The sequence below is a fragment of the Natator depressus genome, chromosome 20 (assembly GCF_965152275.1).
Source record: "Natator depressus isolate rNatDep1 chromosome 20, rNatDep2.hap1, whole genome shotgun sequence".
Taxonomy (NCBI): Eukaryota; Metazoa; Chordata; order Testudines; family Cheloniidae; genus Natator; species Natator depressus.
In genome coordinates, this window is record NC_134253.1 from 22,295,637 (window position 1) to 22,569,330 (window position 273,694).

The 273,694-nt window shown below is 58.9% G+C and overlaps 9 protein-coding genes across 14 annotated transcripts in view; 5 read left to right on the forward strand and 4 right to left on the reverse strand.

Annotated features, from left to right (window-relative positions):
• Nucleotides 1-3,836, forward strand: part of LOC141975333 (adhesion G protein-coupled receptor L1-like) — a 29,886-nt gene extending 26,050 nt beyond the window's left edge. The window contains exon 6 of the mRNA XM_074935620.1: nucleotides 1-3,836. This exon is cut by the window's left edge and continues 1,520 nt beyond it. The gene's annotated coding sequence lies outside the window, so the exon portion shown is untranslated.
• Nucleotides 3,837-21,489: 17,653 nt separating this feature from the next.
• ADGRE5 (adhesion G protein-coupled receptor E5) lies at nucleotides 21,490-63,528 on the forward strand. 3 transcript variants are annotated; one of them, XM_074934741.1, is made up of 23 exons: nucleotides 21,490-21,591; nucleotides 38,827-38,883; nucleotides 39,613-39,768; nucleotides 40,466-40,621; nucleotides 43,753-43,908; nucleotides 44,861-45,016; nucleotides 45,768-45,923; nucleotides 46,981-47,136; nucleotides 49,815-49,949; nucleotides 53,574-53,705; nucleotides 56,517-56,566; nucleotides 56,985-57,095; nucleotides 57,474-57,648; nucleotides 57,949-58,065; nucleotides 58,314-58,537; nucleotides 58,764-58,925; nucleotides 59,777-59,968; nucleotides 60,438-60,658; nucleotides 61,046-61,112; nucleotides 61,394-61,485; nucleotides 61,842-62,010; nucleotides 62,718-62,807; nucleotides 63,252-63,528. In XM_074934741.1, the coding sequence occupies exons 1-23, from the start codon at nucleotides 21,561-21,563 to the stop codon at nucleotides 63,285-63,287; spliced, it is 2,997 nt and encodes a 998-aa protein (XP_074790842.1). In that variant the 5' UTR covers nucleotides 21,490-21,560; the 3' UTR covers nucleotides 63,288-63,528. The 3 variants fall into 3 exon arrangements, with proteins under 3 accessions (XP_074790842.1, XP_074790843.1, XP_074790844.1); XM_074934742.1 differs by having other exon boundaries at nucleotides 63,255-63,528; XM_074934743.1 differs by having other exon boundaries at nucleotides 39,631-39,768.
• A 1,291-nt stretch (nucleotides 63,529-64,819) lies between these two features.
• Nucleotides 64,820-74,343, reverse strand: DDX39A (DExD-box helicase 39A). Of its 2 annotated transcripts, XM_074935787.1 has the most exons (11): nucleotides 74,213-74,343; nucleotides 72,586-72,794; nucleotides 71,949-72,076; nucleotides 70,234-70,326; nucleotides 69,547-69,730; nucleotides 68,738-68,856; nucleotides 67,622-67,753; nucleotides 66,976-67,085; nucleotides 66,677-66,821; nucleotides 65,379-65,526; nucleotides 64,820-64,978 (listed from the first exon to the last, which is right to left on the reverse strand). In XM_074935787.1, exons 2-11 carry the CDS (start codon nucleotides 72,791-72,793, stop codon nucleotides 64,962-64,964), a joined length of 1,284 nt encoding a protein of 427 aa, XP_074791888.1. In that variant the 5' UTR covers nucleotide 72,794; nucleotides 74,213-74,343; the 3' UTR covers nucleotides 64,820-64,961. The 2 variants fall into 2 exon arrangements, with proteins under 2 accessions (XP_074791888.1, XP_074791889.1); XM_074935788.1 differs by lacking the exon at nucleotides 74,213-74,343 and having other exon boundaries at nucleotides 72,484-72,624.
• A 10,006-nt stretch (nucleotides 74,344-84,349) lies between these two features.
• Nucleotides 84,350-130,478, forward strand: PKN1 (protein kinase N1). Of its 2 annotated transcripts, none has more exons than XM_074935195.1 (22): nucleotides 84,350-84,487; nucleotides 110,717-111,014; nucleotides 116,994-117,139; nucleotides 117,684-117,813; nucleotides 118,932-119,077; nucleotides 119,489-119,702; nucleotides 119,983-120,183; nucleotides 121,080-121,189; nucleotides 121,948-122,091; nucleotides 122,677-122,752; nucleotides 123,291-123,450; nucleotides 123,959-124,061; nucleotides 124,646-124,719; nucleotides 125,467-125,533; nucleotides 125,861-125,952; nucleotides 126,115-126,291; nucleotides 126,791-126,853; nucleotides 127,134-127,210; nucleotides 128,017-128,159; nucleotides 128,650-128,757; nucleotides 129,153-129,233; nucleotides 129,789-130,478. In XM_074935195.1, exons 1-22 carry the CDS (start codon nucleotides 84,467-84,469, stop codon nucleotides 129,990-129,992), a joined length of 2,835 nt encoding a protein of 944 aa, XP_074791296.1. In that variant the 5' UTR covers nucleotides 84,350-84,466; the 3' UTR covers nucleotides 129,993-130,478. The 2 variants fall into 2 exon arrangements, with proteins under 2 accessions (XP_074791296.1, XP_074791295.1); XM_074935194.1 differs by lacking the exon at nucleotides 84,350-84,487 and adding an exon at nucleotides 108,411-108,520.
• A 7,656-nt stretch (nucleotides 130,479-138,134) lies between these two features.
• C20H19orf67 (chromosome 20 C19orf67 homolog) lies at nucleotides 138,135-142,548 on the forward strand. Its single transcript, XM_074935636.1, has 6 exons — nucleotides 138,135-138,418; nucleotides 139,518-139,662; nucleotides 140,689-140,789; nucleotides 141,129-141,323; nucleotides 141,700-141,822; nucleotides 142,359-142,548. The coding sequence occupies exons 1-6, from the start codon at nucleotides 138,135-138,137 to the stop codon at nucleotides 142,546-142,548; spliced, it is 1,038 nt and encodes a 345-aa protein (XP_074791737.1).
• A 9,183-nt stretch (nucleotides 142,549-151,731) lies between these two features.
• On the forward strand, nucleotides 151,732-171,880 carry LOC141975159 (transitional endoplasmic reticulum ATPase-like). 2 transcript variants are annotated; one of them, XM_074935355.1, is made up of 18 exons: nucleotides 151,732-151,843; nucleotides 152,917-153,028; nucleotides 154,897-155,069; nucleotides 158,251-158,393; nucleotides 158,641-158,771; nucleotides 159,186-159,317; nucleotides 159,921-160,023; nucleotides 160,586-160,719; nucleotides 163,152-163,287; nucleotides 163,631-163,743; nucleotides 164,615-164,779; nucleotides 164,872-164,994; nucleotides 166,912-167,124; nucleotides 167,676-167,854; nucleotides 168,571-168,700; nucleotides 170,286-170,444; nucleotides 170,737-170,888; nucleotides 171,569-171,880. In XM_074935355.1, exons 1-18 carry the CDS (start codon nucleotides 151,824-151,826, stop codon nucleotides 171,687-171,689), a joined length of 2,439 nt encoding a protein of 812 aa, XP_074791456.1. In that variant the 5' UTR covers nucleotides 151,732-151,823; the 3' UTR covers nucleotides 171,690-171,880. The 2 variants fall into 2 exon arrangements, with proteins under 2 accessions (XP_074791456.1, XP_074791457.1); XM_074935356.1 differs by lacking the exon at nucleotides 151,732-151,843 and adding an exon at nucleotides 152,348-152,366 and having other exon boundaries at nucleotides 171,569-171,879.
• A 1,496-nt stretch (nucleotides 171,881-173,376) lies between these two features.
• On the reverse strand, nucleotides 173,377-183,618 carry PTGER1 (prostaglandin E receptor 1). The gene is made up of 3 exons (XM_074935358.1): nucleotides 183,464-183,618; nucleotides 175,751-176,636; nucleotides 173,377-174,618 (listed from the first exon to the last, which is right to left on the reverse strand). The coding sequence occupies exons 1-3, from the start codon at nucleotides 183,613-183,615 to the stop codon at nucleotides 174,367-174,369; spliced, it is 1,290 nt and encodes a 429-aa protein (XP_074791459.1). The 5' UTR covers nucleotides 183,616-183,618; the 3' UTR covers nucleotides 173,377-174,366.
• Nucleotides 183,619-226,750: 43,132 nt separating this feature from the next.
• Nucleotides 226,751-251,124, reverse strand: GIPC1 (GIPC PDZ domain containing family member 1). The gene is made up of 7 exons (XM_074935659.1): nucleotides 251,004-251,124; nucleotides 246,137-246,469; nucleotides 245,587-245,772; nucleotides 240,133-240,313; nucleotides 231,139-231,251; nucleotides 230,636-230,717; nucleotides 226,751-229,901 (listed from the first exon to the last, which is right to left on the reverse strand). Exons 2-7 carry the CDS (start codon nucleotides 246,416-246,418, stop codon nucleotides 229,750-229,752), a joined length of 996 nt encoding a protein of 331 aa, XP_074791760.1. The 5' UTR covers nucleotides 246,419-246,469; nucleotides 251,004-251,124; the 3' UTR covers nucleotides 226,751-229,749.
• A 4,630-nt stretch (nucleotides 251,125-255,754) lies between these two features.
• DNAJB1 (DnaJ heat shock protein family (Hsp40) member B1) lies at nucleotides 255,755-260,525 on the reverse strand. Its single transcript, XM_074935795.1, has 3 exons — nucleotides 260,248-260,525; nucleotides 257,880-258,451; nucleotides 255,755-257,347 (listed from the first exon to the last, which is right to left on the reverse strand). The coding sequence occupies exons 1-3, from the start codon at nucleotides 260,456-260,458 to the stop codon at nucleotides 257,117-257,119; spliced, it is 1,014 nt and encodes a 337-aa protein (XP_074791896.1). The 5' UTR covers nucleotides 260,459-260,525; the 3' UTR covers nucleotides 255,755-257,116.
• Nucleotides 260,526-273,694: the final 13,169 nt, after the last annotated feature.

Sequence of the window (273,694 nt, forward strand, 5' to 3'; positions counted from 1 at the left end):
TCAAGAGAGAGAGGTGGGGGTGGGGGTTGTTTTGGGGTCCTGATAGAAATTATGTTGAATCCGGTGCTGACCTTCCAGTATTTGTCAGCTGGGGGAAACTGAGGCATGGTGGGGCAGGGACTCTTAAAGTCACTCATTGACAGGATTTTGAATTCAGTTCTTTTCTATGCCAAACCATCAGCAAAGTCTGCCGGAGGGGTGCATTTTTTTTCTTTCAAAAGCATCCTGGGCACCAGGAAGGGCTGATGCACAAGGTTATTTCCAGTGGAGGAGGAGATGGCACTGAGGTGGCCATCTTTGAGTTGGAGTTTTGTTTTCCTTTGCTGTGTGGCGCACCCCTCGCCCCCGCCATCCCTTTACAAATCAAACACACATCACCACCCTGCTCTGGGAGCTGGCAGAGGAAACCATGAGCCGAGGGGTTCTTCCTGGGCCGTCGGTGTAATTGGTCAATCCGCATTCCCCACTCTCGCCCACTGCTGCCCCGCTTCTGTCAAGATGTGCCCGCCATTTTCCTATGGCTCAACAGGAAGCTCGGAACTCCTGCAGCTCTCGCCCCTTCTACGTTTTCCACCTCTGCTTTTATTTCCTCCTTTGAAGACATGCAGGAGTCAGGTGCCTCGTGGCAGCTGCTGTCTGAACCCGGTTGGGTCAAGATGAGGGTGGGGAGAATTTTGGGGGGGGGCAATTTGACAATTGAACCATTTCCTTCCCCCCAAATCAGTCGGATCATCTTTGAGCAAAAGAACAACAGAAACCCAAACGGCACTTTTTTCTTTCTTTCTTTCAAAGGACAAAACAACAAAAAATTCTCCCTTTTCAAGCACAACTCTGAATTCTCTCACCCTCTTCCCAAGAGAGACCATGGGAGCCAATATCACATGAAGACGTCATTTCGCCGGGGGGGGGCTTAGGGTGGGGTGGAGGGTTAATTCAGGGGAGGCGGGCAGGGATACAGATTGAAATGCTGTAAATATGAAATTTCAAACAAACAACAAAAAGGGGAAGTGAGGAATCCCTTGAAAAATGAAACAGGGATTTCAAAAAAAAAAAAATACAACCAAGCAACCACAGTCCCCGGGACCAGTTTGTGTCCTGGAATTAAAATATATATCTATAGATCTATAGGTATATAGATATATACTGAGCTCTGCTCCAGCCCCATTGACTGTTGGGGGGGGGGCAGGCGACAGGAACAAGGAGACCCCCCCTCCCCTTTTGACGAAGACAGGGGAAGCGATCGCAAAAACGAAGAGCAGATTTTTACAATCAAAACAAAAAGAAAAAAAGAACTGTTTTTGGCACAATTTTTATGTAATATATACATATAATGCGTCATTTCTGTGACTTCCTCAACATTCCCTTTCCCTGCTGGATAAGGTACCTTTTTCATACATCTCGACATGAATCGGTCATTTTCTCACTCACTGCCACTGTGGAATTGTGGGTAAAAAAAAAAATTACTGTAAGACCCAAAGATGCTGTAACTGTAGGTTAGGAAAATTGTTTGGGGTTTATTTTGCTTTTTTCTGGCCGGGGCTGTTGGGTGTAAGGAGTTTTTAAGTCTATGGTTATTTACTTGCATCCCTCTAGGCTGGAAGGCATTTGACGGGGTCGAGTTGAAGGGGCAGGTGGGCCATGTGGTTCAGATTCATGGAGTGTGGGAAGGTTTCACTTTCTGGTTCCTTTTCTCCCAGCCTGTGGAACTACTGGAGAGTGTGTGAGAGATCATCGCGGGGTGGGGGGTTAGGAGGGTCCTGGGCTTCATCAGCTTGGATTTAGTGACTTAGACGTTGGCCAGAAGGGTGGAGACGTAAGGGGCAGGATCCCTAGCTGGTATGAATGGATGCTGCTCCACTGATGTCCATGTAGCTATGCTTATGGTTCCCCCGCTGGGGATGTGTCCCAAGGAGCTTGGGGCAATGAGGAAACTCAAGCTCCCACTCCCAGTGGCCAGCAAACGCCTTGGGTGAACAGCAGGGTACAGGGGACAAGTGGGTGATATTTACAGTGTTGCCTTTGCCAGTGGTCTCTGGCCAGACACAAGGCCAGCAAAGGGCTGGACAGGCCTTGAAAGGCTCTTTCCAGCTCGAGGCCTTGGTGAGGGTAGATGGACCACCCACTAGTGTCATTCCCCTGCCCCCATGCAGAGCGACTGGCCCTCAACCACCAGGGCCATCGCTGAGATCTGAGTCCCTGTGAAACTCCGGGGTTTCAGCGCAGCCACCGTCCCACCTCACTGGAGCAAAACCCACAGGCAGGATGGCTGGCAGCTCCCCACCCAAGCCAAGTGGCCTATAGGACAGCTGAGGGATGCAGGGAAACTGGCCTGCAAAGCCTCCTGGGATACTGAGGGCTGCTTCAGTGGCTCGGTTGGGGCTGTATGCCAGGCCACGAACCCCCCCACCCCAAGTTCTCCCCTGAACACCACTGCTTGCACCAGAGTCGATGCAGGGTCCAAGCCTGTTACTCTAGGATATTTGAGTGTTTTATTCAACAACCGATGACTTACCCAGCTCATTCCCCCCCAGCCTCCTCCTTTTGTCCAATGCCCAGCCAGGGCCCTGGGCTCAACAGAGCCTGAGCCGAGAGGGTGGAATGGGGGTGTCTGCAACACAATCCCTTCTGCATCTCTGGGATAACACAGCACAGTTTGTCCTGCCCACCCTGGCCTTGGGACGGGGCCAGCTGCAGCTCCCATTGCACTGAGGGGAGCCATTCCCAGCCACCCCCCAATGGGAACTGCCCCATCAATCCCCTGATGGGACCTGGTCTGGGGTCTGGTCTCCAACCCTTGCCTGTACGGTCAGGGCAGCGACGCCCTTGTAGGACGTTCCTGCCTCCCGGGCTTCTCCAGGAGCGTGCATTTCACACACACACACACACACACACACCCATCACAAGTGCAATGAGTTCATTGGCTGAGCCGGGCTCAGCCCTGATGGACGGTGGGTTTTTCAAGCTGCTGGGGGATGTTTAAGCAGCAGGTTTGTTTTCTTGCTGGGTGTGGCATTTGGAGGCTATTTGAAAGCTGAGGGTGGGGGCGATTGGAGCCGCGTTACTTTTGCGCCTATGAAATCTTCGCAGGGCAACTGGGGGTTGGGATGGCTTCCTTGCGACACCGCCCAGGGAGCAGCCGTCCAACCAGGGCCGGATTTGGTTGCGTGGGCTGTTGCTCTCCTGTGGCTTAGAGCCCAGATCCGTTTGGAGGGAGAGGTCAATTCTGCACCTCCTCTTCTGGGGGTTTGGAAATTCCTTTGCTCACAACCCGGCAAACCAACCAGCCTTATTCCCTCCCGTCTTGCACGTGGCTGGTGCCGCCTGGACGTTTCTTCATCCGAGGTGCATCCCTTCAGCAGACCTAGCCTCACCCTCACCCCAAAACCAAAGACATACCCAGCGGAGCGAGGGGCTGGCTGCCTCCAGCTAGCCCTGGCGGTAGCCAACAGTGCTTGGGGAGGGCAGGCCTCCCGGGTTGGCAGGTTATAGCTAGGGTGGGTAGAGCGTGGCATGGCCCAACCTGGAGACCCTCAGCAGCCCAGCTGGGCTGGGCCCATTGGCCTGAGCCCCATTAGCTGCAGCTGGATTAGCGCGTAATCCCATTTCTTCATTGCCTTTACCCCCAGTGCCCACTGCTACCGTGTGGGAGTGGCATGTGCCCACTGGCACTCGTAGCCACGCCTTGCGCCACGCGGGGCAGCAGCCCTCCTTCCAGCCCCAGCAGAGTGAGAGGAAAGCCGTTGGTGGTTTTCCTCCGTGAGGCAGGAGCCCAGATAGTGCAGTGATGGACTCCTAACGTACTCTGGCCAAAGAGACCCCAGGGCCAAAGTCACTGGGTGGGGAGTGTTCCCAGGGCTGGGGTCTTGCAGGGGGATGCAGTTGTGTCTCTGTGCAGGGGGGTTCCTGGGGCTGGGGTATCGCAGGGGGGTGCAGTTGTGTCTGGGTGTGGGGGGTTCCCGGTGGATGGGACATAGCAAGGGGATGCAGTTGTCTCTTGGTGCACGGGGAGGGGGGGAGTTCCCAGGGGCTAGGGTATCTCAGGGGAAAGCAGTTGTGTCTCGTCGGCGGGGCGGTTCCTGGGGTATCACGGGGGGGTGCAGTCGTGTCTCGGGGGGCAGTTCCTGGAGTATCACGGGGGGGTGCAGTCGTGTCTCGGGGGGCGGTTCCTGGGGTACAAGAGGGGGGTGCAGTCGTGTCTCGGGGGGGCGGTTCCTGGGGTATCGTAGGGGGGATGCAGTCATGTCTGGGGGGGGGAGGTTCCTGGGGTACAAGAGGGGGGTGCAATCGTGTTTTCTACCTGGGTGGCTCTAACGTGGTTTCCTATCCCGGCCCTTGAGCTGATCTGGCACCAGTGCCACACCCCCCCCCTTTTCTTTACGTTTTGCTGACGCCTCGGGGGGACCCTTGTCACTTGGCAGCTCTTGGGGGTTGGCCCCAGCTCCCCATCTCTGGGAGGGGGCCTTAGGGACCCTCCTTTCAATGCCATTCCCTGGCTCAGTGCGTTTGACCGCGTCGCCCCCTGCTGGCTGGCAGCAGCTCTAACAGCCTCTTGCTGACCCTCAGTAGCATGTACCTGCTCCTGGAGTTTGGGGGGGTGGGCTCTGGGGTGAAGCTCTCTGGGTCTAATCCCAGTGGTGACGCAGCGTGATCTGGGATCGGACTCATCAGCCCCCCCCCACTGACTGACGAGGCAGCTCTGATCTGAAGGATGGAAAGGGGGTGCCTGTCACTGGGGTTTCAGGGGGGCCCTGCCTGTGCTCCGATGTATTGAATGTTGCTCGCTCTCTTTGTATATGGCTCTTTTCATTTATCTGTGTGGGGGATTAGCCCTTCTGAGAGTGGGATCAGGGGTGGGGATACAATGTATCGGGGGGGTTGATTTGTGGGGGTGACCTCCCTTTAAGCCCCTCCTCCCATCTCCCCCATTGGCCCCCACGCCCGCCAGCCTCTTATTTCATGGGTGGAAGCTGCTGGTAGACACTCACTGTCGGGGCAATCTCTCGCCACAGTTCGGGGGGCTCCCATGGCCTTTTGCTCCCCCTCCCTTGCTGGTAAACTGGCCCCCAGACATGGGGAGCCCTGCTCTCCCGGCTCAGCCTTCCCCCCACCCCGCCATCTCTTTGGGACTAGAGTAACACTCAGGACCTGGGCAAACTCCCAGCTCCAGCGTCTTTAAAGTTGGGGAAGGGGCCCTTCCCTCGTCCCCCAACCCATCCTGGCTACCCCCCTCTGACGCATGCCCCAAACCCCTTCCCAGCCCCCAGCTTCAACTGAAGCCAGAGAGCCACAGAATCCTGAGGCCATTCGCACCACTGAATGAGCCCTTCCACACCCCCGGCCCTCCATGATCCCCACCCCGGTCAGTCCACGTCAAGCTCTCCAATCAGCTTCCAACTCCAGCTTCACCCACCAAGGAGAAGCCTGTGCCTCCCCCGTCCCATGAGAGATCTCCCTTGTGATTGGCTAGCTGCTAGCTAATGGCTAGGAAGATGTGCTTATTTGGTGACTCCATTTCCCTTGGGGTCATGGGCCAAGTTGGGATGGAGCAGCTGCAGCCCCACAAAAGCCACAGCCCCATGAGCCATAAGGGGGATTAGAACCCATGACCTGCCGAGCCCAAAGCTAGCTGTGCAAATTCTGCACCCAGCCAGTAGGGGGCGGTGATGCAGGCACCACCGCATTGCAGCAGGGATGGGGGAGATGCTGCTGCCCCTCTGCTGCCCATTGCCCATGGACAAGGTGTCTCTGAGCCCTTCCCTCGCCAGAAGATGGCAAAAGGGTGGGGGGACCCCTTAGTCACACCACATGGCCAGCCACCCATGGGGACCCACCTGGGGCCCTTCAGGCACCCAACCCTCCCCCCCTCCTTGAGCTGAGGGTGCAGCTCTCCCAGCTGGGAGCTAGTAGAAGGTTGTTGTCCTCATTAGCCAGTGCTTCCTGTACCAGGCCCGGTGGGTTGAGCTCCCCCGTTTCCCATCGCACCCCTCGTTGGCCCAATGCCGCCACGTGTTACCAGGGCTGCCCAGTGGGTGCCTGAAGAATAGCACTACCCTCTTGCCCACTGGGTCTTGGGACTGGCCTTCCATGGCGGCCACAGCCGGGGAGGAACCTGTCCAGATTTTTTGGTCCTCTCAGCACCACCTGGTGGTGACTAAAGAAACTCAAATACCAAATACCAAGAGCATCAGTTCTGCGGCAACCCAACTGAGATCGGGGCCCCTGTTGTGCCGGGCGCTGCATAGACCTACAAGACCCCCCCACACACACACACACACCTCAAAGACCTGACTCTCTAGATAGCCAAGAGTTGGGGAAGGGAAACTGAGGCACAGAGCAGGGTGGCGACTTGCCCAAGGTCACCCAGTAGGGCAAAGCTGGAAACAGAACCCGGCCTAGTGCCTCATCAGCCCCGGTTCCCATCGCCAACCCGCCTGGAGCCGCAGTGCATCCTGGCTGGCTGAAAAAGCCAGAAGAGTCCCTGTGCCTTTAGACGTGACCTCGCCCCCCGCCCCCCGCATCACCCCAAACCATGGGCCAGTGAGAGCCTCAGGGCCGCACACTAGGGGCAACGATTTCCTGTGGGGAACGCAGTTTCCTTCGTGCGCTGGGGCCTGTACTAACCTCGCTGAGCGTCGGTGGTTCCGATCCGTCCCCTCCCCTGTCTGCGCTTTCTCGTTCCTTCTTTTCTCTGTTTCTCTCCTGCTCTCTCTGTCTCTCACTTGGAATTCCGTTGCTCCTCCCTTCTTCTATTCAATATGCCAAACCAATTTTGGGTCGAGTGCATTAAACAGAACAAAAGACAAAAAGAATTATAACAATAACGATGATGCAGATCATTTAAAAAAAAAAAAAGAACAAAAAAAAATACAAAAAACATGGCAACTATCGTTGAGTTACAAACGAGAAATTCAAACAATAAAGGAAACAAGAGTTCTTGGAACCAAGGGGCCGAGAGCTGGGTGGTTTTGTTCCGGCGGGCGCGGCGGCCGGGGCGGGTGGAATGGCGCTGCGGGCAGCACAATGAATTCCTGGGGGCAGGGATGGTGCCAGGGGAAGGTGCCAGGCAGTGGGGGGTGATGCCAGGGGCTGGGGAGGGGATGCTTGAGCGGGTGGGATGATGCCAGGGGGCACGGGGGTGCGTGGTCGGCTGTTAAGGGCTATTCCTCCCCCACCCCATTCTCTGTTCATTAGCCCCTTCTGTGTCAGCCCAGCCGCTAGGGAGCCCCCTAGTGGTGGCCCCAGGAAGCTGCTGAACCAGAGAACAGCTGGGCTGGGTCAGGGTCCATCAGCCCCGAGACAGAATCCGCCTTTACGGTCACCACCGGGGAGGCCTGCGTATTTCCACCACCAGGGGGTGCTGTGCACACCCACCCCTCAATCTCACGCAGGCAGACAGACAGACAGCTGCGGGGGCGGGGGGGTGGCTCTGGCCACAGGGAGGCCCCATCGCTGGGGATGTGAAGGAACGTGGCCCCAAGGGGGCATGGCCTCAGCCTGGTTCTTGTTTCCAGAGGCCCATTGGGAGCTGGGAGCCTGACACCACCCCCACGTTCTGGGAGCCCCATCTCTGTGGCCCTGGCAGCTCCGGTGCCCCCACTACGCAGACCATGGGGGCTGTTGAAAGGCAGTTGCCACCTCCACACATGCTGGAGCTGAGACCCCCCCAAACTCCTTTCATACCAGGCCCAGGCCCCATTCCCTGCCCTGGGGCTGTATCAGAGCCAGCGCCCCCAAGAGTGGCAGGGCCCGGTGTCCTATTCCCGCCCCTGAGCCAGGCTCAATTTGATAATAGTGATTTGATTGGGGCCGGGGGCGGGGGGAGGCTGGGAGTCAGGACACCTGGGTTCTATCCCCAGCTCCAGGGAGGGGGAGATGAGACTGTGCCAGCCCCCTGCAGACAGCAGCTACCTTGCACCAGAATCAGGCCTGGTTTGGAACTGGGAGACTCCCAGGGAATTGGAGGAATTGGAGGATGGGGGGTGTAGAGACTGCTCGGTGGGAGGGCTGTGTGTGAAAGGCCTTGGGGGTCGCCATCCTGCCTTTCCTCAGCCAGCCGGGAGATGGCAGCAAACCCTGGCGAGCAGGGCCAGCCCTGCCAGGGTGAGCCAGGAAGGGAGGGAGGGATCAGATACAACCCCAGCCCTGGGCACGGCCAGGCTAGCAGCCCCCCATGCTGCTCCCATCTCCCCCGCCCCTGAGGCACCCGCGGGAGCAGCTGGCAGGAGCCGGGGTCCGGGGTGGGGAACTGGCCTGGCAGGATGAATGGGGAGAGGGTGGCAGGTCCGTATGTGCCGCATGGTTCTGTCCTTCGGGGGGGGGGTCTATCCCCACTCTAACCCCTAGACCTCCCGCCCCCCAGCCTCCCCTCCATCCAGTGTGTCCTTGCCCCCCACCCCAACCAGCGGGTAGCGGGACCTGAGCAACCTCCCCAGAGCAGAGCAGAGCATGGCCCAGCATGGGGCTGTGGGGCTCAGCCCCCTGCTCGGCTTGGCTGCTGCATGGCTGCCTTTGGGACAGAGATTATCACCATGCTAACTTGGCACCAAACTGCGGGGGTGACTCCTTCAAACTGTTATCTTCCCTGGTTCAATGGGGAGCTCTTTGGGCAAGGACTGACTCTCGCTGTGGGTCTGCACGGCACAACGGGGGCCCTGATCTCAGTCGCGGTCTGCGTAGCACCCAGCACAATGGGGCCCTGATCTCAATTCTCATCTTCCCCCTGTCTGGAGAGACACAGCAGGGCTCTGGCTGTGTGTGATCCATTATGTTGCCCGCTAGTGACCAGGACCACTGTGCAGTTAAGAGACCTAATGCTGCAAGCTGCTGAGGGAGCTCTTCCGTAGCTCAGCTGGGTTGGGACCTGTCTCAGTCCCCCCCGTGTGGTCTCCAGCTGGAGCTGTTATTTGTTTTCTTCATTTCCACACTGCTCTGTGTTGTTGCTGCATGGCTGTTCAGCAGCCCCTGCACCCCGCCCCAGAGGTGGCTGCATCTCAGTGCTGGGCGAGGGATCCCTGTATAAACAGCCCCCACGCCCCACCCCAGAGGCGGCTGCATCTCAGTGAGCTGAGAACTCATCCCTCTGTAAACAGCCAGAAGTGATCCCTAGGTGCCGCGGCGAAGAGCTGACCCCAGGACAGCCCAGGCTGGGAGCAGCAGCTGTGGCCCATTGCCAGGCCAGTGCTTCCGGTCCATGGGCCAGGCCCACGTTCGGGGTAACTCCGTGTCACACCCCTGCAGCTCACAGCTCTCTGTCCGGAACCCCGCCTGGGCCCTGCCGCATGGACCCTGATGGAGAGACAGCTGATTTCCACCAGCTGGGGACCTGGCCCCATTAACACCAGTTTCCCCCAGCTGGGGCCCTGACTCGCTGTCTGCCCACATCCTCACAGCCCGAGCGCTGAACTTCGCTCCAAGATTGGCCACAATAAAACCAGCTGGCTCCTTGGATGGAAAAATGATTCCTGCCCTCAACCCCTTCCCCCCACACCACGCCAGCCCGTGGTCCCCCATGTCTACATTGAATTGCACAATATTTACTGGGGGGCGGGGGAGCAGGGCCAGCTAGCCAGAGCATCCCTGACAGCTGTATGCCTGCTGCACTCCACCCCCTAAGCTAAAGGAGTCGCTCCCTCAGCCAGCAGCTTGAGTTGGCTGTTATCCGCCCTAGGGTGCAGGCACTATGCACCCCCGTGTTACCTCAGCACTGTGACCCCCGTTGGTCTCCAGCTATTTTGTCGCTGCTGCCCGGGGGCCTCATTGTCAGCCACAAAAGAAGCAGCGTTGCACGGTCAGACCCCTCTGTACCAAAAGCCCTGACCCGCTGAGCTACAGGGAACTCGCTGTGGGCCATATAGGGCATGTGGCACATAGGTGCCATTCTGACTCTGTCCAGAAGGGGGCAGACTCGAGCTGTCTCTCACACCCGCAGGGTGTCACAGCCGCTCCCTGAGAGCCAGACCAGAAAATTCCCCACTGAGCTAAACAGCCCCGACACCTTCCAGCGCCCCCCCTAAATTAAGAACCGCACTCACATATGCCAGCCAGCCCGGAAGACAGGGTAGGAGTCAGGACTCCTGGGTCCTTTCTGCTGCTTTCTGATCTCCCCACCCCCCACCAGCGTCTTTCTCACGTTGCCGCCCAGGCAGGCGAAATCGCCAACTCAGCAAAAGAAAAAAATAAACTCGGAGCGGAAGAAGCTCTTGTGGGTGAAGCTGGCGTGACGCAGACGGGTTGGGAGCTGGGGAGGGCTGGGGAGGGGGCCAAGGAAAGGTGGAAGTGCCAGGCTGCCCGCTGGAGACGTTTGTCTCTCCTTCCACCTTCACTGCAAAAGGGTTCTGGGGCCAGAGCTCCGGCTGGGGGCAATGGGCCAGATCCCCGCCTGGTGTCAATGGAATCAATGGGCCAGGCCAGATCCCCGGCTGGGGGCAATGGGCGTCGCTGCGCTGCAGGGTGGGCTGGGGGGCACTTCAAGGGACGCTGCAGGTGTTGCTGGAAAGGCTGTTGGGGAGGAGATTGCGGGGGGACTCGTCTTGCCGAGTCCATGTTAAACCAGATGCCCCAGCGGTGCTGGGGGCGCTGTGCTGCGGGGAGCGGGGCAGGGACTCAGAAGGGGGTGTCCCAGCATGGCACTAGGGGGCACTGTGCTGCGGGGAGCAGGGCAGGGACTCAGAAGGGGGTGTCCCAGCATGGCACTAGGGGGCACTGTGCTGCGGGGAGCAGGGCAGGGACTCAGAAGGGGGTGTCCCAACATGGCACTAGGGGGCGCTGTGCTGCGGGAAGCAGGGCAGGGACTCAGAAGGGGGTGTCCCAGCATGGCACTAGGGGGCGCTGTGCTGCGGGGAGCAGGGCAGGGTGAAGGTCTCCTCATTAACCCTTCATCTCCTGGACAAATCACATGTGCTATGTCAATCCTGTTGTTTCTCTTGAGGGCTATTTTCAGGGGCACCTGCCTGGCTTTGCACTGCCAGCCAGTTCCATTAAACCTGGACTGCAAGTCGACAAGGGATTCTGCTTCACTCCCTGACCTAGTATGTTGTACCGTGTAGCTGTTAAACAGCCCCTGCACCCCAGCCCAGAGGCAGCTGCATCTCTGCACTGAGCAAAGGAGCCCTGTAAAAACAGCCCTTGCACCCCACCCCAGAGGCAGCTGCTTCTCAGCTCTGGGTGAGGGAGCCCCACACCCCAGCCCAGAGCTGGTTGCATCTGAGCTCCAGGTGAGGGATTCCTGAATAAACAGCCCCTGCATCCACCCCAGAGACAGCTGCATCTCAGCACCGGGTGGGCGATCCCTGTGTTTATAGGATTTAATGTACTTTGTGATTCTTTCTGACCACCCCGTTTCTGGCAGTGACTTGCACAGGCTGCAGGTCAGCAAGTTCACCACCCAGCCCCCAGCACATCTGTCCCCAGAACGCCCCCCACCCCCAGCCTCCCACCGCTGCCCCAGCCAGCAGCCGCAGCTTGGCTCCCAATGCTGAGCGGTGTCAGAGCTCCCTGGTTCGCCCTGGCTCTGGCGCAGGAGGTGGAGGGTGCAGGGCGAGCAGGTGGTAGCTAGGTACGAGAGCTGGGATATCCTGTACTGACCAGGTAGGGGAAAGCAGCAGGATGTGGCTTCTCGGGTCTGTGCGCTGCCTCGGGGAGCGCATAAGAACTGCCAGTTCAGCAAACAGTCACTGGAGCCCCGCAGCTCAGTGTCGGGCTCGGGGCCCCAGATCCCCCCCACACTGGAGCCAAATTCAGGTCTCTGCCCCCCAAGCTGAATTCAGGACTCTGGCCCCAGATCCCTCCTTCCCTCCCCCCCGAGCTGAATTCAGGACTCTGGCCCCAGATCCCTCCTTCCCTCCCCCCGAGCTGAATTCAGGACTCTGGCCCCAGATCACACCAACACACACCACCAGAGCTGAATTTAGGCCTCCAGGCTCCAGATCCCCCCCGAGCTGAATTCAGGGGGCCCCAGATCCCTCCCTCCCTCCCCCCACAGCTAAATTCAGGCTCCGGGCCCCAGATCCCTCCCTCCCTCCCCCCCGCACTGAATTCAGGCTCCGGGCCCCAGATCCCTCCCTCCCTTCCCCCCCCAGAGCTGACTTTAGGGTTCTGGGTCCAAGCCACCATGCGCCCAGGTCCTGCCACACAGGTCGCTCCCGGCACCACGGGCTGCCTGCCCCCTGCTGCTCCAGTCTTTGCCACTGCCAAGCAGGTGAAGCAGAGCAGGGAGGTGTGAAGGTCTCCCCGGCGGCTGGGGGTGCAGGAGAGTCCTGCAGCGAGGCGGGGGGTGGGGGAGGGTGTACGTGGGCAGCGAGCGAGCAGGGCTCTCCACATCTGAACCACTTGGGCCACAGTTCCCCCTCGGTGTGACCACACCAGATGTCCATGCGCACGGCAGCAGTACCGGGAGGAAAGAGACAAGAGCAGCAGGGCCTCCGGGCTTCTGTGCAGCAGGGGAACCAGCTGGCACCTGGCACCAGCCTCCCGGGCAATCTGCCCGAGGAAGCCAGCAAAGCCCAGGTCAGAGCCTGGATGGGAGACCTCGGCGTACAGCAGGGATCAGGGTAGGGGTCTCCAGGGAGCTCGCTCCCCTCACAGTCAGTGCTGGCCCAATGCCCCAGTGCAGCGCTAGGGGTGTGGGTGACTCCATAGAGGGCACTGGGCTTGGCACTGCGCTGTGGGATTCGCCATCTCCCCAGGGAACTGCCGTCTTCTTGTTCTAGTGCTATGAGACAGAGGCAACAGAAGGTCCTGATCCCCCTTCTCTAGACCAGTCAGGAGTTCATAGACTTTTATCATGCCCCCTCTTATCCGTCTCCTTTCTAAGGTAAACTGGTATAAAGAGCTGCGGTGCCCCCACTCCGGAAACAGCAGCTTCTCTGTGCCAGGCAAGGGCCCCCTGCATAAACAGCTGCTACGCCCCACCCCAGAGGTAGCTGCACCTCAGCACCGGTTGATGCAATGCCAGGGCGACTTGTAAACTATCCCAGTGGTCCCCAAACTTTTTACCTTGTCGCCCCCCTTATCCTTGTCCACCCCCGCCGAGCCAGGAGTGGGGCCGCAGCTCCAGGAGGGGAGACACAGAGAGAGGTAAGGGGGCCAAGGCTGGGGCCACAGCTGGGGCAGGGGCGGGAGCGGATCCCGGGCAGATCCCCGGGCGCAGGGCCAGCAGCCAGGATCTCGGGCGTGGGGCTGGCAGCCGATCCCTGGGCGCGGGAACAGGAGCAGATCCCGGGTGCGGGGCCTGGAGCAGATCCCCAGGCATGGGGCCAGCAGCCGGTCCTGGGCACAGAGCTGAGAGCAGAGTTCCAGGCACGCACACACACTTGCGGTGGGACAGGGGGAGTTCACACCCTGTAACTGCCCCCACACACGCCTGGGGGGGCAGGGGGAGTTCACACCCTGTAACTGCCCCCACACACGCCTGGGGGGGCAGGGGGAGTTCACACCCTGTAACTGCCCCCATGCCTGGGGGGGCAGGGGGAGTTCACACCCTGTAACTGCCCCCACACACGCCTGGGGGGGCAGGGGGAGTTCACACCCTGTAACTGCCCCCACACACGCCTGGGGGGGCAGGGGGAGTTCACACCCTGTAACTGCCCCCATGCCTGGGGGGGCAGGGGGAGTTCACACCCTGTAACTGCCCCCACACACGCCTGGGGGGGGCAGGGGGAGTTCATACCCTGCAACTGGCCCTACACACACTTGAGGGGGGACAGGGGGAGTTCAGAATAACAAAAGACAACCCCCCTGACCACAAGCTCATCTTTTTTTTTACTAAAATCTCCTAATCTGGGGGGTTCATCTCGATCTCCTGGCGCTGTTAATGATCAGCTCCCACCGAGAGCAGAGAGAGCCTGACCCACCCGGCCTCTAGGGGGAGCTGTTCGCTCAGTGACATTTAATATCTGATTATTACGAAGCCCTGGTGATTATTTCCCATTCACCCTGCTCTTGCAGGCCCCGCGGAGGCCCCGACATGAGGTTCAGGCTGACGGCCTCACGCTCTCTCTCACTTGCTCCCTCTGTCTCGTTCTCGCGCTCCGGGTGCAACTTCCTCAGCCGGTGCCGGCCTTATAAACGCTGCTATTTCCAGCCTGCCCCGCTCGTGCCCCGCCTCCCCGCACTGCGGCCCTCATTGGCACAGTGAGAAAGAGGAACTGGCCCCGGCCACTGTGGTGTACGTGGGTCTGAGGGAACAGGTTGTACTTCTAGGTTAAGTGCAACTGTATAAACACACGAGGCCACAAATGCAATTGTGCAACTGCAACCGTGCAAGCGCGCTGGAGCCACAGCTGTGCAAACACAATCAGCTGCACGTGCAGCCGGGCAGCTGTCAAGGTCTCGTGCAGCCACCACGTAACTACAGCCTTGCAGGCACAGTCGGCTGCAAGGGCGGCTCGAACCAGGGCAGTCCGCCGCACCGCAGCTCCCACTGGGTAATGCCGGCCGTGCACGCACACAGCGCAGCGAGCACAGCGGTGCAGCTGCACAAACGCTACACGACAGGTGCAACAGGGCCCCCACGACTGTACGCTGCACGGGCCGCGGTACCGTGGTGCCGCGAAACCGGCGGAACTGTGCACCTGCGACTGTGCAGAGCGACGCCGGAAGTACAATTGCACAACGGTGCAAGCGCATCGTACGAGGGGTGCGACCAGGCCCAGCACCTTTAGGCTGGAAGTGCAATGGTGCAAGAAGCTGGCAAGCTCACCAGTACACCCACAGCCATGCAAGCGCACCACAATGAAAGTGCGACGGTGCAGACACACGATGCTACCAGTGCAGCCCCACGAGGCTCCACGGGCACCGTGCAACTCTAGATGTGCAAGCCCAATACACACCACGACGGCGTAAGCCCACTGCTCTGCAGTAGCCTTGCTCGGGTCCAGTCCCTGTGCCCTGGCCGTGACCCTCTCGGCGGAGCTACTAACAACAAGCAGGCTGGGGCCTGAGTTTGTCCCAGTGCATTCTGGGAAACTCTGGGCTGGGATTGGGAATTACTTGCTAGCTCAGGTCCAGTCCCCCTGCTCCAATGCAGATTTAAGTATTTCGACAAAGCGGAGCGGCTTCAGGAGGAGAGGGTAAGAACACCCCAGCTCTGCATATCCCATAAGGTGCGTGTTTGGGATCCCTGTGTTGCATCCGGCAGAGCGGAGATTAGAACCTGGGCCTCCCACAGCCTGGAAGAGGCTCTGCCACTGGGATAAGCAGGGCACCCCCCATGATCCTTTGTGCAGGACTCAGTTTGGGCTGGAAACTGACTGGGAGGCAGATGGCAAATGAGCAGAGCCCAGTGGTTCTTATTTTGGAAGATCGCCTGGTTTGCAAGCTGCGCTGGTGATTCTCTGAGGGTCTGAGGCGTGACGACCACATGCAGCACCGAGGAGACACAAACCTCCACCTTCCTTTCATCTACAGCCCATGGGCGGCTGCAGTCCCCAGCGATGCTCTGGAACGACTCCCTACGAAGCCAGTCAGGACTCTGGGGGAGCCTCCTCTCTCTGAGCAGACTGTCTCCAGGGCACGAAGCTCACACAGCTTCGACCTTCCTGAGTCTGACCTCGGAGCATTCAGCATCCTCTGCCCCTCCGTGCGCTTCCCACAGCGAGTCCACTCAGGCGGGGCTCCTGGGGAAGCCAGAGGGTCCTGCCCCCCAGCTCCGCAGTCAGACGTGACTCTCAGCCAGCCAGTAAAACAGAGGTTTATTAAGACGACAGGAACATGGTCTAAAACAGAGCTTGTAGGTGCAGAGAACAGGACCCCTCAGTCAGGTCTGTCTTGGGGGGCAGGGAGCCCAGAGGCCCATCTGGGCCTCCCTCTGTTTCCCCAGCCAACTCCAAACTGAAACTCTCCAGCCCCTCCTCTGGCCTTTGTCTCTTTCCTGGGCCAGGTGGCCACCTGATCTCTTTGTTCTCCAACACCTTCAGTGGGCACCTTTGCAGAGGAGGGGCCCAGGCCATCAGTTGCCAGGAGACAGGGTGTCGGCCATTCTCTGTGCAGACAGCATCACACTGGCCCTCTAGGGCTCTGCAACAATCACACACCCTTATCCCACCACCTAGATACTTAAGAAATGCCTAGGGGAAACTGAGGCATCCACACAGTATTCAGAGAAAACATTAAGAACATGCCCACTTCGTCACAGGGTTTGTACCACAGTTCGTATGCTTGTAAAGCCAGATGGGACAAGTGTGACCATCCCATCTGACCGCCTGCATAACACAGGCCCTAGGACTTCCCCTGCTTAATTCCTGTGGGAACTGGAGCAGATCTGCTAGAAAAACATCCAGCCTTGATTTAAAAATAGCCAGCGATGGAGAATCCACCATGGCCCTTGGTAAATTGTTCCAATGCTTTGTTCCCCACACTGTTAAAAATCTGTGTCTTATTTCCAGTCTGAATGTGTCTAGTTTCAACTTCCAGCTTTGCTCGATTGACGAGCACATGATCAATATTTTGTTCCCCATGACGGTACTTATAGACTGTGATCAAGTTGTGCCTTAACCTTCTCTTTGTGGGGCTCTGGGTTCTTTGCCCAGCTCTGGGAAAGGAGCGGGGTCTAGTGGTTAGAGCAGGAGGGCTCTGGGAATCAGGACACCTGGGTTCCATTCCCAGTGATGGGAGGGCAGCGGGGTCTAGTGGTTAGAGCAGGAGGGCGCTGGGAATCAGGACTCCTGGGTTCCATTCCCAGCTCTGGGAGGGGAGTGGGGTCTAGTGGTTAAGGCATGAGGGGGCTGTGAGGCAGAACTACTAGACCCCACTCCTGTCCTAGAGCTGGTCCATGGCTGGCGTTTCTACATGTACAGTATTCAAGATAAATAATCCATGCAGTTACCTGGATCTGAAATGGCCCTATTTGAGTATGTCAGGGATGCACTCTGGTCCCCTGTATGTTGAAACCGTCACAGCTGCCTTTAGTGATAAGGACTCAAAAAACAGAGAAATCATAAATAAACCCTTCCCCATGTAGTGCAGATCTTCCCCCGGATAAAGCAAATATTAAATATACGGCACTGGCTATTTTTGGCCTCTCGGCCTGGGCTGTCCCGTGCTGTGTTGGTTGTTCAAACACGATGGAAGTGCGGGGTGGGGGCTAGGCGACCAGTTTATTTAAGAAAACAAACTCTTCCTTTCCAGCCGCACAAAGGAGCAGACAGGGCTGGAGCCATCCCTGCATCTCGCTGGGGAATAAGGGGACAGGACAATGAGCGGATCAAAGGGATGATTTGGAGTGGGGTCTAGAGGTTAGAGCAGAGGGGCTAGGAGTCAGGACTCCTGGGTTCGATTATGACCCCATTCTCCTTCCAGAGCTGGAAATAGAACCCAGGAGTCCTGACCCCCAGCACACCATCCCACCACCCTTCTAACCCAGCAGACCCCCGATGTCATTTGCACCAGTAACGTAGAAGATCCTGGACAAAATTTGACCCAGTCCGGGCGTGTAAGTAGATCCAATTTGTGGCTCTGATTTCCTAAGACTGGATCCCCCCACCCCGTTTGTGGGATGCCCGGTTTCCCCCGCCCCCCAGCTCCGGGGCAGGAGCTGCCCATGCGGCACAGACACGGGCGGAGCACGGGTGCCAGAGGAAGGAGCCGGCCCACGCTCCAGCACAATAGGCCGTCGCCCAGAGCCAGCGCCAGGGCGTCCGAGTCCCTGCACTGCGGCCGGCCCAGGGCAACCACTTCCCCCAGAACAACAGCAGGAGCCCGCGAGCGAGGAGGGGCCCCGGTTTGTCGGCACTTTCACTTCTCCTGCTCCTGAGCTTTCCTGCCCATTGTTCAGCTTGGGAGTCGTTGCAGACGCTTCCTTACGGCACTGCAGCTGATATCCCACGAGAGCCGGGGCACATGTGCAGCTGCATCCCCAGCCTGGCGCCAGGGGGCGCTGTGCTGCTGGGGGTGCTGCCCCCAATGCCCTGGTCGTGCCCCGTCCCCCTACACGCCCCAGCCTGGCTCCAGGGGGCGCTGTGCTGCTGGGGGTCTTGCCCCCAATGCCCTGTGTGTGCCCCGTCCCCCTACACGCCCCAGCCTGGCTCCAGGGGGCGCTGTGCTGCTGGGGGTCCTGCCCCCAATGCCCTGCGTGTGCCCCGTCCCCCTACACGCCCCAGCCTGGCGCCAGGGGGCGCTGTGCTGCTGGAGGTCCTGCCCCCAATGCCCTGCGTGTGCCCCATCCCCCTACACGCCCCAGCCTGGCTCCAGTGGGCGCTGTGCTGCTGGGGGTCCTGCCCCCAATGCCCTGCGTGTGCCCCGTCCCCCTACACGCCCCAGCCTGGCGCCAGGGGGCGCTGTGCTGCTGGGGGTCCTGCCCCCAATGCCCTGGTCGTGCCCCGTCCCCCTACACACCCCAGCCTGGCGCCAGGGGGCGCTGTGCTGCTGGGGGTGCTGACCCCACTGCCCTGATCACATCCCCTCTCCTCTGTAGTCACTGGGGGCCCATCTCAGGATCGGGCCCAGGGGCCGAGCTGCAGCATTTGGAGCTCGTCTCTCGTTACTTGGCCTCTCTCGCTCCAGCGAAGCATGAACCCCTGGGGCCGGGGCTGGTTTGTGGTTTGATTGCCTGGTTCCGGAGCAGCAGGGTCAGCCGCCAATTCCCACCCCCACCCCCCGGAATCCAGGCCAGCCATGGAAACTGATCCCCTTGGCATGAAACTGTCCATGGAAAAACCCCGGGGCCAACTGGGGCAGGAGAGGGTTTGAGGAACCACAGAATGACAATCGCAATCAGGAAACCTGCCCCCGGCTGGACACGGGGACCAGGGCTCCCAGCCTCTAACCTCACCCCGGGGAGAGCCCTGCTGCTGGGGCATGACCCCCAATACCATGGGGAGAGGGTTGTGGGGGCACAGGAGATGGGGTGTATTTGAGCTGTTGGTGGGGGGGTCAGAGTACACTTGTGGGGGTACAAGGGGTTGGGGGGTGTATTGATGGGGGCCCAAAGGGGGGTTGGGTTGTGCCAGAGCTGCCCAGCACTACAGAGTATTTGAGGGCGGGGGACTGTGACCTGCAGCCCCCCGCTATTCCAGCCCTGTCCCCACACTTTGCTGATGCCCCTCAGTCCTGACTCACAGGCCCCTGTCATCCCAGCCCGGAGCCCCACAGCTGGACGTTCTCCCCACCCCCATCCCCGGAGCTGATCTCACCCACCAGTTCCTGTTTCTGCTGGGGCAATGTTTCCATGAGGTCTCTGGTGCCTGCCCAAGGGGTGGCCAGGATATCCCCGCAGTGACACAATCACCAGGGCTCCAGCCACGGGGCCTCAGCAGCCTGACCTGAACTGCCCCCCACATGCCAAAGGGTATGACCCTGCCAAGCAGGAGGCAGCCTGTGGGGTGAGAGCAGGCTGGGGGTCAGGACTCCTGAGTTCTAGTCTCACCTTGAGGAGGGAAGTGGGCTCTAGTGGTTAGAGCAGGGGGGTGTTGGCATCAGGACTCGTGGGTTCTATTCCCTTCTTTACCATCTCTCTCTCCTCATGAAGAGCATCACACTGGATGGCCGCATTGCCCCGTATCAATATCACAGCCCTTTCCGAACCCTGTGAAGCTCTTGTCTTTCCCCACTGTCCCTGTGGCAGGGAGTCCCCCCAGGTTAACAACACAAGGCTGAAGGGATTTACAGGTAACGGTGGGGATGAGTGCAGGTCATGAGCTCCCAGCCAAGCACAGATCTGCCCCAGGGCCTTTCTGCACTGGGGGGGCTGTTCCCGGGACTTGGATGGGGCTTCGGATCTGGCCCCAGCTGGGCTGGAATGTTGGCAGCTCTTCAGCTGTTGCGCCCCAAGGGGAAAAGCAGCCCCCGGCTGCCCCGACCCTGCTAATCTGGACTCCGCACCATGCTGGGGCTGCGTTCCAGGAGGCACGAGGGGTGACAACAGCGGTGTATGGGGGGCAGCACAGACAGGGGCAGTGGTGGCATGGGGTGGAGATAAGCTTGGGGCTGGGGGCCGGGCTGGTATGGGCCCTGCTGAGTGTCACGGAGTCCGGGTGCTGCTCTGGAACTGCTCCCTATGAAGCCGGTCAGGACTCTGGGGAAGTCTCCTTTCTGGGAGCAGCCTGTCTGCAGGACACACAGCTCACACAGCTTCCACCTTCCTGGGTCTGACCTCGGAGCATTCAGCATCCTCTGCCCCTCCGTGCGCTTCCCACAGCGAGTCCGCCCAGGTGGGGTCCTGGGGAAGCCAGAGGGTCCTGCCCCCAACTCCGCAGTCAGACGTGACTCTCAGCCAGCCAGTAAAACAGAGGTTTATTAGATGCCAGGAACATGGTCTAAACAGAGCTTGTAGGTGCAGAGAACCGGAACCCTCAGCTGCGTCATTTTGGGGGGCAGTGAGCCAGACAACCACGTCTGCACTTCACTCCATGTCCCCAGCCAGCCCCAAACTGACTAACTCTCTCCAGCCCCCCCTCCCACCGCCTTCTGGGCTTTGTCCCTTTCCCGGGCCAGGAGGTCACCTAATCTTTTTGTCTTCAACCCTTTAGCTCTCACCTTGCAGGCCGGAAGGGCCCAGGCCACCAGTTGCCAGGAAACAGGGTGTCGGCCATTCTCTGTGTCCACACCCCTGCACACACCTGCTCTCTAGGGCTCTGCAACGATCATACACCCTTATCCCACCACCTAGGTACTTAAGAACTGCATAGGGGAAACTGAGGCACCCCCACACTATTCAGAGGAAACATAAGAACAGTCCCGCTTCGTCACACTAGGTCATTCTTGGGGCCATCTCAGGGGGATGTGTCTGGGGTAGGGGTGTCTCTGGTCGAAAGAAGGGTCCCCTGGGCCTGGGGAGTTTAGAGCAGTGTCTGTGGTGTGTCAGATTGGATCAGAGCCCAGCTCATTGGTCTGCAACACAGATATCCCCATATACACCGGACCCCTTCCTCCCAGCCAGCCTCCCTCAATGTCCTACACACCCCTCCATCCACTCACCCACCCCACCCTGCCTTCCCCACCTCCCTCCAGCCACACCCCCTTCACCCTCCGTCAATCTATCCAGTCCCAACCCCACACGCACCCATCCAGCCTCTGCCGCCATCCCGTCTTCAGGCGTTCCCCAGGCACCTCTCCCTCTGGTCTCCCCCATTGCTAACCCCAGGAAGGGGGGGCTCCTCTGCCCCCCAGTCTGCACCTCGGGCAGACACCCGCTGTAGCAGCCCCCGGGGCACCCCGATTGGCCTATGTGGCTGCCTGGTCGGGGGCAGCTGTGTAAAGGGGAACCGAATCCATGCCCCGCCCCCTCGAGCCCCCCTGGGATGGGGGCTCAGCCCAGACCGGGGTCTGTCATTTAGTGGGAGCCCCTGGTTAAAATATTGCCCGCACCTGCCTGTCAGCTGGCCCCCTTTTCCGACACCCCCCCCCCGCCTCCCCACACACAGCCCTCCCCCGATCCCGCTCTCCTCCCACCCAGGCTCCCCCCCACCCCGCCGGATCGACAAACCCCAGCAGAGAATAACTCCCCCCCGCCCCAGCCTTCCTGGGCGGGGCCCCCCTCCCCCATATAGCGGGCCCTGCGCTTGGGGGCGCTGCCCTCTGGCTGCAGCTCGGTGCGCGCCGCTCGCTGGACTCCCTCGCCCCACAGCATGGCCCCGGCTCGCCGCCTGCTGACCCTCGGTGAGCCCCCGATCCCGGCCCCGGCTCCACCAGGTGCTCGGGCCGTCTGCTGCTTCCCGGGCGCGTTTCTGAGCTCCCCGGGTGTAAATCCCCAGGGAGTGACTCCGGTGTCGCTCCGCCGTGGCTGCCAGCGGGCTGCGGCCCCCGGTAGAGCTGGGATCTCCGCGGGCTGGGCTCCGAGTCCAGGGGCCAGAGCAGAGCTGGTGCCCGTGGGGGATGGGCCCGATTCTGACGCCACTTACTGTGGTGTAAATCCACGGGGCGGATCCCCAGTTGGTGTATTTTGCTGCGTGGTCTCCCGGGGAGTGACGCTAATTTACAGCCGCTGCCTTCACAGTGTTGTGAGTGTGAGCGAGTGAGGGCAGGATCTGGCCCAGCCAGTGCCGGCTGGGGCTGATTCTCCCTCCCCCTGCTGGAAAGCTGGAGCAGCTGGGCCCGATTCTGCTCCCACAAGTTTTCCCCTTGTGTGACGCCAGTGGAGTGACTCCTGGATCCCGTGCTGGTGTAAATGGGAGCAGGAGACTTGTCTCTGGCGGGAGGCGGGGCAGGGATCTGCTGGGCTGCCCAGGGCAGTAGAGGATTGTGCTGTATGTCCGGCTGGGCTGGGCTCGTCTCTGACACCCTAGGAGCAGCGTGCTACTGGGGGGCGGTGTCACAGGCTCTCCCATTCTGGCTTGTGTTCCAGAGAGAGATGATCCTTCTTTGACAGAGAGGTCAGCTGGTTTATCCAGGCTCCTGGCAAGATGGTGCTGGGAAGTGAACCCAGGAGTCCTGGCTTCTAACCGCCCTGCTCTAACCCACCAGCCCCACTCCCTCTCACTGCTGGGAATAGAACCCAGGTGTCCTGACAACCAGCGCCCCCCCCCCCCAGCTCTAACTACTAGACCCTGTTCCCTCAGGCTACAGAAGCAGGGTTTGTAAACTGATTTCTGGGATGTGTCAGCTGGCTTTACACCAGGAGTGGAGAGGCACAGGGACCAGGTTTGAAAGCCCTTTGAGGACCCCTTTCGGGTCCCTTTTGGGGTGATCAGGCTTTGCACTTCCCCCAGGGCTGGAATCGTTGGGTATGAGGTATCAGAGCGGGGTAGGGTGCTGGTGTTGTCTGGGGGCTGCCCCTCCGAACCCTTGGACGAGTCCCGAGTAGTTGATGACCCTGCAGAAGGCTGGATGCAGTTGCCTGCATGTGTCCTGGCTCTGCCCCTCTCTGAGCCTGATCCTGCCCCCACTGGAGACAAAGCCTGTAGTGTCAGCGTATCCCAGGTGAAGGTGCCCCAGATGCCTCCCCCCCTTCCCAGCTCTTCTGGTTACGGGTCGTCCTGGGTCCAGTCAGCTCCCTCTCCAAGCTTCATCCAGACTTGATCTGATCGTTGGGGGCAGGGGAAGTTCCAGGGTCACCTTCCCCACCCCGCACTGGCCACTGATGCATCCGCAGTCGCATCCCCTTTGGGCTGCGGGTGGTGCTGGAGCGTGGGATCCACCTCGGAGCTGGGAGCTGCAGCATCAGGAGCTGGGTGCCTGGTGTCCCGGGGTTCAGAGGAGGCTGGATGGGGAGGGGGTGGGTTGGAATACGGGTCAGGGTCCTTTGCTTTGGGGTCTTTGAAGTCTTCAGCTTCCATATGAGGAGAGATTAATAAGACTGGGACTTTTCAGTTTGGAAAAGAGATGGCTAAGGGAAGATATGATTGAGGTCTATAAAATCATGACTGGTGTAGAGAAAGTAGATAAGGCAGTGTTGTTTACTGCTTCTCATGACTCAAGAACCAGGGGTCACCCAATGAAATTAATAGGCAGCAGGTTGAAAACAAACAAAAGGAAGTATTTCTTCACACAACACACAGTTAACCTGTGGAACTCCATGCCAGAGGATGTTGTGAAGGCCAAGACCATAACAGGGTTAAAAAAAGAACTAGATAAATTCATGGAGGACAGGTCCAGCAATGGCTATTAGCCAGGATGGGCAGGGATGGTGTCCCTCATGGTTGTTTGCCAGAAACTGGTAATGAGTGACAGGGGATGGAGCACGTGATGATGCCCTGTTCTGTTCATTCCCTCTGGGGCACCTGGCACTGGCCACTGTCGGCAGACAGGACACTGGGCTAGATGGTCCTTTGCTCTGACCCAGTTGGGCCGCTCTTATGCCTTTCACTTATCGGAGCATTTGCCTGGCTTTAGACGCCGTCAGGGCAAAAAGCAAGCCTAGGATTCCTGGCTTCTATCCCCGCAGTGGGAGGGGAGCGGGGTCTAATGGCTAGAGCAGGGGATGCTGGGGGCCCGGATTCCTGGGTTCTATCCCCGCAGCTTTGGGGAGGGGTGTTGGTCAAGAGTTCTTGTCTAAGTGGCTGGCCGTACAAAGGGCGAGATCCTGTTGGGTGTTCAGTGCCCGCCCTCCGTGCATCCTATGTCCTGGGGAGGGGGGAGTGCCCCGCCTGTGACGAGAGCAGAGAAGCATCATTTTCAGAAATATTTCTCTCCATGTTGTGCCAAGTGATTAATAAAATGAAGCATTCCTTGCCCTACTTGGCCCTGCCAGTCCAGCTGCCCTCTGGGGAAGGAGGAAGGGAGAGGAAGACATCAGTGCTGCCCTGGCTCTGTGCCCACCCACCTTTCCAGAGCTTTGGGGGGATCCGGTTTTCAATCCAGATTTAGGCTCCTGAAACGAGAAGCCTGACTTACAAAGGGGCTGCGATCTGTAGGCAGGCAGCGCCGTCTAGTCGAAAGAGTGTCGGCGTGGGAGTCAGAACACCTGGGTTCTTTCCACTGATTTGGCAAGTCGCTTCCCTGCTCTGTCAGTTTCCCCACTTGCCTTTTGTCAGTTGAGACTGGGAGCCCTTTGGGGCAGGGGCTGTCTCTCGCTGTGGGTCTGTGCAGCCCTTGGCACAATAGGGCCTCCGTTTTTTTCAGGGCTGGTAGTCGCTGCCGTAATTCACTTAATAACGAGCATTCCCAGATCCTGCAGAATCTGGGCATAACCAGCCAGCTAGGCCAGCTATTTTAGGAGCCTTGATGTGGATTTAGGTGCCAGATTTTAGGTGCCCAGGTTTGGCACGTGGGTCCCCAGCTGGGGGCTGGATCCTGTGCTGCATGTTCCAACTAAGCTCCCGTTGGTGGCAGGCACTGTCCTGCTGGTGTGATGGGCTCAGGGTTGGATCCAGGAGTAGTTTGAGCTCCTGTATCCACAGTTATCTTTGATGCCTCCTTAGATCTGTGTGGCACAGCCTTGCTAGCAGCTGCTGTGTGGCACAGGTGCCTGAGTGGTTCAGGGGCTGCGCTGGCACGGGGAAAATCCAGGTTCAATTCTCAGCTCTGGCACTGAATCGCTCTATGACTCAGTTTCCACAGCAGTAAAATGGGGTGAATGGTTCTTCAGTTGCCTTGTCTGTTTGAGTCATATTGGCTCTCTTCCTGGTTCTGGAAAGGGAGTGGGGTCTAGTGGTTAGAGAAGGGAGCTGGGAGCCAGGACTCCTGGGTTCTATTCTGTGATGCAGCAGGGAGGGGGGAGTGTTGACCTGGGAATGTGGCAGGGGAGTTTCACTGGGGATGGGAGACCTGAGAGCCTGTAACCTGAGCCAGGTCGGGGAGGGGTAGGTAATACCTCTGCCCGGGAAACTGGACAAAGGTTGCAGGAGAAAGCCAGCTGCGGGCGGGTTTGGTTTCAGTTTGGTGCTGGGTGGTGGAACGCAGAGAACCCCAGGGCTGGGGTCTAAGCTCCCTGCCCCCCAGAAGGACTTGACTGAGGGGTCCTGGTTGTACCCACAAGTTCTGTTTTGGACTGTGTTCCTATTGTCCTATTGTCCAATAAACCTTCTGTTTTACTGGCTGGCTGAGAGTCCCAGTGAATCCCAGGAAGAGGGGTGCAGGCCCCGGACTTCCCCACACTCCGTGACATATTCCCAGCTGCCATTTGCTCTGAGACAGTGGGTGAGTTGTCGTTCAGTGCCTCAGTTTCCCCACCTGTAAAATGGGGCTGGTGGCAGCACCTGTCTCAGCAGGTGGAGTCATGCGGGCTGTGAATGCCCATGTAGTGCTTTAGGGCTGGCCTGTCTCCTCTTTGGTAGGGGCCATCTTTCTGGTACAATGGGGACCCAGTCCCAGGCTAAGCGCTACCATAATACACTTACTACTAAGCTCCAGCCTTGCTGGCACGTGGGTGCCCTTGAAAATTGAGACAAGCCCTCAAAAATCATGAGTGACTTGAAAAAGATAGTGAGATTGCAACTTTGGGTTCCTTGCGGTCTTGTAGCCCTCTGGGGGGTGTCCCATTTCTGAGCTCCACTCTGTCATCAGAAGGGTTAGAAACTTGCTTTTAAAGAGAGCCCAGATCCTCACAATCCCAGGAGTCCAGGAGTTGGGGCTTTCAGGAAAGCAACAACTGTCACAAGGCCGGTGGTAAAATTGCAAGTGTCGGCAGCGCCGTGATGCCCTTTCTCTCCTGTATCAGGACTCGGAGCTTTGGGAGAAGTGGCTGGCTGGGGGTCAGGGTGGGGATTGGTTGCATCTCCAGGGATTGGGGGGAGCCTGTGGGTTGGGGGAGGGGTGCCTCATATCTTGGGGGTGGGGGAGTTGGCGGATGAGTTAACCTGGCCGGGGGGGAGGCGGGCACTGTTTTGCTGGGTGAGGTGTTGCACGGCTGATTTCGAAATCAAGAGCATAACGGAAAGGCGGGTGATGAGTTGTGGGGAAATGGTGACAGGTCTGGGAAAATGACGGGTCTTGTAACCGCTCCTCCTCCCCCCAAAAACCCCCTCGTCTTGTGCCAGGGCTTACACCTGGGCGGAGTGAGCGTGAGCCAGCGTGGGCAGGGGCAGGGGGGTGTTTTAAATTCTCCCAGGTCAGCTTGGCAGCAGGGCAGGCACCTCCCTGGCTTGGGGCTGGTGGAACTGATGACACAAGGGGCAGATCAGTGATGGATCGGGCCCAGCTGGGGGAACCAGGCCCCGGGTGTGAGATGCAGGGGCTGGACAGAAATGCAGATACAGTATCAGGGGCACTTCTCCGGATCTCCGCACGGTTACTCAGTAGCAGCGAGATGCTGAGGTGATAGCGATTCCTGGAAACTACCCAGGGCAGAGGAAAGTACAGGGGGGCCAGAAGCCTGGCTGGTGTGAACCGGCCTCCTTCCACTGAGCTCAATAGGGTTAGGCCGGTTTACAGCAGCTAGGGACTCCTGGGTTCTATCCCCAGCTCTGGGAGGGCAATGTGGTGTAGTGGTTACAGCAGGGGGGCTGGGAACCAGGACTCCTGGGTTCTAGCCCCAGCTCTGGGAGGGCAGTGTGGTGTAGTGGTTAGCGCGGGACTCCCAGGGCCGGGCCGGGGTTTGAAGCAGCAGCTGTTCTGGGCTCCTGAGGGGTGCAGAGACGGGGGGGAAAGAGCAGCGCGTTTCCTGCCTCTTTAGAGGAGCGGGGACTTTCCAGGGGAAGCCGTGGGGGCGGGGAGGGAGGGGGCGCTGCATCAGCTGCTTCCGCCCCCACCTAGGCCGGGTGCATGGAGGGGGCACTCAGCAGCTGCTCGGCTGGGAACGCCGGGCCGGGGGAGACACTGCTTGGTGTCTGGTTGGGAATGTGGGACCCGTGGGGAAGCTGTTGCCTCCCAGGGGCCAGCAATCCCAGGAGGGAGGGGCAGGGGATTGCCTGTGGGGACGGGGTGTTCCCTGGGTAGGATGACATGAGGCTTTCACTCTGCGTCACCCGCCCAGCTCAGGGGTTCCCACCCTGACCCTCCGGAGAGTGGTGGGGCTGCTCCAGAGCTCCCGCGTCCCGGGCAAACAGCACCTCGCTGCACAGGTGGGCAGGTGGTTGGAGGAGTGGGGGCTGGGAGCTGACGCCTGGGTTCTATCCCCAGCTTGGGGAGGGGGCTGGGGGTGAAAGTGCTACCCAATCAGTCTGGGGTAAATGGCTGCTCTGTGGGAGGAGGTTACACCAGGGTCAGGATCTGGCTGAGTGAGTAGATGAAAGCCGTTTCTCCCTTACACAGATGTTACTCCAGTGAGGCCAGATCCCAACTGGTGTAAACTGGCCGTCGCTCCTTGGGAGGCAACAGGGCCGGATCCCGTAGCTCCCATCGACTTCAATGCACTTACCCCGATTCCAGCAGCTGAGGATCTACCCCAGAGCCCGATCTGTCCCGTGTGCTCTAACCCTGCTCTCAGAGGCTGGGGCTCTGCCCTCCTGGCCGTCCCAGGGCTGAGGTCACTGGGGCACAAGGCTCCAGTCTCAATAACCGCTGGGCACAAGGCACTGACCCTGCTGTGAACGTTTCTCCTGGTGACTCACGGGGCCCGGTCAGGAAGCAAATCGCGCAGGCCAGCACTCCCAGAATGCTGCCGTTCTGACTCCAATCTGCCCCCAGTGTCTCCGCTTGGCCCCATTCCACAATGGAGCCCTCGCTCCCTGCCCTTGTCTCCTCTGCCTCCAGCCGGGGCTATTTTCTGCCTCCAGCTGCCTTCTTTATTTCAGGGGCCTGAGTATTAATAGGAGACAGGGGTGGATTTGGTAAGCCGGCATCTAGCTCTGCCCACGTGTCCAGCGCCTGGCATTCTGCTCGGTGGGAAGGAAAGCGTGGGAGGGGGAAGGTCTCCATTGTTATCGGTGGGAGCCCAGCTCTCTCAAAAATCCGGCCCGATCCTCTTCTTATTGCCCCCCTACATAAATCCAGAGTCACTCCAGTTATGCCAGTGGTTTCACACTGTTCTACTAACCAGTGTCTGGTTTGGATATCACACTCTTATTACTTAGATTACAGAAACTCAGAGACCTCACCCAAGATTGGAGGCCCCTGTTGTCATCAGTGCTGCACAGACCCTGCCCAAGATATAGGGGTCCCTATTGTGGTGGGCGCTGCACAGACACCTAAGAGAGAGAGCCCCTGACTTGAAGAGCTCGCAATCTACACTGATAACGTGTTGGAGGAGAAACTGAGGCACAGAGGGGGAAAGTGACTTGCCCAAGGTCACCCAACAAGCCAGTGGCAGAGGTGGGACTAGACCCTAGGTGTCCTGACTCCTAGTTTTGTGGCCGAGCTGCAAGGCCGTGCTGCCTCCAGCCATTATGCCCTGATGTTACTAGTTACTCTAGATTCCCTCTGGTGTAGCCGAGATCAGAGTCTGGCCCCCTAAATTGGAATGGCTCCTCCCTATGTTCCCAGGGTTAAAAATGAGACAATGGGGTCAGGCCCCCAGCAGATGTAAAGTGACCCCACCGCTCTAATGGAGCGATGCTGATTGATGCCAGCTGGGAGCCTGGCCTACTGACCCCAGCTGCGCTACGGCTGACGGACCCCGGGTGGGCTCTGGACTGGTGCTGCACGCATGCAGATCTTAACCTTTCCAGGGGACACCTGCAGTCTAGTTGAATTCAAAGGCTGCCTTTCAGCTCCCCCCCCCCCGCCCTCCCCCAGCCAAATGCAGTGGTTTTACAACCGCAATGTGTCACCCCGTTAGTGTGTTTTTTCCTCTCCGCTGTTGCTGAGTGACAGATCCACACAAACACCGAGGAGACTGACAGGGTTTTTGACAAGACCTCAGAATAAGGAACAGGCTGGGGCCGGAGGGCGGGGAGAGGGCCGTGGAAGGGACAGGATGCAAAGTTCTGGCAAAGGTACCAAGAGGCAGATTTGTAAAAGGTTTCGGGGCCAAATTCCCCAGCAGCCCAGACACCTCCTCCCCACCATCTTTGGATCTCATTGGACAATCCAGCTCTAAGGGCTTGTCTTCCCTAGTGAGTTAAGAGGAGACACAGCTCCCTCTAACTCAACCCCTGTCCACACCCTAACACCTAGTGGTTAGAGCAGAGGGGGCTGGGAGTCAGGACTCCTAGGTTCTGTCCCCAGCTCTGGAGGGGAGTGGGGGCTAGCAGGTTAGCACAGGGTGGGGCCGGGAGTCTGGACTCCTGGGTTGTAACCCCAGCTCTGACACACCCACTGAGTGACCTGCCTGCTCATGTGGGCCTCAGTTTCCCCACGTGTGAAATGGGGATCATGATTTTGTTGCTCCTTGAGTGGAGTGCCCTTGAAAAGGGTCTAAGAGAGCATCGAATGCTCCTGACAAGGCTCCCTGGAGAATGGCTGGAGACATGGAAATGTCTGGCAGGGGCACCCAGGACGTGGTGGTGGGGAAATCCCCAGCTTTGCCCACTGGGAAACCGGGCCGCCTGCTTGGCTCCCCTGTCTGTCTCGCAGCTCTGGTCCATCCGTCTGTCTGTCTAACCTCTGCTGTGTAACGGCTAGACCAGCATTTCTCAAATGCGGCTGGATTTTTTTATGGCCACAGCAACCTCCAAAGCAGAGACGGGGGGGGCAAAGCAGCGGCCCCTCCCTGCAGTGCCCAGCTAAACAGCTGTTCCCGGGGGCAGCGCCCCTAGAGACACGTGGGGCCGGCGTGCGTGGCGCCGGAGGCGGCCCTCCTCAGTGGGGGCAGCGGCTGCCTCCGGTCGCCGGGACGCTCCCCTGGGCAGCTCCCCCCACCCAGCCGGGACTCTGCAGGTGAGTTCCCGACCCACCTTCCCCGGGGCGGGGACAAAGACGGGCTTGTCAGAAGGGCCATCAGCAGGAGTTGGTGGCCACACTCTGAGGTGAGAACCCCTGGGATAGAGGCCCCGCCCAGTATAGGGCCCCCCAACTCCGTTCGGCTGGGCCCTGCACAGACCAGGCCTGAAATCGGGGTCCCCTGTTGCGCCGGGCACTGTGCAGACATGCAGTGGGCTCTGAGTCACTTTAGAAATAGGCTTGTGCTAAAGAGCGCGCAGTCTAATTGGACATGGGGCAGAAAGGGAAACTGAGGCACAGAGCAGGGCCGTGACTTACCCAAGGTCACCCAGCAGGCCAGTGACAAGAGTCGGGGAATGGAACCCTGGCGTCCTGACTTCCCCTTCTGGACCCTAGCCAACTCTGCCATGTTAGCGCCATTCTTCCCAGTTCCCTGTTGGGCTGAGGGTCCCCTCCCCTCCAGGCCCCCCCCCCCCCAGTGTATAGCTGTATAAGAATTTCCTGACCTAGCCCGGCTCGTAAAGTGATTGCTAACAAAGACAATGGTGATGGCTCCAGAGAGCCCAGGCCCCCTCCTCCCTCAGCTCTGTGTGACACGGGGCCAAAGTGCAGGGTGAAGAGAGTAATTAATGATGGTTAGAGGCCTGCAGCCGGCTCTGGAAAGGCCCTGGCTGTCCGGGGGGGTGGGCTGTGAGTGAGGGGGAATCTGGCTGTACCACGGGCAAAGCGGCACCATGTCGTGGCTGGACCCACATCCAGTCACTGGCTGAAGCCCTGGGCAAAGTCTGAACCAGTCTGATCCCTTGCCTGGCCTCTGGGTGTCCTCGCACACTCGAGCACTGGCACCCGGGTCCCTCCCGCCAATCCCCAGCCCATGGGTGTCCTTGCACACCTGGGCACTAGTGCCAGGGTCCCTCGCACCAATTTCTGGCCCTTGTCCTCGCACATCTGGGCACTAGCACCAGGGTCCCTCACAACAGCTGCCACAGCGCCAGGCTCCCTAGTGGGACAGGCTCTGTGCTCAGCACTTGTATCTGGGATGACCTCAGCTAGCCTTGCTAGCAACCTGCCCCACTGCAGCCCCTAACGGCTCAAGGCTTTCGACACCGCTTGAGTCATGCCCTTCAGAGAAGTGGGGGGAAGTAGCCAGGAGATAAGTGGCCTCGTGAAAAGGGAACGGATAAAATCCCTAGTTACCACCCGGATGTTTTCACAACAGAGTCGGCCTGGGCACTTCCCCCAGATCCCACCGTCTCACTCCGTGGGAGTCCGTGGGGCCAGCCCCCCAGCTGGGGTGACAGCCTTGCTTCATTGACATAGCAAACTACTACCCCCCCTCCTTTCTCCCCCTGCCCCCACCCCGCCACTCTGCTTCAGGCCTGGGTGTTGGGTCTCTAGGTGCAGTCCATCTTTGGCCTTTCTACTGAGACTGGGTCAGGTCACTTCCTCTCTTGCATTAGGTGTATTATCGTAGTGGCTATAGATCCCCGACTGAGATGGGGCGGCCCATGCGCCGGGTGCTGCACAACCCTGTCTGTGCTCAGGGCCCTGCTGTGCCAGGTGCGACACAGACAGCCCTTGCCCCGAAGAGCAAGACAAAGGAAGGCCCTTGCGACAGATTTTTTTGTTGTTAAATCAATGGGAGTTAGACACCTCACTACCTTTACAAATCAGAGCCTTGTCCGTTTTACAAATGGGGAAACTGAGGCACAGCGGGTGGCAGTCACCTGGCCAGGGATTCTGCGGAAGAACCAGAGAGCTGAGTGCTGATCTCCAGAGTCCCAACCCGGCGCCTTAATCCCCAAACCACCCTGCTGCTCTGTGTCTTTCCCCTTTTGCAAAACAGATAGCAGAGTTTGTGCCCAGGCTCTCAACCTTTCCAGACCCCTGTGCCCCTTCCAGCAGTCTGATTTGTCTTGCGTACCCCAAGTTTCACGTCACTTAAAAACTGATTGCTTGCAAAATCAGACAGAAAAGCGTCACAGCCACGCTACTCCTGCCAAATGGCTGACTTCATTTTCACCATATCATAAAATTAAATCAATTGGAATATAAATATGGTACTTACAGGTCAGTGGATGGTGTATAGAGCAGTATAAACAAGTCATTGTCTGTATGAAATATTAGTTTGTCCTGACTTCACTAATGCTTTTTCTGTCGCCCGTTGTAAAACTAGGCAAATATCTAGATCCGTTCATGTACCTTGGGAAGACCTGTGCGTACCCCTGGGGGCACGGGTACCCCTGGTTGAGAGCCACTGCTCTGTAAGACGCGGGAGATGATGGTCCCGCCCTGCTTGGCACTGGGGAGGCCTCAGCTGGAGTCCTGTGTCCAGTTCTGGGCCCCGCGCGTCCGGGAAGATGTGGACACGCTGGAGAGAGGCCAGAGGAGAGCCACAAACATGATCCAAGGTTTAGAAAACCAGACGTGTGCGGAAAGGTTAAAACACGGGGCATGTTTAGTCTTGAGAAACGACGACTGAGGGGGGAGCTGAGAACAGCCCTCAAATACGTTGAGGGCCGTTACAAAGAGGACGGAGACGTTCACGGAAGGGCCTTCCTGCCTGTACGATTGCCGTGGTGGTGTAGCCCTGTCGGCCCCAGGATTTCAGAGATGGGGCAGGGGGTGATTTCTTTTATTGGACAAACTTCTGTTGGTGGAAGAGAGGTGGCTGTGGAGACCCCAGCCCTGGGGCCGGGGGGGTTTAAGAACAGGTTGGACAAACCCCTACAAGGATGGGCTAGGATGAACTGGTCCTGCCTCAGCACAGGGGGCCAGCCCAGCCCTGCCTGTCTGATTGCACGAGAGCGGGGATGCTGCTAGGGGCCTGCGGGCCCCTGGGGCCGGGGCTGCTCGGCCGGGGGTCGGAAAGCCATGGGTCCCGTTGCAGACGGCCCCCAGCTGGTCCCAGCAAGCAGCTCCTGGGTTGGAATTTCAGCAACAGCCGGTCCCGGCTCCTGCCTGCATACCAGGGATTGGGTTTCATGCAACCGCAGAAAGCCTAGAGAGAGATTGATCAGCCGTGGCCGCCGGCCACCAGCCGCCAGCGCTGGGGGGGACTTGGCTGGCGTTTCCGGCCCCATCTGGGAAGCGGCACCCACTGCCAGGAGCCTGTGTGCGTCAGGGGAAGGGGGACACCCTGGGGGCAGCAGATTCCAGAGCAAACCACAGCTGAGCCTGCCTGAGAAACGAAGCCCAGACTGTGCCGAGCAGCTAAATCAAACCAGCTGTGCAGGCTGCCTCTGGGGGGCTGCAGGCCAGGAAATGGGGGGGGGGGCTTAGCCCCCATCCCACCCCCGCAAGGCTCTGTCATCTTAACCCCTTGTGGCCCCAGGAGGCACCATTCTCCTGAGGCCAGAACCTCTGGTTGTTTCTTAGAGTCCAGCTCCTGCACAGAGCAGAGCAGCCCAGCAGGGTGGGCTAAGGGGGGAGTGCCTCCGGCATGCAGAGGAGTAGGTTGTTATCCTGCAGTGGGGTGGCTACTGGGAGTGATGTGATGGGCACTCAGTGAACAGATTCGGGGGGAGGTCAGTCACCCCGGGGCAAGCCTGGTGCATTGTGACAAGGGTCTACGTGCCCCCTGCATGGCCCTGCTCCTGCACCCTGACCCCAAGGTGCTCTCCGTGCCCCTAACAGCCACATTGACCTTCCCAGGTCTGCACAGGTGCAGCCGACTGAGCTGGGGCTAACGAGTCAGTCTGAGGATGCTGGATCCGGATGAGAGTTCGGCTTGTCCGCCGGTAGCCGGGCTGGCTCTGCCGGCTTGGGGTGCGTTCATGCCAGCGCTGAGAGCGTTGTGTGCCCGTTACTCCAGTCGGTGAATCTGCCTGACACACGTGTGTGTGCGTGTGGGGGCAGGCGGAGTCATTTTTCCATAGTCCATTCCCAGAGCAGCCCCCGACCCCCATCAGCCCAGCCCCTCCCCCCTTGGGATGCGCTCCTGTCCCAGAGTTGGTGCCCAGATTGACGCCAGCCCGGATCCCTCCCTCCCGCCAGCAGCCCGGGCTCTGCGGTGGCTCTGATCCAGCGCCCCAGGGCGATCACATGTCTGTTCGGCATGGAGGAGGGCAGAGATGGGGACTGTCTGCACTTTGTCTGGGGCCGCGGCTGTGGGAGTCGGGCAGCCCTTTCCATTGCGTCAGGGGGAGAATCACCAGTTTGTCCCGGGATCATTTCTCAGCGCCAGCCTCTGTTCCTCCAGCGCCCCGGAGGTGGGGGGCGGCTCTGATTCCACCCCCCAGACTGACCTCGGGGGTGGGGCATCCTCGGGGCTGGGATGGTTCCAATGGAGCTGCGTTGGGGGGGTCCCCGAGTGCTGACAGTCCGTGCAGGTTGGGGGGAGGGCACAGGGCCTGATCCATCCCACACTTGCACCGTTTCCCAGCAGGGTTACTCCAGATTTACACCCCCACATGGGAAAGGAGAACGAAGAGCTTCTGTACAGGTGGTGGTAACTGGGCCTGGTTTACAATGGGGTGACTCCTGGGGGCAGTGAGAGGAGACTCTGCCCCCCACCCTGCACCCACCACCACCCCCCCAGGCTGATGGTGCCAAGCGCCATGGGTCCCTTGGGGGTGAAAGGTCTAGTCTGGGTGCTGCTCCCCCCCCCCGTCCCCTCCAGGCACCTCAGGCTGTGGGTCAGATCCCTCCGTGGGGTGACGCAGCCGGATCTGGGCGCGTCTCCTGGCCTCTGGGTCTCTGCCCCTCACCCCGCTCCTCTCTCGTTCACCTTCCTGCCCCACTCTGCTCAGTGAGGGCCCAATCCTGCCCCTCAGCCCTCTCCCAAACTTTCCACGCTCAGATTCCCCCGCCCCTCCCCCAACAGCCAGGGGTGTCTTTGCTGTGGCTGCCAAGGGGCAGGATCGGGACTGTTTGTTGGGGGGCAGAGCGAGGAGCCCTGGCCATCTACACACTATCTCTTTAAGACCTTCTGACACCCCGCCCCCCCTTAATGTTCCTTTTCATCCCTTCTGCCCCCTGGGAAAATGTTCTTGGCCATTGGGAGGCAGCTGCTGGCCAAGGCATGGAGGGGCCAGATGGGACAAAGGGACAGTTATTCTGTGCGCCCGCCTCCGGCTAAGACATGAGCCTGAGACATTCCCGGGGGTGGGCAACATGGCTCATCGCCCCCCTTCCCCCCAGTGGGGCCATAAAACGTCAGGGGAGCCGGGGTGCGTCTGTGGTGGTGGCAGACCTGGAAGGGGGGGCGCTGGATCGTACCCTGGGAGCACAGGAGATGGGATGAGTCCCCATCGTGTTTGGCGGGGGGTGCTAGATCCTGGATAGATGTGTTGGATCCAGAGAGCTGATGGCGGGGGGGGGGGGGGTGTTTCAGACCCAGGAGGGGGCAGTTCGGACCTAGAGAGCAGGGGAGACAGGTTGGACCCAGGGGGTAGGTGAGAGTCTGTAGGTCTGGGGGGCCATGTGGGACCCAGAGAGGAGGGAGGTCAGTTTGGGGGTTCAGGTGGGAATCCGGAGTCAAGGGGGGCAGGTTGGATTCAGGGGTTGAGGGGGGCCAGGTGGGAGTCCAGGGGCCGGGGGAGTTCGGGTCACTTGAGTGCCTGTGTCAGCTCTTGGCCGAGGTTGTTCCATGATTCACGGCTTCCCAGCACGGTGGGAGAGGACAGCACTCACTGGGAGTGGTCACCGCCCGGCCGTTGCCACCTGAAGGGACAGCCTGGGGGTACCCTGGTGATACCCTGGCTCCTGCCAGCTACAGGGGACTCCAGGGGCAGCAGCAGCAAGCCCTGGTTAAAGTGCTGGAGTATTATTATTGCAGTCCTGGGCTGACCCAGCAGGGGGCGCTGTGGGGAGTGGGGTGGGAGCTCCGGCTGTGGTGGGAGCTCCCAGCCTCTCCAGATCCAGCCTCGCCCAGCAGGGGGCGCTGTGGGGAGCGGGACGGGAGCGCTGGCTGTGGGATACTCGGGGAGGGAGGACTGATTCCCTGCTAAGAGGATTGAACTGGGGCTGGTGGGGGGCTGCATAGGGGATTCTGGCCACGTCCCTAGGGGAGTAGAGGGGACAGGGCCCCACAATCACTCCTCTCTGGGCAGTCACGGCAGCTCTTCGCCGGCAGGAGGGTTTGAAGTATTCTCCCTCCGTTCCGGCCTGGCTGGTGTTTGAGCAGCAGAGAGGGTCTTGGGGGCTCCTTGTTCCTGCATCTGATGCTACAGCAGGCTGCCAGTACGTGTGAACGTACGTGTCTGTACCTCTGTGCCCGTGCATGAGTGTGTGGCACACGTGTGTGCCCGTGCGTGGGTGTGAGCGCATCAGTATGTACATCTGTACTTGTCCACAAAGGTGAGCACACGTCTCCACGTTTGCGTGCATGCCGGAGTGTGTGCATGGGAACACGAGCGTGTGCGGTGTGTGTGCCTGGCGTGTGGGTGATTCTCCTGCTAAGGCGCTGTGGAGACTTGGGGGACAATTGAGGGACCAGACCCAGCCCAGGCATGGACGCTGGGGCTGTGGCCTTGGCATGGGGCTGTGGGGCCCCCTAGTGGCTGAGGCTGTGCAGTGCCACTCTGTGGACACAAAGGTTCGATGGGGGTGGGGGAAGGTGTTGGGGGGCTGGCCTGGCCTTGGGGATCAGGTCCTTTGTGCTCCAGTCTAGCCCACGATGGTGGAGACTAAAAATTGCTGACAGGCGTTGTATGAAATGAGTTTGGCCCTGCTTCCAAGCTGGGCATCAGGACTCCTGGGTTCCGGCCCAGCTCTGGGATGAGGGGAGTGGGGTTTAGAGGTTAGAGTGGGGACTGGGAGCCAGGACTCCTGGGTTCTGTCTCCAGCTCGGAGGGGAGGAGAGTAGGGTCTAGTGGTTAGAATGGGTGCTGGGAGCCAGGACTCCTGGTTCTCTTGGAGAACTTGGAGGGGAGGGGAGTAGGGTCTAGTGATTAGAGCAGGGGTAGGCATCAGGACTCCTGGGTTCTATTCCTAGATCTGCCCCCGCACCAATGGACCATCTAAAAAGAAAGGCCTCCAAGGGGCCAAAGCCCTTCACCCTGGGTGGGGTGGGGTGTGTCCCAGTGGGGCTGGGGCTGCCTGGGAACAGGCCCTGCTGCTGCCCCTGTTATAAAGAGCCCGAATAGCCAACACATCCCCTCTCAGGGCAGGACTAAGGCTCGTGTTTTAACGGGGAGGGGAGGTCACCCTCGGGAACGACTGCCCTGGGGCGCGGCAGCTTCTCCATCACGTGGAGTGGAACAGATGGGCTCTGCTCGCTCAAGCTCTGAGCTAGCTCGATCCCCAGCTACGGGCTGGATGCAGGAATCCCTGGGTCGTTCTCGGGCCCGTACAGTGCGAGAGGCCGGATCAGTCTGCTCCCTTCCTGGCCTTAGAATCTCTGAATTAATGGCTCGGCCTTCGCTCCCGGGGGAACTGTGATGCTGTCAGCTCCCCAGCTCCCTCGTCCTCCATGGAGTCTCCCCGGGGGAGATCGACCGGAGCTGAATTTCAAAGCCGCGCCCCCTTTCTAGCTCCCTTCTTAGGAAAGCACAATGGGGTTCCACCGCGCGCTGGGCTTCCCCTTTTCACATCACCTTGGGCACTCGGCCCACGGGTCCTTTATCATCTGGTTCTTCGCACCCACGTGTGGTTAATGACTCAGGGCAACAGGCTATAAATAAACACTGGCAGGAGGGGGTGGATCTGGGGCGATACCTGAGTGAAAAGCCGATCAAAAGCAGCCTGTGTTGTCTTTTCGCCCCATCCTCCCTCAGTACTTCCCCTTTCCAAGTGGGTTGTCCATTGCATGGACGCACTGGGTGACCTTGGGTAAGTTATTACCCCTCGCTGTGCCTCAGTTTCCCCATCTGTAAAGTGGAGAGAATGCTCCTTCCTTTGCCTATTGCCATGAGCCATTTGGGTCACAGACTGGCTCACTGTGTGTCTGTGCAGCACCGAGTGTGATGCGGCCCTGATCTCGGTCGGCTCTGTGCAGGACCTGGCACAATGGGCAGGGCCGTATTGCCAATTAGGCACAGCAGGCACAGGCCTAGGGGTGCCGGCATTCTATGGGGTGCCTAAAAATTCCAATTTTGCCACTCTCAGGTCCCAGCAGGGGGCAGGGCTGGCTGAGGGGGAGACAGCCCCACGCAGCCCTGCTGCTGGAGCGATCCTCGCTCCGCCCGGCAGACAGCGTCACCTCCCGGGGGCGCAGTGAGTGTGGGTAGGGGGGCAGGGCTTGGGAGAGTGGGTCTCTGGGGGAGTTCATGGGGCAGCTCTGGGCAGAGGGGGTGGGGGGCGCTGGGCAGTGGGCAAGGGGGTCCTGGGAGGCAGGGCACCTAAAAGTTAAAAGTGGTGGGGTTTCCCCGCCGCCCGTGGCAGTTAAGAGCTTCCCGGCAGCAGGGGTACCCTGCCGCTCCTGGCCGCCTCCAGGCAGCGGGGCCCCCGGAGCTCCAAGCCGGGGGGGCGGGGAACACCGCTGTGACCCTACACCTAGGGGCACCCTAAGTGTAAATCCGGCCCCGACAATGGGGGCTCCTGGTCTTTGTTAATAATACACACAATAAAAGACCCAGTTGCCCTGGCCCAAAGTCCAGTTCCCAACTGGAACCAGTTAAAAATATTAACAGGGATCCCAGCTGGGGCTGATTTCCCAGAGCACCAGGTGTCTGCATTTTTAACTCCACCATCGTCAGGGCACTGACTGGCACTTGGCCCAGGTCTGGCAGGACTGGGGCGGCTGGGGGGGCAGGTGCAGCTGAGTGGTGGTTATCATCTGTCCGTGGTGCCTTACCCTGTCTCTTTGCCTTCCAGGGCTCTGCATCGCCCTGTGCCTGTGGGGCATCGTGGCCCAGAATAATGGCGTACAAGGTAAGGCCGACTCCCCCTGGCTAACCTTCCCAAGCGCTCCTGGCTGCCCGGGGTCTCTGGCCTCCACCCCTCCGGTCCCTTCCCTTGTGGAAGGAGAGCAGAGTCAGGGGTCTGGTGAGCCAGGAGCAGCCCCTTGGCATGGGCGTCTTCGGGTGGGATTATAGAGCACGATGGGTACGTGCAGGGGAGAGGAGAAGGCGCCCTGTGTAGCCCTCACCTTCCCAGCCCCGTGGCCAGCAGAGAATAGACACTGGGGCCCCGGGCTCTACACTGGGGGCTGGAGCGAGGGGCAGATCCCCACTGTAGCCAAGGCCGATTCGGTTCGGAGGAATATTTGGTTTTACTCGGGAAAAAATTGCATGGGGGGGGGAGGAGATGAAATAATTTTCAAAACGAAAAATTCCCGTTTTCCGGTTCGAAGCGAGGTTTGGGTTTGAAATTGACGCTAATCAGAGTAACGACGACAGCAACAAAAAGGAGACAAATTGGTTGAGATTGAAAACGTTTCACTTGAACCGACGCCCGGCTCCGGCGGCTCTGCCTGTCTGTGCCGGGGGCACCCCCGGGGAGCCAAGGCCTCCTGAGTAGCCGAGGGCAGGCGGTGGATGGCGTCGGAGCTGTTTGCCAGGCGCCCAGGGATGAAAATCAGTGAATGGGGCGTGTGAAAGGAGTCGATCCCACTGTGGTGGGGGGCAGGGGGGCCGCTCTGCACTGGCTGACCCTGCCCAGCTGTTCCCGCCCCTGCAGGGACCACTGAGGACTGCAACAACCATATGCTCTGCCCACCAAACGCCAAGTGTGTGAACAACACCCACTGCACCTGCCTGGATGGGTACCGGCCAGAAAAGAATCGCTTCTTCACCGAGATAACGGAGATCTGTGACGGTAACGGGGCTCCCAGGTTGTCCTGCGGGGCTGAGGCAGAGCAGGGCATTAAGAGCAACTAACTCCACGGCCTGTGCGGGGTGCTCAGCCAGGGAAAGAGTGGGGGCGGCAGCACGGGTGAGGGCCGCCCTCCTGGGGATCGAACCGGAGGCCTCCAGAGTCAGCAGCAATCTTGGGTTCTGTGAATTGGGCACAGGGAGGGGGGCCCATCACACTGACCCGTCTGAATCCCAGCCTCGGCCCTAATCAGCCCCTGGGTGTCCAGGGGCACAAGGGCCCCACGGATCCCTGTCCAGAGGAGCAGGACGAGGCAGCCCTGGCTATACTCCCCCCCTGCCCTTGCCCCCCGCCACGCAGGGATCCAAGGAGGGAGGGGGCAGAGGAGAGGCAGCTTGTCATCCCCCCCACAACACACAGGGAGCCTGGAGCCCCAGGGGGACGTCTCCCCACCCTCCCCTCACATGGGGGATCTGGGTGTTTGTGGGGCCGAACGCCCCCGTACCTGGGACAGGAGGCTTGGGGGGGTTATTTCCGACATTCCAGCTGCAGAAATGGGTAACTGAGAATCAGGGCCTTAATCACTAACTGCTCAGGGCCCTGGAAGCCTGGGTCCCGTCACCCTGCTCAATGCTGGAGGGGGGATACGGGGAACGTCTCCCTGCCAGGACTGCACAGAGCGTCCCCTCTTGCATTACAGATATTAACGAGTGTCTGGAGCCGAGCCCGCCAGACTGTGGGTCCAACACAAACTGCTACAACACGGCTGGGTCTTACTTCTGCACCTGCCTCGACGGCTACGAGCCCAGCTCTGGGAAAGCCAACTTCACAGACGCGAGTGAGAACACCTGCCAGGGTGAGCTCTCCCCTGGCCCCCACCTGCTGAGACCCCCCCTCGCACACACAAATGCTCGTTCCAGGCCTGGCGCTGCACCGGGGCTGCTGCTGGCTGTGGCAGTGGCCCGAGGGTGTCAGCGAGGCTGTGAAGAGACGTGGCCCTCACCTGCTCCCGCAGCGCATGGGGCCGGGCTCAGCCCTGTGCCCAGCACTTGGACAGGGAATAAACCCTCGGGGTTAGAAACAGACCCACGGAGCAAACTCCTCATGCTGCAGAGATGCGCTGGGGAGAGGGGAGGGGACCCCTGGCCCCGGCACGCAGCATCTGAGCGGCTAGTGTCCCCCCAAGCCTCAGAAGTGGCCCCGGGAACAGCTCTGGGAATTGGGCTAAAGCGTTCTTGAATTCGCCCCCAGTCCCCTATTGCTTGAGCTTCCGCTGGGGGCAGGCAGCCATGCTCTCCTCTGGCCTCTAGGGGCAGCAGCTGCTAGTTTGAGGGACCCCAAGTTCCCTGTGTGGGCAGCGCTGTGAGGGGACATGCGCTGTGACTGGCATTGCCAGCCCAGCCCCGGGCTTTCCTGAGGCACCCCGAGTTCCAGCAGTCTGGTGCGGGGACAGGGGGTTGGCAGTCGTCGGCTCCGTGTGCTGTCCCGGCTCTGGGCGGGTCCCCGGCCCGGCAGACCTCCACCGAAGTGCCCAGACGGCCCACAGAGTCGGGTCAGTGGCGAAGGCGCTCGGCCGGGTTTATCGCCAAAGAAGGCTGGTGCTAGCACCCCTAGATGCCCCAGGGACACTGCCACATGTCTGCCTCTGACAATGGACCCCAACAGTTAGACTGAGACAAACCATCTGGGATAAACAAGTGACATACCAGCTTGCGTGTTTCACAACATGCTTGCTACCCGCCCTTGTGCCTTTCTCCTGCTGCTTCAGACAAAACATCCCTTATTCACCACCTGGCTTTGTACTTTACTCCTGATGCTTCAGACAAAGCACTCCCCATCCGTCAAGCCATCTTATCATGCGCTAGGCAGGGGAATCTTGTGCTGGAAAGTGGTTACGTAGTCACTGTGTTTTGGCAATGCCAGCAATACCGGTGCCAAGTTCGTGCCCCGGATGGTGAACTTGCAGGCAGGCCTCTGCTTTGTGACAGGGTGTGACTCTTGGTGCTTTTGGGGAGCACACTGAGATTGCTCAATCAGGGCAAACTGCAGAGGGGGGCCGACAATCCCCCAAACTGCTGATTATTTCGAATACTTCGATTCACCGAGCCAGCAACAAAACAGGTGCTCCGATACTGGGCTGCTTGCCCCGAAGCCAGAAACACAGCTCCCAGCTACTTTTCTAGTGTGGCTTTAAAGGCAGAATTTGGGTCATTTAGCCTGCAAGTTGCTTAACCCTTTCTGGCTCAGTGTCCCACAGGGCCGGACTTTTGCTCCGAGCATCACTTTTGCTGACTTTGGTTCAGGCCTTGTACCAGGCCCCTGCTCCAGGCTTTCTCTACTCCAGCTCCCTGTCGCTCCCCCCAGGGCAGCGCTGTGAGGGGCCATGTGCTGAGACTGGCATTGCCAGCCCAGCCCCAGGCTTCCCTGAGACACCCTGGCTTCCAGCGGCATGGCTCGGAGACACACGGGCTGGCCAACTCCGCACTCAGGGACTCACGGGCTGGGAGTTTCCCCAGGGCACAGACCGAGAGGTCTTTCTGGGCTCGCAGTCCAGTGGATTCGGAGATCCCTTTGCACTGGTGAAGCTGGCGCATGCACCAATGCAAGTCCAGTGGCAGGGGATACCCACATGCTGGTGTCTCCACCGGGGGACGCTGGAACTTCCAGCTGCTAAATCGCTTTGTGCTGGTCCCTGTCTGTGCTCCCTGAGCCCCCGAGTCAGCAAAGCACATGCTTAGCTCCATCCCTGCACAGCTACGCACTTAATTCGGCTCCAGTGGGTCTTAAGTGCACAGCTGAGCTCGTGACGACAATCCCAGGTATTAGAAGAAAATCAGATTAGCTTAGAAAATCACGAGCTTTAGAAAGACCAGTGAGCAAGGGGGCAGCCTGTGGATTAAACTGAATTGAAAAAGGGGGAAATTCAAAGCAGATACAAGGAAATACTCCTGCTCCACCCGGGGCAGCATTAGCCTCTGGAACTCACTGCTACCGGGGCATGGAGGCTGTGAATGTCGGGTTTTAAAGAGGGACTGGCTGTTTCTATGGGGAATGACAATGCCTGGAGCTGTGCTAGTTAATGGACAATAATTCTGGGAGGGAGGGAAAAGCTCCCACTTCAGGGCTTAAGACAACCTCTGACTATTTGAGACCTGGAGGAGACCTTCACGGGGGCAGATTATCCCCCAGCTGCTGCTGCTGGACTCTTACACCTTCCTTTATAGCACCTGTCGCAGACGGGATACCAGGGTAGATGGGCCTTGCGGTTGACTGAGGCTGGCAATGCCTGTCTGTTCCTCTGTGGTTGGAACCTGAGGGGGATTTCTGCCAAGTCCCAGTGTTCCCACCCCTTGGGCAACTCAGCTTCAAACATGGACTCCTAAATCTCCCCAAATCTTGGCCCCCCTGGGGCTTGGCCCATAGAGGCAACAGTGGCTGTTCTGGGGTCTGAAGGTCCCCTTCCCTCTGTTATGTTCACGGCATACACACACAGTTTGAAACAAAGCATCACATCCTCTCCCTGCCAGCCTGCAGCATACCACAGGGTTATTCTTAGAATCCAGAACCCTAGCACACGAGGACCCCAAACAGAGGGAGACAAAGCAGGCTGCTCCTGAAGGCAAACAGGCACAACTAACCCCACTATGCTCTAGGCTGGCTCTTTGGCAGACACGCTGCTGGAAACCCCAGATCACCTGCTTGTCACCCGAGCCCCCGAGCATGCAAGACGCTCCGGGAAAGCCCCTTGCAGATGTAAAGTGAGGGCTTGTGATGCTAACACAGTTTTCAACACACCATATTCTCCAGTGGCCGTTCCGCTGCCGGAGCTGCCTAGCGTGGCCGGAGCGTAGCTGAGAATCAGGCCTGTGATTGTTAAGCTCCCAGGGGCCCGGTCACCTGGGTCCCATCACCCAGCTGCGTACAGATGGATGATACAGGAGCGTCTCCCTGCCAGGACTGTTCAGAGCGTCCCCTCTTGTGCTGCAGATATTGACGAGTGTCGGGGCCCGAGCCCAGCAGACTGTGGACCCCACGCAAACTGCACCAACGAGCCCGGGAATTACTCCTGCACCTGCATCGATGGCTACGAGCCCAGCTCTGGGAAAGCCAAGTTCACACACGCGAGGGAGAACACCTGCCAAGGTGAGCTCTCCCCTGGCCCCCACCTGCTGAGACCCCCCCTCGCACACACAAATGCTCGTTCCAGGCCTGGCGCCGCACCGGGGCTGATGCCGGCTTTGGCAGTGGCCCAAGGCCGTCCGCGAGGCTGTGATGAGACGTGACCCTCGCCTGCTCCTGCAGAGCATGGGGCCAGGCTCACCCCTGTGCCCGGTGCTTGGATGGGGAATAAACAGAGCCACAGAGCAAACTCCTTGTGCTGCGGTGATGTGCTGGGGAGAGGGGAGGGGACCCTCGCTGGCCCCAGCACGCAGCATCTGGCCTGCTAGTGTCCCCCTGAGCTGGGAAGGGGCCTCGTGTAGTGCGCTCTGCCTCCTATGGGCCCTGGTGGGGAGAGAATAGCCACAGCCCAGTGTGCCCCAGCCACGCCCCCGATCCTTCCCCATGGGTCCTGGGGGGCAGGGAATAGCCACAGCCCAGTGTGCCCCAGCCACGACCCCGATCCTCCCCCATGGGTTCTGGGGGGCAGGGAATCGCCACAGCCCAGTGTGCCCCAGCCATGCCCCCGATCCTCCCCCATGGGTCCTGGGGGGCAGGGAATAGCCACAGCCCAGTGTGCCCCAGCCACGGCCCCGATCCTCCCCCATGGGTCCTGGGGGGCAGGCAATAGCTGTAGTGCCGGGCACCCCGGCCTCGGCCCCTACATCAGGGGCTAGGAGCAAGGTGGGTGCAGGACCCCGACAGCAGCTCCACACCAGCTGGGGTGGCCCCTTTTGCAGGGTGGGGGCTTCTCAAGTGGCCGTTCCGCTGCCAGAGCAGCCCAGTGCCGCCGGGGCGTAGCTGAGAATCAGGCCTGTGATTGTTAAGCTCCCAGGGGCCCGGTCCCCTGGGTCCCGTCACCCAGCTCCGTACAGGTGGATGATACAGGAGCGTCTCCCTGCCAGGACCGTACAGAGCATCCCCTCTTGTGCTGCAGATATTGATGAGTGTCGGGGCCCGAGCCCGGCAGACTGCGGACCCCACGCAAACTGCACCAACGAGCCTGGGAATTACTCCTGCAGCTGCACCGATGGCTACGAGACCAGCTCTGGGAAAGCCAAGTTCACACACGCGAGGGAGAACACCTGCCAAGGTGAGCTCTCCCCTGGCCCCCACCTGCTGAGACCCCCCCTCGCACACACAAATGCTCGTTCCAGGCCTGGCGCCGCACCGGGGCTGATGCCGGCTTTGGCAGTGGCCCGAGGCCGTCCAGGAGGCTGTGATGACACGTGACCCTCGCCTGTTCCTGCAGAGCATGGGGCCGGGCTCACCCCTGTGCCTGGTGCTTGGATGGGGAATAAACAGAGGCACAGAGCAAACTCCTTGTGCTGCGGTGATGTGCTGGGGAGAGGGGAAGGGACCCTCGCTGGCCCCAGCACGCAGCATCTGGGCTGCTAGTGTCCCCCTGAGCTGGAAAGGGGCCTCGTGTAGTGCCCTCTGCCTCCTATGGGCCCTGGTGGGGAGAGAATAGCCACAGCCCAGTGTGCCCCAGCCACGGCCCCGATCCTCCCCCATGGGTCCTGGGGGCCAGGCAATAGCTGCAGTGCCGGGCACCCCAGCCTCGGCCCCTACATCAGGGGCTAGGAGCAAGGTGGGTGCAGGACCCCGACAGCAGCTCCACACCAGCTGGGGTGGCCCCTTTTGCAGGGTGGGGGCTTCTCGAGTGGCCGTTCCGCTGCCAGAGCAGCCCAGTGCCGCCGGGGCGTAGCTGGGAATCAGGCCTGTGATTGTTAAGCTCCCAGGGGCCCGGTCCCCTGGGTCCCGTCACCCAGCTCCGTACAGGTGGATGATACAGGAGCGTCTCCCTGCCAGGACTGTTCAGAGCATCCCCTCTTGTGCTGCAGATATTGACGAGTGTCGGGGCCCGAGCCCGGCAGACTGCGGACCCCACGCAAACTGCACCAACGAGCCTGGGAATTACTCCTGCAGCTGCACCGATGGCTACGAGACCAGCTCTGGGAAAGCCAAGTTCACACACGCGAGGGAGAACACCTGCCAGGGTGAGCTCTCCCCTGGCCCCCACCTGCTGAGACCCCCCCTCCCCTCGCACACACAAATGCTCGTTCCAGGCCTGGCGCCACACCGGGGCTGATGCCGGCTTTGGCAGTGGCCCGAGGCCGTCTGCGAGGCTGTGATGAGACGTGACCCTCGCCTGCTCCTGCAGAGCATGGGGCCGGGCTCACCCCTGTGCCCGGTGCTTGGATGGGGAATAAACAGAGCCACAGAGCAAACTCCTTGTGCTGCGGTGATGTGCTGGGGAGAGGGGAGGGGACCCTCGCTGGCCCCAGCACGCAGCATCTGGCCTGCTAGTGTCCCCCTGAGCTGGGAAGGGGCCTCGTGTATGGGCCATGGAAATAGCACAGTGCGCTCTGCCTCCTATGGGCCCTGGTGAGGAGAGAATGGCCACAGCCCAGTGTGCCCCAGCCACGCCCCCGATCCTCCCCCATGGGTCCTGGGGGGCAGGGAACAGCCACAGCCCAGTGTGCCCCAGCCACGACCCCGATCCTCACCCATGGGTCCTGGGGGGCAGGGAATAGCCACAGCCCAGTGTGCCCCAGCCAAGCCCCCAATCCTCCCCCATGGGTCCTGGGGGGCAGGGAATCGCCACAGCACAATGTGCCCCAGCCACGCCCGTGATCCTCCCCCATGGGTCCTGGGGGACAGGGAATAGCCACAGCCCAGTGTGCCCCAGCCATGCCCCCGATCCTGCCCCATGGGTCCTGGGGGGCAGGGAATAGCTGCAGTGCTGGGCACCCCGGCCTTGGCCCCTACATCAGGGGCTAGGAGCAAGGTGGGTGCAGGACCCCGACAGCAGCTCCACACCAGCTGGGGTGGCCCCTTTTGCAGGGTGGGGACTTCTCGAGTGGCCGTTCCGCTGCCAGAGCAGCCCAGTGCCGCCGGGGCGTAGCTGGGAATCAGGCCTGTGATTGTTAAGCTCGCAGGGGCACGGTCCCCTGGGTCCCGTCACCCAGCTCAGTGCGGAGGGTTGGGCGGGGGGGTGATACGGGGAACGTCTCCCTGCCAGGACCGTACAGAGCGTCCCCTCTTGTGCTGCAGATATTGACGAGTGTCGGGGCCCGAGCCCGGCAGACTGCGGACCCCACGCAAACTGCACCAACGTGCCTGGGAGTTACTCCTGCACCTGCCTCGATGGCTACGAGCCCAGCTCTGGGAAAGCCAAGTTCACGCACGCGAGTGGGGACACCTGCCAGGGTGAGCTCTCCCCTGGCCGCCACCGCACCCTGCTCAGTCCCCTGCACCACCCCCCCACACACCCCCGCGCTCGTTCCAGGCCTGGTGCTGCACCAGAGGCTGCTGCTGGCTGCTGCAAAGGCACCCGATCCACTCACCGGGGCTGTGATCAGCCGTGACCCTCCACTCCTGGGGCCAGGATCACCCCTGCCTCGGTGTTTGGATTGGGAATAAACCCCTAGGTTTGCGGGGAGGTGCCGGGGAGACCAGTGGGGACCCTCGCTGTCCCGAGCACAGAGAATCCAGGCTGCTGGAGCCCCCTGAGCCTGGGAAGGGGCCTCGTGTATGGTGCACACACAGCCCAGTGTGCTCTGCCCCTATGGGCCCTGGGGAGCAGGGAATAGCCCCAGCGCAGGGCACCCCACCCACGCCCCCAATCTGCCCCCTCCCTCACGGCTGGGAGCAGAGCCTTTTCCAGCTCCACACTGACAGGGAGCCCCCTGGATGGGAGGGTGTTTCCTAGGGGGCCATTATGCCCCCTTAGGCAGCCAGGGCGTCCTGACCGGAGAAGGGGCCGGGGGGTTCCAAGCCCTCGTTTGCGACATTCAGCCGGTAGTTAGAGCTTGTACCAAGTCCCAGCCGGCCGTTCCCATGGGAACTGCCCTTTACATCCCCGTTTGGGGGGGGGCAGAGCCCTGGGCCCGTAGAACTGGGAGAACTCAGGAGCCCATTCGTTCAAACGCTTCCCCTGCCAGAGACCTCACCCAGCCGTTCCTGCGCCCAGCCCCAGCCCGCAGGGGATAACCCCAGCCAGTGTCCTGGGGCAGGTCGAGGCACAAGAAGAAGTCAGCGCTGCAGTTATCTCAGCCAGCGTCCCGGGGATTGTCCGGGGATAGCTGGTATCGGGAGCCGTGGGGAGAATCCCTAGGGCTTGCCCTCGGGGGGAATCGATCGCGATCGCTGTTCTCTTTGGAAGTGCACTGATTATTCCAGACCAGAGCGTCCGGATGGGGAGCTATTCCACAGGAGCTGTTACCGTCAATTTCCCCGTGTACTGAAGCCCCTGGAGACACCCGATCTCAGCTCACTGCAACTCGGAGCGAGTTTGGAAGCCTCGGGACACCCCTGTGCCTGAGGGAGGGGAGAGCTCTGGCCATCCCACCAAGAACCCAGCGCATGGCGCCCCATCTTCAGCAGACAGAGCGTTGGAGCAGGGGGAAAGCGCGTTGGAGCAGCGGCTGTGGCTGGATGTGTGTACAGCACCTGGCACCACAGTGCCCCGGCTGCGGCGCTACCCGCTATAAACATCCCGATCGAACCAGGACGGGCGGGATAAGGATGCTGGAAGCTCCGTTCCCATCCCGCGTGGGCTCTTGGAAGCCTTCGGGGGCGGAACCCGATCGTACGTTGTTCCCGGAGTAAAGCAGGGCTCTGGAAACGCGGCGCCGCCTTGGTGCGTTCAGGAGAACCCGCGAGCGGTTCCAGGGTCGAGGGGCAGAGGAGGCAGAACTGGGCAGGATGCAGCCGGTTGGTTCTTCCAGGGTTCAGTCTGCCCCGGGAGCAGCTCAGCCTCTGAAGAGGTGAAACGGAGGCGCCGGCCAGGCTGAGACATAAGTAACGCTGGCACTTGCACAGTACAGACGGGATCAGAGCTGAGGCCCGTCTAGCCTGGTATCCCGGCTCCAAGGGGCCAAAGCCAGATGCTGCCGAGGACGGTGGAAGAGCCCTGCAGTGGCAGCCGGGGGATAATCTGCCCTCACTTCCTGGTCTCTAATACTCAGGTGGGCTGAAGCCCACAGCAGGAGGTTCTCTCTCTTCCCAAACATTTGTGCCCTCTAACTATGATCACGCTGGCTGTTCTCATCATCCGTATGAATGTCCAGTCGCTCCTTGAATCGTTCTAAAGTCTTGGCCTCAGTGACTCCTGTGGTGAGGAGTTCCACAGGCTAATTGCACATGGTGCGAAACAGCCTTTCCTTGGCTCAGTTTCGAATTTACCCTCTTCTAACTTCCCTGACTGGCCCCTGCTCTCGTGTTATGAGATGGGGAGAATAGAAGCTCCCCATCTCCCTTCTCTATCCCCGTCAGTCACGTATAGACTCTTAACACGTCCCCTCTTACGTTCACTCTAAACTGACAGTCCGTCTTTTCAATCTCTTTCTGTAGAGGGCTTTTCCAGGCCCCTGATCATTCTCATTGCCTGTCCCTGAATCCCCTCTGGTTCTGCACTGTCCTTTGTGCAAGGGGGTGCCCAGGGCAGCTCATGGGTTGCAGAGGGGGTCACCCCATTGACTGATATCAAGGCATTAGACTAGCCCTCATGTTGTTCTCTATCCCCTTCCTCCAAAGCAGCTCCCCATTTGTCCCTTCCAGGGGCGGACAGCTCATTCAGGCATTGCCATCTGCACTGATATTGCGGCACGGGGCATCGCCAGATCCGCTTGATAGCTTTAGCAAGCAGCAGGCACGTGTCCCGGTGGGGCTGCTTTTCCCTTCCCAGCTGGAGCGGCTCATTCCAGACAATAGCCAACTTGCTCCCGTTCGCTGACCCAGTAACTGAACTCCTGGCTCTAACCAGCCCTGTCTCCCCAGAGCACGGTGCATTTCGGACAGCTGGATGATCCCCCAGCAGCGTCACCCCAGTGCCCAAGGTACAGCTCCTAGATCAGCCTGACCTAGCGCTTTCTCTCTCCTTGCAGACATTGACGAGTGCCAGCGAAACGCCACAGTCTGTGAGCCCCATGGGAACTGCATCAACATGCCAGGGAGTTACAGGTGTAAATGCAGTTGGGGATTTGGGAAGAGTCAAAGGGATATCTCTAAGATCTGCACAGGTACAACGCGAGCTGGGAACAGTCATGGCAAAGGCATGATGTTTCTGGCTTCTCTGCAGTGTTGCTAAAGTGTGATGTTGCCTTAAAGCCCCACCTCCTGGAGTCACGTGATTCCACTTTTGGCTAAAATCAAATGGATTGGTTTAAAAATCATGAGATTTTTTTTTAAAAAAAAATCTCGTGACTTTTCTGCAGCCTGGCTCAGGGTTTGGGGCTTTTCTTGATTGCTTGGCATTGGCGATGCTGTTAATGCACGGCCACTGAGCTTACCCAGGACCTCTGAAACTAACCCGCATGCATGGAGGTTGAAACTAACCAGGTTGCCCTGAGGTCTCACTCTTTCTCTGCGCCACACCCGGGCAAAGTGTCTTTTCTGACTCCCAGCCTGTCTTACGAATTGGAAACTGAGCCCAGGGACTGAAGGTCGCCATGTCTCTTGCCATGCTGCTTAATTCCGCCGAGGCTCGAGCGTAAGGCACTGGGGACGCCATTAGAAGCTGCAACATCCCCCCAGACCTGCAGCTGCAATCAGAGCCCAAGATGCTCTTTCATAGCAGAGCTTTGAGGAGGGGAAGGTCAGGTCTTTGCAAAGCAAACTGGGCTGAGACGGAGCCGAGGACTCTGTTGGACAACCTTTAATAGAGCTTGGGCTCAGAAAGCCCATTAATTTCTGGAACCCCATTAACCTAACCCTCGGCAGCTGCTAAGGCTGGGGAAGGAGCTGGCATCACCAAGGAACCAGCCTGGGTCATTAGCAGGAATCAAACCCAGGACTTGTCTGCTGAAAGCACACCGCGCAGCTGCTGGAGCTAAGGGAGTAACTCCGGACAAACTTGCTCTCTCCTTGTTCCATTGCTCAGCGGCCTTCGCTAGAGGCTGGCACATACAAGCCCCCTCACAGGCATGGCATAGGCCCGTTGCCTTCCAAGAAGTTTAACAATGGAGCAAAAGTTGAGTTTCCTGCCAAAGGAACAAGGGATTTTTTCCAGCCTTGATGCACTCCCAGCCGTGAGCCAGGAAACACAAAGCTCCTCTCAGTGAGGGGTGGGAGGGCAGAGGGTAAAATCTGCATGGCGAGGCAGGGGAGACATATTCTTGGCCTTCTATGGAGGAAATAAGCTGAAAGAGACAGACCTAGTGGGTAGGGTATGAGACTGGGACTCAGGACACTTGGGTTCTAGTCCCAGCTCTGTTACTGCTAGGTGTCCTTGGGCAATTCTGTGCCTCAGTTTTCTCTCCCACTTCTTGTCTATTTAGACTAGAAGCTCTTTATGGCAGTGTGTGTGAAGCACTCTGGGTGCTGCCTTTATGCAAATAACGACCAAAGGGAAGAGGTGTGGTGGGAAATAGCAAAACGCTGTCACGGGAAAGAGAGAGAAGGGGAGTCTGAGAAGGAGCTGCTGGAGCACGGCCCAACGGAAGGATCCATGAGTGATCTTGACTCTCGCCGCTGATTGACTTGTTTGCTGGTGTCCAGGCGAAAGGGATTTTAGCCACAAGGATTTCTGTGAGAAGCAAAAGCGTTATGGATAAATATCAGGGAGAGCTTAGCTTTCTTCTGTGGCCCTGCCCCTACTTCCTCAGGAATGGCCGCCACCCATCTGTTCCTAAGCATGGTGACTGATAGGCCACTGCTGATCTGAACGCCAGGGGAGTCAGCAGAACAGCTCTGCCTGCTGATCCAAGCCTGCTCGTTCATCAGCCGACCCTTCAACTGTTTGGGTGGATAAATGTCTGTGATTTTATTAGCAAACGGTTTCCCCCGAAAACTTGTCACTGATGTTGTACAATTGGTTGTCTGAGCCCCATGGTCTTTCTCTGCTTCCTCATTGGATGGCTGAAATGTTGGGTTAATAAGCAGGAGAAAGTCTAATTCCAGCACTTGTTCCTGACTGGGATTTCCGGGCAAATCGGTCATGGCCATTTCCGCAGTGGCTCGACCGCTTCCCCCAGCCCGCTGGAATGACTGACGATGGGCCCGTCCCCCATGTGTCGCCACAAACTCACTGCTTCTGTCTGTGAAATGGCCACAAAGCGGGGGCCAGAGCCCAGTGGTGTCAATTGGTGCAGCACCACTGACTTCAAGGGGTTTTTGTCCCAGTTCTGCTTCTCCACCTCTCATTGCCCCAGACAGGACTGCAGGCTCCTCAGGGGCTGGCTGGCCGGAATGAGTGAGTCTCTGCACATACAAGCCGGGTCCCCAGGTAGAAAACCCCGCTCCCTGCATGGGGCGAGTGACCCTGCTGCACCAAGGAGCCCTGACATCCCCCGTGTATCCCCCTTTGCCCGGCAGCTGGCGCTACCCGCGTTGGCAGCCTGGCGGGTGCACGGCCCTCCAGCATTTGGCTAGATCACGGCAGGGCTCTCTGCGCCCAGGCAGGGCGGGGCCCGTCTGTCGGATCAGACTCTCCACAGTGGTGAAAGGCCCCAGGAGCCAGCGCGGGCTGTAAAGTCCGCTCTCTTTGGGGCCGGATTGGTGAACCACTGGGTGGCGACTCTGGCTGGGGCTATGCTGGGGGTCAGGCTGGGCAGGTCTCCTCCAGCTTCAGTTTCCACAGGCCGGATTGGCAGCGAGTGTCGAGCTGGCGTCATCCGTCCGAGGGCTCGGTGGATTTGCCCCGCGGGGCCCTGGGCCTGGGGGTCACAGCAGGGTCCGGGAATGGACGTTGTCAGGCCGCTGCTCACTGCACAATGTTAGGAATAGGGGGATCCCCTGGATCCAGCTGGCTTCCAAACAACCCCTTTACCAGCCGTGCAGGGCCTGGCCAAATGTCGGGGGTCTGCGGGCTTCTGCCATAGACCCCCGTGAGCACCACCAGAGAGCAAAGAAACTAGATAAAAGGGACACCACCCAATTCCCCTGCACGCCCCTGAGCGCAGCCCACCCACCCTTCTCCCTAGTGCTCCATGGGAGGGGCGGTGCTGGGTGTATCCCAAACCAGGAGGGGAGCCATTGGGCTGGGGTCTGTAATGCTGAGCGTGGCGCCCCCTTATGGCGACTAGCTCCAGTTCAGCACCCCCTTTCTTCTCTTGGAGTCGCGGCTGCCCCGTGTCTCGGCCGTCCGGCCAGGTCATGCTGTGATCCCCGTGCTGGGGGAGCCTTTCAAAGTCAGACCCCTCTCTCCTATGCCTGCCAGCGAAACCCTTTCACCGGGGCTCCTAGCCCTCCTCGGGGCTTCCTAGCCCCCCTTGCCTCAGGCCCCCACCACTGGGCCCAGCGCTCGGGCTGTATAGAAGCCCCCCCTCCCAGGCGAGCTTCCTTCTAGCTAGTGCCCTGCACGCAGCCTAAGTCGCTTCCCCTTTGCAGCTTAACTGGCTGATCGGCCCCCGGCCTTAACCGCGCTCTCTCAGGGCTGGTGCAGGGAGGAGATCGCAGGGTCCTGGTCTGGCAAAGGTTGGGCCCCCAGGTCTGGGGGTGAGGGAGGGGTTGCGCTGCAGGGATTGGGGCCCTGCAAATAGCAGGGAAGAAAGGAGAATAGAAGGGGGGGGTTAGATGGAGCGGACAGACTGACCGACAGACCACGCCCCCTGCAATCGGTGGGGGGGTGCCTCCACGGTCATTTGCCCCCAGCGCGCCCCCAGCCGTGCTGTGTGTGACACCACCCCCCCACTTTCCCCTCTCAGACATCGACGAGTGCCGCAAGACCCCAGATATCTGCGGCCCCAACGCCACGTGTATCAACACCAACGGGAGTTACTGGTGTGAGTGCCGGGCCGGCTACGTCCCCTCCAACAGGAACACGACCCTGTGCCAAGGTGGGTCCTGCTGCTTGGGGCATGGAGGGGGCACCTCGGGGATCTGGGCAGGGCCTGGGGTTACACAGGCTGAGGTCTTGCCCGAGGGGGCAGCGAGCTGGGAACTGGTCTGGGATGGTGCACCAGCCCCCCTGCTCTCCATGGACGGGGTCCCTCTGGGTCTCAGCCCTAGGAAGGGAGGGCTCAGCCTCCAGGGCATCACCTCCCCCCAGCCCAGCCTGTCCGTCCACTGGGGTCTTTCCGGTTGTCTCAGAGCCACAGCCACCAGCGTGCCCATGTCTGGCTCTGGGCGCGGAGCAGGGGCCAGGCCGGGGAGGGGGTGAGCAGGGCTGCCAGGGGCTGGGTGTTTCTCCCCCCCAGCAGTGCCTGCATTCCTGCTGCATGGCTGGATTCTCTGCCCTGGGAAGATGGCACTAGGGGGCGCAGTCTGTGCCTAGTGGCCACTAGAGGCCACTGGTTTCAGAGTGGTAGCCATGTTAGTCTGTATCAGCAAAAAAAACAAAGAGGACTTGTGACACCTTAGAGACTAACAAATTTATTTGGGCAGAAGCTTTCATGGGCTAAAACCCACTTCATCAGATGCATGCCATAGAAAATACAGTAGGAAGATATATATACACAGAGAACATGAAACAATGGGTGTTACCATACACAATGTAACGAGACCAATCAATTAAGATGAGCTATTATCAGCAGGAGGAAAAAAACTTTTGTAGTGATAATCAGATGGCCCATTTCAAACAGTTGACAAGAAGGTGTGAGTAACAGTTGCGGGAAAGAATTAGCATGGGGAAATAGTTTTTACTTTGTGTAATGACCCATCCACTCCCAGTCTTTATTCAAGCCTAAGTTAATGGTAAATAGTTTGCAAATTAATTCCAGTTCTGCAGTCTCTCATTGGAGTCTGTTTCTGAAGTTTTTTTGTTGGAGAATTGCGACTTTTAGGTCTGAAATTGAGTGACCAGGGAGGTTGAAGTGTTCTCTGACTGGTTTTTAATGTTATAATTCTTGATGTCTGATTTGTGTCCATTTATTCTTTTGCATAGAGATTGTCCGGTTTGGCCAATGTACATGGCAGAGGGGCATTGCTGGCACATGATGGCATATATCACATTGGTAGATGTGCAGGTGAACGACCCTTTTATGATGTGGCTGATGTGATTAGGTCCTATGATGGTGTCCCTTGAATAGATATGTGGACAAAGTTGGCAACGGGCTTTGTTGCAAGGATAGGTTCCTGGGTTAGTGTTTTTGTTGTGTGGTGTGTGCTTGCTGGTGTGTATTTGCTTCAGGTTGGGGGGCTGTCTGTAGGCAAGGACTGGCCTGTCTCCCAAGATCTGTGAGAGTGATGGGTCGTCCTTCAGGATAGGCTGTAGATCCTTGATGATGCGTTGGAGAGGTTTTAGTTGGGGGCAGTAGGTGATGGCTAGTGGCGTTCTGTTACTTTCTTTGTTGAGCCTCTCCTGGAGTAGGTGACTTCTGGGTACTCTTCTGGCTCTGTCATTCTGTTTCTTCACTGCAGCAGGTGGGTATTGTAGTTTTAAGAACGCTTGATAGAGATTTGTAGGTGTTTGTCTCTGTCTGAGGGGTTGGAGCAAATGCTATCTTAGAGCTTGGCTGTAGACAATGGATCGTGTGATGTGGTCTGGAGGCATGTAGATAAGCATAGCGGTCAGTAGGTTTCCGGTATAGGGTGGTGTTTATGTGGCCATCTCTTATTAGCACCGTAGTGTCCAGGAAGTGGATCTCTTGTGTGGACTGGACCAGGCTGAAGTTGATGGTAGGATGGAAATTGTTGAAATCATGGTGGAGTTCCTCAAGGGCTTCTTTTCCATGGGTCCAGATGATGAAGATGTCATCAATATAGCGCAAGTAGAGTAGGGACATTAGGGGACGAGCGCTGAGGAAGCGTTGTTCTAAGTCAGCCATACAAATGTTGGCATCCTGTGGGGCCATGCGGGTACCCATAGCAGTGCCGCTGGTTTGAAGGTATACGTTGTCCCCAAATGTGAAATAGTTTTGGGTGAGGACAAAGTCACAAAGTTCAGCCACCAAGTTTGCCGTGACATTATCGGGGATACTGTTCCTGACGGCTTGCAGTCCATCTTTGTGTGGAAAGTTGGTGAAGAGGGCTTCTACATCCATAGTGGCCAGGATGGTGTTTTCTGGAAGATCACCAATGGATTGTAGTTTCCTCAGGAAGTCAGTGGTGTCTCGAAGATAGCTGGGAGTGCTAGTAGCCTGAGGAGGGAGTCTACATAGCCAGACAGTCCTGCTGTCAGGGTGCCAATGCCTGAGATGATGGGGCGTCCAAGATTTCCAGGTTTATGGATCTTGGGTAGCAGATAGAATATATAGAGGCCACTGTGGCGTCAGCCCAGGGCTCCCTGCTGGATTCTCCCCTGCCACCCCCAACACACACCAAAACCACGCACAGCTGCGGGGAGATGGTTGAGGGGAGATAAGGCTGGGCTGATTCCATAGCCCTCACCCCACCCCACTGTGGCTCAGTCCCCCTAGGGCGGGGGGGGGTCCCTTTCACAGAGGTCGGCTTGTGGGCAGAGGATGGGGAGAAGAGGCTGCGCACATGTGTGGGCTGAGAGTGTGTGTGTGGGAGGGTCACTGCTCCCCCTGCTGGGAGGGGATCTATTACACCCATATCACTGACATGGGCTGGGTGTGTCCCTGCCGCCCCCCGCTGGAGGGAATGAGTGCTGCTCTCTGTGCCTGGCTCTGGTGCATGCACCTACCCAGCCAGACCTCACATTTCCCCCGGCCCATCCCTCACTCCTCCTCCCTTTCCATCCCCAGAGCTCACCTGCCCAACGCTGCTGGATGATGATAACTCTGCAGAAGCCAAGGTGAGTGGGGCAGAGACCCCGGGGGGACAGGGAATAGACCCCGATTCCCCTTTACGTGCCACGTTACTTTTCACTGATCTCGCCCAACGAGGATTCTGGGGCCAAACTCGCCCCTGGGCAAAGAGCCAGTGGCCAGTCCCTGGGAGCCCCTGCAGTCCAGCCAAGACCTAGGCCTTGCCCCCGGGGTGATTTTCACCCTCCAGGATCAGCAGCATCAGGCTGCTGCAACACGCTTCAGCTTGCAACCGCCTTCCCCTGCCATCCCTTGCAAACACTGGGCACCCCTTTGGGGCCAGATGGGGCATTGCCCACGCTCCCTCTGGCGCCTGGCTTCTGAGCCGAGGGATCCTCTCAGGACGGGGTGGGCTGCGATTCTGTGATCTCGTTTCCTGAGCCAGGCCTGGGGCTTGTTTTGCAGAACCTCCTGTGGAGTTTCCAGGCCCAGGCGGGAAGCCTCTGCAAGGCGGCGCTGGAGGGGCTGAAGCAGATGAAGGCTCAGAGCGCTGAGCCTGTGAAGGGGCCACTGAAGGTGCCAAGCCAAACTTCGGGGCCTTGCTGGGTTTGTTCCCGTTAGGGGGAGGAATCGCTGCTCCTACTTGGATCTAATCTAAGGGCGATAGATAGGAATGCAGCACCTGGAACAGGAGATAAACAGCAGCACTGCCCAGAAATTCCCATGCCTGCCTCTCCAGGGGCCTCTGTGCCCAAGAAACTGGCTCTCCTCAGTTCCTAGGCTAGACGGGACCATTGTGATCATCTAGTCTGACCTCCCAGGCAGCAATGTCAATTGCAGGAGAACTTGTCTTTCCTTTCAGGGGGATTGTGGGAAGGCAGTGGAGGACTAGCAATCTGAGGATGGGGGGCTCAGGCACTGTGACACCAACACCCCCCACGTTTGCTTGGCCAGGGCTTCTTGGACATTCTGGAGAAGCAGATAAATGTAGTCGGGCAGCAGAGCGAGAGCATGGAGTGGAGACACAAGATTGCAACAGAGCTGATGGCCATAGTGGAGAAGCTGCTGAGATTGCTGGCCCTTACCCTGCCTGAGAGCATGATCAGCATCACGTCCACCAACGGCACAGGTCAGCACCTGGCCACGTGGCCCCCGTTGGGCTTTCATCACCCGCAGCCAGTGCTCCCGCCCCCCTCCCCACAGTGCCCCCTGCTGGGAGTCGGGAGCTCCCCCCCACAGCCAGTGCCCCCTGCTGGGAGATGGGAGCTCCCCCACCCCCAGCCAGTGCTCCCCACAGCACCCCCTGCTGGGAGAGGCTGGGACTGGAGTAGCCGGGAGCTCCCCCCACAGCCAGGAAAGCACCTTGCCTAGCTACAGGCTTCCTGTCCATGTTCTCTGTTGTGAGCCCTGGCTGGCGCTGTGGTTGCAGAGCTGGGGCTGGCGGTCAGGAAGGCTGGGGCCCAGAGCCAGGAGACCGTGACGCTGCAGCAGAGCAAGACGCAGATGGAATTAAAGTGGGCCGGAGCCCCAGGGCAGGAAAATGAAGGTATGTGGTCATCCCCTGTGCTGGGGTGTGTACAGCGATGGGCATGGCCAGACCATTGGGAGCAGCAGCACAGCGCCCCCTGGTGCCAGGCTGGGGTGTGTAGGGGGACGGGGCACGGCCAGGGCATTGGGGGGGGCACAGCCAAGACATTGGGGGTAGCACCCCCAGCAGCACAGCGCCCCCTGGCACCAGTCTGCCCCAGGGCCCCTCCTGCCCCCCATTTCATCCATCTCCTCTGGCTCTCGCAGGCTTCACCCTGGCCGGGCTGCTGACCTACCAGGGGATGAGCCCCATCCTGGACGGTGCTGCGCGGGTGGAGTGGGACAAGATCGGCCAGACGGGGAAGTGGGCGCAGGAACGGGGGCGGCCCAGCTACCGGGTGCTGTCTCCAGTGGTGTCGGCCTTCGTCGGTGACCAGGACACCGAGGCACTCAACCTCTCCGTCAGACTCCACTTCAGCCACCCGGTGCCGGTGAGCCTCCGGGCTGCGCATGGGGGGAGGGAGCCTGGGGCGCCGGGGGAGCAGAGCTGGGCCCATCTAGTAACACCCCCCACCCCGGGCAGCAGGCGAATCCGCCTCCCACCCAGGGACAAACTGAGGCTCTGTGCCCCCAGCCCCTCGTGCCCCCTCGACCTGCCCTCTTGGGGCCTGGGGAGTTCTCCCCCCCCCCTTGCACCAAGTGTCTCTCTGTCCGCAGGAGAAGGTCAACCTGCCCCGCCTCTGTGCCTACTGGAATACCAGCACCAGGCGCTGGGACACCGACGGCTGCAACCTGCAGAAGTCGAATGCCACCACCACCCACTGCCTGTGCAGCCACCTGACCAGCTTCGCCGTGCTCATGGCCTTCTACGAGCTGGAGGTAAGCGTGGCCCTCGCTGGGGCCTCAGGGCTGGGCTGGTTCTGCTCTTCCCCTCAATCCTCCCCGGCGGAGCAGGAGTCACTCCAGATTCCCTGCCTGAGTAAACCCGTTCCCCACCAGCAGGCCGGGCCCTGGATCCGATCAGGGGCAAAAGCAGCCACGGGCTCAGGGAGACTCCCCAGATAGCGGCGACCGACGTGCCCCCCAGCCTGGCCGGCTCACCCCATTGCATTGCAGGACAGAGCGGTCCCCATCCCCATCGCACAGAGGCAGGGAGGGGTTAAATGCCTCACTCAAGGAGACACAGGGAGGTGACATCGGAGCTGGGAACGGACCCCCCCCCAGCCCCCCTGCTCCCCTCCCAGAGCTGGAATAGAACCCAGGAGTCCTGAGCTGCAGCCCTTTGCCACAAGCGCATCCGTCTGGTATAAAAGCAGCTCCCCCCGGGCAGGGGCTTCCATCCGCCAGTTGGGGGCGCTCTGCTCTCTGCTACAGGGGAACAGCCCAGCCCCTCGCACTTTCTGGCACCCCCGTCGTGCAGGGATCGGTGCCAGGGATTCCCCCTTGGTTGGTGGTGACCTTAGAGCCCCCATGGCTCTGGGGCTGTGGGTCAGCCCGGGGAGGGGCAGGCTGGGCAGCATCGACTCCATCTGGGCTGCTGGACCCAGCCAGACACTGTGGTTCCCGCAGGCTGCCCGGTGTCGCCACTAGGGGGCTCTCCCAACCCTGGCCCAGAGCGAGGCCGACAGGCTAGCCCAGCTGTACCCTGAAACCCAGCCTTGCGGGGGGGGGGGGGGGGGGGGGGACACGGGGACCCAGACTAATCCCCCCCACCCCACCCCCTGGCACAGGACTGGACCCTGGACATCATCACCAAGGTGGGGCTGGTGATCTCGCTGCTGTGCCTGCTGCTCTCCATCGTCACCTTCCTCTTCTGCCGCGCCCTCAAGGGCCCCCGCACCACAATCCACCTGCACCTCTGCCTGGCGCTCTTCATCGCCTACGCCGTCTTCCTCACCGGCTCCTCCAGCACCGGCAACAGGGTACCCGGCCCCCCCGCCAGCCTGGGGCCCCGCTCCCCACAGCACCCCCTGAGCCAGTCTGGGGCCCCACTCGCCACAGCGCCCCCTGCTGGGAGCTCCTCTCCCAGCCAGCCTGGGGCCCCACTCCCCACTGCGCCCCCTGCTGGCAGCTCCTCTCCCAGCCAGCCTGGGGCCCCGCTCCCCACAGCGCCCCCTGCTGGCAGCTCCCCCCACAGCCAGCCTCGGGCCCCACTCCCCCACAGCGCCCCCTGCTGGCACAGGCTGGGGCGGGAGAAGCCAGGAGCTACCCCCACAGCCAGCAGTCCTGCCTTGCTTCCCACAGTGCCCCGCCAGCATCTGGGGCTGAAATAGCCGGGAGCTCCCCCCACAGCCAGTGCTCCTGCCCCGCTCCCTACAGCGCCCCCCGCTGGGCTGGGGCTGGAGCAGCCGGGAGCCCAGCCCTGACGTGCCCGCACCCCCTTGGCTACAGGTGGTGTGCGGCGTGGTGGCCGGGCTCCTGCACTACTTCTTCCTGGCCGCCTTCTGCTGGATGTGCCTGGAGGGCGCCGAGCTCTACCTGCTGGTGGTTCAGGTCTTCACCCCCCACGGCCTCCGGCGCCATTACATGTTCCTGCTGGGCTACGGCGTGCCGGCCCTCGTCGTGGGCCTCTCGGCCGCCACCTACCACAAGGGCTACGGCACGGAGCGCCAGTGAGTCACCGGGCTGGGGCGGGGCAGGCCCCCTGCTCGCGGCCAGGGGCTCGTGGGGGACAGGGCAGCACACGGGGAGAGGAGCGGCTCAGCCGGGTGGGCTGCAGCCATCTGGGCCCACCAGGGGAGGGGAGGGGTGGGCCGGGCCCCCTCTGGGGTGGGTGAGGCCAGCGTGAGGGAGGGGGCACCCGCCTGCCACTTAGGCCAGGGCCCCAGCCCAGGACACTTGTACAATGCAAGGAAGCGCCCAGGCACCAAGGGGGGGTGGGGGTGGACTGGCATGTCTCCCTACCCCACTCTGCCAGTGCTGGGGAGACCCCCACCCCACAGTGCCCCCTGCTGGCAGGTGAGTGACTAACCCCCCATATCTGTCCCTCCCCCCCACAGCTGCTGGCTCTCGCTGGAGAATGACTTCATTTGGAGCTTCCTGGCGCCCATCTGCATCATCATCGCGGTAAACCCCCCTCCCCCAGCCCAGCGCTGGCCCCAGAGGGTCTGGCTGTCGGCTGTCCCTCGGTTCTTTCCTCGGCCACCCAGCCCCAGGGCAGCTGGGCCCCTCGCTGGTCGTCCCCCATCCCACCCCGGAGGCAGAGCTGGGTCACTAGGGGGAGTGGGGCGGCCCAGGCCCAGGCAAGGGGCTGCCCCATGGGCTGCACAGCTGGTAAATCCCATAGTCCCAACCCTTGGGACACACTTGCCCCTCTCCCAACCAGCCTCTCCCCTGCCCCCTGACAGGTCAACGCCGTGATCTTCGTGGTCACCGTCTGGAAGCTGTCCCTGAAATTCGCGGACATCAACCCTGACATGAGCCAGCTGAAGAAGCTCAGGTAGCGGACAGGCGGGCACGGCCCCCGGGGCAGCAGAGACCCTGGCAGTGCCCTGCTGACCCCAGTTGCGGGAGGGGGATATAATTAGCAGGATGTTATCCCCCCCCCCATGTGTGGGGGGGTAGGGGGTAACATGGGGGAGGGGGCCACATATGAGTAACATTTTCCCCCACCCCCTATGGCTGGGAGGGCAGAGCTGGGGGCACGGTCCGGGGACATGGGGGCTGTGTGTCGGAGATGTCAGTCACATGCCACACGGGCAGGGCCCTAGGAGGTGGGGCCCCAAGGGGGGGAGGGGAGGGGAGCTGTGACTGAGGGGCGGGGCCATGTGACTGGTTCCCCCCCCTCCCCCGCAGGGTGCTCACCATCACGGCCATTGCCCAGCTCTGCATCCTGGGCACCACCTGGATCTTCGGCATGTTCCAATTCAACCAGCGCAGCCTGGTCGTCTCCTACATCTTCACCATCCTCAACACCCTGCAGGGGCTCTTCATCTTCCTGCTGCACTGTCTGCTCAAGCAACAGGCCAGTCTCCCCCTAGCCGGCGCTCAACCTCAGCCCCACAGTGCCCCCCTCCCGCCCCGGGCACTGCCACAGCCAGCGCTCAGCTGCCCCCAGCACCGCCCCCCAGCCGGTGCTTAACGGCCACCCCACCGCCAGCGCTCACCCCCTGACCCACAGTGTCACCCCACCCCTGGGCTCCTTCCACAGCCAGTGCTCAACTGCCCCCAGCCGGTGCTTAACAGCCACCCCACCGCCAGCCCTCACTCCCTGCCCCACAGTGTCACCCCACCCGTGGCCTCCTTCCACAGTTGGCGCTCAATCCCTGCCCCACTGCCCCCCACACAGGGACCCCCACAGTTGGCGTTCAGCAGCCCCCAGCACTCAACCCCTGCCCCACAGTGGCCCCCCCAGACACCCCCCACCAGCCAGCGCTCCTGCCCCACAGTGGCCCCCCTGGCACCCCCCACCAGCCAGCGCCCCACCCCTGGGCTCCTTCCACAGCTGGTGCTCAACCCCTACCCCAGAGCCCCCCCCCCTTGCTGGGGGCTCCCCCCCACTGGGAGCTCTCCCTAGTGCCCTCTGCTGTGAGGGGCTGGAGTATCTGAGAGCTCTCCCCCCCACCCCCACCCCCAGCCAGTTCTAGGCCCTTGTCTCCCTACAGCTGAGGCCCCACCCCTGTGAGCTCCCCTGCGCCGTGGGGTGACCAGCCCTCTCCTCTCTCCTGCCAGGTGAGGGACGAGTACCGCAGGTGGCTGAGGTGCGGCGGCCTCAAGGGACCGGCCAAGTACTCGGAGTTCAGCAGCTCGACCACCACACGGGTAAGGGGGGGGCCAGGCCGCGCCCCACAACAGCGCAGGAGCCTTCTGCCCTGCAGCCCTGCCCCACCCTCCCCTCCTGCTCTGGCCCCCACAGCCAAACCCCACCCAGCAAGTGCTCACTGCCTCCTCCCTGTGTTTGGGGGGGGAGGGGCGGGGGTTAGAAGAGAAATGAGGCAGAGCTGGGCTGAGAAGGAAGTCGAAGCCAGAGAGAGGGGCTGGGAGCCCTGGGGTCTGTGCCCAGCACTGGGAGGGGAGGGGAAATCTAGGAGCCAGGACCCCTGGGGTCTGTCCCCAGCGCTGGGTGGGGCTGAGAGCCAGGACCCCATTTGTCATTTTGACTCACCATGAGGCCTTAGGGCCACTAGTGACCAGCCTGGGGGGAGGGGAGGGGAGAGTGGGGGGTTAAGTCCTGCTCTAACTCCCCCCCCCCCCACCCCTTTCCAGCAGGGGCTCCAGACTTCGCAGGAGTCAGGGTTGTAGCACTCTTGCGCTCAGCCCATTTCTGGACACCGCAGCTTTGCACATGAGAAAACCCGGCCCCCTGCCCCCAGCCTGGCAGGGCCCGTGAGCAGGAGCCCCACCACGCACCTGGACTCGCCGCACGCAGATGCTTCAACGGTTGCCCAGTGGAACCTGCGACCCGCTGGTCACTCGCGCCAGCCCCAGGCCTGCGTGCAGCGGCCAGCGGGGCAGCCGCTCAGCTCCGACGCGATGTACTCTGGCCACCCGGGGGCGCCTTTCCCTTTGGTACGAACGGTTCCCTGTCCCCGCCTGCAGCACCACGATGGGCTGGGCCGAGTGCGTGCAGTGGAGATGAGCCCAGCCGGCGGTGATGAACCCTCCACCCAGGGTCTGCAGCATCAGCCACTGCCCTTGGCTTCCATGACGGTACCACACGGCCTGAGCCGAAGGAGGCAAGCGGCGGCCCCCGGGGCTCAGCTGTCTGTGTCTCACGGGTGTCACTTTTTTAAAATGATCTTTTTAAAGTTATTAAAATATTAAGTTTGTGACAAAAACAGCTGCTTTGAGGAGCCACATGTGTGGCAGCTGGAGAGAACCCAGGAGTCCTGACTCCCAGCCCCTGCTGCTCTAACCCTGTTACACGTTCTAAGGGCAGCTGGGCCCCCTGTGATCCCCTGAGTCCAACCAGCTGCAGAACAGGCCCGCGCCCTTCCTGGATTAATTCCTGCTCCATTGAGAGCAGAACATCCCAGCTCCATTGGGAAAAGGCCAGTGACAGCCCGGGGGAAGCTGTCCCAGTGCTTAATTTACCCTCCCTGCTGATTTCCAGCATGACTTGGTCTCACTTCCAGCCCTCTGGCTGCTAGACTGAAGAGCCCATTATCAAAGTCCCTGTAGACTGACCAAGTCACCCCTTCCCTGTCTCTTTGCTAACCAAATTGAGCTTCTGGAGTCTGTCACTACAGGGCAGGTTTGCGAATCCTTCCACCATCCTCGCAGGCCTTCTGGCCTCTCTTCAATTTATCAGCGTCTATCTGGAAGTGGGGGCACCAGAACTGGACACTAGTTAAGTGGCACTCAGCCCAGGGCCAGCTATATAGTAAAATAACCTCCGTACTCCTACCTGAGCATCCCCTCTTCACGCATCCTTTAGCTACAGCATTGCCTTGGAAGCTCCTCTTCAGCCGATTATCCACCATAACCCCAAATCTCCTTTGCAGGATAGCGTCCCCCTCCTGTGAGTATGGCCTACACGACATCCTACTTCCCCTCGTTGCTGGGATAGAACCCAGGAGTCCTGACTCCCAGTGTCTCAGGGAGACAGAACATGTAATACTCTGAAACCGTTTTTAATCGCACAGATAGATGCGGCCATCTCTGGGGTGGGACACAGCTGTTGTGAAAAGCTGCAGCCACTTTCCAGGCCAGTCCAGATAAGGCATTTAAACCAAATTAATTAGAACCTCCCTTGCAGGGGGCCATTACACACAAAACGAATTAAAATCTCATTAAGCCCATCAAGAAGCTAAAACCCCACCACAGGCACTTGGTAATAAAAAGTTTATTTGAGACACTGTCACACACACATCTACAGGTTTAAAAACTGCATAAAAAATGAAATACCCGTGATCTGACTTAGAAAGGGTTAAAAAGAGCAGCCAGGCTGGTTCTGGGCAGGGGGGTCTGATTCCGTTATCGGCTCTGTTCAACTGTAAGAGAAAGAGGCTGTTAATCCCACTGCTCCCACCATAGGGCTCCCTCACCCCATTCAGTTCTTCACTGTGACCAGACTCCCCACCACCACCACTAGGGGGCTCCACCACTGTGGCCCCCGGAGCAGCTGGCATGGCAGCCACCAGAATCCTCCCTCTAGGAGTCATGGGGGCAGAAGCCATGGGGGGAGGAGCCAGTGGCTGCTGCCGTTCCACAAGCCCCACCCCATGCTGAGTCTAATCTACAGGCCCATCACCATGGCACCTGGGCGCCCTGAGGGCATGGGGCTCCCCAGCTGTGATGTCCCCCAGAAAGACCAGATTTGGGCCCAAGCCCCACAGCTGCTCCCTGGGGGGAGGGCGACGGGCCGAGGGCTGCCCCCCGGCCGGTACGTACTGTACGTGGAAATGTCGATCTCCTCAGGCAGCTCTGCCACGTTCACCTCGAAGCGATCCTGCACCTCGTTGAGGATCTTGGCGTCGCCCTCGTCCGACACGAAGGTGATGGCCAGGCCCTTGGTGCCGAAGCGCCCGGCACGTGCCACCTGTAATGAACGGGGCGGGGCTATCAGTGGGGAGGGGCCTCCAGGAGCCACGCCCACCTGCACCATGTGACAGGAACACGATGGGGCTGGCAGGGCACTGGACTCCTGGGAGCTCCTCCCCCTAGGAACCTGCAACCGCCTGGGAGCCCAGCGCAGGTGTGGGAGGGCATGGGGCCAGGAGAGGCTGGGGTTCTGTGACCCACCGTGGGCGATGCAGCGGGGGGGTGGGGGGGCAAAGGCAACTCTGAGGCCCCCCAGGTATGCCCCCCCAACCCTATGGGGGCATCAGCAGGGGCCACTTGCCAAGCATCCGCCCTGCCTGATTATTAAAGAGCCAGGCATCCCGACAGTGTTACGAATTACACCCGATAGGTCACGCACAGTTCAAGCCTCGGCTGAGGCACACGAACAAAGTCCACAACTGCAGAGTTTCCAGAGACACTAAGTTAATTACGCTCGAGCATGGTGCCCCCCTGCTAGTCAGGAGGGGGCCCCGAATGCAGGTTATACAGAGATTATATACCTTTTAGCAAAGCATGTTGCACTCGTGCATCGGAAACCTTAGCCAGTAGACAAACCCTTCCCTTATCTACCACCTGTCCCTGCTAGGTACATTCCCCGTGCTAGACCATTACTTCAACTACACAACATGGTCCCAAAGCAATGCACCAGTAGCCTCTCCTATCAGGATGGGAGGCTCACATCAAGGCCAGGAGGCAGGGAATTAGAAACAGACAAAGAACAGAAACCAGGAGTCGAGACAGGCCGGAGACAAGGGGGGGCTTTCACAGGAATGCAGTATCTAAGGAACACCCCTCCGGGTGCATGATGTGCTTGCTTTTAGACAATGGTGGGCCCCAAACCAAAATGGAGTCACATATGCTAACTTTTCCTTAACAACAGGCCCAGATCAAACCCATCCCTGGGCAGCCAGGACCATACCGCTTGTCAGCAAGGGCGCCCCTTGCTCCAGTAACAGCAGATACCAGAGTAGCAGCTGGTCCAGGGGTGCTGGGCCCCCAGTGTTGGGCAGAGCCTATGGGCAATGAGGCTCCCCACCGATGCCCATGATGTGCCTGGGCCAGCAGCCGCAGGGTCAGGCCCCCCCCGTGCCGGGCCAGGCCCGGCTCTCCCCAGCAGCAGAGCTCACCCGGTGCAGGTAGGTGTCCGAGTCCTCGGGCATGTCGTAGTTGAAGACGATGTTGACGCGCTCGATGTCCATCCCCCGCCCGAACAAGTTGGTGGCCACCAGGATGCGGCGCTGGAAATCCTTGAACTGCTGGTACCGGGACAGCCTGGGGGGGGGAAAATCACACCTGAGACCCCAGCCCTGCTCCAACCACTAGGCCCTGCTCCCCTCCCAGAGCCTGGTGCCAGCAGAAATCAGGTCAACGAGACTCGCCAGGCCAGGCCAGGCCCTGCCCAGCCCCTCCGGTGCCCAGCACCCACCTCTCCTCCTGCGACATGCCCCGGTGGATGGCGATGGCCGGGAAGTTCTGCTCCACCAGCAGCTGGGCCAGGGCCATGCAGCGCTGCACCGACTTGACGAAGATCACCACCTGGGGGAGGGGCGGAGGGTTAGCACCCAGCACCCGACAGCTCCACCTCCTCCCTGCCCCCACCCCATCAGCACAGGAGGTGGGGGGGGGACAGGACACCAGCTGTTCAACCCCAGCCCGGCCCACCCCCCAGATCTTGCCTGGAATCAGACCCCCCCAGGTCAATCCTGCTCCTGCCCCCCTCTGCCCAGCCATCTACAGGCCTCACCCCTTCTGCAGTGGAGTCCAAAGGGCCCATCTTGCCCTGGTCTCCCATCTGGGGGGTGTCACTGCCCCTCCCCCCCTCCCACACACACAGAGTGCAGCCAGAGGAGACTGAGCAAGCTCTAACCCCCCCCCCCCCCCCCAACCAAGCAAGGCTCCTCCCCCTCCTGGCTCTCCCAGGGGCCTAGCGCTGTGGGTGGCTCTGGCAAGGATCCACAGCCTGGCCCTGGCGTCACAGCCAGCCAGAACGCAGGAGTCCTGCTCCCAGTCCCACACTCCCCTCCCAGAGCTGGGGACGGGACCCAGGCGTGTCTCCCCCCCCCCCCACACACCTGGTTGAACTCCAGCACATCGAGCAGGTCAAAGAGCTTGCGGTTCTTCTCGCTGTCCTTCAGCTTGACGTAATACTGCTGCAGGCCGTGCAGCGTCAGCTTGGTCTCGTCATCCACGAAGACCTCCATGGGCTGGGGGGAGGGAGCAGCTCAGTGACACCCCCTCACTGCCAAAGAGGCTTCAACCCAGCTCTCCGTGAGCCAACCCCCGGTTTGAACCCAGCACTGAGAGCAGGGGCTCCGCCACTTGAGCTGGGGGAGAAGCTCCCTTCGACAGCAGCCATAGTAGACCCTTACCCTCCCCACACCACCCAGCCACTAGAGGGAGTCAAAGCTCCACCTCCAGCATGGGTCAGCAACACCCCTACAGCAGGGCCTGCCTCACCCCGGCTATGGACGTGCCAGGGGCATAGGGCTGCCAAACCTCGCTGTGCCAGGGCCTGGGGCAGCACCCAGAGTGGTGGGAAGGCTTTTCCACAGCAGACCCTCCCACACAACGCTGGGGTCCCAGGGACCCTGCGTGAGGGGGCCAGGAACCCCAGACCAGCTGGCCCCCCACCATGCTGCCTCCTGCCCAGAGCAGGGGACCTGGCTGGGTGCCCCCATCAAGCCAGCAGGTGCTGGGTGAGTTGCTGGTGGCCAGGCCCAGAGGCTTAGGGCTGCTCAGCGCTGAGGCCAGCCGGGGATCGAGGGCACCTTTCCTGGCCAGGCTGGGGAGGGACCAGGCCCACGAGGGGTGAGGGGCAGGGGGACAGGCTGGGCCACAGGGGGTGAGGGGCAGGGGAGCGGGCCAGGTGACAGCAGGTGAGGGGCAGGGCCCAAGAAGGGCGATGGGCCGGGGGGGCAGACCCAAGAGGGGCGATGGGCCGGGCCGAGGAGCAGGCCCACGAGGGGTGAGGGGCCGGAGGGGGCAGGGCAGCAGGGGATGAGAGGCTGGGGGGGGGGGGGGCAGGGCTGAGGGGCAGGCCCACGAGGGGTGATGGGCCGGGGGCAGGCTTTGTGGCAGGGGGGGAGGGGTGATGGGCTGGGAGGGCAGGGCCAGGCCCACGCGGGGTGGCACGGGGTGAGGGGTGATGGGCCAGGCCGGGGGGTGGGGGTGGGGTCCTGAGGACTCACATCCTGCATGAACTTGCGGCACACCGGCCGGATCTCCTTGCTGAGGGTGGCGCTGAACATCATGCACTGCTTCTCGTGGGGTGTCAGCCGGAAGATCTCCTGCACGTCCCGCCGCATGTCTGTGGGGAGGGAGGGTCACTGTACTGGAGACAGCTGTGGGGGCCTCGTGTTTAACCCCCAGAGGTCCAGCCCTGGGAACGAGGCCCAGAACCAGCCCGCTGGGGTGAAAGCTCCAGCCCCCCCCAATCCCCCAAGTCGCTCCCTGCAACCGGTGACTTAATCCCAGACTGTCTGATCCCACTCCCCTGCAGGCAGCCTCCCCCTTGCTCCCCGCCAGGTGTCTGCACCCCGCCCCCCGGCCTGGGGTCACACCCCAGACACACAGGCCTGGCCTTCAGACCAGCAGGACCCAGGGACACACAGCTGGGCCCCCAGGACTGGGCAGCACCTGGCATCAGGCAGCTCCAGCCCTGATGCTGGCAGGGTCCCTAGGGCAGAACCAGCTGGCGCCATCCCTGCCCCAGAGAAAGGAGACGCTCGCCACCCAGGCAGCTGGAGAAGGTTCAGACCCTGTCATGTATTCCCAGCGCTGGGAGGGGAGCGGGGCTTGAACCCAGGGGCCGTACCCCCCACCCCCCAGTCTCCCCTGGTCTAACCACTAGGCCCCACTCCCCTCCCAGGGCTTGGATTAGAACCCAGGAGCCCTGACAGATGATGCAGACAGCCCCTAGGCTTCAGGTACCCCAAGCAGGTTGGGACACTCTGGGGATCCCCCCCCACACCCCCTAGCGCCCCCCACCCCATCTCACCAAGCTGCTCCAGCATCTTGTCGCACTCGTCCAGCACGAAGTGCTTGACGCTCCGCAGGTTGAGGCTCTTGTTGCGCACCAGGGCCAGGATGCGCCCCGGGGTCCCCACCACGATGTGGGGGCAGTTCTTCTTCAGCACCTCCTCATCCTTCTTGATGGACAGGCCCCCGAAGAACACCCCCACCTGCAGGCGGCCGGGGGAACAGCAGGGTCAGTGGCCAGGCAGCGAACCCCCAGCACCCGGCAGGCCTGGGGCTAGGGGAGCATCCCTCCACTCCCACTGGGGGGAAACTGAGGCAGGAGGGACAGGACTTGTCCAAGGGCAGTTTAGTGGCAGGGCCTAGACTTGAACCCAGGAGTCCTGACTCCCAGAGCCGGGAGAGAACCCAGGAGTCCTGACCCACCCCCAGCCACTCTCTGGGTCTCCCACATGAGCACAGAGGAGACAGAGACCCACCCTTGCAGCTTCCAAGCTTCAGGCCCTCAACACAGTCATACGGGCAGCTGCTGAGCGGCTCACGCTGTGGGGGGTGGGGCTGTGTCTCCAAGGTCTAGCCCCCTGGAAGGGGAGATACTCCCCACACTCCTCACTCACTGGAGCCAGGCTGAATAACACTCGTGGCTCCACCGGGGGCACCAGGGGCGCGGGGGAGGGGGTTCCCCTCGATGCCGGGGGGCCAGGCTCACCTTGACGCTGGGCATGTACTTGGAGAAGCGTTCGTACTCCTTGCTGATCTGGAATGCCAACTCCCGCGTGTGGCACATCACCAGCACCGACACCTGGGGCGGGGGGGAGAAGAGAAGGGGTCACCCCAGCAGAGACCCTGCCCTGCCCCCCTGGGATACAGCCCGACGCCCCCACCCAGGGACACCCCTCCCCCATCCCCTCAGGGATAGCTGCCACCTCCCACAAATCCTGGAGAACAGGTGGCCCCATCTTTGCCCCTTCCCCTGAGCTTTCAGAGCTCCCCCCACCCCCATGAAGACCGGACTAATCCAGAGCACCGAGGGTCCATGCTGCTAATGCTGCAACAGCAGGGACAGGCCCCACGGCTAGCCAGGATTGCTCTGGCCCATGGATCCGGGGCAGGCCATGGCCCCCAGTGGCCCGGGCTCAGCGGAGCAGAGTTCGGTGGCTGCCAGCCCCATGCGGCTACGGCCCGCTGGGAGGCTGTCCTGGGGCAGGATCCAGCCCACAGGGGGTATCCCAGCACCAGCCCAGTGCCAAGCTGGAGGCTCTGAGCCAGCCCCCCGAGGCAGCGGAGCCACTGGAGATCCAGACACATGGCAGCAGCGCCCAGGCAGGCCCATCCCCAGCCAGGAGTGAGCAAAGCCCCATGCTCCCTGCAGTGCTGGGGGCAGCAGGGTATGGCCGTGGGGCAGCAGGCTCCTGAGGCACATCCAGCTGGGTCAGCGAGGGCCCAGGGCCGCGCTTCAGGGCGCTCACATGCAGCGAGTTCGCCAGCTCTCGGATCAGCACCGCAGCAGTCTCCCTGCTGCTGCCCGGTCCCCACCTGCTCCGGGGATCCCTCCAGCATCGGTGGGGTGGTGCCAGCCCCACAGCCCAGTGTGACCCCCACCAGGGACCCCTGGCCTCCCCCCCCAGCCCATAGTCAGATTGAAGGCAGAAGGGATGCTTCTCAGCAACAGCCTGTCCTGGACTCCGAGGCTAGCCTGGGCCAGAGAAACACACGGCTCTGGCCACACTGGATTCTCCCACTGCGTCAGCAGCACCCCAAAGTCCCCCCCAGGGGCAGGCCCAGAACCAGCCTCCCAGGGATCCACTTCCCAGGAGCTGCAGGCCAGAGGGGCCTGTCTAACCCCAACCTCCTGTAGCACGGCCAGGGACTGGCCTCCACTCACCCCTGTACTCAGCCCAACAGCGCATCAAGCTAAGGCACCTTCCCCACGGCGGCTCGCGTGCAAAGCATCGAGACTCGGAGAATCCAGCCCTGCCCTGGCGTCCGTTCCCAGGGTTAACCCCCTTCGCTGTGAACCACGCACGGCCCTCATTTGCTTAACGAGCAACAGCGCAAGCAAGAGGTGGCCAAAAGTACACGTGGGCTCAGAAATGAATGAGTTGAGTTCCTGCAGTACAGGTCCAGCCACAGCTATGAGCCAGCATGGTCAAGGACGCAGTGGGTGTCCCTAAACCTGGGACTGGTGGACAAGGGATGGATCACTCGCTATTGCCCTGCTCTGCTCATTCCCTCTGAAGCATCTGGTGCCATGTTCTCCTTGCCAAGTCTACCCCACAGCACACCCATGCGAGTGACCCCAGGTGCCTTCCCACATGGGGTGGGGCAGAGAGAGGCGAGGGGGCCGGGGAGGCAAGCCTGCTCCTCTCCCCAGCAAATCCCACAGCCCAGACACACACACAGACACCGGCCCCCACCCTGTACCTGTCCATCCACCGGCTCGATCTGCTGCAGCGTGGCCAGCACGAAGACGGCCGTCTTGCCCATGCCCGACTTGGCCTGGCACAGCACGTCCATGCCCAGGATGGCCTGCGGGATGCACTCGTGCTGCACTGTGGGAGCAAAGGCAGACGCACGGCCGTTACACGGGGCACAGCAGAACGAGGTAGAGCTGGGGATAGAACCCAGGAGTCCTGACTCCCAGCCCCCTGCTCTAACCCACTAAACCCCACCCCCCTCCTGCTCTGGAGCATTAGGGTCAGCCCCCGTACTGAGCCCCACCCCTCTCCCAGGGGCACAGTGCCCCCTAGTGCCACACTGGGACCAACACTGGGGAGAGCACCCCCTGCTGAGCCCCACCCCACTCCCTGCAGCACAGCACCCCCTAGTGCTGCACTGGAGCCAGCATGGACTGTGGGGGAGAGCGCCCCCTGATGAGCCCCTGCTTCCCCCACTTGGCAGGGCAGATCTCGAGGATCTCACTCCCTTGCCAACGCCCCCGTCCCCCCGCAGCTCTCACCAGGCAGCGCCGCTCTCTACGGCCCCCGCCCGCAGCTCCTCCCAGGCGGGCTGGCAAGGGGGTTGCGCTCCTGGGGGCCGGGGGCCTCGGCTCCGCTCCTACCTTCAGACGGGTGCTCAAAGCCACAGTCCACGATGGCTCGCAGTAGCTCAGGTTTGAGCAGGAAATCCCGGAAGCCCGAGCTGTGGATGGACACGTAGGAGCCTTTCACGTCCTTCTTTGCTGGAGGGGGCACCGCATCCGTCACCACCTGGGGCTCCTCGTCCTCCTCATAATCCAGCAGCTCGTTCTCCACGTCCTGCTCAGCCATTCTGTGAGGAACAGACACGCTCAGCGGCTGCGGGTCCGCACTGAGGGGCACCAGCGGAGCAGGGGCAGGGGGAACAGGGCTGGGGTAGCAGGGGGCTGCGGGTCGGGACTGAGAACCCACAGAGCTGGTGGGGAGCTGAAGCTGGGCTAGCAGGGGGCTGCAGGTGGGGATTGAGGGGCACTGCCAGAGCTGGGGGGAGCCCAGGGCTGAGGTATCAGGAGCTGTGGGTCAGGATTGAGGGGCGCTGGTAGAGGTGCGGGGGGCTGCGGGTCAGCAGTGAGGGGCAGTGACAGAGCTGGGGGTGGAGGGGGGGAGACACGCACCCAGGGCTGGGCTAGCAGGGGCTGCGGGTCAGGATTGAGGGGCACTGGCAGAGCGCGGAGGGGGACAAGGCTGGGCTGCCAGGGGGCTGCAGGTGGGGATTGAGGGGCACCGGCAGAGCTGGGGGGAGCCCGGGGCTGAGGTATCAGGAGCTGTGGGTCAGGATTGAGGGGCGGTGGTAGAAGTGCGGGGGGGAGCCCAGGGCCGGGCTAGCAGGGGGCTGCGGGTCAGGATTGAGGAGCACTGGCAGAGCTGGGGAGAGCCCAGGGCTAGGATATCAGGGGGCTGCGGGTCGGGACTGAGGAGAACCCACAGAGCTGGTGGGGAGCTGAAGCTGGGCTAGCAGGGGGCTGCAGGTGGGGATTGAGGGGCACTGCCAGAACTGGGGGGAGCCCAGGGCTGAGGTATCAGGAGCTGCGGGTCAGGATTATGGGGCGCTGGTAGAGGTGCGGGGGGCTGCGGGTCAGCATTGAGGGGCACCGACAGAGCTGGGGGGGGGGGACGACACGCGCCCAGTGCTGGGCTAGCAGGGGCTGCGGGTCGGGATTGGGGGCACTGGTAGAAGTGGGGGGAGAGCCCAGGACTGGGCTAGCAAGGGCTGCGGGTCGGGATTGAGGGGCATCGGCAGAGCTGGGGGGAGCCCGGGGCTGAGGTATCAGGAGCTGTGGGTCAGGAGTGAGGGGCGCTGGTAGAGGTGCGGGCGGGAGCCCAGGGCCGGGCGAGCAGGGGGCTGCGGGTCGGGAGTGGGGGGCACCGGCAGAGCTGGTGGGGGGCAGGGCTGGGGGTCGGGAGTGGGGGGCACCGGCAGAGCTGGTGGGGGGCAGGGCTGGGCTGGGGCTGCGGGTCGGGAGTGGGGGGCGCCGGCAGAGCTGGGGGGGGAAACTCCTGCACAGAACTTGCCCCCCCCCAGAGCTGCTCCTGTCGGGGATCGAGCCCAGCCACCCCGACCCCGGGAACACAGAGCGGGGAAGGGGCGGGGGGGGCCGCCGCCTTGGGGACACCAGAGCATCGCCCGCAACAGGCCCCCGACCCCGGGTCCGGACCAGGCCGCAGGCAAAGCCCCGGGCTCGCGTGACCGCCCCGCCCGGCCGCTCTCACCTCGCGCTCCCGGAGGCCGCTCACGTGGTGCCGCGCTCCGGCTCCGACTCCCGCGCGGCTTGTCCTCCTCCCGGCGACGACAGAGCGTTCCTTCCGTTTCCGCCCCCATTGGGGCGGTGCCCCGTCACTCCGGCCGCGCCCTCCATTCTCATTGGTCTTCGCCAGGCCCGAAGCCCGCCTGACGCCGGAAGGAGGCGGTGCAGTTAGACGCATTGCCAGTTGATTGGCTGGTGGAGCTGTCGATCTTTCCAAGCGGCCTGTTGATTGCGTCGTCTCGCCTGTCAGTCACCGCGTTCTTTCACTGGTTTCCTGGGGGGGTAGATCTGCCATCCTGAGTGCGGGCGGTGCAAAGGGCACGCGAAGCCCGGGGTGAGACGCCATCTTGATTGATGGCAAAGAAAGACACCATTGGGCTGGGAGGCAACGAGACGCCATCTTGAGTGCTGGCAGGAGCTCCCAGCCAGGCTCAGAGGCGCAGAAGGGCCAGGCTGGGCCATGGGGGGCAGGCGCCTTAGCTGGGGATGGGCAGGGCTGCTGGCAGCCAGGGGACCGACCCAGCCGCCTTGGCTAGCAGCCATTGATGGACCCGGCCAGGGTCTGCTCCAAGCCCAGTCCCAGCTCTTGGCGGAGAAGCCCGTCCTTCCGTTTGCTCGTTAATTTCATCCGGTGACCCCGGGTTCCTGTGTTACGTGAAGGGGCAAATATTCAATCTCTCCACCCCATTCCTGATTTTATAGTCCCCTGTGTCGATATCCCCCCTCGGTCAGCTCTTTTCTACACTGAACGGTCCCGGCCTTTTTAATCTCGCCTCGTATGGAAGCGGTTCCGTCCCCCTGATCATATCTGTTGCCCTTCTCTGCACCTGTGCCAGTTCAACATATCTTCTCTGAGACGGGGTGACCAGAGCTGCACCCAGTATTCAAGATGTGGCTGGACCATGGATTTATATCGTGGCATTGCGATATTTCCTCGCTTATTTTCTATCCCTTTGCTAATGGTTCCCAACATTGTGTTCGCTTCTTCGATGGCCACTGCCAACTGAACGGATGTTTTCAGAGAAGTATCCGCGATGGCTCCAAGATCTCTTTCTTGCATGGTAGCAGCTAATTTAGACCCACTCACTTTGTATGTACAGTGGGGCTTTCGTTCTCCAATGTGCGTTACTTTACACTGCTCAACACTGAATTTCATCTGCCATTTTGTTGCCCCATCACCCAGGTTTGTGAGATCCCTTTGTAACTCTTCGCAGTCAGCTTTGGACTTAACCGTTTTGAGTAATTTTATATCATCTCCCAACTGCCAGCTCACTGTTCACCCCTTTTTCCAGATCATGAATGGAAATGTTAAACAACACTGGTCCCGGCACAGACCCTGCTGTTTACTCATCTCCATTGTCAAAACAGACCATTTATTCCTACCCTTTGTTTCCTGTCTTTTAACCAGTTACCAATACATGAGAGGATCTTCTTACTTATCCCATCACTGCTTACTTTGCTTGAGCACCTTTGCTGAGGGACCTTGTCAAAGGCCTTCTGCAAGTCCAAGTGTAACCCACACGTGTCCTGGGTGTGGTGTTCTGTCCCGTCTAGTGGCACCGAGACCACTTAGAGAGAGATGAATGAGTCTTCTCTACAGCCTTAGCTAAGGGCCACGCAGCTTTTAGCTCATGCAGGAGAGGCTTATGCATTTAGCTCGAGAGATCCCAAGTTCGATCCTGCCCACTGTCGACTAGTCTTTCAGTGTTACACAAGCATGCTATATCCACTGACTGGATCACCCTTGTCCACATGTGTATTGATCCCCCAAAGAATTCTAGCAGAGTGGTGTGAGGCATGATGCCGTGCTCATCTCAAACAGCCCTCCCCTCTGCCCCCTGGGCTGCACAGCTGTGGTATTGGGCCGTTCTCCAAGTTACCGCAAGACAGAGCATTTCCACCATGGAATTCATCATTTTCCTGCTGCTAATCACCTATCTTTTGTCTGTTTGGTTGGTTGGTTTTTTTCTCCCTGCCCTGCCGGGACTGATCTGCAGCACCCCCTGGTAACACCCTGGGGCTTTGTGAGCAATGTAGATCCCAAGTGGCCTGCATTAATTTGATGGTGTCCTTGCTGCAGCCTCGTGGGTGGGAGCCCAGCTGGCGACTCTCTGTGCCAGAAGCCCATATGCTCCCCCCCCACGCAGGAATGCTGGGCATATGGCAGACCGATGGGCAATGTGTAAACAGGGGGGATTCGTTATCAAACGAAGCAGACAATGATTCCACCCTACCAAGCCCCAGGCTGGCCTCGTTCTGGATGTGAGATGAGCAGGAACTAGGCTCTGTCATCAGGCTTTAAATACATCTGCAGAGAAGGGATGTTGTCATTAGGGGGCGCTGTGCTGCAGGCGGTGGGGTGCGGGGCTCAGTAAGGGGCATGCTCCCCCGGCTGTCAGTGCGGGCCCCAGTGCCCCACAGCGGTGCAGTGGCCGGCTGGGCGCTGTGACCTCACCCACCTTGGCTCTCTAATATCCTGGGACCAACGCGGCTACAGCCACCCTGCACCCGACAAGCTACACGTACCCCAACAGCATAGGTCTCACCCCGCTGGGCGTTGCACCTTCGCCCGGAGCCATTTCCAGGCCCGTCCAGCGCCACTGCGGGGGGGCAGGGCCTTAGCCCCCAGCACCTCACTTGTTGCCCTGTGTAAGCAGAGTCAGGATGGGCTCCACCCTGACATCTGGTGGAATGAGGCCATAACTGCCCAAATGGTCACTTTGGCTGTTGTGGGATCCCCAGTGTCTCTGTTATTGGGGCGGGAAGAGTAAATTGTTATTACCCTGATTATGGGAACTGTGCTGGGAACTGTACTTGGCCTTTTGTTATGATGGAGGGACTCACCATCAACTGAGTAGCACTCGCTAGGCAAGGGACATGGGTTCCAAAACTCTGTGAAGGGAGAGAGACTTGAGACAGGTATTAGTACCTGGTGGTGTGGGCCCCTTTGTGAGGGCCTGAAGCACCAATTGCACCTCTGTCTCTCTCCACTGTGGAATGTCAGAGCTAATTTTGGGTCTATTAAGAGTCTTGCTACAGGTACTGTGCTGCATTCACTTTGGCCTTATGGTGCACCAGCACTAAGGCCCCCCACTACTATGAGCTGAAATCACTGAGAGCTGAAATCACTAAGAGCTGAAATCACTGAGCACTGTGTCAAGTAGTGGGGAGCCGGAAGATCTAGAGTGCAGTGGTGCTGTTCATGAGACGGCGAGCTGTGCAGAGCGGAGCCGTTCGCGAGACGGCGAGCTGAGCAGAGCTGTTCGTGGGACGGCGAGCTGTGCAGAGTGGAGCCGTTCGTGAGACAGCGGTGTGATCGTGAGACGGCGAGCTGAGCCGAGCTGTTCGTGAGATGGCGAGCTGTGCCGAGCGGAGCCGGTCGTGGTGGAGCGGAGCCGTTCGTGAGACGGCGAGCTGAGCAGAGCTGTTCGTGAGACGGCGAGCTGTGCAGAGGGAGCCGGTCGTGGTGGAGCGGAGCCGTTCGTGAGACAGCGGTGTGTTCGTGAGACGGCGAGCTGAGCCGAGCTGTTCGTGAGACAGCGAGCTGTGCCGAGCGGAGCCGCTCGTGGTGGAGCGGAGCCGTTCGTGAGACAGCGAGCTGAGCAGAGCTGTTCGTGAGACAGCGAGCTGTGCCGAGCGGAGCCGCTCGTGGTGGAGCGGAGCCGTTCGTGAGACAGCGAGCTGAGCAGAGCTGTTCGTGAGACGGCGAGCTGTGCAGAGCGGAGCCGGTCGTGGTGGAGCGGAGCCGGTCGTGGTGGAGCGGAGCCGGTCGCGAGACGGCAAGCTGAGCAGAGCTGTTCGTGAGACGGCGAGCTGTGCAGAGTGGAGCCGGTCGTGGTGGAGCGGAGCCGTTCGTGAGACAGCGTAGCAGAGCAGAGCCCTGTGGGGCAGTCAGCTTCAGGACACGTAAGGTACCCCTTACCTCTTTCCCCCACACACAGGCACATTTTAGCCAGACTGGGGAGTAACACTCTGCAGATGAACTTTTGAACTCTGGGGCTGGACTTTTTGGATTTTGGGTGATTTGAGGATTGCTGGACTCAAGAGACATTTGGGGTTCTGGGACTCAAGAACCCGAGGGAAAGGATGTGGCCCAATTTTCTGGGGTGGGTCTTTGCTCATGGTTTGGTTAATGAACACTAGTTGTGGTGTTTTCCCAATTTAATGCTGATGTCGTTTACCTCATGTAATTAAAGATTCTCTACTACACCGAGACTCCGTGCTTGCGAGAGGGGAAGTATTGCCTCTTCGAGGCGCCCAGGGGGTGTGTAAGATTTTCCCAGGTCACTGGGTGGGGGCTCGAGCCAGTTTTGTATTTGCTTTGATGAGAGGGAACCCCTGTGTACTGAACCCGGCCCTTGCTGCTATCAACTTGGCCTGGCAGAAGGGTTACACCTGAAATTAAACAAAATAAACCCGGAAACCCAGTGGGTTAGAAAGAAAAGGCGTAAATGGTGGGCCCCGCAGTGGGGGGGACTGGCCAGCAGGGGGCGCTGCGGCGCTAGGAAAAGTTACAACTCTGGTGTCCATGGGGATGCTTTGCACAAGGAGACCTGGTGCTCTGATGCTAGTGCCTAGATACCAAGGAGATAGATAGCTAGCTAGATAGATAGATAGATAGATGGGGTGTATGGCGATAGATCAATAGATACATTAGATGGGGGGTATATGGGGATAGATAGAGGAGTGTATGGGGATAGATAGATAGAGAGATAGAGAAATAGATAGATAGATAGATAGATGAGCAGGGTGCTTGGGGATGGACAGATAGATAGATGTATGGGGATAGATACAGGGGTGCATGGGGATAGATAGATGTATGGGATAGATAGATAGAGGGGTGTATGGGGATGGATAGATAGATAGATTAGATGAGATGGGTGTATGGGGATGGACAGATAGAGGGATGTATGGGAGAGATAGATTAGATGAGAGGGGTGTATGGGGGTGGATAGAGGGGATATATGGGGATCGATAGAGTAAATAGAGGGGTTATATGGGGATAGCTAGAAAGAGGGGTGTATGGGGATGGATAGAAAGATAGATTAGATGAGAGGAGTATATGGGGATAGATAGATAGAGGGGGTGGATGGGGATAGATAGATTAGATGAGAGGGGTGTGTGGGGATGGACAGATAGATACTATGGGGAGAGAAAGAGAGCATGCCTGGGGATGGATAGGTGGATGATCGCTGAATGCTGTAAGTCCATAAATGGCTACAATCACACAAACAAATCACATTTGAAAAAAGGACCAAACCTGAAGATGACCCAATGAGAGTGGGAGCCAGAGCGAGGTGCTCCGCTCAGAGCTGGGCAGACACACGCTGCAGCAGGGCGGCTACATGCCCACAAGCGCTGTCTGTCACTGAAACTTTGCGTGGAGGCACCACCCCCCTCCCCTTGGCACAGTGCCCTATGGCTTGACCAGCTCGGACGACTTGGTGCTGGGAGCTAGCGGGATCCTTTGAAGAGAAAGCCGCGCAGGTGGGTTACACCACGGAGCAGAGGAAGAGTGGGAAATGCTGGGCTCTGTGTATTAATCCTGACTGTGCTGTACCCTGTAGTGGCACTCACTGGGCCCCTCGTGCCAGGGGCTGTAGGGACATGACATAAAACCAGCCCCTGCTTCAGACACTTTCCAGCGTGTCATTGGAACTGCAGTCGCCCCAGGCCAGATCAGGACCCCACTGTGCTGGGTGCTGCACAGAACCTGCCCAGTGGTTATGGTGCTGACCCTGGACGTGGGGTCCATGGGTTTAGTTCCCTGCTTTGCTACAGGCTCCCTGCATGTCTGTCTGCAAGTCACTTAGCCTCTCTGTGTCTTACAGAACTCTGGGCCAAAGCCGGGCTTTCTGGCTCCTTCACACAGCATGTGCGCCCCTTTCCTTTGATCTCACGCATGGGGGTGGGGCTCAGACACCCCCGGCTCTCCTCATATCACAATCACAGTTCTGACAAGCAGCTCCAGCTAATCCCTTCACCCTTCAGGGCAGCTGCACCCAGTTCAGTGAATGCAGCCGGAGAGCAGCCAGGGACTTCTGGCCACGCCGGGGCAGAGTTAAGGTTGTATGGGCGTGTGGGATCCTCCATCACTGGCAATTAGATGATCAGGATGACTTTTGTTTAAAGATTTCTCGTTCCAAAGAAATTGCTTTGGGGAAGTTTTCTGGCCTGCGTTGTACAGGGAGTCAGTTGATCACAACGGTTCCCCCTGGCCTTGGCATCTAGGAATGGATGAACTCTCAATTCCTGGGTTTTCAGAGGGTGGAGGTTGGCTGAACTCTGCATTAACAAAGTTCTTTGCCAGGGAGTATGTTAAAAGTGTAAGGCGCTCACACACAACGGTCACGGGAGTGTATAATTGACTGCAATAGCCCCATTGTGCCAGGAGCTGCACAGACACATAGTGGGAGACAGCACTGGCCACAGAGAGGTTCTGGTCGAAAAAGACAAGGGATGGGAGGGAAAACCGAGGCAGAGGGCAGCGAACTGGCTAGCCCCAGGGTCCCCAGCAGGTTAGTAGCAGAGCTGAGAAGAGAATCCTAGCCAAGTACTCTACCCACTAGACCATGTTGTTTCCTCAGAGCTCATTGAAGTCTTTTCGGGCCCATTCCTGCAAATACTTATAATTAGGCACCCGGGGCCAAGGGCGACAGATTCTTCCTAAAAGTGGCAGGGGGCACACGAAGCCCCACCCCCTCCATGGCCCCGTCCTGTCCCTCTTCTTCCCACCGAGACTCTGCCCCCCGGCCAAGCCGGAAGCTGGAGCTGGGCCGGGAGCCAAGCCCCTCTACCTGCCTGGGGTGGGGGGGCCCTGAGAACAGCCCCCAGCCCATGTGCTCATGTCCTGGGGCCCCTGCCCAAGGCAGGTGGAGGGTCCATGGCTCCCCGCAGCTGCCTGGGCCTATGTTACCTGGTCAGGGCTCCAGTTTCTGGCCTGGCTGGAGGGTGGGGCCTTGGGGGGAAGGGTGGGGGGCCAGGCCCATGGCGAAAAGTGGACAGGGCCAGGCTTGTTCACTTTCAGACGTGTTCTGGTGTGCCTGCCTGGGGCATCCCATTGGCCTAACAGATGGAGCACTGGATGGGGACTCCGGAGACCTGGGTGCTATTCCTGGCTCTCCCGCTGGGTGACATGGGCAAGTCCCGTCACCCCTCTGTGCCTCAGTTTCCCCATGTGTAAAACAGGGGTGATGATACTGACCTGCTTGGTAAAGCGCCTCAGGATGTACAGATTACAAGAGCAGGGTAAGGACGCTCACACTGCCAGGATCAGGCCTATGACCCATTTATGCTTTTTGCTCTCATCCGTTTCACTCACCAAATCATAGACACGTCAGGCTGGAAAGTACCTGGAGAGGTCACTAGCTCATCCTCCTGCTGAGACAGGAGCCCATAAGCCCAGCCCATCCCTGACGGGTTCGTCCAAACTGCTCTGCAAAACCTCCGGTGACGGGGATGCCACGGCCTCCGGAAGTTGCCTGGTCCCGTGCTGAACGGTCCTTACAGCCAGGAAGCTTTTCCTAACATCTCACCTAAATCTCCTTTGCTGCAGATTAAACCCATTATGGCTTGTCCTAATTCAGTGCACATGGAGAGCAGCTGGTCACCGCCCTCTTTACAACAATTTGGGACATATTTGTAGACTATCAGTCCCTCCCCTCCTTTCTCCTCAGCCCCAGCTGAGGCCTCCCCAGTGCCCAGAAGAGCAGGATACGATATACAGTCATGCTGCCCCCACAGCTTGAATACTGCCCGCAGTTCTAGGAACCCCTCTCCAAAAAGATCTATTGGAATTGGCAAAGGTACAGAGAAGGGCAACAAAAATGATCAGGGGGATGGAACGGCTGCCAGACGAGGAGAGATTGAAAAGACTTGGGCTGGCCTGCTTGGAAAAGAGACCACTGCGGCGGGATGTGGTAGAGGGCTGCAAAATCATGGCTGGGGCGGAGACAGTGACTAGGGAAGTGTTATTGACCCCTTCAGGTAACACAGGAACCAGGGTCACCAACGAAATGAATAAACAACCGAGTTAAAACAAGCCCAAGGAAGTTCTTCTTCACACAACACACAGTGGGTCTGTGGAACACGTTGCCAGGGGACGTCGCCAAAAGTATAAGCAGGTTCAAAAAAGAAGGAGACACGTTCCTGGAGGATAGGTCCAGCAATGGCTACTAGCCAAGGTGGTCAGGGACACAGCTCCATCCCCTGGGTGCCCTAAGCCTCCAGCTGCCAGAAGCTGGGACTGGACAACCAGCTGGACTGGACAACTGGGGGGAGGGATAGCTCAGTGGTTTGAGCATTGGCCTGCTAAACTCAGAGTCGTGAGTTCAATCCCTGAGGGGGCCATTTAGGGCTCTAGGACAAAAATTGGAGATTGGTCCTGCTTTGAGCAGGGGGTTGGACTAGATGACCTCCTGAGGTCCCTTCCAACCCTGCTATTCTATGAACCAGGGATGGATCACTAGAGATTACCCTGTTCTGTCCATTCCCTCTCTAAAGCATCTGGCAGTGTCCTCTGCAATAAAAGACCCATAGCCAGGGGTCTCCATGCCTCAGCCTGACCATCCACGCTGCAATTTCCACCCCCCCCCCCCCCCCCACAGTTGACTCTAAGACTTGGTGCTGAGAGTTGTTAGACATCCTCTCATCAGAGACAAGCTACTGGCTGGCTGGACCCGTGGTCTGCCCCAGCGTGGCTGTTCTTATGAAACAACCACCCCCCTCTTGTTTTACATGTTAATCCAACCTCCTCTGTGGGCTGTGAAGTGCAGTGGGTCAGTTTCACTTTCTCTTTCTCGTCAATTTTCCTTTTTTCTTTCCCCTGCCTCTGCTCAGCCCAATGGGGAGCGCAAACAAAGCTCCTTTCATTCAAACGCAGCACTGAATCCCCTCGCTCTTTCCATTGGGTTAATCCTCCTCCCTGTTTTTTTTTTTTTACCTAAATTTCAAGGACTTACATTAACTTGGCAGCGGCCGCGCTTGCTCTGGAACAGAACCAGCCGCTGTATTTGTGCGCGAACACTTGCTGAGTTGTTAGCCTGGCTTCTCTTGTGGGAATTGCAAACTTTTGTCCTTGATTTCAAGTGAAACTAGCCAGCCCGGGAGTTCTCAACTTTCAAGGGCTTAGATTGCTGTGTGTGTTGGTGGCGGGGGGGGGGGGGAGTGGAGTCGAGAGCATCATAAAGGGGAAGTGGGGGGGGCTCCTGGTTTAGTTCCTGGGGGGCTGGGTGGGGTACACAGTTCGGGTATGGAAAAAAACCTGGAGAATCACTGATTTAACTTCACTTGGACATAGGTCGCCGGTGCCCTCTATGGGGTGGAATCAGAGCTGCGCAACTGTGTGTCATAGGCAGGGCTCTGGAGAGGGAGCTGGGCAGTGCAAAGGAAGCCGATCTGGGGTCAGTGCAGCATCACTCTCTGGAAAGAGCAGCTGTGGGGCACGGTGCAATGGAAGCAGCTGCGGTGGGGGAGGGGAGGGCCAACGCAATACACCGTCCCCTCCTCACCCCAAGAACCACCCCCGCATTCATAAGGACATGCAACGTCTCTCGGTGCAACCCCTTGGCGCGGGGCGGACAGACTCCTTCTGCAGGCAGCCCGGGTGATGCAGCCACGGCGGGGGGCGGCTCGGGCTCTCCCGGGCCTGAGCTGCTAATCCCTTAATCTGCAGAGGAAGGGAAGGGACCCCGGGCGGCAGCTGCAATCCCCGCAGTCTCCGGCCTCGGGATCCCGCCCCCATTAGCCGCCTGCTGCAGCCAGAGGCCTCCTCCCAGTTCCCCCACCCTCCACTCTGGTCATGTGACCAGCCCGGCAAGTTAGGGACCCAGAGAGGGAGGGACACAGTAGGGCGCGCTGGGGGGTGGCGGCTGCAGCGCCAGCCGCCCGGATAGAACGTTCCCTGGTAGCTGCATTGGCGCGAGCCGCTCCGGATCGAACGTTCCCCGGGAGCAGCCGCGGCGCGAGCCGCCCCGGGTCGAACGTTCCCCGGGAGCTCCTCGCTCTTCCTTGGTCCCCGCCTGTCCCGCCGCGAGAGGCTGGGGGCTTGCAGCGAGGGCTCCGCGCACGGTGCACGCCCCGCAGCCCGGGGTGGGGGAGGAGGATGGAGGGGCGGGTGTGAGGGGGGGCCCCCTTGGAGAACAGCAGCAGCGGCAGCCTTCCCAAGAGGAGGAGGAGGAAGAAGCAGCCGCGGTGGCTTGTGCGGAGGCGAGGGGCAGAGATGGCCAACGACCCCGTTCAGGTAAGAGCGGTGGCCGGCGGGCAGTTCGTCCCCAGCCGCCAGGGGGCAGCCCCCCCAACATGTCTGGGACCTGCCAAGGGGAGGGGTGGGGTGGGATTTGAGCCATTGCATATATGGGATCTCTAACGGGAGGGCGGTTGGACCCTCCCCATCTGGGATCTGCAAGGGGGGAGGTGGAACATGCATAGGAGACAGGGGTGCTGGGGGGGGGGAGGGTAGCACCCAGTGGCTTGCAGTGGTTTTCATCGTATACAAGGTTTACGGTTTTGTTCAAGGGCTCTCAGCACCCCCGCTATACAAATTGTTCCAGCGTCACTGTAGGGGGGGGTTGGAGCCACTTGCACATCTGGAGCCTGCAAGAGAGGGTGTTGAACCTCCTATCGCCCCTGCACATCTGGGACATGCAGGGGGTGGGGCCTATTCCTGTGGGGCCCCCCTGCACATCTGGGATATGCCCAGCTGCCCCACCCCATGGTGGAAGGGGAGTGTGGGGCAACCCCCATGATACAGGTGGGACATGCAGGCCCCTGGCTGGGCCAGGTTCTGCTCTCGCCATCTGTGTAAAGCCAGAGAAACGCTGCTGGCGTCTGGCCCGGGGGAGGAAGGTGGGGGTGGGGGAGGGAGCTACAGGCCTTCCCTGGCCAGCTGGGCCGTGTCTCTCACACACATATTTCAACTTACAAGTTCAGTGCCATCTGCCTTGCATCTCTCTGAAGTCCCTGTGCCCCCCTGCCAGGCCTTGCCCATCCAGACACTGGAACTTCTGCCTCTCTTCCCATCCCTCCCCCCATTCTGGTATGGGTCAGTTTGGAGAATCCAGACCCAGAACCTGACTGTATGGCCCCCCCGCCCCCGGCTCTCGCAGCCTCTCCACCCTGGGCATGGCCACAAAGCAGACAGGTGCAAAACCTGATGCAGCTGAAGAGTGGGTGCTGTGAGATCTGGCCCTAGAGAGCACTGCGTGCGTGACCATCCCCTGAATTAGATGGGGGTTTCTTTTATTTCCCCCCTCCCCAGTATTTCCAGATTCCCAGTGCAGCTGCTCCCTTTCCCTATCACTGAACCCCTGTTTGCAACAGCTGAACCTCTAAGGGCACTGACCCCGCAGGTGTAAATCTGGACTCATCGGCCCTGGTTCAGATCCTGCTCCGTTACCCCCGGCCAGCCCTGCTGTAAGTGAGAACAGAATTCAGCCCTCTGCGCTGCTCGGATGTGTGTTTACCTGAGTGACAGAGACCGAGGTGAAATCCCCTCTGGCGGCCCTGATCCTGCACTAGCTGAGGAGGGTGCGGAGGTCAGACGCACCAGCCCTTATAGGGTCACAATTCCCTATAGGGGACTGGATCCTGCACTAGCTGGGAGAAGGATGGGTTTGATGCTCCGTCCCCTATAGGATCACTCTTCCCTATGGGGTGCCTGCTCATGTACTAGCTGGGGGAATGGGTTAGTCCCCCCATCCCCTATAGGGTCACCTTCCCCTATAGGGTGCCCCATCCCATGCTAGGCGACAGATGGGGCATTGCTCTCTTCCCTGTCGGGAGCTCCTGGTTCTGTGCTAGCTGGGTCGGGGATGGGTCAGATGCTGCGTTTCCCCATAGGGCACCCTCCCCTCTAGGGGCCCTGATCCTGCACTGGTGGGGGGATGGGGCGGACGCTCTTACAATCACTTCCCCAGCGGTTGCTCCGTGGCATGACAAGCGCTGGCCGCGTCCCCTGGGAACATCCCCGGTTGTTTTGGTTTCGCTCGCTTCCCGCTTGTGCCCGCGGGGCCCAGCTGAGTGAGAACTCTGCCGTGCTGGGGGACGTGCCGTTTGTGGCTCTGGCTCAGGAACCGGCCCTGGGGAGAAGGGCCCAGGCCACAGCTGTGTGTGCACGGACCTTTGTAAACCCCACCGGCAAGGGTGTGCTCCAGGGGAGCCCTGGTGCTTTAGCTCAAGCTGCAGCAACTGCTGCTGTTAGCTCGGGAGGTCCCTGGTTCAACCCCAGGTGTGTTGGCCAAGATGGCTCCGGAGCCTGCCTCTGGCCCCTGCCTGGCCATGGTCATCCTTGGCTGCCTGTTTAAAGGATCGCTGTCAGGCTAAAAATCAGTAGGCTAAAAAACCCTTCCTTCCCTGCCCTGTTAGGAGCCTGTCAATTATTCAAGCTGTTGTATTGATCCAGAACTGGCAGCCCCTTCCCTTGCCCGGCTGACGGGACTGGAAGAGATGCTCTGGCCCGGTTTTGCTCTCGTTTGCATTTTCTAAAGGACTGAATAATAAATCTGTTACCCAGCTCTTCTGTGGATCTCATTATTCCCCAATTTACAGGTGGGGAAACTGAGGCACAGAGGGCTTCCCAAAGTTACACAGCGGAGCTGGGAAGAGAACCCAGGAGTCCTGCTTCCTAGTTGGGTCTCCTCCACTGGCCCATGCTAGTTAGTTTCACTTTTGATTCCATAATACCTGGCTCTCACGCTGTTGTGTTTGGGAAGCAAAAACCTGGATCCCGACAATGGGACCTTGAGCTGAAAATGTAATCCAAATAGCAAGCCTTTCTCTGAGCAGCTTCTGTAAAACGTAAAGACAAACAAAGTCCTTTGCAGTGTTGAACCTAACCTTTAAAGGGAAGCCGGCTGTTCCAGCCTGGACCCAAACCACCGACAATCTCCTGGGCCTTCACAGAGCCCTGAGGGGGTCAGTCCGCATGGGGCCCATTCCAGGGTCACCGTTCTGCAACCAGCAGGGTCTCGGGTGTTGTAACAAAACCCAGAGGCAGTGGAGAGATTTTCCTCCTCAGTTAAAGACCAGATTAGCTGCTTGCACCCAAGGAGAACCCGAATATGAAATTGACGATGAGCAAAACTGAAAAGGGACCTTATATGTGTATATATATATATATTTAATAGTCCAAGCAGAGAGAGGCAGGAGGCAAACAGTCAGCCTCGATAGCAGAGAGAGCGAAAGAGCTTTGTAAAATATTCCTGGGCTTCTAATGAGCCAGAGTTTTGTTAATGGCACCGGTCCCTGTGCTGCATAAGTAACTTGACCCAGAGGCTATCGCTGTCTCATTGTTTCCTTGTGCTCACCCCCGTCTGCCCACATTTGCTGGCTCCTGTCTGTGTAGATTGTCAGAGCGGGGCCTTGCCCCAAAGAGCTGTGTTCTGGGTCTGGCAAGGACCCCGTTGTGCTCGGCGCTGTACGTTATTATTAAGTGTGTTATGGTAGCACCTCGGAGCCCCAGTCGTTGACAAGGACCCCGTTATGCTCGGCACTGTACAATGACTGGGGCTCCTGGGTGCTACCGTAATACACTTAATAAATAATGCACAGCGCCCAGCACAGTGGGGTTCTGGGCCATGACAGGGGTGCCTAGGTCGTACCGTAATAGCCCGTATAATGTGGCTAATTTTGTTAACTTCAAAAAGCCGGTGCCCGCTGTGCTGAAGGGGCGGAGGGTTTGCAGCAGCAAGGAGCCGCGGGCTGGGAGCAGCGGCCGGCCAAAGCCCAGGGCTTCTGCAAGTCCCCAGCGAAACACTGGCGAGATCCTGGGCCTTCTAAGAGCTGCAGATCGGCCAGGGGCCGTCATCCGGGGGCTGATGTGCTGGCAAATTCAGACTGGGATACAACGCAGGGCGGGTGGTGACTGTCCTGGTGTCTGAGGCCAGCGGGGATCACCAGGCCGACCTGCTGGGGAGCCCAGGCCATTACATTCCCCCAGGACTGAGCCCAGTCACTTTCCAACCAATGCGTTTCAGGACTCACATTGCCCTAGCCCCATACTGCAGGGGAAGGGGACTCCCCACCCTCCCACTGTGCCCAAGGGCCCAGCCAGACTGAGCTGGGGGATCTGAGCAGCCAGGCTGGGCCGGGTTGGATCCTCTGTCACTCGGCATCAATAAGATGAGGCAGGACGTCATCCTAAGAGACCCAGGTGGCTCAAGCGGCCCCATGAGGAAGGGTGGGAATAGCGACCCCACTGCAGAAAGGGCTGGGGGAAATTCTGTGGCCTGTGTTTGTTTTGTATACTGGAAACAGCTGCATGGGCCCCTGGCCCAGATCAGGGAGGTGCCGGCTGTGCCAGGTGCTGTATGCGCCCCCGGCCCAGATCGGGGAGGTGCCGGCTGTGCCAGGTGCTGTACGCGCCCCCGGCCGAGACCGGGGGGGTGCTGGCTGTGCCAGGTGCTGTACGCGCCCCCGGCCGAGACCGGGGGGGTGCTGGCTGTGCCAGGTGCTGTACGCGCCCCCGGCCGAGACCGGGGAGGTGCTGGCTGTGCCAGGAGCTGTACGCGCCCCCGGCCGAGACCGGGGGGGTGCTGGCTGTGCCAGGTGCTGTACGCGCCCCCGGCCGAGACCGGGGGGGTGCTGGCTGTGCCAGGTGCTGTACGCGCCCCCGGCCGAGACCGGGGAGGTGCTGGCTGTGCCAGGTGCTGTACGCGCCCCCGGCCGAGACCGGGGAGGTGCTGGCTGTGCCAGGTGCTGTACGCGCCCCCAACCCACATTGGGGAGGCGCTGGCTGTGCCCGGTGCTGCAGGGGCCCCCGGCCCAGATCAGGGTGGGGGGGCATTGTGCAGGCTTTGCACAGGCAATCCCTGCCCCAGAGAGCTCCCGGTTTAAACTGATAAAGGGAGGATTCATCTCATCCCCATTTTATGGCATGAGGGAAACTGAGTCACACAGCAATTGAGTGAGGTGCCATGGGGAGTCCGTGTCAGCGCTGGGAATTGAATGCAGATCTCCTGGGTCCACCCTCCCCATCTCTGTGCTGTGGGCTCGATGGTCATTCTCATCTGGCCTTGAAATCTACAAATCCTCGCTTGGTCAGGGTCAGGTGATTTTTTTTTTTTAAGCTGCCCCCCTCCCCTCCGGCTCGTGCTGTGTCTGCTCCCTGCTGCGCCGGGCATGGCGTGAGGCCCCGACTAGAGCGGCGGGCGTCTCTGGGCAGTGGTCCCAGCTGGCTGGCGCAGTCTCCCCCTGTTTGGGGAGCCACGAGGTGATGGGTTTCCCTGCGCCGCACGGAAGCTGGGGGCCGGCGATCACGGGGCAGGCGGTGCTGGGGGATGGCCGGTGAGAGGTGAGGCCATGTCTGGTTGTCTGGTTAATACAGGGGGGCGGGAAGGAATCGCGGTGTCTTTGTCTGCACATGAATAATTGACAGGCCGAGTTAACGCAGTCGATCCAACGCTCCTGTCTGCCAGGGGCGCGCGGCTCGGCTCTCACAGCGGGGAGGGCGGCTGGCGGTTACATTCCCACTGACTTCACTTGGCACAGAGTCCCTGAACCGCACCCCAGGGTGCCGAGGCTGTATCCACCCCCCGAGTCCAACCTCGCTCTCTGGCCCTCCCTCTATGGCTGCATGGCCCGTGGGGGGGCTGTGAAGCACTAGCTGTGTAGTGGGGGGTCGTTAGATCAGATCCGTTTCCCCCACCACCGCCACCTGGCATTTCTCTTCCAGCTCCTGAGAACAGCTGCCAGCTTCCCCCAACCAGCGAGGAGCTCTGTGCCTGGCAAAGTGCGGGGAGGGGGGCACTACCCCCTGCTGGAACCCAGGACATGTCCAGAGTCAGCAAGGAAACAGCACTGAGCTCTGCTAGCCTGGCGGGGGGATGCCAGGCTGAGGGGGGAGGAGGGAGAATCCAAGGGGGCAGGACAGCCAACTGGGGCTCGGAATCCTGCGGTTTGATTTCCCAGATCTGCCTCCCTGTGTGGCGTGTTGCTTAATTTGCCCCTCCCTGCCTCAGTTTCCCCCTCTATACATGGGGGTGACAGCAGGTCCCTCCCTCTTGGGTGGGCGGAGATAATCCATTGATGGCTATGGGGTGCCTGGCTAGAGGAGACTCCATGGGATTGGGGTGTGCCTAACTCCCTTGGGCTGTGTGGAAACCCCAGCCCTAATCCATTGGTGGCTGCATCTCAGGTGGCACTTGGTGCCCGTCCGAGCGGTGGGGCTTTGCTCTGGGGAAGGGCAGCACAGGGCAGAGACTGGCGCGGCACTTTCAGCACCACCGGGGAAGCGCCCGGAGCAGGCCCTGGGCGGGCAGCAGCAGTGGCAGCTTCAGGCGTGTGTCGGGCATAGGGCAGGAGAGTCTATGTACGGCGCCTGGGGGCAGCAGACCCCACAGGTACCAGAGACCAGGTCTACCACTGGTGGGCTCCTCTCGGAACCTGCAGAGGGTGGAAACCAGCTCGAACCCCCAGTGGGTCAAAGAGCAGCAAATGGCTTATTCCAGTAGCACCAGGCTGGGACTCCTGGGTTCTATTCCCCGCCGGCCCTGGCACCGCCAGGCGTGTTTCCCGCCGGCCCTGGCCCCAGCACTGCCCAGCACAGTTGCTCGCAGTGACGCTTCTGAGCGCGGCTGTTTGTTCCCTCTCTGCCACTTGCCACCAACTCAGCCTCTCCGTGGACTGCCTCGTCCCCCGCTCCTGCCAGGGAGGGGCACCGCATGCCAGCAGCCAGGGAGCCGCACAGGGAGCGTGGCACACCTGGGGCCTGACTCTGCTCTCGTCTGTGCTGGTGTCAAATGGCGCTTCCCCGCTGGCTGCAGGGAACAGAGGGCAGAATCGGGTGCTTTGTTTGTCGGTAGGTCCTATGTAAATATGATAATCCTTCCCCACCCACCCCCTTTTTTTGTAACTGAATTCTGCGAAACCCAAACTCCTGCCTGGAGTTGGGACATGGTCAGCCCAGCCTGGCCGAGGACACGGCACTGCCCGTCTTTCTCCCCCCAAGGGGGCCTCCCCGGCACTTTAAATTCCTTGTGGGTGCTGCTGTCCCTTTAAACACCCCCCCCCCATCTTCTAGCCCCAGCCAGGCTGAACTGCTGCAGCTGCACAGCCACGCTGGCCAGGGTGTTGGCACCTGGAGCCCCGGATGGCTCTGGCAGCAAGGATGCCCACTGGCCATGAGTCCATGCCCCGGCCCTTGGCCCCAGAGTGGGCACGGTGACCCGGGGAGGCTTTGGCTGTTATCGTGCTCCAGGCTGGCTCTAGGCCAGGTCCCGTTCGAGGCCGCAGACCTGATACTCAGATCCATTCTCCCCCCCCCGCCCCCTCCCCCCGGTCCCATGGGACTGGCCCCAGCCTGCCGTGGAACTACCGTAGGAGCCGATGGAACTGCCTGCCACGAGGAGACTGGGGGGGGTGGTCCCAGACGATGGAACCCCTCGCCGCTAGGAGACTGGGGCTCAGCCCATGGTGATCGGGGCTGCAGATAAACCCTCGGCTCTGCGATCAAACTTCCCTTCTTCCTGGAGACCAGCAAAATCAAAACACTGTCGTTAACAACTCCAGCTCGTTCTCTGACAGGCTGCGAAATGGGGCCGGGGGGGGGGTGGGGGTGCGGAGGAATTTCTATTTTTAATACGTTGGAGGTCATCCCAGAATCCCTCAGTGATTTGGGGGGGTAATTACCTGGAGAGAGGTTGCTAATTGGTGGGGTTATGGCAGCACTTAGACCTAGAGAAGCACAGACGTCCTGCCTCAAAGAGCTTCTATTCTCAATAGACCCATGGTGGGAGGGGAAACTGAGGCATGCAGGGCGAAGCGACTTGCCCACAGTCACCCAGCAGGGCAGTGGCAGAGCCAGGAATGGAACCCAGGCGTCCTGTGTCTCAGCCTGTTGGAGTGTGAGAAAATCCAATCTGTCCTGTTCTGGCTCAGGAGTGTGTGTGTGTGGAGGGGAGGGGGGGGCTTAACGTGCCAGCCAAGGATCATGCTAAAGGGGATGCTAGCTTGCCAGGGACAGGGTGAGGCCCAGCTAGATCGGGGTGGCTCTTGCAGTCGGGATGCAATGCAGGGGGCGCTAAAGATGGGGCTGCTTCCCCAAAGGAGGGGCAATGCCTCTGCCAGTCCCTCCGCTGGCCCCCTGCTGACCCTCAGCTCTGCCTGCCTTGCGGAGGGGCATCTGGGCCTTCTCCCCTGCCCCTCGGTGCCGCCAGGGCAGAGGTAGGACCTGGCGTGGTTGCATTTCACACCAGAAGTGTAACTGGCCCCGTGAGCCACCAGGGAATCGAGCCCAGGGGCTCCCCACCACCACGATCGGGTCCTTACAGCCTCTGCCTCTCTCCCCTCTGGACACTTGCTCTCCTTGGTCTGCTCATAGGGGAAATTGAGGCAAGGCTGGGGCAGCAGGGTGCCTGGAGCACTGGGGACCTGGGATATGGAGAATTGACCTGGAGACCCCTAGCAATCCGAGGGCATGTGCAAAGCGAGACCAGGCCAAGACCCTGGCTCTGGGGTGGCCAAGGAGTGGGGGGGGAGGGGGATCTCTGTAAGATTCCCCCCCCCCCCAGTTTGGCATCTTGTTTCCCGGCACTGATTTGAGTCTCACCAGAGTTTTTGGCCTTCTCGGCACTACCTGGGTCCCCCAAAGGGGCGGGTGCTTGGCACTTCCTGCTTTCCTAGCTTGGGGCTCCCTGGTCAGTCCTGGGAAAGCACCCCCAGCCCGGGGCAGCCCTGTTCCTCTACCGCCTTGGCCCAGCTCCGCCTCCCCCGATTGCTCAGCCGCTTCTGCAGCTGTGGGCCCTTCCTACCTGCTGGGGGCGACGTGCTGTCAAAGCGGGGTGCCGGTTGACCTCCTCCCAGTGCCCCCCTGGGCCAGGGCGCCCCAGCCTCTTGCATAGCAGGGCAGAGGGGGGCTGCATCCTAATGGGGGTGTCTCCTGGGGGGCCCAACTACCCTGGTTGTGTAAGATCCTTGTGGAATCTGAGCGTTGGAAGGAAGTTTTCAAACCTTCCCACCTGGCCAGGACTCCTGGGTTCTGCAGAGCATTCTCCCCACTGCCCCGTCCCAGACTCCTGGGTTCTGACGTGCCGAGCAGGGGTGCTGGAGGCAGAAGCCATGGATTTGGGTTGTTATCATCACTTCAAGCCAGGGGGTGGTGCAGCCCCCCAGCACTCCTAGTTCCAGCACCTCTGGTGCCAAGTGTTGAGTCTGGCCTCTTGCTTCCAGGCCGTGATCTGCAGAGTCACGGCCAGGCTTAGCCCCCGAGCCGCAGTGCAGCCAGCATGGGAGGGAGGGGCAGGATCCTTCCTCCCGCGCTGACCCAGCTGGCGCCCCACAGCCCCGGTTCCCCCCCCCCCCCGCAATCACTTTCCCACCCCTCTTGCTCCCAAGGCTTTGTCCTTTAGCTAACACGATTTGCTCCGGCCCCCCCTGAATAAACCTGCCCAGGCACCCCCTCCCCCAGCCCGGGCCCCCAGCTCTCAGACCTGCCAGGGGAGCCGGGTGGGCTGCTGGCAGGAGGCCTGGGTGTTGCCATCGCTCCTTGCTGTAGCCCCTGCTCTTGGCACTAGCCCAGCCCTGGACGCCCCTCCAGCTCTTCCGGTGCCCCTCAGTCCCGACCCGCAGCCCCTGCTAGCCCAGCCCTGGGCTCCCCTCAGTCCCGACCCGCAGCCCCTGCTAGCCCAGCCCTGGGCTCCCCTCAGTCCTGACCTGCGGGGCATGGCCAGTGCCCTCCGTGCCCCCTCCATGCCAGGCATGCCAGTTTGCACCACTGCAGGCTGCACCGTGGGCCTGGCACCGAGGCCAAAGGCCCAGCGTAGGTGCAGTCAGGGGCAGTTTGCTCTGCTGAGGGTGGGCCCTATCCAGCCCATCCCCCCTGATAGCAGCCTCCAGCCAATCCCACTGCCCTGTATGGACTGGGGGCGTGTTTTTGCCCTCGGGGGCCCCATCAGCGCCCCTGAAAGGTGCCAGCTCCGCCCAGTGATCCTGCTGCTCTGGGCACGCTGGGGCGCACCCACAGGTGCCATGGGCAGGGTGATGGGCTGCCTGATCAGAGCTGTGACCCCCGGCAGGTCCTGCTGCCCCCCTTCCCTTGACTCCGGGTGCAGAGCCGCCATGGGTGGGTGTGGGGGACACACAACCTGCCCTGCAGGATGCAATCTACCCTTCGTCACTCAGGGAGCGCAGACCCTGGAGCCAGAAACCCACATGCAGGGAGCACAGTGCTGGGGGAGGGACTCAAACAGCCCCCCCCCACACACACACTTTGGGCTGGGGGAGCCGCTGGGGCCCCCCCTCAGCACCCACAATCTGGCCTATACCTGAAAGGCCCAGCTGGATGCTAACCAGGGAGGTCTCCCCAACCTGCCCCCCAACCCACAGGGCAGCAGCCCAATGAGTGGCTGGCGAGGGGCATGGGGCTGCACATGTAACCCAGCCTGTGGACAGCTGGACCTGGCCCCCCCATGCTATGGGGCACTAAGCCCTGGGCTCAGTGTCCTGTGGAGAACCACCTCCCCACAAAGAGACCGGAGGTCTCCTCCTTTGCCAGGCTGCCCAGTGCCTTCTACAGTAGCCTCTTTGGGTCTGGCTGCCCCCGCCCCATAATGGGTCCTGGGGGCCCAGGGAGCTGCTCCTCCCCCCACCCCGTCTCCCTGCTCTGGGATCAAGCTTGGGGTCCCCCCACCTTCCGTCATGCTCAACTAGCTGTGGGGGGGAACCCCACTGAGATGCCCCCCACATCTAGCCCTGGGGGATTATAGGATTAGCTCCCTGGCTCCAGATTTGTCTGTTTTCCAACTGTTTTTTCCACTCTGGATTTACCCTGAGCAAATCCCCGCTCCCCAGCAATCCCCCGCCTGCAGCTTTAACCCCTCGTCCCCCAAATCCCCCTCCCCTGCCTGCAGCTTTAACCCCTCGTCCCCCCAAATCCCCCTCCCCCGCCTGTAGCTTTAACCCCTCGTCCCCCCCATCCCCTTCCCCCGCCTGCGGCTTTAACCCTTGTCCCCCCAAATCCCCCTCCCCCGCCTGCGGCTTTAACCCCTCAGCTCCTCCAAATCCCCCCCACCTGAGGCTTTTAGCCCTCATCCACCCTAATTCCCCCGCCTCCAGCTTTATCCCCTCATCCTCCCCCTGCCTGTGGCTTTAACCCTCGGCCCCCCCAATCCCCCTCCCCTGCCTGCAGCTTTGACCCATCATCCCCCAGGGCAGCACCGGCCCGAGGCAGAGAGTGACACCCAGGATCAGCCAGGCAACTTCCACCCCTGCCTCTATGGGGCAGACCGGAGCCCCGTCCTCCGTTGGGGCAAGGGTCCGCTTGGCGCCTGCCATGGGTTGGGCACTCAAGGAGCTGTGGCATGGAAAGAGGAAGTGGCAGAACTGGGAAGTCTCCCCACGCAGAGCTGCGGGGAGAACCCAGGAGTCCGGGCTTCCAGCCCCCCCTGCTCTAACCCCTCTCGGCCTGGCCTGGCCTAGATACAAAGCGCTGTCCCCTTCCAAGCTGCCTGCTTCACTCCTGCAGCTGCGGCCTCGTTTCCTGCTTGGAGCTTTCTGTTGCTGGCACTTCATCCAGGCTGCGAAGGGTTAAGGCAGCCAAGCCTGGGATTTCCCATTCAACCGGAGCTAGCTGGGGGGGGGCAGCTAGGTGCAGGGGGGCAGCTGGGCTGGAGTGGGGTGCAGGGAGACGGGGCCTCATGCACCCAGCGTGGAAATGAGGGGCGCAGGCCCCAGCCCCGAGCGGGGCCAGGGTGCCACCCATCCCTGGGAGCTGTGTGGGTGCGGCCCGCGGCCAGCCCTGGAGCGTGGGGACAGGAGTGCTGGCAGGCAGGGCCGGTTCTTCCACTCCGGCTGGCTGCCTCCCACCCGGCTCGATTCCTTTTCCTGCTCCCGGCCCCCAGCTGCCCCACCCCAGAAGAGGCTGCCTTCCAGGGGCAGGTGCATCCCCAGGGGTGGGGAGCTGCACCTCCCCAGCGCCTGGGATCAGCCTCCTCCTTCCTGAGCACCTGGGTTAGGGGGCTGTGTCTGAGCTGTGCTCCCCTGGGCTGGTTGGGTGGGGCGGGCAGCCCCCCTGTGGCCCCCCAGGAGCGAGCCCTTTCCTGGCTGGGGCACGCAACGGGGGTGAGTGGTTAGCCGGGGTCAGTGCACTAAGGGGGCAGCCCAGGGCACAGACTTGGGATGGGGGGGACACTCCCATTCTGAGTTTGGAGATGCAGCCTCATCTCCCAGCCTAGCGGTGCCCCACAGCGCATGGGCAGTGGCCCAGAGAAGGGCACAAGGCTCCCAGTTCTTATCCCATCCCAGGCAGGTCTCATCCCCACCACTCTGTGCCTCAGTTTCCCCATCTAACACAGGAGGAAACTCAGCCCCCACCTCCCGGCCCAGCGAGCCAGGCCTGGTGCCACCCACACCAGACAAGGCGGAGGGGAAGGGGTTAAGAGGCTCCGGGTGCCGGCTCAGCACAGCGGCTCCGCCCAAGTGCCAGGCCCCAGCAGATGCTGGCCAGGCCCCAAGGCCGGTTCCCACGTTGGTCATTCAGAACTCCCTGCCTGCTCCCCGCCCCCCCCCCCGCCCCGCTGCTGACCCAGTGCCATGGGAGTTACACGCCCCACTCCTCCCTCCCAGCTGCTTCACCCGCTCCGGAGTTCGGGCTCTGCAGCGCCCGGGGGGGTCCCTGGGCCATAGAGAGTCGTACGGGTTAGAGCACAGGCAGAGTGGAGGCTGTAGAGTGGGCATGCAGTGGGGACTAGTGGTTAGAGCGGGGCAGGGGGGTGCTGGGAGCCAGGATGGCTGGGTCCTATCCCCACTTCTGGGTGGGGAGTGGGGACTAGTGGTTAAAGTGGGAGAACCTGGGGGCCAGGACTCCTGGGTTCTACCCCAGCTCGGGGCGGGCAGTGATGTCCAGTAATAAGCCACTTCACCTTGGTGCCTCAGTTTCCTTCCCATCCATATGATAGATTTAGCAGCTGCCACCTCCCACTGGGATTGCACGGGTTAACTGCGCCCATCCTGTCAGAGGTGCTGGGGGGGCAGCCCAGCGACCAGAGTCCCTGTCCCAGTGCTCCAGCCCAGGGGTGGGACTCATCGCCCAAAGCCACGCAGGCAGGTGGGATGGTGCCTGGCTGATTGGGGCTGGAAAAGAGGGGGGATCTAAGCCAGAGTGGGGGGACGGTGCTCACCTCGGTCCTACAGCGGCCCCTGAGGATGCCAAACCCTGGTATGAAAACCCCCACTAAGCTGTGCTTCCCCCAGGGTCAGGGCCAGCCGCTGCAGGAGCCAGGGGCTGTCAGCATCGGGGGTGGGGCGGATGTTGCTGAGCCAGCGCCCAGGTGGAGAGCTGCCTCCGTCTGCCCCCGCTTCCCTTGGGGGAGCCCCTGCACCAAGACTCCTCACCCTGTCCTGTTGCATCCCACAATCCTTTGCTCCCCACGTGCTGGCTCTCCAAAGGAGGGGCCGACACTAGGGTTTAGCTCTTGCCGGAGTATCTGGGTGCCTCCCGCTGCAGCAGACGGAGCTGCACAGCCTAGAGCCCCTTTACAGATGGGGAAACTGAGGCACAGAGCAAGGAAGTGACTTGGCCAAAGCTGCACAGGGAGGCAGGGACTCAAACCCAGGTCGCCCTGGCCCCAGGCCAATGCTCTCCACCAGACTTCCTCAGTGCCATCCCAGAATCCTTTGCTCCATGGTTTTGTTAAGAAGGCACCGCTGAACCAGGGCTCTGACTTAAAGAAGTTGCTCCTAGCATTCTAGTGCTATTAGGTGTATTACGGTAGTGTATAGAGACCCCCACAGAGATTGGGGCCTGTCACTCTGGGCACTGAACAGACTCCTCCCCTCCCCCCCAGACTGAGATTGGGGCCCCCGTTGCACTGGGCACTGCACAGACCTCTCCCCTCCCCTCTCCTCCCCCCAGACTGAGATCAAGGGCCCACTCGTGCCAGGCGCTGCACAGACCCCTCTCCTCCCCCGCAGTCTGAGATTGGGACTCCCGTCATGCTGGGCACTGCACAGACCCCTCCTCTCCCCCACAATGAGACACTGCTGGCCCAGGTGAGCCTGGAAGAGAGAGGGGAAACCAGGGTCAGCGCATCACTATGCGGTGGGGGGACCAATTTGATTTACAATGGATCAGGGGCAATCCCCTGCTATGAAGACATTGGCCCAGTGATTCAGGCACTACCCGGTATACAGGAGATCTGGGTTCAAGTCCCTCTGCCACAGACTCCTTGGGTGAGCCAGCTGCTTTGTGCCTCAGTTTCCCCCATCTGTACAAGGGGGATAAAAGCCCTGCCTTCGGGGGGGCGTTGGAGGATAAACATCACAGGTTGTGAGGCACCCGTATGCTCTGGGGCTGAGGGCCAGGGCGATGCCTCAGACAGACCTGCATGCCCCAGTTGACCCTTTCCTGAGGCAGGGAGACCCAGACAGGTCCCCAGAAACTTGGCGGGGGGGGGGACGACACACACCCAGCCAGGACTCTGGAGTCAGTTACTCCAGCCCTGGAGCCCCAGGCCTCCCCCTGCTGGAGTCTGGATTCCCATGGATCCATTCCAGCCTGTAGGGAGGGGGACCCCCCCCCACATACATACACGGCCCCTACCTCTCCCAGAGCTTCTCGGCCCTTGCGCTGACTCGATTTCTATCTTGGCAGCAGCCCCTTAATGAAAAGGGCCTTGAGAAATGATCAGGTTAGCCTTGGCCGGCGCTGGTGATTGAGGGAGGGCAGCGGGCAGGATGCCTGCGGCTCCCAGGACTGGCTCATGCTAGGGGGTGATGGGTGGGGGAGAGGGCGCTGGAGCTGGGGACCGGCTGGCTGGGCGAGCGTTCCCGGAGCGGGGGCGTGATGGATCCTGGGGTGGGGAGAGGGTCTCTTAGCCCTGCAGGCTCCAGTGCCTTGTGGATCTCTGTGGGGGGGGGCGCGACAACCCCTCTTAGCACCCCACTCCATGCACCCCCCCCTCACTCCCTGGTAGGAGAAGAAAGGAAGTCGGTCTCCCTTCAAGCTTCAGCCAGTCAGTGCTTTTATTTATATTATGCTGCCACCGAGATGTTACTGAGACCACCACCCCCATCCCCACTCCCCCCAGGCCGGGAGCTGCAAGGACCCTGCATCAGACACAGTCTCTACCTCAAAGAGCGTCCAGTCCTCGTAGACAAAGGCAGGCTCCTTTGCCCTGGTTCCTGCGTCACGTGGCCACGCTGAGCCGGGAATCGAACCCAGATTCCCTGGCCTTGACCCGCCAGCCCCTCCTTTCTCCAGCGTCGCCAGCCTGCTCCCAGTCGCCTGGAACAGCTCTTGCCTTGTCACATGGTAGCTCCAGCCTTTGGCAGAGGGGAGCCGGGATTGCTGCAGCTGTCGTCCATGCCAGTGCTGCCCCCCACTTGCTCCCAGCGCTCCCGATGCCCCCAAACTCCCGACCAGCCCCGGGCACATGCCAGGGGGGGTCCCTAGCCGAGATCCTGTCTCTCCCATCTGGCCTGGACTCTGAGAGAGTCTGGTACTAAACCCCCTCCCAAGACCTCTCTGCCTCGCCCGCTTGCATTGGGGCGGGGGTGTCACAGGAACAGGCTTGTGGGTCGCACTAGCAGATCAGTCTTTCTGCCCCCGGGGGGTGGTTCATTTGCACCAGCGCACTAGTGCAATAGTAATGCAAAGGATGATACTCTCCAGCTCGTCTGGTCTGTAGAGCTCAGAGCACTTTCCAAAGCATCATTTGAAATCGAGGCACAGGGGGGCGACTTGTCCAAGGTCACCCAGTGGCCAGGCCAGAAACTGAGCCCCGGGGCAGCAATCTGACCACTAGGCCACGCTGGGACTTGTGAATTCCCTTTGCACTGGTGAAAACTGCCCCTGTTCTGTCAAGGGGCCCTCCGCACGCTCTGCCACACCATGAGACTCTGCACACTGGCTCTTTAAATCACGTCCCGTCTCCCCCACGAGCCAGTGCCAGGGCTGGGCCCTGGGAAGGAAGCTGCTGCCCACCCCGGGGACTCCTGTTAAAGGCAACTTGCAGCTGGGGGCCGGTGGGCTGCCGAGAAGGGCTGCGGGGAGCCGATCTGAGCGGAGGAGAGGACGGAGTGGGCTGGCACGCTGGCTGAGCGGGGATCTGCTTGCGCCCTAGAAATACGCCGGGCAGAGGGGTGGGGGGTGACACCTGGTGGGGCAACTAGTGAAGCCGAAGGATAACGTTGGCCCAGGAACAACTGGGGATAAACAGGCTAGGGACAGATTTGGAAATTGGGAGGTTCCTGCCTGCTAGGGAGGGAGGGTCTGGAGCTGCCTGGCCAGAGCAACGGGGGCAGCAGAGCGAGGCGGGGTGAAGCCGGAGCGGGCGAGGTTTCTGCCAGGGTGGCTGGGGGAGGAGGGCTGAGCTCCGTGCCCCAGGAGGCACCTGGAAGGGAAAATTACAGTGATGTCTCCCGAGGCTGGGCTAGGTGCCCTAAAGGGTCAAATCCCAGTGCGCTGGCCCTGCTGCAGTGAATCCATGGGGCTGCTGGACGCGCTGGCCCGGCTGCGGCTCCGTCAGCCTCCTGCACGGCCCCACCTGGGGGGATCCTGGGCTGACCCCAGCCCAGGCCTCGTGGGGCTCTGCAGAGCCATGTTTGGGCCAGTCTAACCCCTGCTCCGGTTCAGTTCGGTGGCAGGTGGGGCGGGGGGGCGCAACCCCATTGAACGGGGCTGCGGCTGGGGCTGCGATGTCTAGAACTCGTTTTCTGGTTCTCAGAGGTTCTGGGGGAGGAGGGGTGGCGGATCCTGGAGTGCCCCCCCATGGGGCCATGATGTGCCACGGGTCCCTCGCAGAGCCCCAAGCCATACCCCGGCTGCCTTGTGCCACAGCGGGGCCCTCAGAGCAGGCATGCTATAGACCCCCTAGATCAGGCCGGGACCCTGCCGAGCTGGGGCAGGTCGCCCGGGCCGGCCGTGGAGCTGGGAGGCATTCAGATCTTGCCATCCCCCAGCTGAGTCTGCAGCTCTCGGGAGCTGGGGGTGGCAGCCCAGAGCCTGAATCTGTTACTGGGCGTGGGGGAAGGGATAGCTCAGTGGTTTGAGCATTGGCCTGCTAAACCCAGGGTTGTGAGTTCAATCCTTGAGGGGGCCATTTAGGGGATCTGGGGCAGAAACTGGGGATTGGCCCTGCTTTGAGCAGGGGGTTGGACTAGATGACCTCCTGAGGTCCCTTCCAACCCGGATATTCTATGATCTATGAGGGACGGTCGCTCCTGTCGGCCTCAACCGGAGCCAGCCAGGTCTGCTGGGTGCTACACACTCCCTGACTGGGATCAGGGCCCCTGCAGCGTCCAGTGTGACAGGAGCCCCCTTGTCGGTCAGGGCAGGGGAGGGGAGGGGTCTGTGCAGCACCCGGCACAATGGGGGCCCTGATCTCAGTGTAGGGGAGAGGGGTCTGTGCAGTGCCTGGCGTGACGTGGGGCCCCAATCCCAGAATGGGGGGGAGGGGAGGGGTCTGTGCAGTGCCTGTCACGACAGGGGCCCTGATCTCAGTCTGGGGGGAGGGGAGGGGCCTGTGCAGCACCCGGCGCGACGGGATCTCACTTTAGGATCTATTTTCCCAGCAGCACTAATTCAGATGAATTTCCCCTCTAAGCGTGCGAAGTGCCGGCTCTCTCAGCTCGCCTTCCCGCTCGCCCCCCCGCCCCCGCCTCTCCTCTCTGCCAGGGCAGCGCCCCCACCCGCCCCCGCGCCATCGGGGCTCTGGCTCTGAGCCCCGTGGTGCCGGCGGCCAGGGAGGGTGAATGGCTGCTTTGTGCTGCTCGAGGCTCAGCTGTCTGGAGACACTGATGGGGGAACTGGAGGCGGTGCGATGGGAGCGGGTGTCCAGGGGATTGGCCCAGCAGCGGCCAGGGGCCAGTAACCCCCTGTCAGTGAGACCGAGTGTGCCGGGACTATGGGCCCGGGAGGGGGTGAATTACAGACACGGCCCCATGCGCTCTGGCTGGAAACGGGCACCCGTTGACTTCAGTGCCGGGCAGGTCTCATGGGCGCAATGCACTCCGGGCCCGCTCTGGCTGGCATGGCCCGACCAACGGGCACTGGGGTCAGTGATAGCACCGGGCAGCCCGCACCCCACTGCTGCATGCCACCACTCACTGGGTGCTGCCAGAGCCGGGGGAAATGGGGGGACTGAATGAGAGGAAGGGTGGCCCAGTCGTGAGAGCACAAGAGACCCGGGAGACCTGGGTTCAAGTCCTGGCTCTGCTACAGACTCCTGGAGTGACCTCCGACATGTCCCTCAGCCAGTCTGTGCTTCAGTTTCCCCCTCTGTACAATGGGGATAAGAGCCCTGCCCTGGCCCACAGGGAGTGTGAGGATAAATACAGTGAGGAGCCCAGATGCCATGGTGAAGGGAGCTCTGTAATGACCCTAGATCCTGCTCTGCTCGCTTAGGGCACCAACCCCCATTACAGGTCTTACTGGGCTTTAATTTTTTTAGTGGTGGTTCTGTGGGGGGAGCCAGAACACCTGGGTTCCATCCATCCCCAGCTCTGGGAGGGGAGTGGGGTCTAGTGGTTAGAGCAGGAGGGAGCGGGGCATCAGGACTCCTGGGTTCCGTTTCCTGCTGTGTCCCTGTGAAGTACAACTTCAGGCCAATTTCTCTGTGCCTCAGCTTCCTCCCCCGTGAGCGCGGAGATCATAAAGCCCAACCCCCAGGGGTGCTTGTGGAGCTCAGTCGAGGGCTGTAAAGGGCTGTGGGAGCCTGTGCCCGGGACAGAGTGATTTGGGAGCCGTTGCCCTGCGTGTGAGCCAAGGGCAGGGGGGTGAAAGTAGCTGGTGCGGGAGCCTCCAGCACAGGCCATGGGGCTGCAGGGGTAGCACTGGAGGGAGACATGGGGCTCTGGGGCAGCAGCCAAAGCCGCTTGGGATCCCAGGGTGGGAAATGCTGCGCTTGACAGATGGCCAGTTGGCTGCTTTCTGCTCCGCTCAGCCTGGTAAACCAGGGCCGTGTTATTAGGTGTATTATGATAGCACCTAGATGCCCCAGCTGAAACCAGGGCCCCATTGTGCCAGGTGCTGCCCAGACCCAAGGAGAGGCAGGCCCTGCCCTGGAGAACTCAGAGTGAATAGACCAAAGGTGGAAAAGGAAACTGAGGCACAGAGCTGCAAGGGCATTTGCGTGTGGTCACCCAGCAGTGGATAGAACCCAGGAGTCCTGGTTCCTAACCGCTCCCTGCCAACCCACTAGGCCCCCCTCCCCTCCCCTCCCCTCCCTGAGCTGGGGATAGAACCCAGGAGTTCTGGTTCCTAACCGCTCCCCGCCAACCCACTAGACCCCCCCTCCCCTCCCTGAGCCAGGGATAGAACCCAGGAGTCCTGCGCCCTCACTCCAGCACCTCAGCCCTGGCCTTACAGCACATTTTCTCCATTCCCCCTGTCTCAGCCCTCGTGGCCTGTAAGACAGCAACAGCTACTGCCTTGGGGGCAGGCACGTCCCTAACCGTGTGGGGGATCCCGGTCCTGCTGAGCCGGGGCCCCATCTAGCTGGGTCTCCTGGCAGCAGCAGCTGCTGCTGCAAAGGAGGGGGCAGGCACCATGCAGGCAGGGGACAGCTGCCCCCCACCCCCGGGAGATTGGGGGGAGGATGGGGGTTCAAACCCAGATCCCAGCCCTGACAATCCCCCTGGAGCGGCAGCTGCTGAGGGAAGGTTGACCAGCGGGGTGTCCCTGCAGGGGTCTGGGCTTGGTTCTTGGTGTGATGCAGCAGGGAGGGGGGAGTGTTGACCTGGGACTGTGGCAGGGGAGTTTCACTGGGGATGGGAGACCTGAGAGCCTGTCCCCTGAGCCAGGACGGGGAAGGGGGAGGTAACACCTCTGTCCGGGAAACTGGACAAAGGCTGCAGGAGAGAGCCAGCTGGGGGGGCGGCGGGGTTTGGTTTCAGTTTGGGGCTGGGTGGTGGAACGCGGGGAACCCCAGGGCTGGGGTCTAAGCTCCCTGCCCCCCAGAAGGACTTGACTGAGGGGTCCTGGTTGTACCCACAAGCTCTGTTTTAGACTGTGTTCCTATTGTCCAATAAACCTTCTGTTTTACTGGCTGGCTGAGAGTCACGGTGAATCCCAGGAAGAGGGGTGCAGGGCCTGGACTCCCGCACACTTAGTGACACTTGGCGTGTCTGGCTGGGGCCTTCCAAGTGCAGTTTCCAGGCTGGATCCTCAGCAGCGAGAGGCCCAGTGACAGCGGGCAGCAGCACAGCCGGGGCGGGTGGGCACCGGCTGGGGGTCGAGCTCCAGAGTAAGCAGGGCACTGGGTGCTTGTGGGCTTTGGAGAAGCCAGTTCTGGTGTGAGCTGGGCAAGCCAGGATGCTGGGTATGAAGCCAGATTAGCTGTACTGTTTCTTTAAATAACGTTAAAGGCACCAGCGGGGTTGGGGAAAGGAGCCATGGGGTCAAGATGTCACATTGGTGGGGCAGGCTCTAAAATCTGAAATAGCAAACGGGTCACCCTGTTGATGACTGCTGGGCGTGAGCAGGGTCTGTGCACATGGTTGAGGGTTTGCAATTGCAGCCTGGGTCTCCCCAGCGAGAGCCAGTGCTTGGGGCAGAGTCACTCCCTGGGCACCAGACGTGGGTGCAGGGCTGAGATCCAGGGTTGCCCTGCATGCTGTTGTGCCCACCTCTGCCCCAGGACTGGGGCAGGGACAATAAACTAGTTGAACTGAGGGACTCCCCAGGCACTGCACCATCGATTCCTCCCCCAAGAGGAAACCTCCCTGTGGGGCCCGGCCCCCTGCTGCAGCTCAGCGGAGGGGGTGACAACACTTAACCCTTCCCCAGTGCGTTAGCACTGCTCAGATGTGAACCAGTTATCAACTCTGCTGGCAGGAAACAAGGTCTGTATCATTCTCACCATTGTGCTGATGGGGAAACTGAGGCACGGAGAGGCAGTGACTTGCCCCAGGTCACCCAGCGGCAGAGCCGGGACTGGAGCCCGGGGCCCTCCCTATTGAGTTCCCTGCTTCTCAGGAGCAATTAGAATCATGGAATATCAGGGTTGGAAGGGACCTCAGGAGGTCATCTAGTCCAACCCCCTGCTCAAAGGAGGACCAATCCCCAATTTTTGCCCCAGATCCCTAAATGGCCCCCTCAAGGATTGAAGTCACAACCCTGGGTTTAGCAGGCCAGTGCTCAAACCACTGAGTTATCCCTCCCCCCACTGAGTTATCCCTCCTTTTGAATCCGAGCCAGGCGGTGCTGTCAGCTCCATGTTGGCTGCTATTGTAGAATCACTCTGGATGTTCACTCTGGATGTCCTCGGCCTCGCAGCTCCCTCGGGAAACCCCCCAGCCCTGTGACTAGCAGACCAGGGGCCGATAGGGGGAGTTAGGGTGGAAGGTGCATTGGGCAGCTGATGGCTGGAGAAGATGCGCTGGGTGGGCTCCTCGAAGGACGAGGTGTCTGCTGAAGGGAACCAGATCACCAGGCTGCCGGGTTTCCTGCCAGCCGCTCCGGGCATGGGGCCGGGGATCCGGCCAGCCAAGGGCAGGGACGGGTCCTCCTAGCCAGTAGCTCGTTTTTTCACTCCTTTTAAAGGGCTGCGTCACTCCGGTCACGGACTGAGCCAGCCTCTGTCCGTCCCGGAGATCGTAGCCTGAACTTCCAGAGCGAGCTCTCATCTTGGGGGCTTGGCTCCCCATTCCCTGGCCAAGCCCAGCGAGGGGGAGGGAGGTTACTACAGCAGCCAAGCAGGGCCCGGGGGCTGGGGGATTCCCTGCTGCAAGCCGAGGGATGTATTTCCCCCCAGCATGGCATTGGGGTCAGCACTGACTGTGAGGGAAGAGCGCCCTTGCTGAGCCCCCCACCCTGCTCCCTGCAGCACAGCGCCCCCTAGCGCCGCTCTGGAGCTAGCACTGACTGCAGGGGAGAGCGCCCCCTGCTGAGCCCCCCTTCTCCCTGCAGCACAGCGCCCCCTAGCGCCGCTCTGGAGCTAGCACTGACTGCCAGGGGAGAGCGCCCCCTGCTGAGCCCCCCTTCTCCCTGCAGCACAGCGCCCCCTAGCGCCGCTCTGGAGCTAGCACTGACTGCAGGGCAGAGCGCCCTCTGCTGAGCCCCTCCCCCCCCGCTCCCTGCAGCACAGCGCCCCCTAGCGCCGCTCTGGAGCTAGCACTGACTGCCAAGGGAGAGTGCCCCCTGCTGAGCCCCCCTGCTCCCTGCAGCACAGCACCCCCTAACTCTGCACCAGGCCAGCATCGCCTGCCGGGGAGCTCGAGTGAGTCAGCCGCTCTCGTTTCCTGCAGCCGGAGATCTCCTGACCAGGCACTGACCCTGTGATCTGGCCACATGCCAGCGCTGGGTGGAGCTGCCCAGCCAGCGCCCTGGGACGCTCGGGTGCCGTTCCCAGGGAGTTCCATCCCCTTCCCCTTGCGCAGTGATGGAGCAGCGCGGGGGGGGTGGCCTCTTGCTCCCGCTCACCCCTGACAGCCAGGGGCTGGCCCCGGTACAGGCTGCTGGCCCCGGGCCTGCTGGCCTTTCCAGGAGCTGCCGGGATTTGAGAGAGACTCCAGCCTCTTCCTGTGACTCACTGCAGCCTGGTCTGTGCTGGGATTCGTCTCACATGGTGACCTGCCCACCCCCCGCCATGCAGGCCCCGGGTGCAGAGAGGAAGAGCTGCTGTTTGCACCGGTGCAGCTGGCCCCTGCCTCGGGGCAGACCCTGGCTTTGTCAGCTAGTGTGTGGGGCGGCGGCACCAGGGGTTGCAACTGGGGCCAGTCCCTGGGGCAGAAGGGTCCCCGCCCCCACTTGACTGGTGCTGAGTCTCCGCAGTAACAGGGCCTGCTGCAGCTGTCTGGGCCGTGTGCCGGGACCTGGCCTGGCCTTGGCTAAGCAGCTTTGGCCTGGGTCCGGCCCTGGATGGGAGACCTCAAACCAGTGGGTAGGGAGAGGCTCTCTCCAGTCGAGTCTGTTGGCCCCCCTGTGACATGAGGGGGCGCTGCAGGGTGTGGGTTCAGCAGGGGATGCTTTCTCGCCTTCCAGCCTGTGCTGGCCCCAATGTCCCCACATGGCACTAGGGGGTGCTGTGGGGTGGGGAGCTCAATAGGGAGTGCCCCAGCATGGCACTAGGGGGCACTGCGCTGCAGGGGGTGGGGTGGGCAGCTCAATAGGGGGTGGCACTAGGGGGCGCTGTGCTGCAGGGAATGAGGGGGGAGGGGTTCAAGTCACCCAGCAGAGCCGGGGATGGAACCCAGGTGTCCCGTGTTCCTGCCCAGTGCTGAGCCTGTGTCGCACTAGGGCCCGTCTGTAGCTCCGGGGTGTGGACAGGGCAGCCGGGCTCTTGTGCAGCAAGGTGCGGCCAGCTGGGGTGGGCACCAGGCCTAGCCTGGCTGCACTGATCTGCCGAGTTACCCAATCTGAACACCCCCCCACCACGCCCCATGGCTCGGGGGGCACGTGGGGAGCAGCCACCTCGACAGCTGCTCGCAGAGGGCCAGAAAAGGGGAAGGAGCCACCCCCCCGCCCCCATGCTCTGGGTCCCATCCCCGCTCTGAGTCGGTGGACAGGAGGAAGCTGGCTGCCCGGGGCCTGTGCAGGGCTAGTGGGTCTCTAGTACAGAGTTAATCAGGGTGAAGGGAGAGTGCACCCCCCAGCCGCCTCTGGGGTGGGACATGGGGCTGTCTATACAGGGATCCCTCACTCGGTGTTGAGATGCAGCCACCTCTGGGGTGGGACATGGGGCTGTCTATACAGGGATCGCTCATCCGGCACTGAGATGCAGCCACCTCTTGGGTGGGACATGGGGGCTGTTTAGCTGGGATCCCTGGATGATCATCCCAGTTTTGGGACCCAGAGGGCTCTGCCTCGGGGTGTTTCTAGGGGGAGCTTGGCCAGTGTCAAGGGCCCCCGTGTGCAGAGTTGGGGGCAGCATGTTCGGGGGAGCATTGCCTGGGGGGTGCAGTTTGCAGCCACTCAAAGCATAGTCCGGGGAGCTTCTGGAGGGGCGTGGGGTTGGGCTGTTTGGTCCCTGGGGGCGAGAGCTCAGTGGGTTCTCCCTGGGGGCATTTGGGGGTCAGCCTCAAGCTCCGAGCCTGGCTTTGGGGGGCTGCAACTGTGGGAGTCTCCCCCTCCCCCGTTACCCTTTGGGCCCAGGCCTGGGGGGGCGGATCCAGGCCCAGCCCACGGTGCTCGGGGTGGCTAGAGGCAGAGCTGAGACGCGGGAAGGGGAAGTGGTTTTGTGACACGGGGGGGGGGCGGGGGGGTGATAGATTCCGAGCGGCAGGAGGGCGGGTGTGGCCCAGCGCACGGACCCAAGGACGGACGGGGGTCCTGGCCTGGATCCCCCTCAGGGCCAGGATGTCGCTCTCCGAGTCAGACTCCTGCTCTGAGCACGATCTGGAGGTACCCAGCAGGATGGGAGCCCCAGGGGGGCATGGATTGCCCCCGTCCCGCTGCCCTGGCACAATGGAGATGGGGAGGGTGGCAAAGGGGCTGTGGGGGGCCCCCTGAGGGGAGGGGAATCAGCCAACCCCCACCCCATAAAATAAAATATGGCTCTGCAAGGCAGGGCACGGTGTGGGCCTGGTGGGGGATGGGAACTAGGGTGGGGCTGCTACTTGGGTGGCACCATGCAGGGGGCACGGTGCATTTCCTTCCCGGCCATCGCTGCTGCTACTGCGCCAGCTGCCTGCAAACGGCCGCGGGAGGAAGGGACGGGGTTCCGCCCCCATCTAGGCCCCCACGCCGCCATCTTCTAGCCAGCCGCCCCCCCCCAGCTGCTCCCCCGAGAGGCCATGGCGGCTCCGGGGTGGCGTGTTGTTAACAAAGGAGCCTCTCCCCTCGGCTCTGCCACGTCCTGGGAGGTGGGGGGCTGCAGTGCCAGGGCTGATTACTGAGTGCCCAGGGGGCGCGGAGGGGTGGAAATCCCCCTGGCAATGGGAAAACCAGCCGCCAGCGGCCTGGCATTGGGGCCGGGAGCCGGCTGGGCTGTCTGGGAGCATCCTGGACACAGATTTCCAGAGGACCCCCCCGCCTGACCCCTCCCCAGAGACCCTCGCCCAGCTGTCTCTGTGCCCAGAGATGAGCTGGTATTGTCCATATTATAGTAGGGCCTACAGGCCCCAACTGGGATCACCCCTGCTCCCTGGTCATTGTGCCGGGCACTGCCCAGACCCCAACGGAGATCAGGCCCCCGGTAGTGCCGGGCGCTGCCCAGACCCCGACTGAGCTCGGGACAGAGGGCTGGGATGGGGCGGGGGAGGCCGTGAGCACAGGGGGAGTTGAGGGGCTGTTGGGCCAGCACATGCAGGAGTCTAGAGGGGCAGGTGGGGGGCGGGTAGGGGGCTGTCAGGGGTTGGGGGCATTCGTGGAGGCAGGTGGCAGGGAGGGGGCTGTCGGCGTAGAGGCTGTTGCAGAGAAGCCATAGAGGTGGGAAGTAGGGAGGGGGTTGTTGGGGGGCAGCAGTGGAGGTGGGTGGGGGGAAGTTGGAGCAGTTGTGGAGGTGGGGGAGCCAGGTGGGGGGCTGTTGGGGGTGCAGTTGTGGAGGTGGGCAGCAGGGAGAGGGCTGTTGGGGTGCAGTCGTGGAGGTGGGGGCTCAGGGAAGGGGCTGCCAGGGGGTGGGGGACTGTCGGGGGGGCAGTTGTGGAGGTGGGGAGCAGGGAGGAGACTGTCGGGGGGTAGCCGTGGAGGTGGGTGACAGGGAGGGGGCTGTCAGGGGGTGGGGGTCTGTCGGAGGGTAGCCGTGGAGGTGGGCAGCAGGGAGAGGGAGCTGTCAGGGGGTTGGGGTCTGTCAGAGTGCAGTCCTGGAGGTGGGCGGCAGGGAGGGGTCTGTCAGGGGGTGGGGGTCTGTCAGGGTGCAATCGTGGAGGTGGGCGGAAGGGAGGGGGCTGTCAGGGGGTGGAGGTCTGTCGGGGGGTAGCCGTGGAGGTGGGCAGCAGGGAGAGGGAGCTGTCAGGAGGTGGGGGTCTGTCAGAGTGCAGTCGTGGGGGTGGGCGGCAGGGAGGGGGCTGTCAGGGGGTGGGGGTCTGTCAGGGTGCAATCATTGAGGTGGGCGGCAGGGAGGGTGCTGTCAGGGGGTGGGGGTCTGTCAGGGTGTAGTCGTGGAGGTGGGTGGCAGGGAGGGAGCTGCTGGGGTGCAGTCGTGGAGGTGGGGGCCCAGGAAAGGGGCTGTCAGAGGGTGGGGGACTGTCAGGGGGCTGTTGTGGAGGTGGGGGGCAGGGAGGGGGCTGTCGGGGGGCAGCCGTGGAGGTGGGGGCCCAGGGAAGAGGCTGTCAGGGGGTGGGGGACTGTCGGGGGGCAGTTGTGGAGGTGGGGGGCAGGGAGGGGTCTGTTGGGGAGTAGTCGTGGAGGTGGGCGGCAGGGAGGGGGCTGTCAGGGTGGGGGATCTGTTGGGGGGTAGCCGTGGAGGTGAGCGGCAGGAGGGGGCTGTCGGGGGGCAGCCGTGGAGGTGGAGGCCCAGGGAAGGGGCTGTCAGGGGTTGGGGGAATGTCGGGGAGCAGTTCTGGTGGTGGGCAGCAGGAAGGGGGCTGTCGGGGGGCAGCCATGGAGGTGGGGCAGGGCCGAGCGCTGCAAGCCCCTCACCCGCGCTCTCCCCTGCAGGGCGAGCAGAGCTGGTCGGTCCTGGAGCAGCTGGCGCTCGATCCCAGCCCCGACCTGGCGGCCAGCAGCGTCCAGCAGCGCCTGGACGAGGAGAAGGACCGGATCCGGCGCGAGATCCGCAAGGAGCTGAAGATCAAGGAGGGGGCGGAGAACCTGCGCCGGGCCACCACCGACCGCCGTAACCTGGCCAGCGTGGAGAGCCTGCTGCGCGGCTCCGACCGCAAACTGCGCCAGCTGCACTGCCGGCTGCAGCACCTGGACGCCCACATCATGGTCAAGGAGCCTGAGGAGAGCGGAGGTCAGGGGGCAGGGGCATGGCAGGGCTCTGGGAGTCATGCCGGGGTCACTGGGAGGTCACCAGGGGGCAGGGAGCAGGGGTCATTGCTGGAGGACACGAGGGGGGGCAAGGAGCAGGGGTCAATGCCAGGGGGCCCAGCCGTGCGGCTGAGTGCTAGGAGGGCTTGGGATGCTGCTAGCTCAGGGCTATCTGTCCTGGAGAGGAGGCAGGTGCAAGGGGCTGGGACAGGCAGACCCCCAGCAGTGGCTGGGGCTCATCAGGGGGCTGGGCACCACTCTTCATCCTGAGATGTGACGCAAGAAGCAGGGAAGGGAACCACGAGGCAGCAAATGCTGAACAGAACCCAGGGGAGTCTCCATCTCCAAGCAGCACTGGCCGGCAGAACTGCCCACCACTAGGTCTCGGTGAGGCCAAGAGTTCGGCAGGATTCAAACAGGCTGGGGGTTTGTCGGGTGTCTGGGGTGGAATGGAGGCCTCGGGACACCTGCAGGATTGTCAGAGAGTCCCCACCCCCACCATGTGGTGTGGTGTCATTGTGTTAGCACTTGTGCCAAGATGCAGCCACCTCTGGGGTGGGACAGGTCTTTGTACAGCTCTCCAGCTGTTGGGGGCAGGAGGGCTTGGCCCTGGGAGTGGATTCCCCCATCCCCGTGGGGATTTGCCTGCCTCTAGGGTAGCTGGCAGCCTCCACCATCAGAGATGGGATACTGGGGTAGATGGGCCCATAGAACTGCTCTGCCATGGGGATCCAGGCTGCATTGCTGAGAAGGCCCCAAGGAGGGTTAGGGGGCAGTGCAGACCCTGTGGGTCACAGCCACATCTCCCCCCCCCGGAGCATTTTCACTAGCTCCCTCCTCCTCATCCAGCTGGGAATTGACCCCCCTCGGTGTCTGACCTGAGCTCCCTGAGCGCCAGGCCCCTGTGCGGTGCCAGGGCTGTACCAACGACTGGGATTTCAAAACAGGAAGCTGCCAGATGCCACCTGCCCCAGCAGCGAATCGCGGCGCGAGCTGGGGGGTCCGAGGCAGGAAGCGACATGGCTGCTTCCTCTACTGAGCTAGAAAAACAAATGATCTGGCGCCTGCCACAGCCCCTCCCAGCCCAGCAGCCCCGAGTGCCCCCCCCCATCCCGAGAAAGTCCATCTGCTTCATTATGACTTAATCAGCCTCAGAGAGACGGGGCAGGATAAGTCTTGTGACTGGGACATGGGGACAGGGGCAGAGCTTGTTTGGGAAGGCCAGGCGGGGGGGAAAGGAAGCTGGTGCATTATACAATACATTGGCTAGCTGTGAGGGCCAGCAGGAGGCGGCAGTCAGACCAGTTGAGAGTCTCTGGGTAAAGGTAAAAGGGGGGGGGGGGCGCTGTCCTGTGGGGGTCTCCTTTAAACCACCCAACCAGGGGGCAGAGGCATTTCTCGAAGGAATAACAGAACTATCCAAACACACGCCCTGGTCGGAATGGGGACGTCACCTCGCATACGGCAAAGCCCAGAATTTCCAGTCAACTCTTGGGATGTGCTGGTAACCGGCTGTTTGTTCCGTGAAGCGGAGGAAGTGAAGGAGGAGTGGAGGGTGGGCAGCCTGGGATTCTGCCCAAACTGGGTTTGCATCTGAAGGCGATTTGGGTGGAAGCGATCGGGAAATGACCGATTTCAGGACTCTGAGGAAAGAGAGCAGTAGGATAATGGCAACCAGGAGAAAATCTCCAGGATGAAGGAGACGAGCAGTTTGTCAAACAGCCAGTGCTAAAGGCACAATTGCAAACCATCCCGAGATGACAGCAAGAGAGACAGAATAGGGAGAGGCCAGGATGGCTCCCTCAGGGACTCTCTAATGACTTGAGACTCAAAAAGGAGAAATGGGACCAGGGACAGATTGCTCAGGAGGAGAACAAAAGAACAGCACAAGCTTGTAGGGACCACGTCAGAGAGGCTAAGGTGCAAAATGAGTTACACCTAGCAAGGGACGTAAACAGCAGTAAGAAGAGATCCTTTAAATCCATTCAGAGCAAGAGAGGGAGGAAGGAAAGCGCAGGTCCTCTGTTTAGCGGGGAAGGAGAGCAAACAACCAATGGCCTCAAGAAAGGCGTTTAATGCCTATTTTGCTTCAGTCTTCAGGTTAATGGTTAATGGAGAGCAGATACTCAGCACAATTAATATTAACAACCAGGGGGAAGGAACACAAGCCAATCTAGGGAATGATCAGGTTAAAGAATATTTCGATAAGTTAGGTGTATTCAAGTCGGCAGGGCCCAATGCAATTCGTCCTATTTAAGGAACTAGCAGACGCAATCACACCACCATTAGCAATTATCTCTGAGAACTCCTGGAGGGCGGGTGAGGTCCCAGAGGAGGGAGAAGGGCAAACATAGTGTGACGGTTTGGATCACAGAAACCCCCTTGGGAGCTGCCACCTGATGTGCCAAGACTACTTCTACTCCTGCTTTCCTGCCCTGGCAGCTTAGGATTTCAGTGCCCTGCCTGGTTTGAGCCAGACCTGCTAGCCTGCTGCAAACCCAGACCCAGGTCTGAACCGTGTCCCCTAACAGCTGTGGGCTTAACTGAAAGCAGCTTACAGAAGTGTTCCTGTCTTCAACACTCAGATGCCCAACTCCCAATGGAGTCCAAACCCCAAATAAATCCATTTTACTCATAAATTGTTCGCCCTGTATAGCACTGATAGAGACATATGCCCAGCTGTTTGCCCCCGCAAGTATTAATACATACTCTGGGTTAATTAATAAGTAAAAAGTGATTTTATTAAATACAGAAAATAGGATTTAAGTGGTTCTAAATAGTAACAGACAGAACAAAGTGAATTACCAAGTAAAATAAAATAAAACATGCAAATCTAAACCTAATACAGTAATACAACTGACTACCGGTAAAATCTCACCCTTAGAGATGTTTCAATAAGTTTCTTTCACAGGCTGGACACCTTCCTAGTCTGGGGACAATCCTTTCCCCTGGTACAGCTCTTGTTCCAGCTCAGGTGGTTCCTCATGATGGCCACCCCCTTTGTTCTGTTCTACCCACTTATATGGTTTTGGCACAAGGCAGGAATCCTTTGTCTCTCTGGGTGCCCCCCGCAACTGGAAAAGCACCAGGTTTAAGATGGATTCCAGTACCAGGTGACATGGTCACATTTCCTGTGAGACGCCAAGCCTTCATTCCTCCCGGCCTGACTCACAGGAAGGCCTGCCTGCAAACAGAGCCATCCACAGTCAATTGTCCTGGCTGATGGGAGCTATCAAGATTCCCAACCACCGTTAATGGCCCACACTTTGCATAATTACAATAGGCCCTTAGAGTTATAGTTCACATTTCTAGTTTCAGATACAAGAGTGATACATTTATACAAATAGGATGCCCACACTTGGTACATTGTAAGCTTTGTAATGATACCTTACAAGAGACCTTTTGCATGAAGCATATCCCATTTACATTATATTCCTACTCATTAGCATATTTTCATATAATCATATAGAGTGTAAAAAGAAAAGGAAGGTTTCAGAGTAGCAGCCGTGTTAGTCTGTATTCGCAAAAAGAAAAGGAGGACTTGTGGCACCTTAGAGACTAACCAATTTATTTGAGCATGAGCTTTCGTGAGCTACAGCTCACTTCATCGGATGCATACTGTGGAAACTGCAGAAGACATTATATACACACAGAGACCATGAAACAATACCTCCTCCCACCCAACTCTCCTGCTGGTAATAACTTATCTAAAGTGATCATCAAGTTGGGCCTTTTCCAGCACAAATCCAGGTTTTCTCACCCTCCCCCCCCCCCCCCACACACAAACTCACTCTCCTGCTGGTAATAGCCCATCCAAAGTGACCACTCTCCTTACAACCTGCATGAAAATCAAGGTGGGCCATTTCCAGCACAAATCCAGGTTTTCTCCCCCCCACCCTTTTTTTTTTTTTTATAGAGTGTGTCACGCATAGTACCTGTCTTTTAAAGGGGGAACAGAGAACCTGAACAGCCTGAGCGGGATAGCTGGAAAGACACTGGAACAAATTATTAACCAATCAGTTTGTAAGCAGTTCGAGCTCAGTAGGGGGAAGAGGAATAATCAGCATGGATTTATCAAACCAGCATAATTTCCTTCTCTGTCAGGGTTACTGGCCAAGTGGATGGGGGGAAGCAGCAGATATGATATGGTTTGATTTTAGTGAGGCTTTTGACACATTCATGACATTCTCATACGCAAACTAGGGAAATGTGGTCTAGATAAAAATACTATGAGGTGGGTGCCCAACTGATTGAAATACCCTACTCAAAGAGCAGCTCTCAATGGTTCGCAGTCAGCCTGGGAGGGCATGTCGAGCAGGTCCCGCAGGGGTCAGTCCTGGGCCCGGCTCTAGTCAATATTCTCATTAATGAATTCAGTAATGGAGTGCAGAGTGTGCTGATAAAGCAAGCTTGCGGCTGACAGCAGACTGGGAAGGGCTGCTCTCATTGTGGAGGCCAGGATTGTAATTCAAAGCAACCGTGACACATTGGAGAATTGGCCTGAAATCAACAAGATAAAATGAGGTAAAGACAAGTGCAAAGTACTTCACTCAGGAAGGAAAAATCAACTGCACAACCAGAAAACGGGGAATACCTGGTGAGGCAGTCGTAGTGCTGGAAAGGAGCTGGGGTTCTAGCGGAGCACAGATCGAATATGAGTCAACAGTGCGAGACGGCTGTGAAAACGGCTGATCTCGTTCTGGGGTGTAGGATTAACAGGAGTGTCGTATGTAAGACATGGGAGGTGACTGCTCCACTCTGCTCGGAACTGGGGAGGCCTCAGCTGGAGTCCCGTGTCCAGTTCTGGGCGCCGCGCTTTAGGGAAGATGTGGACAGGTTGGAGAGAGGCCAGAGGAGGCCACAAACATGATCAGAGGTTTAGCAAACCGGATCTGTGAGGAAAGGTTCAAACCTGGACATGTTTGTCTGAGAAAAACGACTGAGGGGGACCTGAGAACAGTCTTCAAATACGCTAAGGGCTGTTACAAAGAGGATGGGGATCAGTGTTTTTCCATGTCTCCAGCAATGGGCTTAATCTGCAGCAAGGGAGATTTCGGTTGGATATTAGGCAAAACTTTCTCACTCCAAGGGGAGTTCAGCTCTGGAACAGGTGACCAAGGGCAGTTGTGGTGTCCCCATTATTGGAGGTTTGTAAAAACAGGTTGGACCAACCCAGGGACGGGCTGGGGTTACTTGGCCCTGCCTCAGTGCAGGGGGCTGGACTAGGTGACCTCTCGAGGGCCCTTCAAGCGCGACATTTCTGTGATTCTATGACTCCCTGCCTGGCGCAACAATGCAGCCGCCTCTGGGGTGGGGTGGGGTGTGGCAGGGGTCAGCCCTTGCACAGGGGGTATTTGACCCTCTCTGCTCAATGAGATGTTTAGGTGCATTGAGCCAAGTGAAGGAGAGAAACCTCCTGTCTCAGCTCCCAGCAACTCTCCCGCAAGAGCCAGATACTGGGGCTTCCCTCCCCACACCAGATCCCGCAGATAGCCTATGTGTGGGGAGCCCAGGGCTGGGGTAACCGGGAGCTGCCGGTCAGGATTTCAGGGCACCGGCAGAGCTGTGGAGTCCAGAGAAAGCCGTCACGCGATGACTTTGTCCTTCTCCCAGGGTGCGGACCCCGATTGGGGGTGGGCCAGGACGGATGCTCCTGTTAACCCATGTGAGCCTGGGAATGGGGCAGGTGTGGGAGGGCCAGAACCAGCCCCAGTGAGGGACCTGCCAGCAGAGATGGGGGCAAGCCAGTGAGAGTGCCCTTCTCCCTCCTCACCCAGCCCCCCCCATCCAGGGGGCACGACCCCCCACCCCCCAAGCAGGGATTAGGCACCTTGGCTCTGCCAGTGCCCCTCACTCCTGACCCGTAGCACCCCTGCTAGCCCCGCACTGGGCTCCTGGGTGCTGGAGGGGCAGGGCCACCCCCTGCCGGGCACTGCTGACCCTTCCCCGTCCCCGCTTGCAGATGCCCCCCAGTCGCCCAACAGCCTGAGCCGCTCGGCCGCCAACAAGCACCGCCTGGCCGGGCTGGAGAAGCAGCTGAACATTGAGCTGAAGGTGAAGCAGGGAGCAGAGAACATGATCCAGATGTACGCCAATGGCTCCACCAAGGTGAGGGGTCCCACCCCCTGCCTCCTATTCCACCCTGCCCGGCCTCTACCCCCAACCCCCACCCTGCCCCCCAACCTCCATTCCCCTCACCTCTCCACCACAACCCCCTCACCCCGCTGTCCCTGTCTCCCAACTTCTCCCCTCCCCCTTCCCCTGCCTTTCCGCACCTGGCCCCCCAACCCACCTCCTCCCCCCGCTTCCTCCCTCCCCCCTGCCTCTCCACCCCCAAGCTCCTCCCCCGTCCCAGCCCCCCCCACCTCCCCCTGCCTCTCCAACTGCTCCCCACCCTCCACACCCTCCTCCACCTCTGCCTGCCCCCTTCACTCCCCACCCCCCAGATCCCCCTTCCCCTGCCCTGGAGGCTCTGGGACCCAAAGAGGCCTCCAGCCCGGAAAAACAGGCATGGAAGGAGGAGATGTAGCTGGGACAGGAAGCCACCCCTGATATGGGGGGTTGGACTCATGGGGGTGTGGGGGTGGGAGGGCACTCCCCAGACAGCTCTGGGCTCAGCAGCCCCCCCTCAACCCTCCTGTCTGCCCCCCAGGACCGGAAGCTGCTGCAGACAGCCCAGCAGATGTTGCAAGACAGCAAGACCAAGATCAACATCATCCGCATGCAGATCCGCAGAGCCGCGCAGGCCGACGCGGTGCCGCCCGACGGCGAGGACGGGCAAGGTGGGAGGGGCAGTTGGGGGAGGGGAAATAGGAGGGGAGCCATGGGGCACGGGGCAGTGCGGGGAGGGAGACAAGGAGGGGCGAGGAGTGGGCGGCAAGGTGGGGGAGCCGGGGCAGTGTCCGTAAGCTCCTGCTGTAGATACTCACCCTGTCCGAACACCCACAATCCTCTGCCCCCCACGGCCCTGCTTACAACACCGCTGTGGGGCTGCTCTCCCAAGGGTCCGGGGGTGGGGCCTGGCGGGCAGATCCTGGAGCCATGTCAACTTGGGAGGTGTTTATCCAGCGAAGCCGCCCCCCTGGTGTCCCATGGCCCAGCCACAGGGTGGGGGGCACGGATCCCCCCAACAGTGGGTTCCCCTGGTCAGGGTTCCCCCAGCACCCAGGTAGCCCAGCTGGGCTCCCCTCCACACCCCACATAACACTGGCTCGATCCCTCTCCCTGCACCAAATCCCAGCCGGTTCTGCCAACGCCCCTCTCCTGGCAGCTCTGCGCCCGGGCGCTTTACTGATCCAAGCACCCGTCGTCCTGGCAGCCCCCCGCTGCTGCTTGGACCCAGAGCTGGGCTGGGCCCAGGTCCCTCCACACACTAGCTGGACCATCACCGCAGGCCTGCAGCCCCCCCCACTCCCGACAACGCTGCTCAGCGGGAGGGAATCCTGGCAGCTTTGGCTACAGCCAGGCCCGTGGGACAGGCACAGCGCGGGAGGGGGTGCTCTCGTGCTACGCAGGGTGGGCAGGGAAGGAGGCAACCTGGGGAGGCCCTCCCTTCTCTCCAGAGGCCCCCCCCCTTCCTAGCCTGGTGCTCACTGGTCAGCCCCGCGGAGCTGAGGCACATGGAGAGGAATTGGCCGGGGTTTGTGGGACAGGACACTGGGATGTGCCCCAGCTCCTAGATGTGCAGCCACCTCTGGGGTGGGGCCCGGGGCAGGTTATACAGGGACCCCTCTCCCAGTGCTGAGATGCAGCCCCCTCCGGGGTGGGGCGTGGGGCCGTGAAACTCAGCTCCCTCTCCGCGGCCCGGGCTGGCTGGTCGGAAGAGAACCCAGGAGTCCTGCCCACGGCTCGGTGTCTGCCCCACCCCAGCAGGGTCTGAGCCCGCGCTGTCGCCCCGCAGGGAACCTGGACCTGACCTGCACGGAGCTGCGCATCGAGGAGCTGCGCCACCATTTCCGCGTGGAGCACGCTGTGTCTGAGGGGGCCAAGAATGTGCAGCGGCTGCTGGGCTCTGCCCGGACGCCGGACCGCAAGGCCATGGCTGAGGTACTGCCCCCCCAGCCTCTCGTTAACCCCCCCCAAGGCCATCGCTGAGATACTACCCTCCTGACCTCCCTTTAACCCCCCGCGCAAGGCCATCACTGAGGTATTGCCCCCCAGGCCCCCCCTTAACCTCCCCCCGGCCCCTCGTTAACCCCTCCCCCGCAAGGCCATCACTGATGTACTGCCCCCCCAACCCCCACTCCACAGGCCATCGAGGAGGACAGGGGTCCCAGGGCAGCATTCAGAGGTGGCTGTCGGGGGGAGCAGGGGGTATCGGGGGTGGTTTGGTGCACAGGGCTGGGGTTTATCTGTGGGCGCAGGGCCAGGGTACATGGAGGGCCATGGGGGGCAGGGTCAGTGCATGTGGGGGCACGGAGGGTCTCGGGGGCCATGCCCACGCTGTGCCCATTGCAGGCCCAGGCGAAGCTGACCGAGTCGAGCCAGAAGCTGGACCTGCTGCGCCTGGCGCTGGAGCGGCGCGTGGGGGAGCTGCCCGAGGAGCACCCCAAGGGCTGCATCGTCAAGGAGGAGCTGATCATGGCCTCCTCGCCCGCCTTCAGCGCCCGCAACAGCACCCCCTACCAGCACAACCAGTACAGCACGCTCTGCAAGCCCTCGCCCCTCACAGGTACCCCGGGGCCCACTGGCAACAGTCCCACTGGGGCAAACACCAAGGTACCGGCCCCCTGGGGCAGCGCCCCCTAGCGCCCCACAGAGACCAGTCCCTGGATACCCCCCAGGGAACAGCAAGTCAGCGAGAGAGCTGGAATAGCACCCAGGAGTCCTGGCTCCCAGCTTCTCTCTGCTCTAACCACTAGCCCCCACTCCCCTCCCAGGGCTGGCAATAGAACCCAGGAGTCCTGGCGCCCAGCCCACTGCTCTAACCCCCACACCCCCCAACCCCCCAGGGATGCTGGAGGTGCAGCTGCTGGGCTGCAGCGGGCTGCTGGAGTCGGTGCCTGGCCGGACCCGTGGTGCTACCGTCTCGCTGCCCTGCAACAACCCCGGCGAGGTGCGCCCCTACTTCATGAACCGCAGCGGGCGGGGGCTCTACAGCCGCAGCGGCAGCCTGAGCGGCCGGACCGTCCTCAAATCCGACGACTTCAGCAGTGAGTGAGCCGGGCACCCAGCCCCTGGCTGGGAACACCCGGGGGTGGGGCGCTGTGCTGCCGGGGGGATTGGGTGAGGGGATTGGAGGGATGCAGGTGGGGGTGTGGGAGGGGATCCCGTCCGGTTGCTGCAGAGTGGGAGGGGAGCGAGGGAGGGTGTTGTGCTGCAGGGGAGGGGGATCAGAGGTATGTGGGAGGGGATGGGGGGGTGCTGTAGAGGGGTTGAGGGAGAGGATCGGGGGTGCTGTGTGGGGTAAGGGAGGGGGAGATGGATTAGACTCTTGGAGGTGGAGGATGGTTGTTGATGGGGGCGGATGGTGGTTGTAAGGAGTTGTCAGCTGGCAGGCATTCGGGGGGCGTTGGCACCATCACCCGGGCACACTCCCCGCAGCGCAAAGCAGGGTGGTTTCCCCTTGGGGGAGAAATCATGACACAGAGTCTGGGGAGTCCCTCAATGGAACTAGTTTATTGTCGCTGCCCCAATCCTGGGGCAGAAGTGGGCACAATAGCATGCAGGGCAACCCAGGACCTCAGCCTTGCACCGACTCTTGATGCCCAGAAAGCGACTCTGTTCCAAGCACTGACTCTCGCTGGAGAGACCCAAGCTGGGTCCAAACTCCCCTGCCGCTTGCAGCAGCTTCCCTGCGAAGCGTGGGCACGACGGTGCCACCAGCAACATGTAGCGTGTCTCCCGAGGCTGAACACTCACTCGCACGCAAAGAGCATCAGGCTGTGTAACAGCACCCCCTGGTTGTTACTGGTATAATAGCATTTACAGTGGTACCCACTATGTGCTGGGAGCTTCCCAAATGCTCAGCTGGCAGGGCCCAGCTCTGAGGAGGCAGCGATAGGACGGATAGGGGGTGGCCCACGGTGATGCGCGCCTCTCCCCGCAGATGAGGTGAGCGCCGTGCTGAAGCTGGATAACACTGTGGTGGGGCAGACGGCCTGGAAGCCTGTGGGCCAGCAGGCCTGGAACCAGACCTTCGCCCTGGAGCTGGAGAGGGTGAGTGTGGGGGGGACATGCACACATCGGGCCCTGCTGCTCCAGGATGCTGGGTCTGGGCAAAGGGCAGCCACGCACCTGACTCAGATGAGCCTCTCTGAGGGAGGTGGAGCCAGGGATAGAACCCAGGAGTCCTGGCCCCCAGTGCCCCCCCGCTCTAATCATTAGACCCCACTCCCTTCCCAGCACTGGGGATAGAACCCAGGCGTCCTGACCCCCAGTCCCTCCAGCCTGGTTGTTGCATTGCCCGCACTGCCGATCCAGTCCTGGTAAGTGAACAGAACTGAGCTTCCAGTGCTCAGCTGCCCTGTCCCCCCTGGACTCTGTGCTCCTAACCGGATTAGGGCACCTGGTTCCAACATGGCCCAGCCCTGATTTTGCTTCCAACATTGTCACACTTTGTAGTGTGGACTGGGCCTTACCCAGCCCAAAGTGTTTAGCGGGGCACAGCCAGCTCCCATCTGCACTCCAGCTCTAACTGAGTTGTAATCGCCCCCCACCCCGGTCCCAAAACTCAGCTGAGCCACAGCTGAAAAAGCTACTGGAAGGGGTTAAAGTGGCCCCGTGTCAGTGGGAAACTGTTTACACTGGAACCTAATAATGGCTCCAACATTTTAGCCCAAATATCCAGCTCCTTTGGGGGGTTGTGGGTGGAGCTACCAGGTGGTGGATGGGGCTTCCGCACTGCCTTGCCCCCCACCCCCAGCTGCCCCATAGCCCTGGCTGGGGTCTCTCTCACTCCTGACTCTGCCCCCCAGGCACGGGAGCTGGAGATCTCAGTGTACTGGCGGGATTACCGCAGCCTCTGTGCCTTGAAGCATCTCAAGCTGGAAGATTTCCTGGATAACCAACGCCACGAGATCCACCTGGACCTGGAGCCCCAGGGCACCCTGCTGGCTGAGGTGATGCCCGCGACGGGCGGGATCAGGATAACAGGGATGGGGAGCAAGCCCTGGGGGGACAGAAGGGGGAGCAGGCCCTGTGGGGGAGGAGGGGGGGAGCAAGGAGCAGGCCCCTGAGGGGAAGGAGTGGGGAGCAGTCCCAGGACGGTGGAAGGGGAGCAGGCCCCTGGCGGGGAGGAGTGGAGAGGGGGTTGCAGGTCCCGGGGAGGAGGAGGGTGAAGCGGGTAGCAGGCCCTGGGGCAGGGGGAGCGGGGAGCAGGCCCCTGGGAGGGAGGAGGGGGGAGCAGGGAACAGGCCCCGGGGCGAGGGGAACTGGCCATGTCCCCTTCCCAACACTCACCAAGGTAAATTCACCGGCCGGGGGGAGCCCCTTGGCCCCTGGACTCCTCCATACTCAGCTAGTCACCCCATGGGCTCGCTGGGGTGGGGCCTGTGCTGGCCCCATTGCACTGTGGGGTGGGAGCTTCCCCATTGCCCCATGAGCAGAGTAGTATCTCAAGGAGGGGTTGCACTGACCTCACCCTGTCCTGGGCCCCCCATCCCTGCCCGGGCCCAGCCCCTCATCCCGGTCTCTTGCCGCCCCAGGTGACCTTCTTCGACCCTGTCATTGAGCGCATCCCCAAGCTCCAGAGGCAGAAGAAGATTTTCTCCAAGCAGCAAGGTGCCGTCTGGCGGGGGCATGACCCAAATGCAGGGCCCAGGGCCCCAGGGAGGCTCCTGCGTAAACCCCCAGCCCAGAGATATGGGTGGGCACCAGGTGCCAGCCTGTGTCCCCCTCCCTGCTTGGGAGCTGACTCTGCCCCATATCCCCACTCCTCACTGTGGGGGCAGCTCTGCCCCCTATGCCCCTCCCCCTTCCTTGGGGGCTGATGCTGGGCTCTGCCCCATATCTTCCTTCCCCCTCTTGGGGTCTGATGCTGCCCCATAACCCCCTCCACCTCTTGAGGGCTGATGCTGCCCCATATCCCCATTCCTCCTTGTGGGGACGGGCTCTGCTCCCTATACTCCTCCCCCTTCCTTGGGGGCCAACGCTTGGCTCTACCCCATATCCCCCACCCCGGGGGGCGGGTACTGAGCGCTGCAGCGTCTTGCTGCTGAGGCTCCGGGTTCGGCTGCATTCCCAGCCCTATGCAGCTCTGGGGGGATGACTGGAGGTGTGGGGGGGGACCGGTCCCACCGTGACTTTTGACCCCCCCCAGGCAAGGCCTTCCTGCGCGCCCGCCAGATGAACATTGACATCGCCACGTGGGTGCGGCTGCTACGGCGCCTCCTGCCCACCACCAGCTCCACCGGTGCCTACAGCCCCTCGGCCCACATGCCCACCGGGCCCGGCTCCGAGGGCCACCACAGCCTGGCCAGGTGAGCCCCTGGGGGTCCCTGGGGCAGCGGGGGGGCGGGGGAGGGGGCTGGAGCTCACCGCACCCGGCACAACCCCCGGGGGGGGCCCATTCTGCCCTCGCTCTGGGGCCCGGGGCTGTGGGGGTTGGGCCGGGCCCCCAGGGACAGCCCCCGCTGTGGAGGGAGGGAGTGGCAGGCCTCACAGCCCCGGCAGGCCGGCCAAGCTGCCTCCCGTGGGATGATGGGGGGGCCCAGGTCTGTGGGGCGAGAGCCCAAATATTGCCAGAAGCATGGGGGTGCCTCACCGCCCAGCTGTGGAAGGGGGCAGGAGGTTTGCCAGGGCCCCCCAAACAACTGCTTGCAAGGGGAGGTGTCACAAGGGGGCAGCTACCTCCTGTCGTCAGACCCACCAGCCTCCCAGGCAGGGTCCCCCAGCTCCATCCGCTCCGGGGATCTGGGGGGAGGGGACTATGGGGGGATCCCATGGGTCTTCCCCTCTAATCCCCCCACCCCAACCCCTGCCCCGCAGAGACTTCTCCATCGAGAAACTGACCCTGGACATTGATAAGCCGCAGCAGGAGCAGCCAGGCCAGCCGGCCGAAGGTGGGGAGCGACCGGAGAGGGGCGCACTGGTAAGACTCCCCCTGTCACGTGGGGGGCTGGTCCTGTCCACTAGAGCAACTTCCGGGGATGGCAGGGATGGGCCGGGGTCCCCGGCGCCAGGGACAGGGAACCACCCGTCGCCAGGCAGCAGTGCCAGACCCGGGGAACCGCCCACCCTGAGCTCCAGCACCAGACATGGGGACCCCGCAGCCCACACCCAGCCCCACGGGGAGCCAGTGCCAGACCCAGGGGCTCCCTGCAGTCAGAGCCCAGGGGAGGGAACGGGCCCCCTGCCACCGGCGACTGGGGACCCGACTCTCGCTCCCTCCTGTCTGACGGGGCCTGCCATCAGCTGCGCCCAGAGTCCATGGGGATGGGCACCCTGGAGATGCAGCGCCAGTGGGGAGTTGTAGATGGAGATTCCCTGCCTCATGGCTGGGCCCCTCAGTACCCCAGGGGGGAAGATTAGGTCCTGCTGACCCCTGGCACCACCCAGCACTGCCATGGGACTGTGGTGCCTTCTCAGCTGCCCCACAACGCCGGGCACAGCGGGCAGTGAGGGGGCTGGGGGAGCTCCTGCCTGCCTAACCCTCCACCCCCATCTGCCCCCCAGAGCCCGCAAGCAGGAGACAAGGAGCCGGTGCCGGGAGGAGACACCCAAAGGCCTGGGAATAGCACCCTGCACAGGTGAGGGACCCCTGCCCCCATGTTGCCCCCCATCTTCCCCGCGTGTGCCTGCCCAGCCCAGCCCCAGAGACCTCAGGGTCCCTCCCAGCCCCATTTGCTTCTGACCCAGACCCCTGGCCACTGCCCTCTCACGCTCCTCGCTAGAAGTTGCCCCCAGGACAAGCGGAGGGAAAACCCCTTCCCCCAGCCCTGCTCCAACCTCCCAGCCTCTCCAGGGGTAAGACTGGCAACAGGGCCCCACCCAGGTTATCAGCTGCCACATGCCAAGCCCCTCCCCCACCTGCTGGCCCCACCCCTCCATACTGCCAGACCCCTCCCCCACTTCCTGCCTCGCTCCCCACCCCCACACACACACTTGTTACTCCCATTCCTCCCCACAGCCCCCTTCCCTTACCCCAGAGCCTGTCTCTTGGGACCCCTGGTGGGACTGTCACCTCATCCCCAGGATCCCACCCTGCCCCCCTCAGCCCCCACCAGGGGCTCTCGCTGCCCAGAGCCGTCTGACAGAGGGGGTCGGGTTGTGGGGGGGGCAGGGGTGAAGTCAGCAGCCCCTCCCCCTCCTGGGGCTCTTGTCTCCCCAGAGGGGGTGGGGATTAGGGGGGCACCATTCGCAGACCCCCCTGCTCAGGGATGGGCTGGGGGAGGGGTAAGGGGACTCGCTGCCCCGTGGTGCGCAGGTCCCTCCCCGCCCCACGCCGGCTGCCAGCCGCAGCGGTGCCCAGTTCTCACTCTGCCTCTGCCCCCCAGGACGACGCCCTTGACGCTGGATGACTTCAGGTTCCTGGCCGTGCTGGGACGCGGGCACTTCGGCAAAGTGAGTCTTGGACCCAGCCCCACTCGCGCCCATTCCCCCAGAAACCCCCCAAGGGCTTCCCCCAACTTATTCATCTGCAGCCCCCTGCTGTGGTGGGAGGTCTTAAGTGCCTCCCACCCCATCCGGGCCCTTCCCAGCGGGGCAGAGAAACGACACTGACAAGTGATTTGCACCCAGTCCTGCCACAAATCCTTGCCAGAGCTGGGGAGAAAACCCAGGAGTCGTGGCTCCCAGCCCCCCCGCTCTCACCACTAGACCCCACTCCCCTCCCAGCAGCCCTGGCCCCCAGCCACGGTGCAGCCCCTAATGCCGGCTGTGTGGCTGCAGGTGCTGCTCTCTGAATACAGCCGCACAGGGGAGCTCTACGCCATCAAAGCCTTGAAGAAGGGCGACATTGTGGCACGGGACGAGGTGGAGAGGTGAGTGGCCAGCACCCCCCCCTCCCCCCAGTGCCATGGAGACCCAGCCAGTCCCCTCTGGAGACCCCTGCTGGGGGCAGAGGGGCTGGGGGCCTGGGGAACCATCTCCCTCACCCCACGCCTGCCTTTCCCCACCCTCCCCATGTCCCCCCTCCCCTGCAGCCTGATGTGCGAGAAGCGGATCTTCGAGACGGTGAATAGCTCGCGGCACCCGTTCCTGGTGAACCTCTTCGCCTGCTTCCAGACGCCCGAGCACGTCTGCTTCGTCATGGAGTACACGGCCGGTGGCGACCTCATGATGCACATCCACACCGACGTCTTCACCGAGCCACGGGCCACGTGAGTGCGGGGCAGCCGTGCGCCAGCCCACAGGGCCTCGCTGGCAGTCCCAGCCAGCCCCGGAACCCAGGAGTCCTGGCTCCCAGTCCCCTGCTCTTACCACTAGACACCGCTCCCCTCCCAGAGCCAGGTCTGGAACCCAGGAGTCCTGACTCCCAGCCCCCTGCGCTAACCGCTAGACACCGCTCCCCTCCCAGAGCCAGGTGTGGAACCCAGGAGTCCTGACTCCCAGCCCCCTGCGCTAACCGCTAGACACCGCTCCCCTCCCAGAGCCAGGTGTGGAACCCGGAAGTCCAGACTCCCAGCCCCCTGTGCTAACTGCTAGACACTGGTCCCCTCCCAGAGCCAGGTGTGGAACCCAGGAGTCCTGACTCCTGGCCTGCTCTTGCTCCCCACCTGGGCTGGGTTTGCTCTGTATGGCAGAGCCAGCGGGGAGGGGCTATCCCAGCACGGGCTGCAGCATTGACACCCCCCCCCCGGCCTCCGGCCTCCCTTGCAGGTTTTACGCTGCATGCGTCGTCCTTGGCTTGCAGTTTCTTCACGAGCGCAAAATCGTGTACAGGTAAGAGACTCTCAACGGGGGAGGGGGGACATTCCCTTGCCCAGCATGGGGCTCCCGGCTCTGCACCCTGCTGTACAGGTAGGGAAACTGAGGCACACAGCCGGGGCGGTACTTTGTGGATAAGGTGCATAGCTGGGGCTAGGACCCAGGAGTCCAGACTCCCAGCCGTCCCTGCTCTAACCACTAGACCTCAGTCCCCTCCCATCACTGGGGATAGATCCCAGCAGTCTGGACTCCTAGCCTGCCCGCACACACTGACCCTCGCACCCTCCTCCTTCAGGGACCTGAAGCTGGATAATTTATTACTGGACAAGGAGGGTTTTGTGAAGATCGCAGACTTTGGCCTGTGCAAGGAAGGTGGGTGCTGGGCACAGGGCAAGGGAGGGGGCAGGGGTACCAGGGGCAGTTACATGTGAGTGTCGAGATACTTTGCCACAGGGGCCCGTCAGGCAGATGGGAGTCTCTGTGCCCAGTTCCACCTGCTGCTGCAATGGAGCCACCTCTGGGGTGGAACATAGAAGCTGCTTATAGGAGTGTGGCTCACCCAGCGCCGGGGTGCAGCCACTTCTGTGGGGGGACGTGACAGCTGTGGGACTCAGGGGGAACGCAGCACTTTGGGACAGGAAGTGAAGGAGAGGCGCGTATCTGGCTGCAGGGGAATAGAAGCGCCCTGCTAGGGACACCAGGACAAATGCAGCTCTGTGGGGGAGCTCAGGGATTGTTAATAACCACCCTGGGGTATGGCAACTCCTGCAGCACAGTGCCCCCTATTGAGCCCCCATTTTCCCACCCCCTTTAGCACAGCACCCCCTACTAATACCCCCACCCCCTGCATCACAACACCCCCTACTGAGCTCCCACCCCATCCCCTGCAGCACAGTGCCCCAAAGTGCTGCACTGGGGTATTGGGGCCAGCCTGACTGAGGGGATAGCGCCCCCTGCTGAGCCCCCACCTGCTCTCTGGGAGCTCTCTCCATGCACTGACCCTGCTTAGCTTGGGAGCAGTTGAAGGGAGGGGCAGTGGGGGCAGGAGCCTTGGTGGGTCTGTGGCCTCCTGGGAGCTGGGAGAAAGCCCTGGGCGTAGCCCCCACCCTGCGATGGGGAGGGTGTTGCTCAGTGCATGGGGGGACCCCGGGGTTTAACCCTTTCCCCTCCCCGCTCAGGGATGGGCTATGGCGACCGCACCAGCACGTTCTGCGGGACCCCCGAGTTCCTGGCGCCCGAGGTGCTGACAGACACGTCCTACACCCGCGCCGTGGACTGGTGGGGGCTGGGCGTCTTGGTTTACGAGATGCTGGTGGGGGAGGTGAGTCGGGGGGCGGGGTCTTCTCCTGGGCCTTCACATGGCCATCCCAGGGCTGGTTGGGGTGGGGGAGGGCAGTTGGAGGGGCAGGTAGGGTGAGGGAGGGGCTCAGAGTGAGGACTAGTTCAGAGGGGTGCTCCCAGCAGGATGGGGGGTGGGTCTGAATGGGGGGAGGGGGTGTGGCTTGGGCTGGGAGGGCTGTTCAAAGATGGGAGGGGTGGTTGGGTCACGGGGGAGGGGCCGGGTCACAGGTGCCCGGGCAGGGAGGGCACTTGGGAGAGGGCGGGGGCTGGGTCAAAGGTGGGGAGATATTGGGTAGGGTGGAGGTGGGGGAGTGCTTGGTTCAGGACGGGGGACTGGGTCAGGGCTGAGGTGCATGGGGTCAGCCCCATGAGGTTTGGGGTGGCGCTTGGGGCAGGGTGGGGGCAGGTTTGTGCTGGGGGTCACTCTGAGCTGGCGGGATGTTGACCTGCCCCCCGGCTCTGCCCTGCAGTCCCCATTCCCAGGTGACGACGAGGAGGAGGTGTTTGACAGCATCGTGAATGACGAGGTGCGGTACCCCCGCTTCCTGTCCACCGAAGCCATCGGCGTCATGCGCCGGGTGAGTACGCCAGGCCTTGCCCCCATCACACACACACTGGGGCTGGGCTGGGGGGCAGGGCAGCTCCCAAAGGGCGTGTGGGAGCAGGGGTTGGGCTCTGGGGGGAGGGACTGGATCTCGGGGGGATGGGCATCAAGGGGAGGCGGGGGCCCTGCCCCCAGCTTGGAGCAGCTCCTGCCCCTCCAGTGCATGGCTCATCCGGTCAAGCTACCCTCGTGCTCCAGGGCTCTGCTCTGGGTGGGGATCAGGAAGGGTGGCTCAGTGGAGCGCCTGTCCCCCCCGGGGATGGAGACTGGGGGGTCTCCGGGGATGGAGAGCGGGGGCAGGGAGGGGTCCCTGGGGATGGAGAGGGAGGTGGGGGCAGGGGGCTGGAGGGTAACGGTGTCTCTGTCCAGCTCCTGCGCAGGAACCCGGACCGGCGCCTGGGCTCCAGCGAGCGGGACGCCGAGGACGTCAAGAAGCAGCCGTTCTTCAGGGTCAGTTCCCACCGCCATGTTAACCCCCCCCTTCCCCCGACATCCCGCCCTGCGGCCACCCCCACTCCAGACAGAACAACCCTCCACTGTAGCCCCCTTCCCTGGCTACAGCCTGGCTCCTGCTGAGATGCCCCCGCTGGATGCTGGCACTGCCACGCCTGGCTCAGCCTGCAGGAGGCGATGCCCCCTCCCCCATATCCAGGATGGAGTGCAGCCCCCTTGGTCTAAGGTCATGTTAGGCAACAGCGCCCCCTGGTGCTGCGTGGGGGCATTGCGGCCAGCACTGACTGCCAGGGGAGAGCATCCCCTCCTGCGCCCTTGCCCTGCTTCCTGCAGCACAGCGCCCCCTGGTGCTGCATGGGGGCATTGCGGCCAGCACTGACTCCCAGGGGAGAGCACCCCCTGCTGTGACTCCCACCCTGCAGCTGCCTTCTGCTGCCCAAGGCTTGGCCCGGGCCAGCCCAGCCTAGCCTGGTGGGGGTTCCCAAGGGCAGGGCTAACTCCCAGTCTGGCTGCAGCCGCCCCCACTCGCTCACTGCTCCCCTCCCCCCGCAGTTCATTGACTGGGAGGCCCTGCTGGCCCGGCGGCTCCCTCCCCCCTTCGTCCCCATCATCAAGGGGCGGGAGGACATCAGCAACTTCGACGAGGAGTTCACGGCCGAGGCACCCGCACTGACGCCACCCCGCGAGCCGCGCCCGCTCACCGCCGCCGAGCAGGAGGCCTTCCGCCACTTCGACTACCTCGCGGACACCTGCTAGCCCAGGGGAGAGCTGGGCCGCGGGAACGGACGGAGGGTTTCCCACCAGCACCCCCTGGGGCTCTGAAGGACTCTGCGGAGGAAGCCTGCCCCCACCTGTGTGAAGGACTCGCTGGGGCGGGGAGTCAGCCTGGATCTGTGCTGTGGGGGCAGTTTGGCTCCAAGGCCGCAGAAGCAAGACAGGGGAAGTGGATCTCTTGGAATCCCTGCCAGGGACCGCTGCCCCCAACCCCACCTGCCCCCTGTCTGAGCCCCCCACTGCCCCTTCTGCCCATAACTTTCTCTTGGACTATTGTAGTTTTGCCAACAAGTGGAGGGGGTGAGCGCAGCGCTGGCCCCGCCCTGGTTCCTACCCCCAGCCTGGGTCTGGCCTTGGCATTTCCATGGGTGAAAGGCTGAGCCCCACCCCCTGCTCCCAGAGGCAGGGGTGCAGCAAGAGGAGGGGTCTGTGCCCTGCGTCCTGGGCGGGGGGAGGATGAGCACTGAGGGGAGGTGGGGGCCTTGCCAGGCCAGGGTGGAGTCAGCTTGTGGGGGTGGGGAGCTGCTGGACCCTCAGGGCAAGTAGGGGCCACCCTGAGGGTGGAGGAGTGGCACCCAATGTTGGGTCCTGGGGGAGGACTGGTGGGATGCTCCATGGCCAGGTCCCAGAAGGGTGCCCAGGAGGGTCCCCCCCCCGCCCCATACAGTGACCCAGCCCCCTGCCCCTCTCTGAGGCCCTGGAAGCCTCCTGTGAGCTGGGGGGCTTTATGCCCTGCAGCCCCTCATCCTACTGCAGCTCTACCCAGGGCTCAGCTGCCCTCTACCCATGGCTGTAGGCCCATCTGCTCCCCCAGGGCCTGGCAAGGTGCAGCCCAGCCCTTTGCCCGAGGGCTCTGCCTCGTATCATGGACCATTTGGAGTATCTGGAGCCGGCTGACGCAGGAACTGGTGGGGGCAGCTGCCGCTGGGGCGGGACATGGGGGCTGTTTATACAGGGATCCCTGGCCTGGCACTGAAATGCAGCTGCCTCTGGGGTGGGCTGTTTCAGCTGCTTAGCAGCCACCAGCAACAGCACACAACAGTTTTAGGACTGGAGGGGAAGGGACTGGAGGCAGGCTGCGGGGGGCTGCCCCAAGGGGACTTTGGCCAGGAAGCTGGCGCTCCCCCCCGTCACTGGCCATGGTTCTGGGCCATGTTTTTAAGAACACGGTGGCCAAACACCTGTTGGGGACGGTCTAGGTACCCATGGCCCTGCCTCGGTGCAGGGTGCTGGACTTGAGCTCTCGGGTCCCTTCCAGCCCGGTGACTGATCAGGGCTCCAGCTTTAATTCTAAGCCAAAACCAGGGGCCCCTGTGCATTGCCTTGAAAGGGAGAGTGCCCCCACCCCTGCTCCCTGCAGCACAGCGCCCCCTAGTGCCACGCTGGTGTTTTAGGGTCAGCACTGACAGTGAAGGGAGAGTGCCCCTGCTGTGCTCCCCCACCCTGCTCCCTGCAGCACAGCGCCCCCTAGTGCTGTATGGGGGCACTGAGCCCCTGTCCCACTCCCTGCATTTTCCTTGTCTCTCACATGTCTGACCGCACTCAGCATGATGTCCTAGCTCCCCGCCCTGCATGGCATGAAGGTTAGAGGGGCTGGAGCCACATCACCCCTGATAAAGGGAAGCAGGGGCCTCCCTGGGTATGACTGGGGTGAGAGCTGGGGGCTGCTGGCCCCATGGGGATGGGGCAGAGCCCAGGCAGGCACAAGAGCTGAGGGCACAGCAGATCCACAGGGGCTGGGGGTAGGGATTCCCTGTGTACTCCCACGCCCGGTGGGGGAGGGGAAGGGGGGAGATGGCCACTGTCTCTAAGTTCCCACCCACGGGGTGCTGCCCTGTCCTGCAGCGCCTCCCCATGGGGGCTTCATGCACCTGCTTGCTGCTCCAGCCTCCACTGAGCTGTGCCCCTGACCGCAGTGTTGGGGATGCAGGGAAGCGTTGCCACAAGAGGGGCCATTCCCCTGGTTGGCAGGAGTCGAGCCCACTGCTTCTGAATGGGTGGGGAGGTCTAGTGATGGAGGTGGGGTTGAGAATCAGGACTCCTGGGTTCTGTTACTGATGGGGAAGAGAGAAATGTCTAGTGGTTAAAGAGGGGGCATGTGGCCAGAAGTCAGGGTTCTGTCCTGGACCTAAGAGAGTGAGCTCTTGTGGTTAGAGCAGGAGGGGCTGGGAGCCAGGATTTCTGGGTTCTGTCCTTGGCTCTGCCACTGACTTGCTGTGTGCACCTGGTGGAGTCACGTTTCTGTGTGCCTCAGTTTCCCCTTCTGTAACATTCCCGCCCCTGCCTGTCAGCCTTTGGGGTGGGGTCGCTCTGGCTCCAGGCAAAGGCTCAAAGTTACAGTCCCCCTGCCAGCGCCCTGCCACCCGCCTGCCTTTTAACTACCTCTGTCCCCGCAGGGAGACCCTCGGGCTGTGTTCTGTGGGGTGAGAGGGAGCTAATGAGCTGCCTTTGTGGTATGAGATGTGAGTTGTAAATTATAAACCAGTTAAGCAAATGTCACAGCCTGGGCGTCGAAGGCGTCTCATTGTGGGAGGCTAGAAGAGCCCTCCAACCAGCGCGGTGCCCTGGGAAACCCTTCTGGGGCAGCAGCTGGGACTCAGGACTCCTGGGTTCCATGCCCAGCTCTGGGAGGAGAGTGGGGTCTAGTGGTTTGAGCAGGGGGGAGGGGCTGGGAGCCAGGACTCCTGGGCTCAGTTCCCTTCGTTGCCACTGACCTTGGGCAAGCCTCCCGTGCCTGGGTTTCCCCACAGGTAACTTTGTGAGACTGATGCTCCTCCCCGGTTATGAAGCACGTTGAAGGCTGGGGAGGAAGCTCCCCACAGTGGTGCTGAGAGGCTGCCAGACGGGACAAGCCGGAGGGATGGGGCAGCATGTGCTGGCACCGTTGCTGGGCCCTCAACCTGCTGTAGAAGGCCCAGGAACCAAGGGAGGCACCTGGCCTCAGCGCAGCAGGGGTTAAAATGGACCAGGTGAGTTCAGTGGAGAGGAGAATCCCGTGGCAGGGATGGTAGCTGCAGTGCCCCCTTCTGGGGAACAGGGCAGTGCCGCAGTGGGCCTGGAGTTTATTTAGCACATCCAAGGCCCTGTGCATAGCAGTTTGGGACAGGAAGTGGGGGAAATGCCCAAGTCCCAATGCTCCTACATGGGGATTGAGAGAGGAGGGGGGATTCTCCTGGAGGGAGCTGGGATGGAGCCTGAGCTCTGGGGGATCTTTATTCAGCGTGCCTGGCCAGGTTTGGGGTCTGTTGTGAGCAGCAGACCTACCAGCAGCACAGCGCCCCCTATTGCCCGACTACTAGAGCATTGGGGTCATCACTGAGTGTGAGGGGGAAAAGCTCCCTACTGAGCACCCTGCTCCCTGCAGCACAGCGCCCCCTAGTGCTGCTCTTGGGCATTGGCTTTGGTGCTATCTGCAAGGGGACAGCGCCCGCTACTGAGACTCCCTGTCCCTGCAGCACAGCACCCCCTGGTGCTGCAATGGGGTAGTGGGTTCATACCGACTTAGAGGAGGGAGGTCCCTGTACTCAGTCATCTGTCCAGTTCTCTGCTGACATGCTCCATCCTCCTGTGAGTCCCACTCACCCCTGGTCTTTGTCGAGCAAATCCCAGCCAGGAGCTTCCACCCAGCACCTGGGGCATCATGGCACAAACACCCCAGGCCAACTCCCCAACGGGGTTAGTCACCGGCTCTCCGTGAGTGCCCTAGACTGACACCATCTGGGGATCATTGACACCACTCGAGCAATGCTAAGTTACATCTGCTGGGGCTCTCCCCTCAGACACTTTCCCGGGCCAGTGCGCTGCCCGCAACCAGCCATGTGGCCGCATCCCTGGAGCAAGTGGCCAGAGCCCATGCGGGCTGGGCAGAGGGGCCTTACCCTCCACTAGGGTCTTGCCTCCAGAGAGTTGAGCCCTGGAAGAGCTGCCCAGGATGTGGTGTGCATCTGCCTCTCCACCGGCAACTGGGGAAGCCCACAGGGGCCCTGAGCCCCCCTGCTGCTGGGGGGTAGCAGCTGAGCTGGTTAGCCATGGGCTGGTCCTGAAGGCTCATTCATAGCCATCGAGGCGAAGGGATCATCGTGACCAGCTAGTCTGGCACTGCATGGCCCAGGTGAGTGGTCTTGCAGCCCAGAACTCTCCACACACCTGGTTCGGGCTGGTGTGGGGCCCTGGGCTGGGCAGGGGTTTGCCCTCTCATGCATGTAACTGGCACTTGTACTCAGCTATTAACTCCCAATGCTGTGATCCCCGGAGGGGGCATCTCGTGGCCACTTGTCTCTGTCACATGCTGGTGACATTCTGGTCTCCTGACCTTCTCCTTAGCTCTTCCCTCGGCAGCAAGTGAGAAAAGACCTGATGCCGAGGTGATGGGCAGCACGGTCTAAGCTAGCTCAAGGCTCAGAGGGAGGAGAAGAGAATCATGTTTATTACAATGGTGCCAGGGGAAGGGACAATCAAGATCAGACCCCTGCTGGGGGTGCTGCACAAACACAGAACAGCAAACATGGGGATGGCTTCGTTCGGAGCTGCACGGACACCTGCCAAGACGGTCCTCGCCCCAAGGTGCTTGCAATCTAAACTGATGCAACAAAGGTTAGGGGACAGGCGTGACCTACAAGCCCTGCCCACAGTCTCCAGGCCTGCTATGAGCCAGATGTCTGGGCTCAAATGATCAGTGGTTAACACACTGGCCATTTTGGTTGTCACTGTTAGGGACCAGAGTTAACACCCACCAAGATGAAGCACGGCTCGGTCATCGTTGTGATGAATCCATAACGGCTGGAATCTGGAATTCTGTAGAAATCAATGGAGAAGCTAAAGAAGAGACGAGCTGGCATCCTATAGCGCCTCCTACTGGCTTATCCCTGAGCCACGCACCAATGAGTAAAGGGACATCCAGCATTGCCAACCCCAGGCATTTTAAGATTTTGTCGCCCCACCCCCAAATTGCAAGATTGGCCTAAAATATCATGATTATTTTAAACAATAAATGGGGGGGCGGGGGTCAAATATACTTTCCATTCACATGGCTTTGTTCGACACCAATCAACTTTTTGATGAAAACCTGGAAAAACCCGACAACAAAACTCTGCCCAAAACTTTTTAAAAATATTATAAATTTGTCCCCAGGAAAACAATTCTTTCCTGGCTTGTTCTAACCCAGGGCTCAGTTTATTCTGGTCTCTGAGTTCAGAGCTGGTTGGGATCACATTGTATTAGTTAGTTAGTAGGTGTATTACGATAATGCATAGGCATCCCTGTCAGAGACCAAGACCTGGTGCTCGGTGCTGTATGTTATTGATTAGGTGTATTACAGTAGTGCCTTGGCGCCCTAGTCATGGGCCAGGAGCACATTGTGCCAGGTGCTGTACAAACACAGGCCAGGAAGACAGTCCCTGCCCAAGGAGTGGCGTTTCCCTGACCCCAGGACCTCTGTGCCCCCATCCATCAAAGGTCCCTGTGTCACCACACAGGGGCGCTACAGCTGTTGAATCAAATGGTTGGGGGGACATTTCCACATGGGCTAAAGGGGGTTTCCCCCCAGCAGAGTGGTTTTAAACTCCCCAAGTTCACCTGAAGCAGATACCTGGCGGGGGAAGTTTCGTCCCAACCAATTAAACTTTGGCAAAGTTCTAAGCAGCTGAAAACGAAAACCTTGGGCAAAAACATAGCTCCGGGGGTGCAAGTAGAACTGTTCTCTAGTGGAATGACTGCGTCCACATGGGGTCTTTGCCCTGCTCTGGCTACAGGGCTGATCCAACTCCCCAGGAAATCAACAGAAAAACCCGCACCCACGTCGGCAGTGCAGGATCTAAACAGATGGAGCTAGAGCAGGAGGCCAGCTGTGTCTGGCTCAGGCTGGGCTAGGCCTTTAAGGAAGGTGGGTTTAGCCCACCCCATGGGTTTGAGAGCTGGGCAGCACAGAGCCTGAGATAAGAGGCCACCAAGCCAGGTGGTCAGAGAGACACAGCAGACCTGCAGGAAGCAGGTAGGGGCCTACAGAAGCTGGATCCTGGGGCAAGGGAAAGGATCAGGTTGCTTTGATTTATCCTGCCCTGTTCTGAAGCATGAACCCTTTGCTGAAGAATGGGGCTGAAACCCTGATACTGCTGGAGTGGGTTTATGTGTGCCCTGGTCCCACCAGCCTGCTGTAGGGCAGGGGTGCCCCTCTCAGCCCTGGATCTATAACATTCTAGAGTCACCTAAGTCTCTGGCCTCAGCGTGGGGTATCTGGGGGGGATTTAATGGGCTGTGCTGTACAGGAGGCCAGCCCAGATAATTAAATAGTCCCTTGTGGTGTCAACTGTATGAAACAGCCCTTCATGTATGGGGGGTAAAAGTCTTTGCTGCAGAAACAAATCCCAGGACTCCAGCACCTGGGGCTTTCAGGGGCAGAGCTGGCTCCTCCTCCGGCAGAAAAATGCTCCTTGGATGAAATTGACGCTTTGGCAGGACTGGGTGGAGGCAGCTGAAATGCTGAAGGGCCGGGGAGGGACATAAGGAACCGCTCAGATTCCTTGTTTGTAAATTAGTCTGGCTGACATATTTTAAGGTTAAAAAAAAAACCAAACAAAAAAATCCATGTGGCCAGTTGTGATTTTTACCACGAGGGCAGGTGCTGCTCGACCCAGAGCAATAGAGAGTGGAACCGATTCTAATTCTGCTTTAGGGAAGAGTGTGGTTTCTTGTGGTGCCCCTTTCCCCCCTCTTTGGTCCCAGGTGGAATGAAAACAAATCTGGGTTTTTTCCGTGCAGTGGCAGTTCTGTCTCCCGCCCGTGGCCCCTGAGCACCCACAAGGGGGGCCAGGGTGGGGGGCCCTGGGGATGTCCCACTTTGTGCCCCCCCACTGTGGGAGCTGCTCCCTGCCCCCACACATGGCCCCTGGACATGCTCCCTGCCCCCAATCCAGGCTCCTCAGTGCAGCCTCTGCAGAGGGGGGAGGAGTGGGGGGGGCATGATGGGGGTCTAAGGTGGGGGGGAGGCTGTAAGGGCTGGGGTCCCCAGCAATGGGGAGGGGGGGAACTGGGGCCCCTCAGGGGCGTGGGGCTGCTCCCCTTAACAGCCCCCTTGCTGCAGACCCCAGCCCTGATGTGCTCCTCTCTGCCCCGCCCTCTGTCGGCCAAAGTCCCGCCCCCTCCCTTGGCCCCGCCCGTCCCGGGGGCGGCGGTTGGACGGGGCCGGCGCGCGAGGCGCCGTAGGAGGAGCAGGTGAAGGGGAGGGGAACAAACCGCCTCATAATCCCGCCCATGCCCCTCCCCCATAGGGTCATAGCCCCGCCCCTGTGCCCCGCCCCCAAGATCATCGGCCCGCCCACGCTCCCTGCCGTCTGTCTCCCTTGAACCCAGGCAGCTTCCCCCTCCCCCCCCCACGACCCGTTATACCGATGGGGAAACTGAGGCACTGAGGTTCACAATTTCTCAAGCAGCCACTAACCTGGGGGGCCCGGTGGGAGATGCCCCCGCCCCGGCTCCTTGTCACTGGGGCGCCTAGCCTGGAGCTGGGGCTGCTCCCGCAATCGGGCACGGCCCCCCCTTGCAGGAGGTGGCCTTGATGAGCCCTCACAGGGTTCCCCAGCTGCAGGGCTCTGGCCTTGGGGCTCCTGGGCCCACCGGTACCAAGGCCCCTTGCAGTTGCAATGGGGCACGGGGATGGGCTGGGGGAGGGTTGGCGGCACCTCTGGGTGATCCTGAGATCGCCAAAGCAGGGGGCAGGTGAGGGCCTGTCCCCCATTCCCCACCCAGGGCAGGGCCTGATCCCTCGGGGATTGTCTACAGCCAGGGCAAATCTGGATTGAGGGCACCTCTGTTTGGAAAGGCAGTGCCCAGACGTGGGGGGGCTAAGCTGGTTTGAATTCGCCCTGTTAGCTAATTCAGATTAGTTTCCCCGTGTACACGAGGCCTTCTCCCCTCGTCTCCACCCCCCGAGAGTTGGTGCGCTCTCCACTGGCCTTGGGAGATGCACGGGGGCCTGACAGGATCAGGCTGGGGGGCCAAGTGACCTGCTCTCCTGGCCGATCCTTTCTAGCGCCCCCATCAGGTAAAACCCACCGGGGCAAAACCCATGGCCCCCTGCCCCGGCCTCAGCGGCTCCCTCTCTTGCAGACGCTGAGACGGGACCCCGGGATGGCAGGCAAGCAGGGGCACGGTGGCACCTTCTGCCCAGAGGGCGCTGCCAAGGCCCAGTGCTTCAGCCCCGGCAGCGCCGCGAGCCTGGCTCCGTGCAGCCCAGAGCGCGGCCTCTTCTCTTCGCCTGCGTCCGAAGCCCGCTGGCTGAGCTGCCCGGCACCGCAGGCCGAGTCCCCGACCCACGAGAGCCTCACGCTGGAAGAGCTGCTCACCCCCGTCACGGAGAAGCTCAAGTACCTGCTGAAGAAGGCAGAGGATTTCCAGACATACCTGCTCTACAGGTGTGCAGGGGTGGGAGGGAGGCGCCTGGCACTGGAGGGGGCGATGGGGAGCAGAGGGTATATGGCAAAGAAGTGGGCCAACAGTGAACGGGGGGTAGAGGTGGGGGGAGTGAGGTGAGGGGGAAGCCTGGTACAGAGGGGGCAGAGGGGAGAGAGGGGGCTGGCAGGGAGGGTAGAGGTGGGGGGCGGGGTTAAGGGGAAGCCTGGCACAGAGGGGGCAGTGGGGAGAGAGGGGGCTAGTATGAGGGCAGAGGTGTGGGGAGCGGGATGAGGGGGAAGCCTGGCACAGAGGGGGCAGAGGGGAGAGAGGGGGCTGGCATGGGGGGGGCAGATGTGGGGGCAGCCTGGCAGCAGGGTGGGGGCAGCGGACCAGTTCACCTCAACCCGCTCCCGGGCAGCTCTGTGTGCTGAAGGGAGGGGCCCAGGTGTTGGCGAGGAGGCTGGGAACGCAGGGGAGGAATGGACCCAGGATGGGTCGGAGCCCGCACTGGGTCAGACAATGCTGGGCAGGAATACTGCCCGACCAAGGGGGCACCCCCCTCACAGCATCTCACCCGTCTACCAGGCACAGCTCCTTCTCTGGGCAGTGCCATGCCGGGATCCCAGCTGTCCTGCTGAGGGGCCAAGGGCTCATCTGGGTGGTACCCCACACAGTGATGGGGCCGTGCCCTGCCAGGGGTCTGCCCTCCAGGGGAAAAGGGGAATTCGTCAGTCACCTCTGATCTGACCCAGCCGGAAATGGAGGTTCCAGGTACCACCTTTGCCTGCTGGAAGAGGCCGGTCTGTACCAATCAGGAGTGCCCAGCTCCCTGCCCGGGGGCTTGTGGGCACACTGAGCCCCAGGACCGAATGGGGAGTGGTGTTGGTGCGGTACTGGAGATGCAGAACTCACAGCTACCCGGGGCCAGGAGGGGGACGGTGAGGAGCCAGGGCCCTGCAGGGAGCAGAAGGGGGCGCTCTCGTCTTGCGGTCACTGCTGACCCGTGTGCCCCAGCCTGGCGCTGGGGCCCTGTGCTTCAGGGTGGGACTCTCTGCTTGCCCGTCGGTGCCAAGGAGCCTCCTCTGGCCCCTCGTGACTGGGTGCCTACTGCCTTTCCAGCAGGGACAGGATGCAGAAGGAGCAGTTTGCTAAGGCCGTGCCCACCTTCCTGCAGATGTGCCAGCCCTACTTTGAATACCTGGAGTCCACCGCCCGCAGCTACAACTCCGGCCTGGGCGCCCTGCAGGCGTCTGTCCGCAAGAGGGTGAGTGGGCCGGGGTGGGGTGGGGAATCACAGACGCTTGCGTAGGGGTTTGGTGGGGAGTGGGGTGCATCTGCCCTGCATTAGGGGCAAAAGGTCACCTGCCTTCTCTACTCTCCTGTTAAATGTGTCGGATGGGGTTGAGGGGGCTGGGAGTCAGGACTCCTGGGTTTTACCCCCAGCACTGGGAGGGGAGCGGAGTCTAGTGGTTAGAGCAAGGGCGCTGGGAGTCAAGACTCCTGGGATTTACCCCCAGCTCAGAGCTAACTGACACGTACCTTGGATGTGACGTTGTCATGTGCATTTGAGAAGAGGCTCCAGGAGCAGAACCGAAGGCTGAGGGTGATGAACTGGGCCAGAGGGCGTGGGGCAGGGATGGAGGGGGAGTTGTGCGGGGGGTGGGGGAGGAGGGCTAGGGGGGCGGGGGGTGGGCTAGGTAGTGTGGGGCATGGCTGGGGAGGGATGGGGCAGGGCTCGGCTGGGGTGTCCTCTGGATCACTGTTGGGTCCAGCCTCGTTGAATGTCCTCACTAACGAAATGAGGGAGGGGCTCCAGCCCCCAGTGCAGACCAGCGAATAGTACCTGTCCTCCAGCCAAGCTCTGTTGGGGGGTAGAAGGAGGCAGGCTAGTTGGGGATGATTTAGTTGGGGACTGGTCCTGCTTTGAGCAGGGGGTTGGACTAGATGACCTCCTGAGGTCCCTGCCAACCCTGATATTCTATGATACCAGCCTGCCCTAGACACGCTGGGCAAGGATTCCTGGAGGCCAGTGGCTGGAGGAAGGAGGCAGCCCTCCCGGGGGTAAGACCAGGAAGGGGGCTGGGCTGCCCATCCCAGGAAGGCTTCCTTGTGACTCCTCCTGCCCCTCACCCCAGCATCAGGGCAGCCCCGACACCCAAGCTGTTGATTGTGACTGAATGCTGACTCTCGGGGTCCCTCCCTGCCCGGCGCTGGGAGACACCTTCCCCCCTGGGGTCCTGGCTAAGTGCCATGCCCACCCCCAGAGGCTCCCGGTCTCTCTCCCCTGCAGCTGCTGGAGATCTCGGAGCAGCTGGCGCTGCGGCTGGAGCAGCTGGTGCTGATGTACGCCTCCTTCAGCTTCGTCTCCCTGGAGGACACCGACCCCTTCAAGTATGTGAGGGTGGGGGCTCAGCAGGGGGCGCTCTCCCTTTGCAGTCAGCACAGACCCCGTACGTCATTAGGGGGTGCTGTGCTGCAGGGAGCAGGGCGGGGGACCCAGCAGGGGGCGCTCTCCCCTGCAGTCAGTGCTGACCCCGGTGTCCCTGTGTGGCGCTAGGGGGCGCTGTGCTGCAGGGAGCAGGGTGGGGGGGCTCTTCCTTGGCAGTCAGCCCCAATGCCCCTATGCAGCACTAGGGGGCGCTTTGCTGCAGGGTGGCAGAGGAAGTCGGCTCCCCCCGGTGGAGATGGGGCTTTTACCCCATCTGTTTGTGTTTCCTCCCCCTCCCGCAGTGTCTCATGTTTCTTCTGCGGCCGCTTCTGGCTCAGCGAGTGGCGCCAGCTCTCTGTCTTCCGCTTCTGCATCTCCACCCCCTACACGGCCGCCCACCTGCCCTGCAACCTCTACAAGAAGATGCGCTGGAACCTGGACTTTCTGGAGGAGGGGGCGGGGGCCGGGGGGCGGCGCCGGGGGCACCGCACTGAGTAGTGAGCTGCTGGGCACTGGGGGTGGGGCCTGGGTCCGGGGCAGATTTGACGTTGAGCTGCAGCGATTCAGCCAAGCCCCGGGTTAGGGGGCGACCCCACCCATCCTCGGTGGCAGGGACCTAGGGGCATTTGTGGTGGGAGGGTAGCAGGGAACTCAGGTGTAGATGGGGGCGATGGAGGGGTTCACAGGGCCCCCCATTAGGCACTTCGTGCCCCCCACCCAGACTGGCACCCCTTTCCTCTGCCAGGAACCTCCTCCAATCCCCAATTTATCCCTGCAGGCTCCTCCCCAGCCCCGCTCCCCCAGATCGTCTCCCAGGGGGACCTTTGCCCCAGTCTGACTCCCCACGACCCTCGCCCCCCAATTTTGTTGCAGCTACTTCCTGTGCTTCCGGGACACGGGCAGGGAGAACGCCGTCAAGATGCAGAAGCTCTGGTCCATCGGGCGCTGGGTGCCCCTGGACCCCGATGCAGAGCACTCCTCCGACGTCCTGCAGTGGTGAGCGCTGGGGTGTGGGCCAAGGGGCTGTGGGGCAGGGAGGGGGTTTCCCGGCTGCAGCAGTCAGAGGTGGGGAGCTGCCATGGGGGGCGGGGGCCTGGCATCAGTCCCAGTGATGTGGTCTGGCCTAGCTGACCCCACGTCCCTGTGACCCTGTCTCCACCTGAGACCCTCCCTGCGGGGGCAGCGCCCAAACCCATCCTGCTGCAGGCACCGCGGGGTGAGCCTTGAGTCACCCTGGACCAGGGAACAGAGAGCAGTGTCCCCTCCTGCCAGGGCTGACACAGAGGCCTGGGGTTGGGGTGGGGGGCTGGCAGCCAGGTGGGTGAGGGGCAGCTGGGAGGGCTCAGGGGATAGGGAGGGGCGGGGAGAGCAGTGGCTGGGTGGATCAGAGTGAGAACAAGCTGGGTGCTCTGACTGGGCTGGGCACCCCTGGCGGTGGTGGGTGTGGTCCTGGCAGGGTGTGGGCGCCCGGCTGGGCTGGGCACCCCTGGGCCTGGGCAGAGGCTGTAACGTGCCCCTCGCTCTCCTTGCAGGGTGCTGTGCCCACAGCCCACGGGTGACTTCCAGCCACTGCTGACCATCGGTTTCGAGGAGCCCTCGCATACCCTGGCCACCGACTTGCTGGTGCAGATCCTGAGCGCCCCGACTTGCGCTCCCCTCCCCTGCCCTGACACCAGCAGGGAGCCCTTATACTGGGGCAGCCCGGGGGGGCAGGGACAGTAGCACAGCCCCTGTGTGGCTTCCTGGGGTGCAGGGGGCAGGTGCTGGCTACTTGCCTCCTGTTGGGCCCCTCACCCTGGTGTCAGGGCACCCAAACAGGCCCATTGTATTTTAACTGACCACTGGCTGTTTTAAAAAGCCTCTGATTCTAGGCCCAGGTGGCTTGTTAGCCTTAGTGAGGGGAGGTGGCTCAGCCCTGACTCCCCCACCTGCCCCTTGGGGCTGGAGGGCAGGCCGGGGACCGTCTCTGCAGGGTTCACCCCACTGCCTCTAGGAGGGCTGATGCCCTGGGAGGGGTAAAAGAGAAGAGGGTTGGGGCTGCTGGGTCCATAAACCCTCTCCTGAAAAAGCCCCCGCCAGGGGCTAGATCCCTGCTGTTAATGGGGAACGGGGGTCTCCTCAGGCTCCCCCGATCTGTGGACAGCTCCATAATCCCACCTCAGGCCCCATCTGCCGGGGTTTTGTCTCCCTCCCCATCCTGTTCCTCAAACTTGCTGGGCACTGAGAATGCCCCCCCCACCCCAAGTGCACAGAGCACCATGGGGTCCCCTCTCCCACCCAAATTTGAGCTGAAGGCCCCCCTCCCCTGATCTCCACAGAGCCCTGTGCAGGGGCTCCCCCTCCCCCTAACCCAAGTGCAATTCTTATTTATAACCTTGTGTTTTTGCAATAAAAGTTTGGTTCTTGGCACCGGGAAGGCTGCTGGGCTGACTGGCGTGGGGGACAGGGATGACTGGCTAGGTCTGGTGGCGTGGGGGGAGAAGGCTTGAAGCGTGGACAGAGCACTAGAAGGGGACTCAGGAGACCTGGGCTCCATTCCCGTCTCTGCCACTGAACTGCTGAGTGATCTTGGGCAAGTCTCGTCCCCTCCCCGTGGTTTCCCCATCTACAGCACGGGAACAATGAGACTGAGCCCCTGTGTGCAGTGCTTTGAGATCTGCGGCTGGGAAGCACTAGGCAAGAGATGGATGATATTATTCTGGGGTAGGTGGGAGATTGGGCCCAGCGCCCCCCATTGGGAACACCCTGATGGCCTCTCTCTGAGCGGGGGTTCACGGTGGGGCCAGGAGGTCTACAATGTGCCTATCCAGCAGCTCCCTAGCTGTGGGGGGAGCTTGCCCCGTCTGCCCCACAAATGACAACAAAGAGCCCCCACCCAGAGCTAAGGGGCCCAGCCCACCCTGGCACTGGGGTTGTCACATGCCAGGGCAGACAAGGCCTAAGCCAAAGGGCCTGGCTGGATCCTTATCCCGGTTACTCCAGAGTGAATCCAGTGCAGCTACTCCAGATTCACGCCAAGGCAACTGCACCAAGATGCTGCTCTGTACACTTGGCCTTCAGCCTGCAACTGCGGCGCGGTGAGGGTGTGCTGGGGAGGATGGGAACTAGAGCTGTGACCGTTTTCATCCTTTTTTTTTTTCCCAGCACAAAAATGCAGATTTGGTGATGCTGAGTTGGCCAGATTGTTTCAGTCGGGGCAGGGGGGAATCAGAAAAAATCAAAATGTTTCCTTGGGGTTTTTTAATGCGGGAAATTTTGAACCAAAACAGATCAAAATGGAAGTGTTGCCTTTGACACAAAACCGGACGTTATTTTTGCCAAAACTGTGGGTACATTAGAGTTGCCATCCTGGGTCAGCCCAATGATCCGTCTGGCCCAGTGTCCTGTCTCTGGCAGTGGCCAGTACCAGAGCTTCGTGGTGCATGTACAGGACAGGGCAGTTGTGGGGTGATCCATCCCTGTCTTCCCCTCCTAGCTTTTGGCAGTCAGAGGCTTAGGGTCACCATGAGCATGGGGTTGCGTCCCTGACTACCTTGGCTAACAGCCATTGCTGGATCTAATCTCCAGGAACGTATCTACTTCTGTTTTGAGCCCAGTTATACTTTCGGCCTTCACAACGTCACCTGGCAATGAGTTCCCCAGGTTAACTGTGCGTTGTGTGAAAAAGTGCTTCCTCTTGTTTGTATGAAGCTTGCTGCCTGTGTGACCGCTGGGTTTTGTACCGTGTGAAGGGGTAAATAACACTTCTCCACACTATTCATGATTTTCTATCCCCCCACCCCTCCCCAGTTGTCTCATTTCCAAGCTGAAAAGCCCCAGTCTTTTTACTTTCCCCTCCTCAGGAAGCTGTTCCATACCCTTGGCCGTCTTTGTTGCCCTGAACCTTTTCCAGTTCCGCTATATCCTTTCTGAGATGGGGCAACCAGAACTGGACACCATATTCCAGGTGTGGGCACACCATAGTAGCTCTCTGATATTTGGTCTTATTGTCTACCCCGTTCCTAACATGGTTTGCTTTTTTGACCACTGCCATTTTGACCACTACCCATTGTGAAAACTGAGCATGTATCCCTCCCCTTTGTTTCCTATCTTTTAACCAGTTTGCAATCCATGGGAGGACCTTCCCTCTTATCCCATGACAGCTCACTTAGCTTAAGGGCTTTGGTGAGGGACCTTGTCAACGGCTTTCTGAAAGTCCAAGCACACTGTATCCACTGGATCCCCCTTGTCCACATGCTTGTTGATTCCCTCAAAGAATTCTAATAGATTGGTGAGGTATGATTTCCCTTTACAAGAGCCATGTTGACTCTCCCCCAACATACCGTGTGTATCTATGTGTCTGCTAATTCTGTTCTTTGCTATCGTTTCAGCCAATTTGCCTGGTTTACCGGCCTGTAATTGCCAGGATTGTCTCTGGAGTCCTTTTTAAAAATCAGTGTCTTCTGCCTAGCCACAAGCCATCTGGTCCAGAGGCTGATTTCAGTGCTAGGTTGCATAACACAGTTAGTAGTTCTGCAATTTCATATTTGAGTTTCTTCAGCTCTCTTGGGTGAATGCCAGCGGGTCCCAGGGCCTGATCAATCTGTTCTAAAACCTCCTCCATCGATGCGTCGGTGGGAGACAGTGCTTCAGGTTTGTGGCCCAGAAAGAATAGCTCTGACACAGGGGGATACACACACGCCCTCCGGCCTGGCCCAAAATGACTTTTTCGGGGGGAGATGGCTGTCACATCATACACTCTCTTTAAGCAAGAGCTACCACACGCTGCAAACTGGAGGCCAATATTAAGTGCATTGTCATTTGTTAATAGAAGAGTTAAATGCTTGTCAGTTGGACCCCAGACAGATGGCTGCTTGTGCATTTGACGGAGCTGCGAACTTCTCTGGAAGACATGGTGGAGTACAAGGTTTGCTCAGAGAAAAGCGTAACTCTGATCTCTCCTATACGCTCTGCAGAGGTCACCTACTCCAACTAGCGCTAGTACGAGCTGCAGAAGCTTCAGAAGGCCTTTTAAAAGCTATACATTGAATGTCTTCGTTATCCTCTTTTTTCAGCAAGAGTCCAAAAGGACTGAACGTCTTGGAAAATATCGAAGATACGTTGGGACAGAAGTTCAAATTAGTCCAACCTGGGAAAACCCGCTGACCTTCTCATGAGTGATCCTTGGCTGGTCTCTTAAAATTACTCCAGCCATTATTATTGGCTTTGGAAAATATCTTCTGAGATGGGACGGATCTAAATAGTGAGGCTGATGGACTACTGTTGTTAGAGAAGACAATCGCCATTCTCTCTTGTAAATCTGCTGTTGAAACCACTTGGGCCGTTAACCAAGGTCATCCAGGCATCTGCTACAACAGTCGTAGATCTCGTTCCAGCAATGGAAGCTACACGTGGATCAGTGGGAGAGCTATCCATTGAAAACGTCCTGGAAGAAGCGGGCACTGCGTTGGGGACCCCGGAATAAACTGTGTTGTGTCTCCAGCCCTTTTAACAACCTCATTAAGTACTTCTAAAATTAGCTTTCACACTGACCGGCTTATAAGGCTTTCTGCATGCAGTCCAGAGGCCTCGTGGTTTGCAGCCTTTTCATAGAGGTTGTCAGCCCTGGCTTTGGCTGATCGGTCTGGCAAACCCAGCTCCTCCACTTTTACTATATAAATCCATGGTACGCCCAGATCCTGACTACTGTGTGCAGACCTGGTGGCCCCGTCTCAAAACCGATGTACTGGAGTTGGAAAAGCTACAGCGAGGGGCAACAAAAATGATTAGGGGTATGGAACAGCTTCCATATAACACGGTTAATAAAGTGGTTTTAATTTCTAAGGGGGGTCGCACTCAGAGGCTTGCTATGTGAAAGGGGTCACCAGTACAAAAGTTTGAGAACCCCTGTGGGAGAAGGAGCGGCACCCTGGACAGAGCAGTGCTGGGCCGGGCAGAGGGCAGTGGGGGCCTTGAAACAAGGGCTGAGTGGGTGCTAGGGCTCCGGGGAAGTGGCCCAGGGAAGGCGGGCAGCGACCGGGAGTGGAGGATGGCAGCAAGCGGCTGCTGCTCAAGGGTCCCTGGGCTGGGGCCCAGAGTAGGGGGTGGGCCTTTTCGCACCTGGCCACAAGGGAGCGTGGCCCATGGTCAGCAGCTTGTTCCTGAGGTAAGGGACTCGACTTTGGGGTGGCAGGTGGCCATGAAGGCAGGTGTGGACTAGGACTGCTGATATACCCCCAGAAGGGGGGAGAATGGAGTAGTGGGCAGTGCTGGAGGGCAGTGTCCTGAAGAGGACACTGCGGTCCAGAGAGTGACGTGTGTCCCAGTGATGGAGACGACACAGCAGAGCCGATAATGGGCGACACACCAGCCAGCAGGAGGTGCTCTGAGGCTGGAATGAGCTAATTCCCCAACTGACCAGCAGGAGGTGCTGTGGTGATGAGTCAGAGCGCTGTTACCCCCCCCCCCCCCATTCAATACTAAAGTGATTTATAACCCAACACCAGCCAAAATTGATCACTTGGGCAACACCGCTCTGTCTGCTGGATACCTAGGCAGGGTAGGTGAGTTCATGTAAATACAGTCTGGTCCTGAAGCCTTCCCCTCACTTGAGGCCTTACCCCCCACCCCCATCAGTAGCTGGCAGGGGAGAGCTCATTCAGACCTTGCTTACAAATCATAATTTGATATTATAAGGTTGGCCAACATTGCCGAAATGAATGTGCCGACCTTGTCCGAAAGAACAGCAGCTGGGTGAAGAATCGAGTCTTTGTTCACACTTTTCAAGCCGATTACACTTTTTCAGGTACAAGTTATTTTATCGTACTCTGTGTAGGCTTCTAAAGGGTGAACTAATGTTTCAATTGCAATTCAAATTTCCAACCAATGACTAATATGGCAACACTGCATGGAACTAGTTGACCGCTGGGGAGGTGTTGGGGAAATTCAAGGGGGGTTTACACCCCCAATGGGGGGTGTAGGGAAATCCCTCCCAGTGAGCTGTGCCTGGCAGGCTGGGTGTGGTGTATAAAGGAGCAGTGAGCTGTATCTAGGCTGAGGGGTGTATAGGGACCAGCCAGCCAGTATAGGGACCGGTGTATAAGGAGCCCAGGCTGCTTGTGTGGTTCAATTCTCCTTGTGGCACACAGTTAATAAAGCATTTTTGAAGGGGGGGGGCGACGGCAGTGCCCCAGGACCAGGTAGCAGCATCCACTGGTGCACTTGCAGCTGGGCATGGGAGCAGCTGGACCAGGCTGGGGGAGAAGGTGGCACCACCCACAGCCATCTGGGTGCATCCTTTCTCCATTGAGAAAGTCCTTGCATCACCTGCCAGAAGACAGGGCCATCCGCAGAGCCTGGGCCCATTCGCTCTGCAGCGGGGAGGGCTTGACTCCCACGCGACTGGCCCTGCACAGACAGCCACAGCCTGCAGGAGCAGTTCCCTCTGCCCAGCAAAGCCCGAAACCTCAGCACAGGGGGAGTCCCTGCTGCAGGGCAGGATCACCCTGACTATGCTATGAGAGAACCCAGGAGTCCTGGCTCCCAGCCCCCTGCTCTAACCGCTAGACCCCACTCCCCTCCCAGAGCTGGGAACAGAACCCAGGAGTCCCAAAACCCAGCCCCCTTGCTCCTAGCATGACAAACCGCTCCCCTCATGAGTGTGATTCACAACATCTCAGAATCGGGGCTGCCCTCAGTGCAGAGGGGAGGACCCACAGAAGTACGGCTGTGTCACCTGGTATATCACGGTGTCAGGAGAGCCAGGACTGCCACGTCCCATCCAGCAGCAGGCACTGGTGGAATCACAGAATCATGCGACTGGCAGGGACCTCGAGAGGTCGTCGAGTCCAGTCCCCTGCACTCAAGGCAGGACTAAGCAGTATCTAGACCAGAGGTGGGCAAACTGCGGCCCGCGGGACCATCCTGCCCCGCCCTTGAGCTCCCAGCTGGGGAGGCTAGCCCCCAGCCCCATCCCTGCTGTCCCCGCTCCCCCGCAGCCTCAGCACGCCACGCTGCATTGCCAGCGCTCTGGCCCACCGCTCCTGACGGGCAGCGTGGCTGGCTCCGGCGGGGCTGCGAGCTCCTGCTCCCCTGAGAGGCATGGTAAGGGGGTGGTGAGTGGGGGGGTTGGATAAGGGGCAGTCAGGGGACATGGGGTGGAGGTTCTGGGGGGGCGATCAGGGGACAGGGTTGGATAGGCATGGGAGTCCCGGGGGGCCTGTTGGGGGTGCGGGTGTGGATAGGGGTTGGGGCAGACAGGGAGCAAGAGGGGTTGGCTAGGCGGTGGGGTCCCAGGATGGGGCAGTCAGGGGACAAGGAGCAGGGGGAGGGGTTGGATGGGTCGGGGGTTCTGAGTGGGGCAGTCAGGGGGTGGGAAGTGGGAGGGGACGGGGGCCAGGATGTTTGGGGAGGCACAACCTTCCCTACCCAGCCCTTCATATAGTTTTGCAGCTGCCATGTGGCCCTCAGGCCAAAAAGTTTTTCCACCCTTGATCTAGACCATCCCTCACAGCTGTCTGTCTAACCCGCTCTTAAAAATCTCCAGTGACAGTGACCTGCTGTGACTCCCTGGGCAATTTATTCCAGTGGCTAACCACCCGGACAGTTAGGAAGTTTTTCCTAATGTCCAACCTAAACCTCCCTTGCTGCAATTTAAGCCCATTGCTTCTTGTTCTCTCCTCAGTGGTTAAGGAGAACAATTTTTCTCCCTCCTTTTCTATATAAATCCATGGTACGCCCATATCTCGAATCCTGTGTGAAGATCTGGTCGTCCCATCTCAAAAAAGATATATTGGAATTGGAAAAGGTTCAGAAAAGGGCAACAAAAATAATTAGGCAGATGGAACGGCTTCCATATGAGGAGAGATTAATAAGACTGGGATTTTTCAGCTTGGAAAAGAGATGACTAAGGGGGGACATGATAGAGGTCTATAAAATCATGACTGGTGTGGAGAAAGTAAATAAGGAAGTGTTATTTACTCCTTCTCCTAACACAAGAATTAATAGGTAGCAGGTTTAAAACAAACAAAAGTAAGCATTTCTTCACACAACACACAATTAACCTGTGGAACTCCTTGCCAGAAGATGTGAAGGCCAAAACAATAACAGTGTTCAAAAAGAATGAGATAAATTCCTGGAAGACAGGTCCATGAATGGCTCTTAGCCAGGATGGGCAGGGATGGTGTCCCTAGCCTCTGTTTGCCAGAAGCTGGGAATGAGTGACAGGGAAAGGATCACTTGATGATTCCCTCTTCTGTTCATTCCCCCCCTGTTGGAAGACAGGACACTGGGCTAGATGGACCTGGGGTCTGACCCAGTCTGATCATTCTTACATTCTAACAACCTTTTATTTACTTGAAAACTGTCATGTCCTCGGTCAGTCTTCTCTTCTCCAGACTAAACAAACCCAATTTTTTCAATCTTCCCTCATAGGTCGTGTTTTCTAGATTTTTAATCATTAGTCTTGCTCTCCTCTGGACTTTCTCCAGTTTGTCCACATCTCTCCTGAAATGGGGCGCCCAGAACTGGACACAAGACTCCAGCTGAGGCCTAATCAGCGTGGAGTAGAGCGGAAGAAATTCTTCTTGTCGGTGCTTAATTTGTACTGAAAGAGGTGAGGGGACTCAAGCAATTTCTTTTACTTTCATAACTGAAGCAGCAGGCCCAGAGGTGCCAGGGCTACGAACTGCCAGGCCCAGAGGTGCCAGGGCTACGAACTGCCAGGCCCAGCGGTGCCGGGGCTACGAACTGCCAGGCCCAGCGGTGCCGGGGCTACGAACTGCCGGGCCCAGCGGTGCCGGGGCTACGAACTGCCGGGCCCAGAGGTGCCAGGGCTCAGCCCTATCAAAAATTAAGCACTGCTTGTTGTGTCTTGCTCACAACGCTCCTGCTCATACATCCCAGAAGGCTGTTGGCTTTTTTTGCAACAATGTTACACTGTCGACTCATATTTAGCTTGTAATCCCCCATGACCCCAGGATCCCTTTCCGCAGTACCCCTTCCTAGACAGTCATTTCCCATTTTGTACGTGTGCAACTGATTGTTCCTTCCTAAGTGGAGCACTTCGCATTTGTCCTTATTGAATTTCATCCTATTTACTTCAGACCATTTCTCCAGTTTGACCGATCACTCTGAATTTTAATCGTATCCTCCAAAGCACTTGGAGACCCTGCATGCCCCAAACAGCCATGTACAAATGCACCCACCTAACCAATCCCACATTCACACCTGCCCAGCTGCACCCTGGGCCCTGCACAGAGGGACTTGACCTTCACCCAACTGACTGCCCCCCCAGTCCCTTTGAATTTGGTCCTGCCCTGCCCCCCCCTCACCCCACCCTGCCCCCTCAGCTCAGCTGCTCTGGAGCAGAACCAGGCACCAACAGTGAGCAAAATAACCCCCAACCCCGCCCCACCACTGCCCCTTCCCCCCCCAAAACACCCCCACACATCACACCCCTTCCACCAACCTCACCACTCCCCCTCCCCTCCCCTTCCCCATCCCTCTTCCCCTCCCCCCAAACACCACTCCCCTCCTCACCTCCCAAATACCCCCCCCGACAACACCCCCTCCCCCAACCTCACCTCTCCCCCCAAACGTCCCCCCTACACAACACCCTCAGCCCCACCTCACCACTCCCCCCAAAACCCTCACACACCTCCCCCAACCCCACTCCCCCTTCCCCCAACACCCACCCACAAAACACCCCCTTCCCCTCCCCCAACCCAACCACTCCCCCCACCTACCCCCCCCCTTCAGCTCTGGGATTCCCCAGGCCAAACACCACCCCCTCCCCCACCAAAAACCCCTCCAAACCAACCCAACACCCCCACACAAGGCCCCCCAGGGTCATTGGCCACCCCCCGGTCTCTGCCGCTCCCCCTGTGTCCGCGGGGGGCGCTGGCCGGGCGGGGCGGGGCCGAGCTCCAGCCGGGGCGGTCCAGGGCCGGGCGGGCGCAGGCAGCCGCGGGCGCTGCGGGACAGTTCGGGGCGGCCCGGGCGGGGGTAGCGCAGCCGAGATGCCGGGCCCGGGCGGGGAGTAAGTGGGGCGCTCGAGGGGCTCCACCCCCCCCCCGGGGCGGGGGGCAGCCAGGGGGGTCCTGCAGCTGGGAAGAGGCTCAGCCGCGGGGAGGGGCCGGAAAAGTTTGGATCCGAACTTGCAGGGGGGCCTACCCCCAAGTGGGGGGGCTGGGCGGGGGGCTCTGGCGCGGGGGGATCCCGAGTTTGTTGTTGTGGCGGGGGGGGGGGGGGCAACTGGTGTCTATAACGGGCGATGAGCCCACGCCGCGGGGTATTTATAGGGGAGGCTCTTGGCACCGGCTGGGGTGAAACACGATCCCCGCACGCGCCCGGGACTGGCACAGAATCAGCGTGGCAGAGGGCAGCCCCGCCCCCAGGGGGCCCCGGCGTGGGGGGGACACAAATTCCTAGGCTTGTCCCCCCCAGCGGTGCGGGACACAGACCGTTGTTGGGTCTGTTCCGGACCCGGGGCCCGGACTCGGGGCCCGAACCCGAGGCCCGCCTGTGCCGAGAGGCCGGGCCGTAGCTGGCAGCGGTAGCAGGTCTTTTACCCTCTGTGTGTCCAACTCCCCCCCCCCCCCCCGCATCGGCTGCTGTGACTCCCAAATCCTGGGGGCCTGGCTGAGAAACCCACCCCCCATTCCCAAGCTCCAGGGGCCTGGCTCCAGGTCCCTCCCCCACTCCTCCCCCAAGACACCCTGTGGCCTGTCTGTAACCCCCCCACACTCTCCCCCACACTTTAGTGCCTGTCTGTGATCCCTTCCCCCACCTCAAACCGCAGGTCTAGCAACGATTGCCTCTCTGCTCCCCCTTCAAAATGCAAAGTGCTCTAGTTTTTCTTGCATCCCCTTGCCCCCCCCCCAAAGTTGGGCTCCCAGACCCCCCTCAGCTCTAGGATTCCTCAGGCCAGGCATGTTAGGTAGGGTTCGGGTCTGAAGGCCCCTCTAAAATTGACATTCTTCCCCCCCACCCCCAAGGAGTCCCGGCTCCCAGGCCCTGCATCTCCCGCTCTCCCCTGTCTGAAGGGCCCGTGGGGGGCTGGCTCTGTTTCCCTTGGGGAGGGAGACCCTCTGACCCCTCTCCCCTCTGCAGCCCCAAAGGGGAGGATTACTCCACGGCCATCCTGCGCCAGAAGCGTCGGCCCAACCGGCTCCTTGTGGATGAGGCGGTGAATGAGGACAACAGCATTGTTAGCCTGTCACAGGTACGGCTCCCATGCCACATGGAGACCCCTGCCCCAGCCAGCCGCCTGGCCTGCCGAGAACCGGAGCCCCTTCCCCCGCAGGGAGGCAGGTGGCCTAGTGGGCGGAGACTGTGCAGAGGGGTCAGCTGGGGGGACACAGGCTTTGCTCTGTAGCTGAGCCGAGGCTCCTGGGAGCTCCCTGCTGCATCCCGGGACACTCACTGACCAGCAGAGATTGAACCTGGATTCCCCTGCTCCTAAAGCGCCTGCCTTCTGAGCTCTGTGAGAATCCCCTGTTGCTAGCAATACAGGGGCTAGGACCCATAGCTAGGCAGGCTGGATTCCCGCCAGGAGAGAGTGAAGGTAACACTTGGGTACACATCCCTACGCATGTGTATACATATCCACATGCCATCTACATACATGCACCCCCACCCACACACCATCTACATGCACCCCCATGTGCATCATGTACCCTCCAATGCACACACATACATCATGTGCATACACTCATTATTCAAACACTGCACATGCATAAACCATGCATGCATACACACCTCCACATACCCCAGGCGTGTATACACACCTGCACGCGTAGTACCCCATGCATGCACCCATTGTGCACATCCACGCTCCAAGCACACACACACCATGCAATCTCACATAGGCACCATGCAGGCATACACCACACACACACAGCCCCAACATACCCTATGCATATGCACACACCATGCACACACACTGTGCACACACCATGCACATACGTGCTCCAAGCACACACCCCATGCAGTCTCACATCTGCGCCATGCACATTGTTACTCCTGGGGGAATACTGCATCACTGTGCGTGTGCAGAATTCATGGTCTCCGCAGATTTCTTTGCTTCCCTGCAGAAAAATTACTTCTGATGGGAGAGCAAAGGGAAGCCACAAGAGCAGTCACACGCCCCTCCCCGGCAGCACAGGCGGGTCGGTTCAGGTGCCCGGAGCAGCCAATAGAGATGTAAATCACCACTGGGGGTGTGTGAAGGGGTGGGCAGTTGTGTGTGTGTGTGAGGGAGAGAGAGAGACACTCTGTACCTCTCCCTCACTATTACAGCACACTCAGCATGGAGAGTCAGGGCTTCAGGGAATGTCTGAGGAAGCCAGCGTGGCACAGGCGGTGCCCTCAGGCAGAGCAGAAGTAGCAGCCTGCCTGCTTAGTGAATTGTTCCCATTGTCTTTGTGAATTCCCCTGGGAGTATAAAACAGGTGTTATAAGTTTTAAGGCTCTTTTACATGGCCAGAGTGGTGTAAAGGACAGTCTGGCCTTATAAATGCTTATGGTGCTTTAGTGATTAGAACTGGTCTACATTTTTGGACTGAAAACATTTCTTATCAAAATGTGCTCCATGAACTGTTTGCTACTGACCTTTCTGGAGATGGTCAGTAGCCAGTATAAATTGTGAGTTTGATTCCCCAGCCCTCACTTGCTCTTCAGTTACCTATGATGTAACACTGAACATATGGCTGCATCTATTTGTTGACTAATAAGTAGAAATAAAGCGTCAAACCTAGCTACGTTACTATTAAGCAAGGGGATTTGGGGATTTCCTCCAGTGCTCCCCACTCCCATTCTCCATCTATTGTATTGTAGTTTAAATAAATTACCTACATAATTGAAACCAGCATGCGTTATTTTGACAAATAAAATATGCAGAATTTTGCAGATGTTTTAAAATATCATGCGCAGAATTTTTAATTTTTTGGCGCAGCATTCCCCCAGGAGTAGCACATGTACCATGCACATACCCCCGACACACCCTTTGCATATGGACACACCATGCACCCCACACATTCTGCAAACGCCCCCATGCCCCGTGTGCTCCATCACCACCTGTCTCCATTGCAGACCAAGATGGAGGAGCTGCACTTGTTCCGGGGTGACACAGTGCTGCTGAAGGGCAAGAAGCGCCGGGAGACGGTGTGCATTGTCCTCACCGACGACTCCTGCCACAGCGAGAAGATCCGCATGAACCGCGTCACCCGCAACAACCTCCGCGTGCGCTTGGGTGACGTGGTGAGGTGAGTGCCGGGTGGGCCCCTTCCCTCCAGCTCTGCAGCTAAAAAGGGGCTGGCATGCTCAGGGTGCGGATGGGAGACTGAAATTGGGAATCCCTGGGGTGCTGCAGGGAGCGCCCTTCTGTGACGCCACTCAGGGTTGGGTGGCACCTCACTACCACCTGCCCTTAGCAGGAGGAAACCAGGTCTGTGCCTGCTGGGGTCAGATCCCCAACTCCCCCAGTCCCGGTCAACACAGTCACTCCCTTCTCTGCCTATGCAGGCCCCGCTGGCCCTCTGCGGTGGAGCGAGAGGCACACGGCAACCTCCGTGCGTCCCCTGGGAGAGCTCTGCCCTGGCTCGCTGAACAATCACGGATCCGCTGCTCTCAAAGAAGCAGCATACCCGGCTTGGCCTCAGGTCACGCCCTGCTTCACACTGCACTTTGTCTGCAGTGACAACAAACCAAAGTTCATTTAACAAAGGGAAGAGATTCCCAGGGGAGCAAGTAGAAATATTTGGGAACAAATGGTTACATGGCAAATACAATTATAACTCACATTCTAGAGCCTAGACTTGTTCACCTCGATCCTTTCGTGTCATAGAGAGTGAAGTTCACCCCAGAGTCCTTCTGGCGTTTTTCAGCCAGGCCTAGCTGGGAGCATGAGACAAACCGTGCTGCCAGCTGGTCCCCTGGTCCAGAATGCTGTGTCCCTTTGCAACCCCCAAATATATATATGAAAACGGTCCTTTGATGGTGGAGAACATTGGTCTTGGTTAGCTGGTGGCCCCTTATTGAAATAGACTTACACTGGGAGACACACAGTAAGTAAGTAAGTAAGTAACCCCAACTGTCCACACAACGTGATGGGGTCTAAATGAGCTGTTACCACTCAAGAAAGGGATCTTGGAGTCACCGGGGATAAGTCTCTGAAAACATCCACTCAGTGTGCAGCGGCCGTCATAACAATGAATGGACTGTTAGGAACCCCTAGGAAAGGGCTAGGTAGTGAGAGAGAAAATATCCCAACGCCACGCCATGGTGCGCCCACACCTTGAATACTGCGTACAGCTCTGGTCACTCCGTCTCCAACAAGAAAAAGGTACAGAATGAGGGTGACAAAAATGAGTAAAGAAGTGGAACAGTTTCCATAAGAAAGGAGATTGAAAAGACTTGGGCTGGTCAGCTTAGACCAGAGACGACGAAAAGGGGACGTGACAGAGGTGTGTAATATCGGGAGCGGTGCGGAGAAAGGGATGAGGGAAGTGTTACTGGTCCCTTCACAGAACACAAGAACCAGGGGCAGCAGGTTTCAACCAGTGGCTCTGAACCTTTCCAGACTACTGTACCTCTTTCAAGGAGTCTGACTTGTCTTGCGTACCCCAAGTTTCCCCTCACTTAACGACGACTTGCTGACAAAATCGGGCATAAAAATACAAAAGGGTCCCAGCACGCTCTTGCTGACAAATGGCTGGCTCTCTCATTTTTACCAGGTCATTATAAAGTAAATCAATCGGAATATAACTATTGTACTTACATTTCAGTGGGTAGTCCACAGAGCAGTATAAACAAGTCATTGTCTGTCGGACATCTTAGTTTGTCCTGACTTCGCTGGTGCTTTTTATGTAGCCTGAAGTAAAACTAGGCAGGTATCTAGATGAGTTGATGGACCCCCCGGAAGACCGCTGCGTACCCCCAGGGGTACGGGTACCCCTGATTGAGAGCCACAGGTTTAAAACGAAGAAAAGGAAGTACTTTTTCACACAACGCACAGCCGACCTGTGCAACTCGTTGCCAGGGGCTGTTGTGAGGGCCTCTAGTATAACTCGGTTCAAAAAAGAACTCGGTAAGTTCCTGGAGGACAGGTCCAGCAATGGCTATTAGCCAAGATGGTCAGGGACGCAACGCCATGCTCTGGGTGTCCCTAAGCCTCTGACTGAGAAGCTGAGACTGGATGAGGGGATGGATCCCTTGGCTATTGCCCTGTTCTGTTCATTCCCTCTGAAGCACCTGACAGGCCACTGTCGGAAGATGAACCATTGGTCTGACCCAGCCTGGCCGTTCTTATGTTCTTAATACACAGTGACCAGCCCGAGAGAGAAGCGTCCACTTCCCTCTTCCTGAACAGAGCCTGCCCGAGGCATGTTGCCTCCTTGGGCCCTGCCTTTAACGTCAAGGCTTTAAGATTGTAATGTCCGGTGCAGATGCATCAATCCGGGATATTATCCATGCCCATGTTTTGCAATGTCTCTGAGGGCCAGTGGGGTATTCGCACTCAATAGAGACCTCACATGCCATGCTTGGATGAATCATCGTATGGGGGGCTCAGTTAGGGGTAGTCGCCGCAGCAGTCAGCACCGGGGGCTCTGTGCTGCAGGGAGCGGGGGGCTCAGCAGGGGGCGCTGTGCTGCGGGGAGCGGGGGGCTCAGCAGGGGGCGCTGTGCTGCAGGGAGCGGGGGACTCAGCGGGGGTGCTGTGCTGCGGGGAGCAGGGGACTCAGCGGGGGTGCTGTGCTGCGGGGGACTCAGCGGGGGCGCTGTGCTGCAGGGAGCGGGGGCTCAGTAGGGGGTGCCGTGCTGCAGGGAGCGGGGGCTCAGCAGGGGGCACTGTGCTGCGGGGAGCGGGGGGGCTCAGCAGGGGGGGCCAAGTTGCGGGGAGCGGGGGACTCGGGGGAGCTGTGCTGCAGGGAGCAGGGGCTCAGCGGGGGGCGCTGTGCTGCAGGGAGTGGGGGGCTCAGTACGGGGGGGCTGTGCTGCGGGGAGTGGGGGGCTCAGCAGGGGGCGCTGTGCTGCAGGGAGTGGGGGGCTCAGCAGGGGGCGCCGTGCTGCAGGGAGTTGGGGGCTCAGTAGCGGGGGCCCTGCTGCAGGGAGCGGGGGGGCTCGGCGGGGGGCGCCGTGCTGCGGGGAGCAGGGGGCTCGGCGGGGGGGCGCCATGCTGCTGGGAGCGGGGGCTCAGTAGGGGGCGCCGTGCTGCAGGGAGTTGGGGGCTCAGTAGCGGGGGCCATGCTGCAGGAAGCAGGGGGCTCGGCGGGGGGGCGCCGTGCTGCGGGGAGCGGGGGCCTCGGCAGGGGGCGCCGTGCTGCGGGGAGCGGGGGCCTCAGTAGGGGGCGCCGTGCTGCGGGGAGCGGGGGGCGCCGTGCGGTGGGGGGCTCGGCGGGGGGCGCCGTGCTGCAGGTGCCGGGCTGAGCCGGGGTCTGTCCTGCAGCATCCAGGCCTGCCCGGACGTGAAGTACGGGAAGCGGATCCACGTGCTGCCCATTGACGACACCATCGTCGGCCTGACCGGGAACCTCTTTGACGTGTACCTGAAGCCCTACTTTCTGGAGGCCTATCGGCCTGTGCACAAAGGTGAGCCGGGGTGGGGGGAGCCCTGAGACCAACCCCCCCCTTCCTGGGATGACGGTTCGGGGGGCAGCTCCCTGTGGGGGGCAGCGCGGGGCTGGCTGTCTTACCTCTTTTAGGGGAGGGTGGGGAGGCGCCCAGCCTGAAGTGGGTTGGGTAGGGCTGTCCCCCAACAGGGGGGCTCCCGCCAGGTGTGGGCTGGACTCCCCCCTCCCCCCAGCTGGCTCGGTAATGACGTCCCCTCCCCCACTAGGTGACATCTTCCTGGTGCGTGGCGGGATGCGGGCCGTGGAGTTCAAGGTGGTGGAAGTGGATCCGAGCCCCCACTGCATCGTGGCCCCCGACACCGTCATCCACTGCGAGGGTGAGCCCATCAAGAGAGAGGTGGGTGCAGCCATGGCCCTGCGCCCTTCTGCAGGTGCCCCAGAGACTGCTGGATCCGGGGGGGCGGGAAAAGGCCCATGGTGCTGGATCCGGGGGGGGTGCGGCGAGAAGGGCCTATGGTGCTGGATCGGGGTGAGGGGGAGAAGGGCCTATGGTGCTGGATCAGGGGGAGGGGGGGAGAAGGGCCCATAGTGCTGGATCTATGGAGAGGTGGAGCAGGGCCCATGGTGCTGGATCCTGGGGGAGCAGGGTGGGTCGGGGCTGGGTCCCAACGGGGTGGCGGCAGTGTGGCTGTCTGTGGGGATCAGAGTCTGGTCCCAGAGTGGGAGGGAGTGGGTGCTGGTCCCAGTGTGGCTGCCAGGGTTTTGGGAGGCCGGCTTGGTCGCACGGTGACCCTGCCCGTCACCCGCGCAGGACGAGGAGGAGAGCCTGAACGACGTGGGCTACGACGACATCGGGGGCTGCCGGAAGCAGATGGCTCAGATCAAGGAAATGGTGGAGCTGCCCCTGCGCCACCCAGGGCTCTTCAAAGCCATCGGCGTCAAGGTACCGTGAGCCCGGCAGGGTGGGGCCACCTCATCCAATCCCACAGCCAAGCAGATCTCACTGTTAGGACATCCCTGCATGAGCAGCCCTGCGCTCCTCCCCAGAGGCAGCTGCATCTCCGTGCAGGGCAAGGGATCCCTGTGTAATCAGCCCCAGCACTCTGCCCTTTAAGCTGCTTCCCCCCCATCTCAGAGCAGTGGGGTCAGGCTCTCTGCAGACTCAGGCAGCAGCATCGTGTCCGTGACACCCTCTGTCACATTTTCTACCTTTTCCTCCCAACCACGAGGGCTGGCAACATACTTCTTAGCAGAAGCTGCAATCCTGATGTCGTCCAGGACCCCATTTGCTGGGTCCCCAGACACGGGCTTCAGTCTGGCCTGGGTGCCCCCAGAGCCATCTGGAGGGTCCCCCTCCCTCTGCACCCCAGGACAGGACCATCTCAGCTTCGATTAACACCGCAGTCACCTCCCTCCACCACCTCTCCTGACGGGACACTGGGTTTGGGGGCATCCGCCCTGCACGTCGCACACGTGCCCAATGCAGCCTCCTTGGGCAGTTTTCCCATCGGGTGCCTCTTGCCAACTGAGTCTGTTCACTCCTCAGCCGCCCCGAGGCATCCTGCTGTACGGCCCCCCCGGCACCGGGAAAACGCTGGTGGCCCGAGCCGTGGCCAACGAAACAGGAGCCTTCTTCTTCCTCATCAACGGTGAGAGACGCCAAGCAGGAGGGGGGCAAGGGGTGGGGGGCCCGTCCGTCCCCACACGTCTGGCCATCCTTCCACGTGTCCGTCTGTCCCCAGGTGTCCGTCCGTCCGTCCCCACGCGTGCCTGTCTGTCTGTCCCCACGCACCCCCCTCTCTCTCATCTTTGGCATTTCTCATGCACCCCTCGCTGTGGTCTCTGGCTGCCCTCCCTCTGTGCTGCCCGCCCCGCAGCACCCACCCTCCCTCCTGGTCCGCTCTGCCAGGGGTGGGCTGGGTGCCCTCAGTTTTTCCCTTCGTCCCGGCACTCTCCCATGCTGGTGTGGTGATGCTGCCCGGTGCAGAGCCGGGCAGCTGGCATAGAGGCCCCATTGTGCCTTGGGTTTTCATGGCTTCCTGACCCCTTGCTGGGGATTCCCTTCTGCTCTGAAGCATGCGAGTGACTGGCCCCTGCCATGGCCCTGCAGGCCGGCATCACTCCCTGTATGAATAGCCATGCGCCTCACCCCAGCTGATTCTCAGTGCCAGGCAAGGGATCCCTTTATAAAGAGCCCTTGCCCCCGCCCAGGTCCGGAGATCATGAGCAAGCTGGCTGGCGAGTCAGAGAGCAACCTGCGCAAAGCCTTTGAGGAGGCTGAGAAGAATGCGCCGGCCATCATCTTCATCGATGAGCTGGACGCCATTGCCCCCAAGAGGGAGAAGGTGAGATGGGGCAGGGGATCCCAGTATAAACAGCCCCCATGCCCCACCCCAGTGGCAGCTGCATCTCAGCATCAGGGAGGGATCATATGTGAACAATCTAACCAGTCAAGGTTAAAGTTGAGGGAGAAATAGTCGATGTTATTGTCATGGATCCACAGGCCCAGTGCTCTCGCATGGCCCTGGGAGGACTCCTTTAGTGCATCAGCCCCCTTGGGGGCACACTGTCACTGGGGTCAGCCCCTTGGCTTCCCCACCTCATGGGACCGAACCTCTGAGCCGTCAGCACCCCTGTGTCACGCCAGGAGCTCCCTGCAATGAGTCCACCTGGATTGGACCCCTGAGGGAGACTTGCAACCCCGGTTTCCTGATTCTGGAGTGACTCTCAGCCAGCGGTGTATAACAGCAGGGTTTATTAAGGAACACAGCTTAGAAAGTCTTTAGTTAACATGTTTCAGAGTAACAGCCGTGTTAGTCTGTATTTGCAAAAAGAAAAGGAGTACTTGTGGCACCTTAGAGACTAACCAATTTATTTGAGCATAAGCTTTCGTGAGCTACAGCTCACTTCATCGGATGCATACTGTGGAAAGTACAGAAGATCTTTTTATACACACAAACCATGAAAAAATGGAAATTCACTGAATGCATCCAATGAAGTGAGCTGTAGCTCACGAAAGCTGATGCTCAAATAAATTGGTTAGTCTCTAAGGTGCCACAAGTTCTCCTGTTCTTTTTCCCTGACCTAGTTATCCACAGAGCTCATGCGGGAAACTGAGGCACACACAAGACTCATCCAAAATATTGTGAAAAATTCTCATTCTGTCACAGTAATATTTCAGTCGGGCTTTTGACACAGTCCCGCATGAGATTCTCATACGCAAACTAGGGAAATGTGGTCTAGAAAAAAATACAATAAGGTGGGTGCACAACTGGTTCAAAGATACTCAAAGAGTACTTATCGATGGTTCGCTGTCAAACTGGGAGGGTGTGTTGAGTGGGTCCCGCAGGGGTCAGTCCTGGGTCCGGTTCTAGTCAATATTTTCATTAAATATTTGGATAACGGAGTGCAAAGTGCGCTGATAAAATCAGCGTCGGACACAGGCTGGGAGGGCTGCTAGCTCCCAGGTTTGGAGGCCAGGTTTGGAATTCAGAATGACCTTGACAGATTGGAGAGTTGGTGGGAAATCAGCAAGATGAAATTCAGTAAAGACAAGTGCAAAGTACTTCACTCAGGAAGGAAAAATCGACTGCACAACCAGAAAACGGGGAATACCTGGGGAGGCAGTCGTAGTGCTGGAAAGGAGCTGGGGTTCTAGCGGAGCACAGATCGAATATGAGTCAACAGTGCGAGACGGCTGTGAAAACGGCTGATCTCGTTCTGGGGTGTAGGATTAACAGGAGTGTCGTACGTAAGACACGGGAGGTGACTGCCCCACTCTGCTCAGCACTGGGGAGGCCTCAACTGGAGTCCCGTGTCCAGTTCTGGGCGCCGCGCTTTAGGGAAGATGTGGACAGGTTGGAGAGAGGCCAGAGGAGAGCTACAAACATGATCAGAAGTTTAGCAAACCGGATCTATGAGGAAAGGTTGAAACCTGCACGTTTAGCCTGAGAAAAGACGTCTGAGGGGGACCTGAGAACATGCTAAGGGCTGTTACGAAGAGGACAGAGATCAGTGGTTCTCCGTGTCCCTGGGGGGTAGGACAAGAGGCAATGGGCTTAATCTGCAGCAAAGGAGATTTCGGTTGGATATTAGGCGAAACTTTCTAACTCCAAGGGGAGTTTGGCTCTGGAAGAGGCGACCAAGGGTGGTTGTGGAGTCCGCATTATTGGAGGTTTGTAAGAACAGGTTGGACCAACCCAGGGACGGGCTGGGGTTACTTGGACCTGCCTCAGTGCAGGGGCCTGGACCTGGTGACGTCTGGAGGCCCCTTCCTGCCCCCATCCCTAGGATTCTGTGATCATTGATCATAAAGAGGGGCCGTGTCATGTCTGCTGGAGGCCCCAGGGCACACGCACGCGTGTGTGCACCCGCCTGACCCTGGCTGGCTGGTGTTTCTCGCTGTCTTGCTCTGATGCCAGCTGCCCTGATTTCCTGCTTTGGCCGGGCAACAGGGGTTGGTATGGGGTGGAGCGAGCCTGCTGCTGGCAGAGGTTAGGGTTTATGGGATTTTACAGCTCCAGATCCTCCTGCTTCATCTAGGATGTGAGGCCAACGGCTCCCAATCGGAGAGGGAAGAGCAGGGAGTCCTCAGGGGCATCCTCAGTCTGGCACCAGGGGGTGCTGTGCTGCTGGGCAGTGCCCTGTCATTAGACGGTGCTGAGTCCATGGCTCAGCCTGGCCCAGAGCTGGCTGAGCAGCAGGGAAGTCCCGGGGCCCCGGACACTGGTGCTGTGGAGTCTCCCTGTTCTCAGCCCACCCCCCTCCCCTGTTGCAGACACATGGCGAGGTAGAGCGCAGGATCGTGTCCCAGCTGCTGACGCTCATGGACGGCCTCAAGCAGCGGTCCCATGTCATCGTCATGGCCGCCACCAACCGGCCCAACAGCGTGGACCCCGCCCTGCGCAGGTTTGGTAGGTGCCCGGGTGTGGGGCTGCAGGGACATGGGGACCCCACCCAGGGCCCTCACTCTGGGAGGCAAGTAAATCCCGGACTGAAAGTCCTGGCTTCCTGTCTTCCCCCTGCTGCTGCACTAGCTGGGGATAGAACCCAGGAGTCCTGGCTCTCAGCCCCTGCTCTAACCACTAGACCCCATTCTCCTCCCAGCACTGGGGGTGGAACCCAGGAGTCCTGGCTCCCAGCCCCTTCTGCTCTGCTTGCTAGCCCCCAGCCCCCGCTCCTGGGGCATGATGGTTCCACACGCTGTGTATGTTTGCGAGGGGCTGGGCTGAGACCCCACCCCCTCTCCTTCCCCAGGGCGCTTTGACCGTGAGATCGACATCGGGATCCCAGACTCAGTCGGGCGCCTGGAGATCCTGCAGATCCACACCAAGAACATGAAGCTGGCTGAGGACGTGGATCTGGAGCAGGTGAGAGGGTGGGGCTGGACGGGGCTGGGGGAGGGAGAGCTGGGGGGTTGTGTACATGGATGTGGGGGTGGGGGCAGCTGTGTGGGGACTGGTCTGTATAGATGGGGGGAGGGTCATGTGTGCTTGGGGGGAGGGTGGGGCAGGGGAGCTGTGATCCCTCCCCTGTGGCTGGCTGGCCCCTCCCCATAGCTCCGTCCCCAGCTAGTGCCTCCCCACCGTGGTCCCCTGGCTGGCCCCTCCCCACAGCCCACTGCTCTGTGGCCCTGTTCCCTGGCTGCCCCGTTCCCTGGCTGCCCTCTCCCTGTGGCCCCGTTCCCTGGCTGGCCCCCATGGCCCTGTTCCCTGACTCGCCCCGTTCCCTGGCTGCTCCCCCGCCCCCCGTGGTCCCGTTCCCTGGCTGGCCCCCATGGCCCTGTTCCCTGACTGGCCCCATTCCCTGGCTGCCCCCCCTCCCCTCCCGTGGCCCCGTTCCCTGGCTGCCCTCTCCCCGTGGCCCCGTTCCTTGACTGGCCCCATTCCCTGGCTGCCCCCCTGTCCCCTCCCCTCCCATGGTCCCGTTCTCTGGCTGCCCTCTCCCTGTGGCCCTCGCCCCGTTTCCTGGCAGCCCGTGGCCCCGTTCCCTGGCTCATCTCCCCCTCCCGTGGCCCCGTTCCCTGGCTGGCCCCCGTGGCCCTGTTTCCTGACTGGCCCCATTCCCTGGCTGCCCCCCCTCCCCTCCCATGGCCCCGTTCCCTGGCTGGCCCCCGTGGCCCTGTTCCCTGACTGGCCCCGTTCCCTGGCTCCTCTCCCCCCTCCCCTCCCGTGGCCCCGTTCCCTGGCTGCCCGTGGCCCCGCCCCCCGTGGCCCCGTGTCAGGCGCCCTGTGGCTGCAGGTGGCCAGAGAGACGCACGGGCACGTGGGCGCGGACCTGGCAGCGCTGTGCTCCGAGGCGGCGCTCCAGGCCATCCGCAAGAAGATGAACATCATCGACCTGGAGGACGACACCATCGACGCTGACATCCTCGACGCCATGGCCGTCACCATGGACGACTTCCAGGTAACCTGGCGACCCTCCCCTGGGCCCCGCCCCTCCTCCCCAGCCCGAGGCCACGCCCCTCATGCTCTTCCCCCCTGTCTCCCCCCCCACAGTGGGCGCTCAGCCAGAGCAACCCGTCGGCGCTGCGGGAGACCGTGGTGGAGGTGCCCCAGGTCTGCTGGGAGGACATTGGGGGGCTGCAGGAGGTGAAGCGAGAGCTGCAGGAGCTGGTGCAGGTGAGTGGGGGGGCTGCACCCGCCTTGCCCAGGCTAAGCAAGGATCTGCCCGTTTGGGGCTTGGATGGGACTCTCCCTCCTCCATGCCAGCCCCAGTGCCACAGTGCAGTGCTAGGGGGTGCTGTGCTGCAGCGGGCGGGGTCGGGGCTGTGACAGGTTGGGTTACAGAAACCCCCTTGGGAACTGCCACCTGGTGTGTTGAGATGACCGCTGAGCCCATTTTCCCTGGCAGCCTGGGACTTCAGTACCCTGCCTTGTTTGAGCCAGACACGCCAGCCTGCTGCAAACACGGACCCGGGTCTGAGCCACGTCCCCCACAAGCTGCCGGCTTAACTGAAAACAGCTTAAGAAGTGTTCCTGTCTCCAACACCCAGATGCCCAGTTCCCAGTGGGGTCCAAACCCCAAATTAATCTGTTTTACCCTGTATAAAGCTTATACAGGATAAACTCATAAATTGTTCACCCTCTATAACACTGATAGAGAGATGCACAGCTGTTTGCCCCCCACCCAGGTATTAATACATACTCTGGGTTAATTAATAAGTAAAAAGTGATTTTTATTAAATATAAAAATTAGGATTTAAGTGGTTCCAAGTAGTAACAGACAGAACAAAAAGAAAAGGAGGACTTGTAGCACCTTAGAGACTAACCAATTTATCTGAGCATAAGCTTTCGTGAGCTACAGCTCACTTCATCGGATGCATCACATAAGCTCACGAAAGCTCATGCTCAAATAAATTGGTTAGTCTCTAAGGTGCCACAAGTCCTCCTTTTCTTTTTGCGAATACAGACTGACACGGCTGTTACTCTGAAACCAGACAGAACAAAGTGAGTTACCAAGCAAAATAAAATAAAACGCGCAAATCTAAACCTAATACAGTAAGAAAGTGAATACAGATGAAATCTCACCCTCGGATGGTTCAATAAGCTTCTATCACAGATTGGACGCCTGCCTAGTCTGGGCACAATCCTTTCCCCTGGTACAGCCCTTGTTCCAGCTCAGGTGGTAGCCAGGGGATTTCTCATGATGGCCACCCCCTTTTTTCTGTTCCACCCACTTATATATCTTTTGCACAAGGTGGGAATCCTCTGTTCCTCTCTGGGTTCCCACCCCTCCTTCTTATATGTCACTGTAAGACTTCCTTACCCACTTGCCAGCACACAGACTTACCGGTAAACAGAGCCATTTACAACCAATTGTCCTGGCTGATGGAGCCATCAAGATTCCCAGCCACCGTTAATGGCCCACACTTTGCATAATTACAATAGGACCTCAGAGTTATAGTTCACATTTCTAGTTTCAGATACAAGAGTGATACATTTATACACATTGGATGAACACACACGGTAGATTGTGAGCTTTGTAATGATACCTTACAAGAGACCTTTTGCATGAAGCATATTCCAGTTACGTTATATTCACACTCATTAGCATATTTTCATAAAACCATATGGAGTGCAACATCACAGGGGCTCAGGAGGGGGCACTGTGCTCCAGGGGGTGGGGTGGGGGCTCATCAGGAGCCTCTGCTGCAGGGAGCGGGATGGGGGGCTTAGGAAGGGGCGCCGTGCTGCAGGGGGCGGGGTAGGGATTCAGCAGGGGGCGCCGTGCTGCAGGGGTGGGTTCACCGGGGGCGCTGGGCGACAGGGGGCAGGGTGGGGACTCAGTAAGGGGTGCTGTGCTGCAAGGAGCAGGATGGGGGGCTCAGCAGGGGGTGCCGTGCTGCAGAGGGCGGGGTGGGGGCTCAACGGGGGCGCTGTGCTGCAGGGGGTGGGGTGGGGGCTCAACGGGGGTGCCGTGCTGCAGGGGGCGGGGTGGGGGCTCAGTAGGGGGCACCTCCATGGTGCAGTGAAGGGAGGGGGCGGTGCCGGCTTTCTGGGCCCCCCCATCCCTGATCCCTGACCCCTCCCCCGCAGTTCCCGGTGGAGTACCCGGACAAGTTCCTGAAGTTCGGCATGACGCCATCACGGGGTGTGCTGTTCTATGGGCCGCCCGGCTGCGGCAAGACCCTGCTGGCCAAGGCCATCGCCAACGAGTGCCAGGCCAACTTCGTCTCCATCAAGGGTCCCGAGCTGCTCACCATGTGGTTCGGGGAGTCCGAGGCCAATGTGCGCGATGTCTTCGACAAGGTGCGTGGGGCATGGAGCGCTGGCCCGGCTGGGCCTTGGGGTCCCCCCTCCCCCTCGCACTCAGCCGGGCCTTGGGGGCTCCCCCTCGCACTCAGCCGGGCCTTGGGGCTCCCCCCTACCTGCCTGGCTGGGCCTTGGGGTCCCTCCCACACCTGCCTGGCCGGGCCTCAGGGTGCTGGGGCATGGGGGGGCCTCTCTACTGCTCCTACCCATGAGCCCTGGCTGCAGGGTCTGTGTCGCCCCCTCAACCTGCAGGGGATGATGCCTGCACAGCCAAAGGGGCGCAGGTTTGGGGGGATTCCTGCTAATCGGGGGAGGGGAGCTGCATGGTGCCCCAGCCTGACCCAGCAGCAGGGGAGCCCCTGTCCCAGCACTGCTGTTGCAGTGAGTACCCCCACCCCCGCCCTGGGGCTCCCTTCTGTCCCCCTCCAGGTGTCCCCCGCCAGGCCCGCACCTCACTGTCTTCCCCGCTCAGGGGCTCCCTGCACACCCTGTTTTCTTCCCCCTCGGGAGCTCCGCCCCACGCCCCACTCTCTCCCCCTGCGCCCCAGGCTCGCCAGGCCGCCCCCTGCATCCTGTTCTTCGACGAGCTGGACTCCATCGCCAAGGCACGGGGGGGTGGCGCGGGGGACGGCGGGGGGGCAGCCGACCGTGTCATCAACCAGATCCTCACCGAGATGGATGGCATGACCAACAAGAAGACCGTCTTCATCATCGGGGCCACGAACAGGTGAGACTCCCCCAGACACCCTGCTCTCCAGGCCTGGGCTGCTGGGACCAGGACAAGCCCCTTTGTGCCGCCCTGCTGCGTGCTCCTGCGCCGTGGGGAGGGGCCTGAGGACCGTGCCCCCCATCTATATGAGCTCGGGAGAGGCACCCTGGGGGCAGGGGTGGGGCAAGGTCCCTGAGAGCAAGGGGGCAGGGTCCGTGGGGTTGACAAGATCCCTGGGGGCAGGAGATGGGCAGAGGGTGAGCAGGTTCTGTGGGGGTGGGAGAGGTTCCTGGGGGCAGGGGGGGCAGGGCAGGCTTGGTGGGGGAGGGTTCCTGGGGGCAGGGGGGGCAGGGCAGGTTCCTTGGGGACAGGGCCCTTGCAGGGGACAGGGTCCCTGGGGACAGAGGGTGAGCAGGCTCTGTGGAGGCCGGGGAGGTTCCTTGGGGACAGGGGGGTAGGGCAAGCTGCACGGGGGTAGGGGAGGGTCCCTTATGGGGGACGGGCTTCCTTGGGTTTGTCTCCTTTTCTTCGAAATCCAGTTTCACTGGAGAAGCTTTGCGCGGCCCTAGTACCCGTGCTCCCCAGGGCTGCTCCAGGGCCGAGGGACGCCAGCGGTGGGGGTGGGTGTATGTGGGAGCTGCCCCCTCTCTGGAGGTGCCCCAGGACGCCCCCTGGGGTGGGTGCCGGGCAGGGGCTGAGGCTGTGTCTCCTTGTCGCCTCCCCCACATCCCCAGGCCAGACATCATCGACCCAGCCATCCTGCGCCCGGGGCGGCTGGACCAGCTCATCTACATCCCGCTGCCTGACGACACCTCCCGGGCGGCCATCCTGAGTGCCAACCTGCGCAAGTCGCCGGTGGCTGGGGTGAGTGAGCACGCCAGGCCTCGCAGCACCTCCTCCCCCAGCCACACGGCGCTCTGGTCTCGTACAGCCGCAGCTTTGCCAACTCTCAGCACTGGAGCCTGAGACTTGCGCTCGTTTCTTCCCTAAATCCCCAGCTCCCGGACTCACGGGAGTACAGGGGAGCCCCTCGGCTTTCACGCCCGCAAAGAAATCGTTTTCTAGCTCTTGTGGCTGCAGAGCGGAGCTGGAAAGCGTGAGCCCAGGAGGCAAAGGAAGAGAACCCAGCTTGCATTGTTCAGTATTTAAATCTCGGGATTTTTAGGTTAGTCTCATGAGATTTCCCCCAGGCCTGACGCGTGAGGTTTCCACGCTTGGGGTCAGCAACACTGGGGCGGCTTCCTAAACCCACCCTGTGGGGAAATTGGCACACTCTGTGTGTACCCATGGGAAGAATGTGTATGTGGGGGGTGTATGTATGTATCCACCCCAAGGCAGATCCTATCTGTGTGTCCCCTCGCCTGACCCCCAGATAGATTGTGTGTGTGTGTGTGTGCCTATCCCCACCCCAAAGCAGCTCCCTTGTGTGTGTGTCTCTGGCCTAAGGCAGCTCCCATGTGTGTCCATGGGCACACAGAAGTGGAGCTGCTCACCCACACCCAGAGGCTACAGGAGAAATCCTTCTCAGAGTTAGGCTGTTTTCAGTCCGGTTTAAACATGTGAGGGCCAGTGAGGCGGCTCCAGATTGCTGTGTTACTGGGAGCAGAGTCTGGCCCTTCCAGGCCTAGCCAGGGGTGGCATTTGCTGGGGGGCAAGGGCCCCACCCCATGGACAATTTCTAAGAAGATGAAAAAAACTATAATTTGCATCTAAATGGTTCCATGGGACTTTTTTTCCAGCAGAAATTTGAAAACTGAAGAATTTCAGTCAAAAACCAAAATATTTGCATTCTGAAGGCTGCCGTGGTGCCTCATGAATCCTTTCGCCTCTCTAGGCTGGGCTCCCTGGTCAGACTACATCTCCCATGATGCACCACGGTCTCCCTTCTTGGCAAGAGGAAGTGGTGCCTCATAGGAGATGTCATCTGGCCGGGAAGTCTGGTCTAGAGAATGGGGACGTGAGACTACTGAACTACGTTCCCCATGATGCACCATGGATTCCACCCTTGGTGAGAGGTGGGGGGGTGCATCATAGGAGGCTGTGTCCTTGGTGCATCATGGGAGATGTAGTCTGCCCACGAAGCCTGGTCCATAGAGGAGAATGGGGATGTGATGCAACCCAACTACAACTCTCATGAAACAAGGGGGTGACATTTCAAAATCAAAATATTTGGGGTTTTTTTATGAGGAACCCAACTTTTCTGCGGGAAATGGACGCTCTAGATGGGGAAAAATGGCTTTGTCCAAAATCTGATTGTCTGAAAAGGGTTTAGATGGACGGTTTTGATCAGCCTCATGCTCATCCCAGGAATGACTGCCTTTCCCCCCTTTGCCCCCCTCCAGCCCCTGACTGGCTGTGTCTCTCCCACCCCCCTGGAATGTGACCCCCCCAATGCGCTCTTTGTTTCCCTCCCATCCCCTGACTATCTCTCTCTTCCCTCCCCCCGCAGGATGTGGACCTGAACTACCTGGCCAAGATCACCCACGGGTTTTCGGGTGCTGACCTCACTGAGATCTGCCAGCGTGCCTGCAAGCTCGCCATCCGCGAGGCCATCGAGATGGAGATCAAGATGGAGCGGGAACGCCAGAGCCACCCGGATGCCGTCATGGTAGGGGGGGGACCTCACAGGGCAAGGGGGCAAACCCCTCCCTGCTGCAAGGCACTGGGGGGCTTGAACCCCCATCTCCCTGACAGTGGGGCAGCTGCACAGCCTGAGCTACCCCCTCACTGGGGGGGTCCCCTGAGCCTTGGCTTCTGCCCCCTGGGGCGCCCCCACCAGGCCGGTGAGAGTGGAGCAGGCCAATCACATGGCCCTTGTTTGCTGATGGAGCAGCCTGGGTTGGCTGATCAGGGCCAGACCGGGCGTGACCGTGTCATCCATCCCCCTCCCCCCTGGGCAGGAGGACGACTACGACCCGGTGCCCGAGATCCGTCGGGATCACTTTGAGGAGGCCATGCGCTTCGCCCGCCGCTCCGTCAGCGACAACGACATCCGCAAGTACGAGATGTTCGCCCAGACACTGCAGCAGAGCCGCGGCTTCGGCAACTTCAGGTAGGGAGCAGATCCCCCGGCGTCGTTCTCGGCCCCAGGACCCCGCCAGCCCTGCCCTCAGCCCCCTGGGATCCCTTCAGCTCCCTGGGATCCCCCCAGCCCTGCCCTCAGCTCCCTGGGATTTCCCCCCAGCCCTGCTCTCAGCCCCCTGGGATTTCCCCTCAGCCCCCTGGGATCCCTTCAGCTCCCTGGGATTTCCCCCCAGCCGTGCCCTCAGCTCCCTGGGATTTCCCCCCCAGCCCTGCTCTCAGCCCCCTGGGATCCCCAGCCATCCCCCCAGCCCTGCCCTCGGCCCCCTAGGATTTTCCCCCTTGTCTGTCTCCAGCTCTTACAATCCACCTACCTGCCATCACCCCCCTGGGATCCCTCCAGCCCTGCCCTTATCTCTGGGATCTGCGCCCTCCCCAGGACTACCCCAGCCTTAGTCTCAGCCCATTGGCCTTGCTTTCACCCTCAGCCCCTGGATCCTCTGCCCGCTCTCCCCCTGCCCCACTAGCCCAGCCCCCCCTCACCGCCCCCCCCGGTGTCGCGCTCAACCCCGGGAAGAACGGCCCGCCCGTGGCCAGCACAAGGGGACCCCAGGGCTGCTGGCTGTGCCAGACGATGCCTCCGCCTGCCTGTGCCAAGGGCAGGGCTCCCTTCCCCCATCCCACTGAGCCAGCCCCGCTCTCTCCCCACAGGTTCCCAGCTGGGAAGCAGAGTGGGGACGGGGGCGCCGACGGCGCAGGTGGCTCCCGGGAGGGCGACAACAGCCGGGGCAGCCTCTTCCAGGCGGAGGGGGACGACGACCTCTACAACTGATGGGCGGGATCACTGGCCCCGCCCCCTGCACCAAAGCATCAGCTCCGCCCCTTGTACCAGACAGCCCCGCCCCTTGCACCAGGGCATCTTGTACCAAAGCCTCGGCTTTGCCCTTTGCACCAGAAAGCTCCGCCTTCCCAACCAGACAGGCCCGCCCCCTGCATCAAAGAGCCCCGCCCCTCGCTCCAGAGAGCTCCGCCTTTCCAACTGGAAAGCCCCCCCCCCCCCCCCCCCTTTGCACCAGAGAGCTCTTCCCGAGCAGGCAGCCCCACTCCCCTGCCAGCTGCGATTCCCCGCATGCCCCAGTTGCTCTTGGTTGTGTTCTTTTGTGTGGTAACAAACCCAGGTGTCCCAGCCCCCCCTCAGATCACGGGAGCCCAGCGTCCTGCGGACTCCTGTGACTTTGGAGAAAGACCCCCCCGCCCCCACCTCTGTGGCCCTCACCGCAGCCTCCCACTCAGGATTACAGCTCTGGCCAGCCATGGGGCTCCTCCTGCCAGCAGCTGCCCCCAGGCCGGACGTATCCTGCGGGCTGTGACACTGAGTGCGCCCGCCCCGCCCCGCCCCCAGCCAGGTTGGTGCTGTCTTAGCGCCAGCTTTGTCGTTTTGCCTTTCGGATCAGTGGCCCGGGAGTGCGGGGCGGGAAGAGCGTGACTCCCCCTGGGCCCCACCCCTGGCCGATGGCGCTGACACTGGCAGGAAGCAAGAGGATCTGGACCCTGGATTGCCCTGGCACCTGGGCACCATCCTCCCGCTGATGGCACCCAGACCCCCACCCAGCGCCTCCGCCCCCTCCCCCAGCCGTGCCAGAGCTGGCGCCAATCACAAGGGCCGCAGGGCCCTAGGTTGGGGCAAGAGGATGTGGGACGTCCCAGATCCCCCCCTGCCGGAGCTAGCCGCATGCGTGTGCCCAGCAGGGTCTGTAAAGGCTGGACACTAGTAAAGATCTGGATTGTGGGGGCTGTGTCAGCTGGGGGCTCTGCCTGAGTCAGGCGCCGTGACGGAGGGGGGAGTGTGACTGTCATGGGAAAGGGCCGGGCAGGGAACGGGACACGGGGCCTTTCCCCTCTAGGGGGCGCCGGCTCCGATCCAGCCCCCGGGGCAGGGGACTGGCCGGCTGGGAGGGGCAGCTGTGGCGCCATCTACTGAGCTGGTTGGAGGCTGCAGCATGGGCTGAGTTTGCTGGGCCTCTAGCTCTGCGGGGGGGCGGCGGCGGAGGTGGGGCTCCCCTCTCCCCTCGGGTGGGGGCCCCTCCCTGGCAGGGATGGGGGTGGGGATTCAGGCTGCCAGCTGTGAATGGGGGAGATGGGGACTCGCACACAAACCAGAGCCCACACACCAGAGCGATTGGTAAAAGCTCTTTATTGTACAGAGCTCCCAGCGCTGCCCTGCGGGCCGGCCCCCTGGCATGCTGGGAAATGAACGCCCCGCTTGGGGCCAGCGTTCCCCGCCCCCCGGCTTTCCCTGTGGCCGCTGGGGGTTCATTCCTGACCCCCCTCCAGCCCCTGTCCAGCTCCCCCCATGTCCTGGAGCTCTGCAGATGGTGGCTGGCCCCAAGCAAGGCCTAGGGGAGTGGGGCTGGGGGCCTGTGGCAGGATGGGGATGGGGTGGGGGACATCTCCCCAGCCATCCTGGGAATGGTACCAGCCCCTTGGGGAAGGGAGCAGAGCACCTCCCACGTACCTTTACCTCAACCCCCACGTCCAGTGGGGGCTTATTCCCAACCTGCTCCCCTCAAATACTTGCCACTCCAGCTTAGCCTGGAGCCAGGGGGCTCAGCCGGGGCCTGTGAACAGGGAGGGTGGCCTGGTGCAAGGGGGAAGCTGTCCCCTGGGTCGAGAGCAAGCTGTGGGCACTTTGTGCAGTATACACAGCCCCATGGAGATGCAGCCACCTCTGGGGTGTGTGCGGGGGCTCTTTCTACAGGAAACCCTTGCTCGGCACTGGCATGCAGTCACCTCTGGGGTGGGGCACAGCAGCTTTCTAACAGCCACATCCCAACACTGCCCACGCCAGGCCAGGAAGCGAAGACGAATCCCCTCCAGGGGACTGAGGGAGGCAGAATGGATTCGGCCAGGGCAGCAGGAAGCCCCGGCAGGTGGGCCCTGCTAGACTGGTGCCATCACCTCCTTTCACTGTGCCTCAGTTTCCCCAAAGTTAAACAGGCCTGGTTCAATATGCTGCTTCCCTGGAGAGACCCAGGCCCTGAGCTCCCCCAAAGCCACGGTTTGCTCAGAACCCCGGTGTCCTGATGCGCAGGCTGACGGCATAACCACTAGGCCCTGCTACCTCTCAGGCCAGATCCTCTGAGTACAAACCACCCTGCACGACCACTCCCGCATTTCACCATGGCATTGTGCGCCCCCCCCCCCCCGCGCATGCCCAAACACCTGTGCAACCTGTTGCCCCATTTCCAAGGTGCCTCTTGCTTTGAGCCAGGAGCTGGGTGGGCCCCGGCAGCACCATTCCTGCAGGCAGGGAAGCAGGAGTAAGACACCTACGGCCCCTGCCCCAAATTTCCATCTGGCTCAGCTCCTGCCACCGCTGCAGCAGGGGGCCCCCCCCAGGCGGGTGCGGCACCATCGTCCGTCCCAGAAGCGTCCAACGTCCCCCCCTCCTTCTGAGCGCCTCTCCAGCCGGCGCCGGTGCCAAGGCGCTGCCAGGGGCACAGGGGCGCCTACGAGCGGCCGACCATGCTGCGCTCGGAGCTGTGGAAGGAGCTGATCTCCCAGCGCTCGAAGCGGCTGCCCTTGCCCGGCGGCTGGCGGCACAGCACCCCGCAGAGCTTGCGCAGCACGGCCCGGCGCAGCAGGATGTACACCCAGGGGTCCAGGATCTGGTTCCAGGAGGCCAGGCGCACGCCCAGCAGCAGGAGCTTCTGGTAGCTCAGCGAGCCGGCCCTGTCACCCACCGCCAGCACCACGAAGATCTGCAGGGGAGGGAGGGGCACGGCGGTGAGGGGGGGCGCCCAGGGGCTTGGGGGGGGCTTGACTCTGGCCCCTCACCCCTTCTCTGGCCCTAAATCTCTGGGACTGGCCCTCAATCTGAGCCCCCCCCCCCCCGCAACAACCTCATTCCCCGCCCCTCCCACCCTGAGCCCCCCAACAGCCCGAGCCCCCAGCCTGAGCCTCCCCCAACAGCCCTGTACCCCTCCCCACATCCTGAGCCCCACAACAGCCTCATCCCCCAAACCTGACCTCCCAACAGCCCGATCCCCCTCCCCACATCCTGAGCCCGCCGCCCCACGGCCTCATCCCGCTCCCCTCCCAACCTGACCCACCTCCAACCTGATCTACTCACCCCAGACAGTTTGGGGGGGGGGGACCCTGCAGCATGTACAGCTGGAGCCAAGCGTGACTGTGCAGTTACCAGCCACCAACCACACGAGGGCGCTGCTGCATCAGCCTAGCACCCCCCGCACCCCGAGGTCAGGGCCCAGGGGGCAATCCTCCCCGGGGGGTGGGGGAATCAGGATGGTGCCGACTGGGGCTCCGGCATCACCTGGGCTCCCCACCACCGCCCGGCCAGCCCCAGCCTTTTCCAGGGCAGCCCCCACGGGGGGAGGGGCTGAAATGGGGTAAACCCGGCACCCATGGGGAACCCCCCTGTCCCCCCAGGAACCTCCAAACCTTGCACCCATGGGGAACCCCCCTGCCCCCCCAGGAACCCCCAAACCCTGCACCTGTGGAGAACCCCTGCCCCCCCGGGAACCCCAAAACCCGGCACCCATGGGGAACCCCCCCAGTGTACCTTGTCCCTGCAGGGAACCCCCCGACCCTGACCCCCCAGGGAACCCCCCCAAGCCCTACACCCTTGGAGAACACCTCCAAACTGCACCCTGTCCCTGCAGAGAGAACCCCCAACCCTGCGCTCATGGGAATCCCCCCTTCACCCTGACCCCCAAGGAGCCCACCCTACACCCATGGGGAACCCCCTTGCACCCTGACCCCCAGGGAAATCCCTCCAACCTTGCACTCCTGAGGCAACCCTCTCACTACATCCCATGGCACTGGGGGGGACCCCATTGTATTCCATGGCCGCCACCCTACCCCCTCACTCACCAGGATAGGGCTCCAGCAGATGCAGGAGACGACCATGATGCCCACCAGCTGCACCACCATCTCGATGTCGTGGGCCTTGGCACGCCGCTGCCCGCATTTGCGCTGGGTCCGCAGCCGCGCCCGCACCAGGGTGACCCCGCTCAGGGTGTTGCAGACCAGGGCGACCAGCAGGGAGGCCAGGCCCAGCAGGGAGAAGAGCAAGGCAAAGGTCACCTCGCGCCAGCTCTCCGCTGGCTGCACCTTGATGAAGCACCAGGTGCCCGGGTACTGGATGGTGTAGCTCCCGAAGCTGAAGATGGGCAGCAGGGCGATGCCCAGGGCGGAGCCCCAGAGCCCCAGCAGGGTGAGTTTGGTCCGGACAGAGGTGACCAGCGAGGCGTGGAGCAGCGGGCGCGTCACCCCCACGCAGCGCTCCACTGCCATGACGCAGCCCAGGAAGAGCGGGCACAGGCCGAAGAAGACCATGCAGGCGCCGAAGAACTGGCACATGGCGCCGGTGCTGTCCATGGCGTCCCATTTCAGCCGGGTGGCGTAGAGCCGCAGCACGAAGGCGCCCGGGATGACATGCCCGGCGAAGTCTGTGATGACCAGGCTGCTGGCAAAGAGCAGGAAGGTGGCCTTGGAGCGGCGCCGGAAGCGGGCGTAGGACTGCGCCAGGATGGCCAGGGCCACCACGTTGGAGACAGCGCCCAGCATCATGGAGAAGATGGGCATGGCTGGCGAGGGCCCCCCCTGACCCCCCGAGGAGTTCCCCAGCCGCAAGCCGCCAACAGGCAGGGGGAGGGGTGCCCCGGGGCTGCAGGGCGCCCCCAGCAGGGAGGTGTTGGGCGGGTGGCTGGTGAACATCCTCTCAGCAGTGTCTGCAGCTGGCACCAGCCATGGGCATCTGTGGGAGGGTGGAGAGAGATGGGAATCAGGGGAGAGCCACTGCCACTAGGCCCCGGCAATGCCCCCACATGCTGGGGGCTGAACCCCACGGTCCCCTCCCCCTCCCTGCACTGAGGGAGGCGCCCTCTGCTGGTTCCAGAGGGAGCTGTGGGCTCTCATTTACCCCTGCCCCCAGGCCTGCTGGGGTGGGGACAGGAGTTTGGAGCTGGGGGGGAGAGGAAATGGGGGAATTGGGGCACGTTTCCTGGCTGTGTGGGGGTCCCCCAACTTTCAGGACATTTGAACCCGGGGCTGGCGGGGCGACTGGCCCCCGGTCAGGCAGGGCAGCGCTGGTGGAGCCCAGGGTGCCCCTGTGGACTGGCACCAAGGAGCAGGACTGGCCCCTCTTGCCACTGCCTCCCCTGAGCCCGGGGAACGAACCCCCCGGGGCACCCCGTGTGGCCCCACGGGAGACGCCCCCTGGCACTGGGTCGCTGGGCTGCAGAGAGCCCAGGGGTGACTCTTGGGGGAGCAGAGAGAGGAGAACCCAGACTCCCAGAAACCCCCCGTTCCCTCGCTCTAGACCACCCCCCCCCCGAGCAGGGGAATGAACCCAGGGGCCCTGGCACCCAGCCTCCTTTTCCCCCTGCAAAGAGCAGATCGGAGATTAGCATCAGTCCCGGTCGGTACGGGGTGGGGGGGGCGATTCTGTTTCATTCACCCCCCCATCAGGCCCCCCATTCCGGGGCCAGCATTCCGGACCCCCCCCCCAGCTGCCCTCTCCCCGAGACGGCCCCGCGGTGCTGCCGTGGGGCCCGCGCCCCCTTACCGTGCTCAGAGGCACCCCCGCGCCCCACTCCCAAGCTGCCCGATCGCTCGCCCCGAAGGGACCTTGCGTCCGGGCCCCCAGCGCCCCGTCCCGGCTGCGAACGGGGCAGAGACGGAGCCGCCCTGGCCGAGGGATCGACGCCCCGTCGGGGGGCGCAGGGCTCGGGACCCGCTCGGAGACCTCCCGCCCCGCGCCTCGGCAGCCGCCTTCCCCGGTGGGGCGAGTCCCAGCCCCGGGGTCCCGCCGTGCTGCGCTCTGCCTCCCCGGCCGGCCGTGCGTAGGGACCGGAGCGCTGCGCCCCCGAGCGCCCCCCTGCGCCCGGCCCCGCTCCGTCCGCGGGGGGGGAAGCGCCGGGCCGCCGCCAGGGGGCGCGCCCACCCCCCGTGCCCAGCTCGGCGCGCGGGCTCCCGCCCCACAGCTCCCAGGGAGGGGCTGACCCCAGCTGCCAAGCGGCCCGGTGGTGCTGGGCTGGACGGGGGGCGCCCAGCTCCCGACAATGGAGCCAGCTGCCACCCTCTGGCTTGTTCCATGTTCCGGGCACGAGCAACCCTGTGTAAGGGATGCGTCACCCTGCCCCTGCCCATGGGGTGGGTCCTGTGCCACCCTGCCCCATGCCACCCTGCCCCAGCCTACAGGGTATGTCCCCTGTGCCCCCATGCCGTCCTGTCCCACCCTGTCCCAGTGTCACCCTGTCCAGTCCATGTCCCCTATGGCACCCTGCTCCTGCCTACAGGGTGTGTCCCCTATGGCACTCAGCCTCATGCCACCCTGCCTAGGGCATATCTCCTGTGCTATCCTGCCCCATGGCACTCTGCCTAGGGCATAACTGCCATTTCACCCTGCCCCATGGCACCCTGCCCATGCCACATCCCATGTGCCACCCTGCCTAGGGCATATCTCCTATGGCACCTTGTCCCATGCCACCCTGCCCCTGCCTACGATGTGTGTCCTGTGCCACCCTGCCCCATGACACTGCTTCGGCCTATGACATGTGTGTCCCATGTGCCACCCTGCCCCGTGCCACCCTGCCTATGGGGTGTGTCCCCTATGGCACCCTGCCCCATGCCACTGGAACCTGTCTGGTGCCCCAGTCCATGGAGGGTCCTAGCAGGCACATTGTATGCAGCATGCTACCCACTGGGGCTGCGGGCTCTGCAGGGTGGAGGGATACCAGAGCAGATGGGCCCCTTGGGCCGATGGAACCGAGCTCACAGGCCCACAGACGCAGGGAGGCGACACATTCCTACCCTGGGGGGGGGTCTGGGCGGGCACACTGAGATGCAGCAAAGGGAAAGGACTTGCCCATGGGCAGTCAGGAACAGAACCCAGGTGTCCTGAGTCCCAGGGCTCTATTCCCTAAGCAACGCTGTCCTTCAATCCAGGCTGAGATGGACCATTTCTCTGCTCTGGCTGGAGCCTCCTGCCTCGCCCATCCCCTGGGTGTCAGGGCTGCTCGGAGCTCGGGTGCTCTGGAGCTCAGTGCCTGGAGCCACACAGCCCTGTTTCCCGTGGGGCACTGTGGCCATTAGATGCCAAGGACAATGCCTGGGGCCAGCAGCCCCTGCTGTGTCATCACCCCAGGCGGGTTACAAAACACTGCAGGGAAGATGTGCTTCAGGGGAAAGTCACCCAACGGCCCGGCCTGTTCACACTCCTCTCCCAGAGCTGGGGATAGAACCCAGGAGTCCTGAGTCCCAGCCCCCCTTTAAAGAGTCCTGAGACCTTTCAGCTGAATGACCTCTAGGCCAGGGAAGGAAGGAGACTCTGCATGAGGCCTGTGGGTGGCATCAGTTCCTGCCAGTCGCTGTTTACCCCCAGCCCAGTGAGATCTGAACAGCTCCAGCCGGGACAGGTCCCTGGGCGCTGACGAGCTCCATGGATCACAGGTCCCTGGTGCCTCAGAGCTGGAGAATTGAAACCACTGGGGGCTGCCACGGCCCCAAGCTCTCATCTCTGCCTGGGAAGAGCCCAGTGGCTCCCCCATCCTGCTGGCCCAGGGATCCAGGCACTGACCCGGAGAGCCCGCCACTGCCCATGGTGCCACTGCACTGGCCTGGTGAGGAAAGCGGCTCCGAGAGCAACATGGTGACTGTCAACAGGCCCAAACCAGCCCCACCGTCCTGGTATATCTCCGGCCCTATGCTCAGCCCCACTGCCCCGGCACAGCCCAGCACCCGGTACACACCAAGAGGTCTACCAGCTCTTGAGAATACCTTAGCAAAGGGTAGGAGAGAGACAGACAAAGGTTTAAGGTGATAGATCAAGCAATAGCTGGGGGGTGGGGTAAGGGGCTAGACGGGGCTGGCTGGGGACAGGGACAGATGGGGATGGCAGAGGACAGGGTTAGATGGGTCTGGCTGGGAATGGGGACTGACAGGGCTGGCTGGGGACAAGGATAGATGGGGCTGGCTCGGGATGGGGATAGCTGGGGCAGGCTGGGGATGGGGTTAGATGGGGCTGGCTGGGGACAGGGACAGACGGGGCTGGCTGGGGATGGGAATAGATGGGGCTGGCTGGGGACGGGGATTCACAGGTTGTCTGAGGACGGGGACAGATGGGGTTAGCTGGGGATGGGGATGGGGACAGACAGTGCTGGCTGGGGAAGGGGATAGACAAGGTTATCTGGGGACGGGGATAGATGGGGCTGGCAGGGAATGGGGTTAGATGGGGCTGGCTGGGGACGGAAATAGATGCGGTTCTCTGGTGATGGGGATAGATGGGGCTGGCTGTGGATGGGGACAGACCGGGCTGTCTGGGGATGGGGACAGACCGAGCTGGATGGGGATGGGGATGGGGACAGATGGGGCTGGCTGGGGACAGGGACAGACCAGACTGGCTGGGGACGGGGACAGACCGGGCTGACTGGGGATGGGGACGGGGACAGATGGGGCTGGCTGGGGACGGGGACAGACAGGACTGGCTGGGGACGGGGATGGGGACAGACAGGGCTGGCTGGGGACGGGTACAGACGGGGCTGGCTGGGGACAGGGATCGGGACAGACGGGGCTGGCTGGGGACAGGGACAGACGGGGCTGGCTGGGGACAGGGATGGGGACAGACAGAGCTGGCTGGGGACAGGGACAGACCGAACTGGCTGGGGACAGGGACAGACAGGGCTGGCTGGGGACGGGCACAGACCGGACTGGCTGGGGACGGGGATGGGGACAGACCGGACTAGCTGGGGAAGGGGACAGACGGGGCTGGCTGGGGACGGGGATGGGGACAGATGGGGCTGGCTGGGGACGGGGACAGATGGGGCTGGCTGGGCACGGGGACAGACGGGGCTGGCTGGGGACAGGGATGGGGACAGACGGGGCTGGCTGGGGACAGGGACAGATGGGGCTGGCTGGGGACGGGCACAGACCAGACTGGCTGGGGATGGGGATGGGGACAGACAGGGCTGGCTGGGGACGGGGACAGACGGGGCTGGCTGGGGACGGGGATGGGGACAGATGGGGCTGGCTGGGGACGGAGATGGGGACAGACCGGACTGGCTGGGGACAGGGATGGGGACAGACGGGGCTGGCTGGGGACGGGGATGGGGACAGACGGGGCTGGCTGGGGACAGGGATGAGGACAGACGGGGCTGGCTGGGGACGGGCACAGACCGGACTGGCTGGGGACGGGGATGGGGACAGACGGGGCTGGCTGGGGACGGGGATGGGGACAGACGGGGCTGGCTGGGGACTGGGACAGATGGGGCTGGCTGGGGACAGGGATGGGGACAGACGGGGCTGGCTGGGGACGGAGATGGGGACAGACGGGGCTGGCTGGGGACAGGGATGGGGACAGACGGGGCTGGCTGGGGACGGGCACAGACCGGACTGGCTGGGGACGGGGATGGGGACAGACGGGGCTGGCTGGGGACAGGGATGGGGACAGACGGGGCTGGCTGGGGACAGGGACAGACGGGGCTGGCTGGGGACGGGGATGGGGGTAGTCAGGGCTGGCTGGGGACAGGGACAGACCAGGCTGGCTGGCTATGAATGGGGTTAGCGTTCTGTTTCCAGGCTGTGTTGCCCCCCCAGTGACCCCCTGTGCGGGGCCATGAACGGCAGCCCGTCGCTCTGCTGAACAGCCCCAGCAGGGTCTCCCATCCCCTGGCCACCCCTTCCCCTGGTGTCTGGCATGGCAGCAGGTGGGACTCGGAGAAGGGGGCAGCGGGGGCCAGCACCATGCTGGCAGCCATGTGAGTCCTGCCCCAGCAGGGCCCCATCCACGGCAGGGCAAGCGCCCATGTCCGGGCCCAAGACCCCTGTGCTGAGCAGGCGCGGGGGTTAGGGGACACCCCTCGGTGAGCGAGCACCATCTCTGGGCAGGAGTGGTGCCCACACCGTCCTTATGCCTCTGCCCTGACTTACATTTGGCCATGTGCATTGTGGGAAAATCCAGGCTGCTCTCCCATCATGCATCAGCAGGCGGCAGAGAAGCACTGGAAGGGGGAGCAGTACATTCTGGGATGGAGAGCCGTCATGACTCGGGAGTGGGTTCCGTCTACACTAGCCAGTCTGCAGACCCAGGGTAAGCCCCTGGAGGGCAATGCCATGGGGCACAGGCTGAGCCCAGCACCTGGCAGGTGGGGCAGGGGGATGCCTGGTAGCCGGGACACCATGGCCCCTTGTGGGTTATCAGCTTCATATGGGTGCAGCTGACCGGCAGGTTCCTGGGCTGAGGGGCCATGGCTCAGTGAAGCCAGGGACCAGCGCCAGCTACTGGAGTGCTGGGTACATAATGACCCAGGAATGGGCCCATCTAACCCGGTATCCCGCCTCTGACAGGGCCAGCTGCAATGGCCCTAACATGTGCAATGGGGGATCGACTTGCTGCCCACCCCCAGCCAAGGCTTTGGGGGTGCCTGAGAGGGGGGGGCTCATGGATGTCCACCCCCACAGCCAGCACTACTGCCCTCACCCCACAGCACCCCCTGGTGGGAGCGGGTGAGCCCTGCACAGTCGCATCTCTCTGGCCTGGGCCAACCTCGGTGCCTTGGGGGGTCTTGGCCTTGGTGTTGGGTGATGGGAAGGGGGAGGGTGCCAGGGACAGCTGGGGGAGGGGGCCTGAGCGGGAGATGGGGAAGGAGGAGTTACAGGGGAGACAGGGGACTACGGGGGGTGGGGGTGGGGAGGGCAGGGGAAGGGAGAGGGTCATGGGGGAAGTGGGGGGAGGTAACAGGTCCCCCCCCAACCCCCGACATGTCTGTGGAAAACCACTGAGCACCCAGGAATCGAGTCCCATGGGGGTTCCTGGCATGCAGAGTGAGCCAGGGACACTGGGTGGGATGGGCTAGGCTGGGGGCAAAGCGGGCAGGGGAGAGGGGGTGGCTAGTAGTGAGGTGGGTGGAATCAGGACCTGGGGGGACCCCGGTGTCCCCAGTTCCCAGCCCAGGCCCAGAGCTGCAGCCCAGCACCGTGACCCCTCCCATGCTGCAGGGAGCGCTCGCACCAGCCCGGCCCCAGCCAGCAAGGGGCGCTGTGGGGTGTGGGGCAGGAGCCTCTTGGACCTGCCCAGCTGTTGCCGCGCGTGGGGCGAGGTGGCGCCCGGCTCTGCCGGGCCCAGGCTCCAGCTGGCGGCGTTTCCCGGCAGAGCCGCCCCACACGGAGCCCATTAGCGCTAATGGCTGCAGGCCGCGGTAATGGGTAATGGAGCTCCGCAGCCATGAGCTCATGCGGGGCCGGGCGAGCGGCTGGTTGCGGCACCTGCCCCGGGCTGCACCCACGCCGGGACCCAGCCTCCCATCCAGGTCCTTTCACACACGGCCCATTGGCATGAACAGATCACGCAGCCTCCTCCCCTTTGTGGGGGACATGCTGGGGAGCGGGGCTCACGGGCTGGGGCGGTGGGGGGCGCATGGACGGGGGGTGGGGGGATGCATAGAGCAGGGCAGGGGGTTGCATGGGCTGGGCTGGCGCATGGGCCAGGGCTGGAGTGGTGCATGGCATGGGGAGGGGCAGGGGCACATGGGCAAGGGTGGGGGGCACGATGGGCCAAGGCAGCGAGGGAGGGGGCATGGGGCTTACCTGGCCTGGGACTGGGATGCGCAGCTCACGACTCCAGGCGGTGGCTGTCTGCTGGGTGCTGAAGCCGGGGCGCCTGGATCCCGCGCAGCTGGGGGTGCAGGGAGGGGCCTGCAGCCAGGACCCGCTGGCAGGGGGGTGGCTGCCAGACACATGGCAGTTCCAGACCAAATGGGAGCTGGGTTCTCCTGCTTCTCAGCAATGTTTAGGGAAGGGACAACGTACCAGCCAGGGACCGGTGTCAATTTGAGCCAACTTGAGTCAGGCCAGCAGAATCAGGGGACAGAAGGTCACAGCGTAGAAGAGACAGACCAGGATTGAGGGGCACCAGCAGAGCCGGGGGGGGAGGGCTGGGCTAGCAGGGGCCTGCGGGTCAGGATTGAGGGGCACCGGCAGAGCTGGGGGCAGGGCAGGACTAGCGGGGGGCTGCGGGTCAGGCTTGAGGGGCACCGGCAGAGCTGGGGGCAGGGGGGGGGCGTGCTCTCTGCCAGGCTGCCCGGCCCATTCCCGAGCTGCGGTGGGGGCTGGAATGTGTGAATGAGTCACCCTGTCGTTTCCTTTGATTTAGTGCCCAGATTGGAGGGGGGTGTGGAGAGGGGTGTCTGTGGCAAGAGGCAGGTTGTAGGGTGGGGGGGGCTGTGGAGGGGGGGCAGGTTGCAGGGGGCCGTGGTGGGGTGAGGTGAGTTGCAGGGGGGGCTGTGGTGGGGGAGGGGAGGGTGCGGGGGAGGAGGGGCTGCGGCTGGTGGCATAACCTGGCCGTCTGCCATGGGCTGTGGCCAGGCTCAGAGTCCGCGGCAAACCTGAGCCGCTGGCTCTGTGGCTCAGACGTCTCCAAGGGGAAGGCCCCAGCAGCCTCGCGGCTCTGCTGAGTAACCCCCACGGGACACTCCCCCGGTGATGCAGCCAGCTCTGGGCTGGGGCCGCCCCACGGCAGCGCAGTAGAACAGGATGGGGAAGGAAAATCCTGTCTCCAGCAGAGCGGGGGGCGGGGGAGGCGTTTGGGAGTCCAAAGAGAATTAACTGAGGTGATGCCTGGCCTGACACACACGCAGCCCCGGGTGTGTGTGCTGGGGGGTCTGCCATGAGCAGAGCCTGCCCACCAGGCCCCCCACTCCCTGTCGCATGCCCCCCCACCGAGCCCCTCAATCCTCCCACTCCCTGTAGCACGCCCCCCAACCGAGCCCCTCAACTCCCCCACTCCCTGTAGCATGGTCCCCCCACCGAGTCCCCCAACCCCCCACAGCATGCCCCCCCACCGAGCCCCTCAACCCCCCCACTCCCTGCAGTATGGTCCCCCCCACAGAGCCCCTCAACACCCCCACTGTAGCATGGCTCCCCCCCCACACCGAGTGCCACACACACTCCCTGCAGCATGGGTCCCCCCCTCCCACACTCCCTGCAGCATGGCTCCCCCCACTCCCTGCAGCACGCCCCCCGCACCGAGCCCCCCAACCCCCCACTCCCTGCAGCATGCCCCCCCCGACCCTCTCAACCCCCCCACTCCCTGCAGCACGCCCCCCGCACCGAGCCCCCCAACCCCCCACTCCCTGCAGCATGCCCCCCCCCGACCCTCTCAACCCCCCCACTCCCTGCAGCACGCCCCCCGCACCGAGCCCCTCAACCCCCCCCCGACTGAGTCCCACGAACTGCCCCGCTCCCTGCAGCAGCCCGGCTTCCCCGGGGTGTCTCCGCGCCCAGCTGGTGGCTCTCGGCCCCAGGGGCTATTTACATAGTAACAATGCAGCGTCTCCAGTACAAACAATGGAAACTGGGAGCAGGTCGCCAGCAGGGACCGACCCCCCCAGCTCAGCCACTCGCAGACTGTCTGGGTCTGTGCCCTGGGAAGCAGGTGACACGATCCACCCCCGCCCACTGCAGCACAGCGCCCCCTGCTGAGCCCCCCGCTCCCTGCAGCACGGCCCCCCACTGAGCCCCCCGCTCCCTGCAGCACAGCGCCCCCTGCTGAGCCCCCCGCTCCCTGCAGCACGGCCCCCCCACTGAGCCCCCCGCTCCCTGCAGCACAGCACCCCCTGCTGAGCCCCCACCCCACCCCCTGCAGCACAGCGCCCCCTGCTGAGCCCCCCCGCTCTCTGCAGCACGGCCCCCCACTGAGCCCCCCGCTCCCTGCAGCACAGCGCCCCCTGCTGAGCCCCCCGCTCCCTGCAGCACGGCCCCCCACTGAGCCCCCCGCTCCCTGCAGCACAGCACCCCCTGCTGAGCCCCCACCCCACCCCCTGCAGCACAGCGCCCCCTGCTGAGCCCCCACCCCGCTCCCTGCAGCACGGCCCCCCCCGCTGAGCCCCCCGCTCCCTGCAGCACAGCGCCCCCTGCTGAGCTTCCTGCTCCCTGCAGCACAGCGCCCCCTACTGAGCCCCCTGCCCCCTGCAGCACAGCGCCCCCTGCTGAGCCCCCCGCTCCCTGCAGCACAGCGCCCCCTGCTGGGATTCCTGCTCCCTGCAGCACGGTGCCCCCTGCTGAGCCCCCACCCCGCTCCCTGCAGCACGGCGCCCCCTACTGAGCACCCTGCTCCCTGCAGCACAGCGCCCCCTACTGAGCCCCCTGCTCCCTGCAGCACAGCGCCCCCTAGGGTCATGCTGGGGGCCAGCACTGACTGCGAGGGGTGAGTGCCCCTGGTGAGCCCCTGCCCTGCAGATCCAGACAGGCTGTTTATGGTCAAGCGCCAACGCTCTCAGCAAGGGGCGAGCCCCCCCCACCGCCCCTGAATTGACTTGGTTCCTGGCATCAGATGGGAGGAGGGGGTCTTGGCTAAGGGCCCAGATGGAGCATATCTGCAACACAAACATCTCAGGGCTTAAGTGGGGGGATGGTGGAGGGTTTTCTACAGGGGGAGGAATTCTGGGGGATGTGGGTGGGCTGGGGGGGCAGATTATGAGAATTTCACATAATTGTGAGACACTAGATGACTCAACAGATGTTACACAGGGGTCCCTCACCCAACGTGGGGATGCAGCCACCTCTGGGGTGGGTCTGGGGGTTGTTTATACAGGGATCCCCTGCCCAGTGCCCGGGCATCAGGACATCTGGGTTCTATTCCCAACTCTGCCCTTGCCCTGCAGGGTGATGCTGGGGGCAGACCCCACTTGGTGCCTCAGTTTCCCATCGGCTGTAATGGGGGTAATGGCTCTGCACCCCATGTGACCTGAGGGCCCTGTAGGAGCCAACACACAACCTCATGTGTGCCCAGGCAGGACTGGGGGCAGCGGACTGAGGTGCAGGAGGCCTGATAAGGGGGTCGTCTGGCTGGGGGGAGGTACTGGGGGTCACTGTGGAAGGGGCAGGCTTTATTGACTGTCTCCTCCCCATACCCTGCCCCATGCCAATCCCAGTGGAGAGCACCCCCTGGGGGTAGCAGGCAGTTGATTCCATGTTGAACCTGTTACTCACCCCCTCTCCCAGGGTAGGGGACTGGGCAGCCTTTCTCCTGCCCCCCTTGGATACATGGCCCCTGTGGCATGGCAATTTCCCCTCGGGCCTCCCGGCTTGATGCATTGTGACAGGGTGCAGGGGGTGGGGAAGTGGGGGGGGGGTTGTGTAAGGACCACCCCTCCCCTCCCCCTTGGTCAGGGCCCCAGAGAGAGATGCTGAGGAAATCCGAGCCCTGCAACCGGCTCCAAGATGGGGGAAGGGCTGGGATGAGCTGGGGGCAGAAAGGAGAAACCACACGGGGACACCCCCCCAACTAATCCCCCTGGCCCCCTGGGGCCAGAAAAGGACCAGACAGCTCCTAAGGGGCTGGATATCAGAGCTGAACTGCTCGGTAACAGCAACCAGAATGGCATGACATTTAACACCCTTGTGAGGTGGGGGCAGAGGACAAATACCAAAGGACAACCCCACCCCCGCCACTGCAGCATTTAACCTCAAAAAGGGGAATGCCACAAACCCAAGTGAAAGGGACATTCAATGGAACAGTCCCAAGGGTGAAACGCCTGCAAGCTGCATGGCCACCTTTTAGAAATACCCTCACGGAGACTTAAGCTAAATGTGTAGCCCCTGTTGAAAAAAACAAACAGCGTGAGGATAAACAAAAACAAAAAACAAAATGCCCCAGTGGCTAAACAACAGAGTGAAAGAGGCAGTTAGAGGCCAAAGGCATCCTTTAAAATCTCAAAGTCAAATCCCACTGTGGGAAATAGAAAGGAACATAAACTCCGGCATGTCAAGTGTAATAGTATAATTAGGGTGAAAAGGTATTTGAAGAGCAACTAGGAAAAGACACAAAAACTAACAGCAAACATTGTTTTAGGTGCATGAGAAGCAGGAAGCCAAACAAGCAATGGGGCCACTGGATGATCGCGGTGCTAAAGGAGCACTCAAGGAAAACAAGGCCATTGCAGAGAAGTTAAATGGATTATTTGAATCCGTCTTCACTGCAGAGGCTGTGAGGGAGATTCCCATGCCTGAGCCATTCTTCTTAGCGGACACATACCTGAGGACCTGTCCCAGACTGAGGTGTCAGTAGAGGTGAGTTTGGAACAAATTGGTAACTTAAGCAGTAATAAGTCACCAGGGCCAGATGGGATTCACCCAGGAGTTCTGAAGGAGCTCAAATAAAAATTGCAGAACTACTAATTGTGGTATGTAACCCGCCACTTAAATCAGCCTCTGGACCAGATGATCGGTGGATTGCTAATGTGATGCTAATTTTTTTAAAAGGCCCCAGAGACGATCCTGGCAAATACAGGCTGGTAAAGCCCAACTTCAGTACCAGGCAAACTGGCTGAAACTGTAGTAAAGAACAGAACTATCACACAGAGATAAACGTAAAGAGTCCACATAGCTCTTGTAAAGGGAAATCATGCCTCACCAATCTATTAGAATCTTTGTGGAGGTCAACAAACATGGAGAAGGGGGATCCAGGGGATATAGTGTACTTGGACTTTCAGAAAGCCTTTGACAAGGTCCCTCACCAAAGGCTCTTAAGCAAAGTAAGCTGCCATGGGGTAAGAGGGGAAGGTGCTCTCAAGGATCAGTAACTGGTTAAAAGATAGGAAAGGAAGGCTAGGAATAAATGGGCAGTTTTCAAAGTGGAGAGAAGTAAATAGCGTGGCCCCCCCAGGATCTGTCCTGGGACCAGCGCTGTCCAACGTAGTCATAAGTGAACTGGGAAAAGGGGTAACCAGTGAGGTGGCAGTTTGCAGATGATACAAAACTACTCAAGATAGATAAGTCCCAGGCAGACTGCGAAGAGCTACAAAAGGATCTCACAAAACTGGGTGACGGGGCAACAAAATGGCAGATGAAATTCAGTGTTGATAAATCCAAAATAAGGCACATTGGAAAACATCATCCCAACTATACATATACAATGATGGGGTCTAAATTAGCTGTTCCCACTCAAGAAAGGGATCTTGGAGTCATTGTGGAGAGTTCTCTGAAAACATTCACTCAATGTGCAGCGGCTGTCGAAAAAGCGAACACAATGTTGGGAACCATTAGGAACAGGACAGCTAAAACGACAGTAAATATCACAATGCCACTCTATAAATCCATGGTGCGCCCACACCTTGCATACTGGGTGCAGCTCTGGTCGCCCCGTCTCAAAGACGATATGTTAGAATTGGGGAAAATGGGCAACAAAAATGATCAGGGGAATGGAACAGCTTCCGTATGAGGAGAGATTAACAGGCCTGGGATTGTGGAAAAGAGATGACTAAGGGGGGAAGTGCCAGAGGGTCTATACAATCAGGCTCAATGTGGAGAAAGTGACCGAGGAAGTGTTATTTTCTCCTTCTCATAACAGAAGAACCGGGGTCACGCAATGAAATCAATGGGCAGCAAAACAAACCAAAACCAGGATGTTGCCAGGGGATGCTGTGAAGGCCAAAAGTATAATTGGAGTGAAAAAACACTAGATAAGTTCCAGGAGGACATGTCCATCAGTGGCGATTAGCCGATATGGTCAGGGAGGCAGCCCCATGCTCTGGGTGTCCCTAAACCTCTGACGGCCAGAAGCTGGGGCTGGACGATGATGGATCACTCATTAATTGCTCTGTTCTGTTCATTCCCTCTGCAGCATCTGGCACCAGCCACTGTCAGAGACAGGCCACTAGGCTAGCTGGACCATTGGGCTGCCTCAGTGTGGCCATTCTTATGGGGTGAGGAGGCAGGGTAGAGGGGTGGTTATGGGGATGGGGGGGGGTATGGAGTTGGATCCATCAGTGGCCAGCTGTGTGGGGATAGGTGAGCTGGTGGATGGGGGATAGACAGGGGTCTAAGGGATGGGGGTAGATGCATGGGAAGGTGGAGGGGTGTGTATGGGCACTGACAGAGCTGGGGGTTGGGGGGCATCCAGGGCTGGGCAAGCAGGGGGCTGCGAGTCGGGATTGAGGGGTACCGGTCCAGGTGGATGGGGGAATTTCTCCAGTGCTCGCTATTGCTCTCTGTGGTATTTGAATCCCATCCAAGCAGGTGCCAGCCTGGGAGATTTCCCAGCTGCCCAGTAAAGTCAGGGTTGATTTACCTCCCTTGATGGGTCTGAAGGGCCAGCGCTGCCCTGCATCATGGCAGTGAGGTGGGGGGTCCCTAAGAGCCCCAGCATGGCAGAGGCAGGCACCGGACATGGCCAGGTGGGACCATCCCCCTGCATTCAGGGGGTACTGGCCCAGGTCTAGACTCCACCATAGACTTCCTCCCCCGCCTCCGGCAGAGAGACCGAGAACAGAGCAGGCCATGGTGACCCAGCCCGGATATTTCCAGGCACTGCCCATCCCTGAAGTGACTGACCTCTGAGCCCCAGCTCTGCCAGTGCCCCTCAATCCCGACCTGCAGCCCCCTGCTATCCCAGCCCTGGGCTCCCCCCCAGCTTGGCCGGTGCCCCTCAATCCCGACCTGCAGCCCCCTGCTATCCCAGCCCTGGGCTCCCCCCCAGCTCGGCCTGTGCCCCTCAATCCCGACCTGCAGCCCCCTGCTATCCCAGCCCTGGGCTCCCCCCCAGCTCGGCCTGTGCCCCTCAATCCCGACCTGCAGCCCCTGCTATCCCAGCCCTGGGCTCCCCCCCAGCTCGGCCTGTGCCCCTCAATCCCGACCTGCAGCCCCCTGCTATCCCAGCCCTGGGCTCCCCCCCAGCTCGGCCTGTGCCCCTCAATCCCGACCTGCAGCCCCTGCTATCCCAGCCCTGGGCTCCCCCCCAGCTCGGCCGATGCCCCTCAATCCCGACCTGCAGGCCCCTGCTATCCCAGCCCTGGGCTCCCCCCCAGCTCGGCCGATGCCCCTCAATCCCGACCTGCAGGCCCCTGCTATCCCAGCCCTGGGCTCCCCCACAGCTCGGCCGGTGCCCCTCAATCCTGACCTGCAGCCCCTGCTATCCCAGCCCTGGGCTCCCCCCCCAGCTCGGCCTGTGCCCCTCAATCCCGACCTGCAGGCCCCTGCTATCCCAGCCCTGGGCTCCCCCCCAGCTCGGCCGGTGCCCCTCAATCCCGACCTGCAGCCCCTGCTATCCCAGCCCTGGGCTCCTGTAGTGTATCCAAATACAGGCGTACCCCTTTAAATGGCTTGTGAGCCCTGTAGCGGCGCTCCCTGTGTTGTGTGTTTGAGATGCTGACAGCCCGCGCCAAGCTGCAGGGAGTGGGCACCTCACCCTGGCCCGGTGCTTTGTGACCCAGCTGTGCCCATATGGCCCTTTCCCCTGCTCACTGTGAACAGCGAAAGACCCAGCAGGTCCCAAAGCTCGTCCGTCCTGCCCCAGCCACGGAAATGCAGGCACCTCCGGGGAGGAGCAGGACAGGACCCTGCAGAAGTCCCTGGCACTGGGACCCCTTTGGGGTGGGGGAGACAATGGCACCCAGGGTGATTCAGCGTGTAGAGCCCAGGCCTGATGGGGTGGGGAGGGGCTCATTAGATAGGGGGTGGGGGGGAGGAGGTGGCTGAGAGGGGAGCTGCGGCAGGACTGACCACCCGGCTCTATTTACATAAGGGACAGGCGGCAGCTGGACTTGGGTGCTCCTTGCCGGCTACCATGCCAAGAAACCAATTCCAAGCCCCCTTTCCCCCCAGGACCCCCTTCCCCCGCTCCCTCTCCAGCAGCGGCCTCCGAATAGCTGGGCTAATGGAAGGGCCTAGCCAGTTATTCTGCCCCAGCCGGGATCCCACTTCCCCAGCATTCCCAGGACAGGCCTGGAATGCAGTGGGGCCTGGTGGTTAGAGCAGGGGTCTGGGCGCCAGGACTCTTGGGCACTGTCCCCAGCTCTGGGAGGGGAGCGGGGTCTAGTGGTTACAGCAGGGTTTGTTGCAGGTCAGGACTCCTGTAATAGACTCACTGTGTCACCTTGGGCCAGCCCTCTCCTCTCTGTAGGCCTCAACCCCCTCCCCACAGTGTCACCTCCCTGCTGTCAGCGAAGAGGGAGATGCAGTGTCAGCAAGCAACTGGGAGCAACACACCCAGGTGCCCAGCTAGTGTAAACGGGCGTCACTCCATTGGAGCCAGTGGTGCAAGTAGAAATCATTTCTTGCCATGGGAGGGACACAAGGGGGGCCACGTGACCTCCCCACATGACCCTTCATGTGACTCCTCCCTGCCCCCAGCCTGGGGCCCCCACGCTCTCGCCCCCCCACCCCTTTACTGCTCTAAAATTTTACAACTGGATCTGTTAAACACCTGCAGTTGTAAAATGATGCTTTTGGCCCCTGGTGCCACCTGTACTTCCAGGGATCATTGAGGACCCAGCAGCACCCCAAATTGAAAACTTCGCAAATGAAAGAAGGATAGGAAGGAATCACCCCACTTTCCCTATCAGTGCCTCCCTTATGGCCAAACCAGGCTTCTGCCAGTCTGCCTTTATCTAAGGGTGTGTCTTCACTACCAACGTTAAAGCACCAGTGCTGGGAGAGAGCTCCCCCCCCCAAGGGGTGAAAAAACCACCCCCAGGAGGGGAATAGCTCCCGGCGCTGCGGCCCTGTCTACCCTGGCACGTTACAGCGCTGAAACTTGCATTGCTCAGCGGGGTGTTTTTTCACACCCCTGCGCGAGAAAGTTTCAGTGTAGATGAGGCCTAAGCGTTGCTCTCCACCGGGCACGAGGGAAGCAAAGATGCTGCACCAGCCGGGTTTGCTGGAAAAGAGGCACAGAACTGCGTGTGCCACGTGCATCTTGCTAGAACTGCCGCCCGAATTGTTTTATTATTTTCCTCAGCATGCCATACAGGAGGGGCAACCAAAAGCCGCCTGGCATGAGAACTGTCTCTGGACAGATCAGCAATTGATCAAAATCACATTCTCTGGTCTCCTGGGGCCAAATGCGGCTCCCATTGAAATCGAAAGAAGTTTTGCTGTTGAGTTCAATGGGAGCAGGCTTTGACATTTGGAGAGGCAAGAACAAAACCACTCAGGCAAGGGCTCTGTTGCTTATACCACAGGTGGAAAAGGGTCAGCCGACATCTGATCGTGGTCTAGTGCAAGGGAGAAATCAGCAATCAATGAGGCTAGAACAGTCTCTGCACCATGTCCAACTCAGAAGTCCATCTGCAAAGGATCAAGGAAATTTGAAGACTCCAAATTACCTTAAAGTCCTCAGTCCCTTGGTTAGAAAGCTCCCAGCCAGTATATGTTCATAGTCCAGAGGCTGGAGCAGGAATCGGAAACACTGTTTAAACACCTTCCGTCCCGCCCACCCCGCCCCTCTTGAGGATTCCTGACCAACTTAACAGCACAATACAATACGTATGCTAACAAACTTGAGCAAAGCCTTTGTTTACATTTGTTAGCATATGTATTGTGCTATTAATCCCATATAGAGAATGAATGCTCTCCCTAGCCCCGTTCTGCTCCTTTAAGGAGCAGAGTGCAGCTCCACCCCCCCTCCAGGGTGGGGGCTAGCCTCCCCAAGTCTTCCCGGTACCCCAAACCCACTAAAAATCTCTTGCACCGGTACTGCATACTGGAGCGTCCCACCCTACTTGCAAAAAGAACAGGAGGACTTGTGGCACCTTAGAGGCTAACCAATTTATTTGAGCATAAGCTTTCGTGAGCTACAGCTCACTTCACTGATGCATACTGTGGAAAGTGTAGAAGATCAGTATGCATCCGATGAAGTGAGCTGTAGCTCACGAAAGCTCATGCTCAAATAAATTGGTTAGTCTCTAAGGTGCCACAAGTCCTCCTTTTCTTTTTGCGAATGCAGACTAACACGGCTGTTACTCTGAAACCACCCTACTTGCACTCCTGACTGGAGCCAGACTGCATTTACACGGAGGCTCTGACCACTAACTCGTCCTTCAAAGCCCAGCGGCCAGCCACAGGCCTGGAACAAACAGCAACCCAGCGTGGGGGGGGGCGGGGGGAGGGCGGACAGGAACTGATTTCAAACCAAGACTCACCCCAGATAACTAGCCTGCGGGACTCCCTGCCACTGGGTGTCGGCGAGGCCAGGGCACCAGGGGCTTAGACACGGGGATGGATGGCAGAAGTGTCGTCTGGGGATGCGGGATACCATGTACTGGGGAAAGGCGCTCCAATGCGTCAGGGCATGCCACTGACAGCCTGGGGTCAGGCAGCAACTTCCTCTAGAGGTGGGTTATCCCATCGTCCCATCACTAGGGGGTTACCAGGCTAGGTGGTGATTCGGGGGGCAGGGAGGAGACGGGATACCAGGCTAGATGGGCCCATGGGGCAGCAATTCCTGTGACACGATGTGCGGGCGGGGGAACCCCCATCTAACTTCCGTTGCATCAGGCCCCACCCAGATGGATCAAAGGAAGCTGCCAGGTGGTCTGTCTGGCAGGACGGCCGGGGGCCAAATCCTGCATTCAGCAATGGTAGGGGCAATCCAGAGGGTCCCCCCAAGAGCAGCGGGGTAACTCAGGCTTTGACACTCTGTAATGGAGTGGGGGGAAGGGACGGAGGTGGATGACCCAGCTGCAGGTATCTTCGCTGGGGGGTGCAGATGGGGTAGGGGGCCTTGGTTACAAACAGGGTGTAGAGAGAGTGGGGGGACTGGAGCCGAGCAGAATGGGGGGCGGGACAGGGGCTGTGCAGGAGGAGATTCTTGTGCCAGCACCAGGGATGGAGAAGATTTGGGCCAGGTGGCGAGGAGGCAGGGCAGGGGGCTGAGATCCAGGGAGGGTGGGGGTCCCTGGGCTGGGCAGAGAGGGTCAGGGGCTGGAGGTAGCTGGGTCAGATGGGGAGGGGTGGGGAGTGGGGGTGGTTGGAATGGCCGGAGAGGAGCAGGGGGTGGGGGGTCCCTGGGCTGACGGGTGAAGAGTCGGGGGGAGGGTAGCTAGGCTGGCCAGAGAGGCGGGGGGCATCCCTGGGCTGGGCGGGGTCGTGTCCCGGATACATTTCACCACCCGAGCAGGATGGGAAGTTGCCCCAGGCTCTTGGGTAACTCCTGCCAGGGCAGGGCCTGCTGGGAAGCTGCGGGGGGGGAGGGGAAGGGGGGGAAGAGGTGGACAGGAAAGAGGGGGGGCTGGAAGCTCTGAGAGGCAGATTTCTCTGGGTGCCCCCCACATCCCCTCTGGCAACAAGCCCCCCCCCCACCAGAGGGGGGTCCTAGCCCCCTCCTCTGCCAGCTCCCCGGCTCCCGCTGCCTGTGGGGCTGACAGGGGCCGTGTCCCTTACCCCACGTCCTGAGCCTGTGGGGGTGGGAGTAGGGGCTACCCCTTGGTGACAGTGCCAGGGCCCATCCCAGCCCAGCGGATGTGTTGGCACCTGGCCAGGCGCCAGCCCCCTGGCGTGAGATTCCCCAGCAGGATCCGCCAGGGCCTCTGGATCTCATCAAGGGGAGGCCGGGGCGGTGACACACTCCAGGCCCCAGGCTCGGAGAACCCCCCCCTCCCCCGGGTAGCACCTGGAGCGTGGGGAGGGGAAAAGCCCTTCCACGGCGGGGAGGGGCAGCGGGTGCCTCCTGGGGTATCTGGCCTCAGAGGTGAGATGCCTGGACTGGCTGGACCATCAGTCAGAAGCCATATGGAGTGGGGTCGACAGGTTAGAGCGGAGGGGCTGGGAGCCAGGACACCTAGGTTCTGTCCCGGCTCTGGGAAGGGAGTGGGGTCGAATGGTTAGAGCGGAGGGGCTGGGAGCCAGGACACCTGGGTTCTGTCCCGGCTTTGGGAGGGGAGTGGGGTTGAGTGACAGGTTAGAGTGGGGTGAGGCAGCTGGGAGCCAAGCCTCTTGGACTGTGTTCCTAGCTCTGCTACTGACTGACGTCCCAGAACTCCCCCAACCCGCTCTAACCCTCCAGGCCCCACTCGTCTTTCCAAGCCAGGAATGGAAGCCCGGGGTGCTGATCCCTCGAAGGGGTGGCTGCTCAGAGATGGCTCAGCCGCGGGCGAGCGGGCTGGGGCTGGACACCAGAGGGGTTTCTGTCGGCTGAGCTCTGTGGCTGATTCATCTCCCCGCCCCGTGGGCAGGAATTCCTGCTGCCGGGCCCGTATCCGGCTGAGATTAGCCCTGTCAGGCCAGGCTGTTCTGTGTAACACAGGCTACGTCACCGGCGTGCCTCGTGCTTGGGGAGGGGCGTCACCGGGGGGTCCTGGCCCAGGATCTGCTGGGCAGCACTGGGAGACTGCAGGGGAGCGGTTCCGGAGCTGGGGGGTATTTGGGGAGGGCAGGGGGAAGCAGGTGACCAGCATGGGACCAGTGGGGTTATGGTGCAGAGCGACCCTGGTGTCCCCTCGGGCAGCCAGAGAGCTGGCAGGGTATGTACAGTCAGAGCCTTAGAGAGGCTGTGTGGCCTAGTGGCTGGGTGTCGGCCTGCGGCCTTGGATGCCTGGGATCTCTTCCTGCCACTGACCTGCTGGGGCAACCTCAGTTTCCCCTCCCCGCCTCTGTCTTGTTAGACTGTGAGCTCCTTGGGGCAGGGACCGGCTCTCACTCTGTATCTGTGCAGCGCCCGGCACAACGGGGGCCTGATCTCGGTTGGGATCTGTGCAGCACCCACCTGGCATAAGGGGACCTGATCTCAGTTGGGATCTGTGCAGCACCTGGCACAATGGGGGCCTGATCTCGGTTGGACCCACCTGGCGACATTTATCAGAAGAGCCCCAATTCATTTTCTGTCTTTCTCTTAGGAACAGGATCCCAGCTCCATGAGGGGCCAGCGCCAGACACCTCACAGGACCCTGTCAGATCTCTGTGGTAGCTGATGGGGGCTAATCTGCCCCCCCCAGGTCTCAAGCCCTGAAGCAGGCAGTTTTATCTCCCATCCCTAGAGACGTCCAGTCCCACTTTGCATCGTGCCAAATTCTCGGCCTCAACAATTTCCTGTGGCAGGGAGTTCCACAGGCTAATCATGCGCTGGGTAAAGCAGCATCTCCTTAGATCAGCTTTGAATTTGCCATCTGTCAGGGCCTCTCTCGTGCCCATGCGGGGAAGACCAGTGCCCTGAGCGTGCCAGGTTGGGCAGTGACGCTGCAGCATCGTGGTCACCGCAGGACCTTTAAGGGACACAGAAGTACGTGCACCTGCCCAGAGACTGCCATGCACGTGACTGCACACGGACAGGCATCTGCATGCATACACAGACACGCCCACAACTATGCCTACCCACGAGCACACAGAAACGTGACACACACACACACAGCGGCATACACAAAAACGTGCCTGCGCACGCACAACCATGAGCGGGCGCAAACTTGTACACAAGCAAACGTGCACGTGTGCTCTCAGGCGCACACATCGGCGTGAGCACAGACCTGCACCCGCAGGCCCTTGCGAACATACGTGCGCCCACTCAGACGCACACACGCATGCACCTGCAGGCAGGCACAATCCTCTACATGCACGCATGCAATGCATGCAAACAGGCATGCATGGACACACGCCAACACTCGGGCACACACATGCGAACATCCACACGCCCCAGTGAAAACCTGCACGCACCGCTCTGCATACACCTACACAGGCAGACGGGGGAGACCTCGCGCTCCGGCTGTTCCTGCTGCTTGTACCCTCCCCGAGTGGATCCCTGGCTGATGCCGGGCCCTGAGATAACGATATTTTATGGCTTGTTTTCTCCTGGGATGGTGCATGTTCTCTGGATGAGTGTGTCAGCTGAGACCTCCTCTGAGCAGCCCCCGCATCCCTGGGGAAAGGAGCTGCTGGGACTCCACTCCCCTGAGCCAAGCCATCTGATTAATAATTCATCCCTTCACCTTCCTGGATCCCCAAGCCCCGCTGAAGGTGGGTCAGTGTCGCGCCCCATCACAGACAAGGAAAACTGAGGCCCGGGGGGGGGGGGGGCAGGACACTCCTCATGGCCAGGCAGTAGCAGACCCAGTTCTCCAGGCCATGCTCCCAGTCCAGCGCCCGAAACACATGGGGCAACCTGGCTTGGGTGCCCTCCTGTGCCAGCTTGGCCCGGGATAGCTCCGGTCTGTCCCCTAGGGGCTGGGACCGAGGCTGCCGTCCCGCGATAATTCTGGACACTCGGAGGTTTCTGTCTGGAATCGGGATGAAAAATCTAGAGGGTGAAAATTTCCATGCCCCAAAAATCCGCCAAAGGCGGTTCCGCCAGGGGCGACCGTGTCGCGAAGGGGAGGGGTTCCGCCCCAATTCCAGCCGCTTTGTCCTACTTTCAGCCCGGCGTTTGCTGGGGCCAAAGTTAAATCTGGAAACGAAAAGGCCTTTCAAAACCAGCACATTGGGAAAAGGCCGACACGGGCTGTTGGGGGAAACTGGACACTTGGGAAATACCGTTGATATTGGACACTTGTCGATACCGATGACGCGGTTTTGACAAATCAGCGTTTTTCGGCAAAAAGTCCCTGGCCGGCTCTCTGGGGCTCCCAGCTCCTGTTGGTGGATGACACTGTCTTGGCTGGGTGAGTCTGAACTTGCCGCATCTCCAGTCACGCCAGCTCTGTTGCTGAAGCCGTACGGGTTTATATAGGCAGGCTAACAGCCAGGGAGAGGGACAAATCAGGCTCTGATCTGCCTCAGGGATTTTGGCCAGATCTCCACTCCTTAACATTGCAGCACAGCCTGGTCTCTGAACAGACACAACCCCCAGGCCACTGAACTCGCAGCCTAAACAGGCAGAGGTCAACAGGGGAAACTGAGGCACAAAGCAGGGCAGTGATGTGCCTGAGGTCGCCCAATGGCAGAGCTGGGGCTAGAGCCCAGGTCAGCCCCCTCCCCACAAGCCCATGCTGATGTAACACCCTTTGGCCGGTCAAATCTTGGAACTGATTTGCCATCTTAGCTGCGCTATGTCACGGTCATTGCAATGGGTTGCTGTGGGCCCCGTCAGGTCGGGGTTGGAGTGGGGGGTGGTTAGACCGGAGAAGGGCAGGTTTCTTTCTGACACCCATAAGGAGCAGGGCGAGGAGACAAACGGGTTTCCCGTCCCATGTTTTTCAAGATCTTGCAACATTTTTCCCACCCAGAATCAGGACAGAAAGTTGAACTTTTGAACATTTTTGGGAAACGAAAATCTGGAGATAAAGACTGGGTCAGGTCAAATGTTTCATGGTGTTTGATTTAAAGAAATTGTTTCTTACTCTAATTAGCTTAAATTTCAAAAAGAAAAGTGACTTTGAACCAGAAAATTTGGATTGTTTCTCTCTATGTGTCTGTGCAGAGCCCGGCCCCGGGGTCCCTGATCTCAGCTGAGGCAGGGACTGTCTCTCTCTGTGTCTGTGTAGCACCCGGCCCCGGGGTCCCTGATCTTAGCTCGGGCAGGGACTGTCTCTCGCTGTGTCTGTGTAGCGCCCGGCCCTGGGGTCCCTGATCTCAGCTGGGGCAGGGACTGTCTCTCGCTGTGTCCGTGCAGTGCCTGGCACAACGGGGCCCTGATCTCAGCTGGGGCAGGGCCCGTCTCTCCCTGGGTATCTGTGCAGCCGTGGGGCCCCGTCACTCATTGTCTTGGTGCTAATGTCACATAAACAGTAACAATCCCGTGATCTGGGGGTTGGCTCTGAGGTGGGGCCACATCAGATCTGTGGGCATTAGATGCACTCGGAAGCAACCGGGTCAAACCTTGCCGGATGTTCCAGCAGGAACAGCCTCGGGTCATTGCATCTGGCTGATTACGAATCACGTTTATTTCAGTAGTGCCCAGGGGCCAGCCAGGATCAGGCACCTTGTGCCAGGTGCTGCACAAACACAGAGGTGTAGATGGAGTGGTGGGGTGGGGGAGGGGTTTTCACGCTCAGTTGGGCTGGACCCACTCAGGAAACACAGGTCAGAACAGTTTGGGTCAAGGCTCAGTGTGTGTGTCGGGGTGGGGGGAGGTGTTGGATCAGTGACCGGGACTTTAGACACAAACAAAGCCGTGGGCTTAGTTTTTTCTTTGCAAAGCCACAATCCAGGGCAGCTGGGCTGCACCCCCATTTTCCAAGCTTCCCCGACCTTCACTGCATGTGTGGGGCTCAGCCCTTCCGGGGCTGCCCCTTTGGGGTCGGAGGGGCCCGGCCCTGGGTGCTGGAGCCCTGGTGGGCATTTTAGACTCAGCAGAGTCTGAGTGAATCAGGATCCACTGCACTAGGCTGGGCGGGGCGCGGGGCACTCAGGTGTCCCAGAAAGAACCGGTTCGGTGGGACTGGAGGGTTATGAGCTACAATAGGGTGGACTGAAGGATATCAAGCAGGAGAAGGGGCTCAGGCTGCAGGAGAGAGCGCTCCATATAGAGACAGGCAGGGAAGCAGAGGGGCACGTGTGCTGATAGGCGGACAGAGGCCAGAGATGGCTGGCTGAGTGTCTAGGTACACATGTGTGGGGACTGATGGACTCACAGACCATTTGTGTGATGTATCAGGCATAGGACTGGTGCCTGGGAGAGCCAGCGGTCGTGCCAGGAGCTGGACAAACCCCGACCAGCAGGGCAGGAAGGTAGAGCAGGGCCAGGTGCTCTGGATCTGACGGGAGGAGATGCACACGGCTGGGCTCGGTTAGCCAAAAAGGCAAGCTGAGCTGAGGGCTGTCTGGGAACACATTGCGGGGGGAAGCGGGGGGGCTAAACACCGGAGCGGGAGCAGAGCGATTGAAGCTGAAGGACCACGTTGGCACCAGCCCAGATGGGGATAAACTGGCCAGGAAGAAGCTGGGCCTGGAGTTTCCAAGCAGGTTTCCAGCCATCAGAGGGTGAGTCTGCAGCAGGCTGTGCGGGACCTGCCTGGCTCGAAGCTGGATCTTGGTAAATTTCTGAACGGGGTGACAGGCCGGGGCAGCGCCGGCTGGACTCATTGACCCAGGACGTCCCTTTAGGCCCCGTGTCCGGGGACGGGCGTGGAGACCCCTCCCCCCTTGGTCCTGTCTTTGCCCAGATGCAGCAGGAGCTTCCTGGGAAGTGGACGTATTCCCCACCCACGCCCGGGAACGAAATTGACTGGAACAGCTCGGTGACCGGGGCCGGCTCCTCGACGACCCAGCTACATAGCTGCACTGGGTTGTTTTGACAAGGACCCCCCTCCCCCCCCCCCCGTCATCCCCACCGCAGGGCGATGGATGCAGGGAGGCCACCGGAGGTGCTGGGGGAGGGATAAACAGCCAATGCCTCAAATAGGCGCAGGCCTGGACTCCTTCCCCGCCTCCGACAACGCCATTCTTTCGGGGCCAGGCTAGATTATTTCACGCCTGACTCACTGGCTATGGGGAGTGTGTGTGTGTGTATGGGGGGGCTGTTGCAAGGCAGATGTTTGCAGCCCTGCCAGCAAATAACACAAAGTGGATTCTTCTGCTCGGAAAATATGCTTCTGCACCAGCCCCGCGAGCCTAATTTGGGATGTTGTCAAGAAGGCCGCGCTGCTTGGCCAGACACAGCCCCTGTCTCCCTCACCCCCCATTCCTCTCCTCAGGCCAGATAATGCTCTGGTGCAATCTGGCGTCTTTGATTGACACCTGCTGGGGGGGCAGGTCTGGCCCTGTTGCTGGCATGTGAGCTGCAGCCATTGGGCGGGGAGGAGAAGGGCTGGGGGGAGGGGAGGAAGGTGTCGCCGGGTTTGGTCTCTCTTTTGGGGTTGGGGAGCAGAGCACCGTTGGAAAGCCCAAGGATGATGCAACGGCCGCACCCCACAGCTGGACGGTCCGTGCACCCTGGAGTCTTGGCTGCTGGGGCTGGGGGGTGGGGATGGATTTCTTCTTGACCCCTCCAGATTGGGGCTCAGCTCACGTCCTGAAGCATGGAGACGAAAAGTCTCACGGTATCCTAGTGCATCGACCCCCTTCGCATGGGTTATTCTGGTATGGATTCCAGTGCCAGCGAAGAGGGCAGAATCTGGTGGAAGCTGAGCATGAAGTAGGGCGTGGAGACAGAGAGTCCTGCAGAGAAACCTCAGCGATAGCCAGGCCTAGGGAGGGTCTTGCTCTGCTGTTGCCAATGAGTTGGGCCAATACGCCGTGTGTGGCGTCTGGCCAGAGCAGGCTGGGACTACCAGCGGCTCCCAGGGAGCCTGGCACAGGGAAACCCTCCGTATCTGTGCTGGGAATTCACAGAGTGAAACCGGTCTCGCGATCTAATCTGGCTGTATCTATTCAGCACCCCAGTGTGGCACTAGGGGGCACTGTGCTGAAAGGAACTTTGCAGGGGCTCAGTAGGGGGCGCTCTCCCTTGGCAGTCAGTGCTGCACCCCAGTGTGGCACTAGGGGGCGCAGTGCTCTGGGTTGGGATGTCCTTTGGTGGAGATAATAACTCTGGTATCTTTGCCTACAGCTGAACTCTCCCCTTCCTGTCCTAAACTGCCACGCAATATTGTGTGGCTATTAAAAACTGCCATGCTCCACCCCAGCTGTGGCTGCATTGCAGTGATGGGTAGAAGCAACATATATATATCCGAATTATATTAGAAGATCCGGAATGGGGTTTCACTGAATGAACCCCACTCTACCTCACTGTAGAAACTACTCTCACAGGGACCCACTGATTTGGATTTCATAAGAATGGCCACCCTGGGTCAGCCCAATGGTCCAGCTAGCTCAGAGTCCGGTCTCTGACAGTGGCCAGTGGCAGATGCTTCAGAGGGAGCGAACAGAACAGGGCAATTAGCGTGTGATCCATCATCGTCCAGTCCCAGCTTCTGGCCATCAGAGGTGTAGGGACACCCAGAGCATGGGACTGCCTCCCTGACCATCTTGGCTAATAGCCATTGATGGACCTGTCCTCATTCTGTTTTGACCCCAATTATGCTTGTGGCCTTCACAACGCCTCCTGGCAGTCTGTTCCACAGGTTGACGGTGCGCTGGGTAAAGAACTTCCTTGGGTTTGTTTTAAAGCTGCTCCCTGTTAATTTCATCGGGTGACCCCTGGTTCTGGCGTTATGTGAAGGAGTCAATGACACTTCCCGAGTCACTTTCTCCGCACCAGTCATGTCACAGCCCTCTATCAGATCCCCCCTCAGTCGTCTCTTTTCCAAGTTGAACAGTCCCAGGCCTGTTAATCTCTCCTCATACAGAAGCTGTTCCATCCCCCTGATCAGTTTTGTTGCCCTTCTGTGTCCTTTTTCCAATTCTAATGTATCTTCTTTGAGACGGGGCGACCAGAGCTGCACCCAGTATGCAAGGTGTGGGCGCACCATGGATTTATAGAGTGGCATTGTGATATTTACTGTCATCTTATCTAGCCCTTTCCTAATGGTTCCCAACACTGTGTTCGCTTTTTTGACGGCTGCTGCTCATTGAATGGGTGTTTTCAGAGACCTCTCCACAATGACTCCAAGAGCTCATCCTTGAGTGGGAACAGCTAGTTTAGACCCCATCATTATATATGTATAGTTGGGATGATGTTTTGCAATGTGCATTGTTTTGCACTGATCAACATGGAATTTCATCTGCCATTTTGTTGCCCTGTCTCCCAGTGTCGTGGGATCCCTTTGTAACTCTTTGCAGTGGGCTTTGGCCTGAACTATCTTGAGTAGTTTTGTATCATCTGCAAACTGCCACCTCACTGGTTACCCCCCTTTCCCAGATCATTTATGACTATGTTGGACAGCGCTGGTCCCAGGACAGATCCTGAGAGGGCCACGCTATTTACCTCTCTCCACTTTGAAAACTGCCCATTTATTCCTAGCCTTCCTTTCCTATCTTTTAACCAGTTACTGATCCTTGAGAGCACCTTCCCTCTTACCCCATGGCGTACCTTTACTTTGCTTAAGCGCCTTTGGTGAGGCACTTTGTCAAAGGCTTTCTGAAAATCCAAGTACATTATATCCCCTGGATCAGCCTATTCCACATATTCGTTGACCCCTCAAAGAATTCTAACAGATTGGTGAGACATGATTTCCCTTTCCAGAAGCAGTGTTGACTCTCCCCCAACATACCGTGTTTATCTTGGTGTCTGCTTATTCTGTTCTTTGCTGTCGTTTCAGCCGATTTGCCTGGTGCTGAAGTTAGGCTTCACCGGCCTGGAATTGCCAGGGTCGCCTCTGGAGCCTTTTCTAACAAGCAGTGTCGCATTCGCGATCCACCAGTCGTCTGGCGTGGGGCTGATTGCTAGGTCATATCGCGCAGGTAACTGTTCTGCAATTTCACGTTTGAGTCCTTCAGAACACTGGGGTGAGCGTGGCCCGAAGGACAGTGCACGGCACCGGAGAGCTGGATTGGGTCTCATGGCTCTGGCACTGACTGTGTGGGGGACCTTGGGCAAGCAGCTTAATCCCGCTCTGTACCTCAGTTTCCCCATCTGTGTAATGACGCTGAGCTTTGTGAAGTGCTTTGAGCTCTACTGGGGAAAAGCTCCAGGGATTAGCATGTCTCTGAGCCTGGCTCAGCTCTGCAAACGTCTCCATGTGACAGGTACCAAGCTGAGAGCCCCATGGTGGGTGCCAGGTGCTGCACAGACACACGGTGGTGGTCCCTGCCCCAAGGAATGCAGGCTCTAGAATTATGAACCCCATTTGGCAGCTGGGGGAAACTGAGGCACAGAGTCATTGAGTAACTCACCCAGGAGATGAGGGTGTGGGAAAAGGATGATCGGTTTGCACAAAGGCAGCTCTAGCTGTGCCAACCCCCTCCCCCACATCCACATCTGGGCATTAGTCCCTAGAGCCAGGCCTGAACCCCCCGGCTACCGCACTGCCACTGCTTCCTGGGGGATGGCGAACACGAGCTGGGCTGGCCCTGTGAAAATGGCCTTTGGTGGGCATCTCTCCTGCTCCCCAGTGTCCCCTTGAGCTTCTGTCAGGGCCCAGGGTCTGACCGTGCCAAGTCCCTTCGCCCTCTCTCCCTGCCACAGGGCAGATACACAGTGGGCAGGGCTGCCTGCCAATGCCTGGTGTGTTCTGGGCGTGGTGCCCTGAATGCGCTGGTTATGCCCCATCCCCATACACACCCTAGCCATTGGGGGGTGCTGTGCTGCTGAGGTGTTGCCCCCCAATACCCTGGCAATGTCCCAGCCCCATACACACCCCAGCCTGGCACCAGGGGGTGCTGGGGTGCTGCCCCCTATATCTCACATGGTCTGTGTCGCTCTTAGGGGGTCCCTGTGGGCTAACGAGAGCCCTGGCTGCCTGGCTTCCTGCGACAACCTGCCCCGCCCTGATGCTCTGTCCCCTGGGGATCCGCTGGGCCGAGCACTGGGGCTGGAATGTGCCGCCACCCGCAGCCCGAACGCTGGTGTTTATGGTGCCGATATCCCTGCATGTAAACAGCGGGATCAGCCCCGGCCTGGGAAACTGACACGCCCGGCCTCGATGGGGCCTTTTGTGAGTCAGGGCCTGAACGCTGGGGCTTATCCTAAATCTGTGGCCCAGGCATAGAGTCTCTAGCAGGCTGCAGCCTCTAGGGTGCTTGCCTGGGCCCCAGGACGCCTGGGTCCAATCCTCAAGTGGGTGCTGTGAGGCTGATGGGGGCGACTGGCCGGAGCGAGACAAGATTCAGCCTAGATGTGACGCTTACGGGATGATTTCAGCCAGGCTCTAAATACTTACCGGTGGGACGGGACAAACCGTGGCTAATGGGCTCTGTGGTCCAGCAGAGGAAAGCTGAACACCAGGCAATGGCTGGAAGTTGAAACTAGACCAGTTCAGACTGGAAATAGGCACAAATGTTTATTGGTTACAGTGATTAATCACCTGACCCAGAGGCATGGTGAGGGCTTCGCCATCCCTGGCAGGTTTTACATCAAGCTGTTTTCCTAGCAATCGTTGGGGGCAGGATTCCGGCCTGGGTTATCCTGGAGGTCAGCCAAGATGGCCTGGGGACTGAGGGATCGATCAAGGCTAACTGGTGGTCGAAGAGCTCTGTTCTAGCTCAGGCCTGGCTGCTGGGCTCGCGGCAGGAAGGGATGCAGGGCTGCTGGGTAGGGGGCCAGACAAGATGTGAGTGACAGTCCCATCCGGCTTCAGGATCTGGGGAAAGCCCCGAAAGCGGCTGCACCATTCTGGCTACTCCTTAGAGCCAGGGAACTGAAAGTGGGGCAGATCTGGGAGCCAGCTCCTAACCCTCCCCAGGATTGAAGGTCCGCGAGGGGCTGGGGCTAGGACTTAGCAGATGTGGGGTTGATGCCCAGGTCTGCCACTGATTCCCTGGGTGACCGTGGGCATCTCTCTAGGCCTCAGCTCCCTGCCCATAAAATGGGGATGATCCTTCCTGCCTCTCTCTTGGTTGGGGTCTGTGCAGCGCCTGGCACAATGAGGGGGGGGGGGGCCTGATCTCAGCTGGGATCTGTGCAGTGCCTGGCACAATGGGGCCCTGATCTCGGTCGGGGTCTGTGCAGCGCCTGGCACAACGGGACCCTGATCTCAGCTGGGATCTGTTCAGTGCCTGGCACAATGGGGCCCTGATCTCGGTCGGGGTCTGGGCAGTGCCTGGCACAATGGGGCCCTGATCTCAGCTGGGATCTGTGCAGCGCCTGGCACAATGGGGCCCTGATCTCGGTCGGGGTCTGGGCAGTGCCTGGCACAATGAGGGCTCCAATCTCACTAACATATTCTGCTGATGGTGAAATGCAGGAGGCTGGAGAACAGCTGCCGGTGTGAAGGCAGCACCTCTCTGATCTCTGCCTGCTGGACATGGGTTAGCTGGTCAGAGAGGAGAATTGATTCCAGTGAGGGGCTGGCTCCTGTCCCAGGGAAGACCCACCAGGGGATCTTCCCCCTTCTCCCCCTGGCCACACACGGCCAGTACCAGCCTCTCCCTGTCACAGCATGGCTCCATGGTCCTCTAGGTGGCTGCGAGCCCGGCTGGGCAGTTTCACCGCATCGTTCTCCCCATTCAGCTGCTTGATGACCTTGAAAGGCCCGTCCCAGGCAGCTTGCAGCTTATTCTTCCTCACTGGGACGAGAATCCTCACCTGGTTCCCGGTGCCATAGGCTGAGCGGTCGTACCAGACCTTCTGCCTCCCTTGGGCCCTGGCTAGGTTCTCCCTGGCCGGACCCATGAGCTCAGCAAGGTTTTCCAGGAAGGTCAGTACATGCTCCACCACTGATTCTCCATCAGGGGAGGCCTTCCCCTCCCATCCGTCTCTCATCAAGTCCAGGGCCACCTTCTGAAAAGGCTCCTCTATGACAAGCAGGTGTCCCAAGGCTGTTTTACCCTCGTCCCGGGCCTTTTGCACCTCTGGACAAGGCAGCCCTGGTTGGCAGCTGGCCCACCCTGGCTCTGGGTCCCCACACTCAGCTGGGGTCTCCGATCCCCCTGGGCTCAGCTTTGCCCCTGCTGTCCCACTGCTCTGCTCACAGCATCAGAGCCAGCGTAAGCCAACTTACCCGGGTGCAGGGGTATCTCTCTGTCCCACTCAGCTCCAGGGCTCTGGTTACAGGCAGGCAGGTATCCTGATCTTAGTAGCTCCTCCCCCTGGCAGCCAGGTCATTTGCATTTTCACTGACCGCTTCAGTCTCGGCTGATTGGTTCCCTGGATTCAAATCCAAATCCTCGTCTGTTACAGGAGCAGGGCCTGGATCCTGTCCCAAAGAGACCCAGTCGTCCCCCAACAGGAGGTCACAGCCGATATCTTGGAGAACCCCAACTACCAGCCAGCCCGATCCCTCCTGTATCTGCACAGGGATCTGGGCCATAGGCAGGGTGAGGGGCTTCATCCGTGGGGCCTTCACCCAGGTCACACAGCCCCTCAGCATCTGGTGAGGCTGCACCACCTGGGGTCTGACAACAGTTCTCTCTGTCCCAGGATCTCACCACCCCAGGAATGTCTCCCTATTGACCATCACCTTCCACTCCCACTGGGGGTCCGAGGGGCCTGAGCCCAGGAGAGTCCACACAGACTTATATGCTGGGGCCAGGAATGGGAGCCAGTCTGCCACCCCGCCCATCTGGCTAAACAGCTCTATGGCCTTGGGACCCAGGAAGGGGGCTAGACACCAGAGCCTTTCTGCAGGGCCAGCCTGGTTCCAACTGAAGCCTTCCCAAAGGCCGTGAGACAGGCATCTATATCTCCCTCCTCCTTAACCTGGGGCAGCAATTTAGTGTAGAGGTTCCCTGTGGAACTGGCATCCCGAGATCCATCCCCACTCACCCCTGGACAGGTCCCTCTGCCTCTCAGCTCAGCCATCGCCAGTCCATACTAGCGCTGTCTCTCCTGCTGCTCTGCTTCATGCCTTCCCTGTCTCTCATAGTCCTCTGACTCCTTCAATCTCAGCTCCAATTCCATCCATCGCAGATCCACCAACGGGGAACCCAGTGGAGACCCCCCTGCTGGCGGGGACACGGGTCTCCGGGATGCCCGGCTGCTTCCAGGCTCTCTCTTGGCCCCAGCTGGGTCAGGAACCAGCTCCTTAGAGCGATCCTCCTCTTCTAATTGAGCAATCAGCTGTGCCTTAGTGAACTTTCCAATGCGCCACTCTCTTCCTCTGCACAGCTCTACAATGTCCTTCTTAAGGAGATGGTTATAGGCCATCGCCACGCTGTTCCCAAGTGGTCATGGACTCACAGGCCTGTGCTCTCTCAGCTCCCCACAGTCCCTGGGAGGAACTCCTTCAGTGTGACACCCCTTCTCGGGGATCCACCTCTCTCGGGGCTAAGCCTCCGCCTCCTGGAACAGCACCTCTCGGAGCCTTCAGCACACCTCTCTCTTGCAAATCCCACTTCGTTCTACTGCTCCCCAGTCACTTACTGCAGGACGCTCTGTCCATGGGGTGCAGTTTATCCCGCCTGTGCCACCAGTTGTCACAGAGTCCCCGGGCGATGCTCTGGAACTACTCCCTACGAAGCCAGTCAGGACTCTGCGGGAGCCTCCTCTCTCCAAGCAGACTGTCGCCAGGGCAAGAAGCTTACACAGCTTTGACCTTCCTGGGTCTCACCTTGGAGCATTCAGCATCCCCCTCCACACCATGCACTTCCCACAGCGAGTCCACCCGGGTGGGGCTCCTGGGGAAGCCAGAGGGTCCTGCACCCCAACTCCGCAGTCAGACGTGACTCTCAGCCAGCCAGTAAAACAGAAGGTTTATTAGTTGTCAGGAACACAGCGTAGAACAGAACTTGTTAGAAATCAGTGACTTTCAGCCAAGTCCATCTTGGGGAGTCCTGGGCCAGAAGCCCTGGACTCCCCCTCTTCCAGTCCCCCCAAGCAGACTGCCAGCTTCCAGCGACCCGACCTCCAACACTCCCGTTACTCTTCCTCCTTGTCTTTGTCTTGCTTCTCGGGCAAAGAGTCACATGGTCGTCACCTGGTTGCATCCCCCTCCTGGGTCTCAGGTTACGAAGGGCACTGGTCAGAGCATATGTGCAGGCAGCTGGAGCAGCCTCACCTGCCCCAGAGGTCTCAGCCAAAGTCACACACCCCTATTCCCACCACTGCATTATTGGTGCAGCACACAGGGAAACTAAGGCACACACAGTATTCATGTGTTGTGGAAAACGAGTCACACCATCTGTTTGGTTCAAAGAGTCTGAGGTCCTTTATTGAATACAAGTATGCAGGGAGAGGGAGACAGAGATGGTCACACGCAGGTACCACCCTGGTCTCTCTCTGTCCTGCCCCTATAACACCAGTCTTATATAGGTTACAAATCCAAGCCAAATGATACATTTCCTTATCACTCAAGGATTGTTAGTAAAGCCTTATAAGGAGATAAAAAATGATTTCATAATTAGTACACTGCTGACGCACTTGTTATTATCAAGACCTGCGGTTTGCTCGTGGCAGCGTTTTGTCAAGGGGCTTTTGCAGGTTTTGGGGGGGGTTGCATATAATGGACAGCTAGGGACTTCTGGCCCTTTAGCTCTTTTCTAGCAGGCGGTTGGCCTAGTCTGTTATCTGGGTCAAATACCACGGCCCAGCCTACGCAAATGCTCTTAGCGCAAGCGAAGTCTTACAGGACGCAGGCCAGCAGGCCTCTTGTGTTACCGCTCTTGCCTACGCTGTATATAGCACCTAGATCTTGTCGCAGAATGGAAAGGGGTCAGGTCACGCAAACCAGCAAAACTCACATCGGCTCGACAGTAAGACTCACACACAACATAACAAGGGGAAATCACCACTTCGTCACACTGACATCTCTGGATAGTCTTGTTTGCTGCCCTGTCACAATGAGCTACCTCTCACCTTTCTCCTCCTCCTGGCCCAGGGGTGGCTAGTTGTGACGGATCAGGTCGCTCCCGTCACAATTCGCTACCGTTTGATAAACTCTATTTTAAATGGGGACACAAATAAAAAGATGTTTTTCAAAATCTGAAAACTTTATGGTGGTAACAAGGTCTATAAACAAGAACAACTCACCGCACATTGCCACATTTTCAAAAACAAGCATCTAAACTTGTTTTCAGATCGGGTTATTAACGCGTATTTTTGTCTTTGCTGAAATGTACAGCACAGTTAAACTTTTCAGTTACCCATTTCCCTTCCAGCTGCATAATTCCAAGAAAACCAGAATATTTCTCAGAAGACCCAGCCGGCCAATGGTCACCTCCTCCTTAGACAAGACTTCTGGATTCTTTTCTAGCAACACCCTTCAGATAGCCACCTGTGCAGGATTCAGCCCTTGGAGCGCCGCGTGAACTGGAATTGGCAGCCTCCCAGCAAGTCTTTCTCGAGAACCAGTAACTTGTGCTCCCTTCTTGTCCCCCGCAGCTCATCTCTCCTTGTCCCCCGCAGCTCATTGTCACTCTCTTCAAAGGTTTCAGAGTAGCAGCCGTGTTAGTCTGTATTCGCAAAAAGAAAAGGAGTACTTGTGGCACCTTAGAGACTAACCAATTTATTTGAGCATAAGCTTTAGTGAGCCACAGCTCACTTCATCGGATGCATAAAGTAGAAAATGCAGTGAGGAGATTTATATACACACAGACCATGAAAAAATGGGTGTTTATCACTTCAAAAGGTTTTCTCTCCTCCCACCCCACTCTCCTGCTGGTAATACTCTCTTCAAAGGTCACCTCCACCCAAGGAACCACTCCCTTGGGCTGGTGCCGCTCTACAACGCTGGTTCAAGGATACAACGCCATGGCCGTCACACGTGAGTACTCTTCCTTTGACAGTACATTGGCTGGCTGGAGCCCATTAGGTAGGCTTGCCTCAGATGTAGGCTCTACAAGCACTCAATATCCACTGGTATTTCCTGGTACCCAGCAGCGTTCATCAAGGATCTTCCCTCTCCAGGGAGGAATAACTGTTTTCTGTCTTCCGGTCACTTGAACACTTCCAATCTGCCCCGCAGGGCCCAGGGAATGGTTCTGTCTCTGCTCGAGCCAGTACTCTGCTCAGCACAGCATTCTTCTTAGAGTGCCCATGGCGGTTCATCCTCCTGGTTCCTTCTCCTGGCAACAGTAATTTCAACTCCCCAATGATGTTCATCCCTAGAATCCCTGGGACTCCTTCTCCCATATGCCTTTCTTCAAAGACTTTGTCTCTCAGGATGAAGAGCCATTTTCATGGCACTGACTGATCCACATGTCTGCTTTGAGGCCTCCCCCCGCACTGGGATGGCCAATCCATTCGCTGCTGTTAGACGTACAAACCACCTGCTGGCTCCCTGTCCTTCAAATATTTTTGAAAATGCAACTCAGTGATGATGGTGACTTCTGAGCAGGTATCAAACCAACAGCTGGGCTTTACCCCGGTGACAAGTACGTCAGCGGTTAGTCTCCAAACGCTCTCTCGCAGACATCGCTAGATACGCTGGCACTGTCCGAGTTCCTTTCAGCTCTGTTTGCCGTCTGATGTTCCACCAGGGACAGGCCTAGGAATCCTTCTGCCGCTGTTTGGCCTTCTACTGTGGATGGGCCACTCACTCCTGGTGCCCCTTTGGTTCCGAGTGCCTGGGACTCTGGTCTCCTTCTCAGTGGACATTCTCGGCTAGTCTGCCCTGGCCTTTCACAAGTGTAGCAATGTACCTTCCCAGCTCGTCCTTCAGAGGGGATCTTCAGGATCCTGGGGCCCTGGGATACTGTGGCATAGGTGTATGAGGGGAGATTTTACCTTTCATCACCTGTTACCACCTTCAGCATCTTCCGCTGTTAGCCTGCCAGTTTCCGGACAGCTTCATTTAAACTTTCCAGCGTCAACTGTGTTTGGGGCAGGGCCTTTTCCCAGGTAGCTGCATTCCCTAGGTCTTCATTTCCTGGACGGGCTTAGACGTGGCCGTCTCTGCCACAGAAACTTACTCTTCTTCAGACTACATAATGGCAGCCTGCATTAGTTCATGGAACTTCTTACTGGGCTCTTCTTTAAATCTCCTCTTCATTGCATGGCCAAGGGAGTCATCCCGGAGCCCCACCAGGAACTGCTCTTTCAGGGCCATATCTGCATCCAGACCGCATTGTGTGTCCTGGTGCTCCACATGGCCCATTCTCTACCGAAGCTCATATGTGTAGGCCTGAATGGTCCCCCCTGGATTCTGTGTCCGCTCATAGAATTCCTTGAGTCTGGTTCCAGTGAGCGCTTTGTCTCCACACTTCTAAGAGAAGCTGAAATATCTTCCCTACGTCTATCTTGTCAGCTGTTGCCATGAACTTCACTGTGGATCTGGCCTGGCCTTTGAGGTGCTCTTCCACAAAATCCATGTGATCTTCTCTGGGTCCTCTCAGAGCTGCCTTCACTGACTTAATCCATTCTTTTGTTGTGATGTCTCCTGGCTTTGCTGGGAAGCCGCTGAACTCAGATATCTTCCAGTCTCCTGGACCATAAATGGTAGGAGGCTTCTTAGCTGCAGCAGCCTGCTGGTCTATCACCACCTTGGCCAACGATAAAACCTCTCTGCTCAGATCTAGCTCATCACAATGCCTCAGCCCAGTTCAGCAAACTGGGCCCGTAGTTCTTCAGTTCCAGCCATTGTAGGGTTCTCAGCCAGACCTGAACAGTGCTACCAGAACTCAACCAATAAACCAGCGGGGCGGATCCTACGGCTCGGGTCCTCTTGGTGATGCCAATTATGTAAGCGGGGGAATGGTCCTGCTATTGTGGGGAGCTTTCCCTGCTTCTGCACTGCCCTGGTAGAATCGGAAAGCGAAAGGAGCCAAGTCCTCACTCCAACTCCTTTGACCCGGAGTTGTAAAAGACAACAGCCTGTAACCCAATAATGTCCCTTTGGCTGGAGAGCTGTTAACAAGAGATTTAACATGGAATGGTCTCTTACAATATGTGGTAACTGCTTATGATGAATGGATGTATTTAGTTGACAAACTCTGACTACCTGGTAACAATCTGGCCTTGGAAGTTTGCACAGTGCGATTGACACTCGTTTATCCCATTAGTGCAGATCTCTTTTTCATGTCCCTGCGCTGGCAGGCTGGGGCGAGTTCGGCACACGGATCCAGGAACGTGGCCTTGTGCAGCCAGAAGTTCTGCAACCACGGCTCCTCATCCCACACCTGCATTCCGATGTGATCTCACCAGCTGGCTCTTGTTTCCCGGGCCCAGAACTGGAGCTCCACCATCTGCAGCTGCTCCGTGAATGCCAGCACCAAATGTGAATTGCTTGTGGCTCTGTCCCGCAGCAATCTGTTCTGCACGGAATTGACAGGTTCCCCGCGTCTACACTTGCGGCCGTGCAAATACTGCAGGGTCGTGCGCCCTGGCCTCGCAACGCTCATAATGATAGCGCAGAGCCATGCAAGCGCCATGCGTCTGTCAGACACAGCAGACAGCAAGGAGGACCACGTGGGTTTGTGGGGTTTAGGGAAAAGGTGCGAAAATTTTGGGACACGTATAAAATTATGGGATGGTGAACACTGCATTATAGGAAGTTGACCCCATGCTCCCAGACACCCCCGTGGGACCCCTTTGGGCCCCAACATGCTTTGCCAAAACTTCCCAAAATACAGGGCGGTGGATGGTGGTGAGTTGCACAGTAGGCTGCCTACCCGTGGTGCACCACACTCTGGATCCATACAAGCGCTGCTGGTGAGTACGCTCACCACCGACCCAAGGAGCCAAATAGGTGCACGCACAAGTGACGTATTAACTGCAGTGACTGCGGAGTTAACGTAAGTCTGCACGTCAGATATGGCCTTAGGGACATGGATTGTCTGGGGGAGGTACCAGCAAAAGTATGAGGCGAGGTCAAGATTCACTCAGGGGTTTCGGCTCCTACTATTGTGACTGTGGGCCTCTTGCACCCTAAAGGCTCAGGACCAAAAAGGCACATCAAAAGAACCCAGTATCATTTCTTTCTTTTTTTCAGTCTCACGACTTGGGGGTGTATCACTCATGATTTTTGAATTCTTGGGGTTATCAAGCAATCTTGGGGTTGTCGATGGGTTTTCGTTATGTTGTGAAGGTTAAAACTATAACTGGGTTCAAAAAAGAATTCGATAGGTCCATCAATGGGTATTAGCCAATATGGCCAGGGATGCAACCCCATGCTCTGGGGGTCCCTAGCCTCAGATTGCCAGAAGCTGGAACTGGATGACGGGATGGATCACTCGATGATGACCTGTTCTGTTCATTCCCTCTGAAGCACCTGGCCTTGGCCACTGTCGGTAGGACAGGATACTGGGCTAGATGGACCATTGGGTTGACCCACTGTGGCCGTTCTTATGTTCAGTAAAAGTTACGGTAGATTTTTGCCTTTGAAAAGGATTTAATTTGAGACAGTGTACGGCCCTTTGGGAAGCAGGCTCCACACACAAGCAGTGACGTGAAAAAGCACTAAGGGCTGGATTGAGAGGAGAAAGAACAGTTGAGGAAGGCAATCCCCCACTAGTGGATCAAATGGAAATGGAGACGTTTTGACACCAGGCCAGGAAATCAGGCAGATTGGAAGTCACATGAGCCAAGAGAATAAACTTGTGCTAGAAAAAGAAAAAGGAAAATTTGGAATGAAAGATTCCAAATGAAAACTCTCAGTAAAAACACAGGCAGTGCGGTACTAGGAACACAGATGGCATTGCTAAAACGGCCAGCAACTATTTACTTTGAAAAAAGAACAGGGGGACTTGCGGCACCTTAGAGACTAACAAATTTTTTAGAGCATAAGCTTTCGTGGGCTACAGCTCACTTCATCGGATGCATAGAACGGAACATATAGGAAGAAGAGATATATATATACATACAGATAAGTTGGAAGTTGCCATGCAAACTGTGAGAGGCTAACTACTTAAGATGAGCTATTATCAGCAGGAGAAAAAAACTTTGGTAGTGATCATCAAGATGGCCCATTTAGACAGTTGACAAGTATACTAAGTATCCTCACGCCTTCTTGTCAATTGTCTAAATGGGCCATCTTGATTCTCACTACCAAAGTTTTTTTCTCCTGCTGATAATAGTTCTTCTTAACTAATTAGCCTCTCACAGTTTGTATGACAACTTCCAACTTATCTGCATGTGTATATATATTTCTTCTTACTATATGTTCCATTCTAAAATAAGAACAGGAGTACTTGTGGCACCTTAGAGACTAACAAATATATTTGAGCATAAGCTTTTGTGAGCTACAGCTCACTTCATCGGATGCATTCAGTGGAAAATACAGTGGGGAGATTTATATACATAGAGAACATGAAACAATGGGTGTTACCATACACACTGTAAGGAGAGTGATCACTTAAGGTGAGCAGTTGACAAGAACTTCTGAGGAACAGTGGGGGGGTGGGGAGTGGGGGAATAAACATGGGGAAATAGTTTTACTTTGTGTAATGACCCATCCACTCCCAGTCTCTAGTCAAGCCTAAGTTAATTGTATCCAGTTTGCAAATTAAATCCAATTAATTCCAAGCAGTCTCTTGTTGGAGTCTGTTTTTGAAGGTTTTTTTTTGAAGAATTGCCACTTTTGTGGTCTGTAATTGAGTAACCAGAGAGATTGAAGTCTTCTCCGACTGGTTTTTGAATGTTATAATTCTTGACGTCTGATTTGTGTCCATTTATTCTTTTACGTAGAGACTGTCCAGTTTGGCCAATATACATGGCAGAGGGGCATTGCTGGCACATGATGGCATATATCACATTGATTAGATGTGCAGGTGAACGAGCCTCTGATAGTGTGGCCCTATGATGGTGTCCCCTGAATAGATCTGTGGACACAGTTGGCAACGGGCTTTGTTGCAAGGATAGGTTCCTGGGTTAGTGGTTCTGTTGTGTGGTTGCTGGTGAGTATTTGCCTCAGGTTGGGGGGCTGTCTGTAAGCAAGGACTGGCCTGTTTCCCAAGATCTGTGAGAGTGATGGGTCGTCCTTCAGGATAGGTTGTAGATTCTTGATGATACGTTGGAGAGGTTTTAGTTGGGGGCTGAAGGTGATGGCTAGTGGTGTTCACTCTCACAGATCTTGGGAGACAGGCCAGTCCTTGCTTACAGACAGCCCCCCAACCTGAAGCAAATACTCACTAGCAACCACACACCACATCTGTAGCTCACGAAAGCTTATGCTCAAATAAATTTGTTAGTCTCTAAGGTGCCACAAGTACTCCTGTTCTTTTTGCGGATACAGACTAACACGGCTGCTACTCTGAAACTATTCTATAGAATAGAATATCATGGTTGGAAGGGATCTCAGGAGGTCATCTAGTCCAACCCACTGCTCAAAGCAGGACCAATCCCCAAATGGCCCCCTCAAGGATTGAGCTCACAACCCTGGGTTTAGCAAGACAATGCTCAAACCACTGAGCTATCCCTCCTCCTTCATGCAGCTGATGAAGTGGGCTGTAGCCCATGAAAGCTTATGCTCTAATTAATTTGTTAGTCTCTAAGGTGCCACAAGTCCTCCTGTTCTTTTTGCGGATACAGACTAACATGGCTGCTACTCTGAAACTTATTTACTTTGAAATATTGTTGATGATGATTTGCTATTCAAACGTAAATTAAACAGCACAGTGACATCCGTCTGCCCAGCGTGGTAAACGATGAAGCGCGACGAGGAATAAAAAGAACATTTTAAAAAGTCAACAATTCAAAGGTGCAAGGCTATCTTTCGAATGGATGCCAAGCAAAGGAGCTCACTTCAGGGACTCACAGCAGCAGATAAGACAAATGTGGGACTTGCCAGGAGACTGTCCTCCACCCGCAGTGATAACTGCAATGACTTTTCTACATGTGGTTCGTAAAGCAGGTTGGAAACATTTGTGCTGAAAGGCACTGTGTAAATGTAAGGTAATATTTAATATAGATAATCGTAGAATATCAGGGTTGGAAGGGACCTCAGGAGGTCATCTAGTCCAACCCCCTGCTCAAAGCAGGAGCAATCCCCAATTTTTGCCCCCAATCCCTAAATGGCCCCCTCAAGGATTGAACTCACAACCCTGGGTTTAAACCACTGAGCTCTCCCTCCCCCTGTAATAGTACCAGGAATTTCAAGATAACCTTATTCATATTGATGCGGACAGGAAGCTGAGAAGCGATGGTGTTAAATACTCAGAATGTGTGACACGTAGTGTTTGGGGGGCATATGGGGACACTCTGCCCATCCCCATCCCCTGGCCCCCACATTTGCCCCCCTTTCCACCCCTATAAACAGCAGGCAGGAGGTTTTAATCCCAAGTGAGGGCCGTGGCCACAACAGATGTTACTGAGCATGCTCAGTAGCTGCCCAGCAGCAAAATCTGCCAAGTAGCAGTTTGGGACATTGCAGCTGCCCTTGAAGGAGAGGGCCAGGGCCAGGGCCAGGGCCAGGGCCGACTTCACCCCAGAGAGAAGCTGGAATAGCAATGCATGCTGGGAAAGCGGGAGGGGGGCTCGGGAGCCCTGCATCCCTGCCCATCCACCAGGCCATGATTCCCCCACAGGGCACATCTGGACATCAGTGCCACCCAGCTGAAGGCCCCTCTGTACCCCCCCTCACAGGGCACATCTGGTTAGGCATCGCTGCATCCCTGCCAGGGAGCCCCCCCATGGCTGGGGGCTGAGTCCTCAGGTGAACCGGATCACGCCTAGTCCTCCCCATCCCTCCCCCATGCCTGGAAGGGGGATTGTGGCACCAGCAGTGACAATGACTGGGCGGGGGCGGGAGGCTGCTCAGACGATAATGGGGGGGCCTGGCTTGGGTTCCATTCCCCCTCCCCCTTACCCCACCCCTGTCCTCCTTGAAGAACAAAACCAGACTCGACTCATAGTTGTTTTGATTCCATGTAAACAGGAGGAGACAGGATACGGGGGTGGGGGCTGGTACTTAACGCCCCCCCCGGGGCAGGAACTGGGCACCTCCCAGCAACAGCCGCGCCCCAGCCAGCACACGCGTGCCCTTACACAACACGCTTACCCAACTGCAGTCACGTGCCAGCGTGTGCTGGTTACAATCCCTCAGCCCCCCACAACCACAGGCCCCCCCACTGCACGGCTCCACACCTGCAAACACCCCCTGCTGTGCAGAGCCACACCCGCACACGTGTGTGCTGCTCTCGACCCCCCCACCCCACGGCTCGGCTCCACACCCGCACACGTGTCCTGCTGCTCTCGACCCCCCCACCCCACGGCTCGGCTCCACACCCGCACACGTGTGTGCTGCTCTCGACCCCCCCACCCCGTGGCTCGGCTCCACACCCGCACACGTGTGTGCTGCTCTCGACCCCCCCACCCCACGGCTCGGCTCCACACCCGCACACGTGTCCTGCTGCTCTCGACCCCCCCACCCCGCGGCTCGGCTCCACACCCGCACACGTGTGTGCTGCTCTCGACCCCCCCACCCCGCGGCGCGGCTCCACACCCGCACACGTGTGTGCTGCTCTCGACCCCCCCACCCCGCGGCTCGGCTCCACACCCGCACACGTGTGTGCTGCTCTCGACCCCCCCACCCCGCGGCTCGGCTCCACACCCGCACACGTGTGTGCTGCTCTCGACCCCCCCACCCCACGGCGCGGCTCCACACCTGCACACGTGTGTGCTGCTCTCGACCCCCCCACCCCGCGGCTCGGCTCCACACCCGCACACGTGTGTGCTGCTCTCGACCCCCCCACCCCGCGGCACGGCTCCACACCCGCACACGTGTGTGCTGCTCTCGACCCCCCCACCCCGCGGCTCGGCTCCACACCCGCACACGTGTGTGCTGCTCTCGACCCCCCCACCCCGCGGCTCGGCTCCACACCCGCACACGTGTGTGCTGCTCTCGACCCCCCCACCCCGCGGCACGGCTCCACACCCGCACACGTGTCCTGCTGCCTAACATGCTCGCCCAATGGCGTGTGCTCTAATCATTCCATGCCGCGCCCCCATGACACCCCCTCCAGCACGGTCAGGGAGAAGCAGGTACAATCACGGAGGTCCTCGCAACCGCACACGCCAACAGCACACACACACACACACACAGGTGTGTGCCCTGACACAACATGCGCGTGCTCAAAGTCACACACTTGCTGTGGCTCACAGTCACAGAGGCTGTTACAATCATTCATCCCCTCACAACCACACACTCCTACACTTTGCCCCCCCCCCCACACACAGAGCCCGGCCCAGGAGACAGACCCCTCCCCACACATACCCAGCACCCGACCGCCCCCCGTGGCTGGATTACAGTGTGTCCCCTGCACACAGCCCTCGAGCTGGCCACACGTGTTGTTACGCCCCTTCTCCCCCGCACGGCTGGTCGAGGATTTAAGATGTGCATCTGATTGTGATTGCGAGGAAGCATGCGTGCGCGTGTGGTGGGCGGGGTGTATGCTGGCAGGGAAAGGAGTGTGTGTGCGTGTGCACAGCAGTGTGTGTGTGTGTGCGTGTGCACAGCCGTGTGTCCCTGCGGTTGCGGTGGGACCCGGCTGTTACATCCCCAGCGCGGCGGTTGCACTCGCCTGCAAATGTTGCAGATTTCCTGGCTCGTTGTTGCTCAACTCCCCCCTCCCTGCCCCCTTGCTGCCCCCCCCCATCACAGTTTGCAGGATGAGACAGGCAGGGTGGGCATGACCCCCTGGCACCTGTTGGGCGGTGATCTCCTCGGTTGCGAACGCCTGTCCTGGGTTGTTTTTCCATCGGTGTGGGAGGAAAGGCACCAGCATGACCTTCCCCATAAGCTAACAGCCTCCCTTGGGGGGAGCCTCCGTGGGTCTTTGGAAGGAGTTCAGGGGTTTGTGGCTGGGGTGCTGGGGGTGAGGGGAAGGAAGCCCAGGGCGCTGCGGAAGGGAGGATGGAAGGAGGCCCGGGGCGCTGGGGTTGTGTTGAAGGAGGCCCGGGGTGCTGTGTGTGCGGGGGAAGGAGGCCCGGAGCACTGCAGGGGCGGGAGAAGAAGGCCCAGGGCTCGGGGGGGGGGGGTAGGGGGGAGAAGAGGCCTGGGGTGCTGGGGGGGTGAGGAGGCCCGGGGAACAGGGAAGGGGGAAGAGGCCCAGGGCACTGAGGGGGCGGAAAGGAGGCCTGGGGCCTTGGGGGGAAGAGGCCAGGGGTGCAGGGGAGACCCAGGGCCATGTAGTCTATGAATTTAGGCAGTTGTGTCATGTGGGAATTGGGACAGGGCTCAAATGCCTCCCACGCCAGGGGCAGGCGACCAAGGTCACACTAGGTCCAGGCCCAGTCCCAGGGCCGGCAGCGACTGACCCCACGCCTCCCTCCAGGCACAGGGCTTGGGGCACCTTGGGAGAGGCAAGAGGCTGCAGGGGTCACCGATCAGCGTTCACAGCTGCCGGCTCCCCACAGAGGGATCTGCTGCTCTTCGGGGCTCCCCCTAGCCCCCCATGTAGATGGATGGGAGCTAGGACTCCTGGGTTCACGGCCTGGCTCTGCCACCCCCAGGTGACCCTGGGCAAGTCCCTGCCTCCCTCGGTCCATCTGCTCTGCACAGACTGGGGGAGCTGGGGGCCCCGGGCATGCCAGGTTCCCCAAGGCACTGCTCCCACAATCCCCTGGGGTGCACAGGGCCAAGTCAGTCCCCACCTAGGACCACCTCTGAAATGCAAAAACCCCGGCACCCCTGCACGCAAGACAAGCTGGCCGCAACCCCAAGTCAATGCTGCAACCCCCTTTCAACAGCCTAGAGTATCTAGAGTAGAGAGAGGGCGCACATAGATAAGATTCAGAGGAGCAGCCGTGTTAGTCTGTACCAGAGAAAACAACAAGTAGTCCTTGTGGCATCTTAGAGACTAACAAATTTATGCCCAAATGAATTTGATAGATAGATTGAGCATCATTTTAGGCTGTGGCCGAGGGGCAGTGCAGCCCCTGTAGCTGGCCACAGACACCGGAGCCATCGCCAGCCCTGTGTAGAGTGAGAATCAGGCAAATCTCTAGACCCACGTAAAAAAACACACACACCCCCACCCCCGGCAGATTAAACGATTTTTCTGGCAACTGGCATATCCATAAAAAACCCAGCCAGGCGGGTCCAATACTGGCCAAGTGGGAACCCTCCCTGCCCCCCCACTCTGCAGTTTATGGACCGGTCACCCCCTTTCTGGGCCTGATCCCCAACCTTGCTGCTGGCTCAGGGGTGGGAGCAGCAGCGGGCGGGGGAGGGGCACGGCGGGTTCCTGGGGCCAGCAGGGTTTTTCGGATAGGGGTGGGGGGAGCAGGCTGGGCTGCCACATTATCTGGGGTTGGGGGCCTGGGAGGCCGGGCCTGCTCCTTCCAGCCTCCCCCACCTCTCTAGGAAAGTAACGGGGTGGGAGGCAGGAACAGAGCCTAGGGGAGAGCCAGGCCCAGCTGGAATCAACTGGATGGGTCTGGGATTTGGGGGAAGGGGGCTGATTTAAATGGGGGTGTCCCATTACATGGGGGGGAGGGATAAATTAACTGCCTTGAAGCTGGGGAGGGGGTCGCTCAGTCTGAGCTAAGGATTGGGGGGGGAGGCCTGGCTTGGGTAAATCCCCTCCCCCCTGTGTCCCATGGGGAGACCAAGCAGGGACCCACTCGGGAAACCCCCATCGGCACCAGAGTGGGAACCTTCTAAAATGCCCCAGCCCCACAGTGAGTGTGACCGGGAAGGGGGGTGGGGGACTCCCACAGGGCTGGGAGGATTTGTGTGTTCGGGGGGCGTTTGAGGGAGCACATGGGGAGCGGGCGGATCAGGGGCTTTGGTGACCGTCCACACTAGCCTGGAGACAGCACGACTTGCCCAGAGTGGAGGTAGTGGCGGGCGGTGGCCTTGTGCCACGAGGGGGCGGGTGTTTGTGCACAAAGGGGTCTCTTCTGCCGTAGCTGGGGGGGCTGTACCAGATGAGTGTCGTGGGTTCTCTGGCCAGAGCCCCCCACAACCTCCCCACTGCGCACCCTGCAGATACACACCCAGCCAAGCCCCTCCCTCAACACCCCCCAGGCTTCACCCCCCCCAACTCTGCTCTCACACACACACATGCCTGTCCTCTCCCACCACCAAGCCCCTCGCTGTGTCCCAGCGCCCCCTGCTGGTCACAAAATGAACTCCGCACAGAGAGCTCCCAAGCCAGCCTCTCCCCCAGGGCTTAGGGCTGGGATTTGGGGCCACAGGAGGGGCCCCCAGACTTTGGCTGCTCGCTCCAGGAACTTTCCCAGGCACTTACACTGCCAGAACTCAGGGGCTTTAGTAGCCTCGCTCCTGCCACAGAGGTGAGATGCAGCTGCCTCTGGGGTGGAGCTGGGGACAGTTTACCAGCCTCACAGTGACGGGGGGCAAGAGAATCTGGGCACTGCCCCATCTATGGCTGGGGCTTCAGACCCTGCTATGGGTGACTGGGACAACCCCCTCCTGGGAGAGGGCAGCCAATCAGGCGGACAGCCCGGCTGGGGCAGTGACAGCGCCTCCTGCTGGGGGCTCTGAACAGCCCAGCCCCTCCCCAGGAGCTGGCTGCTTCCCCCAGCCCTACCTTTACGTGACCCCACCCACCTTCTCCCCGCCACCCTGCCAACAGCTGGCAAACCCATGTTTCCCTGGTCCCAAGGATCAGACACTGCCCCTCGAAAAGGGGGAGGGCGACCCCCCACATGGCCCAGAGGTTCCCCCCAAGCCCCAGCTGGGCAATATCCTTCTTCAGGAGCAGCATGGGGACTTGGGCAGGCCTAGCAGGGCATAGATGCTCCCGCCCCCACCTCCAGCCAGGGCTCCCCCGAGCCACCCCTGCTTCCCGTTGCTTGTCCCATTTCCTGGCCTCAGCTGCCCTTGGCAGGATGGGATGTTTGTTCCTGCTGGCACAGACACAGGCTGCGTCCTTGTCTGTCTCCCCCCCGCCGCCCTCTGGGTCGCTGCCTCTCATGCTGGGAGGGGTGTGGGGTCTAGTGGTTAGAGCAGGGGGCTGGGAGCCAGGACTCCTGGGTTCTAGTCACTGGCTCTGGGAGAGGAGGTGGGGTCCCATTCCAACCCTGCCGCTGTCCCCCCTGTGGGTCCTGGGAGTGAGGACGAAGCCTGAGGCACTGCAGGGGGATTTGTTGATGTGGCCCAGGGCACGCGGGGCCTGAGACGCTGGGATTAGAGAAAATCTCCACCCAGCCACACTTAGTGCCTCGGGAGCAGCCAGCATCCGAGTCTGGGCCCAGCCTGCCCTTGAAAATCCCAGCACTTGGCCTCTGGTTCCACTTCACGATCTGCTGAGGCAGCGGGGCCCCCTCAGTCAGGGGCTCCAGTCCAGCTCCCTTTGGACCATTATCTGGGGAGATGGGACTCTAGTGCCAAGGGAATGAGTGACTGGGGGCAGGAGCTGTACGGCCTCAGAGGCCCCTCAACCCCGCCCCGCAGCCCCCTGCTGCCCCAGCCCTGTCTGCGTCCCCCCAGGTTGGCCATCGAGGGAAGGCAGTGGCCACCACCTTAGCCTCACTTAGGCCAAGTCTCCACTGACTAAGGTAAGTGACCAGAGTATTCATGTCCTGGCTGAGTGGCCCTTCGCTGGCTGTGGATCGTTATCCCCATCAGTCAGACAGACAGCACCCGCAGAGACGAACTTATCGGCCTTAACTGCTGGTAGGTTGCGAGCGTGTCTGCTGAAATGGAGAAGCGCTCGCCTGGATCTCACAGGGGTCGGATACGGAGACGCCTAAACTGGCTGGCTTTGGCTCTGGCTTGCAAGGTGAAGCTCCAATTCGTTATCACTTCCGTGAGAAGCCGCACTCTGCGCATACAGGGAAGCGCCGGCAGCAGCTTGGGGGTCAGCCCCACATGCCGGACACGCTCTACCCAGCTGACGGGTCCACCTGAACGGCTCCAACTTTCTTGCCCTTCTTGAAGGGTGGATAGTTCACAGGATCTATACCGAGTCCTTCCGTCTGAACAACCGCCTGGCCAATCAACCCCCCGGTCTGTGCTGGGAACTGTCCAGGCCCAGTCCAGCCAGGGGTCACCCACTTAGACGTCTAACATACCGGTGCCATCCCACTGCCTCCCCATCGCCTTGATCCAGAAGCCAGCGGGAGCCTCCTTGTGAGCAGAGGCGGATGGTTTAGGAATCTCCGTCTGCACTCCGTCCCGGTGAATATCGCGCAGCAATCTGGGGCAGAAGTCAGCACGCTCATCTCGGTGATTTGGAGTTGAGCTCATGCACCAGTATCATTAGTGGTTGTCCCAGCCGCTCGTTAGCGTGTACTTTATGTGTGTTGGCTCATACGCTCCCCCCCACCCCCGCAAACGTCGATGTGCTGCCATCACCCGTAGTGCATGGAGGGCGACCCTGGAGGAACGTGACCTGCTCACGCGAGGCTGACAATGGTTGCCACGGGGCTGATAAGCTGCCTGCCTCCAGAAGAAAACACGGATCCGGGCAGCTCGGTTGTCTTTGTGACATCGTTTTCCTGCCCATGGACTCACGTGCAGTGCTGCCGGCCCAGCGCCAATCGCAGAGGAACCGCAGCAGATCGGGGCCGCCAGCCACGGCCTTGCAGAGCGGCAGCGGCTCTGGGACGGAGGGGCAGGTGTGACTGCGGGCGGCGATGCAGACGGGGTGCAGACCACTGGAGGGTGAACTGCCACAGCGGGCTGCCCTCGATGATGCAGCGGAACAAGACATCAGCGTGTGACACACATGAAAGCAGCAGCTCTGCTGGTGCCCCTCAATCCCAACCCGCAGCCCCTTGCTATTCCAGCCCTGGGCTGCCCCTCCTCCCAGCCCCACTGGTGCCCCTCACTCCTGAACCGCAGCCCCCAGCTATTCCAGCCCTGGGCTGCCCCTCCTCCCAGCCCCACTGGTGCCCCTCACTCCTGACCCGCAGCCCCCAGCTATTCCAGCCCTGGGTTGCCCTTCCTCCCAGCCCCGCTGGTGCCCCTCAATCCCAACCCACAGGCCCCTGCTATCCCCACAGGTTTTATAGTGGGGGTGCTGAGAGCATTTTAACCAAACTGTAAATCCTGCATGTAATGGAAACCACTTAAAGCCAGAGTTCCAGCACCTATGATCCCAGCCCAATGAGGGGAGCAGCCCCTGTTGAGCCCAGAGTGGGGGCAGCCACCGGTGCAGACACCTGTCCAGGAGGAACCTGGCTGAGCCCCATGTCCAGCGGCAGCAGTGTCGAGCCCAGGCCATCCCGATTGGACTGGAACCAGTGACGCATTCTGGCCTGGGACATGAAGTCCGTGTCCCAAGTCCCGGGATCACCTTCTGGGAAGAGTGAAACTCATGGAGCAGAGCCTGGGGGTGGGGTCTTGCCAGGTCGACACCAGGCACCTAAGGGGCTGATGCAGGCAAAGGAGGGGGCACAGGAGCTGGGGAAGGGGCAGCCGGTGGCAGCGAAATGCTGGCAGCTCCAAGCCCCAGAGCCAGGGCTCCCTTTCCGTGCTTGCCCATCTCCTTGGCGAGGGGGCTGCAGCCCGGCTCTGTGACTGGGGCAGGAACCCCAGGACAGGCTGCAGCTGGCCTTGTGCCCCTGACCCTGGCTGAGGTTTAGGTGTTTATATGGTCAGCAGCCCCACGCCAGGCAGGGCAAAGGGGCCCACAGGGGTCTTTGACAGCAGGGCCAGAGCCTTGCGACTCCAGCTGAAGCTGGGGGATGGGGGTTAGAAGAGAATTAGCCCAGGTGGAGCTGAGCCAGGGCAGCAGGACTCACCCTCCGGCTTGGTGGGAACACGCTGGGGGATCATTTTACCACCAGTGGGCACAGCTCTGGCTCTACCCCTCATCTTAAAGCCAGAACTTCAGCACTGCTGTGGGGTCAGCACTAACTGCCAGGGGAGAGCACCCCTTGCTGAGCCCCCCGTCCCGTCCCTGCAGCACAGCGCCCCCTAGCACCATGCTGGGGTCAGCACCAACTGACCCCAGTCAGGGGAGAGCACCCCTTGCTGAGCCCCGCCCCCCGTCCCTGCAGCACAGCGTCCCCTAGCGCCGCACTGGGGTCAGCACCGACTGCCACGGGAGAGCACCCCTTGCTGACCCCCCCCCCCGCAGCACAGCGCCCCCTAGCACCATGCTGGGGTCAGCACTGACTGCCAGGGCAGAGCGCCCCCTGCTGAGCCCCCCTCTCCCTGCAGCACAGCATCCCCTAGTGCCGCCCTGGGGTCAGCACGCTGTGGGGAGAATGCCCCCTGCTGAAGCACCGCCCCTGGTGTCTCCCATCCCCTTGGTCTCCCTGTTAGCCTGCCCTCTGATCCAGGGAAGGCGGAAGTCGCAGAGGGCAGCAGGGCAGCCGCTGAAGGGATCCATGTCCACCCCCAGAAAGCCAGGCCCAGGGCAGCCATACAACTGGCACTGAGTGCAGGCTCCGGGGCGAGGCAGCTCAGGGTCTGCTCTATTGCCCTGAGAAGGAAGGGAAGGGGGCTGTCACTGAGCAGGGCCCAGCATCGGGGCAGGGTGGGGAGACAGGCATTGAGGGGGCAGGAACCTCCAGCGGGGCCTCGCCTTGGAGCCTCAGGCAGGGGTGTGTGTGATGGCTGAGCTAGGCCTGCCTGTTCTTTCCTCCAGGGCTGCCCCCTGGGAAGGATGCTCTGATCGGACCCTTGCAGAGGGAGCTGCCAGTGGGGGGGGATGGGGGCTTTGGCACTGCCTCCTGTTGTACCCACTGCCCAGCCCCACAGCACGACCAGGCTCCCCAGCGCCCACCCCTGCCCTGCAGCTGTAGGCAAGTTCCCGACTGCCCCAGGCACGGCCCATGCCTGACGCACTCCCTGCCCCCACAGACATGCAGCTGGTTGGCTAGAGTCGATATATTTTTATGTTAAAGATGCTTTACAGGTAAAATACAAAAATAGGCCCTGGGAGGAGGGGGGGTCTGCCCCTTGTCAGCAGCTCCCAAGGGACTGGGGTTCAGCAGAGGGGTCACAGCTCACTTCCATCACAGCATGGGGGCGGGGGGGGCGCAGGGGCCTTGCTCTCTGGGACTCCAGACCCTGACCACGTCCTGCTCAGCAGGGGGTCACTCCCCACTCCGGGGGCCTGGAGCCCCTTGCAATGGAACCACCCCCTCCAAGTCCCGTGCTTTGCCCACTCCCCTCTGAGCCGGGGCCCAGGCCCAAGCACCAGTGCTGGGCTTAGTGTCGTGGATACAGTAGGTGCCTGAGGGCTGGAGAGTGACTGAAGAAGCTGGGGGCAGGGAGCAATCCTGGGGCTCCCAGCCTGCAGCCTGGGAACAGGGGCAGGACGGGATATAAATATTGCAGCACGTAGAGTTTTACAAACATTGCGTGTCCTCACAACCGCCCTGCGAGGTAGGTCAGTCCGATCCAGAGTGAATGGATAAGACAAGACAGAGAGAGGAGGGACATGCCCAAGGGTGAGAGGTGGAGGCAGGGCTGAGAACAGAACCAGGAGTCCTGGGCTCAAACGGCCCTGGTCTAATCCATAGGGGCCCCCCCACCTCCCAGAGCCAGAGATAGAATCCAGGAGTCCTGATCCAGCCACTCAACCGTGGGGCTTCTTTTAGAGAAGGATCTCAAAAAACTCCAAGCCAGCCCAAGGGGACCCCAGCCATTCAGCATTGTGTGTGTCAGCTCACCCCCCCCCAATGGGTGCAGTGGGGGATTCACTCAGAGTAAGGTGTGAGAGGGACGTGTTAGGCGCATCCACACATGGGGCACTGCGGAGGGGATTGGGAAGGACAGTGTTATGACAGGCTCAGAATGGTGAGCGAAACCCCACAATGGGCTCCGGGGGCAATTAAATCATCACAGAGTGTAAACGCTAGGAGAGATCATTAACCCACCTGCCTGGGTTACGGATGGGACACTAGGGCCAATGCTGGAGCCATGGAGGGAAAGAGGGAGGAGGGCACCCCCCCACCCCCGAATAGGGGGGCGGGGATAATCTCTTTACACAGGAAGTCAGAGCAGCATGAAGCAGGCAAGGGACCCTGGCTGAGCCAGAGGAGGGAGCCCAGATCAGTTGGGAAACCCACCACAAGACCCAGTGGCGTATACAACCTGAAGGGTCTGGTGCACCTGCTCCGGTGGGGAGACAATTCAAACTCTCCCCTCCCCCCCCACCCCGAGAATGGAGAGGAGGGTAGATGGGTGGGAAGGAAAGGTGGGCTGTGAATAGAATAGGCCCCTGACTGGCACAGGGCTGTTGCCTGGCCTGATTGCTCAGTGTGGTTTTTAGCAGGAGGCAGGTGGATTTAACCCTCTGACCACCCCCCAGGGCTGCGATGCTCCAGGGGCAGCAGTAGGGGGTGGGCGCTGCCTGGCTGTCTGAGAGCTAAGGGACACGCCCCATCACATTCACCCGCTGCCCGCAAGCCAGCAGAGACCAGGTGCTTTGAATGTGGGGTGTGAACCACACAGCTAGGGGAGCGCAGGGCTCCAGCCTCAGGAACAGATGCATGACAAGAGACGCCCAGTCATTCCTGAGCGGCTCCCGAAGAATGCTGCTGCACCAGGTGGGGCTGTAGCTGGAGGGGGGACCTTCCCCCCGGCCCACCCTCCCTAAAGGGGGGGAGCAGTCCCAAGAAGCAGGACTGATCCTGAGGCTATTCCACTATGGTAGGTGAGGCATGGCCCCACAAAGAAGCCTTTCTGGCAGCAGGTAAACAGAGGAGGGGTCTCAGGGTGATGGGGCTCAGCTGGGACAGAGCCTGAACACACCAGACAGCTTCTGCCAGCAGGGGACGGGAGCTCCCAGCTACCCCAGCCAGGTCTCTGCCAGCAGGGGGCACTGCAGGTTGTTGATTCCTTTCCCCTGGGTGGGGCAGGGAGGGTAACAGGGGAGCAGGAGGAGGGGATGGGAGCTAGCCACCCCGCCCTCAAGTTAACAGCAGCTCCCAGTCTCACACTGCCTTTGAGGGGAACTAGGGATCTCAACCTTGCTCGGGGCTGCAGAACCACCCGAGGAGCGGTCCGCAGCCCCCCACGCTGCCTGCCCCCGCCAGCCTGGGGAGGAGGAAGGATTAAAGCACGTGAAGGGACAGGGCAGCACAGTACCAACAGAGCAGCAGGGTAGGGAGCTGGAGTGAGCTGAGAATGCCCTCGGGGAGGAGTGGGCAGGCTGGTGCGGGCACTCTGCCATCTGCAGCCTGCCCGGAGCAGCCTCGCTCCCGTTAGTGGTTAGATCAGTGCTGACAGGCAGCGGGGTGGGTGTACCATATAGGTGGGGGGCAGGGGGGAGGGGGCGGCACTCTGCTCGCAAACACCCACACATGGAACACAAACAGCTGGGTTAGTTTAAAGGCACCGGGGTTATTGCCCCGGCAGGAGGCTGCGCCAAGGGACTCCCTGGCAGTGGCCAGGTTACCCTGCTGACTGAAGAGGGGATAGGGGTGCCAGGCCCTGCACCTGCCAGGACACACACCCTGCTCCACCCCAGGGAGCAGTGCAGGAGCTGGGAATCCTGTCCATCTCCTGACCAGCACCCAGAAGAGAAAAGGGGCCCAAAAAGGGGCCCCCTCACTCCCCTGCTGCCCCCCAGGACCAGGGAGGGAGCACCCCCAAGGGCCTGCCCATCCCTGCAGCCTTCCCCAGGGGCACACAATTGCGCAGCTTCTTGCTCCCTAACGCCCAGCAGCTGTCCCCTCTGCCAACACTAGCACTGGGGGTGGGAGGAGAGGAGAAGAGTGAGGCTTTGAGCCCGACTCCCGCGTGGCGCCAGGAAGGGCTGCCTACAGTGAGGTGCACACACGGCCCTGGGTGGAGGGGAGGGGTGAGGAGCCAGAGCTGGAGTGTTTGCCAGAGCGGTGCTGGAGCTGGGCCCGTGGTGTATCCCCTACCCCCTGGTCCACATGAGGGCAGCGGCCCAGCACTCCCTCGCCCAGCCCAAGGGCACAGCAGATCCAGTGTGGGCACAGCAGAGTCCTAGTAGCGCCCAACCTTGGCATCCCCGATGGCGCCCCACACGTCAAAGACGAACTCGTCGGGGAAGGCAAAGTCACCCAGCCGCTCATCCAGCGCCTCAGCGAACTCGTCGGGGTTCTGCTTGTCCTTCCCTAGCTCTACCATGGTGGCAGCTACAGAGAGCAGAGACAGGGGAGGGAGGGTAATGAGGAGCGTTCACTGCCACAACGTTACCTGTGGCTGGACGTGCCAGCCCTAGTGCTATCCCACCACTCACACCAACAGTGCCAATGCTTTGTGCATCACGATAGCACTGCCATGCCCTTGCCAGGAGCACTAGACACCCTGAGCCCCAGCGCCAACGCGCTGCTCTTGCCCACAGCCCTGGCTGACAGGAGCGGCCGAGGAAGCACGGCAGCTGGGAGCCCTGGGAGCCACTAGCCTGTAGAGCCTGAAGGGTTGATTAGCTCTTTCTGGGAAGCAGGGCTGGGCACAGAGCTCACTGCCACTTCCACAGTAACCCCTGAAATGCTGCTCTGTGCCCCCGGGAGAGCCCTGCTCACCTCTCAGAGAGGGGAGACGTCTCTCCTCACACTCAGTGCTGCACATGAGGGATGCAGGCCTCTGGGCCACTAACAGCAGAGCTGGCACTTAACTGCTGGGGAGTGTCCAGCTACTCCAGCCCCAGCCCCTCCAGGCAGGGGCACTGGAGGGAGCAGGGGAGGAGCACTGGCTGTGGGGGGTGCTACTAGCTACTCCAGCCTGGGCCTCTCCCAGCAGGGCGCTCCCAAGCTGCCCAGGAAGGATTCCCATACTGGCGGACCGTGACGCAACCCTTCCCCCAACACCCCGATGCTTTGGGCACCCAGCCCCAGGGTGACTTGGGGCTGCTTGGCAGGAGACTCACCCAGCTCTGTGTCACGGATGCCCATGTAGCTCTCCAGCAGGTCGTCCACCTTCTCAATAGCCCTCTCCTCAAACGCAGACAGCTGGGGGGCAGGAGAGCTGCTGAGCAGGAGACCGAGGCAAAAATATAGCTCCCCCCCAACCCATGGGAAAAGAGGGGCCCTCTAAAGCCTCTTCCAACCCCGCCCATTCTTGGGCAGAGGGGTGTGGGTGTTGGCCGGGGGCCAGGGCTGGGATAGCAGTGGGCTGCGTGTCGGGATTGAGGGGCATCGACAGGGCTGCGGGAGAAGACTGGGAAGCAGGTGCAGTGCAAGGATCGTAGTGGGGGAGAGCGGCCCCACATGGAGGACCTGTCCCCTCCCCACTCTTGGGACAGCTGGGACCACAGCTCCCCTCTCATTCTGCTCTGGCTCCCCACCCGCAGTTCCCTCTGGGCAGAGCCCAAGCGAACACTGAAAGGTTCCCAAGGGCTGTCAGGGGAAGCTCCCAGGGGCTGATACCTACCTGCTCCTCCACGGTGGCAGGCCCCTTGGCCCGCAGCCGCAGGGTCCCTCTGCCAGTGCCCAGCTGGGAGCTACTGTTGTGCTTGCCCCCTGCAGCCCGCTGGCTGATCATATCTGAAACACAGCAAGAAGACGACCCCATGAGACCACGCCGGAGGTGGTGGGGGGGGGCGGGGGGCAGTCAGTATGCTGGCCTCGCAGCCCAGCTCGAGGCACCGGTGCAGCCAAATGGGCAGCCACCCTCCAGCAGGAAATGGGGCCAAGTATCAGACACCACCACCTGGGCACAGCAGGCAGGGTGTGCTTGGGAGGCAGCCAGGGTTGGGGTAGTGTGCGTTGTGCTGATGCCTCAGTCCCAACTCAGAGTGTGGGGAGCCCAGGGCTGGGATAGCTGGGGACTGGGATTGAGGGGCACCAGTGGAGCTGGTGGAGGGAGCCCAGGGCCAGGATGGCCAGGGGCTGGGAGAAGATGCTGCAGGTTGCGATTCAGGCTGGTTGCAGTAACATCCACCCCAGGAAGCTGCAGAGCTGCCTTCCCCTCCCCCCATCTGCCCTGCTGGGTCCCACAGAGTGGGGCTCGGACCCACAAGACTCAACTGCGTCAGTTTGACAACACGGGATGGCAGAGGCACATTGAGATCAGCATGTGGGACCAGGGATGTGCGGGGGTGGGGGAGAGAAGGGACCCCTGGCAGTCACGGCAAGGCAATGGGCGCAGTGCGAGAACCTCTGTTCGACAAGGCAGCGCAGCCCTTGGAGGGTCAGGTCTCCATACTCCACAGCAGAGGGATGTGCTCTTGCTTCGCAGGGGGCTGGGATCCCTGCTTCACAGATAGGAAACCGAGGCATGGGGACAAGAAGCCACAGTGCAAGCCTCATGGAACCCCCAGGCCTTTCTGTCTCCTGGGTGGGTCTAGTTCTTGCCAGCAGCAGTGTGGGATCCCACAAGCTCCTCTTTCCTCCAGTATGTGATCGGTTTCTTCCTGCCCTTGGGCAGCCTGGAATCCCCAGGAAAGCCATGGTGCATCCTGCAGCAGCTCCCACGCCTGCAGGGACCTCTGTTCCAATGCACTTCCGGAGCGGCCAACATTGCCCCGGACAGCGCTGTCCCCTTGAGCTGATACACGGCACTGGTCACTCCGTTTCCTCTCCCCACAAGGGACCGAGCTGCTTCAGCATCATCCCATTAAAACCCTCATGGGGCAGCCAACCCAGCTGTTGTGTTTCTAAAAGAGACTCTCTATTCAGGCCAGTTAGAACAGCAGCTGCCAGGGCCGAGGGGACCTGCAGGCTGCCAAAGGGTTAACAGCCTGTGATGCGCCTCTCCAGCCAGTCTTTACTGTGTGCTGGGGAGATCCAGCCCCACTGATGTTTCCCACAGTCCCACGAAGTAAAAATAATCTGGGAAGATGTCATCAGATCAGCCACTTTCCTGCTTCTGACATACAGGGGAGGGGTCCCCTGAGCCCATTCCCTAAAACGCCCACGCTGGACACAGATGGCAGCAGGAATATGGTATAAATGCCTAGGCACTGGGCTGTGTGTTGCTCAGTCCCTGCCAGAAGGGGCACGGGAGAGCAGTCTGCTGTGCTCCTTTTCCTACCAGCCCCTGGATCCATTGCTTCCTGCTAGCCTTGGTCTCCTCTCTGCCCCTCAATGACATTCCCAAAGCCCAGCTGCTGTGCCAAAGAGGTGCCTCCAAGTGCGAGGGGGGGGGGGGGGGGAGTCTGAGGGCCCCCGCTTTCTTGCTTGTTAGAGCTGTCTGGAGGCGGAGGGCGAAGGCCATGCAGCCAGGGTGCCGGCCATGGGAGCAGAGATCCTGTGTATGGAGCATGGATGCTGGGGCAGGCGCGGGGCAAGAATTATCCAAGAGGGGCTCCACTCGCAGGGTGCAGGAGGTCCCTTCTCATCGTAGGCTCTTCAGAGGCTGCTTCACTTGCAGTTTGTCCTTCACAAATGGGATGAGAGGCCCTGGGTGTGCTGAGCCAGAGGGCGAGGGACGGCAGCTTGGGGAAAAGGAAGATGGGGACACATGCAGCAACATGGCTCCCCCCACCTCACTGCCCCAGCCCAATACAGCAGGCTGTACACACCGCTGTAGGAGCCCCTATTTATTTCTGCATTAAATTCCATGTCATGCTGCCCTCACACTCCTCGTGGCCTGCCCGGGCAAAGCTTTTGGAGGCAGCTGGTGCTTTGCCACTTTTCTACCTCCCCACGCCCTTCGCGCAGGGGCAGAGAGGACATTAAATGCGGAGCAGTGGAAGGCCTGAACTCCTCAGTCCAAACCTCAGCAAAGGCTAGCTCCCGCTACCCAGTTCTCTGCTGCTGTGGCCCACGGCCCAGGAGGAGGACAGCCCGATGAGTCTGCCAAAGTGAGCAGCAGCGAGACTGGTAACTTAGCGTCCTCAATAAACGTCGGCAACGAACGAGCTCCCGCGTCAGGCTGCCTGCAGACTCCGGCAGATGTCCTTGCTATCGGGTAGGCTCGACAACTGTGGCTGTGAAGAAACCCCCCAAGAGACTTTGGTTTGCCCCTCCCCCATGCCCCGTTTAAAAAAAAAAATTTCTGCAGCAGATTGGAGCCCAGACGACTCTGTGGGTGCCCTGCTGCCAGGACGCAAGGCGCGGGGGGAGGCGGGGGGATCTGGTTATTCACCCTCCCATGCCAAGCGAGGGGAGCAAGCTGAGGCAGACGCACCCCTGCTCTAGGGGCTGATGTATCGCTCATTCTGTGTGGAAGACAGAATGCCACGTTCAGTTCTGGCCCAGGGCCTTCATTTTGAAGTCACTTCGTCCCCGTCTCTCCCAGAGGGAAATCTGTAGATCAAGGGAAGGTCTGGCCTCTGTGGCAACTGCACTGTTGGGGATTGTATATTCAGTGCTTTCTCACCGAACATGGCAATAAATGCTCTGCTCTTTAGGCCACTGCTCTCTGCCCTGTGCTTCTCTCCTGTCCCCATCCTCCGCTCTCGGCTTCTCTCCCTCTTCTTCCCCCTGCCCCAGCTCCCAATTCCCATCCTGCCTCCACCACAGAAAGTTGGCGCTGAGACAGAAGTGGCAGTGCTGGCAGTTGCAGATGACACCACCGGGAGACTGGACTGAGGAGTGAGCACTCGCCTGCACCCGGTTAGCCATAGTCTCAGGCTGTCAGCAGAGTCAGCCAGCAGTCACTGCCTGGGTCACATGAGAGCTAGAACCTCCTTTGGGGTTTTGGGGTGATTTTTGAGAGGAGGGAAGCAGACACTATGGACGTGTCCAAGGGTCACAAGTCTCTCAGGAAGGCGAGGTACAGCCTGGGGGCCATATGCAACTTCTCCTAGGACTCTGCCTCCAAGAGCGGATCCCGTGGCCCTGCAGCATGGGGCGTGGATGCCTTAGCACCAGGGACACGAGAGGGTACGGGTTCCCCCGACTGTTTGTAAGGCAGCTAGAACTGCTCTGCCTGGTGCATTGGGGTACATGAGTTTCATGGGGGCACGCACTGCTTGGTTATTTACAGTCCTCGTGCACCTGTTCCCCAGCTCTCTGGCGCTGGCCCTAGCAGCTGCTCCCTGCCCCTCCAAGCACACACTAGCATCGGTCTCTTATGGAAAACGCTGCTTCCCTTCCCACGTTCCAAGGAGAACTCCTTGGAGCAGCAGCGGCCACCACAGCCTGGCAGCGGCTGGGCTGGAGGAGCCATGACACCCCGCCCATTCCCAGTGTGGTTAGCACCGTATGGGCTACGGGAGAGGGAAAGGCTCTGGACTCAGACTCAAATATCCTCCAGCCACATCAACGTGTCTGGGCTGGAGCCGCAATCAGAGGATGGCGTGCCGGGCCGGCACCCCACCCTGCTGCGTGTGTGCCTCATGCACAGACGCCAGGCCAAAGCCCTGAGAGCCAACCCACCACCTGTGGGGAAAGGACGGCGCCAGACACTGCTGCGCAGGCTGCTCTGTGCCCCGGCCAAGTGTGGGCCGTGCAGGCAGACTCCTAGGAGATCACAACCAAGAGACCTCCGGCCCCCATCTACACTAGGACCAGAGATGATGTAAAAAGCGATTGGCCCAGAGCCGGCATAACCCCTTGGGTGCCCACACAGCCACTGTCCCTGCAGCCCCAGGCACTGAGCAGCCCCTGTTCTGCTGGGTGGATGCTGAATGCCATTAAGACCCCTGGGAGGCCTGGCTACCATACACCCGGAGGACAGGGTGACAGGGAGGGGCCATCATCATCACCACCACCACGTTCCTATTCTGCCTCTGGCGTTTAGGGCAGTGACGAAGCTCCTCCACTCCTGCCTGTTTCTGGCAAGTCTTTCAGTGGTTCCCCAGCTGTGCCCCAGGTTTTTCAGCTCGGCTTCCGCAGCTCTTCGCCAGGTTGTTTTCGGGCGGCCTCCTTTTTGCTTGCCTTCAGGTGTCCATCTTATTGCTACTCTGGTGATGGAATCAGTTTCTGTCTGAAGCACATGGCCAATCCATCTCCAACACCTCCTGGCAATGATGGTGCTCAGATCCTCTTGGCTGCACTGTGTCAATAGATCTTGGTTTGAGATTGTTCTGGGTCAAAAAACAGGGAGGATTTTTCCCTTTTGGGGCTATCATTGGCGGGCGCTGTTCATACCCCAGGCTCCATCTATTCAGCGCTTTAACATGGGCTGCGTATGGGCTGGTACCAGCGGCCACTTCTTACCGGTACACTGTACTGGCCCACTTTCACCCCTGCATCTATTCTCCCCCAACATACAGAGAGAATCACTGATCCAGAAGCCATGGGAAGAGGGGTCACTGGCCCCCAGGTCAGCCTGCCTCAGCCCCCCTGCTAGAGCCCTCACAGGGCAGCACTGAGCAAGACCAGCCTGGCCCCAGCACAGAAGCCCAGTTGTTCTGCCTCTGCTAACGGGAACATGGGCTTGGCTCGTAGTGGGGATGGAGCTCCAGGTGTTCCTGGCACTGGCATTTGAGGCTTCCTGTCATCCCCCCACTTCCCCCAAAGCTGGGAGGGGGTGGCTGTGTTAAACTGGGAATGCAGAGACACTCCCCTGCCTTTCCAGGAAAGCTTGGCTCCTTTCAGACAGGGAGGAGTAGTTTGCCTCACATGGGGAGGCTGGGGTTCTGGCCTCTGCCCTAGAGCTCACAGCCAAGAGAAAGAACAGCCTTTCCAGTCATGCACAGCAAAGCAGCGGGCAGGACAGGGCACAGGGCCTGCATGGGAGGGGAGAGCAGGGCATGTCTGCGCCAAGACTCCGGTGCTGGCAAAGCGTGGAGACCAGAGGAGCCGCAGAAGGTCACATGACCAACATAGTCTAATAAGTGCAAGACTGGAATAGCAAGGGCACTGGCAGAGCTGTGGGGGCAGGGGGCCAGGGCTGGAGAAGCAGGGGGTCTGGGTCAAGGGGTACTGGCAGAGCTCTGTGTGAGGATGTTGAGGTGCACCAGCAGGGCTGTGTGTGGGGGGAGCCCAGGGCTGAAGGGAACCTGCAGGGCTAGAGAAGCAGGGAGTCTGTGGGTGGGGGCTGAGGGGCACCTGCAAGGCTGTATGTGGGGGGAAGCCCAGGGCTGGAGAAGCAGGGGGTCTGTGTGTGGGGGGGGCTGAGGGTAGCGGCAGGGATGTGTGTGGGGGGAGCTCAGGGCTGGAGAAGCGGGGGGTGGGGGCTGAGGGTAGCGGCAGGGATGTGTGCAGGGAGAAGGTAGGAGGTGCTGCAAAGAGGATGGAGAAGCGTAGGCACAACCGTGCTGCCCGTACATTAGTCTCACTCAAGAGCATTGAGAGAATTCTCCCCAGTCTCCCCAGCCGGGGCAGGGGGCTGGCCCCTGCCCAGATCACGGGGAAGGTCCTGAGCACTCTCAATGGGGGATAACTGCCACTTAGTCCGGGGAGCTAGAAATAGCCAGCGAGAGAGGTTAAAAGAAGAGGCTGCTCCAGGTTGCCCATAGAGGGGAACAAATGAAGTGAGCTGGCCTAGAGCTCTTCCCCAGAGGCCAGCACTTTCCCTATCAGCAGCTCTCACAGCGTTCCCTCCAGTCCTGTGATCCAGGGCTGGCACAGAGCCCAGCGGGCGGATGCCTCTCCGGTGGGTTTCAACAGGAGGTGGGAACTGAACAGGGCCAGCATAGGATGAACCAGTTCCCCACCTCCCTGCTTCGATCAGAGGACAAGAGGCTGCTTGTGCGTTTGTGCAAGGAGCTGGTGATCTGGGTCCTCGGCAAGAGCACGCGAGCTGGGCCAGGGCCCTGCAGCAGAAAAGAGCTGTCAAGAGCAGTAAGGGGGACATGGCAGGGGTAGAAGGGTGCACCCAGGAGGCCACCTCCGGGAGAAAGACCTGTAACGGACGCCACACGGTCCCTCAGGCCAGGCTGATGGAACGCAGAGCATCCCCGCCCTCACCTAGAATCAAGCATGACCTGCAGACAGGTTGTAACACCCATGTTGGGGTGCACCCACTGCTGCCCTCTGCTGGATGCTATCAGATCTGCCCCGGCCCTCCCAAGTTACGTCTCCCTCTGGCAGCTCCAGAGGTGAAAAGCCAGTCTACTCTTGGCAGCTAGCGGCGCTCTCCCTGCGCTCTAGCTGCCGGCATTCTGAGAGAACAGCATGGAGCTTTTCTTCCCTCACGCCTCGTCCAGAGGGTCCCGTGCGCACTGGAAGGCAGGGCAGGTTATGAGGCTGGATTGAACCGCCAGTGAGTTGTGGGTCCAGGCAGCAGAGCACAGGGCTGGCAGGACCGAGCTTAGCTTAGCTTTCTCACATTTGCTTCGCCAAAGCAGAGCCAGCAAGCATCGGCACCTGGTCTCTCTCCAGCACAGCCGAGCAGAGGAGCCTAACGTTTGCGCGCACAGCCAGTGCCACGGAGCTGTCACTAATTAGCATGGAAGGAACTGCAGGGAATGAGCAGGGGCACGGATGCTGGCGTGAGGGCTCCCGAAGTGCCAGAGATGAACAGATGCAGCTGGTACCCGGTAGAAGGAGGGGAGAAGAAAGTTGCCAGATTCCAGAAACCAGGGACGTGTATGTGGGCTGAGAAGTATAAGCCAAGGAGGAAATAAAGTGGAAAATGATCTTCCTTCCCAGATCAGAGTGAGTCACTCAAGGAGGAAGGCATTCGTAGTGGCAGGCTGACCTCGTGGATGAATGAACTGAGACACCAGCAGCAGGGAAAGTGATGTGACTGGGAGCTAGGACTCCTGGGTTCTATCCCTTGCTCAGGGAGGGAGCGCCACCTAGTGGTTAAGGTTGGCAAACCAGGACTCCTGGGTTCTACTTCCACACTGCCGCTGCCTCGGTGTGATCTGGGGCAACGTGAGGGTAGCAACAATGACCCAGCCCAGGGCTTTGTGCAGCATTTGAAGAGCACCTGGAGAGCCTCAGTCTGAAGGTGCTACCAACAGCCGAGGAATCCGGATTCAAGGACTCTCGGAGAAGGCGGCACAGACAGAGGGTGAGGTCGCACTGTGATCAGAGGGAGTCTGCCCGGAACAGAGCTGACAGGGCTGGAATCCCCATCCCTGGGGTACGTTTGGGAGCCACTGACAAGGCCAGCACTGGATAACATGCACTGGGGCTGCAACAGTCCAGCCTGGAACCAAGTTGTCTCCCCCTGGCCTTCAGCACCATCCTGGGGACCTAGCTTTCCCGCAGGCTTCACTCAAAGCCTTGTGCTTTGAGGGATCAGTAGGGAGAGAGCCTTCACCTTGCCAGCTGCTGGGGTTGAAACAGGCCTGTCTGCTTAGTGAAATTTAGGACAGTGAGTACAGACTCCTTTCCTCAGGCCACCATAGAGATGGGGGGGAGTGGGGAGGGAGTGAAGAGAAAGAGGGTGCAGATCTGCAAGGCAGAGTCAGCCCCTCCCACTTGTCCTGTGAGCAGCCTCCTCTCATCACTGAGTACATAGAGGGTTATTCACAGATACCCTGGCAGGGCCACCTACCCCCAAGTCCAAGCAGAAAGGGGTCAGCTTTACAGGCTGGCTGCCTGAAGGCCCACGTGCAGGCTCAGTAGCTACAGGAATCTCCAGATCCCATCTGCCTTGCATGGCAGAAGCCTCTTTTTCCCTCTTGCAATATGAGGAAGGGTTCCCTGCAGTAACGTGGCTGGTGAAGCCCTACCCTGAAATTAAGCAACAGAACTGATCCACCTCTCAACCAACCCTGTGCACAGGCCATATGGCTAAGAGCTGCAGTGAGGTTACAGTGCCACCTGCTGGCCACCACGCCACACGACACGTCACTCAAACCTCAAGCAGCAAGTCTCACCCTTTTTTGGCTCAGGACCCATTTGTAAATGTCGATGGGCCTGTTGTGACCCAGCACATTGGCTGGGGTGGCCCTGAAGGAGGTTGCAGAGCCACCTTGCACTCACCTTGCAGCAGCAGCTCGAGGGAGGCAAGCCCAGCCAGACCCATGGGACCAGAGCCACCGTGCGGCCCTCTGAAACATTCTGGCGACGCACAGATTGGAAAACCCTGATGCAAAGCCCCTCCCCATCTCCCATTTAATGGCCGAGTAGGACAGAAGGTAATGGCCCTTAGTGCCCACAACAGCCAGCAGGGTTTGGGCCTTTGGGCTATGATGAAAGGCGCTCTCAGATAAGCACCCAATGCGACTCCTCACTGAAGGAGGAAGGACAGAACGTACAAAACAAAGCCCAGTGTGTTCTGTGCTGGACTAATTGCCTTGGAGGCTGAAGGTCTCAACAGGGCCAATGGCAAACATACCACGCCCTGCTGCCGGGCCTCCCCCCCGCACAGGAGCGGGCCCGTCTAGAGAGATGGGGGAGCTCAGTCTCTGTGGCGTGCTTGGTCCTTTCTGCTTTGGCTGCCAACAAGGGGAGCCAGTTACTTAGCCATGAGCCAGGGACACCTGCCCTACTAGGACCTGGACTGAGACCTACCGTGTTCGTTTTACACGTCGGGTGGAACCAACTTGTTACAGGCCCCATGCTCCAACTGTCCTGAGCCTGCCAGTGGCCACCCCGCCTCATCTGCCCAGTGCAGTCTGTGGGGCTCACTCACCGAATGCCTTCCGGGGCTCTGTAAGCTTCAGCGTGAAGGTGCGGCCTTTGGGCAGGTCCTTGAGCATCTTGGCAACCTCGTAGTGCCGGCAGCCGATGAGGCTCTGCCCGTTGATGGACTCGATCATGTCGCCCACATTGATGACCTGGATCCGATCTATGACGCTCCCTTCCTTGATCCTCTACAAGCAAGAGAGAGGCTGGTTGGCTCACAGCACAGATGGCAGGTCCTGGGGCAGTTTTCTCCCCACAGCTTCCAGGAGGGCAAGATGCACTTGGACAAGAGAGAGTGTGAACAGCAGCACTTTCTCTGCTCTACTGCCGTTCAGCACAGGGACGCGCACAGCCCTTTGTATTCAACAAAGCTGTCCAGAACCCCGTAAGACAGGTCAATTGAGACTGAAGCACAGAGACATCTCCAGGGTCACAGAGCGAGTCAGCAGCAGAGCAGGGAACAGAACCCAGGAACCCTGGCTCCCATCAGGCCACAGGGCCTTCCCTTTGTAGTTAGTCTCACGCACAAGGACAAGCTTGGTCCTTCCTTAGCACATTAATGGTGACTTATGTACAAGGGATCATGATTTGATCACATTTATAAAATACAAACAGAATGAAATCCAGACCAGTGATATAAATACTCGGTGCTTTAGAAGGGCCAGTTTCCCAAAGCGGAAAACAATTATGAGCCACATTAGCTGAGAGGAAGACTGGGTTTAAGAACATTACCCGATGGCCATAAAGCCACAATTGAGGAAGAAGACTGTATTGGTTACAAAATGACCTGGTTTAGTGGGGAAGTGAAGACAGCTATAAAAAAATAAAGAAATAATGTAACAAATGGAAGAAAGGAGAAAAGAAAGGGAATATAAGTCAGAAGTTAGGAACTGTAGAAAACTGAAAATGGAAGCAAAGAGTCAAGGAGAATCTATCGCCAGCAGAGTTAAGGACAATAAGAAGGAGGTTTTTTTAGTATATTAGGAACAAAAATAATGCTAACAATATTGGTCTATTACTAGATGGAAATGAGAGAATCATCAATAGTAAAGGTTTCAGAGTAACAGCCATGTTAGTCTGTATTCGCAAAAAGAAAAGGAGTACTTGAAAGGAGGAAATATAATTAATACCAATTAACATGGGTTTATGGAAAATAGATCCTGTCAAACTATCTTGATTTGTTTTTTAAATGAGATTACAAGTTGGTCAATAAAGGTAATAGTGTTGACATAATATACTGAGATGTCTAAGGTATTTGACTTGGTACCGCATGCCATTTTGATTTAAAAACTAGAATTACAAAATTAATATGGTACACTTTAAATGGACTAAAAGCTGGTTAATTGATAGGTCTCAAAAAGTAAGTGTAAATGGGGAATCATCATCGAACAGGTGTGTTCCTAGTTTGTCGCACAGGGATCAGTTCTTGCCCCATATTGTTTAACGTTTTTATTAGTGACCTGGAAGAAAACAAAATCATCACTGACAAAGTTTGCAGAGGACACAAAAAAAATGAGGAATGGCAAATAACGAAGAGGAGAGGTCATTAGAACAGAGTGATCTGGATCGTTTGGTAAACTGGGCTCAAGCAAGCACTGTGTGTTTTAATGTGTCTCAATGTATACATCTAGGAACAACAAAAACAAAAAATGTAGGCCATACTTACACAACAGGGGACTCTATCCTAGGAAACAGTGACTCTGAAAAGATTTGGGGGTCAAGGTGGATAATTAACTAAACATGATCACCCAGTGCAAAATTGTGGCCAAAAGGGCTAATGCCATCCTGCAGTGCATAAACAAGGGAATCCTGAGGAGCACCAGAGAGGTTATTTTACCTCTGTATTTAGCACTGGTGTGACCCCCGCTGGAATCCTGGGTCCATCTCCAGGATTCAAGAAGGATGTTGAAAAATTGGAGAGGGGTCAGGGAAGGGCCGCAACAAGGATTAGAAAACCTGCCTTATAGCGACAGACTCAAGGAGCTCAATCTATTTGCTTAACAAAGATACGCTTAATGGGTGACTCGATTACAGTCTGTAAATTACCTACATGTGGACAAATAATTTGATCATGGACTCTTCAGTGTAGCAGTGAAAGGTCTAACATGACCCAATAGCTGGAAGTTGAAGCTAGACAAATTCAGACTGGAAATAAAGGTTAAATTTTTAACAGTGAGGGCATTTAACCATAGGAACAATTTACTAAGGTTCCTGGTGGATGCTCCATCACTGAACATTTTTAAGTCGATACTGGACGGTTCTTCAAAAGATCTGCTCTGGGGATTATTTCGGGGCAGTTCTCTGGGCAGTGTTTTACAGGAGGACAGACTAGATCACAATGCTCCCTTCTGGCCTTGGAATCTATGAATCATACATCCTTTCACAAGGGCCTAGAAACCCAACGCCTCCCACTAACCAAATGGCACCATGAGACAAAAGACCATGGCATTAGGAGGCATGATGATTGACAGTCCTGGTTTTACCAGCTGGAGTTGCTGCAGAATCTACACATCTTGTGCATTAATTCAATAATATTTAATTAGGCTCCCTTGTACCTCTACCCAGAGCACTTGAGACTGTCTCTATAAACGAGTCACTTCAGCCACTGCTGTAATGCAGCCAACTATTGGGTAACAGCCATACTGCACCACTGCAGTGATTTAGACTCTGGAATTGAAGCTTCTTAGGGAAGGTCATTAGCTGAGAATTAGCGAATGCACCACAGTACCAGGGGATCTTTTGTAAGATTCCAAAGAGGATTTGTGCTCTAATACCACAAGCCTGCTCTGTTGGCAGGGCTCTATTCTTTCCATCGGATCCACTAGTTTGGGCCTCTCTCATTTACTTGGAGGTTAGAGTCTGATCAGGGATGTCACTATCACTGTGCTATGGGGGCACAAAGGGGTCTCTTCACCTCTGAGGGAACTGCTGCAGCTCCTAGCACCTGGGAAAACCATCTGGGACACAGAGCATGTGAGAAAGTGACAAGGCAGGAGAAAGGACTGGGGCAGCCTCAGGTTAGGAAGGGATGGGTGCACTGATTCCCTAGCTCCTTCAGAGAATGACTCCAAGTGAGGTTCGGGTCAGAGCAGGGGATGGGAAGCAGGAAGAGCTGTAAGCTGAGTAAAAAGAGGCCGTTAGGGGCCAAAAGCATCCTTTAAAAATTGGAAGTTAAATCCTACTGAAGAAAACAGAAAGAAAAACTATCAAGTAAAGTGTAAAAGTATAATTAAGCAGGCCAAAAATGAATTTGAAGAGCAACTAGCAAAAGACACAAAAACTAACAGCAAAAATTGTTTTAAGTACAGCAGAAGCAGGAAGCCTGCCAAACAATCAGTGGGGCCACTGGACGATCAAGGTGCTAAAGGAGCAGTCAAAGAAGACAAAGCCATTGCAGAGAAGCTAAATGAATTCTTTGCATCAGTCTTCACTGCAGAGAACGTCAGGGAGATTCCCACTCCTGAACCATTCTTTTTAGGGGACACATCTGAGGACCTGTTCCAGACTGAGGTGTCAATAGAAGAGCTATTGGAACAAATAAATAAAACAAACAGCAGTAAGTCACCAAGACCAGATGGGATTCATCGAGGAGTTCTAAAGGAACTCAAATATGAAATGGCAGAACTAACTAACTGTGGTATATAACCTGCCACTTAAATCAGCCTCTGGACCAGATATTTGGAGGACAGCTAATGAGACATCCATTTTTTTAAAAAGCTTCAGCGATGATCCTAGCAATTACAGGCCAGTAAGCCTGACTCTACTACCAGGCAAACTGGTCGAAAACAGGGTAAAGAAAAGAATGATCAGACACACAGATGAACACGATATGTGAGGGAACAGTCAACGTGGCTTTTTTAAAGGAAAATCATGCCTCGCCATTCTATCAGAATTCTTTGAGGCAGTCAATAAGCATGTGGACCACAGTGATCCAGTTGATATAGTACAGTTGGTCTTTTAGAAAGCCTTTGACAAGGGTTCTTAAGCAAAGTAAGTAGCCATGAGATAAGAGGGAAGGTCCTCTCATGGATCATTAACTGGTTAAAAGATAGGAAACAAAGGGTAGAAATAAATGGTCATTTTTCATAATGGAGAAGGGGGACCCTGCTATTTACCTAAGGATTTGTACCATTCAACATTCATAAATGATCTGGAAAACGGATTGACCAGTAAGGTGGCAAAATTTGCAGATGATACAAAATAACTATCTTGAGTAAAGTCCAAAGCTTACTGCAAAGAGTTACAAAGGGATCTCACAAAACTGGGTGATTGGGTAATAAAATGGCAGATGAAATTCAATGTTGATAAATGCAAAGTAATGCACATTGCAAAACATAATTCCAACTATACATACAAAATGATGGGGTCTAAATTAGCCGTTACCACGCAAGAAAGATCTTGGCGTCATCGTGGATAGTTCTCTGAAAACATCTGCTCAATGTGCAGCGGCAGTCAAAAAAGCTAAAAAGAATGTTAGGAGCCATTAGGAAAGGGACAGAAAATAAGACAGGAAATAACATAATGCAACTATATAAATCCACAGTACGTCCACACCTTGAATACTTGGTGCATTTCTGGTTGCCCCATCTCGAAGAAGATATATTAGAATTGGGAAAGGTACAGAGAAGGGCAACAAAAATTATTTAGGGGGATAGCGAGCTTCCATATGAGGAGAGATTAAAAAGACTGGGACTGTTCAGAAAAGAGACGACTAAGGGAGGATATGACAGAGGTCTATAAAATCATGACCAGTGGAGAAACTGAATTGGGAAGTGTTATTTAGCTCTTCTCATAACACAAGAACTAGGTGTCACTCAATGACATTAACATGCAACTTGTTTAAAACAAAATTAACACACAGTCAACCTGTGAAACTCGTTGCCAGTGGATGCTGTGAAGGCCAAAACTATACAGCGTTCAAAAAAAGAACTAGATCAGTTCATGGAGGATAGGTCCATCTATAGCTATTAGCCAAGATGGTCAGGAATGCAACCCCATGCTCTGGGTGTCCCTAAATCTCTGACTGCCAGAAGCTGGGACTGGACGATGGGATGGATCACTTGAAATTGCCCCATTCTGTTTGTTCCCTCTGAAGCATCTGGCACCAGCCACAGTTGGAAGACAGGATACTGGGCTAGATGGACCAGTGGTCTGGTCCAGTATGACTGTTCACATGGCTCAGAGTTTCTGGGACTAGGAGCGCCATGTGATCAGGTTTGCTGCTGAGGTTTCTATTCTCCCAGAAAGACCCACAGCATCGCTGGTGCTCGGGGGCTCACACTGCAGCTCTCTGGGGATGGAGAGACAGATAGGAAGGGAAGGAGCAAGACAAGACGCCACAGTGTGTGTCTGGGAGGATCACCCCTCCTCTCAGACTATGCACCCCACCCACAGTCCAATCAGCCAGTGACAGGGCCTCCTGGGCACTAGGATGGTGTGAGCAGAGGTCAGTCATCTGTACCTTAATGAACGCATAGCCGGCTCCATTGTCAGTGATGGTCAGGCCCAGGGCCTCCTCGGACTTGAAGACCTCCACCTCCTTCCTCTGGCCCTTCGTGTGTGCAAAGATGAAGTCCTCCAGACCGATCTGGCCACCCAACAGCTTGTCCATGTCCACTTTGTGGGTGTTTAAGGTGCAGAACATCACCTGGGAGGCGGGAAGAGAGATACAGAGTGAGGAACTCTGGGGACCATAGCTTCCCCCACTGCCCACTCAGCATCTCTGCTGGGAAGGCCCCATATCCCCAAGGTTATGTCAGGATTCTAGCACCAGCCCCACTGGGCTCAACCCAATTGGGCAGAGACCTCAGAGTGCATATAGCCACTGAGCCCAGAGTCATTGACCTGCAAAAAGCCAAGGGCACAGCACAGCCTGACACAGGGTGCTGGCCCACGAAGCCAGAGAAGGCACCAACGCAGAGGGCCCACCCCACTGACTGGCTAGACACTGCCAGGCTGCAGGGCATCCTCTTTGAGCTCCCCACCCTGCAGCCTGGGTGCTCAGCACCTACCTCAGCTGGTGGGATCTTGAAAGCCTCTGCAATTTTGCTGTACAGCTCCTTGACATTGGTGAAGCCCTCGATCCTGCCAGTGGGGCTGCCATGGGCCAGCTGAGTGTGGAACACCAGTCGAGGGCGGAGGCTGGCAGGAGGCGGCGGCAGGCCGGGCTGCAGGGCTGCCACACTGCCACCACTGCCCACCTCCACCCCACCCAAGCTGCCACGAATGGGTTCAGCCTCCTCATTCTCCACCAGCGGAGGGGCCTTCTTCCGGCGGCCTAGTCCAAGCGGCATGAGGGAGGAGTGGCCAGACAGCAGGGAGTTTCTGTCACCCACAGGAGAGACCTGTAGGAAGCAAAGGGAAAAGATGGCAGGAAATCGGCACTGGAATCAACAACAAAAACCTAGGAGTACTGGCTGACAGGGTGTCAGGGAATGGGACATGCAGCATTCCTCCTCTAGGGCATCAGCTCCAATCCAGCCCCAGATCAGGGAGCCTGAAAGGTAGGGGAGTCACACTTGTGGCGTGACAAGGCTTGTTTCAATTCTGTTTCATCTGCACGGCTTTAGCCACTTTTAAAATTAACCAGAATAATGTAAAAAGAGGAGTGACAGCTTTGGAAGCTCCCTGCCCCTTGCCTACCTCCCGCAAAACCTACTGTACAGCCCCAGACCAGTGCTCTCCTGGTGGGAGCCAGCAGTCAAGTGGCAGCTCCTGCCAGACCCCCATGCACAGCTCTAAGTTATGGAGAGAGAAGAAGCCATAGGTATTTCTAGCCTGCTTTGAAAACACATTCAGTACAAAGCTGTCTAATGAGCAAGCATCAAGTGATCTCATGGCTTAGCAGTGGCCCTGCATCTCCATTCCACTAGCCAACACAGGGGAAGCAGCATTTCTGATACCAGTGGTGCTGGGCTGTTCACACGATTCCTAGTGCTGCAGTGCATGTGGGGTATGGGCAGAGAATGAAAAGTATAAACCCCGGAGTCCTGCTCCTCAGGGCTGAGCTGCTGGGGAGGCAGAAAACACCCACTGGGCCTGACCCCAAGTAATGATTTAAAAATAAAAAATAAAAATCAGTGTAGTTGCCACCTGGAAACAAAGTAAAACCCCCAGGCCCTGCTGGCAAGCAGAGACGACAGAGTACTGCAGAGAGCAAACCACAGGGAAATGCCAGCCCAACTGCCTCCCAGACAAAGAAAAATCCATGTCAGGCCCACAGAGCTTTCCTTGCTGCCACAGCAGGACATGCATACTGACCCTTACACTCCAAGGACACTCCCAGGGGAAGTGGGATTCCACAGGGGCTCAGCAGGATTGAGGATCCTGGTGCTGCTGGCTAGGAATGCCCTGACCCCTGAAGCAAGTACATGGAGGAGGAAGGGGAGGCCTCGGCGGGAGTCCTTCCAGACCCGGAGCCTCCAACGTCTCTGTTCTGGAATGAGGGTGGAGCGCACCCTGGCAGGCTGATTCAGAGCAGAGAAACCAGCTACTGGGCGTTCCTCAGAGGGTGTAATGGCAGAGGAACTCAGCCAAGCCTGTCAGTGATTACTCCATGTCAGGAACCTGCTCAGTCCAATGGATCCCAGCACCACCCAGGGCAGAAAGATGCCTCCAGAGCTACCACCCACCATCCCCCTCACCCAGCCCAGAACCCACAGCTCCTAACAGCACTCCCCAAGAGAGGATTCAGCTCATGCTGCAGAATTTCTCTACATCCATGTTCTCCCCCTAGCTGCCCAGCTCACTCAGGATCCTCCTTATACCCTATTCTGTGCCCACATCGGTCTTTCCCCTACTTCCTCCCTTCCCTGTCTCCTCCTCTTCCTTATGCTTACTAGTTTCACCTCCAGCTCTTTGCTTCCTGTCTCACTGTGTCTATCACTCTCACAGAGCCAGAACTTACCCTAGCCCTCTTTGCCCATTTTAAATCCTAGTTTCCTGGGACATGGTGCTTCACTTCCTGGTGCTAAACAGCCATTTAGCACCACACCTGTTTGGGGATCTTGGGACCCAGCTGAGACCTCCTGCTCAGACAGACTCAGACTCAGCACTGAATGCCTGTCTTATTATGGCCAGGCCTACCATAACTAACTCATTCAAACTATTCTAAAGAGCAACAAACAAAAAATGCAGGAGGCCAAGTTCTTACAGGACCCAAGTGGCCAGATAAATTGACCCCCTATTTTAAAGTTTCAACTTCAGAGTATTACTCACTTAAATCAATTTAGGGCTACTACCTCTTTATGCCTAACTTTTGCACCTGCCAGAACTGGCAGATCACTTATTTGTCTGACACACAACCAACAGTTGTGGAGCAGACAGGATAACACCGCCAGTATCTGCTCTACAACTTCCTTGTACAGCTATTCACAGTCCTGTCTTTGCATTTAGGGAGGAACTAGAGTTCCGTTTGCAGCTATCCTGCCCAGCTTTTGAAATGCTAATACCATAAAGACATTATATAGACACTTGTTTTGTTTGTGTGCATATGGACCGAGCAGCTGAACAACTGTTATGCTCCACCACAGAAGTGGCTGCATTTTCAGCAGAGGCTGAAACTATTCCCTTCTAGATTGCAGAGCATTTGCTAAGTAAATACAGAATGACTAACGAGCATTTGGAACTTTAGGGCAAAGTTGTTAGGAAAAAAAAAAGATTCACAATTCAGATGAATAAGGAAATTTGATGGCTGGAAATGCTCAGGGGGCTTTCCCCAGCTGCTGGGTCTGGGGCCATCTGCTGCCAAGTGGAAGGAGATAACAAATGGTGCTGCCCATTAAAGTGGCAGCAGTTTCCTGCCCCAGGAACTTGTGACTAGTGACCCCTCTGTGGTGACAGAGCTGGGTGGGGGGCCTAGAGGCATCAGACGGGATAAAAAATAAGGATTCTCAAATTGCCCAGTAAAAGTAGGGCACCGTGTGCATGTTTGTATGTCCTGACTGATCTTGTGGCTAAAACACAGACATGGGACTCAGGAGATCTCAGTTCAGATGCCCAGTTCCAGCCTAACTCACTAACATGCTGGGCAAGTCACTTTCCCCTCACATACATCCCCACAAAAGGTACCTCAGTTTTCCCTTTTGAAATTGGAGAGCAATACTTCCCTACTTCTCAAGTGAGGCTTAATTCAGCACCACCTGGCAATTCGGGAATTTGAAGGGCAAAATGACACATGGATGGTTTTGTTCACGGCCATAGAGGGAATTCTATGCATTCAGTGACTGGGCTCTGGCTGCTCAATCATGCATATCGAACTTCTACTAATCTCTTCCCACCCCCCCACCCCTGCTAAACTGCAAGTGCTGCAAACACCAGCAGTCCCTAGTACCTTTCTGTGGCAGAGAGAGAAAACTAATCCCCAGCCTGGCTGACAAGAGATTATAACATGATCCGCCAGAGCTAGAACAGCAGATACAGGGAAGGAGCAGCACGCGCTGCCCTCAGTGAACACACCTACCCAAGCATTCCCCACCATTCTCTGGGAGCCCGAATGACCATGGAGTGGGATTTGATCTGGGGGATAATTAATTCAGTGGTTTACCACCTGTAGTAGAAAGGCTGCTGTGTTTTTCCCTGACTCCTCAGACAGTAGAGGTTGTTGAACTCATTTGAGGGATGATCAACACGAGGAATGATTATTTCTTTTGTTTTGTAGCATTTGTAGTCTTCACTGTGTTGCCCTCATGCCCCATGTCACACTCAGAGGAGAAACAAACACCTAAAAGGGTGATGTTAGTTCCCGTTGCTGCACTATGCACCAGACACTCCTCTGCAAACCTCTCACCACCTGCCTTCGTTAGACAGGAAAAGGTAAGGGGAGGAACAGGCTAAAAGATACTAAATAGACAAGCAAACATGGGGAATCTCCAGTAAATTTTGCACAGCAAACTTTGAACTTAAGTCAGAACCTTTTGATCTTTCACACGGGGGGGGTGTGGAGAAGAACCTAAACCAAACCCAAGCCTAATTTACAGGGTGCTGCCCCCCGTTCTGCATGGGCATTTGGAGATTCCACACTGCCCATCTCTATATTAGAACCTCTGATCAGCAGAATTCAAAGTGCTTCAGACATACATCAATTAATCCCCACTCACCCCACCAGGCTCCCGAGTCTCTTTACCCATATTTTCCAAATAGGGAAACTGAGTACAAACAAGACTTCCTGGTCACACAGGGAGTTGATGATGATACTGTGAATATAACCAGGAACCTGGCACCCAGTTTCCTGCTTTAACTTTTGTCCCTGGTCTCCAAGTACAGCCCAGCACCTCAAACATCCATTGTATCCTGCACAAGTCTGCAGGGCTGGGACCCCTATGCATTTGCACAAAGGGGGGAGGGGGGAGCTCTGTATGGTGGTTACAGGAGGGTACTGAGAGCCAGGACTCCTGGGTACTATTCCCACTACTTCATAGCCTTCAGTGAATCCCACACGTACTGTGAGCCTCTGCCCCTCCCCGGCATAAACCCCACAGGGGGCACCCCCATCCTTCCGTGCCACCAATGCCCCCCCTTAAGGACACAGCAACGGCACCCCCCCCACACCTCTCGCACAGCGCTTGAGCCCCCTCAAACACACTCCAGCTGGAACCCCATTCCCAGCAACAGCATCCCCTTCCCAAAGCTGGAGCCAGGGGACCTCCCCATCCCCCTCCAAGCTGAGGCCACCCGTCTCAGAGCTGGACCCCCCCCGCTCCCATCCTCCCCTCAGAGCTGGACCCCCCCCCGCTCCCATCCTCCCCTCAGAGCTGGACCCCCCTCGCTCCCATCCCCCCACCCTCGGGCACCTCCCCCCGTCCATCCCCGCTCAGAGCTAGACCCCCCCACCCCGCTCCCATCCCCCCCTCAGAGCTGGACCCCACCCCCGCGACTCACCCCGTCCGCCTCCCCACAGAGCCGGTCCCGACCCTCCTCCAAACTCCGGCCGGGCGCAGCCGGGGCCTGTCGCTCGGGGAGGGAGGGAAGGCGGGAGCATCGCCGAGCCCATTAGCCAATCACAGCACACCGCGCAGACCCGCTGGCCAATCACAGCTCGCTCTGCGGAACGGGGAGGGGAGCTGGGCGGGCAGGTTCCGGATCCACGGTGCAATGGAAGCTTCCAATCCAAACAGCAGGGGAGAGACCACCCAGAAGCCCTAGGGAGAGTGGGAGATACCATTCAGAGGTGGAATAGCGAGATACTATTGAAGAAGGATCCCATGAAGTGAGCTGTAGCTCACGAAAGCTTATGCTCCAATCAATTGGTTAGTCTCTAAGGTGCCCCAAGTCCTCCTGTTCTTTTTGCGGATACAGACTCACAGGGCTGCTACTCTGAAACCTGAAGAAGGAGGGGAGCTGGCAGCAAATGCCTCCTAACCATTTCTGCCCCAGCAGCTTCCCCTGGCCAAACACAAGCAAGAAGGTCGAAACTAGCCAAGCAGAAATTAGCAGGCAAAGGTATTGGCGGACTACCTGTACCAGGTGCTTTGTCCCCTCCTATCCCCAAAATGACCAGAGTCCACAGCCTAGCATGCTGACCAATACTGTCTCTTTGCTTCCTTGTTTGCAGTGTTGTAGCCATGTTGGCCCCAGAATGGGAGCGACAAGGTGGGTGAAGTAATATTTTTACTGGACCAACTTCTGTTGGAAGAAACAAGCTTTCAAGTTTACACAGAGCTCTTACTTCAGGTCACTGCTTCCCTGTACTTTTGCCTGTCTGTATCCATCTATCTGATTTTTGGCACTTTGGGGGCAGGGACTGAGTGTTCAGAGGCTGTACAGCATATAGTACAATGGGGTCCTGCTGATAATAGCTCATCTTAACTAATTAGCCTCTCACAGTTTGTAGGGTAATTTCCAACTTATCTGTATGTGTGTGTATATATATATATATATATATATATATATAACTATATGTTCTATTCTATGCATCCAATAAAGTGAACTGTAGCTGTAGCTCACGAAAGCTTATGCTCTAATAAATTTGTTAGTCTCTAAGGTGCCACAAGTACTCCTGTTCTTTTTCCGGATACGGACTAACACGGCTGCTACTCTGAAAACTGGTCTGTGGGCTGGGGCTCCTAGTCAAAGATCCCCTGATCATCCAGCTGATGCAGTTAAGGCATGTAAGTTTCATGGGCAACAGTACACAAGGAAGCGATTTGGCTAGCCCCATCTTCAACTGCCTTTGACTGCCCAACCTGATGGACTAGGTTCCCATTTTGTAGCTGGAGGCTCCTAGGCACTACTGTAATACACACAAATAATTGTACTGTTTGCAAGCTAGTAAGGGAGGTGTGCATTTGACATTCCCTCACTTTGGTAGCTAGTGCCTTTTGTTCCAGCAGATATTAGAAACAGGTGGGATGCAGTTATTCAAAGTTGTGACATGACAGTTTTGCATTTCAAAGCTTACAATAATAAGCACTTTTAACTACCTGACACTTTTTAAAGTGAACTTTTAATAATAAAATTTAGCTTTTAGTGAATTTTCTGTGCTTGAATGCTGAGGGTTTGTTTGCTCCAACATTCTTTCCCTGCCCCATTTTTTCACCTTAGCTGGACACCTACACCTCTTCTCTCTTGCCCTCCCCCTTCCCTTCCCATCTAGTTGATCCCCTCCTAGCTAAACCCACCCAAAATAAAAACTACTCATGAAACTGATATGTTTGCTGTTCTCACATAGTTCACTCTGCTTGTTATACTGCTTCCTCCACCCACTGTATGTAGTTTGTCTGTTTAGAGTGTAAGCTCTGCAGGGTTTTGCACAGCGCCTAACCCAGTAGGACCCCATTCTCAATTGGCCCCTAAGCACTATTATAATAAAATAAACACAAAGCACAGTGCCTCTCCATTTTGTACCATTGACTGGCTGAGCTAGGGGGTTGCTGGGAACCTGAGGACCGTATCTAATCTGGGTGGGATGGACCATTACACCCACCTTAATTCTTCATAGGTGGAATTTGATACAATAGTCCCCCAGCTGCAATGCTCTTATGATGCATTAGACTAGCATGCATTGCATGCCGGTTCAGGTAGTTTTCACGGGCATGCAGGCCTGGTAGCTGCACATGAGCCTTATTAATAGGGGACAATTCTTATGGGCCAGTTGTTTATGAAATACTTGTGATGTGCTAGACAGCAGCAAATTACATCTTCTGCTCTCTAACCCTTCACCCAACAACCCTATGCCAGGGCCCCCTGGAATATAAAGCACACTAAAGCATTTACATATATACTAAAAAAAGTGGGGGAATATGACAGGAGTTGGATTTGTATCATTTCATTGTGGAAAGTTTCTACTCATGAAGACTGCTGAGGGGAAAGAAGATTGAAGCCCGGCTTAATACAGGGCCCTTGATTGACAGCCTTAACATATGGGAGCTTGGGACATGGACATCAGATTGCTACATGGAATCCCCCATAGAAACCATGGCCTGAGGGGTGGGGTGAACCAGCTCTGAAAACTTAAGAGAAAGTATTTGTGCTGCCCCTAACTTCCTGCTCTTGCTCCATTTGTCACCCTAGAGGGGAGCAGGCTTTTGTTTTCCAGCTGTACAGGTACAAATGAGGTAATAGTGCTGGGCTGGAGCAAGTTCTCAAACTTATTCATGGAAGAGAAGTAGGTCACACTGCTTCCTTCTAAAGTCCAGCCAGTCATTTCTGTACAAGGAACACACTGACGCAAGTAGTCAGTCTAGCTCTACCCAGTAGGGGTTGCTGCGCTGAAGGAAGAAACATGAGCAGCTACTAGTGCCTACAGCCAAGGAGGAGGACCAGAACTAGCAGCTATTGAGGAGAGGCACTAGAAAGTGCCATGAATATCAAGCACCCAGTAAAGACCAGGTGATGACAGAGCAAGGCAGACTCTTGAAAGAAGCTAAAACGAGAAAGCAAAAATGGTGGATCTTGATTGGAAAAGAAGAGGGGAGAAACTGCCAGCTGATACACCTAAATACTTCCCTACTCTTACTTTTCCAGTGTTGTAAGGGAGACAGGGATACAGTATATTACAAACAGGAGTGGAAGAGGAAGTTTTATGTAACACCATCTGATAAAATGATAGTAGTAAAGTACAACCAATTCCTCTTCAACACCCGATTCTTTCATATGAAGCTCACATGCTCTTTTACAACTCCATTAGAGAAAGGGTTCTAAATGTTTTTCAATTTGAGGCCCCCCCCTTGACATGCAATAAAAACTCAAGGACCTAGCAGAGGTGGGGAGCTTACCTCAAAAAGTTTGAAAACAGCTTAGGGTGTAGGGAGCAGGTAGCTGGGGGCTGTGCATACATGGGGTAGCTCAAGGTATAGAGAGAGGGGTATTAGGGGCTATGTGCTGGCGGGCTCTGCTATGGTCCCTGAGGGGTCTGCCAGCCACTGAGCCGGGCCCCCCCGGCACAGGGGACTCTTACCTGCTGTGGCCGCGGGAGCAAAAGGGGTGGAAAGCTGAAAGCAGCTTCAACGTGGGGCACCAGGAGAGGAGGGAACGCTGCCATTGCCTGCTCCATGGCACCAACTAGAGTAGCAGCTGTCTCACAGGGCCCTGCTCCAGCTTCCCACCTCTGACCTGGCCGAGGAGATGGGGCGGGGGGAAGTTGTAGAGCTGCCCCAAGACTGCCATGCTCTTGTGCTGGGTTTTTTTTGGGGGGTGAGGGAAAAAATGACCTCCACATCCCAACTCCACCCATAGCCTCAGGGCTTCTGCCCCACAGGGAGCACAAGGGATCAGGGCTTCAAGCCCACAGGGGAGTGCTTACATAAGGCTACAATTTAGTCTCAGAATCTGTGACTTCCAGCTACCTCTGTGACTTCAGACTACAGTGGTCAGGAGCTGCAGGATCCTCTGGTCCTGGCAGGAGCAGGGAGCGGCATGGTGCCCCTGTCACCTCTAGTGGTCCCTGGAGCTCCAAGCATGGTCAGTAAACGGTAGTAGAAACAGGCATGAGTTGAGTAGTTTTAAACAGCAGTATCTTTGTTATGGAGCACAGTCTGTAGCCATTTGCTTTTTAAGCTACCACAAGTATTCAAGACATCCACTTTGAAATTGCATCCTTCTGGGGGAGAAGATGATCATCAAGAGAAGAGATGGTGATATCTTACCACAACTCAGACAACTGAAGCAGCATGGGGCTAGCACATGGGAGCTCTCCCATAGGAAAAAGGTATAGAACACCTTCCCAAAGTATGTTTGTCATGCAAGACAGAGGAGGGATAGAATGCATGGACTAGCTTGACTAGTTTCCTCACCAACCCTGGCTCTAAGCTTTATTGGGTAAGTTATGTGCTCCACAACTCTAATGAAGCTATTAAGCCATGTTTACAAGAAGATTTTGCACCACCCCTGGTTCAGGACTAGTGGAGCTGTTCCAGCAGTGGTAACACTGAAAGCAGCATAAAGAACCCAGACAGCACTGGAGGGTAAAAACCTAGGTCCCAGCCCTGTGAGCTAGTAATTCCACCATAGGTACCATCATAGCTCAGTGAAAAGTGCTAGTGCTAATACACTCTGCAAAAGATGGGTGTTTAGTGATTAAACCAGTGTTCAACTGCATTTTCCCATTACACTGAAGTGTAATGACATGTTTAGATAAGTCCTTCATTCCAGACACCCAACCCTGCCCCCTTGCCACCAGACATGCCTAGATCTTTTCCTTCAGTTAAGGAGACTTTAATTGTGACGCAGCTCTTTGACATTAGTCTGTCATCATGGCAGTAACATTACAAGTTAAGTTTCCAGTGCATTCCGGGTTCATGCTCCCACATTGGAGAGAGAGCATGTTCTCTCACAACCCCCTCATGAATCTTTATCAATGTACTCAGTCCTATAAAATATAAGCTGCTCTACTGCATTACACACATCAACTTTACACAAATGTATACAAAAAATATATAATATATACAGGAAGTGCCACTGTGCTCCTATATCAGGAACAAAAACCCTTTTATCAAAAAGGATAACTCCGGTGGTGCTACCAATTCAGAGGATCAGAGTCCTTTGAAAAAAGTCCAGAGTCCATTAGTGTACGGAGTAAGTCTTTAACATAAGTTTTGACACTGACCCTACATGCAGGATGATGGAGATTCAACATCCTGTTTAGGTACAGTGTACCTGGAATGAGAAATGGCTGCCCCATATTTGTTCAGCCCATGACCAGGAACCAGGATAAGAGACCTTAAAATGTCTGTGTGAGGGGGAAGACTTTCATAGAGGGAATGATTCAGAGTATTATACTTAAGATCCATTTTCCTTTGCATATTTTTTCCTAGACCAGACCTTGTTAACTTTGGTTGTTAGGTTTAAACTCATCACACATTGGCTAAGGGCTTACTCATTCAGGCTCACATTCTGAAAGACATTAGGACTTCTCTAATGTTTCCAGAGTCACAGATTAAGCTCAGACACAGGGTGGCTTCCTTCTAACACTATTGACAGAAGGAAAAACTGTTAAGAAAATGTTAAGACATTGACAACTTACAGGAACTAAAAATAGTTAACATTTAAGAGTGTCCCAGTAGGAAAGTCCTTAGGTATAGGAAGTGACAAGGGACACAACACAGTACAACAGCAAAGGCAAGATGTTAGAGATTGTTTTACTTGCAAGTCCAGTTTTAGATTTATGTTTCACCCTTTCCAATGGAGGAACTACAGGTCTGCATGAGATGAAATGAAACAGATGCCCAGTCTATGGGTAACCAGTTAAGGGAAGGCAGCACATTGAGCACTAGGGTGGAAACTGGTCACCAGAACAAAGGTTTGGCCATGAGATGTTCTGCAGATTCCTCCCACAAGCAACTGCTCACTGATGTAAATACTTCAAGTGATGATCTGGGACCACAGAGTCACTGAAAAGTGAATGCACAATTTTGAAGATGGTACTCTTGGGGAAAAAGATACTTAGCGTGAAAGTCAACAACCTCCACTAAAGAGAAACCCTGAAGTCCTGGTTATGGTCCAAAAACCTTTTGTTTTGGAAGTGTCCTTATTTCAGTTCTCCGTGAGCAGCCTTGCTATATTGGCAGGATCTGCTCTAGTACACTTTTGGAAGCCTGTGGAATTCTGTCTGGAAACTTTACTTCAAATTCTATAATAAGGTCCCCTCGCTGGTCTGGATTCTTGGGATATGGGAGGCCCTCTCCAGGGATTCGCCGCTTTATCCCAGGTTTAATGACATCTTTAAATACCATTGGAATGGTCCTGCCATCCAGCGTCGGCACATTGACTGTGCAACCACACAGGGCCTAAGTATAAAAACAGGACAATTAAAACACTGTCTGCAAACACAATCTCTAGCAGATTTCCCAAACAACCAAAGAGAAAATGTTTCATTGTGATGGCCTGTTTATTCCAGTTAGGCTCTTCTGAATCCTGCTGAGTTAATCTGATACAGGCACCAGATCAACAGCACTAGAAATTGTACAAATATACCACAACAAACAGTTGTGCAACCCTTCCACATTGATGGATCAGCAGGGTCAGTTTGGATGTTGAAAGTTCACTTTCTCAAGAGAGTAATTCGCCCATGATCTGCATCTCTAATGGTGACTTATGCCCTCTGGTTGCTTCAGAAGGAAGTATCCTGAGGCTACTAACTTATTTTATACAGACCAGAGAGCAGTTAGGCAGGTATCCTATTATGGATTCAAGCCAGATACTGAACGAAGTGTAGGGGAGAGAAGAGATCTCAGTATTCCCATTTGTCACTCCCACTATCTAAAACCCAAGCCAAGCCACCCATTAGAGTCCCATACTGAATCGGGCACCTTTGCTTACCTCACGGAGGCTGATCTTAGCTGGGAAAATAATATCAGACCCATCTCTCTTAAAGACATTGTGTGGCTTGTCTTTTAAAACAAAGACAATGTCAGCTGGAATGTTGTTTGCTGTTTGGTCTCCCTCTTTGGGAAAAGTAATCTTTGTTCCTTCTTTCCACCCTCGTTTGACTTCAATGGTCAGAATCTTGTCCTCATTCCGTGTGGTCTTGCCATCTGTATTGAGTCGTTTGTGAGAGATTTTCATTTTCTTGGTGCAGCCAGTGTAGATCTCCTCCAAGGAAACCCTCAGATCATGAATGACAGGAGGGTCTTGTTTTTTGCGTATACTTTCATGGCCCGAGCGGGAGCGAGAGAAGCCCATATTACTAAAGCCCCCCATCTGAAAAGTGGAGAAAGGGTCATCAACATCCATGTCTTCATCTCCATTCCTTTGTACAAAAAAGGTATCAAATGGATTCCTCCCACCAAAAAACTCTGCAAACATAGCATGAGGATCTCCATGAAAGGTGTAGCTGAATGAGGTACCACCATTGGCACATCCACCACTGCTGGGACCACTTCCCTTTAGTCCTGAAAAACAGAGTAAATATAATCCAGTAGTTAGTCATAAAGCTTGAGTTTACTTGGTTCTTATCAAGAGTCCAGTCCACCATGGCTTTGTTAACTGTAAGACTCTCCCCCACCCTAAGATCTTTGAAAAGAGATTTTTATTCATGACTACGTTTGAGATGCATCACCAAAAAGAGGTTTGCTGTCATCTTAAAATGATGTCAAGATTCAAACTTCCCTAGTCAGAAATTAGAGCCATGTTTAAGAGCTCTCATCTCCCCCAACTACTGAGTCTCCTAAAGTATTAACTTATTCAGAGCAGTTTATTTTTTTTATAATTGACCCAACTGTACCCCTTAATATGGCAGCAAACCTAGCTGGCCTATAAAACTTCCCATCTCTATCTACAGAGAGTCTGATTTAGAATCACTGTAGGCAAAAATAATTTAAACTGAAATGGCTGGAGACAGCAAAGTTAAATTCTTCCTACTTCAATGAAACACTGTTACTGAGGCAAGTTTCATAACCTAACACACAAGCAAACAAATGTACTAGAATCTTCTAGTGACAAGCTCCATTCTCTAGCCATGTCTCGACTGTCCTAGAAAAGTGGCCTATCAGCTCTTAAGGGGAAATCACTAAGAATTTACAGGAAATGCAAGATATAAGACACAGGAAACTAGCAACTGAAAAGCAGCTCAGACTCCACTTTTCGGAAGTAGTTTAAGGACAGTTATCTACAATTCTATTAGCTGGAAATATCAACTAAATTAGTTTTAAACAAATCCTTCTCTTCTTCCAGTTTCAGCTGAATACAAATATTGACAGTTGAGTTAGCCGAGCTAGCAGTGTTTGAGAAAGTACAAAGCAAGCTCCCTTACTTGAGTCATCTAAATGGAGGAGACTGCGCCCTAGAAAAAACAATCTGGACTAATGTTAAATTAGAGATTTGGTGCAGAAGTTTAACTCCTTAATCTGGAGGAAGTCAGGCAGGCACATTGCCTCCAGGCTTTGCACATGGACTTCAGAGCAGGTCTCTCCCAAAGAGTCGGACACTGGTGTTCTATTAATAGTTTTAACAGGCTATGTTATTAATGCAACAGGACGCTGATAATAAAGAAACTGGCCAATTCCCAAATCCACTTACAGACAGTAGAAACTAGTTCTACTTTCTTTCATAACTAGCCCTGTACCAGATCTCCCTGTTCCTAGGAGTCTCCTCTTAGATTAGTTTGTTGACAGTCATTTTCACAGCCACTTAGCCGTCCCATGCCACTGACAGCATCTACAAGCTGTAGAGTCAAATTGTGTCCCCTTCCTGTACACACACAAGCCCAGGATTCAGTACTGTCCCCTGAAAGTCAACTAGATGCACCCCTCTCCACCCCATACAGGGGCCCTGCTACGGAGCTGCATCAGAATTTCCTTCTCCCCCTGGATATACGGTCTGCCCCAGCCCCCCTCCAAAGAGCCCCTCCTGTCCCCACAACAACTGCACCCCAAACCCGGGCACCTCATTTCCCCTCCTCACCCACCCACCCACCCTTAGCCGTCCACCACTGTCTCGGGCCAAGCCAGCCGCACCCTCGACTTTATCCGAAAAGCAGCACCCGTCTTCCCCCAGCGCCCCAGGATTCACGCTTCCTTCTCCCCCCCCGCCCCCTCACATCAAGTCAGCACCCTTCGCCACCCCATAGCTCTACGGGGGCAGCCCCGATACTCCCCCCTCCCCCCATACTCCGCTCCCCCCCCGCGTACTCCACACAGCCCCCCCCCCCCCCGAGCTTTGCGGCAACGGGCCCGCAGCCCCCCCCCACCTTCCTCGCCGAACTTGTCGAAGACCTCCCGCTTCTTGGGGTCGCTGAGCACGTCGTAGGCCTCGGCGACCTCCTTGAAGCGCTCCTCCGCGCCGGGGTCCTTGTTCTTGTCCGGGTGGTAGCGCAGCGCCTGCTTGCGGTAGGCCTTCTTGATGTCGTCGTCCGAGGCGCCGCGGGCCAGGCCCAGCGTGCGGTAGTAGTCCTTGCCCATGGCGGCTCAGTCCCTGCCCGTGGCGCTCTCCCTTCCACCGCGGCCCCCGCCGCGGCCGCCTCCCCGCATTTATACGGCGGGTGGCGGAACCTTCCAGAGCTCGCCACGGCTCTCCAGAACCTTCCTCCGCCCCGGCCGCCGCCTCCGCCAATCCTAGCGCCGGCCGGCCGCGCCCCGCCAGTGGGGGGACGGGTCTGCGTCACGTGAGCGCACACAACCCTTCCCCCGCCCCTCCCCTCCTAGAGAGCGTAACCGTCGCGGAGGCCACGCCCCTCCTCCGCCCGCACCCGTGGGGTGGGCGGGGACAGAGGCGCGCGCTGGGCGACCAACGGTCGCAGCCCGTCAGGCGGGACCAATGGTTGCGGCCCCTCCGAGCGTTCTCGCCCCGCCCCCTCGTCGGGGCGGGGCTAGGCGCGAGCTGAGGTCTGAAATCTCAATTTCCAGGGCAGGCGCCCTGTCCGTCTGCGTCCGCGAAAGGAACGGGGGGACTTGTGGCGCCCGAGAGGCGAGCGCGCTTATCCCAGCACAGGCTCCCCTGGGCTACAGCTTCGTCGGATGCATGCAGTGGAAAATACAGTGGGGAGATTTATATACACGGAGAACGCGAAACAATGGGTGTCGCCATGTACACTGCAACATACACACTGCATCGTACACACCGTACACACTGCAACATACACACTGCAACCAGAGTGACCAGGAAGCAGCAAGGGGGGGGACACCTTTCCCAGTGGTAATCCACCTGGGCCATTTCCAGCAGTTGATAAGAACGTCTGAGGAAGGGGGGGGGGGAATAAACAAGGGGAAATAGTTTTACTTTGTGTAATGACCCATCCACTCCCAGTCTCTAGTCAAGCCTCAGTTAATTGTGTCCAGTTTGCAAATTAATTCCAATTCAGCAGTCTCTCGTTGGAGTCTGTTTTTGAAGTTTTTTTGTTGAAGAATTGCCACTTTTAGGTCTGTAATCGAGTGACCAGAGAGATGGTAGTGTTCTCCGACTGGTTTTTGAATGTTACGATTCTTGACATCTGATTTGTGTCCATTTATTCTTTTACGTAGAGACTGTCCAGTTTGGCCAATGTACATGGCAGAGGGGCATTGCTGGCACATGATGGCATATATCACATTGATTAGATGTGCAGGTGAACGAGCCTCTGATAGTGTGGCTGATGTGATTAGGCCCTGTGATGGTGTCTCCTGAATAGATATGTAGGCACAGTTGGCAAAGGGCTTCATTGCAAGGATAGGTTCCTGGGTTAGTGGTTCTGTTGTGTGGTGTGTGGTTGCTGGTGAGTATTTGCTTCAGGTTGGGGGGCTGTCTGTAAGCAAGGACTGGCCTGTCTCCCAAGATCTGTGAGAGTGATGGGTCGTCCTTCAGGATAGGTTGTAGATCCTTGATGATGCGTTGGAGAGGTTTTAGTTGGGGGCTGAAGGTGATGGCTAGTGGCGTTCTCTTATTTTCTTTGTTGGGCCTGTCCTGTAGTTGGTAACTTCTGGGTACTCTTCTGGTTCTGTCAGTCTGTTTCTTCACTTCAGCAGGTGGGTATTGTAGTTGTAAGAATGCTTGATAAAGATCTTATAGGTGTTTGTCTCTGTCTGAGGGGTTGGAGCAAATGCAGTTGTATCGTAGAGCTTGGCTGTAGACAATGGATCGTGTGGTGTGGTCTGGATGAAAGCTGGAGGCATGTAGGTAAGTATAGCAGTCAGTAGGTTTCCAGTATAGGGTGGTGTTTATGTGACCATCGCTTATTAGCACCGTAGTGTCCAGGAAGTGGATCTCTTGTGTGGACAGGTCCAGGCTGTTGCCAACTTTGTCCACATATCTATTCAGGGGACACCATCACAGGGCCTAATCACATCAGCCACACTATCAGAGGCTCGTTCACCTGCACGTCTACCAATGTGATATATGCCATCATGTGCCAGCAATGCCCCCCTGCCAGGTACATTGGTCAAACTGGACAGTCTCTATCTAAAAGAATAAATGGACACAAATCAGGAATTATAACATTCAAAAACCAGTCGGAGAACACTTCCATCTCTTTGGTCCCTCGATTACAGACCTACAAGTGGCAATTCTTCAACAAAAAAACTTCAAAAACAGACTCCAACGAGAGACTGCTGAATTGGAATTAATTTGCAAACTGGATACAATTAACTTAGGCTTGAATAAAGACTGGGAGTGGATGGGTCATTACACAAAGTAAAACTATTTCCCCATGTTTATGCCCCCCGCCCCACTGTTCCTCAGACATTCTTGTCAACTGCTGGAAATGGCTCACCTTGATTATCACTACAAAAGGTTTCCCCCCCACTCTCCTGCTGGTCATAGCTCACCTTTCCTGATCACTCTCATTACAGTGTGTATGGTAACACCCATTGTTTCATGTTCTCTGTGTATATAAATCTCCCCACTGTATTTTCCACTGTATGCATCCGATGAAGTGAGCTGTAGCTCACGACAGCTTATGCTCAAATAAATTTGTTCGTCTCTAAGGTGCCACAAGTCCTCCTTTTCTTTAAACATCAATGTCGCTGAGTACGCCCACTCGTGAAAGCCACGCCCTTCATATCACCCTGGTCCTGGTGGGGTCCCTCTAGTAGGGGCGGAGCCAGGCTCCCGGAAGGAGCAGCCTGGAGCCCCTCCCACACAAAGAGCACCCATCACCTAGGGTCCCACAGCCCCCCCAGGAAGCCCATCACCCTGGGTCCCACAGCCCCCCTTCCCCACCAAGATCACCCATCACCCTGGGTCCCACAGCCCCCCCTCAAGGCACCCGTCACCCTGGTTCCAAAGCCTCCCCCCCACCAAGGGCATCCATGGCTGGATCCTCTGTGTTTTAAGGTTATAAAAGGACTCAGGGAGGGGAGAGACAGGCACAGGATGTTTGGGAAGGGGAAGGCCAAGGTCAAAGTAACCGAGCTTGGCAGAAGGCTGCATGTTACATCACGCAAGCCAGAAGGGCTCGAGAGGGGCACACAGGACTCTGACCCCAGCCCAAAAGGTGCTGCAGAGTAGTGAGGAAACAGGCAGGGAAATGCATGCAGGGCTTGTGATTCTGATACAGATCTGTGTATTTCTCAAGCGATTAAGGGAAGACAATGCTGCCTATGACCCCTGTGCAAAGTCTAAATGTGCGTTTCATGCTTTATGCCAGGCACCTGCCCCCTGAGAGAGTTACGTGGTGAGCCGCCAGGCTCACGCCTGCAGCTGGAGTTCTGCGAGTACTCAGCACTAGTTTGCGATGCTGGCGCTGGTATGGTCTAAGCCAGAAGTGGGCAAACTATGGCCCGCAGGACCCTGCTGCCCAGCCCCTGAGGTCCTGGCCCAGGGAGGCTCATCCCCGGCCCCTCCCCTGCTGTTTCCCCTCCCTGCAATGCTCTGGGCGGCGGGGATGCAGAGCCGCGGCCTGACCCGGTGCTCTGTGCTGCACGGTGGCGTGGCTGGCTCCAGCCGGGCGGCGCGGCTGCCTGTCCTGGTGCTCTGGGCGGCGCAGCTGTAGCGCTGCCAGCCGCCGGTGCTCCAGGCAGTGCGGTAAGGGAGCAGCGGGGGTTGGATTGCGGGCAGGGGAGTTCGGGGTGGTGGTCAGGGGGTGGAGGCGTGGATAAGGGTTGGGGCGGTCAGAGGGCGGGGAACAGGGGGTGTCACGGAGTCCCTGGGCGATGCTCTGGAACTGCTCCCCATGAAGCCAGTCAGGACTCTGGGGAAGTCTCCTCTCTGGGAGCAGCCTGTCTGCAGGACACACAGCTCACCCGGCTTCCACCTTCCTGGGTCTGACCTCGGAGCATTCAGCATCCTCTGCCCCTCCGTATGCTTCCCACAGCGAGTCCGCTCAGGCGGGGTCCTGGGGAAGCCAGAGGGTCCTGCCCCCCAACTCCGCAGTCAGATGTGACTCTCAGCCAGCCAGTAAAACAGAGGTTTATTAGATGCCAGGAACATGGTCTAAACAGAGCTTGTAGGTGCAGAGTACCGGACCCCTCAGCTGGGTCCATTTTGGGGGGCAGTGAGCCAGACAACCACATCTGCACTTCGCTCCATGTCCCCAGCCAGCCCCAAACTGACTCCCCCTCCAGCCCCTCCTCCTCTGGGCTTTGTCCCTTTCCCGGGCCAGGAGGTCACCGGATTTCTTTGTTCTCCAACCCTTTAGCTCTCACCTTGCAGTGGGGAAGGGCCCAGGCCATCAGTTGCCAGGAAACAGGGAGTCGGCCATTCTCTGTGTCCAGACCCCTGCACACACCTGCCCTCTTTAGGGCTCTGCAACGATCACCCTTATCTCACCCCCTAGATACTTAAGCAATGCCTAGGGGAAACTGAGGCACCCCCACAGTATTCAGAGGAAACATTAAGTACAGTCCCGCTTCGTCACAGGGGGGTTGAATGGGGGCAGGGGTTCTGGGGGGGGCAGTCAGGAAGGAGAGGCGGGGTTGGATGGGGCGGCGGCCGGCAGTCAGGGGCAGGAGTTCCGGGGGCGGTCAGGGAGAAGGGGTGGTTGGATGGGGCAGGGGTCCCGGGGGGGCAGTCAGGAACGAGAGGATTAGTTGGATGGGGTGGCGGGGGGCGGTCAGGGGTGGGCTGTCTGGGGGCGGTCAGGGGCTGGGGGGGGGTAGATGGGGGTGAGAAGCAGGGGGGGTCGGACATGGGGCGGGGGCCAGGCCATGCCTGGCTGTTTGGGGAGGCACAGCCTCCCCTAACAGGCTCTCCATACAATTTTGGAAAGCCGATGTGGCCCTCAGGCCAAAAAGTTTGCCCACCCCTGGTCTAAGCTCTCAGGACAGGCTAGAAGATAGAGGGTCTGTGCACCAAAAGTACGCCTAGGGACCTCAAGCCAGGGTCACTGCCTGGACTCTGTTCAGACCCCAGTCAGAGACTTAAAACACACAGGATCCAGCAGCTGGTTCCCCCTCCCCAGCAGTCCAGTGAGTAGCCAAAAGAAGACCTCTGTCAATTCCTTGGAGGGAGTAGAAGATAGATCAGCTACTGTGGCCCAAATGGACATTGGCCTCTCTGAAGAGATTGCCAGCAAAGGGCCAGTTAGTACCAGTTGTGATGGGAGGGTCCTCTATCCTCTGGGAAATGGAAGGAGACCCCCAAACGAGGGCCACTGAAGGGCCATCAGAAGAGAACAATTTATGGCCCCTGCATGGGGCTGCCATGGTACCTCTGTCCCTGACATTTCCACAGATCCATTTGTCTACAAATTTTTCTAGACATATGTTCTGATCATTTTCACACACTTTTTGCTTGTTGATCCCCTCACCCCGCTCTTGACCATTGGCTGATACCAAATAAGCAACAGGAGAGCTGGCAAAGAGTAAACCAAGTGTGGGAGGCAGCGTGGCTTGTCAAGTGGAGCACAGGGGACTGGGAGCCAGGACTCCTGGGTTCTGATGCTGATTGGGAGGGATCATGGTGGTCTAGTGGTTAGAAAAGAAGATTGGAAATCAGGATTTTGGGAGTATTTTTCATGGTTAGAGCAGGGGACTGGGAACCAAGATTTTTCCCAGTTGGACTGCTGGCTCACTGTGTGACCTGGGGCAATCCGCATCATCTCTGCCTCAGTTTGCCTGTCTGGAAAATGGGCGTAATTGTGGCAAGAGAGGTGGGTGAGGTTTGTGTAACATGTGTCAAGCACTCTGTGATCCTCTGATGAAAGGCCATGTGTCATGGCCTAGTTGTGTGCTGGCTAACCAGCCGGATGTGTGGGGTAAAACAGGTGTTAGCCCACTTCACTAGTGGTAACACTGGTAATTCCTGGCTCTTATCGAGCTTCTCATCAGCAGAGCTCAAAGCATTTGACATAGGAATTCAGCATTATGAAGGGGCATTACAAGGGGCTGCTGTCCTTCTGGCTCAGGCAGATTTGGACAGGCTTTTCAGACTGCAATGATCTCTTTGGGACAGAAAGCATGGCCCAGAATCTGAGCTCAGTTACACCAGGGCAGACCCATTCATTTGCACCAGAGTAACTGAGCTCAGAATCTGGCCCCTTGCTTTCGTACTTAAGTGGCTACCACATCCTCTGTCCTGCGATGCCCGAGCTGACCTGCCTCAGCATGGGGAAGGAGGAAGGAGGAGCTAGTTGGCAGAAAATGTTTAGAAATACACGTTCTGCTGCTGGAAGATGATGCACAGTGATTTCATTTCCAGCTTTCCAGGATGGAGAAAGCCTGCCAGGAAAGTGATGGGTTGGTCTCAGAAGTTACTGCAGGAAGAGCTGGAGGAGTGACAGGCCAGGAAATACCCTCTTTGGGCCCAAATGGTCTAACTCATGCAAGAGCAGTCTGGTTATTGTGGGGAGTGAATTGCTTGCACGTGCCCTGGCCTTGGGAAACACTGGTTGATCACCAGGACAGCAGGTGAGGGGAAGGGGCCAGGCTTGCTCTGGGTATGGCAAGTTCAGTGCAAGGTTAGATATTCGTAGATTCCAAGCCCAGAAAGGACCATTGTGGTAATTTAGTCTGACCTCCTGTATCGTACAGGCCAGAGAACTTCCCTGGGTTTATTTCTCTTTGAACTAGAGCAGATCTTTGAGAAAAATATCCCATCTTGTTTCAGAAGTTGCTAGTGATAGAGAATCTACCATGACCAGTGGTTAATTACCCATCTGCTAAAAATTTGAGTTACTTCCAGCCATTGGATTATGTTAGCCCAGGGGTGGCCAACCTGTGGCCCCGGAGCCCCATGCGGCTCCTTGTACAGGCACCCACTCCGGGGCTGGAGCTACAGGTGCCAACTTTCCAGTGTGCCGGGGGGGTGCTCACTGCTCAACCCCTGGCTCTGCCACAGGCCCCACCCCCTCCCCCTGAGCCTGCAGTGCCCTCGCTCCTCCCCCGAACCTTCTGCACGCCACAGAACAGCTGATCGGGAGGTGTGAGGAGGGAGGGGGAGGCGCTGACCGGTGAGGCTGCCAGTGTGCGGGAGGCGCTGGGAACGGGGGGAAGCTGGTGGGGGGCTGCTGACGTATTATTGTGGCTCTTTGGCAATGTACACTGGTAAATTCTGGCTCATTCTCAGGCTCAGGTTGGCCACCCCTGTGTTAGACCTTTCTCTGCTAGATGGAAGAGCCTGTTATCAAAGATTTGTTTCCCATGTTAGTACTTATTGGCCATTATCATGTCAGCCCTTAACCTTCTCTTTGTTAAGCTAAATAAATTGAGCTCTTTGAGTCTATCCTTTAAGGCAGGTTTTCTGATCCTTTGATCATTCCAGTGACTCTTCTCTGAACCCCCTCCAATTTATCAACATCCTTCTTGAATTGTGGGCACTAGAACTGGACACAGTGTTCTAGGAGAGGTCAAACCAGTGCTGGGGTCAGAGAAGCAATGATCTAGAGGAAGGGGGCTGGGAGTCGGCATTCTTGGGTTCTATACCTGATTCTGAGAGGGGAGTGGCGTCTGGTGGTTAGACCAGGCGGGCTGGGAGTCAGGACTTACATAAGAACGGCCACACTGGGTCAGACCAATGGTTCATCTAGCCCAGTGTCCTGTCTCTGACAGTGGCCAGTGCCAGAAACTTCTGAGATTTAGGGACACCTGAAGCATGGGGTTGTGTACCTGACCATCTTGGCCATCGATGAACTATCCTCCAGGAACTTATCTCATTCTCTTTTTGGACTCAGTTTTACTCATGGCCTTCATGATATCCCCTGGAAGCACGTTCCACAGGCTAACTATGCATTGTGTGATGAATGCTGCCTAGTAAGGTTGTTCTAGGTTCTATACCTGGCTCTGGGAGAGGGGTGGGTCTAGTGAATAGAACATGGGTGGACCAGGAACAGGACTCCTGGGTTCTATCCTTGGCTGTAGAAGGGAGTATATCTGATAGTTAGAGCAAGAAACTGGTCATCTCTGCAACTCGAGTTAAAGAGATCAGATACCATAGTGATGGGCATGGTATAAGAACTAGGGAGAGGAGACTGGAAAGGGCTCAAGGAGGGAAAGAATTGATGAGTGAGGTGTTGAGGTGGGTAATTTTGACCTCATTGCTCTGGTAGTTGGAAAGGTCAGAGAGGATCTTTGGGTTGCAGGCACCTGGCCTGCAGACCCAGCCATCTCTGTCTTCCCAGGGCGATCCCTGCAGCAGGTTGTAGGTTTTTTTCTTCTTCTCTTTGCAATGCACAAGCTTGGCTGTCTTGCGCCCAAGGTTTTCACCATCTCGCATGTGGGTGCAGAGCTGCGTCTCCAGGGGGTGTGGGCTCTGAGTGCCAGGGCTTGCAACCTTTCACCAGCCTTAAAGTCGCTTTGAACAGAATGTGACCAGGGGAGCAAAATGCAGAGATGTGGCTGGGGGGAGGGAGAAGGGAGGGAAGGTGAAGCCACAGCAGCTTGGTTAAACAAAACACATTTTTAAAAGTGAGACGGAAACAGAGACTAGGGCTCATGGGGTGGGAAAGTGACCCTTAGCTAACCATAATATTGTCAGCATGTAGTTTCGGGCAGTCTCTTTCTCCTTGGTCACTTTATCTGACTGACTCCCACCTCTGCTGTTCTAACCCCTAGACACCACTCCCTTCCCAGAGCTGGAAATGGAACCCAGGAGTCCGGACTTCCAGCCCCCTGTTTTAATTGGACACCCTGCCCTACTATTAGGCTATAAATCCCAGCCTCACCAGCTCTGTTTGTTTGATACAAATGTTACAGCGAAACAAATAGACAGGTGGCTGTGCACATGTCTGAAAACAGTTCTCTGGTGCCTTGGGCAGTTGCCTCCGTTGTCTGCAGCAGTTTCATACATAAAGGGATTTGATCACTCCTTCTGTTGAGCCTTACCAAGCTTGGCCACCCATTGGCTTCAAGGAGATCTGTGACTGTCTTTGGATCCCATTAGCACTGTCCAGTGTAACGGTGTCAATCACTTCTGGCTCCTGTTAGCCTTGTGGAGCCAGCCCGGCTAGGGAGAGCAAGACAGATTCTACTCCAAAGCAACAGATTTGTTGAACAAGGCCCAGACCCTCAATGGGTCCCTAACTCCCTTTGAGAACCTGGGCCTCAGGACTTGCCTGCACTGAGGATTTATTTGGCAGTGTGTCTCTAGCGATAGCTATTCTGCAGCTGGCCACGTGGACTCTCTTGTTCTGCTTCTGCAGTATCTTTTCCCGGCCATTTCCCCAGGCAGACAACCCCTTAACTGCAACCTCGGTGTGAAAATCACTGTGGACAACAGTACGCTAGAGGGGTCACTAAGAGCACAATCTGAAGACAACAGCACTGCATGGTTTTAAATCACGACGGGATCTGCTCTAGTTCAAGTAGGAATCACTCCGGGGCAGGTCTCTGGCCTGTGTTATACAGGAGGTGAGACGAGATGATCACACTGGGCCCCTCCGGCCTTGGCATCGTGAACCCCAAGGATTTGCATTCCTGGCGAAGACGCAGAATAGCCCAGCTTGACTCTCAGATCGCAGGGCTAGTTTATGAGATCAGAAATGGAAGTTGGCCCTGCAAATTGGAGCCATTGAGGCAATAAATGTGGAACCCCTCAAGGGCAGCTTTAGAGTCACTCTGCAAGGCAGGGTTGTGCATTAGCCTTGCAGATTTGAATCTAAAGGGAGGAAATGCACTAAGCAGGAGATCCACTGGCAGTTAGCTTGGCTGCATATCCTGGTCTGTATTACTGGTCAGCTAGTCACACAGGTGGCTGAATATGACAGAACCCTCCCCATTCCCTTCCTCCACTACACTGTAGCCACTGGAGCTGCCTTGCCTCATTGTCTCTCTGCTGAGAGTCAGAACTCCTGGGTTCTATTCCTGGCTCTGGAAGGGGAGTGTGGTTTAGTGGCTAAAGCAGAGGTGGTGTCCTGGGAATCAGGACTCCTGGGTTCTACCCCTGGCTCTGGGAAGGGAGTGGAGTCTAATGGGTGAGAGCAGGGAGCATCCTGGGAGTCAGGACTCCTGGGTTCTACCCCTGGCCCGGGAAGGGAGTATAGTGGTTAAAGCAAGAAATGGGAAGACCCTGCAGCTGTTTTTTAAGCCAAGTTTAGGAAGAGCATGTGCTAATTTGCAGGGCAAAAGTAGCCAAGGCTGGCGGCTCTGTCAGTCACTCCCTGCATGACTGTGAGGAAGACATGTCGCCACTCTTTGCCTCGGTTTCCCCATGAATACAACTGGGGTGTTTGTGAAGCTGACTAACTGATTGAAAGACCATTTTGGAGCCTTGCCGGTAAGGGGTTATTATAAAGAGCCGAGTATTATTCCATTTTGTAATCCCATTGCGTGGCGTGAGTCACTGAGGTGCAGTCTTGGGAGTGCCGGAGCAGCTAAACTAGACAGACGTTTTGCAGCTCACTAGGGCAGCGGTTCGTTTAATTAATAAAAACTGTAGTGCAAGATAAACCCAGGAAGGTGCTGACTTTCCACTGGCACCATCACTGCAGAGAGAAAACCACATTCGCTCAGGCAGAGGAGCGCATTAGCTTCTCCTCTGAGTCGCAGCCAGTCATGCTGAAAATCAAAGCTTGACAGAATTGGATTTCTATATAATTTAGACGGAAAATATTGATGTTTATTTTTAAGCATTTTTTTAGACTTTCATCAATTAATTTTCACAGTTGTGAGAAATTATGGGGAGGGCAGACAATTATCTAATGCCAGTCGACACGGAGATTCAAAAAGTGAAAGCTGTATAGATGGTTAAAACACAAATTGTCACCACCACATGCCAATATATACAAAGACAGCAGCCTTACGTCAACACACAATACCTGCTTTTACTAGTCATTCGCTAGTCATTTGTAAGAAGCCTAATTCAGAAGTCTAAATCACTGGCTTTTGCCTCTAATAAATTCTCAAGCAGCATGTGTCTTACTTTGCCCCTCTGCCAATTTCAGTTATTAGCAATGGAAATATTTTTTGTAGGGTTGTGCGTCTGGTGAAATTGCCATTTACCAACAAAAATCTAATCCTCCCAAGGCTCTGACTGTAAAGAATGTAGAGATTTTCATATCATGCCATGATCCTAGGCACGAAAGGGGGTAGGCCAGGTCTGGGATGGGGACAGACCTCTTCTGGCTGTGGTGAATAAAGGGATCTGATGGGCAGTAGGAGGTGCTGGGCTGCTGGAAACCTCACATCCTGCCATCCTGTTTATAGTTAACGCCCAAGACTTGGGCTGTTAACCGCTGTCTTCGCCAGTTTCCAACAAGCCCATTTCTGTCCCACCACTCTCAATTTCCTCCTGTGGTTTCACAGGGAGAGAGTACTCGTCACTACTTGTGTTGTTGCTGTGCACTTTTAAACAGCTGTTGTGGCCCTTATCGAGAGGTGGCTGCATTTTGGTGACTTCTGCAAAGCATCCTTGGAGCCACTGAGATGACAGGTGCTGTGAAACGATAAGAGCATATGCTTTGTTTTCTCCGGCTGTCACAGGAGGGAGGGAGTTTTGAAGTTCAGCAGCGAAAAGCAAGCACCCAAACTGCAGACCATGGATTTAAAAAATCAACAGGCTAGTCTTTAGAAAGACAGTAAATGTAAGACCCACGCATATGTTACTACATTCATCCGCCTCTCTCCTCTCCTCCACCTCCCCAAAAAATCTGGGTTGATCGTAGGATCTCAGCCAGAACCTGAGCAAGTGAAATTCCTTAGGGGTTAGTGTAGAACTAGATTGGGTAACCCCCTTCTGGCTCATTGCCTTCCAGATGTTCCTGCAATAAGCTGAGCTGGCTCAGCAGCCCCCGCCCTATCCGTGACAGCCCCCAACAAGTTGGAGTTAGCTGAAGCTCAGGGGGCCTGGGCAGGCATGGATAGGAGCATGAATAACCAGCAAGTTCGGTCCTGCACATGGGACCACATCCATTTGTGGGATGCTCCAAACACAGGGTTAGGCCTTCGCTACAGGCCTAGGGCAGGAGAGGGAGGCAACACTTGGCCAAGCACAAATACCTGGCACAGCTGCAGCAAGGGCATAAGGCTGGTTAAGGAGGTGGGCCCAGTCCTGCCTCCTTTTAGGAGTTGGATTTGGGCCAAGGTTAACCAGGTGGGGCTCACACTGGGTACTCTGAACCCTTCCTTCCACTACTGGGGCTTCCACCGGCAGGAGGGATGTTGGGATCCTTGCCCACTTCCCCTAAGCTTCCAGAAGGCGCTGGCTGCCTCTCACATGGTAATTCCCTCCAGACGCTCCCAGCCTGCACCCATATGAGTCACCAGGCTGCCTTGGTGCATTTCTTTCAGGGTGGATTTGATTTAAATCACGAGTCAGGAAAACTTGATTTAATCATAGATTTCTACACAAAAGTGCATTCTTGTTGGTTGTTATAACCTTAATACATATTCTTCACAACTCAGAGCTAGATGTAGGTTTCATTTTTAGAAGGTACACACGATACATTTTTAAGGGACTTATTTTGAAAACTTTAGATTAGTTTTACAGCTATATGAGAAAATGAATGATTGTTTGGCTATTTCATGTACCAAAAGTAATAGAAGCAGATAGTTCACTGCCCAATGACTTCATAAATATCTCCAGTTCAACAGGTTAATCATTAATATTTGGAGGATTTTCTTGCCATGCTGTATTAAGAGAACACCACCAGACAGACATTTAAATTGTTTTATTTAACTAAAACAACGTTATGTATTCTGGATTTTTTTCGTCAACAGCAAACATAATATTTTAACAAAAAAAGCATATGAATTTTTGAATTTAGTTAAACATTCATGTTTTTAAAATCAGGTTTGTTTTTGTTAAAATTGTTCTTAACTAAAATAGTTAATGAAATATTTAAAAACACAAAAACAAAAATTAAATGGACTATTTCAGCCAGGTCAACATGAGAAACTTAAAATATTGGTTTCTGCAGCTAACTCAGTTGTCTTCACCTTTATTTCCTGTTTGTTCATAATCAAAAAGGAAAACAAACTTTCCTGCTTTTTCAAGTCCCAAACGATTTCTCAGTTTGGAATGAATTAGTCCAAAGGAAGAAAATATTCTTTCTACACCAACAGAAGTTACTGCTGTTAAAGTGAGATGATCACTTCAACAGTCTCTGAATCCAAGTGCTTAAGTGACTTCCACCAGTTCACTGGTGTGACTTTCTTTAAAACATCATCAGCAAACATTTCTTGAATGGTTCTTATTCCCAAACTGGGCCTCTTTAACAGCCTGCTGCCATTATAGGTTTTCCCCCTTCTAGCAAGAGAATGGTATGGTAAATCTCAAATTAATGAAGGCTACACTCAGAAAGACCTCAAGACTTCTGGAATATGCTGCTCAGTTTCACTTTTGTTTCTATTGCC

Coding starts and splice junctions, on each gene's coding strand:
- PTGER1 (XM_074935358.1), bottom strand. CDS start 183,615: ATGTGTCTGGCAGCCACCCCCCTGCCAGCGGGTCCTGGCTGCAGGCCC. Junction 176,637..183,463: donor GCATCCCAGTCCCAGGCCAG/GTAAGCCCCATG, acceptor ACCCTCCCACAG/ATGCCCATGGCTGGTGCCAG. Junction 174,619..175,750: donor TCTGCTGGAGCCCTATCCTG/GTGAGTGAGGGG, acceptor CCTCCCCTGCAG/ATCTTCGTGGTGCTGGCGGT.
- C20H19orf67 (XM_074935636.1), top strand. CDS start 138,135: ATGGCAGGCAAGCAGGGGCACGGTGGCACCTTCTGCCCAGAGGGCGCT. Junction 138,419..139,517: donor CAGACATACCTGCTCTACAG/GTGTGCAGGGGT, acceptor CTGCCTTTCCAG/CAGGGACAGGATGCAGAAGG. Junction 141,823..142,358: donor TCCTCCGACGTCCTGCAGTG/GTGAGCGCTGGG, acceptor CTCTCCTTGCAG/GGTGCTGTGCCCACAGCCCA.
- PKN1 (XM_074935194.1), top strand. CDS start 108,476: ATGTCGCTCTCCGAGTCAGACTCCTGCTCTGAGCACGATCTGGAG. Junction 117,814..118,931: donor CGACGGCGAGGACGGGCAAG/GTGGGAGGGGCA, acceptor GTCGCCCCGCAG/GGAACCTGGACCTGACCTGC. Junction 126,854..127,133: donor GAGCGCAAAATCGTGTACAG/GTAAGAGACTCT, acceptor CTCCTCCTTCAG/GGACCTGAAGCTGGATAATT.
- ADGRE5 (XM_074934741.1), top strand. CDS start 21,561: ATGGCCCCGGCTCGCCGCCTGCTGACCCTCG. Junction 21,592..38,826: donor TCGCCGCCTGCTGACCCTCG/GTGAGCCCCCGA, acceptor TTTGCCTTCCAG/GGCTCTGCATCGCCCTGTGC. Junction 39,769..40,465: donor GATAACGGAGATCTGTGACG/GTAACGGGGCTC, acceptor CTTGCATTACAG/ATATTAACGAGTGTCTGGAG.
- DNAJB1 (XM_074935795.1), bottom strand. CDS start 260,458: ATGGGCAAGGACTACTACCGCACGCTGGGCCTGGCCCGCGGCGCCTCG. Junction 258,452..260,247: donor CGACAAGTTCGGCGAGGAAG/GTGGGGGGGGGC, acceptor TCTGTTTTTCAG/GACTAAAGGGAAGTGGTCCC. Junction 257,348..257,879: donor CTAAGATCAGCCTCCGTGAG/GTAAGCAAAGGT, acceptor TTTTATACTTAG/GCCCTGTGTGGTTGCACAGT.
- LOC141975159 (XM_074935355.1), top strand. CDS start 151,824: ATGCCGGGCCCGGGCGGGGA. Junction 151,844..152,916: donor ATGCCGGGCCCGGGCGGGGA/GTAAGTGGGGCG, acceptor TCCCCTCTGCAG/CCCCAAAGGGGAGGATTACT. Junction 170,889..171,568: donor CGCGGCTTCGGCAACTTCAG/GTAGGGAGCAGA, acceptor CTCTCCCCACAG/GTTCCCAGCTGGGAAGCAGA.
- GIPC1 (XM_074935659.1), bottom strand. CDS start 246,418: ATGCCGCTTGGACTAGGCCGCCGGAAGAAGGCCCCTCCGCTGGTGGAG. Junction 240,314..245,586: donor CCGGCTATGCGTTCATTAAG/GTACAGATGACT, acceptor TCTTGCTTGTAG/AGGATCAAGGAAGGGAGCGT. Junction 231,252..240,132: donor AGAGCCCCGGAAGGCATTCG/GTGAGTGAGCCC, acceptor GCTGTGTTTCAG/ATATGATCAGCCAGCGGGCT.
- DDX39A (XM_074935787.1), bottom strand. CDS start 72,793: ATGGCTGAGCAGGACGTGGAGAACGAGCTGCTGGATTATGAGGAGGAC. Junction 67,754..68,737: donor GCCGCAAGTTCATGCAGGAT/GTGAGTCCTCAG, acceptor CCCTCCCCCCAG/CCCATGGAGGTCTTCGTGGA. Junction 67,086..67,621: donor ATGTGCTGGAGTTCAACCAG/GTGTGTGGGGGG, acceptor CCCCTCCCCCAG/GTGGTGATCTTCGTCAAGTC.